The 228551-nt window shown below is 37.7% G+C and overlaps 18 protein-coding genes, 1 long non-coding RNA gene, 15 other non-coding genes and 1 pseudogene across 42 annotated transcripts; 9 read left to right on the top strand and 26 right to left on the bottom strand.

The window, feature by feature from the left end:
* Nucleotides 1–3100: 3100 nt before the first annotated feature.
* Nucleotides 3101–3164, bottom strand: LOC145230783 (U6 spliceosomal RNA; annotated as a pseudogene).
* A 1199-nt stretch (nt 3165–4363) lies between these two features.
* LOC145230768 (U6 spliceosomal RNA) lies at nt 4364–4470 on the bottom strand. Its single transcript, XR_013860759.1, has one exon. It is a non-coding gene; the product is annotated as a U6 spliceosomal RNA (small nuclear RNA).
* Nucleotides 4471–5679: 1209 nt separating this feature from the next.
* On the bottom strand, nt 5680–5786 carry LOC145230781 (U6 spliceosomal RNA). The gene has a single exon (XR_013860770.1). It is a non-coding gene; the product is annotated as a U6 spliceosomal RNA (small nuclear RNA).
* Nucleotides 5787–6995: 1209 nt separating this feature from the next.
* LOC145230786 (U6 spliceosomal RNA) lies at nt 6996–7102 on the bottom strand. The gene has a single exon (XR_013860774.1). It is a non-coding gene; the product is annotated as a U6 spliceosomal RNA (small nuclear RNA).
* Nucleotides 7103–8311: 1209 nt separating this feature from the next.
* LOC145230787 (U6 spliceosomal RNA) lies at nt 8312–8418 on the bottom strand. The gene has a single exon (XR_013860775.1). It is a non-coding gene; the product is annotated as a U6 spliceosomal RNA (small nuclear RNA).
* A 1199-nt stretch (nt 8419–9617) lies between these two features.
* On the bottom strand, nt 9618–9724 carry LOC145230788 (U6 spliceosomal RNA). The gene has a single exon (XR_013860776.1). It is a non-coding gene; the product is annotated as a U6 spliceosomal RNA (small nuclear RNA).
* A 1209-nt stretch (nt 9725–10933) lies between these two features.
* On the bottom strand, nt 10934–11040 carry LOC145230769 (U6 spliceosomal RNA). Its single transcript, XR_013860760.1, has one exon. It is a non-coding gene; the product is annotated as a U6 spliceosomal RNA (small nuclear RNA).
* A 1209-nt stretch (nt 11041–12249) lies between these two features.
* Nucleotides 12250–12356, bottom strand: LOC145230770 (U6 spliceosomal RNA). The gene has a single exon (XR_013860761.1). It is a non-coding gene; the product is annotated as a U6 spliceosomal RNA (small nuclear RNA).
* A 1199-nt stretch (nt 12357–13555) lies between these two features.
* On the bottom strand, nt 13556–13662 carry LOC145230771 (U6 spliceosomal RNA). The gene has a single exon (XR_013860762.1). It is a non-coding gene; the product is annotated as a U6 spliceosomal RNA (small nuclear RNA).
* Nucleotides 13663–14871: 1209 nt separating this feature from the next.
* LOC145230772 (U6 spliceosomal RNA) lies at nt 14872–14978 on the bottom strand. Its single transcript, XR_013860763.1, has one exon. It is a non-coding gene; the product is annotated as a U6 spliceosomal RNA (small nuclear RNA).
* A 1208-nt stretch (nt 14979–16186) lies between these two features.
* Nucleotides 16187–16293, bottom strand: LOC145230773 (U6 spliceosomal RNA). Its single transcript, XR_013860764.1, has one exon. It is a non-coding gene; the product is annotated as a U6 spliceosomal RNA (small nuclear RNA).
* A 1209-nt stretch (nt 16294–17502) lies between these two features.
* LOC145230774 (U6 spliceosomal RNA) lies at nt 17503–17609 on the bottom strand. Its single transcript, XR_013860765.1, has one exon. It is a non-coding gene; the product is annotated as a U6 spliceosomal RNA (small nuclear RNA).
* Nucleotides 17610–18816: 1207 nt separating this feature from the next.
* LOC145230777 (U6 spliceosomal RNA) lies at nt 18817–18923 on the bottom strand. The gene has a single exon (XR_013860766.1). It is a non-coding gene; the product is annotated as a U6 spliceosomal RNA (small nuclear RNA).
* A 1199-nt stretch (nt 18924–20122) lies between these two features.
* Nucleotides 20123–20229, bottom strand: LOC145230778 (U6 spliceosomal RNA). Its single transcript, XR_013860767.1, has one exon. It is a non-coding gene; the product is annotated as a U6 spliceosomal RNA (small nuclear RNA).
* A 1208-nt stretch (nt 20230–21437) lies between these two features.
* LOC145230779 (U6 spliceosomal RNA) lies at nt 21438–21544 on the bottom strand. The gene has a single exon (XR_013860768.1). It is a non-coding gene; the product is annotated as a U6 spliceosomal RNA (small nuclear RNA).
* A 1199-nt stretch (nt 21545–22743) lies between these two features.
* On the bottom strand, nt 22744–22850 carry LOC145230780 (U6 spliceosomal RNA). Its single transcript, XR_013860769.1, has one exon. It is a non-coding gene; the product is annotated as a U6 spliceosomal RNA (small nuclear RNA).
* Nucleotides 22851–25062: 2212 nt separating this feature from the next.
* Nucleotides 25063–43959, bottom strand: LOC145229267 (uncharacterized). 2 transcript variants are annotated; one of them, XM_080094572.1, is made up of 28 exons: nt 43698–43959; nt 43210–43400; nt 42729–42857; nt 42400–42549; nt 42127–42183; nt 41708–41876; nt 41151–41329; nt 40131–40202; nt 39753–39947; nt 39534–39602; nt 39085–39168; nt 38698–38801; nt 37292–37385; nt 37089–37157; nt 36745–36945; nt 36502–36570; nt 35972–36178; nt 33736–33804; nt 32421–32624; nt 32248–32316; nt 31685–31894; nt 29016–29072; nt 28615–28794; nt 28393–28467; nt 27438–27590; nt 26646–26708; nt 26213–26382; nt 25063–25968 (listed from the first exon to the last, which is right to left on the bottom strand). In XM_080094572.1, the coding sequence occupies exons 1-28, from the start codon at nt 43720–43722 to the stop codon at nt 25272–25274; spliced, it is 4011 nt and encodes a 1336-aa protein (XP_079950698.1). In that variant the 5' UTR covers nt 43723–43959; the 3' UTR covers nt 25063–25271. The 2 variants fall into 2 exon arrangements, with proteins under 2 accessions (XP_079950698.1, XP_079950697.1); XM_080094571.1 differs by having other exon boundaries at nt 39528–39602.
* A 3857-nt stretch (nt 43960–47816) lies between these two features.
* On the bottom strand, nt 47817–48621 carry LOC145230551 (uncharacterized). Its single transcript, XR_013860680.1, has 3 exons — nt 48563–48621; nt 48315–48380; nt 47817–47963 (listed from the first exon to the last, which is right to left on the bottom strand). It is a non-coding gene; the product is annotated as an uncharacterized LOC145230551 (long non-coding RNA).
* A 713-nt stretch (nt 48622–49334) lies between these two features.
* On the top strand, nt 49335–51838 carry LOC145230422 (uncharacterized). Its single transcript, XM_080095846.1, has 8 exons — nt 49335–49566; nt 49626–50079; nt 50144–50234; nt 50299–50505; nt 50630–50794; nt 50966–51140; nt 51213–51313; nt 51376–51838. Exons 1-8 carry the CDS (start codon nt 49470–49472, stop codon nt 51685–51687), a joined length of 1602 nt encoding a protein of 533 aa, XP_079951972.1. The 5' UTR covers nt 49335–49469; the 3' UTR covers nt 51688–51838.
* Nucleotides 51839–65046: 13208 nt separating this feature from the next.
* On the top strand, nt 65047–68590 carry LOC145229842 (uncharacterized). The gene is made up of 4 exons (XM_080095171.1): nt 65047–65200; nt 65511–65584; nt 66585–66735; nt 67688–68590. The coding sequence occupies exons 1-4, from the start codon at nt 65134–65136 to the stop codon at nt 67825–67827; spliced, it is 432 nt and encodes a 143-aa protein (XP_079951297.1). The 5' UTR covers nt 65047–65133; the 3' UTR covers nt 67828–68590.
* Nucleotides 68591–70810: 2220 nt separating this feature from the next.
* On the top strand, nt 70811–79854 carry LOC145230046 (leucine-rich repeat-containing protein 3-like). 2 transcript variants are annotated; one of them, XM_080095408.1, is made up of 8 exons: nt 70811–71005; nt 71074–72544; nt 73571–73720; nt 74303–74590; nt 76822–76902; nt 77635–77836; nt 78238–78382; nt 78627–79854. In XM_080095408.1, exons 2-8 carry the CDS (start codon nt 72327–72329, stop codon nt 78755–78757), a joined length of 1215 nt encoding a protein of 404 aa, XP_079951534.1. In that variant the 5' UTR covers nt 70811–71005; nt 71074–72326; the 3' UTR covers nt 78758–79854. The 2 variants fall into 2 exon arrangements, with proteins under 2 accessions (XP_079951534.1, XP_079951535.1); XM_080095409.1 differs by lacking the exon at nt 76822–76902 and having other exon boundaries at nt 70811–72544.
* A 5083-nt stretch (nt 79855–84937) lies between these two features.
* Nucleotides 84938–91203, bottom strand: LOC145229182 (ras-related protein Rap-2a-like). Its single transcript, XM_080094480.1, has 4 exons — nt 90913–91203; nt 89086–89314; nt 88540–88789; nt 84938–87025 (listed from the first exon to the last, which is right to left on the bottom strand). The coding sequence occupies exons 1-3, from the start codon at nt 91032–91034 to the stop codon at nt 88598–88600; spliced, it is 543 nt and encodes a 180-aa protein (XP_079950606.1). The 5' UTR covers nt 91035–91203; the 3' UTR covers nt 84938–87025; nt 88540–88597.
* Nucleotides 91204–98265: 7062 nt separating this feature from the next.
* LOC145228321 (dolichol kinase-like) lies at nt 98266–99960 on the top strand. The gene has a single exon (XM_080093344.1). It carries the CDS (start codon nt 98418–98420, stop codon nt 99915–99917), a length of 1500 nt encoding a protein of 499 aa, XP_079949470.1. The 5' UTR covers nt 98266–98417; the 3' UTR covers nt 99918–99960.
* Nucleotides 99961–100136: 176 nt separating this feature from the next.
* Nucleotides 100137–104136, bottom strand: LOC145228322 (set1/Ash2 histone methyltransferase complex subunit ASH2-like). The gene is made up of 5 exons (XM_080093345.1): nt 103740–104136; nt 103064–103251; nt 102269–102505; nt 101963–102128; nt 100137–100479 (listed from the first exon to the last, which is right to left on the bottom strand). The coding sequence occupies exons 1-5, from the start codon at nt 103893–103895 to the stop codon at nt 100168–100170; spliced, it is 1059 nt and encodes a 352-aa protein (XP_079949471.1). The 5' UTR covers nt 103896–104136; the 3' UTR covers nt 100137–100167.
* Nucleotides 104137–104233: 97 nt separating this feature from the next.
* On the top strand, nt 104234–104897 carry LOC145228323 (DNA-directed RNA polymerases I, II, and III subunit RPABC5). The gene is made up of 2 exons (XM_080093346.1): nt 104234–104431; nt 104621–104897. Exons 1-2 carry the CDS (start codon nt 104337–104339, stop codon nt 104727–104729), a joined length of 204 nt encoding a protein of 67 aa, XP_079949472.1. The 5' UTR covers nt 104234–104336; the 3' UTR covers nt 104730–104897.
* Nucleotides 104898–105225: 328 nt separating this feature from the next.
* LOC145228320 (protein MON2 homolog) lies at nt 105226–111547 on the bottom strand. Its single transcript, XM_080093343.1, has 3 exons — nt 111422–111547; nt 111258–111326; nt 105226–110759 (listed from the first exon to the last, which is right to left on the bottom strand). Exon 3 carries the CDS (start codon nt 110739–110741, stop codon nt 105873–105875), a length of 4869 nt encoding a protein of 1622 aa, XP_079949469.1. The 5' UTR covers nt 110742–110759; nt 111258–111326; nt 111422–111547; the 3' UTR covers nt 105226–105872.
* A 645-nt stretch (nt 111548–112192) lies between these two features.
* LOC145228805 (protein ECT2-like) lies at nt 112193–126201 on the bottom strand. The gene is made up of 18 exons (XM_080093989.1): nt 125871–126201; nt 124778–124957; nt 123279–123476; nt 122671–122836; nt 122199–122356; nt 120417–120531; nt 119897–120021; nt 119648–119801; nt 118114–118232; nt 117353–117541; nt 116749–116956; nt 116026–116218; nt 115668–115764; nt 115394–115544; nt 115179–115291; nt 114765–114958; nt 114157–114442; nt 112193–113503 (listed from the first exon to the last, which is right to left on the bottom strand). Exons 1-18 carry the CDS (start codon nt 126027–126029, stop codon nt 113273–113275), a joined length of 3036 nt encoding a protein of 1011 aa, XP_079950115.1. The 5' UTR covers nt 126030–126201; the 3' UTR covers nt 112193–113272.
* Nucleotides 126202–126952: 751 nt separating this feature from the next.
* LOC145228184 (E3 ubiquitin-protein ligase RMND5A-like) lies at nt 126953–128788 on the top strand. Its single transcript, XM_080093184.1, has one exon. The coding sequence runs from the start codon at nt 127253–127255 to the stop codon at nt 128426–128428; it is 1176 nt and encodes a 391-aa protein (XP_079949310.1). The 5' UTR covers nt 126953–127252; the 3' UTR covers nt 128429–128788.
* Nucleotides 128775–136483, top strand: LOC145228185 (lysosome-associated membrane glycoprotein 2-like). 2 transcript variants are annotated; one of them, XM_080093186.1, is made up of 6 exons: nt 128775–128904; nt 130000–130029; nt 130253–130494; nt 130749–130914; nt 132540–132701; nt 134599–136483. In XM_080093186.1, exons 1-6 carry the CDS (start codon nt 128856–128858, stop codon nt 134739–134741), a joined length of 792 nt encoding a protein of 263 aa, XP_079949312.1. In that variant the 5' UTR covers nt 128775–128855; the 3' UTR covers nt 134742–136483. The 2 variants fall into 2 exon arrangements, with proteins under 2 accessions (XP_079949312.1, XP_079949313.1); XM_080093187.1 differs by lacking the exon at nt 134599–136483 and adding an exon at nt 132972–133634.
* A 66-nt stretch (nt 136484–136549) lies between these two features.
* On the top strand, nt 136550–149728 carry LOC145228183 (uncharacterized). 2 transcript variants are annotated; one of them, XM_080093183.1, is made up of 16 exons: nt 136550–138941; nt 139085–139191; nt 140603–140801; nt 140929–141123; nt 141544–141683; nt 142019–142226; nt 142907–143098; nt 143449–143496; nt 143565–143609; nt 143966–144072; nt 144390–144600; nt 145132–145314; nt 145683–145822; nt 146003–146219; nt 146779–146952; nt 149090–149728. In XM_080093183.1, exons 1-16 carry the CDS (start codon nt 138920–138922, stop codon nt 149230–149232), a joined length of 2331 nt encoding a protein of 776 aa, XP_079949309.1. In that variant the 5' UTR covers nt 136550–138919; the 3' UTR covers nt 149233–149728. The 2 variants fall into 2 exon arrangements, with proteins under 2 accessions (XP_079949309.1, XP_079949308.1); XM_080093182.1 differs by having other exon boundaries at nt 148178–149157.
* Nucleotides 149729–154601: 4873 nt separating this feature from the next.
* On the bottom strand, nt 154602–159331 carry LOC145230095 (uncharacterized). Of its 2 annotated transcripts, XM_080095472.1 has the most exons (7): nt 159019–159331; nt 158488–158571; nt 157471–157566; nt 156783–156870; nt 156535–156695; nt 156094–156238; nt 154602–155966 (listed from the first exon to the last, which is right to left on the bottom strand). In XM_080095472.1, the coding sequence occupies exons 2-7, from the start codon at nt 158560–158562 to the stop codon at nt 155149–155151; spliced, it is 1383 nt and encodes a 460-aa protein (XP_079951598.1). In that variant the 5' UTR covers nt 158563–158571; nt 159019–159331; the 3' UTR covers nt 154602–155148. The 2 variants fall into 2 exon arrangements, with proteins under 2 accessions (XP_079951598.1, XP_079951597.1); XM_080095471.1 differs by lacking the exon at nt 159019–159331 and having other exon boundaries at nt 158488–159012.
* Nucleotides 159332–165261: 5930 nt separating this feature from the next.
* Nucleotides 165262–176488, bottom strand: LOC145228549 (uncharacterized). The gene is made up of 15 exons (XM_080093624.1): nt 176330–176488; nt 176198–176266; nt 175077–175175; nt 174596–174685; nt 172971–173078; nt 170769–170822; nt 170425–170532; nt 170206–170317; nt 169939–170056; nt 169516–169646; nt 169203–169374; nt 168494–168723; nt 167782–167911; nt 166073–166206; nt 165262–165989 (listed from the first exon to the last, which is right to left on the bottom strand). The coding sequence occupies exons 1-15, from the start codon at nt 176348–176350 to the stop codon at nt 165856–165858; spliced, it is 1710 nt and encodes a 569-aa protein (XP_079949750.1). The 5' UTR covers nt 176351–176488; the 3' UTR covers nt 165262–165855.
* A 5711-nt stretch (nt 176489–182199) lies between these two features.
* On the top strand, nt 182200–185970 carry LOC145230382 (parapinopsin-like). The gene is made up of 9 exons (XM_080095803.1): nt 182200–182324; nt 182755–183002; nt 183499–183661; nt 183932–184036; nt 184285–184408; nt 184566–184665; nt 184889–185035; nt 185126–185215; nt 185573–185970. The coding sequence occupies exons 1-9, from the start codon at nt 182258–182260 to the stop codon at nt 185702–185704; spliced, it is 1176 nt and encodes a 391-aa protein (XP_079951929.1). The 5' UTR covers nt 182200–182257; the 3' UTR covers nt 185705–185970.
* Nucleotides 185971–190512: 4542 nt separating this feature from the next.
* On the bottom strand, nt 190513–202424 carry LOC145229283 (uncharacterized). Of its 2 annotated transcripts, XM_080094592.1 has the most exons (21): nt 202026–202424; nt 201214–201340; nt 200889–201050; nt 200517–200653; nt 199712–200381; nt 199367–199492; nt 199116–199254; nt 198740–198951; nt 198514–198603; nt 198092–198296; nt 197550–197741; nt 196552–196661; nt 195943–196089; nt 195463–195640; nt 195018–195108; nt 194172–194408; nt 193671–193951; nt 193122–193336; nt 192615–192766; nt 192079–192228; nt 190513–191114 (listed from the first exon to the last, which is right to left on the bottom strand). In XM_080094592.1, the coding sequence occupies exons 1-21, from the start codon at nt 202244–202246 to the stop codon at nt 190901–190903; spliced, it is 4056 nt and encodes a 1351-aa protein (XP_079950718.1). In that variant the 5' UTR covers nt 202247–202424; the 3' UTR covers nt 190513–190900. The 2 variants fall into 2 exon arrangements, with proteins under 2 accessions (XP_079950718.1, XP_079950720.1); XM_080094594.1 differs by lacking the exons at nt 195943–196089; nt 197550–197741 and having other exon boundaries at nt 202026–202420.
* Nucleotides 202425–205754: 3330 nt separating this feature from the next.
* Nucleotides 205755–219586, bottom strand: LOC145228301 (procollagen-lysine,2-oxoglutarate 5-dioxygenase 1-like). 3 transcript variants are annotated; one of them, XM_080093319.1, is made up of 18 exons: nt 219451–219586; nt 218984–219090; nt 218638–218774; nt 218380–218494; nt 217851–218012; nt 214251–214314; nt 213554–213651; nt 213359–213460; nt 213087–213221; nt 212421–212542; nt 212126–212231; nt 211905–212026; nt 211549–211693; nt 210221–210334; nt 209449–209622; nt 208672–208818; nt 208204–208329; nt 205755–207366 (listed from the first exon to the last, which is right to left on the bottom strand). In XM_080093319.1, the coding sequence occupies exons 3-18, from the start codon at nt 218763–218765 to the stop codon at nt 207211–207213; spliced, it is 2016 nt and encodes a 671-aa protein (XP_079949445.1). In that variant the 5' UTR covers nt 218766–218774; nt 218984–219090; nt 219451–219586; the 3' UTR covers nt 205755–207210. The 3 variants fall into 3 exon arrangements, with proteins under 3 accessions (XP_079949445.1, XP_079949444.1, XP_079949442.1); XM_080093318.1 differs by lacking the exon at nt 219451–219586 and adding an exon at nt 219264–219404 and having other exon boundaries at nt 213087–213218; XM_080093316.1 differs by lacking the exon at nt 219451–219586 and adding an exon at nt 219264–219404.
* Nucleotides 219587–228551: the final 8965 nt, after the last annotated feature.

A 228551-nucleotide genomic window follows, 5' to 3' on the forward strand; every position in this document is an offset into this window, starting at 1 on the left:
GGATCAATTCGATGTCCTTCCTGTCGATATCCAGTGTCTCCAGCATTTGGAACAACGATTCGTGCCTGACTCAAAGTCAGGTCAGTGACATTATCAAACGCCTAATCGATGAAACAGGCATATATATCACGCTGCATTCAATTGCTCGCTGCGTTATCATCTTCAAAATGAAGATGGCGTTCCGCTTACCCTTATCCGGAGTGAACCCGTACTGCTCCTCGCTGACTTCTCCAGTCGTTCTGCCTCGGATGGGGTTAGGTAGGATCTGAAGGATAAGTTTCGTGAGGTGACTCATGAAGCTGATGGCTCTATGTTCCTCACATTTTGTGGCACCCGGTTTCTTTTGTAAGTTGATGAAAACAGATTTGAACATCTCCGCTGGAAAATGACCTTCATCGTAGATTCGATTTGCTAACTTTGTTATCGTTTCGACTCCAAAATCGGCAAGAGCTTTGATCATTTCCATTGCGATCCCGTCCGGGCTAGTTGCTTTGCCTCTCGATAGACTCTGTATGACTCGACTACTGCCTTGTAGGTTATACCTCGTCAGGCGAAGGCTAGGAGAAGGAAAACTCTGATTTCTAACCACCTACCTCGGTAGGGGATCTAAACCGATCTAGAGGAGCAAGCCTCGACAGAAGCTCCGTCGGAAGGAAACTGGGGCTCCCACCGCCGTACAATGCCCCTTGAATACAATCATGACAGTACAACATAATTCCATAGTAAGGCCAAATAATGCCCCCAAATTAATGTAAAGTTTGCTGATTCGAAACCAAAAAATCCAATTCTAATCAATCACATACCGATTGGTGTAGTTCATTTATGCCGGTTGCTAGAGTTTCACATCCATTGCTCGTCACGTTGCAATCGCGCAAAGTGAGTTCTCTAATGTTAGACAAGCAACCAGACACAAAGGCTATACCTCCGTCTTGAAGTGGGTTTCCAGCCATATTCAGTCTATTCATCTGTAGCACATGTCCTATGAAATACCTAACAAAGAAAAAAAATAAATGCTCACCGGATATTTGAGTCTCCTGACAGTTTGTGAAAGATGTTTTGTTCCGATCTCAGTTACTCCGCATCCTTCCACATCAAGTTCAGCGATTTTGTCAGCATGACTTGACAAACATTTTAGTCCCTCGTCGAAAATGTTGCATCCCAATAAATTTATTTTTATCTAAAGTAAGGATATTTAGATTTAACAAAAATGCTGTACACAATTACTCATCGTCTGATTTCTGCACCGGTTGATCCAATTTTTTCAACCCCACTGCAAGGTGTTTTGCACCCTCCTTCGTAACAGCATTAAACTTTAGACCGAGTTCCTCAAGATACTTTAAGCAGGTTGACAAATACTTTACACACCGTGATCGTCAATAGAGTTCTCATACAAATTCAGTTTAATCTATTAAAAGAAAATACGTCAAATAATGTACACTTGTTTAATATCGTAGGTGCAACAAACCGTTTTTCGAACTTTAAGTATCGCAGATGCCAGTGTGTGACAACCGTTTTCGTCGATCTCACAGCCAATCAAATTGAGCTCGTTTATGTTATGCAAGCAAGCTTCTAGGTATTTAAGACTCTGTAATATTTTACACTTTCTCACAGTTAGCGCCAGCATCTAAATTGTAAATTGATTTGACGTCTAAACGTAAACTTATATCATATATCCTTACTGGCGAGTCAAGTTTTGAAATTCCATCAGACAAGTTACGAAAGCTTGCTGGATTTATTTGACAGTTGTCCATTGTAAGATGGTATATGTACGGCAGTAATGAAGTCAAAAACCTCATGCTTTCTGTTTCTTCCTGCGTTGGAAAATGTAATTTAAAACTAACGTGCAATTTCGCTGGTGACTCAACTTACAAAGTTGAAGGAGACCAGTTCAATAGCACATCTCTCCTTGCATGTTTCCATCATTAAAGATAACCCAGCTATAATGATCACTTGCGCACAGTTCGAATCAGCGGCATCTAGTTTGATTTCAGAGGATAACCCATGTCGAAAAGCTTTGCAAATATCTGGACTTTGGGCCTGGTACGCCCACTCATACAAACATGACTTCTCAATGTTTTCTTTCTCAAAACTCGACACGACAATATTTAGCTTATTTTTTAAAAAATCTGTCTTTCCATCAGTGAAACTTGCGATGGAAGTTGATAAACCAGCCTGGCCAGATCCCATTGGAAGAGTGGCTGGCAACAAAACGGGCTGAGCGACGTGCTGACAAAGCAGCCGAAGCAGCAGCCAAAGCAGCAGCCGTAGCAGCGCCCTCAACATCAGGTTAAATACCTGGCGAACGGCCCATTCCAGGGCCATCCAATTGTTTGTTTGTTTTTTGTAACAATTTGAGTTGTATTTGTGCACTGTATTTTAGTAATAGTTATATTATTTATAATAGTTATATGTATTAAATGAGTGCGATTTCTACGTGTTTTACGGCATATTTGGTGCAATTTTGTATCTGTTTTAAGGTACATGTATTTAGCGAGTGCAATTTTGACGTGATTGTAGTTCGCTGTTATGAACAATATACTGTGACAATTTTGCTACTACGTTGGTGTTCAGTAAAGCAGCAAGTGCTATCAAACTTATTATGAGGCAAAATTGCTGGGTAAGCGAGCAAAAAAGTCAGGTGGTCAGATATAAATAGAAAAAACGTATTGTGTTCGTTTTGGGGTAGAGTTAGTAAAACAAAAGACAATTTAGTTTATCGGTAGATGTAAATGTCATAGAAAATTGTCACGCAAGTGGTGCACAGACAGCAAATGTGCGGAGAAAGGTGTCCAGCTGAGGGCCAACAAAGATACAAATGAAATCAAATAGCAAATTCAAATTGACGTATTTCAGCAATTTTTTCAGCAGGACACCTTTTTGATAATTATCGGCAATTATGAGTAAACCTGAAAAACGGAGAAGTTATTATCACAACGCGGAAGATATCAACCCCGAATATGCTTAAAACTTCCCGTTCCGACTTTACCGGCGCTCTATTGCGCCGCTCCGCGGCGCAATCTCTTGCCCCTTTTCTTTTGCCCCCTTTCCGGCTACGTCTTGCCCCCTTTAGGTAGAAGATTGCGTCCCAGCTTTCGCGCTTAGGGGCCATGCTAATCTTCTCTGTATCGTTCCAATTTTAGTATATGTACTGCCGAAGCAAGTACATTTAAGTTAACCCCACCAGCAATTTAGGTCCCACCTCGACGAGGGGTATTTTCCGTTTGTGGGGACCGCCGTGCTGGGCTCCTGGTGTGACGTCACAACGCCAGACAGACGTTATGTGTACGTCGGGGCAGACGAAGGCCGTCAAACGCATCCATCTTGAGCGGCGTTTCGATTCGAAAGAAAAGGCAAAAAAACGTTGCCCCAGGTCCGTTACTCCTCCAGGGAAAAGCCGAGAAACCGAGATTTTCTCGCCGTGTGACACCTGTCGGTATGTGCTGTGTCAGTTCAGGACAAGATGCATCCGATAATAATAATCAAACGAAAGCTTAGCTTCCACTTATTCTCATGAGTCAACGCAATGTGAAAGCGTAGCCGTGCTGAAAAAGCTGAAAAGACCACCAAGCAGTGTCCGAAGGGATCAGTTAAGCAATTTGAGACCAACTACAGAAAGCGATTTATCAACACAGGCACGAAAGGTAAACCTGATGCAAGAAGTGCAGAGAATAAAGTTGGCGTTAGGTTCCTTTTATATTTTTTTCTCAACTACCGGATTTCCCCGTTTTCAAACTAACAGTATGCAAGGCAATGCGGTTATGTCTGTAGCCTATAGCTCTTTCTCGGCTCTAAAACAAGCGAAAGACAGCCGGTAGCCGGTTTAGGAAAGGTGTGTGAGTAGTGATGAAATACCACTTTTCTGCCATGTGAGAAATGATATTAAAGCAGAAAACTCACTTAAGATTTTTTTCCTCTTTTTTTCTTGTTGTTATTTTAGGTGCAGCTATAGTTGTTTTAGTACCCTTCCCGTTCTTCTGTGCTAGCTCCTACGTCGGTGTCTTATTTTTTGCCTTCGTGTTCGGTTTTGATGCGTGGTGCTCTAAGAAAAAGGGAGGTCTGCTTCGCTGTGCGGCGCTGAACGAGACGGCCGGTCATTTAAACCGCACCGCGCGCGTTCAGCAGCGCCGCTTAGCGGTATGGGCGACAAAGGCACGCGTACCGCATAAAAACAGTCGCCGGTCTCTCACGTGTCTTTGATAATAATTAATCGATCCGGCGCACAAAACGAAGACTTCTGCGACAGAGACTCTCATCATGCGCTTATTTCGCCGCCTTTCAGTGTGTCTGTGAGCTGTCAAGACCCCAGGGGGCAGTATTTCTGCAAGATCTCATTTTTTTTCCGAGAAAGAAGAAATTAATGAGGAAAAATGAGGAACGCTTCACGATTTTGCGTGTCATCCTTGCGCAGGGGCCATGCTAATCTTCTCTGTATCGTTCCAATTTTAGTATATGTACTGCCGAAGCAAGTACATTTAAGTTAACCCCACCAGCAATTTAGGTCCCACCTCGACGAGGGGTATTTTCCGTTTGTGGGGACCGCCGTGCTGGGCTCCTGGTGTGACGTCACAACGCCAGACAGACGTTATGTGTACGTCGGGGCAGACGAAGGCCGTCAAACGCATCCATCTTGAGCGGCGTTTCGATTCGAAAGAAAAGGCAAAAAAACGTTGCCCCAGGTCCGTTACTCCTCCAGGGAAAAGCCGAGAAACCGAGATTTTCTCGCCGTGTGACACCTGTCGGTATGTGCTGTGTCAGTTCAGGACAAGATGCTTTCGATAATAATAATCAAACGAAAGCTTAGCTTCCACTTATTCTCATGAGTCAACGCAATGTGAAAGCGTAGCCGTGCTGAAAAAGCTGAAAAGACCACCAAGCAGTGTCCGAAGGGATCAGTTAAGCAATTTGAGACCAACTACAGAAAGCGATTTATCAACACAGGCACGAAAGGTAAACCTGATGCAAGAAGTGCAGAGAATAAAGTTGGCGTTAGGTTCCTTTTATATATTTTTCTCAACTACCGGATTTCCCCGTTTTCAAACTAACAGTATGCAAGGCAATGCGGTTATGTCTGTAGCCTATAGCTCTTTCTCGGCTCTAAAACAAGCGAAAGACAGCCGGTAGCCGGTTTAGGAAAGGTGTGTGAGTAGTGATGAAATACCACTTTTCTGCCATGTGAGAAATGATAGTAAAGCAGAAAACTCACTTAAGATTTTTTTCCTCTTTTTTTCTTGTTGTTATTTTAGGTGCAGCTATAGTTGTTTTAGTACCCTTCCCGTTCTTCTGTGCTAGCTCCTACGTCGGTGTCTTATTTTTTGCCTTCGTGTTCGGTTTTGATGCGTGGTGCTCTAAGAAAAAGGGAGGTCTGCTTCGCTGTGCGGCGCTGTGCGGCGCTGAACGAGACGGCCGGTCATTTAAACCGCACCGCGCGCGTTCAGCAGCGCCGCTTAGCGGTATGGGCGACAAAGGCACGCGTACCGCATAAAAACAGTCGCCGGTCTCTCACGTGTCTTTGATAATAATTAATCGATCCGGCGCACAAAACGAAGACTTCTGCGACAGAGACTCTCATCATGCGCTTATTTCGCCGCCTTTCAGTGTGTCTGTGAGCTGTCAAGACCCCAGGGGGCAGTATTTCTGCAAGATCTCATTTTTTTTCCGAGAAAGAAGAAATTAATGAGGAAAAATGAGGAACGCTTCACGATTTTGCGTGTCATCCTTGCGCAGGGGCCATGCTAATCTTCTCTGTATCGTTCCAATTTTAGTATATGTACTGCCGAAGCAAGTACATTTAAGTTAACCCCACCAGCAATTTAGGTCCCACCTCGACGAGGGGTATTTTCCGTTTGTGGGGACCGCCGTGCTGGGCTCCTGGTGTGACGTCACAACGCCAGACAGACGTTATGTGTACGTCGGGGCAGACGAAGGCCGTCAAACGCATCCATCTTGAGCGGCGTTTCGATTCGAAAGAAAAGGCAAAAAAACGTTGCCCCAGGTCCGTTACTCCTCCAGGGAAAAGCCGAGAAACCGATATTTTCTCGCCGTGTGACACCTGTCGGTATGTGCTGTGTCAGTTCAGGACAAGATGCATCCGATAATAATAATCAAACGAAAGCTTAGCTTCCACTTATTCTCATGAGTCAACGCAATGTGAAAGCGTAGCCGTGCTGAAAAAGCTGAAAAGACCACCAAGCAGTGTCCGAAGGGATCAGTTAAGCAATTTGAGACCAACTACAGAAAGCGATTTATCAACACAGGCACGAAAGGTAAACCTGATGCAAGAAGTGCAGAGAATAAAGTTGGCGTTAGGTTCCTTTTATATATTTTTCTCAACTACCGGATTTCCCCGTTTTCAAACTAACAGTATGCAAGGCAATGCGGTTATGTCTGTAGCCTATAGCTCTTTCTCGGCTCTAAAACAAGCGAAAGACAGCCGGTAGCCGGTTTAGGAAAGGTGTGTGAGTAGTGATGAAATACCACTTTTCTGCCATGTGAGAAATGATAGTAAAGCAGAAAACTCACTTAAGATTTTTTTCCTCTTTTTTTCTTGTTGTTATTTTAGGTGCAGCTATAGTTGTTTTAGTACCCTTCCCGTTCTTCTGTGCTAGCTCCTACGTCGGTGTCTTATTTTTTGCCTTCGTGTTCGGTTTTGATGCGTGGTGCTCTAAGAAAAAGGGAGGTCTGCTTCGCTGTGCGGCGCTGTGCGGCGCTGAACGAGACGGCCGGTCATTTAAACCGCACCGCGCGCGTTCAGCAGCGCCGCTTAGCGGTATGGGCGACAAAGGCACGCGTACCGCATAAAAACAGTCGCCGGTCTCTCACGTGTCTTTGATAATAATTAATCGATCCGGCGCACAAAACGAAGACTTCTGCGACAGAGACTCTCATCATGCGCTTATTTCGCCGCCTTTCAGTGTGTCTGTGAGCTGTCAAGACCCCAGGGGGCAGTATTTCTGCAAGATCTCATTTTTTTTCCGAGAAAGAAGAAATTAATGAGGAAAAATGAGGAACGCTTCACGATTTTGCGTGTCATCCTTGCGCAGGGGCCATGCTAATCTTCTCTGTATCGTTCCAATTTTAGTATATGTACTGCCGAAGCAAGTACATTTAAGTTAACCCCACCAGCAATTTAGGTCCCACCTCGACGAGGGGTATTTTCCGTTTGTGGGGACCGCCGTGCTGGGCTCCTGGTGTGACGTCACAACGCCAGACAGACGTTATGTGTACGTCGGGGCAGACGAAGGCCGTCAAACGCATCCATCTTGAGCGGCGTTTCGATTCGAAAGAAAAGGCAAAAAAACGTTGCCCCAGGTCCGTTACTCCTCCAGGGAAAAGCCGAGAAACCGAGATTTTCTCGCCGTGTGACACCTGTCGGTATGTGCTGTGTCAGTTCAGGACAAGATGCATCCGATAATAATAATCAAACGAAAGCTTAGCTTCCACTTATTCTCATGAGTCAACGCAATGTGAAAGCGTAGCCGTGCTGAAAAAGCTGAAAAGACCACCAAGCAGTGTCCGAAGGGATCAGTTAAGCAATTTGAGACCAACTACAGAAAGCGATTTATCAACACAGGCACGAAAGGTAAACCTGATGCAAGAAGTGCAGAGAATAAAGTTGGCGTTAGGTTCCTTTTATATATTTTTCTCAACTACCGGATTTCCCCGTTTTCAAACTAACAGTATGCAAGGCAATGCGGTTATGTCTGTAGCCTATAGCTCTTTCTCGGCTCTAAAACAAGCGAAAGACAGCCGGTAGCCGGTTTAGGAAAGGTGTGTGAGTAGTGATGAAATACCACTTTTCTGCCATGTGAGAAATGATAGTAAAGCAGAAAACTCACTTAAGATTTTTTTCCTCTTTTTTTCTTGTTGTTATTTTAGGTGCAGCTATAGTTGTTTTAGTACCCTTCCCGTTCTTCTGTGCTAGCTCCTACGTCGGTGTCTTATTTTTTGCCTTCGTGTTCGGTTTTGATGCGTGGTGCTCTAAGAAAAAGGGAGGTCTGCTTCGCTGTGCGGCGCTGTGCGGCGCTGAACGAGACGGCCGGTCATTTAAACCGCACCGCGCGCGTTCAGCAGCGCCGCTTAGCGGTATGGGCGACAAAGGCACGCGTACCGCATAAAAACAGTCGCCGGTCTCTCACGTGTCTTTGATAATAATTAATCGATCCGGCGCACAAAACGAAGACTTCTGCGACAGAGACTCTCATCATGCGCTTATTTCGCCGCCTTTCAGTGTGTCTGTGAGCTGTCAAGACCCCAGGGGGCAGTATTTCTGCAAGATCTCATTTTTTTTCCGAGAAAGAAGAAATTAATGAGGAAAAATGAGGAACGCTTCACGATTTTGCGTGTCATCCTTGCGCAGGGGCCATGCTAATCTTCTCTGTATCGTTCCAATTTTAGTATATGTACTGCCGAAGCAAGTACATTTAAGTTAACCCCACCAGCAATTTAGGTCCCACCTCGACGAGGGGTATTTTCCGTTTGTGGGGACCGCCGTGCTGGGCTCCTGGTGTGACGTCACAACGCCAGACAGACGTTATGTGTACGTCGGGGCAGACGAAGGCCGTCAAACGCATCCATCTTGAGCGGCGTTTCGATTCGAAAGAAAAGGCAAAAAAACGTTGCCCCAGGTCCGTTACTCCTCCAGGGAAAAGCCGAGAAACCGAGATTTTCTCGCCGTGTGACACCTGTCGGTATGTGCTGTGTCAGTTCAGGACAAGATGCATCCGATAATAATAATCAAACGAAAGCTTAGCTTCCACTTATTCTCATGAGTCAACGCAATGTGAAAGCGTAGCCGTGCTGAAAAAGCTGAAAAGACCACCAAGCAGTGTCCGAAGGGATCAGTTAAGCAATTTGAGACCAACTACAGAAAGCGATTTATCAACACAGGCACGAAAGGTAAACCTGATGCAAGAAGTGCAGAGAATAAAGTTGGCGTTAGGTTCCTTTTATATATTTTTCTCAACTACCGGATTTCCCCGTTTTCAAACTAACAGTATGCAAGGCAATGCGGTTATGTCTGTAGCCTATAGCTCTTTCTCGGCTCTAAAACAAGCGAAAGACAGCCGGTAGCCGGTTTAGGAAAGGTGTGTGAGTAGTGATGAAATACCACTTTTCTGCCATGTGAGAAATGATAGTAAAGCAGAAAACTCACTTAAGATTTTTTTCCTCTTTTTTTCTTGTTGTTATTTTAGGTGCAGCTATAGTTGTTTTAGTACCCTTCCCGTTCTTCTGTGCTAGCTCCTACGTCGGTGTCTTATTTTTTGCCTTCGTGTTCGGTTTTGATGCGTGGTGCTCTAAGAAAAAGGGAGGTCTGCTTCGCTGTGCGGCGCTGAACGAGACGGCCGGTCATTTAAACCGCACCGCGCGCGTTCAGCAGCGCCGCTTAGCGGTATGGGCGACAAAGGCACGCGTACCGCATAAAAACAGTCGCCGGTCTCTCACGTGTCTTTGATAATAATTAATCGATCCGGCGCACAAAACGAAGACTTCTGCGACAGAGACTCTCATCATGCGCTTATTTCGCCGCCTTTCAGTGTGTCTGTGAGCTGTCAAGACCCCAGGGGGCAGTATTTCTGCAAGATCTCATTTTTTTTCCGAGAAAGAAGAAATTAATGAGGAAAAATGAGGAACGCTTCACGATTTTGCGTGTCATCCTTGCGCAGGGGCCATGCTAATCTTCTCTGTATCGTTCCAATTTTAGTATATGTACTGCCGAAGCAAGTACATTTAAGTTAACCCCACCAGCAATTTAGGTCCCACCTCGACGAGGGGTATTTTCCGTTTGTGGGGACCGCCGTGCTGGGCTCCTGGTGTGACGTCACAACGCCAGACAGACGTTATGTGTACGTCGGGGCAGACGAAGGCCGTCAAACGCATCCATCTTGAGCGGCGTTTCGATTCGAAAGAAAAGGCAAAAAAACGTTGCCCCAGGTCCGTTACTCCTCCAGGGAAAAGCCGAGAAACCGATATTTTCTCGCCGTGTGACACCTGTCGGTATGTGCTGTGTCAGTTCAGGACAAGATGCATCCGATAATAATAATCAAACGAAAGCTTAGCTTCCACTTATTCTCATGAGTCAACGCAATGTGAAAGCGTAGCCGTGCTGAAAAAGCTGAAAAGACCACCAAGCAGTGTCCGAAGGGATCAGTTAAGCAATTTGAGACCAACTACAGAAAGCGATTTATCAACACAGGCACGAAAGGTAAACCTGATGCAAGAAGTGCAGAGAATAAAGTTGGCGTTAGGTTCCTTTTATATATTTTTCTCAACTACCGGATTTCCCCGTTTTCAAACTAACAGTATGCAAGGCAATGCGGTTATGTCTGTAGCCTATAGCTCTTTCTCGGCTCTAAAACAAGCGAAAGACAGCCGGTAGCCGGTTTAGGAAAGGTGTGTGAGTAGTGATGAAATACCACTTTTCTGCCATGTGAGAAATGATAGTAAAGCAGAAAACTCACTTAAGATTTTTTTCCTCTTTTTTTCTTGTTGTTATTTTAGGTGCAGCTATAGTTGTTTTAGTACCCTTCCCGTTCTTCTGTGCTAGCTCCTACGTCGGTGTCTTATTTTTTGCCTTCGTGTTCGGTTTTGATGCGTGGTGCTCTAAGAAAAAGGGAGGTCTGCTTCGCTGTGCGGCGCTGTGCGGCGCTGAACGAGACGGCCGGTCATTTAAACCGCACCGCGCGCGTTCAGCAGCGCCGCTTAGCGGTATGGGCGACAAAGGCACGCGTACCGCATAAAAACAGTCGCCGGTCTCTCACGTGTCTTTGATAATAATTAATCGATCCGGCGCACAAAACGAAGACTTCTGCGACAGAGACTCTCATCATGCGCTTATTTCGCCGCCTTTCAGTGTGTCTGTGAGCTGTCAAGACCCCAGGGGGCAGTATTTCTGCAAGATCTCATTTTTTTTCCGAGAAAGAAGAAATTAATGAGGAAAAATGAGGAACGCTTCACGATTTTGCGTGTCATCCTTGCGCAGGGGCCATGCTAATCTTCTCTGTATCGTTCCAATTTTAGTATATGTACTGCCGAAGCAAGTACATTTAAGTTAACCCCACCAGCAATTTAGGTCCCACCTCGACGAGGGGTATTTTCCGTTTGTGGGGACCGCCGTGCTGGGCTCCTGGTGTGACGTCACAACGCCAGACAGACGTTATGTGTACGTCGGGGCAGACGAAGGCCGTCAAACGCATCCATCTTGAGCGGCGTTTCGATTCGAAAGAAAAGGCAAAAAAACGTTGCCCCAGGTCCGTTACTCCTCCAGGGAAAAGCCGAGAAACCGAGATTTTCTCGCCGTGTGACACCTGTCGGTATGTGCTGTGTCAGTTCAGGACAAGATGCATCCGATAATAATAATCAAACGAAAGCTTAGCTTCCACTTATTCTCATGAGTCAACGCAATGTGAAAGCGTAGCCGTGCTGAAAAAGCTGAAAAGACCACCAAGCAGTGTCCGAAGGGATCAGTTAAGCAATTTGAGACCAACTACAGAAAGCGATTTATCAACACAGGCACGAAAGGTAAACCTGATGCAAGAAGTGCAGAGAATAAAGTTGGCGTTAGGTTCCTTTTATATATTTTTCTCAACTACCGGATTTCCCCGTTTTCAAACTAACAGTATGCAAGGCAATGCGGTTATGTCTGTAGCCTATAGCTCTTTCTCGGCTCTAAAACAAGCGAAAGACAGCCGGTAGCCGGTTTAGGAAAGGTGTGTGAGTAGTGATGAAATACCACTTTTCTGCCATGTGAGAAATGATAGTAAAGCAGAAAACTCACTTAAGATTTTTTTCCTCTTTTTTTCTTGTTGTTATTTTAGGTGCAGCTATAGTTGTTTTAGTACCCTTCCCGTTCTTCTGTGCTAGCTCCTACGTCGGTGTCTTATTTTTTGCCTTCGTGTTCGGTTTTGATGCGTGGTGCTCTAAGAAAAAGGGAGGTCTGCTTCGCTGTGCGGCGCTGTGCGGCGCTGAACGAGACGGCCGGTCATTTAAACCGCACCGCGCGCGTTCAGCAGCGCCGCTTAGCGGTATGGGCGACAAAGGCACGCGTACCGCATAAAAACAGTCGCCGGTCTCTCACGTGTCTTTGATAATAATTAATCGATCCGGCGCACAAAACGAAGACTTCTGCGACAGAGACTCTCATCATGCGCTTATTTCGCCGCCTTTCAGTGTGTCTGTGAGCTGTCAAGACCCCAGGGGGCAGTATTTCTGCAAGATCTCATTTTTTTTCCGAGAAAGAAGAAATTAATGAGGAAAAATGAGGAACGCTTCACGATTTTGCGTGTCATCCTTGCGCAGGGGCCATGCTAATCTTCTCTGTATCGTTCCAATTTTAGTATATGTACTGCCGAAGCAAGTACATTTAAGTTAACCCCACCAGCAATTTAGGTCCCACCTCGACGAGGGGTATTTTCCGTTTGTGGGGACCGCCGTGCTGGGCTCCTGGTGTGACGTCACAACGCCAGACAGACGTTATGTGTACGTCGGGGCAGACGAAGGCCGTCAAACGCATCCATCTTGAGCGGCGTTTCGATTCGAAAGAAAAGGCAAAAAAACGTTGCCCCAGGTCCGTTACTCCTCCAGGGAAAAGCCGAGAAACCGAGATTTTCTCGCCGTGTGACACCTGTCGGTATGTGCTGTGTCAGTTCAGGACAAGATGCATCCGATAATAATAATCAAACGAAAGCTTAGCTTCCACTTATTCTCATGAGTCAACGCAATGTGAAAGCGTAGCCGTGCTGAAAAAGCTGAAAAGACCACCAAGCAGTGTCCGAAGGGATCAGTTAAGCAATTTGAGACCAACTACAGAAAGCGATTTATCAACACAGGCACGAAAGGTAAACCTGATGCAAGAAGTGCAGAGAATAAAGTTGGCGTTAGGTTCCTTTTATATATTTTTCTCAACTACCGGATTTCCCCGTTTTCAAACTAACAGTATGCAAGGCAATGCGGTTATGTCTGTAGCCTATAGCTCTTTCTCGGCTCTAAAACAAGCGAAAGACAGCCGGTAGCCGGTTTAGGAAAGGTGTGTGAGTAGTGATGAAATACCACTTTTCTGCCATGTGAGAAATGATAGTAAAGCAGAAAACTCACTTAAGATTTTTTTCCTCTTTTTTTCTTGTTGTTATTTTAGGTGCAGCTATAGTTGTTTTAGTACCCTTCCCGTTCTTCTGTGCTAGCTCCTACGTCGGTGTCTTATTTTTTGCCTTCGTGTTCGGTTTTGATGCGTGGTGCTCTAAGAAAAAGGGAGGTCTGCTTCGCTGTGCGGCGCTGAACGAGACGGCCGGTCATTTAAACCGCACCGCGCGCGTTCAGCAGCGCCGCTTAGCGGTATGGGCGACAAAGGCACGCGTACCGCATAAAAACAGTCGCCGGTCTCTCACGTGTCTTTGATAATAATTAATCGATCCGGCGCACAAAACGAAGACTTCTGCGACAGAGACTCTCATCATGCGCTTATTTCGCCGCCTTTCAGTGTGTCTGTGAGCTGTCAAGACCCCAGGGGGCAGTATTTCTGCAAGATCTCATTTTTTTTCCGAGAAAGAAGAAATTAATGAGGAAAAATGAGGAACGCTTCACGATTTTGCGTGTCATCCTTGCGCAGGGGCCATGCTAATCTTCTCTGTATCGTTCCAATTTTAGTATATGTACTGCCGAAGCAAGTACATTTAAGTTAACCCCACCAGCAATTTAGGTCCCACCTCGACGAGGGGTATTTTCCGTTTGTGGGGACCGCCGTGCTGGGCTCCTGGTGTGACGTCACAACGCCAGACAGACGTTATGTGTACGTCGGGGCAGACGAAGGCCGTCAAACGCATCCATCTTGAGCGGCGTTTCGATTCGAAAGAAAAGGCAAAAAAACGTTGCCCCAGGTCCGTTACTCCTCCAGGGAAAAGCCGAGAAACCGAGATTTTCTCGCCGTGTGACACCTGTCGGTATGTGCTGTGTCAGTTCAGGACAAGATGCATCCGATAATAATAATCAAACGAAAGCTTAGCTTCCACTTATTCTCATGAGTCAACGCAATGTGAAAGCGTAGCCGTGCTGAAAAAGCTGAAAAGACCACCAAGCAGTGTCCGAAGGGATCAGTTAAGCAATTTGAGACCAACTACAGAAAGCGATTTATCAACACAGGCACGAAAGGTAAACCTGATGCAAGAAGTGCAGAGAATAAAGTTGGCGTTAGGTTCCTTTTATATATTTTTCTCAACTACCGGATTTCCCCGTTTTCAAACTAACAGTATGCAAGGCAATGCGGTTATGTCTGTAGCCTATAGCTCTTTCTCGGCTCTAAAACAAGCGAAAGACAGCCGGTAGCCGGTTTAGGAAAGGTGTGTGAGTAGTGATGAAATACCACTTTTCTGCCATGTGAGAAATGATAGTAAAGCAGAAAACTCACTTAAGATTTTTTTCCTCTTTTTTTCTTGTTGTTATTTTAGGTGCAGCTATAGTTGTTTTAGTACCCTTCCCGTTCTTCTGTGCTAGCTCCTACGTCGGTGTCTTATTTTTTGCCTTCGTGTTCGGTTTTGATGCGTGGTGCTCTAAGAAAAAGGGAGGTCTGCTTCGCTGTGCGGCGCTGTGCGGCGCTGAACGAGACGGCCGGTCATTTAAACCGCACCGCGCGCGTTCAGCAGCGCCGCTTAGCGGTATGGGCGACAAAGGCACGCGTACCGCATAAAAACAGTCGCCGGTCTCTCACGTGTCTTTGATAATAATTAATCGATCCGGCGCACAAAACGAAGACTTCTGCGACAGAGACTCTCATCATGCGCTTATTTCGCCGCCTTTCAGTGTGTCTGTGAGCTGTCAAGACCCCAGGGGGCAGTATTTCTGCAAGATCTCATTTTTTTTCCGAGAAAGAAGAAATTAATGAGGAAAAATGAGGAACGCTTCACGATTTTGCGTGTCATCCTTGCGCAGGGGCCATGCTAATCTTCTCTGTATCGTTCCAATTTTAGTATATGTACTGCCGAAGCAAGTACATTTAAGTTAACCCCACCAGCAATTTAGGTCCCACCTCGACGAGGGGTATTTTCCGTTTGTGGGGACCGCCGTGCTGGGCTCCTGGTGTGACGTCACAACGCCAGACAGACGTTATGTGTACGTCGGGGCAGACGAAGCCGTCAAACGCATCCATCTTGAGCGGCGTTTCGATTCGAAAGAAAAGGCAAAAAAACGTTGCCCCAGGTCCGTTACTCCTCCAGGGAAAAGCCGAGAAACCGAGATTTTCTCGCCGTGTGACACCTGTCGGTATGTGCTGTGTCAGTTCAGGACAAGATGCATCCGATAATAATAATCAAACGAAAGCTTAGCTTCCACTTATTCTCATGAGTCAACGCAATGTGAAAGCGTAGCCGTGCTGAAAAAGCTGAAAAGACCACCAAGCAGTGTCCGAAGGGATCAGTTAAGCAATTTGAGACCAACTACAGAAAGCGATTTATCAACACAGGCACGAAAGGTAAACCTGATGCAAGAAGTGCAGAGAATAAAGTTGGCGTTAGGTTCCTTTTATATATTTTTCTCAACTACCGGATTTCCCCGTTTTCAAACTAACAGTATGCAAGGCAATGCGGTTATGTCTGTAGCCTATAGCTCTTTCTCGGCTCTAAAACAAGCGAAAGACAGCCGGTAGCCGGTTTAGGAAAGGTGTGTGAGTAGTGATGAAATACCACTTTTCTGCCATGTGAGAAATGATAGTAAAGCAGAAAACTCACTTAAGATTTTTTTCCTCTTTTTTTCTTGTTGTTATTTTAGGTGCAGCTATAGTTGTTTTAGTACCCTTCCCGTTCTTCTGTGCTAGCTCCTACGTCGGTGTCTTATTTTTTGCCTTCGTGTTCGGTTTTGATGCGTGGTGCTCTAAGAAAAAGGGAGGTCTGCTTCGCTGTGCGGCGCTGTGCGGCGCTGAACGAGACGGCCGGTCATTTAAACCGCACCGCGCGCGTTCAGCAGCGCCGCTTAGCGGTATGGGCGACAAAGGCACGCGTACCGCATAAAAACAGTCGCCGGTCTCTCACGTGTCTTTGATAATAATTAATCGATCCGGCGCACAAAACGAAGACTTCTGCGACAGAGACTCTCATCATGCGCTTATTTCGCCGCCTTTCAGTGTGTCTGTGAGCTGTCAAGACCCCAGGGGGCAGTATTTCTGCAAGATCTCATTTTTTTTCCGAGAAAGAAGAAATTAATGAGGAAAAATGAGGAACGCTTCACGATTTTGCGTGTCATCCTTGCGCAGGGGCCATGCTAATCTTCTCTGTATCGTTCCAATTTTAGTATATGTACTGCCGAAGCAAGTACATTTAAGTTAACCCCACCAGCAATTTAGGTCCCACCTCGACGAGGGGTATTTTCCGTTTGTGGGGACCGCCGTGCTGGGCTCCTGGTGTGACGTCACAACGCCAGACAGACGTTATGTGTACGTCGGGGCAGACGAAGGCCGTCAAACGCATCCATCTTGAGCGGCGTTTCGATTCGAAAGAAAAGGCAAAAAAACGTTGCCCCAGGTCCGTTACTCCTCCAGGGAAAAGCCGAGAAACCGATATTTTCTCGCCGTGTGACACCTGTCGGTATGTGCTGTGTCAGTTCAGGACAAGATGCATCCGATAATAATAATCAAACGAAAGCTTAGCTTCCACTTATTCTCATGAGTCAACGCAATGTGAAAGCGTAGCCGTGCTGAAAAAGCTGAAAAGACCACCAAGCAGTGTCCGAAGGGATCAGTTAAGCAATTTGAGACCAACTACAGAAAGCGATTTATCAACACAGGCACGAAAGGTAAACCTGATGCAAGAAGTGCAGAGAATAAAGTTGGCGTTAGGTTCCTTTTATATATTTTTCTCAACTACCGGATTTCCCCGTTTTCAAACTAACAGTATGCAAGGCAATGCGGTTATGTCTGTAGCCTATAGCTCTTTCTCGGCTCTAAAACAAGCGAAAGACAGCCGGTAGCCGGTTTAGGAAAGGTGTGTGAGTAGTGATGAAATACCACTTTTCTGCCATGTGAGAAATGATAGTAAAGCAGAAAACTCACTTAAGATTTTTTTCCTCTTTTTTTCTTGTTGTTATTTTAGGTGCAGCTATAGTTGTTTTAGTACCCTTCCCGTTCTTCTGTGCTAGCTCCTACGTCGGTGTCTTATTTTTTGCCTTCGTGTTCGGTTTTGATGCGTGGTGCTCTAAGAAAAAGGGAGGTCTGCTTCGCTGTGCGGCGCTGTGCGGCGCTGAACGAGACGGCCGGTCATTTAAACCGCACCGCGCGCGTTCAGCAGCGCCGCTTAGCGGTATGGGCGACAAAGGCACGCGTACCGCATAAAAACAGTCGCCGGTCTCTCACGTGTCTTTGATAATAATTAATCGATCCGGCGCACAAAACGAAGACTTCTGCGACAGAGACTCTCATCATGCGCTTATTTCGCCGCCTTTCAGTGTGTCTGTGAGCTGTCAAGACCCCAGGGGGCAGTATTTCTGCAAGATCTCATTTTTTTTCCGAGAAAGAAGAAATTAATGAGGAAAAATGAGGAACGCTTCACGATTTTGCGTGTCATCCTTGCGCAGGGGCCATGCTAATCTTCTCTGTATCGTTCCAATTTTAGTATATGTACTGCCGAAGCAAGTACATTTAAGTTAACCCCACCAGCAATTTAGGTCCCACCTCGACGAGGGGTATTTTCCGTTTGTGGGGACCGCCGTGCTGGGCTCCTGGTGTGACGTCACAACGCCAGACAGACGTTATGTGTACGTCGGGGCAGACGAAGGCCGTCAAACGCATCCATCTTGAGCGGCGTTTCGATTCGAAAGAAAAGGCAAAAAAACGTTGCCCCAGGTCCGTTACTCCTCCAGGGAAAAGCCGAGAAACCGAGATTTTCTCGCCGTGTGACACCTGTCGGTATGTGCTGTGTCAGTTCAGGACAAGATGCATCCGATAATAATAATCAAACGAAAGCTTAGCTTCCACTTATTCTCATGAGTCAACGCAATGTGAAAGCGTAGCCGTGCTGAAAAAGCTGAAAAGACCACCAAGCAGTGTCCGAAGGGATCAGTTAAGCAATTTGAGACCAACTACAGAAAGCGATTTATCAACACAGGCACGAAAGGTAAACCTGATGCAAGAAGTGCAGAGAATAAAGTTGGCGTTAGGTTCCTTTTATATATTTTTCTCAACTACCGGATTTCCCCGTTTTCAAACTAACAGTATGCAAGGCAATGCGGTTATGTCTGTAGCCTATAGCTCTTTCTCGGCTCTAAAACAAGCGAAAGACAGCCGGTAGCCGGTTTAGGAAAGGTGTGTGAGTAGTGATGAAATACCACTTTTCTGCCATGTGAGAAATGATAGTAAAGCAGAAAACTCACTTAAGATTTTTTTCCTCTTTTTTTCTTGTTGTTATTTTAGGTGCAGCTATAGTTGTTTTAGTACCCTTCCCGTTCTTCTGTGCTAGCTCCTACGTCGGTGTCTTATTTTTTGCCTTCGTGTTCGGTTTTGATGCGTGGTGCTCTAAGAAAAAGGGAGGTCTGCTTCGCTGTGCGGCGCTGTGCGGCGCTGAACGAGACGGCCGGTCATTTAAACCGCACCGCGCGCGTTCAGCAGCGCCGCTTAGCGGTATGGGCGACAAAGGCACGCGTACCGCATAAAAACAGTCGCCGGTCTCTCACGTGTCTTTGATAATAATTAATCGATCCGGCGCACAAAACGAAGACTTCTGCGACAGAGACTCTCATCATGCGCTTATTCGCCGCCTTTCAGTGTGTCTGTGAGCTGTCAAGACCCCAGGGGGCAGTATTTCTGCAAGATCTCATTTTTTTCCGAGAAAGAAGAAATTAATGAGGAAAAATGAGGAACGCTTCACGATTTTGCGTGTCATCCTTGCGCAGGGGCCATGCTAATCTTCTCTGTATCGTTCCAATTTTAGTATATGTACTGCCGAAGCAAGTACATTTAAGTTAACCCCACCAGCAATTTAGGTCCCACCTCGACGAGGGGTATTTTCCGTTTGTGGGGACCGTCGTGCTGGGCTCCTGGTGTGACGTCACAACGCCAGACAGACGTTATGTGTACGTCGGGGCAGACGAAGGCCGTCAAACGCATCCATCTTGAGCGGCGTTTCGATTCGAAAGAAAAGGCAAAAAAACGTTGCCCCAGGTCCGTTACTCCTCCAGGGAAAAGCCGAGAAACCGAGATTTTCTCGCCGTGTGACACCTGTCGGTATGTGCTGTGTCAGTTCAGGACAAGATGCATCCGATAATAATAATCAAACGAAAGCTTAGCTTCCACTTATTCTCATGAGTCAACGCAATGTGAAAGCGTAGCCGTGCTGAAAAAGCTGAAAAGACCACCAAGCAGTGTCCGAAGGGATCAGTTAAGCAATTTGAGACCAACTACAGAAAGCGATTTATCAACACAGGCACGAAAGGTAAACCTGATGCAAGAAGTGCAGAGAATAAAGTTGGCGTTAGGTTCCTTTTATATATTTTTCTCAACTACCGGATTTCCCCGTTTTCAAACTAACAGTATGCAAGGCAATGCGGTTATGTCTGTAGCCTATAGCTCTTTCTCGGCTCTAAAACAAGCGAAAGACAGCCGGTAGCCGGTTTAGGAAAGGTGTGTGAGTAGTGATGAAATACCACTTTTCTGCCATGTGAGAAATGATAGTAAAGCAGAAAACTCACTTAAGATTTTTTTCCTCTTTTTTTCTTGTTGTTATTTTAGGTGCAGCTATAGTTGTTTTAGTACCCTTCCCGTTCTTCTGTGCTAGCTCCTACGTCGGTGTCTTATTTTTTGCCTTCGTGTTCGGTTTTGATGCGTGGTGCTCTAAGAAAAAGAGAGGTCTGCTTCGCTGTGCGGCGCTGAACGAGACGGCCGGTCATTTAAACCGCACCGCGCGCGTTCAGCAGCGCCGCTTAGCGGTATGGGCGACAAAGGCACGCGTACCGCATAAAAACAGTCGCCGGTCTCTCACGTGTCTTTGATAATAATTAATCGATCCGGCGCACAAAACGAAGACTTCTGCGACAGAGACTCTCATCATGCGCTTATTTCGCCGCCTTTCAGTGTGTCTGTGAGCTGTCAAGACCCCAGGGGGCAGTATTTCTGCAAGATCTCATTTTTTTTCCGAGAAAGAAGAAATTAATGAGGAAAAATGAGGAACGCTTCACGATTTTGCGTGTCATCCTTGCGCAGGGGCCATGCTAATCTTCTCTGTATCGTTCCAATTTTAGTATATGTACTGCCGAAGCAAGTACATTTAAGTTAACCCCACCAGCAATTTAGGTCCCACCTCGACGAGGGGTATTTTCCGTTTGTGGGGACCGCCGTGCTGGGCTCCTGGTGTGACGTCACAACGCCAGACAGACGTTATGTGTACGTCGGGGCAGACGAAGGCCGTCAAACGCATCCATCTTGAGCGGCGTTTCGATTCGAAAGAAAAGGCAAAAAAACGTTGCCCCAGGTCCGTTACTCCTCCAGGGAAAAGCCGAGAAACCGAGATTTTCTCGCCGTGTGACACCTGTCGGTATGTGCTGTGTCAGTTCAGGACAAGATGCATCCGATAATAATAATCAAACGAAAGCTTAGCTTCCACTTATTCTCATGAGTCAACGCAATGTGAAAGCGTAGCCGTGCTGAAAAAGCTGAAAAGACCACCAAGCAGTGTCCGAAGGGATCAGTTAAGCAATTTGAGACCAACTACAGAAAGCGATTTATCAACACAGGCACGAAAGGTAAACCTGATGCAAGAAGTGCAGAGAATAAAGTTGGCGTTAGGTTCCTTTTATATATTTTTCTCAACTACCGGATTTCCCCGTTTTCAAACTAACAGTATGCAAGGCAATGCGGTTATGTCTGTAGCCTATAGCTCTTTCTCGGCTCTAAAACAAGCGAAAGACAGCCGGTAGCCGGTTTAGGAAAGGTGTGTGAGTAGTGATGAAATACCACTTTTCTGCCATGTGAGAAATGATAGTAAAGCAGAAAACTCACTTAAGATTTTTTTCCTCTTTTTTTCTTGTTGTTATTTTAGGTGCAGCTATAGTTGTTTTAGTACCCTTCCCGTTCTTCTGTGCTAGCTCCTACGTCGGTGTCTTATTTTTTGCCTTCGTGTTCGGTTTTGATGCGTGGTGCTCTAAGAAAAAGGGAGGTCTGCTTCGCTGTGCGGCGCTGTGCGGCGCTGAACGAGACGGCCGGTCATTTAAACCGCACCGCGCGCGTTCAGCAGCGCCGCTTAGCGGTATGGGCGACAAAGGCACGCGTACCGCATAAAAACAGTCGCCGGTCTCTCACGTGTCTTTGATAATAATTAATCGATCCGGCGCACAAAACGAAGACTTCTGCGACAGAGACTCTCATCATGCGCTTATTTCGCCGCCTTTCAGTGTGTCTGTGAGCTGTCAAGACCCCAGGGGGCAGTATTTCTGCAAGATCTCATTTTTTTCCGAGAAAGAAGAAATTAATGAGGAAAAATGAGGAACGCTTCACGATTTTGCGTGTCATCCTTGCGCAGGGGCCATGCTAATCTTCTCTGTATCGTTCCAATTTTAGTATATGTACTGCCGAAGCAAGTACATTTAAGTTAACCCCACCAGCAATTTAGGTCCCACCTCGACGAGGGGTATTTTCCGTTTGTGGGGACCGTCGTGCTGGGCTCCTGGTGTGACGTCACAACGCCAGACAGACGTTATGTGTACGTCGGGGCAGACGAAGGCCGTCAAACGCATCCATCTTGAGCGGCGTTTCGATTCGAAAGAAAAGGCAAAAAAACGTTGCCCCAGGTCCGTTACTCCTCCAGGGAAAAGCCGAGAAACCGAGATTTTCTCGCCGTGTGACACCTGTCGGTATGTGCTGTGTCAGTTCAGGACAAGATGCATCCGATAATAATAATCAAACGAAAGCTTAGCTTCCACTTATTCTCATGAGTCAACGCAATGTGAAAGCGTAGCCGTGCTGAAAAAGCTGAAAAGACCACCAAGCAGTGTCCGAAGGGATCAGTTAAGCAATTTGAGACCAACTACAGAAAGCGATTTATCAACACAGGCACGAAAGGTAAACCTGATGCAAGAAGTGCAGAGAATAAAGTTGGCGTTAGGTTCCTTTTATATATTTTTCTCAACTACCGGATTTCCCCGTTTTCAAACTAACAGTATGCAAGGCAATGCGGTTATGTCTGTAGCCTATAGCTCTTTCTCGGCTCTAAAACAAGCGAAAGACAGCCGGTAGCCGGTTTAGGAAAGGTGTGTGAGTAGTGATGAAATACCACTTTTCTGCCATGTGAGAAATGATAGTAAAGCAGAAAACTCACTTAAGATTTTTTTCCTCTTTTTTTCTTGTTGTTATTTTAGGTGCAGCTATAGTTGTTTTAGTACCCTTCCCGTTCTTCTGTGCTAGCTCCTACGTCGGTGTCTTATTTTTTGCCTTCGTGTTCGGTTTTGATGCGTGGTGCTCTAAGAAAAAGAGAGGTCTGCTTCGCTGTGCGGCGCTGAACGAGACGGCCGGTCATTTAAACCGCACCGCGCGCGTTCAGCAGCGCCGCTTAGCGGTATGGGCGACAAAGGCACGCGTACCGCATAAAAACAGTCGCCGGTCTCTCACGTGTCTTTGATAATAATTAATCGATCCGGCGCACAAAACGAAGACTTCTGCGACAGAGACTCTCATCATGCGCTTATTTCGCCGCCTTTCAGTGTGTCTGTGAGCTGTCAAGACCCCAGGGGGCAGTATTTCTGCAAGATCTCATTTTTTTTCCGAGAAAGAAGAAATTAATGAGGAAAAATGAGGAACGCTTCACGATTTTGCGTGTCATCCTTGCGCAGGGGCCATGCTAATCTTCTCTGTATCGTTCCAATTTTAGTATATGTACTGCCGAAGCAAGTACATTTAAGTTAACCCCACCAGCAATTTAGGTCCCACCTCGACGAGGGGTATTTTCCGTTTGTGGGGACCGCCGTGCTGGGCTCCTGGTGTGACGTCACAACGCCAGACAGACGTTATGTGTACGTCGGGGCAGACGAAGGCCGTCAAACGCATCCATCTTGAGCGGCGTTTCGATTCGAAAGAAAAGGCAAAAAAACGTTGCCCCAGGTCCGTTACTCCTCCAGGGAAAAGCCGAGAAACCGAGATTTTCTCGCCGTGTGACACCTGTCGGTATGTGCTGTGTCAGTTCAGGACAAGATGCATCCGATAATAATAATCAAACGAAAGCTTAGCTTCCACTTATTCTCATGAGTCAACGCAATGTGAAAGCGTAGCCGTGCTGAAAAAGCTGAAAAGACCACCAAGCAGTGTCCGAAGGGATCAGTTAAGCAATTTGAGACCAACTACAGAAAGCGATTTATCAACACAGGCACGAAAGGTAAACCTGATGCAAGAAGTGCAGAGAATAAAGTTGGCGTTAGGTTCCTTTTATATATTTTTCTCAACTACCGGATTTCCCCGTTTTCAAACTAACAGTATGCAAGGCAATGCGGTTATGTCTGTAGCCTATAGCTCTTTCTCGGCTCTAAAACAAGCGAAAGACAGCCGGTAGCCGGTTTAGGAAAGGTGTGTGAGTAGTGATGAAATACCACTTTTCTGCCATGTGAGAAATGATAGTAAAGCAGAAAACTCACTTAAGATTTTTTTCCTCTTTTTTTCTTGTTGTTATTTTAGGTGCAGCTATAGTTGTTTTAGTACCCTTCCCGTTCTTCTGTGCTAGCTCCTACGTCGGTGTCTTATTTTTTGCCTTCGTGTTCGGTTTTGATGCGTGGTGCTCTAAGAAAAAGGGAGGTCTGCTTCGCTGTGCGGCGCTGAACGAGACGGCCGGTCATTTAAACCGCACCGCGCGCGTTCAGCAGCGCCGCTTAGCGGTATGGGCGACAAAGGCACGCGTACCGCATAAAAACAGTCGCCGGTCTCTCACGTGTCTTTGATAATAATTAATCGATCCGGCGCACAAAACGAAGACTTCTGCGACAGAGACTCTCATCATGCGCTTATTTCGCCGCCTTTCAGTGTGTCTGTGAGCTGTCAAGACCCCAGGGGGCAGTATTTCTGCAAGATCTCATTTTTTTTCCGAGAAAGAAGAAATTAATGAGGAAAAATGAGGAACGCTTCACGATTTTGCGTGTCATCCTCGCGCTTGACTGCAACCCATCTTCCCAAAATTTGGAACATTTGGGATTTTAGGGATTCCTATTGGTTCGTTTGCCCCGTGCTCGCTCGACCGTGACCGACACTTGCGCGAAACTCAAAATCCAGGTACCTGTGTCAATGAACAGGATTTTGTGCGTTTTTCGCCTTTCTTAGGCCTGAATATCTGTGTTTTTGAAGTAAACTGTTTGTTTCAAACTGCCAATGCTCAAGAAAAACCTTGATTTTGCCGAGAATACTGCAGACGGGAAACTTTACACTGAGTTTTGTCCCAAGTTGCAGCAGGTTTCGGTAATTACCGCCAGACGACAATAATCACTTTTTTCTGGCCGCTGCTGATACTTGAGTTGTCAATCAGGAAAGACTTTTTCATGTCACTATCGACACTGCACCAAAAAGGTATGTTGCAACAGTTTGTTTGGAAACCCTGTTGGAAGCATGTTTGCTGTATGACTGTATGTTTAGCTTTAGTAGAACTATTGGTTGTTGTTACAAGATCTGTTCAGACAGTCAAGGTTTTGCCTGTTAATTTGATTTCTAAGATATTGTGATAGAATGTATTTGAACCAGAACTATTACTCGCCAATAGAGACATTTCAAAGCAAGGCATTCATTCATACACAGGTATAAACTTGGTGTTATCCTTTGTTTTGTTAAGTTATCTTATCCTTGTTAAAAATGTAGGTTTCTAAAATAGACAGGAAAAGTAGTTTTGGTATATGCTTAAGTTTTTATGACAGAAAAATAAGTTTTGGTATGTGCTCAAGAATTTTTTTCTGTTTGCCTTAGTTTTTAAGTTGTTGCAGACTGAGCTGTGAGTTTTGCTTGTCGCAAGTTATGTTCTTAACACAAAAACAAGTTTTACATCTCTCACTAAATAAGACCAAGTTTAAATTTACAAAAAATACACACAGCTCATATACTAAAGTACAATATGATATCTTCTAAACATAAAGCTATGGCATATTTTTTAAATTTTATTAAAAAAAGAATGTAAAAAAATTAAAAAACGATTACAATTATTTGTTTTGGCAACATTTGTTCATGAAAAATTTCACCCGATTAAGTTCTAGCGGCAAATATACAACAAGAAAACGAGGAAGATTTGATACAAAATAAATCACAGTTGTTACACATATTTCTTGAAGAGTTTGCAAACGTAAACAGATCAAAGGCACTGATCAAATGGAGATCCACCTATGTCGTGAGGTATACAATTTTCACGAAAGCCTTCCAGAAATTCAGTAAACTCTACGACATGCTGGTCAAGCAAGGACGTACTTTCAGCACCTTCCAGAAAAAAATGCAAACGGGAGTGGGCACTTGAAGCTTTAGAGCATTTTGATATGCAACTTTCGATTTCATCGGCCAGCGCTTGAGAACATTCCGAAGGCTTGTAGTCAACCGTTGCAAGCTTTAGTTTATCAGAATTGAATTCTTCGTCGTCTTTGCCGATCACCAATGCATACATAATCAACCCCAGAGCATCAGCACCGCAATACGATTCTCGCTGTGATTCAGCGTCTAAATCGCCATTAATAATGTTACGGAACTTGAAGCCGCCCACTTTGCAGCGCGCGTTCCGCGTCACGAATACGTCATCGACAGTGATGTCACCAATGACAAGTTGCGGAGCGGATTGAAGAAAAACGAAGGCGGATGCAACGTCGACGCAAAACCGTGTGCGCAGTAATACCGGAAAGTAGGGCGCCTCTGCCGGAAGTTGTGAGGCGACATTGAAATAATCAATATCGTCAATATATTCCATAACTGCTCCCAGTGAACCAGGCCATGAGGTGTATCCAAACACTTTCACCACGCTGTCGTGAGTTTTCAGGTAGAACTTCTCCATTCCTTTCATGATTCTATGACAAAAACATATTCATAAAGTTAAAAAAACGTGTTTAAGCATTTTTTAATTTTTTTGTGCTGGTGCACAATGACCAGTTTCATTCATTTGGAATGATGCAAAAAATTCGTTTTTTCGCTTTCAACGTTTCTCGTAAAAGAATATTTTAAGTATAACGACTTAAAGCATTGTTGTTCTTGGTGATTTTTGATCTGTTTGTAGCCGTATTGATAAAATGAAACAATTCTTACAAGACTTACTGTTTCATTAGTTCGTCGCCAATCTTGTGGATTCCTTGAGTTTGGTAATATTTCACCGCCACATAACCATGCAGATTATTCCAAGCTTTCTTCACAAATGAGAAAAAGCCAGTTTCCAATCGATTACGACTGGTTGGTAATTCATTTGGTGGAAAATATGGAAGTGTCGTCTGCAGAACAGGGACAGTTTTAAAGCTTGTTAAGATAGAAAGATGTTACTAGGATCCTTTGAATAAAACACTGACCGCGTTTTTAAGCGAAACATACGCATATATGAATGACCGTATTTTTTCTAAAATTTATGACATAGACATTTTTATAATATGTGGAAAATGTTTAAGGCATTAAAATTACAGGAACCCTTTCAAAACAAAGTAAATTTTATAAAGTGAACAGAGACGGTTCTTAAAAACTAGAAAAGAAAGCAATTTACCTTGATGCCACTGCTTTCAAGCTTGTCATGTTCTGACAATTTCATCTTCATGGATTTTAGGTTCTACAACAAAAACAAATCGTTAAAAATGTAAAGTGTTAATGTCACTATTAGGTTTAAGTTAGAGTAGTCTAATGACTGTCAAAAAGTATGGTTGTATTCTTGGTCAACTCATCAAAGGAGGCAACTCTCTACAGTGGGGAAAAACTTTTCTTATAAGGAAATGAAGACAAAAACGGCCATGACGATATTGCTTTAATTTTGTTGGTTCTTGGTAGGGTGACACCATGCCAAGTGCGGTATCTGTACTCGTCCGATATTTAGCTGTGTCGGATTAAACGCCTATATCCTTTGCCACAATAAAGTCATTTGACACAAACTTTCTCGTCTGGTTAGGACGTTTAATGCTCCATCTTCTTTGAGAACACATATAAGTCGTGTCGAAAGAACGATTTGGTGAATCAGCAATTTTAACTACGATTCAGTCTATTTAAGTAATTTGTTTTGGAGGAGTAAAAACGTACGGTTTAAAAAAACGTTAAATCGACTCACTTGTCAAATATGGCGTTGTTAAGTTATTGCGCCTCAACTGAGCTAGACTACCATGGATCAAGTTTGGGCCGTTACAGTGTTTTACAAACGCACACTAAACACCGCTTTTTATTGGGCAATGCAAACCTACATAACAACAGCAGCTAAAAGTTGCTACAAGCAACACAAGGGCTTTTCGTATGCGTGAATTTTCTAGAAATAATTTAGTCTGCACAGCAAGCAAACAAATTGACGTGTTACCTGCTGAAGTTGGAAGATCTCTTTGTACTTTTTCCAGTAAAAGGAAAAATTCTCATTCTCCATGTTGCAATTCAATTCCGTGCTCTCAGAGGCTTCTTCGAGAGATGATCGGTTTCGTTGCTCACAATCCCCCACACTAACAGCTTCCTTTATCTAAAACAGTAAATTCGGTGGTCGCCAAATGTTTAAAGAGAGATTTAGTTTGCCACAAACATACACTTAGTTTTACATGAAGCTCTTAATAAAAAGGTCACATCGTCAAAGTTAAAATAGGTAAATATTAGGGATGGGCCGAGCCGAGCCAGAACCCGAGTACTCGGTACCGAGCATTGCGGTTTTTAATGCTCGGTGTTCGGCCGAGCAATTACACAAACTGACCCGAGCGTTAAATTTGCATACTCATGCCCTGTCAACATATGTAACTATTGTTGTAAAGGGTGTCTATTAGGGATGTGCCAAAACTGCAAATGTTCTGTTTGGTCGAGCACCGAGCATTAAAGTGAGATGCTCGGTGCTCGACCAAACAGAACATTTGCAGTTTTGGCACATCCCTAGTAAATATTGTCAAAGAGTATGTATTGGCGGCCATTAATACAAAAAAAAAATCTCCCAGACCACGAAAGTGTAAAGGTAGAGACATGTCTAGGCTTATTTTGCGACAATATTTCTAACTGAATAATGGATTGGAAACGCAAATTCGACAGAAGCAGTTAAAACACTTTTTGAATACACATTGTTGCGTTTGTGAATTTACAGAATAATCGAAAAACAATACTCCCCGTATTTGAATTACCTAATTCTCTTTCTTGGAAACAATTTCTATTTAGTAATTCGTTTATTTTGTTTGAAATAAGCAATCATACAAGAACCTAGAATTTAATAAAAAAAGACAGCCCTAACAGCAAAACGAAAAATTATAAAAAAAACATGCCGGAAAACTAAAAAAAGGTTGTACCCCAGAATCCATTGCCTCCTTATAAACTTCCAGGACTTGGTTTTCACGTTCTTGTCTACCTTCATTTTTCTGCATCTAAAAAATCACAAAATGTTGTAGGTGCGAATAATAGTAAAGAGTGCAATGGTGTGATGTACATTTCACATACATTTCGATGATGTAAAAATATATATAAAGTGCAAAGCTTGTGTTAGCTATAACTAGATTTAAAACAAAACATACTTCATAAACAGACAGAAAAAAATCTCGTTCCAAAGCAACTTTTTCACTAAATGCTTCCTCCATCGATAATCGTAAATATGCTTTGGACCAAAATGAAGAATTTTTAAGTGATTTTTTAGCCTGCTCCACACATTTCTTGTGCTGTTCCTCAAATGGTCGATTGTTGGTTTTTAGAGCTTCCTGAAATGTGTTTAACAAAAACGTTTCTTAACTTGTATTATCTTATTGATTTTCACAATTTAAATATCTGTTAGAAATACTGTTTTTTTCCCAATAATAAGACATAAATAGTATGTCATGAATATTTATTTGGTTATAAAATCTGTTACTTGCATAAACATCAATTTGTTAGATACTTATTTGGTAGAAGACATGCTTGTAGAGTCTAAACAGGAACAAACCTTCATCTTGCAAAAATAGTCTTCTGCCGCTGCAATGAGAATGCCAAGCATTTTTTTCTGCAACAAAACAGTAGTTTCATTACCATCGAAAAATGTTTGTGACTAAATTTTTTGCTTCTTGGGAATTGAGTCTCAACATCAAGTATGTATTTTCAAAGCATTAAAAGTGATATTGGGGAAAAAAATCAACAAAAAATTAGAAAGGTGGCTTTCTGATATACTTCCATTTTATATATTCTATACGACATTTACCAATTTACTATACACATCATTTGATCTACATATATGATTGTTTTTGCAAGCAAAAACAGATGGGTCCCCACATGCGCGTTTTACGGATTTAACGTCCTGGTTATTTTTAGATTCTTAAGAAAAAACTTAACCAACTTTAGCAATAACTCAGCTTTAAAAGTTTTGTCCGTATTCTTTTTGCATCATTATTGTCATATAATTACAAAAAAACAGTACATAAGAACGGGAAAAATACTTTTAATTTAATCTCATGCTTTGACCTTGATATTGTCGTTCAAGGTCAGTTTTTAACACAATTTTCCACAACTGAAAATGTGCTTGATACTTAATAAAACGACATAGCATAGCTGCGCAAAAACAGCTGATTTCTAATCACTGAAACGACTGTCTCGTAAAACGTCTGTCCGGACGTCAAGCTGAGCAATCCCGCTGCATTCACCCGCCTTAATCGTAAACAAGTGAATTACTCCCTTGAGAGTTGAGACTTCTATCTGACTGACAGTGTACACATATTATAGGCTGTAAAAGTAACTATTTGGCCGATTAAGACAAAATTTTAAGTACTGAACAAATAACCTACTGCAAACAATTGTTTAACATTTTAGCACATTATGGCTTGTATTTTTGGCCTAAAACTTATTATTTGGGGGTTTAAGGGGAAAAATGGGTGAATCCAATAAAAAGTTACAAATTTTTTTAGAATACCTTACATTGCACCAACCAACAAACCATGAAACTCTCAGATTATGTACTTTAGTCAGTACAGCCGTTTTTAATTTTTTTTTGGGGGGGGGGGGGGGGGGGCTGTGGGTGAACCACTAGGTCGTTTGGGGTCAAACTTCAGGAGGATCAAATTTGGAACATTAACTAACATCTGTGCAAATTTCAATAAATTTAAAGCACTCTTTCTTGACCAAACGCATTTAACAAACCAGCGTTAGACAGAAATGAATATTTGGGGGTTTAAGGGGTGAAAATGGGTGAATCGAAAAAAAGATACAAAATTCTTTGAAATTTCTTATATTGCACCAAACAACAAAGCATATCACACAGAGATGCTGTACTTTATCAACAAAATTTTCAGCTCTTCCGGCAGTTTTTTATTCTACTGTGCCAACGTTTCGATGTCCCATACGAAACACCTTCATCAGGGTAATGACATACATTGCAAACACAAGTTATTATAAAGCGAAAAGGGCGGCGAAACACACACAAAAAAGGCGGTAGAAAAAACGCAATGCGCACCAATGGTCGTGTGATAACACCTGGCTTTTTTGTGTGTGTTTCGCCGCCCTTTTCGCTTTATAATAACTTGTGTTTGCAATGTATGTCATTACCCTGATGAAGGTGTTTCGTATGGGACATCGAAACGTTGGCACAGTAGAATAAAAAACTGCCGGAAGAGCTGAAAATTTTGTTGATACGTTATGCCTGGCAGCAACAGTGTATTCATGCTGTACTTTAGTCAGTACAGCCGTTTTTAAAAAAATACGTTTTGGGGGCCTGTGGGTGAACCACTGGGTCAATCGGGGTCAAACTTCAGGAGGATCAAATTTGGATTATTAACTAACATCTCTGTAAATTTGAATAAATTTGGAGCACTCTTTCTTGACCATACACGTCTCACAAGCCAGCGTTAGACAGAAAAAAGAAAAAAAAAATACGGACAAAAACAATATGTGTCCCCTTCAGGGAAGGGGACCCATAATTACATCACAAGATGCAACTCATCAAACACTGTTTTCATGGGCGTCCGCAGGCAAAAATACAGGGGAGGGCAAACTATCGTCACATCGCTGTTCGATAAACGGTATTTCCGAACAAAAATCATCTGACAGTGATACTCTTTCTTGCCAATTCCAATGTAGCAAAGTAGTGCAATAAACACAATATCAACTATTACGGTAATATGTGGAAGGTTGGCAAACGATTTTTAACGGAAGTAGGATTTACATACACGAACCTTATCAGATGTAACAACAGATACAGTGAAGGTATCACATAATGGCTTTTTGACACATCCATCAATGACGTAATAATATGCTTGTTACCGAGCTATTGTTAAGTAATAATGTTCGATTCATTTAATCTGTTGTAAAAACTCATCCTGTTCTGTTACAGTTACAGCTTGTATTCAGTGCGTTTAACGGGGTGGAGACCCACGATGTCTTCAGTTTACGTTCCAGGAATAGTTTTTGTATAACACTGTGTGAATGTTTATGGTGTTTTGTTTTAAGATGCGAATTTTGCGACAGTTTGCGTTTTCTTTTTTCCAGGGGGGGGCACATGCGGACGCCCATGACTGTTTTGCCATAACTAGCAAGTTTCAAATCAAATATGTTTCAATGAAGCAATGATTTGAAAAAGGGCAGTACACAAAGTTTTGGAATAAGAAATGAAGTTTTCTTTGCTCTTACTTTGTCCAAGGCTTCTTCTTTGATTATAAGCAACAATTTGTTGTTTTCGGCTTCAATTGCCACTTCTAAGCTTTTCTGAGCAGGTTGGAAGCCTTCCCATAACAGCTCTTCACTAGTGCAACTTTCTTTAAACTGTTTCAGCACATCAGCTGAAATTTCAGCATGGCCCTCCTTACGTGCTCTTTCACTCCTTCCTGCTTCACAGAATTTCTGAATGTCAAAATTTTAGGATTAGTTTTTGTTTAAAAATGTTTTTATTCAAAAAGTTGATAATAGAAGTTTAATAAACAACCTGCTGTTATTGGTACACAGGCTTGAAATTAGTAAGATCTGGTGCCTTGATATGTTGGATTGTACAACAACAATAGATGTCAGTAAAGTTGCAAACTTTTTTCTTTTAATATTGCTTCTGTATTTTTAGGCTGCTAAGTATGGAACATACATTTAAATTGTTATGATGTCATAAGTGTTGAAAAGTTGAGAAGTACTGACTATACAGTAGTATCTTGCGCATGCAAAAAACACTTCACAATATTAAACACATGTAAAATGTTTTACATTACCCTAAAGAGTTTTGCATATTCAGTGGAAAAATGTTCCACCTTCTTCTCGAAATGTCCTTCCAAAAATTGCTGCACAAATACACAGAGCACACAAAATTGCATTAACACCAATCATATTAAAAACAAATGTTAATGCTTTCACACAGAGATCACATGTTCAGCATTTGATTTACCTCGTTTTTGTTGTTTCTTTCAATCATATGGCCTTTTAAAAAATTGAAACTGTCCAGCATTTTTTCATCAAAAGCATCCATCTTGTTGACATCTTCACCACAAACAGTTCCAGCATGCAACCTGAAAAACTTGACACCTTCCCTTTTTGCTGCCTTGTCCTTTTCTGCAAAGGTCTTTTTAGAAATCCAGACTTCTGTAGCTTTCTGCAAAGAGATTTTTTGTTCAGAAACTGAAATTTACTGCTCCGGTTGATCACTTATGCTATTGCTATGCCAAGTAAAACCTTGTTTGCTCTAGAAACATCTTAAACAGAGTAGAGGTGCATAAGTATAAATAAGGGGATAACCAGTTACTTGTTTATCATCATTTCAATTTAACACACTGGTTGACTCTAGTTTTTATGTTTTTTTGTCTTAAGTTTAAAGCAAAATTTTAATGCAATTTGATTGCTTTGAAATGTTATTTATTTTTGACATTCAACGTTTTTTTTTTTGCCAATTTCAAACATTGCTACCTATAACTGCTTAAATTGTAATATTGGTTTAATCATTTGGTTAATTTAATAAATATATATTTTTATATGTATGCCAAAAGGAATAAAACCATTTATGTGCCTATTTAGAATGAATAAAGGAGGTGTGTAAAGAAGTAAAACTGACCGACAACTAGTGATGGGACGGGTACCCGGTACTCGGTACTCGGTATCGATGGTATCGAACGATTTCAGTGGTATCGATACTCGTACTCGGTATCGAAATATTTTGCCTCAGTTTTCGATACCAACGTGCGAATACCGAAGGCCGATTTACACCATAAGAATACGGGCAACTTTATGCCAATATTTGCTTCGGACAGCACAAAATTGGAAAAAAGTTCCGCCAGTTTACGTATATCTTTTTCGCTATCATGTGGAGATTACATTTTTTGGCATGTGTGTGTGCACGCCTGTACCCCGACCATGGCAGATAAATTAGCCAGTGATATACAACTAAGCACAACACTACACCTAAGTACTCGGTAATCGTACTCGGTACTCGGTATCGAAGGTATATACATGTGGTACTCGTACTCGGTATCGGTACTCGCTTCAAAACCTGGTATCGTCCCATCACTACCGACAACAGCTATTCTGTAAATGAGTCCACAAACTGACATAAGTGCAAACTGAAATTTATTTTTGCTTTAGATTGATTGATTATATCAGAAGTGCTTATAGTTCATTTGTGTTAAAAATCCCCCAAAAAATATTTTAATTTCTGTCAGCAACTTTATGACCATGCAACAAAATAGGAAAAACAAAAAACATATTTTTACCTGCATTGCTCTTTCATATACTTTAGCAGATGCCATGCTTATTTTGTAAAGTTCATCTATGATGTTGGTCTGAAATGAAATAAATCACAGTGCTGTTTTTTTTAATTTATTTTGATACTTTAGTTTTAAACAACATTTATACAGTTTTGGTGAACATAAAATACATTGCTATTATTTTAAAAACATTTGTTTCACCAATGGATGATAAGAAACATGAACAAAAAAATGAACATATGTGTGTTTTTTTTCATTTATAATTTAAGGGACAATTAAAATAATACAAAATGGCCACAAAGACCCTACAAAAAACTAGAAGGGTGGCTTAGCACATATTGCCCTTGCATATACACTATAACCTATTTGAAAAAAATAATATATTCCCTACACTTATTTTATATTGGGTCCCATATCACACACTGTCTTTTATAACCTTAGTTGTTTCTGCAGGCAGAAACTCATGGGTCCCCACACATGCAAAGTTGTAAATAATGCATTTCAAGAAATAACCATGTGAAAATTTGGTATTGTAAGGTCAAACACGATGATTGGTACTGAGCATAAATAAACATGCTATGTGGAGTACAAACTATCTACATTTTCTTCCATTCGGGGATTTTTGAAGGTTTTTCTATTGTATGTTCTATCTGAAAAATATAGGGGTAAATAGCGAAAAATTAGACTAAAACACAACAATCAGCTGCTATTATTGGAAAATTGCACAAGCTGTCCTAATTTCATTCAATTCAGACTTTGTTAAAAAAATTCACCCATTGTAGGGGGCTAGTGGGGTAAATGTTGGGGCTACAGGTTGGAAAACAACAATCAACAACCATAGATAGCACCCACTACAAGCTGCCCAAGTTTTATTCAATTCAGACATTGTTTAAAAAATTGTCCTATTTTGGGGGGCCAGTGGTGTAAATGTTTGGGCTACAGCAGTGGTGGCCAAACTACGGCCCGCGGGCCGCATCCGGCCCCCAGTCCTGTTTCATCCGGCCCGCCAAACACCTTGCCTGGTTTTTTTCCAAGCACCATATTTACCACTGTGAATATATATAAACCTTTTATTAAATACAAGTGTAAACAAGATGGTGTTATTTATTGTTATTCTACTTCAATAATATATTTTAATAAAGATGGCAACCAGTTACGACAAATTTTACGTAAATCTCATTTAATCCGGCCCTCCAGTGGCAAGACAGTTGCAAATTTGGCCCTCTGGTAAAAAAGTTTGGCCACCTCTGGGCTACAGGGTCGAACACAAGAATCAACACCTATAAATGGCATACTCTACAAGCTTTCCAAATTTTATCCAATTCAGATATTGTTTAAAAAATTCTCCCTTTTTAGGGGGCTAGCGGGTAAATGTTGGGGCTACAGGTTGGAAAACAACAATCAACCCCTAACAATGGCACAATGGACAAACTGACCAAATTTCATCCCATTCGAACAATACTTAAACAATTCACCCTTTTTGGGGGGCTAGTGGGGTAAATAATTGGTCTCTACTACAAAACTAAAAAAATATCAAACCACATTAACCCAATCCACAGTCCTGTAAATTTTTGTCCAAATCGGCAAATGTTTAAAAATTTGGCCACTGGAGGGGCTTTTGAGCAACAACCGTTGACGCCTCTGACTAACGTTTGTGGTGCGCACCAACTACATTTTACATTTTGGGGGCTAGCGGGGTAAATACTGGGGTTATCATGACAAACGAAGCAGATGGCACATCTACATAACTATATCTACCATCTGTGGAAGTTTCCTCCAAATCCATCAAACATTTCAGGGCAAAAAGAGGTGGACAAACTTCAGGGAAGAAAAAAAAGAAAGAAAAAAAAAGAAATTGAGTAAAATCAAGATGTGTCCCCTTCAAGGAAGGGAACCCATAAAAATCATTTCATCATACAATATAAACACTCACATAATGGATAAACTAAGGGCCATACTACATTTCAAACCAATTACTTGCCTGAAGCTGTACTACTTCCATAATATTATTAGGCAACAATTAAGTTTACACTAGTTGCATACATGGTATTTTCCTGTGCTTTTGGACATATTTTTTTCTAAATTGCATTGATTTAATCATAAACATTACTGCCAAGGTAGTGGTGTATAAAGAATACATCGTTCAGACGTTTCGACAATCTCTGTTGTCATCATCAGTGCACTGATTTATGATTAAACTACTTTTCAAGTCCGTGTGTAGTGTTCCTATGCATTGATTTACCTCAGTGGATTTGCGTTGCATCATCTCCTTTTCATATTCAGCAGTAATTAAGGCCATCAGTCTTTTTTCATAAACTTTAAATCCTTTCCATTGAAACAACTCCTTCTGGCATGTAGCAAAGTTTTCTTGGGCGAGTTCAACAGCTTCAGTGTGTTCAAGAATATATTTGATGTAAGTTTGATCCTTTTCTAATTCTTCGCTGCATTTCTGCCACACAATAATTAACCTATAGTTTAAAACAACTTGATGGATATTAAAAACAAAGCCTTTTGAGGATCAATTAAAGATCCCAAAATATCTTTGTTTTCACCAACTGGCTAACAGCAAACAATAGTGACAGAAGTTACACTGAGTTTTTTTAAAAACACCAAAAATGTGAATATTTATAACTGTTGCCATGAAAAAAAAAGTTTACTCAAACAATAACCCCAAAAAGGATACAAGTACCATTTAGTTAAACAGTTTCTATAGGAAAAAACAATCACAACACACTAAATATCAATTGCACATCATTTACAATTCAACAATACCTTCATATGGTTTTCATACACAGCAAATGACTCAATTACTTTGTTTTCAAACTGGTCTTTTAAGCCTTCCTGAAATAATAAAAAATTAACTTCAGGTCTGATGGTTATTGAGACTAAAACACTTGAATAGCTTTTTGCCCAGTTCCAAATTGTTTATTCTATCAAATGCTTATACAATAAAAACAAACAAGGATTAGTTTTTTAATCGATTCTACACACAAAACTCTTTTTTTATTTTTTTACCTCAATTTTGCTTCGTATTTTAGCAACTTCTTTATTATGAGCAGAAAATGTAGATTTTAATTTTTTCATGTATGAATCAAATAGTTCTTCATCAGCACCAGTATCATAAGCAGACTGCGTGAATGTATTGATGGCTGTTTGCTTGGCACCTTTGCTTAACTTCCTAAACGTATCATCACTGACCCAATCATGAGTAGTTTTCTATAATTATACAAAATATCTTAAAATAAACTGATTTGCAACATAAATGACAATATTAAAGTTTCACACAAGGATGTACATAAACAGCCAAAAATTTTAGTAGGGAGATATATATTTAGCACAAATATGAAATAAACACAAACCTCCATTTGCTGTTTATAAACATTAGTTGCAGACTTCATAACCCTTTCCAGTCGTGAAATCCAATCTTCCTATATTCCCCAAAGTCAATAAGTTAGACAGAAAAAAGAAAAAAAGGAAAGTAGACCCATAATTATCATATTACCTAACAACTTTTAAATTCTGAAATAAACAAATCTTAAATAAACAAAACCAAAATACAAACATATAATTTCTTAATTTTTTCCCATCTTTCTGTTGCCTGCTTTTTTATTGCAGCTTTGAACATGTCTTCTTGTTCTTGATAACTATTGTCCAACCTGACAAAGCAAAAAAAAATCCAAAACAAAATTGGCAGAGATTTTTTCGTATTGTATAGGTTTGTTTATATAACACAGTGGTTCTTAACCGGGGTTCGACGAAGGTCTTTCAAAAGTACAATACAAGTACTCGTTTTTGTCAAACTTTAGGGTCTATAGTCGCTAAAAACGGCAATTTGTATTTGCTCAATTTCAAAACACTGGAAGGTTAAACTTAGGCAGGGGTGTTTTAAACTGCAACAGTTTTTGTGGTACTAAAAAGAGTATTGCCAGCTTAATAATCATAAGTGTCAGATTTTTTGTACGCCTATTGTGTGCCAACAATGCGAACAAAACAGGTACCACAAGCATCACAATATAGATTATGACATCATAAACCCTAAAGACTGATCTCCTCGTTGTGTAGCTCAATCTGCGAACCGAGCTAGAAATTAATCTGGGATTTTTGGGCGCTATGAGATGGTAAATACATGATACAAACCAAGTCTTTTGAAACAAAATAAGCTGCCGTTGGTGAAATAAGAATCTGCGATGCGGCCGTCCTAACAAAATGGTTGTGCACCCCTGCACTAAGGTTTTATTTTCTTTTTTTTACGTAACAAAGAGAATTGTTCCCGTTGTTCGTAAGTAGAAAGCAACGAAATTTTGTTGGCAGCAAAAACTTATTACTTCATCTTTTTCATGTTTGTGTACAGATGCTAAAATACAATGTTCATTTTGTTAAAAACTAAAAATTGCCGAAATTAAAGCAATCATGAAACAAGTTGCTTGTATTATGAAGTCAGAATTTGACAAAATGACAAACAGTAACTGTTGCCACTACGTTTGAACAAAAACTAATTATGACCCACCAAACAAAATAGGTTAAAAACCTAGGATGTAACTTTGGGGTTCGACCAAAGGCTGAAGAATATCGTAGGGGTTCGGCCGTTATAAAAAGGTTAAGAACCACTGATATAATATGTTTATTGGTAAGATCAGTTTCTACATAAATGTACAATGTAGTAATAGATAAGTTTGCATACCTGCTCTTTTAAACTTCGGTTTCCAGCTCTTAAGTAGTATTTACATCAAGTACATCATTCGATGTTATAATGGACTTAAACAAAGTCGATTGGATAGCTTTACATTATTAAACCGCTATTTATTTATCATTGTGGGACATTTATTAGGTTTTGGTAAAGCACCAGTCATATTATCGGATGGCGGGATATTACTATCAGTTTTAATTGTGCTGAGATTTTTGATACTTAAGCAGCTCAGCCAACAGCTTATCATACAAAGCTATTAAGCCTAGTTCATGATTACATACCTGGTATCCTCTGTAAGATGTTGAGAAAAAATTCCTAAAGCAAATTCTTCAGAAGTTTTACTAACATCCCAAAACTGAGTTTGATTCAAAAACAGGCCACCAATCTGCGAAATGAACAGATATGAAAATATAGTTTGGCAAAACTCATTTAAAAACCTTTCAGGGCTTTTTGATGCAATCCCAATTTTTTTAAAAAGCTAAAGAACTAATTTCAATATGACATTAAACTAGTGTTGTTGTGCACACAAAAAACACAATCTATCCCCAAAACAGCACTTTGATTCCCTTTTTAGTGGGTTAGCTCTGGTCTCATTTTGGATAAAATATACTAATATATTTCTGATCTTACAACAATGAGCTATTTCCTCTTAAAAAAGAAACTTGTACCTCTAAACTTTCTCTGTGGGCATTTATTGCTGCTTTTTTAGCCACATCAAACATTTCAAATTTTGATTTTTCATCGGCTTGTTTCTGAAAAAAAAACATCGAGGTAACAGTTGAAGCACCAAATTATTTGTAGTTTTTTAGTCAAAAATACACTAAAAACTATTTAAACTAGAAATGTGGCTTTCATTTTATATATTGTCTCTATTTATCAATTTACTATACACACCATTTGATCTACAAACATGATTTGGGGCAAAAACAAATGGGTAAAAAAAATGCCAGAAAATTCTGTAGTCAAATTTGTTTACTTCACTTCACAAAGTTTTACAATAATACTAAACCTAATAACGACAATAGTACATACCAACCTTTTATCGCTAGTGTACTATATTTTTAAAACACTATGCAAATATTATGAACATCAATTGTATGGCTAAAAATACCTGTACTTTTTTAGGAATATTTTTCTGCTTTTGAGTTTTTAGAGTGGGTTTCCGTTGCTTCTCTTTAAGTTGTTCCTAAAAAATTTGTAAAATGCAAAAATGTCAATAAATAGTGAAAATTTTAACATTATTACCATTTATCATAATTTTTCAACCTGGCTTTTTTACACTTAACTTAACAATCTGTTACACAATGATTTGGAAATATTTAAAACACAAACTTACAATCTTTTCATCAAACTGTCTTTGGTATTGATATTTCCAAATTAAACAAGTTCCATCCACTTGAAATGTTTGTGTTTTGTGCCAATTTAAGCCTCGAAATTCGCTTGGAAATCTTCTGTACATTTTAAATACATCTTTTTTTGCACTTTCAAATAAATCTTCATAAACACTGGAAATTTTTATTGTCTTCATAACCTATATTTGAAAAACATGACTAATTCATCTAAAGATAAGATATGTGTTCTCACTAACATTTAGGCTGATAAACAATCAACAGTTAACTGTTAAGTTGTTAAACAAAGTTTGGCAGAAAAAATTTTAACCATTTTGTTGTATTTGTTTCATTTATGTTTTAAAACATTTTACAATATTTCGTACCTGCTTCAATTTGGTTTCAAAATCCTGCAATTCATACTTGGTTAGTAAGCCAAAATGCTCCATAGCACTGTCCTACAAAATAATCATTTATTATTTTTTTTATATTGGCTTGATGCTTGTATAAAATTGTTTTAGTTGGATGGTAGCTATTGTCAAGTAAGACATTACCAACTATGGTTATAAATACCAAAATTTTGAAAATTAGGCGTAGAAAAGCACATGTGTAACATATTTTTGATGTAGAAGTTTGAGTTCTTTTAGGTAAAGTTTTGTCTTTTAATAATGAGCTAATACTTGTTTGTCATTAGTCAAGCTATTTTGTTTGTTTATTGTACATTGTTTTGACATATTTTGCATAAAAGAGGCCAGTGAACTTTCACACAGAACTGTAATTGGTATGTAAATATAAAACATTTGGCAATTCTGATCGAGTGTGAACATTTGTGCAAATTTCTATATCTACAAGAATAAGTTGATTTTTTCAAATGGCTTTTTATAAATCTAGATTATTTTAGTAAAAATAAATCTAGATTTTTATATTTATAAATCTAAATTATTTTAGTGAAAATAAATCTACATATTTATATTTATAAATCTAAATTATTTTAGTGAAAATAAATCTACATATTTATATTTATAAATCTAAATTATTTTAGTGAAAATAAATCTACATATTTATATTTATAAATCTAGATTATTTTAGTGAAAATAAATCTACATATTTATATTTATAAATCTAGATTATTTTAGTGAAAATAAATCTACATATTTATATTTATAAATCTAGATTATTTTAGTGAAAATAAATCTACATATTTATATTTATAAATCTAGATTATTTTAGTTGGGAAACATCTTTTTTACACTGTGTTTATATTAATTTCATGCTACCACAAATAAAAGCTTGAAGAATAGGTGAAAGTAATAATTGGATCAGTCTTTATGAGTCAAATGTTGTGCATCCCTGATAAGGAAAAAAATGATAACAATGCAAAAATGTGTGTCACACTCACAACTTACCCTTATTAATGCCGTTGGTCTCTGTACAGTGTGCATATTAATCACTTTTGTGTAGTATGAGACCACTTTCATTATTTCCGCCGCCCCAGTAGTTCTTCTATATCTGACTTTCACTTCCATGCTAACAAACATATCCCAGGCAAGAGAGCAGAAACGTTCAATAAAGCTATCAGCAATTCCTACAAAAACGAACTGGGTAAAATAGGATATTAAAACGAAAAAATAAAATCGAAAAAGGAAATGTGTGTTTTGTTGAGCACCAGTCTTTAATTAAAGCTTTGAACAAGCTGTGGAGTGTCACTATGAATAGCACTTTTGTTGAATTTCATCAATATTTAAGTCATTAGAATTGTGAGATGATTTAAATTTTTACCTAATTACTTAATTAATTACATTGCCAAAATTTAGTCATGCATTAAAATCTTAAAAAGAATCCACAGAAAACAGCATGTTAAAATCTTCTCAAGATAAAAAAACTAAAACCAGCATGAATATGTTAAATTTTAGTCATTGAATGCGAGCAACCAATGGCGACTGGGAATAGGAATGTTACGTACCTGACATTTTACTGACGTAACTATGCAAGGGTGGCAATGTAAACACCTTGCAGTTAGTAAAAGCTGTAGTGAGCAACGTGTAATCAGTATCCTCTGTAGAGTGCATTTTCAATAGAGAATCTATGTTATGTTCCGATTCTTTGCAGTCATGTATTACAAACACAAGGTTCTACAAAGCAAAATAAAGTAATGAAAATTCAAAGAACACAAAGTCAATGAGAGTTACAGAAACAAAAGTGAACAAACAGAGCAGCTTCTGGCTGTCACCATTTTTGTTCGTGCTTTTGTTTCTTACCTACAATTTTGCAATTTGGGAAATATAAATGCAGTATTAACAACTATAAATTTGAAGACATTTTGCAAAACTGAAACAAAACTCTTGCAAATGATGCAATGCTGACAATGGTAAATCAACTTACTTGCAAAACAGTAACAAATCCATATTTCTTAATTTGTTTGCCATACTCCACAAAAATCTGTATTTTAAAACAAAATGTTAAGCCTAAAAACAAATTAAGTTTGTTTTGTTATGGTCACAAAAATGGTAATTATATACTTTAGACACTGATAATAAATTTATTTAAAATTGTACATATTTCCTTATTGCCTTCATTTCATTTAAACAATGTGTATATACTACAGAAGTGATTTTTTTCCCTACGTGCCATAAAGTTTATTCTGCAAAAACATACCTTTAGATGTATTAAATCAGATTGCTTGAGTGAACCAGTAACATTGTATAACAAGTTGCTGCTTATGGCTGCAGAAAAGAGAAGAATATCTTTGTACAGTGAGGAGCTTTTCTTTCCGAAGCCTTCAGTATCCAGCACAAATGATGTGACCTGTAATTTTGCAAGTATATAAGTCACAAACTCAACTTCTTTTAATGACTTACAAGTTGAAAAGATAATGTACTTAATGTTAAACAAAATGGATACATCAAAAAGTTTTGACACATCAAAACCTTATTATATTTCCCTAAGTTAAAAGCAATAGCCACTAATGTTCAGGATAAAATCACCTCTCCCTTTTCTGATTTTCCAACGAAAGGTTTATTTTGAATTAGAATTCCTTTTGTTGGCTCATCACTGTCCAGTTTGAAATCTTCCAAACACTTTTCCCTAAAAACCTGACCCACATTTACAGCGTTCTGAAATACAAAATAAAACTGATGTATCAAATGGATGGCAATGTCATAATTTCAAAATTCTTGATTAGTTAAATATGCCCTATTTGAAGTGAAGTGTAAGTTGACAAAAAGCAACTCTAATTTGCCAAGCGTTTTCATGCCATTACACTTATTCATGTTTATTATAAATGACAGGTTACTAGAATAGTTTGTTTCCATATGCAAAGTATGAATATAGTTTTCATGTACAAAGCACCATTAAGAAATGCACGAATACATTAAAACCCAACATGCAGCGAATGTGTGAATTGAACAGCTGTAGGTTACTGACTTTTTTTGAACAAACCACAAAATGTACAAAACAATTTCTTACATTGTCACATTTAGTGAGGCAATCCAAGTATGCAATCAGCAAACGATAAAGTAGCGTTTTTCCACTTCCCTTTATGCCGCACAGTGCAACAATTTGAAAAATAGTTTGATGTGAACTTATGATGGCCTGGACATCTTTTTCATTCAAAGTTTGGTTACCAGTATCCTCATCGTAGGTAATAAGTTGGCAAGCTAAAACAAAATATCATTTTAGTACATTTTTTTCTCTTTTAATAACATGTTTGCATGAATATTATGCATTTTGTGTGCAATATTTAAAAACAATATTTTGCCAAAAAGAAAGATAAACTAAATTTGTTCTCTGAAAATTAGATTACGGTTAAAAAAGTTCATCTTTAGTATTTTTACATTATTCTTCCTACTTATTTTTAAACGGTAGACATGTTAAAAATATTAAAATAATTGTTCAAATAATGCATTAGATTAAACAAACTATAGTTAGTTTAGTAGTTAGTACTAAGTGCTTACTTTCTCCTGATGTGCCATTTCCCATCGTCTTTTTTGCTTTTTGAATAGCAAACAGTAGGTCCTTTACTGCTTAATATTGACTATTTTGTTAACCTGTGCTATGCTACAACCACGAGATAATTTCGAAACGGAACTATTGTTTATTTTTGTCACGTGGTTTGCTGACTGGAAACCAAAATGTGCTTTCACGTGCCCTACATAGGTACAAAGGCAATTAACGACAAGATCTTTCTGAGCACGATTTCTTTCTACATGTTTCTGTTTCAAACGTTTAAACCAGTAGTTCTCAACGGGGGCGCCAGCGCCCACCTGGGGGCGTTTGCTCTTATTAAGGGGGCGCTGGAGAATAATTGGGCGATTAGGGGGCGCTGGGAAAAGATAAATCAGGTAAAACGCAACAAAACGTCAAATCTTTTTCGTCTGTGACCATTAAAAGTGGTTTGACTCAGTATTCGCTGTATTGTGTACTTTGTTTGCTGCGTGTTTTTGATGGTGATGTCGCAATGCATTTTATACAAATCACAATGCGTCATTTGTCGGGGCTTGTCCAGTACTTGGTACCGAGCGTCGCACATAGCAATTTATGATGCTCGACGCTCGAATTGAGCCGTTAGACCAGGGGTCACCAAACTACGGAAAACTACGACGTCATTTCATCCGGTCTGCGAGAGTGTTTGCCTGTTTGGTCCTAATATATATCTTGGAAAAAATAAAATTTGAGTTAAACGTTAATTTACTGGAAAAGCATTTCTAAAAAAGCAAAGCAACAACATGTAGGACTGAGTATACCTAGTTTTACAGAACGCACAAAATGATCCAACAGTTGTTTGTTTTATCACAGACCAAACAAAAACTATCAATGCCTTCATTATTGTGCACGAACAAACGGCTTTCTATTGTTAATTGTGAAAGAATAAATGAGTTTTGCCTGTAGAAGAGATTCTATAATTTTCAAAACAATTTTGCTATTAGACAGTAGCATGATCTGTCTCGAGCGAAGATTACACTTTTGTTGGTCCCGGAAAGACGCGCGTTTGGGCTTGTAATATATGTGGCCCTCGCAAGATATTTTTAATGTTATCCGGCCCGCAGTGAAAAAGGTTTGGTGACCACTGCGTTGGACAATCACTACAAAACCGTACTACGAATTGATTACTTGCTTATTACACAATAATGTAAAAGGCAAGTCATAAACGGTTTTTGTGACATCACAATTGAACGTGTCATTTGTTTACTGCTGACTTACAGAAGTAGGGTCCCTAGGAATTAAAGTGACTGTTTTCAAAAACGTCAAATGGTGTTAACACTCTCAATTGCAGTTTGTTACATAAAAAACGTTGGTGTTTCACTTGGCTTTGACTTTCCTTATGTGTTATGCAGAAAGGACCCATACATCTTAAATACGGCCCTGGGGGCTAAAAAGGGGGCAAGTAAAAACAGGGAATTGGAAACGTTTTAGGACGTCACAATACACCGAGCGTTAACGTGATGAGATGCTCGGTGCTCGACCAAACAAAACAATTGCAGTTTTGGCCCGTCACGTGTACCAAGCTAAAAGCAATGAACACTGTATGTAGTTAGTGGTATCATGTTGAATTAACCATTAGAAAATCTATGAATAAGTGCTAAAAAATAGCTTGTTAAACATTGGGCTCTTAATTATCGCATTAATATTGTTGAAACAAAAAATAAAATCGCATATATTTTGTCAGTTTTGAGGGGGGCGTTTATAAATAACGAACACGTAAAAGGGGCGGTACAAGAAAAAAGGTTGAGAAACACTGGTTTAAACCAACAACTCTATGCATATTGTTTTGTTGTAAAAACGGAATTTTGTTGCCGACCCCTACTCTATAAACTACGCAATCTACGCAATCTTCTCAACATACGCAAACCACGCAATCTAAACTTAAAAAAAGTTGACAAGTAGGGCTTAAGAAAATACCACTATAATTTAATTTAAGATACCTTCTTTGGGCTTAATATTCTCATATGTGTTGGGGGTGGTAGCCTACAAAACACCGTATGGTACCGTTTGTTAACGCTTGTAAGAATATTGGGTTCAAAAGGGATCTAAAAATGAATTATAATGTTGTTGGAATTACAAACCCTCATCCCGACCCTAATAGCCCTAAGAGTGTACATCTTCATTAGTTTCATTGCTGTGTATTTTAGAGGAGCCCATTCGGCTTGACTAATCGTTTTGTCTGAAGTTTGGTGTGATGAAACTTTGAAATGTAACAAAAGCTAGTCAATGAGCTAGTCTTTACATACCAAATGCATAGTCACCACGTGACCATGTCGATCAGTTATTTAGGGTAGATGATCAAAATGTTGTTAAAGCTTTAAAATGTTTGTTTTCAGTTTTGCTTTAATGAGTTGGGTAATCAAACTGTGGCATAAAACCTACCATTTGTGCAGCCACAATTAATAGACCCAATCCAGTAACATTTAAGAGAATATGTCTGCTACTGCGTTTTGTGGCCCTTTATTAGTATTATGATTTTTTTACTTCTTCAAATGTATCATTTTTCTAGAGGCAGCCACAAACACTTTTCGTGGACATAGCGATCTTTGTACAAGGAATTCAGGCATCTGAAATACAATTCTAGTCTCTGCCTCGTGGAAAACACATACGACAAAGTCACCCGACCGGCCAAATTGTCCGGTTTTGCAGGTTTTCTCATAATCTCTCACCACAACTGCTAAGATTTGAGGTTCATGCATTCCGCTGTTAACTCAAAACGCCCGGTGAGGAATAATCAACTGCCAATTGTTATCCGACTTATGGCTGTATATAACCACGAACTTGATACATCCCGCCGAAAAGAATGTTTGCGTCAGTAAGCTAATATTTGGCGGTAACCTTGACCTTAAAAACCGAAATAAACTTCATGCAAAACCACAGCTATGGTCGACTAAACTGCATTACAAGAAACGGAAACCAGACTTTGTCCGATTTTTTGACAATGGATTAATGGTTTTCTCCACTGTTGTCTGATCCATTCCAACATGTAATTAGTACATAACACGCAAGTAATTAATGGCAAATAACGATTTAAGTTCTTTACGATTTATTTTCAGATTTTGTTGGCTGCACAATTTGTGCCATTAGCCTATAGTTACTGCATGGTAAACCCAATTGCTGCATTATCCCTGCAAATCATTCTGAAACTTTTTTGGTAAACTGATAGGCCATAAATACCTACATAGGACGGCATAGTTTTAACATGCCAAGTTTTCCAAATTTCATTTTCATAACAATTCAAGGCAAGTGCATATGAGTCGATAAGTGATGTAATCATTTTGTTATTAGCGTGAATATTAGAAAAATAGCACTTGTGTCACGTCCGTTGTATATCTTTTCCGTTTCGACCTCACCTTTAAATAATTTATCTACATTAGTTGGGTTAAAGTGGGTTCCGAAATAGAACTACGCAATGAGCGAATGATACAAAGAAAGGGAAACAAAGAAAGTAAAAGACCGTTGCATGACTCAAATAAACCAAAGTTTGTTCCTGAATGTATGATGTTGCGTTTGCGTAGCTTGCATTGAAGACCAATCCTTTCACAGCAAAGCTTCGCGTTTTGTTCAGATTCTTGCTGTTATGAAAACTATAACGGTATAAAAAATCATTGGTATTTTTGCTAAGTAGGATGTATCTCTGGACGTAGAAGTACAAATTGTGTTTAAATCCTCTTTCGTAAAAAATAACATCTGACAGCATGTCTGGTTCAAGTAAAAATTGCCATTTTGGAAAATTAAACAAAGACACGGTTTTCGGCCATTTTGTTATCTCTGCATGCCTTCACGGTTGGGTCGATTCCGACCAAATATACGTTTTTAGTTGACGCACTCACTAGGCTACATTTTTATGTCCCTCTACTTGGCGAATCGATAGTAAGCTATAATGTAATGGCCCTATATTGCAAATTAATTGCCAGGAAGTCTAAACCAAAAGCTTAAATGTTAACGTATGTAAGTGCTTTAATCGTTTTAAAGTTTAAATAAAATCTTGTTGCGTCAAACATGTGAAGGGTTGAAAATAATGCAAACCCTCAAAATGCACTAAAACTTTTCAAAAAGAGACAACCTGTCAAAACACAAACGAGTTTTACTGAAGTGCTTTATTGCGATTTTTTATTTGTTTCAGCATGTTAGGTACAAAGTGCACATATAGCTTTGAAGGTTCTTGCTAGAACTTTGACACCATTCATTGATTAGTTGCATAAGTTGGTGTTGCAACAAGTGCACATGTCCCCCGCCTGAAAATGAAAACAAAAATGGTTCAATGAAGTGTGGCAAATTATAAATCGTAAACGAAGCAATACGGTCGTTTGGCATGAATTTAATTTGAAATTTACATATGTATACAAAAAAGGCTTTTTCGGCACAATAAATCATGAATTAATGTGTAATTATTACCTTAGATATGTTGCTACAAATTATTATTTTCGATTTTTATCGTTCCATAATAACAACTAACAATATTGTTGTTGATTGTCAACAACACAACTTGCGGAACAGTAGTTCAACGTATACCAAAAATCAGATTACAGAATAATGTTTTTGTTCTATCTCTAAAATAAAAGAACTGAAAAAATCACTCAACACACCATGCAGTTCTCTGTAAGGACACAAGATTTTGTAATAGTTTCTCCCTCAATTAGGGTCTTGCACACCTGCATGAAAAAGCAAAATGTAGTAACTCTTATAACCATCGCTTAATTTTGTGCACCATTTGCTTTCATTACACAGTGCAATTTTTTCTTTAATTGGGATTTATTGAAGATAAAAATAAAAATAAATTAAGACCAATTTCGACAATTTTTTTGTATCATCCATCACCTTGGTAAATACCTACCTGAGTCGAAAAATCGCATGCCACTTTGCCATAGGGCATCATGGTTCCGTTGTAACACACACTGCAAACCAAATTGGGTAGAGACAGTATGAAAAAGTTGGGTTTGCAAAAATACACCCAAGTGTTTTGGGTTTACACTGTAAAGTAAGTCAAATAAATGCCCAAATTTTGATTGCTACCCAAACTTTTATGTGTACCCAACCGCATTTACCCAAATAATTTGGGTTCAAGTGATAAAGTAATGCAAGAATGTACCTAAATTATATTGTTACCCAAATTTTGAAGTGTACAAAACTGAATGTACCCAAATGATTAGGGTAAAAATGATAAAGTGCCAAAACTATTTTCAAAAAAAGTCAGTTGTTGCAAGTAAATTTGCATATTTTATCAAACGAATACTTTCTATAAGCGTGTCTCTTCAATGCTTACAGATTATTGCAACCGCAAACTATAAAAAAGCCACTTTGATAACTGCTTTGGCATGGTTCTCTTACTGATGCTTACCCATTTGCAATCAATATGCGAAAAAAAAACACTCGCTACGGCGTTAATGCGTATACGACGAACTACACGATTTTAAACAAGCCGTCAGTAATGTCCTGAACGTTCTCTGCTTTCATTGCAGGACATAATAATTTGGTCCAAAAGGATAAACACAAATTTAAATGTGAATATTAAGGGATTATCCAATCAAACGTTGTTTCAAAAAACACATGAAAAAGGTGATCCGTTAAATTGTCTTCTGAAGCTTCGGACAAAGTGCCACGTTTAGGGCGTGGCTGGTGGCAAAAGCCCGCGAACGGGATCACGTGTGTTTGTTGCAAGCGACTATGGTGTTTGTCGTGTTTAGTCGGTTTTTGTACTGAATGTTTTAGCTTAATTTAGGTTAGAATAAAACAATTTAAAAATGGATTCATCGAATAGCGATGTTATCATAATTGTCAAGGAAGCGTTACAAGGTGTTTCTGAGGAAAAGACACAAAAGATATGCGACATTTTTACAGGTAAATATTTTTTGTTAGAATAACTTTGTAATTGGTCCTTAAACTATAATACTTTATAGAAAGCCTGGTTGATGGAAAATCCTTAGCAGTGGCTAATTTCAGTTTGCTAGTTCAAACATTTGCGGAGGTTCCAAGAGGGCTCCTGTTGAGAATTTTTAACAAGTTTTCTGAAAAACGTGAAAGGGAAAAGATAGAAAGGGCATTGCATATGGACACATCAGTAGATTCTGACTCTGACACAGTACCACTAACAGACAGTGACATCACAGAAGATAGCAGTCTGACTTTAAACACATCTGATGAGTTTTCCAACAGTAGTAGTGATGAAGTGCCATCCTCATCCCACCATATTTTTACACCAAATTTGTGCAAACCAGTGCCAAAAGTGTTTCCAATTGAATTGTGTCGATTCGGATTTTATGCCAAAGAAGTTTTAAGAACTGGAAAAATTACAGAATGTGGTACCAGTGAAATAACAACAGAATTAATCACAGTAATGAAAAGATATAAAAGGCAAGTTAAGTGTTTTCCAAATTTATCATGCCTAAAAATGGCCTAACAGTATTGTATTATGCAGATACCCAACTGCAGAAATAAGAAGAAAGGTTATTCAAGAATTTGTCAAGATTGGTAAAGCAACAGTTGGTTTAGATGAAGATGCAGCAAAGGTAAAACCAACAGCAGTGATTGTCACTAATTTTATTTTTATGTAACTTCCACCATTGTTTACAGAAATTCTGGCTCCGAAAAGTTAGTTCCAAAATAAATTCCCAAATGAAACAGATGAGAAAGTTATCTAGTCCACCCAAGTGTTTTTCAAAAAGAAAATACAACAACATTTCTGGGACAGCAGACACAACATGTGTTAAGCGTAGAAAATCATCAGTGGGACTTCTAGAAACAGAATCCAATGAGGAACAATTTAAAGAAGACAAAGAAGTCAGTATCAGTTGTTGTAAGCTTTGGGTCAACTACCAGTTTGCTAATGTTGATGTTAATATGGTTAACTGACAGAATTAAAACAATCACATTTTTGTATCAATTGACATTTTACTTTTGTTAGATTTTACAAGATGAATTTAAAAAACCATCTGTCTGTCGCAATAAGCGAACAATTTGTGAAAAAATGGAGGCAACATTTTTGTATCGGTGCAACTACATACTAAACACTAAACCATCACCAAATGAGCTCATGGAACAATGGCCTGCACTTTTTACTTATGATGAAGTGAGTGTTATCTAGATTCTTTAAAATGCTATAAAACAGTGCCAGAATTTGTTGGATTACAGGCATACGGTAGTGCTAAACTTTTTTGAACTTAAGTTCTAACTTGCTAAAATTCCAAATGTTTTTTTCTTTTCAATAGAAACAAACCATAATTAACAATGTGTTTTTTAGTTGATCCGTGACTTCAAAAGACTGCAGCCCACTCTACCTTCAGAGACAGAAATAAGGAATGTTGGAGATGTATTATTTACAAAAGTAATTAAATTTGCATCTGAAAAACCTTACAAATCAGCAAATCTTAAGCGAATTCTCCAAATGCTTCCTGATGAAATGGACAAGTTTAATGGTAAGTGGAAATATATTGTGATTGAACTTTCCATAACAAATGATCATTTCTATACATTTGTTTTGTGAACAGATCTGAGTTTTGCTGTTGGAATTCTGTTGGTGTGTTGTCTACTAACAGGAAATACAAAACGAGAGTTTAGCCAGGACCGTTACCTATTGGATATATGCCCAGTATGTAAACATTTTCACACCATTTAATGTATGTACACAGCATAACATTTCATATGTTGCAGATTAACACATCGTTTGAAGACACAAAAAATGCATTTGGTGATCGCCAGCAGCCAATTCTTGTCATATATGGAGATGCTGCTGATCCACAAAAGATACTGCTTTTTGCTGAAAACCAGGTTATTCTGCAAACCACCAATGTTGTAGAAGGGCTACTATCCTTGTTTGCATGTTACTTTGTCTTTAATTACGAATATTGCCCTCATGTTGTGAAAGCACTCTATTTTCTTCAAACATATCTTCTAAAAATTGGCAACAACTCTCCATATCATTCTGTTAAAGAACTCAAACTAAGTTTGGAAACATCTCAGTAATTTTCATGCATTTTGCCCATTGTGACGTGTACAGTATTTGATTTTCTAACTTTTTTGGTGGAAATGTAGGGTTACACTTCGTTTCTGTTCATTATTTAAAAAAATTGTGATGTGACCATGTGAAATAAAACGGAAATGGTCGTTCAGCTTATATGTTTGTGTGGGTTCAGTGAGCAAATATTTGCTTGGGTTTATACGTTTTTACCAAAAAAAAGCAAAACCTTAATTAACGCAAAAAATAGTAAACTGGGAGTTCACCCAAAAACATTTGGGGTTTACTTTGCCCAATGTTTTTAGTTGGGTTTCTCAACCAATTTACCCAATTAAATTGGGTGATGACAACCCATTTTTTTGGGTTGTGTTAGCCCACTTTGGTTTACAGTGCATGGTTGATACTTCTGGAGTCGGATCTTGTGCTTCACCACTACTCTCTTCTGAACTTGTACCGTCGCTTTCAGCACGGATCGTTGTGAAAACACAGAAAAAAGCCATTGCGGCGAAAATCATAAAGATCTTGTGGTTCATGGCGGTGTCCTGCAAATACAAAACTTTTAAAACAGCCCCAAAACTTGTTTTTAACAATTAAATACGCTACTATCCTTTAAAACGCCAGCAGCAATGGCAAACTGAAGAATATATTTAATGTGTCCCAACAGTAATTGAGAAACTATGTGCGTTTATGTTCGCGTCCAAAAACAATGTTTCTGAAATTTGTGTATATAACGCATATAGTTTCCTACATGGAAATAAAACTTATAAAGAACTTAAAACTTACTTGTTAGCAGATGATGGAAGGTCTATCAACTTTGCTTGATGCTGGTGAAGTACGAACGGAATTGTATTTTCTGGTCATTTTATACCGCTCGAATTCCTAGTGCTAATTAAAGTTTTGCAATTCTTCCACGAAATGCCGGGTTGTCAAACGCGCTTGGGTGGTGTCTGCGTAAGTTGATCAAGATTTAAAACCGCAGACTCATCGGTGAACTTTTGCAGAAATTGCCAGCCTTGTTGGACTGCCTTGGGGCAAAGGTAAATAACACACCTTAGACCAGTGGTTCTCAAACTGTGCGTCTCGACGCCCTGGTGCGTCGCTTTAATTTTCCAAGGGCGTCGCAGAAAAGTTTTGTTTCGTGGCTTTTTGTTGTTGTATCAATAAACCCAACTTTAATAATAAGTTTCCTCATTAACTTTTATTTGCTGGTGCGTCGCAAGTCCAGAAAACTTGTCCAGGGGCGTCGCAACAAAAAAAGTTTGAGAACCACTGCCTTAGACAATCAAGCTTGACCTACTTTAACACAACGAACAAAGTACCGGGGTTGCATTAAACCAGACATTGCTAAATTTGTGCAGAAATATTTTTTTCGCTAAAACAACAAGGTTACTGTTTTCATTAAAACCGTTGTGAAAAAAAAAAAAAGTTGGGACGAACTGTCTTTTTTCTGGTTTTATGTTTTTTTTATATTTCCCGTTAAAAGAAATTTCATTTTTTAGTAGTTAACTGTTGACTAAAAACGTTTAAAAGGACAATTCAAACAAGTTCAGTAAGTGGCGAGGTAGTGCATTTTTACACTGCAGGAAATTTAATTACAAAACTAACATCCAGTATTTGTTGTTGATCGGCTAAGTCGCGCGATTACTTAGACGTGATGGCACCGATAGATATATAATTACTAATAGGTCGAACCATTTGGCGAACATTGACCACAAACTCTAACAGACCTAAAGGTTGTGAAAAAAAGTAGAACTGGGGCCTGCGGCCCTTTGGGGTCTATACAGCAACTTTGCGGGGACCGACGAAAGTTTGAAGTCATTAACAATTGATATTAATGTTTATGTAAATCAGAGTAAAATAATAAAAAATGCTATGGTTTGCGGTTTGCACCATCCCGATGTTTTGGTTTTGTCTGTGATGTCACATTGCTTTAGGATGATTGTCATATGTAATTTTGCAAACTATAACTTCTATTCTGCATCTTGCTTTTGAAAAGTGAAAAAAATAACTATTGTTTGTTAAACTTTCGATTTCTTAAATATACATTCAGCTTTACAGACCGCTAGTCCTCGAGAAAATGACAAGGGACCGTTATAAAACATGTTAAAAAAGTTTGAGAATCACTGGCCTACCGGATCACAGGAAACGTTCCAAGGAACCGCGCTGGTGTTTCCGTTCAGGCGGATTTCGTTTGTCCAGCAGAACCTATCGGTTTAACCACCGTTTTATGCAACCTGCTGTACGTGCGTGTGGTTGCGATCCTAAACGCCGGAACATACCTGGTATATTCTAAGCATCACTCAAATTGTAGGACACTTCACTTTGATTTTAGACTTGACTTGACCCACTTTTACGGCTCCTCAACATTTAGGTCACAAACGTTCCTTGTCAGGTAAGTCACTCAGAAACACGTTAATGCTATTTCAAATCTTACCTTATACCGTGTGTTGAACATGGAAAATATTAAAACGTCAAAAAATGTAAACGTATCAGCCACCAAACAGGGTCAGAGTTATTGTTCCGTTGACTAAAATTTATCACAATAAATCATCAGCGCCACCATGTGATGGCACTTTGTGATGATTTGTTCTTATCAACCGCTTTTTGGTAAATTTAATGTAGCATTAAACATCAGTGGGACAAGTGACAGTAATGGTTGAAAAGTGGGTTTCGTTTGATCGGAGGTATACTATCCCGAAAAAATTTGCTTTGGTTGCTTTCTCGCCACAGAATCCTTAAAATGTTCTCTCGCACTTTAAAGACTTTCTATGTGCACATGCGTTACTATGTTTGGATACTTTTTCAAAAAGAACTTGTTTATGGTTCCCAACGCGTGTAAAATAAATGAGTTTGCGTGTTCGCCATTGGCATCTTAGATCAGCCTTAAAATTTTAAACGAAACCTTAATTGCGAAGTAATACATTTGTGTTACAGATAAAAATTGCATATCTCAGTTGTTTGTTTTTAAACTCTATCTCAGACTAGTATTTCAGGTTTAGGGAACGGATAGCCAAAAAATGGCTTTAGGTTTCGCAAATTTGCAACAACAATGCTCTCATAAAACTCGGTCATCTACATCTCCGGTACACCATGGACGACTGTAGCCCGGTGTGGGTCAATCACTTTTGTTTAAAATCTTCTTTGTGTGCCCGAACGATTTTCATGCACATGTGTAACTTTTAAACACCAAAAACTAACACAGGCTCAATAAAGTCTAATATACGTGTACAAAAACATGTATTTATATCGACAATCGCACAAAACAACATTGTAAAAAAAAGAGAAACAAAACTACAACATAACGTCACAGAACTAGTAAAAACTTTTTAAATAAGGCAATAATTTTTCCCCGAAGATGGAGCCAAGAGCAGGCATAGCGTTACTTCGAAAAAAGACAGTAAAGATGGAAACAAAAATTGCACATAGAACGTACTGCAGGTCCAGACGTAGCTCACAATACGACAACAAGCGTAAAAAAATAAATATCAATCATAGCCAATGGTCATCTGGGTGTTTTAGAAAAACAGAGTTTTAACTGAGACGGAACCGATCCAAATAGTAATCAAGGTGACGTCGTACTTGCATTTTACTCCTTGTCCTGCACCAAGCATTCCTCCTCCTATCAAATATATATGACGATAAGTTTTATTTAGCCTATTTGTTGCAATAATTAAGATCACGTTCGGTTAGCTTTTTGAATAGGGAAATTGTATTAGTCAAAATCGTAGTTGCAAGTTTTACTGAAATATTTAAGGTCACAAATCTGATTATTTGCCTTCAAAGTTAACTATTTTTTAAATCGAATTAAGACCATTATTATTAATTTGAATTTTTTGAAAACAATATCATGAAAATAACCGAGGGAACAATTTAACATTAGTGATTGATTTTAGTGAAAAGTACACCCTAAAGATCAGTGCCGGATTAAGGGTCTGCTGGCCTGTAGGCACATTTTATAAGTGGCCCGAAAATCAGGGTTGACAATTAAACAATTAGAATTATCAGTGTTGCCAAATCAGTGTCACAAAGATCGTTGTTGCAACTATAACACAGGGTACCGTGCAAAAACGTGGTCAGATACCTAACTAAAAAACAACTTTGCGCGTTTTTGCGATTGAAAACGCGTTAACTAGTTTTTGGAGGTCAATCTTACGGATCGCAAAATATTTTTTTTGAAACATGGCTAAATTTCTACGCATTTTAAAGTGGCCTGGATTTTTGACTGGCCTGTAGGCACGTGCCTACTTTGCCTAATGGTTAATCCAGCACTGATAAAGATTAAGAACCACTGTTTCGCCTGGTATAAGCTTACAATTAACTTTTAAACCATATAAGATTTGTCTTTATTGTCTTTGTTTCCTGATTCCTAACGTACAATTCCAGAAAGTTTACCCGAATAACAAAATAGCACGACAAAAAAGCAAAAAAAATATTTCATTGCCCACCTTATTCTCATGGCTGAAGCACGCGATTTAGCTTGTCCAAGAAACAAAGTTTTACACGGCAGTCGCTGTAATAAAAAATACTCTGTTACTTACATGAAACACATCGAGAAAAAAACTGCCAATGCGCACACATATCAAATCACATATTGAGCTAGCTTTTAGTTATTGGCCGCTGAGTATGTGAAATTAAATTCAGTCAGCTTTTGTAAAATATAATATCAGAACAAAAATCAAACCAAAACTGATGATTAGGGAAACCTATGTATAGAACAAAACATGCATTTTCTTCGCCGAATTAGCCGAAACCTTTTTCCAACACTTTAAAGTCTTTAATACAAACATATGTATTTACTTACCCTGTATTTTCTTGCAGGCATTGATTCTGTTTCTCGAGTGACGTAACAAATGAGAATTAACAACGTTAACAATAATAGCATTGTCCGACTGTAGAACATATTTGTAACACTGAGATTCCTTTTTGCTGTTGGGTTCTTCTGCCTCGCGGATGTAAGTATGTGCCATCTCAACCCGAACTCTTCTTTTTATACCCCGCAGGAGAAAACGTTTACCATTTAGTGTAGTGGGGCTTTTTGTTTGACCCAGGTCATTACCCAGTCATAAGCCTTCCGTCGAAAGCGTGCCTTGAGAAAAACGCACTTGTTTCATGTGAGAAATGGTTCGGTTTCAAAATTGGTATTTTGACTGCGAAACATAGTAAGCACATTTTTACATTGAAATACATCGCTTTTTACTCAGAAATATCCAAAACGAGTAATGTGATAGATTTATGATGTCAGTAAAATCAGTAAACAAAAATTGAGCTCATCGCTTTGTAGTTATTGAACCGAATAAAGCAATGCAATCATCCATAAACCACAAAGTGATTTAGCATCGACATTGTGTGAAGCAAAACGGTTTGAAAGGGAACACTATTTACATTTTTAGGGTCATTTCCAACTGAGTTTCTTAGGTTTTGTTACCAATGCAAGTTAGTATGCTAGTAGCCACCCACCTTAGTGCAAAGATAAAAAAAAAACTGGCGGTTAAACACCTATGAAAAGATTCGATTTTGCATATTTTAGGAGACGATGACCGTATACAGCCGCACATACGTTTGTTGAAATTTACTGGGTTGGAATTATTTGCTAGATGTTTTGCTTTTAAACAATCCTGAACGATCTGATAGACGTACCATAAGCTAGTAGACGTTTAATTTTGACTTGAGTGGATACTCTGTCTGTGGTAAGTGAAACAAGCAAATGGCTGGGGAGTTCGTCCTAGGTTTAAGGGTATAGGGGTATAAAATTAAAGGCATCCGAATTACAAAGTTATCATCGTTAAGCAGGAAGCAGATTTTTGTACGTTGGGGAAAAAGTTGTTTACAAAATTCAAGCAATAACAGACTACGAAAACGGTGGTTACCCGTGCGTAAAATTCGAACGTTTTGCTTCAAAAGTCGCACGATTGTTTCGTGTGGCATTCGGAAACGTTGGCAATTAGGCAAAGCTATTTCGGGGACTCTAATCCCATGAAACACGTCCGAATTTCTCTGTTGGGGCCGCTGAACTTCACCGAAATGTCGTGCTCTATCAAACACGCGTGCAGGAGGCTTTTGTTCGCTTTTATTGTTGATACATTAAGGGCTCTTTACAGCGTCATTGGTTGCTAAAAATGCCTTCAAACTTTGCCATTTACCTTATATTAAGCCGCACGTCACTATTGACACAAACATCAAAAGATACAGGGACTAAAACACTAATCTGGACACAAATGCCAGTATTTTTGTGATCTCTTTTTGGATATTTCTGCAACTGTCTGCCATCTGCCGTAACACGTGTTTTAACCACGTGCTGTGTGCCTCCAGATAGGTAACCTTCCAAATAGTTGCGTAACTTGTCACGTGCGCTGGAAAACCTTAGTAAATGGATAGTTGTTTGCGAAGGGAGTGACATTACCACTAATAAAAAAGCAATAGAGTTAAACGCTTCGAGAATCGAGTAACGCTTATAATAACTAATCCAGCACGTAAACAATTAAACGACGCACCGAAATATCACATTTTTTAAATCGTTGTAAAGATTTTGAAAAGTTTAAAATGCCGATTTAAAGCTTCGGTTTGTCATGATAAGCTGTCGTCAAAACCATTTCAAAGTAAGGCATAGGAAAGTTGCATCACAATCTCTCAAAAAGAGTTACAATTATCATACAGAAATGTGAGTAATCAATTTAATATTTTCCACCTCACTTTGACCGGCGCTTAACCCCATTAATCCAACCACATATAGCGAAGGCTGCCGGAAAAGAAACCGACATACGATACACGGAAGTACGACTAAAGGATCAGGTAGTGGGTGCGATACCTGTGCGTGCGCATTCATACTTTCCATATCATAATGTTGATTTTGTCGGCGTCACATGACACGTCGAGCGAGACCAACTTTTCCTTCATAGGGAAAAGCTGTACAGATCGCGTATCTTACCGGCCAGTGGCGACACGCAACCGCATTGAAAGCACAACCGGTAATATTTTGTTGCTTTTTATGCCTACGTGCATGAAAATGATGAGATTTGACTGAGTGGGCGTCTCGAAAGGTCCGTCGCAGGTGGTTAGCGTGCGATAAGCGGCCAATGCGTGATGTTTTGCCCGGCCCTAGCTTTCCTGTTGCGTGCGGTATGGGTGCAAATACCACACAAACTATCGAGATATTTGTGGGTAGGTGTGGCTTTTTTACTTCAGCTTTGCTTTAGCTAGCTTTAGCTGTGAACACGGATGACTTGATAATCTCCTTGCTATTTAGCCACTTTGTTATTTTTATTGTCTAATATGTTACAAATGTATGATTTGAAAAATATGATAATGTTGAGCTAATGAACGACAGTATCCGCAAGCCAGTATTCACATCGACAATACGATGTTAAACACAACGGTTTTATTACGGATAAAAACAGCCTGTAAAACTAAATGGATTTTTTTATAATCTGCAAAGTGCACTTCGATTTGAAATGGACAAACGACCGACATCCGCTTTGAAACCACAACACATAAAAACACGAACAACCTGAAAAATAATAATACGCGGCGAACTATGTGTGTGAAGCCACAGTGCGTCAAATACCCGGTCAGGGAAATCTGAAAATTTTGTCACAAATCGCCTCGTAATGTTTCCATTTTTAAGAGCGAAAGACTGGTCAAAATACGTACGTTTACGCACCTTGCTATGACGTCAAAACGTGACGCGTTCGCAACTAATTCGAACGCAATAATATTTCCTGATTGCAAACCCCTGAAAGCTTGAATAGTTTAAATATTAGTCCGAGATTTTGAGCAAAACAATATGTGAGTAGTCACGATAAAACGCAGAAAAACTGAGGTTAATTATCTTGATGATTCAGTAAAATCGGTAAATCGTCTGAGTTTTTGACTGACGAGAGTCACGGGTTAATAAGGTTTCCTAATTAACAAGGCTCCGACTGCCACGTCAGATTGTAAAACCATGTAAAGGAAAGGTTAAAGAAAATATTAGTTGTGTTTTTGAACGTCTTACTCTTTGTTACTTTGTCACAAACGTTTTGATTGCCACTTAACGTGTTTCACAGGTCACCATGGCAACTTGCACCGTTTGATCGCTTTGGAATTGTTCTCGTTTTGAAAATATTGTCAGGTTAAAAATATGTTATGAACTAGTGCGCAAGGGTCTATTTCTGGTTTCGAAATCATCAATGCGATATAACTGGCCTGTTCCCAAACATCGTTCCACGTGGTTTAACTTGTGTGGTGAAACACAATAATGGTTTGACAATTTACGGAAAGATAAGTTGAAACGTGATTACGTTCAAATACGTCAAGATAACCTGAAACATGTTTGTGGTCTAGAAACAAACACATCTCTATAAGGCGACTGACCCAGAAGACAACATTACTTGGTAAACATGATTTCAGACATTGACCAAGCAAAATCACCCAACTTTGAAGAATGTGTTTGATTAAAGCAAATGTTTTTACAACAACGTAATAGTATTTGAAGGTTCGAAAAAATTAAAAACCACTGGCGTGATTAACGTGTGAGTATTCCAGTTCCAATCAAAGATTGCGTAGAATCTAGGTTGCAACAAAGATAAAAAAAAACGCTAATTTCAAAACGTCTAATTGCACAGGGTAATACCTAAGGTTCAATTTAGTCGAAATACTACGTACAGAAAAAACATTTGTGGAAAAAAATATACTTTCTTTACTTTCATAGATTGTCAAAAAAGTGAGGTTTGGGCGTAATTAATAATATCTGCCCTATAACGATCTTTGTTTGGGTCAGCAAAACAACGTGCTTTATTACTTTCAAAAATAATTTTAAGATTGTCAGTAAAACCAGAAAATTGCATTACGGAATGACATAGTTTTAGCGCATTCCACATGCGGGCGTGAACCTGTGAAAATGAATTTTGTCATACCCACGTGAACTTTCAACAAGTTTAATTTAGCCAACTTTCTTTCTTTGACAATTGCCAGGTCATTTGACGTATGTCGCTTTAATCGTCGAATACGTTGTATTACGTTCCCCACCCACTTGGGAGAAACAGCGATTATTATTTTAACATTCAGTTTGTTATGGTAAGTCTATTTGCAGAGAATTTGTCATATTACGCAAGTGCGTTCGTGTGAGAAAAAATCATAAATTTGCGCACTGGTGTATTATACTTGAACACGTTTGTTTGTCACACTTTAATGTGATTAATTTGACTAATATGTATAAATTGAGGTGACTCATATGTGTAATTTATTATTACTGATAGTTACCAATGACGTAAAAAATCATGTGAAGATTATGGACAGGGCAAGTGTTTTTTTACCTTCAACAAAGCACGGATTTTGTAAAATTTTGGACGTTTTAACTTTGATTTAAAAAACAAGCATAGAGACAAAGAAAAACATTTTAAGTGAAACACCATTCAATATTTAATAACACATTTATAAATTATTATTGGCAAAAATTGTAGCTAATTCCACCTAAAATCTTTCCATTTTGTAAAATTTTCATAAAGTTTTCTCTCTGTGTTCACCGGTCGTTTGGAAATGATTGAGTATGACTGATGAAAAACCTTCGAGGTTAGTTTAAGTGATGTAATTCCGTTTCAAAAATCTCCGGTGCAAACAATTTTTCAAAGATATATTTACCACCAAAGAAGATATTAGGAATCTTTTGCTGTCAGGGTGAGGCACTGGAAAATATAGTTGAGAGCCAACCGAGCGCGATCTCTCGCACAAATCCGTCCAATCACGAACCGATTTTAACGTTACTGAAATTTGCAACCGCAGTAATTACTTTTTACGTAAAAGCTGATTTGATGCAACAACTATTGTGTCATGGCGACAAACATTCAAGGTCACGTGCTCTTAGACAGACACGGTCTAAACAATTTTGATTCGTTTAGCCATAACATACTCCACAAAAATGTATCATGATACTATCCGTAAAATGCACAAGCAGTATTCACTTCGAAGTCGCAAAATTGCTGTCAGTTAGTTTAGAATTCCAAACTTGTATTGAAAGTCTATGAAAATATAAACAGAATTCCGAAAGGTAGCGCTTAAGATTTACAACTTGTATTCACGTACAAACGGTGCATCGGGATGTGTTCAGTCGAGTACAGTAGAAAAAATTCAAGTCTACCGGTGAAGTGAAGTCCCTCTAAGACAGTGGTGGCCAAACTACGGCCCGCGGGCCGCATCCGGCCCCCAGTCCTGTTTCATCCGGCCCGCCAAACACCTTGCCTGGTTTTTTTTTACTCCAGACTTTAAAAGGCTTCTTCAAAATTGTGGACAGTTGCATTTATCTCATTGATATATAAACCTTTTATTTAATACAAGTGTAAACAAGATGGTGTTATTTATTGTTATTATACTACAATAATATATATTTTAATAAAGATGGCAACCAGTTACGACCTTTTTTTGCGTAAATCTCTTTTAATCCCGCCCTCCAGTGGCAAGACAGTTGCAAATTTGGCCCTCTGGTAAAAAAGTTTGGCCACCCCTGCTCTAAGAAGTCAATTTATGGAAAAAGTAACTTTGAATTGATGTGAGCCAGTAACACGAGTTTTCCAAAAACTATAGTTTTATTTTACCCTATAGGGTTATTATATCTGCGTGATCAAAATTTCTGATGGTTTCAATAAAAAATTTTCACCAAAACCGGTGGATTTTCTTAGCTTTGAAAATCAGCAAATTTGTAAATTAATTGTTATGAACAGTTGTTTCGCGAGTAGGTAGGGTGCATCAAAAACTGCACAGACAACAATTAAATCGTAAACTTTAAAGTCCCAAAGGAAAATAATTGTGAGACATTCTGTAGGTTATATGTTACTATGTACGCTAGCAATTTCGGGCATCTGGTAGTGGTAACCCTTCTAAAACTGGACATCTCTTGTTTATTGCAGACAAACAAACAGCAAATTTCAACAATTGCACTGATTTGTAATAAAATAACATCAATGAAACTGATATATCAAACAACGGAATTTATTTTCATTCATTTCCGCTAAACAGCAGCATAGAGCAGTAAAGGACAGGACGACTCAATTTCGAATTTTGGCCATATTGTCCTGGCCACCTTGCCCAATGCAAACAAAAAAGCTGATCGGGATTCCAGGAATCGTCCTAGGGTCGACACCTGTAAAGAAAAAAGGGAGTTCGAATCCATTTACTACAGCATCGGCTGATTGGTAGCTAAATTTGTATTTACACCCAAAAAACATTGATTGGATTTTTCAGCAAATTTTTGGGCGAGCGAAGGATTTACCCTAAATCTGATGAGAGTATATGCAAAACAGACATACCTATTTGGAATGCAATAGTTGAAATCGAAATAAAAATAATAAATCCAATTTAAAGAGCAGTAACTTGCATCAAGTGATTGGAACGATCCCTAAGAAGTGTGTTAACCTTACGTTTAATGCATTAATGCACCAACTTTTGGTTGCTTTTATAGATTAGCATGTGAGGTTTTTATCTTCCTCATACTATAGATAGCTGTGGTAAAAATCAAAACAAAGGAAGTAAAGAATGTGTTCTTGCTATGCAATTCACTGATTTTAAGCAATTCACATATGCAGTCGCAAGCTAAAACGAAAGTGATTGAGGAGATAAACGTGTTACATATATGTCTCGGTAAATGAAACATCACATCGATATTAACACAAGCGGAAACATATCCAACGAAACCAGAAACGTTTACACAAACCAGAAAATCGCTTTTTGATGTTACAATGCAGACGTAGGCATACAAATATTGACAGTACCATCCGACCTTTTATCACGTCGAACTCACAAAAAGTCCGCATGACCTGTATTTGGCGAAGCGACGTGGAATGCATGAATACATGATATTGCAAAACATACACTGTTAAAAACGAAATAGTTGTTGCAAAGTATTTAATAGGACAAACCATTTAATTAAACAGGTTTGTATAGTTGCAGGATGCATAGTTTTCATCGCAAGGTAGACTTGACACGTTTATGAGTTTTTCTACTTAAATCAAAGTGTAGTAAGTAACGCAGCAGTCAATAGCTTTTGCACGTGGTACAAAACCGTGCTGAAATATGAATGTCCGATCTAGAAATACGCTTCCAAGCAGGTAAGAGTGCAACTTCGGGCAGTTTGGCGGTTAACCTTTATACGATACAATAGCCGAAACCGGGACAAACAAAGTTTGAATGCAGCTACAACTAACAAGGACCAAAAAGAGTGTTTGTGCACGTTGTAAATTCAAAACGAAATCCGTCAGTGTTTGCTTGCTGTCGTTACTGGGTGTTGCGGGTTCTCTGGCTATTTTGTTTTGTACTTGCATCTTGTTTTGAGCGTTGGTTTTCCTGCCTTATGGCGTTCAAATGAAATTCCATCACTTTTGTTTCCTTGTAAAATTTCAGAAACAGATCAGTACTGCATGAGAGGAAAAGATAACAAACCTAGTTTCAGCAATGAGGTCGTATCGTTGTTTAAGCCGAACGGTTTGAGAAAACAGCTATGTACAGCGCTTAGACCAGTGGTTCTCAAACTGTGGTACGCGTACCACTAGTGGTACGCCGAAGCTTTTCAGGTGGTAGGCGAGTAGCTTTCTGTGGTACCTATTTCAAGTCCGTTCTAAAATTCGAACACAAATGACCCAATTGATCAGCTCTGGTTTGAAAAAAAGGGTTTTGGTCAATGGTTCCCAACGTGGGGTCCGTGAGATCCCATGGAGGCAAATATGTTGAGTATCTTAACTAACAGAAATTTATTTTAAGCTTCTCAGCAGTTTTTACAATCCTACATACAAGTGTATACAGTATAACAAACCTTAATTAGGTCAAGAACAATTACTTTTTTATAATTATTTACCCCATATACCAGAAAATTTATCGGTTTGTTGTGTTGACCGCTACTGTACAGAAACTTCGTTGAGAGAAAGGACTTAGTTTAAAGTGAATTTGAATGCTTCAATAACGTATAATGCAAGTCACATGTAAAGACGGTAAATTACGTTGGTGGTACGCAGACTTACAAAAGGGGGCCGTGACTACGAAAGGTTAAGAACCCAGGTTTAAGTGGTACGCAACAGTAAAAAAAATTGTCAAGTGGTACGCGATCCGTACAAGTTTGAGAAACACTGGCTTAGACCAAGCTATCTAGCAATTTTTGTTGTTGTAACGTTTTGCTCAGGGAAATTGAAGTAGATTATCTTTTTTCTATCGTAAAAATATTTTGCAAAGCACATCCAGAACATATTATTAAATTGCTGCTCGATATAGCCCTGACAAACCGAACATTTTACACCTGGAGGATGTTAATTTATTTCTTTTCGTTAGTTTGCACAGTGAAACTACCATCCATTCGTGTTTTCATGTGTCACAATGAAATTTTGACTTTGTTGCCAATTATGCATAGACGACACAGGAAAATATTTCTAGTGGTCTGTTTAACATCACGTCTGTAAGATTTTACGATTGCAGTGACGTATTGAACATCACGTGACACAATGGCGGCTCATCGTGGTTTTGCAAGACGATACAGCGATGCCCAGCTTGTACCAGAGGTATCAAAAGGTTAGTAAAATATTCCTAACATAAATATGACTTTGCGCACAATTTCTTTTTCAAATACATAGACATGAAATGAATGTTTTACAAAACCCTTTTATTCATTTTAAAAACTACTACAAGTTTTGGTAACTATACATTGCAACAGCTCTTAAGCTGACTTCAAGTTATTAATTGTTTGTTATCTTCAACATTTTATCAAAATAATTTGTTTTGTTTGTGAATTAGGTTGTTACTAAAGATTGGATATGCGTGACGTTGATTCGGTTTGCATTGAAACAAAATTTAAAGACAAATGTAACCCATTGTGTTACAGAACTGGAAGCTGAACGACAAGTAAAGAGACGTGTGTCAGTAGCAACCGTGTATAATCCGAGGAAAATTGAACGGGTGGGTAAATTAATTGATTGAATTTTTATAATTAAACAGTTTTTATCAAAAAATAAATAAAGCAGGAATATCTAAATTAGTGCTTTACCACCGACTTAGTTTTACTTCCGTCCTTAACGCAATTAAAAACATAAAATGTGTGTGTTGAATCCAGAAAAGCAAGTATAGTATGAACAGAAGGTCATAAGGATTTCCAAATACTCATAAATGACTGGAATGTCTTTGAGTAACTTTTTTATTTGATGGTCTCGTAAGATCTTCTTCTTGGGTAACTGGTGCTATAAGAAGGAATGTTAAACACAATCAGTGTTTCCATGTTTAACATTAGGCTATAGCCGTAATTTGTACAAATTTAACGCCAAGACGTCCTTGCGTTTCCGTTTTTTAAGTTCCCTTATGTTTTATGTTTATGTTATAGCCGCTTTTAGTTTCAAAAGCAGCACGGTAGCGAATCTTCTTACTTATGTGTATGACATGTTTAGAAACTTTACGAACATACATAAGTTATAAATACACCTAAGCTTAAATGCATTGTGATGCGCAATTTTGCAAACTAGCTACAATCCTTCAATCAACTTCCGTTTTGGTAAAATACACATTCAGGCTATTCAAAGGACCGCGAGCCCTCGATATAATGACAAAGGGACCGTTTTGAAAAATAATGAAAAAGTTTGAGAACCCCTGGGTTAAAGGGATCTACAGAACGGAAGACCTGAAACAAATCACAAAACTTTTCAACAGCAAAAACCAAACAGTTTTGGATTAGTTTCCCTTTAACCCAGTGGTTCTCAAACTTTTTCATTATTTTTCGGTCCCTTTGTCATTATATCGAGGGCTCGCGGTCCTTTGAATAGCCTGAATGTGTATTGGAGTAGTTTGGAGAGTGTGATGTAGTTTTGGTCAAATAGAATTTTAAAAAGATTTCGCTGTTTTTTAATTGCAAGTATAAAAGCGAAAACAAATTGGGCTATTTATCTTCTAAATCTCAACAAACGTTAAGCCGCTAGATGACACTAAAGGACGGTATCGCTGGGTCACAAGCGTGGACAAGCCAGAATCAACTGCTTTTATCGTAAACAATCCCAGTACATGGAAGTCACAACCACCGTCAGATTCGACGAAAGCCAAAAACAGCAAAAGCGATAAAAAAGGTATATTTGAATCTAATTTGACCCCTTTTGTTCGTAAATTCTTCAAATCTTACAATTCTAAAACTAAAAAGCTAAATTTGATTTGTTGTAATTTTATACGTCTGTTACCCGAAAATGTCCTTCTGATTGTTCACGAGTCGCGACTCATGCACATTAAGTCGATAGAGCTACTGACGCCATAACTCAACTGCAGCCAAACATTTAGCTAAACTTCGATAGGTGGCGCAAAGAGCTGTATTATTTATTAATTTGGCAGCTAAACTGGGGTAGGGTTGGAAAGTAAGTTTTTGAAAATTTTACATAACGAACTAAGTTTTAAACTTAATTTTATTGAATTCGTAATAAAAATTCGTAAATAATACCCTTTTTCTACCCAAATAGCCCTGGACATCACAATTTTGGGTGATACGGTTTTTTTAATCACCGGTTCGTCTTTTTTGCGCCCCGACATTTGGCTAAATATGTGGCTGTCGTGGGGAGTTATTATATTTTCCCATCCAATCGCATTAGTAATATATTTATATTATGATTTGCAGTATAATTGCTGCAACTGTGTAACTTTATATGATACGATGCTTACAACATATAACTTATACCACACAAAGCATACCACATTATTTTGTCACAAGTTGTCAACTGTTAACACAAAGTGATTTGCTGACTTTTTAGTGCCAACTTCTCGCACTTTTTGTCACACTGTAACACTACTGGTTTCGTTCAAACAACGGCCCAAAACCACATTTTTATCCCCCAAAGATGACAAATTGCTGAGAACAAATATCAACAGATATTTTTGACAAAGTTGAAAAATGTTGAGCAATTTACAACTGTCATTAGAAAGGAGGAATTTACCTCCCGATTAAAAAACGTATGTTAAGGCTACATTTATCAAGTCAATACAAAACCACACCAACATTATGTGTAAATAAACGTTTGTTTTAATTTGCCCTAGAAAATGCCAACACTGCTCCAACACAAACAACTTTGCCGTCCGTCCTGGAAGGAACCCTAAATCAAGGTAATCCACCTCAGGAAGAATTACCCCAGTGGAAAAAAGATTTGTTTGCTAAAGCCTCGAAGGTTGCCAATTAGGCAATACCTCATAGTTTCAAAATTGCTGGCTTTAATTTTTCTTTTCCACGCAGTGTTATTTCAATCAACCGCTTCAACGTCCCAATTAAAAAGCGTCATACCATTTATTTTTTGTAGCAAACAAACATTTGCAGTTGATTATACAATGCAAATATGTAATAATATTTTTATCAATTATTGGACTTAAAGATGTCATAAATGCTTATCGAAGAGCTCCTTTGTAGTCATAACACCATGCGTTTTGTTAAACCAGGGTGGTCAACCTTTAAAGCCCAAAGAATTGTTTAGTTTTGTTTTTACATTTTATTGTTTAGTTTTTGTTTTACAAAAAATAGTCTTCTAAAAATTTGCAGTATTTAAGATGTATCACCACTGATAGATATGAACTTAAAGGTATTTTGTGCAATTTCCGACGAGGTAGGAACTCACAACAAACAAAGTTTGCTAAATAACCGATAGGTGGCGCAAAGAGAAAATGTTTATTGCGAATTTTTAAAAGCAAACTGGGGCAGGAACTTGGCCGAACGGTCTGGCGCGCCTGACCCATATACAGACTTAAAAAAAACCTGATCGGGATTCGTCCCCGGGAGAGTCCTGGGTTCGAACCCGGTGAAAAAAAAAAAAAGCAAACTGTATGAAAATGCTTTGTCTGTTGTGTGCATAGTATAGATCTCCCGTATCTTGTTAGGTGTTAGAGGCCACATAAATGTTCTAAACACACCGTATTGATTTTGTGCCTGAAATTTTACGATTTTTTTGATTTTCTTGATGCCTCGCTCTTATTGTGTGTGAACGACAAATACGAAAAACAGTGGTCGGTGTATTTTTTCATGTTGCCTAAAGCAGTGCTCTTCAACCTTTTTTGGTCTGGTGTACCCTTAAAGTTGTTGTGACGAACTCATGCACCCTGTTTAGTTAAAATCAAAACTGTTGACGCAAACATTTTTGATCAAAAACTTTTGACGGAAATTAACATCAATCTGCACTGTGCGCAAAGCGTCTTTTGAAGTAGATATAAGTCGACCGGACTGAAAGTGATAGACATCAACATTTAAAAAAAATAAAAGGTTCATTTATACATCAATTGAAACCTACACCCTTTTTCTAATATCCCGAAGGTCAAATATGAATGGTTCATTAAAAGCTTGTGATCCACCCTTGTATATCTTTTCGTACTGGTGCACCCTAGGGTGCACCGTGCACACCGGTTGAAGAGCACTGGCCTAAAGCCTGAAATTATGGCAGATTTTACAGTACATTTATGCAAACGAGCTGGGATAATAATAAAAGTATTTCATCTGATTTGAACCAGCGTTCCTCGATCTTTTTGCAAGAAGTAAGAAATTTACAATCACATACGTTAATGGAAGTTAATGACTTTATTGGCACATAAGTGCGTGAATGAATCACAAAATTGCGTTTGGGGCGGTGGTTCTTAACCTGTGGTACACGTATCATAGTACTATATGGAATCTATCCAAGTCGCACGCGAGTAGCTTTCTGAAATTCTGCTATACTCAATTTAAGATCAAGCATCATAACAAATTACTGTTAAACAGACAAAAAATGACAACGCGCTTTCTATTCCTCCTAGCTTACCTGGTGTACTAGTTTAACGGCGTTTATGACGTCACTATTGCAGTATGACTTGTGTATTAAATAATGTGAAGAGTTGCAAAAGAACTCTCTGGAATGCAATTAAATAAGTCAAATTTTCAACGTTTTCAAGTGGTTTCCAGTCCCATAATCAGCCATGAAATGAGCTAAATTCGTGTCGTTGATTTTTTCTTGAAATTGTTAATCTAGTCAAAAAGAATAGGCCTTTTTCTTGGTCCGCCCGCTTAAATCAGATTGAAGTATCCGCAAAGACAGAAAAAATCGTTCGTTGGTACGCGATCAGTATAGGGTTGAGAACCACTGTTAATTATTAGCTTATCGAATTGATAAAATAGTTTCGAGGTATTTTTTGTTTGGCCTTAAAAACATGTAGCAGCTGGCAATTTATTCATTAAATATATGTTGGCATCAAAGCATTGTCCGGGTATAGCAATAACACAGAAGTGTGAAATTAGTATCTTATTTAAAACAACCAAATTGGAAAATGTGGCATACTGCAAGTTGAATGGTGCTCTCATTACTGTCGGATGTATGGATTTCTGGACAAAAAGAAAATTCGCGCCGCCGCAGACCGATCGATCAAGCGCCATTCGTTTTGACAAATGGCACGTGGAAATTAAAAGCGCCTTGGTGACCCTTATTTAAAATCAATAAGGCAAGAGTATACAAACCTGCTTATGAAGCCTGTGCCCTTGTGCACTATATGAATATTTTAAACTGTCAACACTCGCTTAACGCAATGCCCGTGCCCTCAAACCGCATGTCGAATAAAGTAAGTGTCGTGCAAGCCGACAATAAGAAGTAACATTTTATACGATGTAGTTTCCAACTAAAAACGAGTTATCAATGTCAATTATAAATATAGGAGGTTTCGGAAATAAAAAACTGTATTGACGATCTTATACCCCTATCACGCCTAAGAAACAAAATTGGAAAGTCACCGGTCTTACTTGAAAACCGGTTTAACAAAGCTGAAGGATATTAAGACCATACGTCAACTTTCCATCTTAACATTTTTAATCGAATTCAGACAAAAAATAGACCGGCAAATAACTACGTTGACAGCCATGCAATCAGGCTTCGGTTATAGCTTATCGGTGGCAACATCAAGTCATTCAAAAAGTCAGTTCCGCAATGAAATATTAATTACCCGTAACAGGCGGAAAATCAACGGTGAACCTAGACGCGTTGTTGCTTCATACCGGGCATGCCGACGAACTTTATCGACATTTCCCGAAACTGGACAGAAACGTCCTGAACTGTCACGGCCTTATGGCTGTCAATGTCAGTTAAAGATCGCTCGTGCATTTAACATCGATTGCGTCTCACAGAACAGAATGTTTTGAGGACACAGTCTGGTAACTTAATTAAATATTGGTAAATTGTAGCAGTTAGGCAAAAAGGATTCAAAGTGCAATGTGCATGAAATTTAGTAAATCATAATTGTGTTTTTTCTAAACAACAATATGGACGAAAATCAGATGTTTTTGAAATAACCAAACTTAGATTTGAAAGATCAAGTAAAGAAATAATCTTCCCAAACCACTCAGTGATACAGAACGTATGGCATGTTGAGAGACCCATGGCGTACAAATGATATGTTTGTATTTACACACGTGTTTTTTTCAGATGATTACACGTTTTGATTCCGAGAACACAAGGTACCAAGACCGAAGGCGATTCAATTTCAATGTATTTGCGTTGGGAAAAAGCTTTAAGCTTCAGTGACTATGTCTGTGAAAGCGTAAAGTTTGCGCCGTAATGGTAAAGCTATTAACATACTGGAACCAAAACAATACACATTTCTCATAACTACAGTCGATTTTGTGCCTGCCAAACCTCGATGCTGCCTTGACTGTCTGCTATTGTGACGACTTCATTTTTTCTTACAGTTTGGCAAGACGTCGACCTAGCCAGGGCGGATGTCTGCACAAGTGTTGTACAGATCCATAGGAGGGTTGTACATCCCCCGGGACACAAAACCACGCGCCTTGTGGTTCTGAGCAACTTTTGAGCATGTCAGGTCTTATTGACGAAGTAAAGAATAACTAGCTGCAGGCAGATTATACCTTCAACTAACCTTTGTTTGTTTGAGGAAACTTTAAGCAAGTTGGCAGCAGGCTGCGCTACTGCTACATGCAAAAACAGAGTATATAGGCATTGAGAATAGTATCAAACGGTAAAACACGAGTTTTGTTAGTGTTGGTTTGTTTTGTGTCGAAACAAGAATCAGGTGAAACATGTTATGTTTGCGAAAATGCAGACTAAATAATTTTGTTCGTTTTTATATTTTGCAAGACACGGGACAATAACATGAAAATCCTAAGACGAGCTTATTCGCTTGCTATCGCTGCACAAGTTTTTTTGGTAATTAGTTTGGACTGTTCAAAAATGCATGTCACGGGAATACCATTCTTGATTTTCGTTTTTCCAATAATCCACGCCGATATTTGATTGTAGACCTCTAATCCGAGTCAAAGTCGTTATAGTGGTAGGATTCGAGTTCGACCAATCTGCTACAGATTTTCTGTGAAACGTTTGTGTTTTGTGCACGTCTATTGCGGTTTTGCCACAACTGCAAAGTACAGTACTGTTTCGTCACAAGCTTCATTTTTCAATAACTCAACTTTAATTGGCCAAGCGCATCGAGATGTAACAAACGACGCCCTTGACATTACACAAGGGCGTTCAGGTTTTGCTACTCTTTTACAATTGTTATCGGTAAACAAAAATAGGTTCATGGTACTTAAGTACGTTTATACGTGACACATTGCAGTTGTATCTAGTATATTATATGGTTTGTTGGCTTTAATGCCTAATAATTTGGCTTAGCATTGAGTTGTAAGCCTTACCCTTGCTCGTCTTTCAGACGTGTTATAGACATGCAGTCGAGCGTAAAAGTATTTTCCGCTGCCTGCAGAACAGCTCTGCAAATTTCTATGCGCTGGCTTTTTTATACCACCCTTTTTGGCGCATGTTTTGATGTGGTTTTAACAAGCAATTTCAGCTGCCCAACTGTTTGCAAATGCTATCCATTTGACCTCTTAAACCCGATGTCACTAAAACTGTTTCGACGAAACGGAATGGTTTCTTGCCAAAGGTAGGTTTTTCAATAGATGCATTCAAAATAAGTAAACAAGACTTCGTTCAAGCAACAGGGGTGCCTAAGGTTAAGTAAGCCTCGCTCCTGGTGTATGATTTACATCAAACAATGGTAAAGACCATTGAAATTACTTTTCCTGCGTAAGTTTCCTCTGCGAATTTCATTTCATTGAAAGCTTGTGCGCTGGGCAAGAACATTTTTTTTGCCAAGTGATTGAATGTATACTCGAAATTAAGCTTTTTCTGAGCAATAAATATTTAATCCAGACATAATTTCACTCCAACGTAGTTTCTAAAGGGCATGATCCATTTCGATCAGAATCAAGATAACCTGCTTAACGATCGAGTTCTAGCTGACAAAAGGAAATATTGGCACTTATTTATGGGGTGTTCTTTAATAATGCAGTCCAAACCTTGTATTCTTTGTTAGTTTGGAACGTATTATATAATTTAGTCAAGTTATTTTTACTGTTTCCGGAATAATTGAAACTAATTGGATTTAAGTTAAACCATGGTCTCTGTATTTCATTTAAAAGTTTGAAAACGCGGGTATAAACAGGTTTGCAAGTTCAAACTAGTTTCTCGTAATAGTCACTTATCACTAGTATCAGTGAACTTGGGTGGCTCCTAGGCTCCAAAAGTATTGATAGCGATACACACACACACCATCAGTTTCTGTAGGCTTTGGATTGAGTCATACCCCGGTCCCGCGGGATTAATAGGGCTATGTGATTGTAGTTTGGAGTTATTAAGTGGATGTATAAGTACAGAGAAGCAGAGTAACAGACTTGTTTGTCGCGATATACGCCAAGTACTCTTTCTAAGACCGTGAAGATGGCGTTAATCGCATCACAATCACTTGAGCTGCGTAACAAAAACTAAAAGGTCAATTACAGTCCACAAAGCGACTTAACTTTACCACACACTTTTGAAATTTGTCATCATAGCCACATTTAATGCTATTCGGCGCACGTTAGACCACACACCTCGTAACTTTTGATTAACAAAGCATTTAATTTTTTAGGCAAGAGTTGACGGACATTCCAGTTGGTATACCACATAACATTTCTCGTCTTTACCTTTCGCACAATCTCATCACAAGTCTAGATTCCCACAGCTTTGAGAATGTAACCACCGTGTCCGTGCTTGTCCTGGCTGGAAATCTTATTTCCAGGTACGCTTGACTTTTGACATCATACCATTCCCAAGCCCTATGGCACTGGTTCTCAATTCGTTTCGGGCCATGGACCACCGGCCCAGTAAAAATAATATCGTGGACCATTTCTTTTTGGAGCAAGATTGAATGTATAATATGCAATCATCTCTAGTTTATGAACAAATTTACTGGACTTCCTGTGGTCCATGGTATTTGCCAGACCAGCATTTTCAAAGGGTTTACGAGTGTGAGACCTATAGTTAGTTACAGGGTCGATTTACTAATTGCATAACTCTATACGTGTAAACTTTGAAAATTATTATCATGATTGAATAGGTCGGAAATCAGGTCAAGTTGTAACGCCGTATGTGTAATTCTCGTCGTCGCTATATATGTTTTCATTAACATTCTTGTTTTCAACCGATTTCAAATTGGTTACAAAAAAAGTAAGTTGACTTTAATAGTTAAGAATAATTGTTAACATCAGGTCAAAACTTCCAATAAAGGCATTAGAATCTTTATATGTTTGAATACTGAACTACGTTTCTACGCAATGTCATACGTACAATATGGAACACCCGGTTTTTTTTTAATTTACAGTATCGCCAACGACACTTTCCACAACCTTTTAGACTTGGAGTACCTTGACATTAGCAACAACCAGATGCGCACCATTCCTGAACTAATGCTCTGCCGGTGGAAGCCGTTGGTGGTTCGGTCCAAAGACGGCCAAAACGCCGTACAACAGATGGAGTGCCCGGTGACACCGGCTAAAATAAACCTTCTCATGATGGACATTAGTGGAAACCCATGGCATTGCACATGTTACTTGCAACAGATGATCAAGACTTACTCGTGTCAGAGGAATATTGCGTTTCCTTGCGTTAAGTAAGTAATTACCAAACACATTAAAAGTATCTTACACAAAATGACAAACCGTTATGGTTGTGTTTCACGGATGGGTACTTTTAGATCTTTCTAATTGTTTAGCTAAATCTTCGAACAACAGGTAGTTTATATTATAGTGATCAATACAACTAAAGACCTACCTGGAATCATGAATCGAATTTCAATATTTTTTGTATCTTTGTTGTCAGTTAATTCTGATCGGGCAGTTACTGCAAATTTCGTTAACAACGCGAACAGTCGGTATAGTTCATTTTATCGTGATCAATGCAACGAAAAACCTATCTAGAATGATAAAAGGAATCCTAATACTTTGGCATCTATCGATTTTCAAAATCCACTTCGATTAGTTACCAGGTGCAAATTGTGATTTAAATACATGAAGGGGCTATAGGTGAACCGGTTAGGCCGATTTTTGCAACAGGCACGAAAACAAAAACAGTATAAAAACAAGAGATTTCCAAACAGGAATTTAAGCCAGGAAAATAGATCTCGAAATACGACAGGTGACTGCACCGTAACCTAATCAAACACGGCATAAATCGGAATAAAATCGATATCAAGATCGTCGAACGATGGTAACTGTCCAATCGACTGTGCTGATAATTAGGTATTGATGTGCGTGGCGGGTTAGAGAATCAATACCACCCCTTGCTTGTGGCGCAAAATCGTCGCGTTGGCCTTATTCACTCAAATTTTATCGCTCGCTATTATAGGAGACAAATACTATTGAAACATTTTAGCACATTTATTTTGATTTGATTTTTCTGGCGACTTTAATCAGCAAAGAATAAGGATTTTACAACCAAACGCACTTATATATATACAGTTTTTTTTTTAAGGTTTGGTTTGGGTGACCGCTAGCTACTGGCAAATTTTGGAAAACCGCTGGAGAAATGGGACCGTTTCGGTCCCCCAAAACACCTTAAAAAAACACTGTATATATATACCTTACTAATCACCTGCTTAGTTCAGCGGTTCTCAAACTGGGGTCCGCGATCCCTTAGGGGTCCGCCACGCGCTTTCAGAGGGACCGCGAGAAGCAAAACTAGTTGTACATTCGTATGTAATTTTAGACCAGTGGTTCTTAACCTGTGGGTAATTACCCCCAAAGGGGTAATTTGGCATTTTAAAAGGGGTAACATAGATTTTCTGTTATAGTTATCTTTAGATTCTTGATAATCATTATTGTAACCAGCAAACATTTTGTAATGAGGGTAAAATTTATTCAAAATTATTCAATAAAAAGTCAATCTTAATGGATTTCTCGGCGTCCTGCCACATTTTCAAAATAAAAAAGAAGTAACTTTGATGGCAAACGTTGTCATGCGCTTCTACTCTAAAAGTCTCAATGTGTTTCACTCATAACCATGCTATTTGTGATGTCATAAAACTAGAACTAGAGTCTCTCGTAAATATCTGTTTCGTATACAATTGACGGTATAGTCCAGTTAGTGATAGGCATCATAGGCGTGAGGTAGTATTTGTTTCTTTTGGCATAACTGTTCATCAAACTAATGTTGTTAGCATACGTTTTTGGAAGCACTGTTTTAACTCCAACTTTCATATGACACAATTTAAACAATTTTTATTCACATCATATCCGAAAGTTGGTCAAGTGTTGCAGCAAAAAGTTTCTGTGTCAAGCATATAGCCTTATACGTTGTACAAATTATTAAATATGCAGCACCTTGCACGCGACCAATTATGTGAGTAATTTTCTTGGCGGTGTACCAATCGCCATCTGTCGTCCCTGAGTACGTGCTTCTAAATTTGACTGAGCCCTTTATTATTTGCATTCAATTGCATTGTTGATTCAATTTGAGCCCCTGGGGCATTTCCACGTATTAAAGCACGTCCTGCAATGACTTCTGCAACGTACATGATACGCTCATTTCCACTGATTTCGATCCCTGGAGTTCCGGCGTTATTTTTTGCAATCATGCAAAGTGCGCTTCGTACCCATGTCATTAAAAAAATAAAAAAATCTGTTATTTAAACAAATCTTGGGTCTTTAAATAAAAAAGGTCAAAAACACGATGGCGCTCTAAAAACTGTTGGTTATGATACCACAAAAAACATATTTGGTTCAAAAGGCAAAAGCATAAAAATTAACAATATAATCGTGTTCAATGTTTCAATGCGCATTTAATGTAGGACTATTAAAAGGTTGTTAGTGATTTTTATTGCAATTTTCTCTTTATATAATTAAGATTCCTTCCCGTGCAAGGCGACACTTCAGCTATAGGTTATTGTGCAAGTCCGTCCAATATTAAAAAGATACCCCTGAACCGGTAAGTTTATTTACTTGCTTGCCATAATACAATTGTGATTATACAGTATTACTCTTATTCTTTAAACCTCATTGTCTGAAAGAGACAAGTATGTCACTGAAGCTAGCAACCTTTCCGTGGTTGCGTTTAAGGTTACGCATCGTCACCGCGTACCATCCATGCTTAGAAATAGTATTTTCAACCGGACAACTGTCACATTCAGAATCTAAAAAAGTGGTACAACGAAGAGGTGAGCACACTTATGTGCTATTACTGCTTACTTTTCATCAGCCGAACAAAACGCCTTTTAAAACAATATTTCCTGATACATGTTTTAGCGCGACATTTTAAGTAAAGAGTTTACGATATGAATGCGCTTTTTGCACTTGCAGTACACTTTAATTCCCTGGAAACTAGTTTAATTGTAAGCGCATAATCGATTTTCTTATAGTTATGATGAAACAATTTAAGATGAAACATTTTGTTTACAAGAAGATGTTAGCGTCCTTATTTTGTACCACCACAGCAAGTGATACGAAACCCAGTGTTTTAGGTAACAAACCATGTCCAAATAAGCCATTTATGTGCAAAAGTACGACATAAACACCGCCAGGAATGCTGTTGCGTACCACTTACGCCCTCCATCGGTTGAGAACCAATGATGTAAAATGAACTGCCATGATTTGTTGCATAGCGGTTTTGTGGCTCTCTAGCCCCCTTTGCTGTTAATTATTATTTTTTGTTTGCCTCTAGGTTGCGTGCAGAGGAGATGCAGGACTTCCCGCGGGCGCAGATGGTGAATCTGTGTCTCGAACGGAGCCCACACGTGGACGTTGTACTGCTAGTGGTCATGTTTAGTTGGATGGGAATCACTATGGGCTGCGTAATGCATTTTGTCGCTTGGAATAACCGTGAGATAGAACGACACAAATCTTACATATCTGGCCTTGAAAGGGTGAGTTTATTTTATACCATCTTGTAATGGCACAATATACAAGTATTAGGTCATATTGCATCACGAACTACGCTTGCCTGAAAGCATTGAGTTGAGTTTATATCGCTTGGTGAAGAAATCATGGCGACACAATTACACGAAAGCTATTACCGAGTGGGATATTGCTGGTTTATTTGGTCGTTCTATAACATTTTCAACTCGAAGGTCGCACGTAATGTTATCTGAAGCTATTAAGCGACTATAGGGCTTTATTGCAAAAATATTTGTTGTCAGCAACACTTTTTAACGGTGGAAAATGCAAACGTTTGTTCTGTAACTAACTCACCGTTTCCTGACAACACAACAAACTTGCGAAACGCGTGCTAGTACTTCCTGTCCAAAATTGATTTTTCTTTTTGCAGGCCCCAACAAGCACCAACAAAGCTGCTTCCGCTAAATCAAGTTCCTCTCGTTCAACGTCTCACAAGCCGTCACCCAAAAGGATGCACGAAGAGAGGAGAAATCCAGATATAGCAATAAATGGAAACATTATTGAAGATTCTCCAGGTAGACTGACTTCATTTTACACAGACTTTAAAGCATAAATTGTTTAGTAATTATTGTTACATACTTTTTGTATTTGACTTTTTTGTATTTTTTTCACAAGACACTTTGTCTTTCCCGATTCCCACCTAATTTTCAAATGGCACTATGTAGGCCAAGCGCCTGGAACATTTTGACCAAGAGCTTGCTCAAATCTTTCTTATGTTAACTTATCATTTAACCTCTTAATAACTGCTTATACAAACAGATGAAGGTAGCATGTTGAAAAATGAGGAATTAAAACATTTGATTCGTCAAACAAGTGACCAGTCTCCCATGCCATCGCCGATTTGGAAACCACGCTCAGAAAAACATCGGGTTCGACTTGCAAGTGCCTAAATCTTGAGGTTCTTTGCAAAATCGTTTGCTGAACACATGGAATGTCACTATGTCTCACCGAGTGACAAGTGGAAGGGCTGTGGTTGACGTGTTTAGTGATTGCCTTAAAAAGTATTTGCAACAATCTATTGCTTTCAAATGACCAACTATGGTACTGCGAACGAGGGATGTGATGAGACAAGCCCGTGAGCAACATGGCCAGAGAAAGAAGCCAAAACTGTTAACTAAAGGGTTTGATACAGAGAGGTTGACTTTCAAAAACGCATCTGGTAAAGGTATTTTCGTATAAAAATTAAATATCTTGTTATCATATAGAAATGATTTTGAAAACGGTTTACATGCAATACGATTTTTTAATGCATTTTACACAGTATAACCATGTATTGTTTTCATGCAGTTGTACGATATATACAGCTTCAATTTAACTAGCCATGTCACAAAACCTTGTACCTTGGATTTAAAGTATGAAACAATAAAATCCCTTTGTTGCTGCAAAAAAGATACAAATTGGATAAACATCAGCTAAGCTACTTTCGTATCTTTTAATGTGTTACTCTTTTGTACTGTAAGCCAAACTTGTTGACTGATCACGTAAACACGTATCAAATTACAACATCATTCAGTACTTGTGCCTTTAGCTGCCAAATTTTGTTGGTCATTTCGGATTCATTTTTGCAACATAATATCGTTTTTGTAACGTTTTCCCATTAAGCGTTTTGCACAAATGGTGTTTTGCAGACTTGTCAAACAGCGCAAATGTTTTTACTTTGTTACAAGCATACATCGCAAAACGAAAGAAGAATAAAGATCATATTTTTAACGTTGACAAAGATTTATACAGTAATTTCGAGTGTAAACGCTTTCGTGGCAGGAGGTAGGAAAATTCGTGTCATTTTGGAATTCTTTTTACCACTGTTTTAAAACAAGATATGCTATTGGTGACGTCACAAAAGATTAATTGTGTAATCACTACGCGAGTCAGACTTTGAAACGTCATAATTCTCATAGCTAGCCCTACACTTTTCTGATCTCTTATATAATGCGTTAAACCAAGCTAACTTTTTGTTGAACGGCATTTATGACGAAAATAAAAAACGAAATAGGTGTAGTTTGTTAGCAACATTCGACCAGTTTTGGATAATATTTGTGCTTAGAATGTGTTTCTTACTTTCAGTCTCATATTACCATCGACGTCTAGTTTGTTTAAAACTTTTGACATGATATAATGAAGGAGCAAAACGTCGGGACAAAGAGAAAGCCAGCGAACACACAATCCTGTACTTTTTGTCTTATCAAATGTTATCTCGCAATGTGGAAACACTTCTTAAAATGCACTCACGGGGTCTGCTGAAGTCCAGGTAAGAACCACTGCCTAGAGCAGTGGTTCCCAACCTTTCGTGGGCCATGGCCCCCTTAAAGTAACTTTTTGGCCTCGTGGCCCCCTTCAAGTTACCATGTAGGACCTGTGGCCCCCTTAAAATGTAGATAGTAATCTCGCGTTGGAATGCGGTATTAATTTTGGCCTTAAACAGGTCTAATAGAGTAAATGAGCGTGGTAAACCTCACTATAAACAAATAGTATGTGAATTAGTCCATTAAATTCGGGAATAAAGTTAAAGTGAAAATGACTTTTAGTGGGTGTTTCTTGTGAATCTACGCCCGTAGCCCCCCGGAACACAGCTCGTGGCCCCCCTGGGGGGCCATGGGCCCTGGTTGGGAACCACTGGCCTAGAGGTTCTATTAAGAAACACAGTAAATTTTGCAAGACAAAAAATCACGTGTATCTAGTTAATTCCTGAATGTAACACGTTAAGCTATAGCTGTATACAGGCGACTTATTACTAACACCCGATAACAACAAATATGTATAGTCGCAGTGGTGGGACTTAATTTTTTTCATATTCATAAGTCATATTTTTAAGCCGGTTCTGTTACAAAAAGTCCATTGACAGTAACCAGTAATGCTAACCGGTTCGCTAGTCTCATAAAATTTCGTCAGGCGGTTCTATAGAACCGGTGCGAATTGGCTGAATCATTGTATAGACGCGCAAAAAAAACAATCCACTTGCGTAAAATAACATGTGCAAAGGAAGTGTAACAACCCCACACCCCACGTTGAGGTGGTCTATGAAACACAGGCGATAACGAAGTGATGGGAGCAGGAAGGATATGACACATACATCAGTTCTCATCGAAACGTCTCAGCACGTTTCTGTACATTGAGACGAACCCTTCACCGGTAAAGGGTACGACAGGAAGTCAGCTCACAGCGACCTCCACCAAACGCAGGTACAGTTCCATTGGAAATATTATGGGGTAACTTGTATGATATATATTTATTTTCATTACGTCACAACAGTTCACACGTCACGAGTTGCTTCAAACCATTTGAGCACATTTTAAATTTGTATTACTTCTAAAACAAAATCTCAAGTTATCAAAATAACTCTTTCAAAAGTATTTCCCCACGTTATACCATAGTCACGACTAAACATAAATTAAACTCAAAGATTGTGTACACCGAAGTATACATGTTTTATGTAGACTTTGGCGCACACCATCGTCTCAGTTTGTTATCTGTGATGTAATAATACAGCTTTGTTCAGCATGGAGTATATCTCACACAAAATCGGGCACCATTGTCGCACATTGCAAGCAAACGGGCCACAAAAAGAAACAGAGTCGTTGAGATTTTATGTACAAGTAACGCGTCTACTCAAAACGGCTATCTCATCGATCATAGAAACAACAATTGTAAGTTACGTAACAATGGTGCTGAATTAAAACCCGTTTGTGACTGAACATTTCTTCAGCTGCGAAAAACACAGTTGTTAGTTGTTAAACAGCTGATACATGTAGAAAGAGATTAAATGTGTTTGTTTGTTAACTACGCAAAGCGAACCAAGCATTGTGAAGCTTAGCGGTCAACTATTTTGCTTTTTAACCTGGTGACGCGTTTGAAATGATAATCACGAACAATTACGCTTTGCATTTGCATGTCGCTTTTTACGTCTAATTGGGCCTTTATTTTCATCATTAAAAAACGATAATTTCGATAATTATTTTAATACCATCGATTTAGTTTTTTTATTGCTGCGCATACATTTTTAGATGGAGCCCTTATTTATCCAAAACTTCAACAAACAATTCAAAATGGTACTGAATGAGTTCAAACCAAGCTTGTATACGTTTGCAGCTATGCACAAGCGATCTTAAAACAATTTAGGAAGAACTCAACAACTATTCGTAATTTCTGCCATATCCACTGAACCAAAAGAGAAGCCTCATGTCTAGTGTTAAGCAGGTTCACAGTCGACCACAAGACTGACTTCGCCTCAAATGTGACGCAACGGGTCTGCGATGCGTTGCCAGTAGGAAGAAACTTTATTCCTGACGTCAGTATAGATGATTCACAGGCAAGAAATATACTTTCAGAATTAAAAACTGCGATAAACGTGCCGGTGACCACGTGAAAGAAATCGCTAACAATTCAAGTATTTTGCGTTGGCCCAGATAATTTGGTGAACATAGCCAATCAAAATTTGAACAGAGTACCATTTCAAAACCTGTGTCAGGTCCAAACGTTACACGAACAACAAAGTGAAATGCTCAGTTACACCACGTAAAGTTTTTATTCAGTGTGCACCAACAGTAACATTAAAAGTTAGTTTGTTTCCACACCAGGTAAATGTTGGTTCACACCAGGCATATAATTGGCCATTGTAGTTTCAGTGGCTGACAAACTAATTATGTTGGGATGCCCATGCCTAGTTGTATTGACCTTTGATCCCTCCGTCGGTCGCGGAACAACGAGCTGTGACTGATTGGCAAGCAGTAATGATTTTAATTTCATACTTTGTTGCGTAAGTTTGAAAGCAAATGTGCACAAGTGTTCCATTAAAAAGATTGAACACTTAAAACTGGCAACTATCACAGTTGATGTATTTTTGTCCAAATAATAGGAAAATTTGAATCATTTCCTCAGCTTTAATTTACTTCATAAGAGGCCAAGCAATTCACCATCACTCTTAACGGTGTTCCATCATTGCTGTTGTAGCTTACTTATGATACCTGCATTGCCTAAACGTGTCCAGAAATTGGAAAAATTGGAAAAAAAATATTTTGCTTATTCTGCATGCAAGAATAATTGACGAAGCAACATTGCTTCTAAATCAGTGGTTCTCAACCTTTTTGCCCTTGCGGACCCGTTTTGATATTGTTTTCTAATTGCGGACCCCTTGAAGTTTTAGGTATGTTTATCCTTTTTATTAACGAGCAATAAAATAGCAACCACTGCATAAAACAGCAAGCACTTTCGGTCCAGGACCAAAATTGCAATTCCTTTGTTTGGGTTGCGACGTCAGGAACGAGCAAGAAAGACATATTGCTTTGTGATGTGACGTTGTTTTCTACTAACAATTTACGTCTCTTGCATCACAATGGGGTGGAAATGTTTCAGTGTATTTTTGGTTTGTCGCCTATGAAGAATGATTTTAAACTTTCATGCTATTTTAAAACGCCGAAGCGTTTTTTTTTAAATCGCGATTTATCTCGTTGTGTGCGAATTAATAATTTACGGACCCCCGGTTGAGAACCACTGTTCTAAATAATTTGCATGTAGTCAGGGTTTTTTTAAGGTTTGGTTTGGGTGACCGCTAAGTAGTTTTAAGAGACCGCAAGTGTTTCATTTAAATACCAAAAAATATAGCCATATTTGCTTAAACGAATTATTTATTAGGCTACTGGCAAATTTTGAGAAACCGCTGGAGAAATGGGACCGTTTTCGGAAAACACTGCATGTAGTGATATGCGATAGCATGTAAAATATTGTTAACACTCTCTTCCAAATTCTAACTAGTGCTCACATTGAGTGTATTTTGTTGGGGCGTTTTCGAATTTTTTGTTAAAGTTTTAGATTTACTCTATTTTTTTGGGGTGTTTTCGAATTTTTTGTTAAAGTTTTAGATTTACTCGGTGTGTGAGTTTGTATGTTGGGGATTAATCCGTCGCTGTTTCTTTTTGTTGTGCGCGTCAGGAAACTTCTCATCCGGCCATAATGCACCTGTTGATGTTACTTCATGTCCGGCATAAATTTCGCAGTATGGCAGTTTTGTGTATGTAAATTTCGTGCCACGTATTTGCGTCTTATAAGGTCTTGCATTTTCGATTTCGCTTAGAACAATCTTGGTTTTCAACTCGCTGTTTGTGCTTTAAATACCCGCCAATCAAGTCATACCGCTGCTCATTGAAGCTGCAAGAGTGAGCAACCAGCCTACGGAAGCAGTTCGACGGCCAGCAGCAGTTCAACTTTGAACCAACCAAGCTGCGTTCGGCGGCCCTCAACACACACAACAGGTTAACCAACTGCCTGCGGATTAGGTCGCTTAAATGGTTGCTTACGCCTAAGAACGACAGGCATTTTGACTTTCTAAATCAATTTTAAGTGGTGTTCCTTATGGTTGATGTCATTACGTTTTTTGAAATTTGAACTAATAGGTTTTTTGTATTTCATGTAGTTTAAGAATGTACAAGCAGTCTTTCGATCAACTGTTGGCCTAATGAACTTCAAATTTTACCACTTTATGCAACAGTCCAAAAATACGTTTGAACTTGAACAGTTTTCTCTTTCGGATTGAAAGAAGTCGTACAAAATGCAAGTGACACAGGCTATAGTCTTTTTAGGCGCCAAGGACTTAAAAATCACCAAAGCTGATGTGGAAACACTGAATAAACAATCGTTTAAGATGTTTAAACGTCGTTTGTGACGTCACAAAGGGTTTTGTTTGATTGGAATCCTCTGAATGTTGTCGAGTTAAACATGGGGCTAACTGACAGTAAATTGATCAAAAATATGCAGCCTTCTACCAAGTTTTATCGATAATGTCAAAAACCTTGTTTTGACAGACCAGCGCCTCTTGGTCAACTTCAGAACGTACCTAAGTTTGGGGGCCCAGCTCCAACGTTTACCACATCAATCGGATGTTTCTCATTTTTGTAGATTTACAGATTTTGTTATTCTGTGTACTGTCAGCAACTCGAGAGGGTTTTTAGTATTTTTAGTATAGTTTTAGTATTTCAGTTTTCATACCACTTACAATCTTTAGAAGAGAACAAATTTGTCAACGGTAACCCTGACAAACAAAACTGTTTTTGACACAATGGACTTCTGGACAGGCCGGATAAGATTCTTTCACTTTAATGAACGCAGATAAATCGTCAAGGCAGAAACAACGCGAAAATAGCAATGGAAACGCACAAAACGATGGGGGAGGGGGTCTGATGAAAACCGTAAGGGGTGGGACGAGCTAGTGTATCATTCATAAAATGCATAAACAAGCAATAAAAGCACGATGATTTGAGAATGGTAAGCAGATGTTTTAACTCTGTCCCTATCCCGAAGGAAAGGTAACGATTTTAGGCACGTCGAAGCTGATTGTCAAGACTTTCCTACTTTGAAAACGCTCGCACTCACATCTGCGTATTTTTAAAAGCGAAAAAAACGAGTTGGTTGCGTTGTTTATTGGGTGTTAGGAAAATCCTGGGGTGTTGATACGCGATTCAATTTGATCTAATCTAAATTGATCTAATCAGGACTGTCTTGAAAACAAAAACGCATGGGTATACAAGTTTACCCTGGGTGAATGTACGTTTATAAAAAATTCTATAGGTTTCCACCAATGTGTTTGCGGTGTATGTGGAAAAAATCATACTGACAATCTCGGTGCGAAACATGATTTCAGTTCTGCCCTGTGACTAATTAAATTTGTTTGAACAAATTATGAAGCACAGAAAAACAATGATTCGTGACATGGCCGTCATTGTTAACCACTTGCATTGAGGCAAAACTGCAGACGTTTTCGATTAACGTTGTGGCATTATGACTTTGCCTTTAAATGAAAGCAAATATAAAATCTTCGGGGACAAGCGGCGTTTGTACCAGTCATTGTCTTAAATCGCAGGGCCATTAAAATTGTCCGAAGTAGTACTAAGCAAGGGTGTTTAATTATTAATCATTGTTAGGGATGCGTCTGGAAATGTAGCAGATGTCGAGTTTTGACTTTTTCCTGTTACACATATCACTTTGTACTGGGTCGTAAAGTCTCGCACTTAATACAATTTGGCGAGAAAGTGCTAATGAACACATGTTGCATTACGTAAATAGTCGCAACTTGCATTGGTATGTCAGCTGCGGTGCGTTTTACCCTTTGCTGATTGAACGTGATAATGTGGCACATTTGCTGTTACTGCAGTATGTGGAAAATATGTATTGCCAATGTCAATCGTGGTACTATTTGAGGCAAATTGTGGAGTTTATTCTACACTATTGTTTTGTGGAATGGAATGCGAAAAAACAGAATTAAATGGTTTGTGCGCGTACATGCTATCTAATTGGGGATCAGTATGAAAGAGTGGGGAAAATAGGGGTTACTTAACACATTTATAATGTTATAAAGGTTATGTCTAAAATGCCACGTTGAAAACCCAATTTTTTCGTTACGTTTTGGTAATTTTTTTTAGCAATGGTGGCGGATTCATTCAGAAAAACGTAAGTTTTAAAATTAAAATCCACTAGAATTAATGATATCAAACGCATTTAACATGAATGTGAACAAAGTAAATGCTGTGTTTTAGGTTGAGCCAAGCCATAAACTTTGGGCACATGGATAATGTACAACATTAGTGGACAACTGGGCGCTGCAAGCAAGCGTTAATAAATAACAAAACTGTCGCAACGAGGGGTTACAGTGCACCGTCAACACACATATACACACACAATGCAACTTGCTTGTATATTACAGAAATGGAGAATAAATAAAATGCGCCCAGGCCGTTTTACCACCCCGTTAAGTAGTAGTAGTGAAACCGATCAAACAATTTTGCAACAAAATTTGTATTATGCAGTAATGAACTACTTTAAGTGAATTTGATCATTAAAAGCTGAAACAAACAATAAACTCTTGGCACTGATGTTCAGTGCAAGTAGTACAGGAAGATATTAGTTATAATATTAGCGAATATATATTTGCCAGCACACAACAGCAGTCAAGAAATAAAGAACTAAGCGAAGCTGCCAGGGTCAAGGCATAATTGTTATGGTGGACATTTCAACAACAAAAACAACACCAGATTTAAAGCTAAAACTTGTCTACAAAATGTCTTCCATTCAGATCTACCTTTGTACTCATGGACTACTGCGATAGTGTTCATTGCAATGGCCAAGTTTGTGTCATTGCTGTCACATTTCACACTTTTTCTGATTGGAAGTACCTGCAGGAAAAAAACAAGTCTCAGAATCTTATAAAATTGCATTAGACTACCAGATATATATAGTACATAAAGCGCTTAATGCAAATCTGATAACACAAGGAAGCCTACTGAGGTCCACAACAAGGTCGGCAATGGCAAACACATTTTCAACAAATTGAAGCTGTGTCATGTATTTTATTCATATATTCAGACAGTGTGTCATCATGGTTTAATATTGAACAATTTTTCGTTTGGCAATTTTTCAAACATAATTCATCACACAAACAGACTAAATGTTCACCAAATATTTAAACATATTTGCCAAGTTGATCTAAAAGGAAGGCTAAGAGAATTTCGTTTTTCCAAGATTGTAAATAGCCAACTAGTAGGTTTGCATAAACCATTTGCAAGCTTAAGAAGTTGTTTCCTCTAGTATTAAATGAATTGATTAAAACATCCACAAAAACAATGTTTTGACAAAATGTTGTGGTATAGTTGCGTACTTAGTGAAAGGCATAAAAAGCATAAAAAGCATATATAATTAATAGGCATTGGTTAACTGTTGCTTTAAGACTTGGTCGCTATAAATCTGCACACTGCCATTTGATTGCAGGGTTTTTCTTCCATGGATTTGATTTATAGAGGCTTCAAATGCATGGTTGTCACAACAACATTTTAGTATTAATGCTGTGCAAACAAAAGTATTTACAAACAAACAAGTTTAGGCTTGCAAGTATTGTAGGTCGCTCATGTAAATAGTCACCTTAAATTTACGGGATGATTTTATCTTAACAGCTATAATACTTTTAGACCAAAAGTGGGATTATCTTCAGCGATAAGATGTTGTCTAAATTGTTTGGGCTGGACTGACTGCTGGCATACCAGGATGTCAGAAATAATGGTTGAGAATAACTATATAGTTTAAATCCAAATTATACTAACATGATTGCACTTCGCCATACTGCATAATACACAACTTTTACTTGGGTCAATAAATTGGCCAATATTTACCAAAAAGACATAAAAGGGCTTACAAATGGAAACGCCTAGTGCGGGCAAAAGCAGGAAGCAAACAAGCATCAACGATTGATATGCCTCAAGGCATAATAAGCATGTCGCTTTAAACAATGTAGGCTGTCGTTAACATTTGCCCGGCAATGTGAAGATTATTATATTGATAAGTGTTCAGACTTGATCAGATACAAGCGATTATCTGTTATCTGGATAATTTTACAACATTCAGATGACCCTTTTTCACTATAACACAGTTTTAGTTTCAGTTCTAAAATTTCATGAAGTATTGTATTAAAAATTTATTTAGAAAGGTATGTTAAATGAATATTGAGACCACAAAATAAGTTTGTGAGTCAATGTATTTATTTCAAGTTTTTTGAAGTTTAGACATAAACCACAAAAAAAAAATCTGTCTACTTGCATTATCACATTATACACACCTAATACATGCTTCCTAAGAATACCAAAAACTAGGTACCACTACAAAAACAAAATATGTTTACAGTATTTCTTAGTCTTACCTATATGCAGTTGATGTTCAATCACTTTCAAGATCCCCCGAACCAGGGGTGGACTTAGCTATAAAATTGTGCAACAGTCGCCACTCTTTTGTGGCTGTGATAAAAAGTTTGTTTCACGGACGATTTCGGCAAACAATTCATCGACATTGCGCTTGCTCTTTGCAGACGTTTCGAGGAATGGACATCCCCAGTCATTTGCGAGAGTAGCACCATCTACTGTACGAACTTCTCTTTCCGATTCCAGGTCCACCTAAGGATAACAAAACAGGTTGTGAACTTTGCAAAATGGGTTTAAATTTGTCATTACAAATACATACTGGTGATTCCAAATTAGCAAGCTTGTCTTACTCTATTAGGATATGTTCAGCTATATTTATTTACATATAAGCAAAAAAACAGGCAAGTTAAACCAGTTAGCATTTACAAAATCTTAAGCAACCACAACTTGGTATCAGCACACAAACAATCAGCCATGGCAAAAACAGTAAAATAATCCATCATGCATAACACAATCACAAGTCTTAATTAATACAGAATTTATCTTACCTTGTTGCCAACCAAAACAATTGGCACTCTATCAGTTCCTTTTAGACGACAAATTTGCTCTCGCATGGGTTTTATATCATGGAATGATTGAGCATTGACGAGAGAGTACACAAGAATAAAGCCATGGCCATTCTTAATGTACAAATCCCTCATTGAGGCAAACTGTTCAGTACCAGCTGTATCAAGAATTTCCAGGATTGATGGTGAACTGTCCACTTCAATTTCTTTTCTGTTAAAAAAGAGTTTTTTAATACCACATTTTCCAGCTATGTACAACACAATAATTAAAATAACGCTCTTTTTGTAATTGTTTTGACATTTTATTTAAACAAAGCAAATAGCTAAGCATATTACTACAAAAGTTAGTGACACTGATGTACTGAACCTTATTAATTTATAGTCTGGTATATTTGGGGCATGGTAAGCCACTTCCTGGATAGTTTTACAACATTTCTGATTGATATCAGCGTCATACAACATGTGATCAAAAAAGCTAGTTAAACATGAGCATGAAAACACAGGTCAAACAAACTGTATTCTGGCCTGTTTGTCATAGTGTGAATATAATTTCCTCAGGCATGCCAGGGCAAGTCCCCACAGTCACAACCTCTAGTCTTATTAACTGGTCAAATGTTTTGCTGGGTTACATGATGTACCATGACCAACAACCTTTTTTCTTTCGTAAGGACAGTTTTTTTTCATTTACGGCATATACTTCTCAATCCCAGATAATAAGTCGTTTAGTATGTAAACTAGTAAATTATCATCCCTATAGAAAAATTTGTATCTAATAAATTCATTTATAGGGTACATATCACCAATTAAATTTGTGTAACAATTAAAATATATTATACACTTGCAGACTATCAAGATCTAACAATATAATTGTGTTCTTGTGTGCAGAACAAACAGATTTAACCAAGTTTGGCGTGTGCACTCCAACAAGGATGACTCTGTTTTTTGAATAAACTAGGTTACTCCTAAGTACCCTAGTAAACAACAAACAGGGGTAATTATAATGACATGACACTTCTTTCTAAACCTCTCTAACATACCATACATACAGTAGTTCATTATAGAAGAACTACAAACCAGGTTGTACCTACTGTAAACCATAGTGGTTCCGAAACAAAGGGATGGTTATATTTGTATGACAGGTTTGTTGTGTTATCAAGTTTGACAATTGTTTCGTAGCATTATATTGTAAGCTGGAAATACCAGAAAACAATATCGTACTATTTTATGAGGGCTACAGATATTTCCACTCTTTAACTGTAACCAACAATAGACCACAAGCAAACACAAAAGAAAACCTATATGCATGAATTATTTTCAGCAGATATTTTTCTTTGGGAAATTTGTCCACTAATAAAATACCTACTACTTCATGGCAGTAGTGAATGTTTTGAATCATACTAAGTGTAATAATTATATGGACAAAATGCTGAGCATACAACATTTGTTGTTCAATAAATATGGTTTACAACTGTTAATATTTGATTGCTAGGGACACTAGTATGTTAATTTGAAAAGTACTGTTAAAACAGCCAACAGAAATATACCTACCAAGGGTTTCATTGTCAAAAATTTAAACTGTTTTAACCAAGAAAAATGTTTGCTGTTATTTTTTTAGTCTATACATGTTAAAAACAGGCAGAATAGGTATTCGATTACAGTTTAATGTTACTTTATATAATTTCAAATAGAAATACAAGAAATAAAAGGTAAGATGTTACTAGTATACAATATTGACCATACTCGTGAAACAACGCACACAAACACGATTTTCAGCTAAATTAGTGGTTTTCTACTAATTTATTTCTTTACCTGTAGAAATCCTCTATAGTTGGGTCATACTTCTCAGCAAAAGTTCCAGTCACAAACTGAACAGTTAAGGCACTTTTTCCAACTCCGCCAGAGCCGAGAACAACAACTTTGAATTCCTTCATTGTTTGGCAAATATATTTTATCCAAGTTGTAGATTAGTGCGTTTTAAACATCACTAACTGGCAGCCAAAAGTTTCAGTGGCACAAAACCAACCAAGTTTATAAAATGTAATAAAACAGCCACTAAGTAAAAAGCAAACAAGTATAAGCCTGAAATTACAAAACAGTAAAAAGTTGTTTATTAATTTCACTATATATTTAAAAAAAACTACCACCTTAGTGACAACCTTGAGAAAGACACAAATGAAACCTAGCGTTACACATTTCATAGAAAATTAAATTTAAGAGTTGCCAAAAAATTAAAATAAGAAATGATTTTGGTAGGCAACTAAAAAGAAAGTAGAGAAGAAATTATACCCAACGAGTGAAGTTATCGGTTTGCAACAAACAAACAATCTGAAATGAAACTTTAAGAAACCTGCAACAAGTAATGAATTATACATAAAATTACAGTCTGTCACAGCATTGATTAACAGTGTGAGTATCAATACAGAAAATGCACAAAAAAACATTTGCTTGATTGGCAACCCATATTAGCTTTGACACAAACATGAGAAATACAAACATCGCCTATACATATGGCAACCATCCCACTAACAACTAACTAGTGGTGCTTGAGTAGACACCAAGTGCAAGTTAATGATTCATGTTTTAGAGCGCCCAAATGTTTGAGATTCCACTTCTCTTTAGTCTGGTGAACTGGCTTGTTATTGTTTGAATTTCAGAGAATATACAACAAATGAATACACATTCTCTATTACATTACTGCCAATGGCACCAACTCATAATGCAATCACAAGCAACTCAATTGCTTAAGAAAATGTTGTGTGTTGATACAGGTATTCAGTTCACCCATCACATGACCACAATCATAATTATATTGACATAGAACACAACTTCATATAAGTTACAATAGTACAAGTTGGAACATGACTTGACTCCTTATTTCTGCACTTTAGATAAGGATTTGAGCAAATACTAAGACCAGCACTATAGGTTCGCTGTTGAAATTATATGAATATAACTGAGAATAAGGCATCATAATGGTAGTCTATACTTCATTTCCCAGAATATAAATCAAATTGTATGTTTAAAACAATTTTACACTGAACCACAAAAAAACAAAGACTAAAAACCTATGTATTTATTCCATATATATAGTTATGTTGTGCACTTCAAAGCATGTCATGAAAGGTTTTGATAATTTTAGCGACAATTGATTTCTCAACCTTGATGTTTTTCATGAAACAGCAAAACGTAGATCAATGTTTCACAGATCTTGTAATTTCTTAACTGAAAATTTTCATACTAAATCAATTGTTTGAGATATTATTTTTTTGTTGTGTTCAACTGAGGCAATCTTTCTGGGCATTGCTGAAAAGCTATGCATAAAAAATAGCTACTCTACATCGCTGTTTGGTGTTTACGAAACCAAGCATGACCATTGACCACTTGCTCAGTCCTGACCTCAAGACAGTGGATGTTAAAATTCGCCAATTTAAGAATAAAAGAAGTCACTCTTACCAAAGCGCACTGAGAGTACATATGAACGAAACGTAGTAAGAAAGGCCAGAGGAGAGAACTGAACTAGCCAGGTGACATAAATATTACCAAGAATTTTTTCGATGCCGTTTTTATACCGTACTTAAAAAAGCACGTTTATAGTTAATATAAGTTAAGATACAACCAATTAAGTGATTAATTGTAAATAAATTGTTTAAACAAACATTTACAATCCATGGATTTTAGCATAAAGTACAAGAAATACAGAATTATAAATCTGGTTAAACAACACTTGATCAAATCTATTCTAATGTAACAATGTCAAACAGCATAAGTATATTTACAAGACACCAAAAAATGGTTAACTGTTCTATTTTTGAACCCTGGCCTGAAGTTTCACTTTTAAACAACAAGTTTGACAAAACACGAACAAGGTTTTAAACTATTTATCAAGAAAACAAGGCAAATTTTCGCCGATACAAAGTTTAAACATTTTCTTACAATTGTACTTCCGAATGTTCGCACTTCGCAGCTTCTGTCTTGACAAAGACCCAACTTGATTATCACTTTTTAACAATGCGACGTGACGTAGGGCGTCGCCGTCACACCTCGTCTCGCTACAGTGATTCGCAAAAATGACTTTCAATTATTGGCGCAATTAGCATTCACGATTGTTCGGAAACAAACGCTGGCTTCTTTATTTTAGTTTCTTTATTTGTTATTTATATACGCAGTACCATGCGCTAAAAACACTACATTTTTCACACAATACAAAGCCTCATTAATGTAGGGCTTACAAGCCCTATACTGGGATATATATATCCCAGTTTGGTAGTTATGAAACCTTTCCATGCAGCCTAATAATTATCTTACGAAGACAAATAAGACTGCTGCACTCTTCGCAGCTTATTTTACTTGTTATAGAACGGAAACCAGGAAGTGGAACTAAACCCGAACCCGCGAATGCAGTTTGAGCGGTTTATCTTAAATCAGGGGTTCCCAAGTCCCAACCTGCGGTACGCGTACCACTAGTGGTACGCGAAGGTTTTTCAGGTGGTACGCGAGTAGCGTCCGTTTCTTTCACAAAAACATGGAATCACAACTTTAAATTTTGTTTACAGTAAACACAAACAAAAATCTCAGTAAATTTAGCTGAGGTGCTTTGGTGTTATTTTAGTATGCCAATATTATCAATATGAATAAAATATGATTCGATCAAATTAGTTGTTCTGCGAGAAGTGGTACGCGTGACAGTACAGAGAGTCCAAGTGGTACGAGATCGTGAAAAGGTTGGGAACCGCTGTCTTAAATGAAACGAAACATTAAACGTTTCTAAATCAACACCTCAAAAATTATTGATATTGAGGAATAGTATAGGCTACGTGAGATAACAGCTAGGGCGTTTTGTTTAATTTGCAGTGTAGGCTACACTACAGTAGCCTAACAAAGTTTTAAAATTTCTTCAGGCCGTGTAGATGCCACAAACCGGCCCGGACAGTGTAGATAGCCAAAACCGGAATAGAAAATGAAACTCACAAAGTATTTTCCTGTAAAAACCGACTCCGCAATTCTTTAAACAATGTATAATAGTTGACCCGAACTGAACCTGCACCTATAGGACCAGCGATTATAGGCTCTCTGTTTTTTCTTCTTCTTTTGCATAGGCTATAAGCAGGGCCGGATTTAGACCATGAGAGGCCGTAGGTTATTCCATTTGTGAGACCCCTCCCTATTTTTGATCTCAGAATTTCACTCTAAACCAATAGTTTCTAACCTTTTTGTAGTCACAGACCCCTTTCATAAATTTTATAGGTCCGCGGACCCCCAATGTTATTTAGTCTTGTTATGTTTTTCGTTTCTTGCGTTATTCGTTATTATACTTTCGCTTTTTGGGCCATCACAGTCCCTAAATCTCAATAAACTTCTGTACTGTAGCGGTCAACGCAACAAAAAGATATATATTTTTGGACTGGTGTACAATGCTTGAAACAAAGCACTATAAGTCCGATTGTCTGTGTGTTGTGATGTCACAATGGAGGTAACAATAACACAAAAAGTAAGTTTTCGTGATCCAGAAGTTTGATAAACAGTTTGCACTTGTATGCAGGATTGTAAAAACGGCTTGGAAACGTAAAATCTTTTACTGTTGGTTAATGGTACTAAGAATGTTTGCCTCCACAACCCCCAAAAACCAACTCGCGGACTCTTTGGGGTACAGGTTGGAAACCACTGCTCTAAACCAGGGCTTCTCAAACTGTGGGTAGCGACCTCAATTGGGGTCGCGAAACATTTTGCGTTGTTATGTCAGTCACAATAAATGGTATACGTGCGTACATTTATTGTTTACACATCATTCCCGTGTAGAGGCTATACCGGGGGTGCACAACCTTGCGGCCGTACAGAGACGAGTTTGTGCGGCCGTGAACATGTTTATTAGAATATATGTACTGTCGGCCGTGACGTAAATAAAAACTCTTTTGCCAAAAATTTTGATTTTCGAACGGCTTTAAACACATTTTGTGGAACTTTAAAGAGTATTACCAGCCTAGTAGCCATATGTGCCAGACTTTTTTATGCCCATTGTGTGCAAACAAAGCGAAAAAGCAGATACCACAAACGTCACAATATAGATTATGACGTCATAAAAGGCTGCAATTTGTGCATCAAGTTAAAAATTTATTTAGGCTTTTTAGGCGTCATTAGATAGTATCTTTATAAATAATAAATACGTATTTCTTTACATCACTAATTTTAAAACACAAGCAAGCAGGCAATAAGCGGCCGCTGGTGAAATAAGGATCTGTCATGCGGCCGTCGTAGCGAAAAGGTTGTGCACCCCTGGGCTATACCCATCAAGGGGTCGCGTAGACATTTCTGTTTTAAAATGGGGTAGGCCTGCTCTAAACAACATCGCATGTCATTGCTTAATGTTAAAAGTATGAGTGTATTAAACTCTTCGTTCTTTTCATTTTCCACATTCATGGGTGCAAAATTTTAGTTGAAATAAGGCAGTTTTGCTTTTAATTTTAATATATTTGATCAAACAACCGTTACAAAATTGTAAAGTTTATTTACGAGGACATAAGAAATAGTTACAGTGATCAAATAGAGAATATCATTTTCATTTTTTTTCTTGCGCTTGCTAGCTCCACTTTCAAATCTTTTACTCATAATAAATCTAAGGTTCAAAAAATTATGAAATAAGATTGTTTGCTTCGCAGATTAGCAACACCAAGACGTCTAATAATGAGAGAAGTCGATAACATTAGTAAATTTCAATTGACAAAACGCATAATTTACCACATTAACAGTAAGCAACACAATGTCTATTAGTTATTTCAGCAACATGTCAACTACCGATACTGTTTGTTTTTTTGTAGAGAAGACTATACGGTACTTTAACATAGAAGCTTCCAGCAGAATGCGCGTAATAATTGCCTTTATTATGATGCAAACGACGTAATAATGACTGTTTACAACGTGGTTGAAACCAGTTGCGTATAGAACTTTTTACTCTGAAAAGCTTGATATATACATACTTTAGGTAGGGTTTAAACTTGTCAAGTTTTTAAAAGAATTACAAACTTCGAAACCGAATTTTGAGGCCCCTGAAAGTTGAGGCCCTAGGCTTCAGCCTATTCTAGCCTATTGGTAAATCCGGCCCTGGCTATAAGTTAGAAACCAATTGGACTTTCAGGTTTCATTATAGGATAAAGTGGGGTAGAGACAGTGATGGGATTCAATTTTTTTGTCAGCCGGTTCTATCACAAAAGTCATAACTTTAGTCACTTAACCAGTAATGCTAACCGGTTCGCTGATCTCATAAAATTTCGTGAGACGGTTCTACAGAACCGGTGCGAACCGGCTGAATCCTACCACTGGGTATATACATAATATACAAGTATTTCTTTACATCAGTAATTTTAAAACGCAAGCAATCAGGCAATTGGCGGCCGTTGGTGAAATAAAGATCTGGGATGCGGCCGTCTTACCGAAAAGGTTGTGCACATTCCCATCGAGGGGTCGCGTAGAATTTTCAGTTTTAAAATGGGGTCGCAGGACAAGAAAGTTTGAGTAGCCTCGATCTATTCTAGCTATAGAGTTTAGGTGATCTGCCGCGCAGAAGAGGTTGCTCAACAACAACTGGCAGAGATGTGACCGAGATGTGCATATTTGAAAAGGTCAACCGACACCATCGTCTCTTTACCTCCGACATCTAACAGTTTTTTTTATCGCTCTACAACTTATAACGTGTGGACATTGGGGCAGGCAAAAAGTTTGATAACTGCTTCCTGTGGAGCAGGTAAAACTTGCGAGACAGATGAAGTCTCTTGGTACAGCAAGGCTGGAGCCATATACAACCTCTACTGGACATGTCTGTAAATCCATTATTTCTGAAGGTTTCCATAGTCACCGAAAAGTGACATATTGAGTAGGCGTGCTGCTCCTTGGTTTGATCTGCTCCATGGTTTGATCATAGACTACTTAGCAGTTGATAAACCAAAAAAGAACCACCAGTCAGAATTGGTAAATATCTTTAGGTAGCGCTAAAGAGCATTCGCGAATATTTTAAACGCAATATGTGTAAAAATGCTGAAGGTCAGGACTATTAGGGCTGAGGTGAGGTTTCATGATAATAATAACGATATAATCAACCTAAAAACGTACTTCCTAACGTTAAATTTAGTTAACCCTAACCCACTCTCACTGTGTTAATTTTAAAAAATGTGCCCTTAACTCTATCTTTCGGCATTTAGCAAGCATTTTCTGTTGTGATTGAGTTCGCAAAAATCGTGTGCAAAAATCTAACAAACAAACAAACGTCAAGGATCGTTACAAACACAAAAGCGACAAAGGTCGCCACAACAGTAATGCAATAACCCACTCCAACTGAGAGTCAATGCCTTTTTTCTAAGGTAGCCTACCCTAGCACTGTATCTCGTAATAATAATTTTGTAGTCTTAGTGAAACTAGCTACTTTGTTGCCACAACGAACAGCGTCCATCCAACTTCAAAACTGTAGTGTAAATTGATATTTTATGACTTGCCAGAACTTGCCAGAAACGCACAGAGAAATGTTAGCCGTGCCAGTTCAGCAAGGTATATATGGCCTGCGTTTTTACGGAATGTTAGAGAAAATGCGCAAGTTAAGTCTTGATTTTTGATGGCGCCCATATAAACGATTGTGTCGTTAACAACAAGCACGGCCTCATCCGAAATTTCGCTTTAAAGAAGTCTATGTATATGAGCGGTAAAGGACGCCTCGATATGCATGCTAAAACAAAGCCAAACTTTTTTGTTCTGAATTTTCCTCTTCACAAGCTTTTTTACTTAATTGCTATATTGTTTGTTTTTCATTATTTTCAGCTTCAAGTGAATTGGGTTAGGGTGGCCCGCTAACACTTTCTGCATACAGTCATGGTCATCGAGTGAATTGCTATGTCATTGTGTGTGAGGTGACAAGGGCTTTTTTGGCGCTTTGATTTTTTATAGTTTTTGGACTAAATCAATAAATGCGATTAGAACCCCAAATTAAGTCCTTCAATATAAAAGAGTTTCGTCTTTTGCGGCCCGCCAAGTACTTAGCAATCCCTGATGTGGCCCTCCATCCTCACTACAAGCGGACCTGCGTGCACCGGATTTCCCATTTTTCCTTGTCAACGTGATTGTTGAAGACGCGCGCGTGATGTAACGCTGTCGCACTGGCACCGGTAATACAGTTTTTTTTTTTGTCTTAAAACTTATTAATATGTTGCAGATATGTTTTTAAGTTAAGGAACAATGCTCAACAAACTCTGGTGTGTTTTGGTTGTTAATGTACTTCAAACATGAACCTATGTTTGGCAGTTACAGTTGATTTATGAAGTCCAATTAACCCAAACATGGAAACTGTTCTGCTCATTGCTTCTCAAGCATTTATGGTGGCAAGCCACCCTGCTGGATATATCTGCGAGATCAAAATACTTGCGCTGCTTTCTATTATATGTGCCATATTGCAGTTAACAAAACTTAGACTGCCTTCATGGATAAAACAATACGTAAGACCAGGAGCAGATATTGTTCCATTCTATGGCTGTGTTATATTTTCTTCTATTTTGTTTATCGATGACAAATCCCCATTTGTTGTCCAAACATCTATGTGTTTTTCACTGCTCTGTGTGGCAGCAATACCAATATTTAGCAGAATGAAACTAGTTGCTAAAGGTCTCTCAGTTATATTTGTTGCTGGTACAATCTCCTTTTATGTCCTTGGGTGTTCTTTTGACACCACAAAGTTGTTTTCAAACATGCCACCTTTATTACTATATATGACACACTTTTCGTTATTTTCTATTGTGTTTCTTGTATGTTTGCTGTCTTCCCCTGGAAGTTTTTCAGTTGGCGAGTCTATTCTTGTTAGTCAAATGGTCACTGTCCTTTTTAACTTTACTGATTCAACACATGAACTGGAACATTCAAACAAATTGATGGAAATTTCTCTTGTAGCAGCAAGGTTAACAATATTTTTAATACTTGTTTCCATGTCACTTTTCTATTTCTTTAATACCACCACAACTAGAACAGTGATTTTTTATACCCTTATGCTTTGTGTTATGGTTGTATTTTGTATACTTTACACACCATGGTTAATCGATTGTATGTTGTTTGCTGTGAAGTTTTTGACATCTAACTATCCTCAAAGAATGAGATTGTTGATGTTTTGGGGTTTTATTTCCATTCTTTGTCTTGTGTTTATTGTAGTTCGTTCTAGACAGGGTAAAGCTTCCACCATGGAACGCAAGGCTTTTCATCTATTCATTCTTTTGGTTTACATCCCTGGATTTATGTTTGATATTCCGCTCTTGTTTATTTGCTCTGTGTTTGTGGCTATTGTGTTCCTTGTTGCTGGCACTATGCAAGCCTTTCAAATTGAGCCAGTAGGATACCTACTGGAACGCCAGTTTCGTCGCTTCAAAAGCCTGCAAGACACTGGGTCCTTGGTTGTAACACCTATTTGCCTACTGCTGGGTATGTCGCTTCCTTTGTGGTTATCCTGTGCCAAAGATCCTGATATTCTTGTGGAAACACATCGCTTACCACCAATAGCTTCATACAGTGGCATTATATCTGTGGGAATTGGAGACGCTATGGCTTCAGTTTGTGGGTCTATCTATGGGACATTGAACTTTCCAAAGAGAAGAAAGACTGTGGAGGGCACATTGGCTTCCATCTTGGCACAAGTTCTATTTGTTTATGCACTGTCCCTTTCTGGAAATATTGACAATGGGTCAAGTAACATAATACTTGCTATTATTGTTGGTGCGCTAATTGAAGCATACACCCGTGAAGTGGATAACCTTGTTGTCCCATTGCTTGTGTATTTTTTGCTTGATATCATTTAATCTGTGTGCTGTGTGTCCACTTGGACAGGAGCAACTTCCCTGATTCAAAATACAGTTTATTATGTAAAACAAGAATGGGAAAGTAGGGCCTTATTCGGATGTTGTAGCTGTTAAAATGAGCTAGCTACAGTTTTTCAAATATTATTCTGTGATCCCTAATTTACCCACTTTTAAAAGTATGGATATTTTAACACACAAACAAAACTGAACACATATGAGTGACATCACATAATTTTGTAATTTTACTGGGTTACAATTTTTCACCATCAACTTCCAACTCAACAGCGTACAAAAGATCAGAAACACAGCAATCAATCATAGAAGTGAATGCCCTGTCACTGAAAGGCTTGCAAGGTGCAAGAGATTTAGGTGGTGGAAACTTAAATGTAGGTCCAAAATTGACAGTTAGTGTGGCTGGTTTGTAGAGAGACATGCATGGGTGATATGCACCACAAAATATCTCATTTTGCCAAACTTTTCCCTGTGATTTTCCATTCTTGAAAAATTCCATGTAAGATCCTTTGACAGGTTTTAGTGATTTTTCTGTCAGCTCCAATTCATCCTAAAGTTTGTCAAAATAAAGTCTGATGAAGCAGCATTGTAATGACTCGACGATGTTTTTCAAGGGTCATATTTTATTTCAATAAAACCCACTCAGATCATGTTTTAGGGCTAATATTTTGTTCATTAAACTGGAAGGGTGGCTTAGCACATTTTGTCGTTGCATTTACACTGTAACCTATTTTAAAACATTAATATATTTCCTATGCTTATTTTGTATTGGGTCCCATATTAGCCATCGTCTTTTATAACCTTAGTTGTTTCTGCAGGCAGAAACTCATGGGTCCCCACACATGCAAAGTTGAAAATAATGCATTTCAAGAGATAACCATGAGAAAGTCTGGTGTTTTAAGGTAAAACACAGTGATCGGCACTGGGCTTAAATAATAATACTATGTAGAATACAAACTATACAATTAGATTCACCCCAGATATTGTTTAAAGTAGGTCCTATTTAACGTGTTAAAAAACTGACCCATTTTAGGGGGCTAGTAGGTTAACTAATTGGGTTCGACACATAAACTAAAAAAATATAAAACCACAATGACTCAATAAATAGTGCTGTAAAATTTAAGCCCAATCCGCCAATGTTTAAAATTTCGACCACTAGAGGTGTTTTGAGCAACAACCGTTAATGTTTCTGACGTCATAGGGCTGTTAACAACCCCCAAACTGTCATGGCGCTAAAACGCCCACCAAGCAACCCACAATGCCCCAATGAGTAACATACAACTGGTTGCCCTTGTAATACTATTGCGCCTCAGAAATCTTTAATTTGTGGTGCCCAGTAGCATACAAATACATTTTACACTTTGGGGGCTTGTGGGGTAAATGTTAGGACTACAGGGTCTGGCATACTATACAAGCTATCCAAATTTCAGCCAATTCTGACACTGTTTAAAAACTCACCCATTTTAGAGGGCTAGCAGGGTAAATACTAGGGTTATCAACAAAAACAAAGTGGTATGCACATCTACATACATATATCTACCATCTGTGTAAATTTCACCCAAATCCATCAAACATTTGATAGAAAAACGAGTCGGACAAACTTTGGGTAAAAAACACCCATTTTAGGGGGCTAGCGGGGTAAATACTGGGGTTATCAACAAAAACAAAGTGGGATGCACATCTACATAACTATATCTACCATCTGTGTAAATTTCAGCCAAATCCATCAAACATTTGATGGAAAAACGAGTCGGACAAACTTTGTTAAAAAAACAAAAGAAAAAACAAACAAAACAATTTAAAGTAAAATCAACATGTGTCCCCTTCAGGGAAGGGGACCCATAATTATTCAGAACATGTCTTTTTAGGGTCATATTTTATCTCATTAAAACCTATTTGTTTGCTTCTGTGAAAAGACCCAGTAAGTTTTATAGTTGTCAACAGCAAGTATGCCAAAAATAAGTCAAATATGTGTAAACACTATTTTTGCAATAAACTTCTCAGAAAGTTTGATCAAAATTTTTAAGAGTTACCTTTTCCTCAAAATAAAAGAAGCTCTTGAATTTGATGAGGGCATTATCTTTACATGTGTCTGGTAGCTGTCTTGATTGGGATGTTGAAGGAAGGAAGATATAAAATCCCAACACATCACCTTTGCCATATCCATCACTGTAATGTTTGCCTCTACTTTGGTGAAATCTGCAAGACAAAAAGGTAGATTTCTTTGCCACAATCTTAATTTTGGGTTTTGATAACCTGATAAACATAATTGACACAAAAACTAAAATTGCAAGGTTTTTCACAATAGTAACAATAATATCTACATTTTTAAGCTTTACCTTGTTCCTTTCCTGCTTCTCCAAGAATAGCTGAACTTATCATAGCCTAAAGGTGCTTGAAGATTTCCAAGTTTTTGTGACCAGCCAAGCCTTGTTGCTGAACCACTTGGCATGTCATCAATGGTAACCTCGTAATACCACCCACCTTCCCTTACCCAATGTGATGCCCTTACCATTGAATAACCCTTCTCACCAGTTACTGTCAGTCTATCATCAGAGATCTTTAACTGGGGTGCACTAGGATCACAAAAAACAAGTTGTAAATGTATGAGTGTCCAACCAGTTGCAGATGACTGGTAGAAGTACATCTTGCATCAAAATGGACAATATTGCAACACTACTACAATTTTAGCTAAGATGGTCATACTTACAAATCCACCTTGGTGTATATTTGTTATTGCTCACAGCTTTTTAAGCAGCTAATTCATGAACCTATAATGACAGGTACATATTTTTTGAACATGACTTTTGGATCTTATAACATGGTTATTGCATTTACCAATACCAGGGATGTACAACCTAAACAGAAACTGCTTTATGTTACTGTGCACATGTATGTCAAAAAACATGTACTGAGCAGCCGGATTAAAGTTTTATCAGACATATATTTGGCTTGACAGTCTTGTCTAAGAACAAATACTTTCACATTATAGGCTGAATGGATTCTGCCTTACAGGCTCATGTGTAACACTGATTATAACAGTGAAATATAAAAATACCTATAGTGAAGGCAGCAATACCAGAAAGGTTGTATCCCCTTGATCTAGATTTAATCTTTAAATGAGTAGTACATACCGATCATGTAATGTTAACAGAATTTTGTCATGCAACCACTGTCTATACAGCTTCCCTGGAATTGGTTTACCGGGGCAGTCTGGATCTGGATCATTGTCAGGAATGTGATGGTCAGGTTCAGCCAATATATACCGATAACCATCCTTGTTAAATGGATGTTCCAAAGGAAATCCATGTGAAGGTAGTCGCTGTAAATAAAATCCGTTTCTAGTTTATTGCATACATTGTCACATCCCATCAATGTCCTGGTGTGAAAATTAAAATTTTGCAGATTTGTTTGTTTGGGTTATGTTTATCCTTAGTGGGTGGGCAAGTCCTGACTGTGTTCTGCAATTAGTCGACCATCAAGCTGCCTGTTTTTATCACATTTGTTGAGTCATTTTTTTATTTAGTTTTTTCGATGACTTTATTTTAGTTGAGACTCGTGGGTTGGAAATATGCCGCTAAAGTTTATTGCTCAAGGAAACACAAGTGTTTGAGACATAATCAATAGCTATAGTTTCCAACACAACCTTGCAAACACAAAACACTTGTGCAAGCCACTCAGCCACCTTGATGACTCAAATGTCCCGATCGTTAGGGCTATTTGTGTTGGGGTTGTAAATAAAATATTTAAATTGGTGAGTTTTGTCAGTGCATCACATCGTAGCTAGGAATAGTTTAATTGACCAAAAACCTGGTTGTAAGGAATTTCTATTTTACTCTTCTTGTTTGTACTTCCTCCAGTTGTGTCTTGTTGTTTTCGCTTTTTCCTTGTTCCACGACCTTTTCCAAACGTTGGACAAGTCTGCTGCGTTGGTGGGGGTGGGGCGTTGTTGTACGGTGAATTCATCTTACGAATTACAATATTATTTATTATCCACAAGCAAAAACTGAACAATTCCAAAAGGATCAAGCAAACTTCAAATTCTCAATCTTTCCTCTGACTTGTCTTGTTGCAAAATGCAATATTATTTTCGCGGATTTTTTTGCATGTGATGAGCGCAACGTATGTATAAAGCTGCAAACCTGAAACATTTTAGTTCGTCCTTCTTTTACGATTGAATTAGAAAATAGATATTTATACTAAACATTTTTATTTAGTTGTATATAGGAACCTTCACGTAAGTAAAACTTTATGAAATTAAAACAACGTGAATAAAAAAATACCGTTCGATCATTCGACAGAATGGGATTGTTGCATGTTGGTTTGTTATGAAGTTTTACATTTGAGCAGCTGCATGAAAAAAGTTTTTTTCCGAAAAACGGTTATATTAGTAAGTTCTTGCGCAAAATGATTATTCCTATTCGTTGTTTTACGTGCGGCAAGGTTGTGGGAAACAAATGGGACGCCTACCTTGGTTTGCTACAGGCAGAATACACTGAAGGGTAATGTATGTTTCAAAAAAAATGTTTCGCATACTATGGATACATCACAATACATTTTAATAGTTAGCTTTATTACTGTAGTGATGTTGTTTTATGGATATCATCACATGTTTCTAAGACACATCTGCTGCGACCCCAAAAATATACTTGGATTTTTAACATAACATACCTTTTTGAACTTTTTTACAGAGATGCACTTGATGCCTTGGGTCTAAAGCGATACTGCTGCAGAAGAATGCTTTTAGCCCATGTGGATCTTATTGAAAAACTTCTTAACTATGCCCCATTGGAGAAGTGAAATGGATCTGATTTTTCACAACTTGTTCTCTATTACCATTACTGTTTTGTAATGCGAATGCCATGGGTGTAAATAAGATTATTTTACAGTGGGGCTTTCTGCTATTTTATGATGCTTTGCTTGCTACAAGACACTGCAAATAAACAAATGTCCCAGATTTATAGTTGATCCCATGTGTCTTACTTGTTAAATGGCTTCTTCATATACCAAGGATAACAAGTTCACAGTTTTTGAACATGACATTTGCTAGCAGGTTAAACCAACAGTTTTGTGTGTTACAATATGATGCCTACAGCACAAAGCTCCGTCTATACCACATAAGTTACTCCACCTCACCTTTTGGCTGCAAGGCCGTATGTGGTTGTGCATGTGTATGTCAAAAAACATGTGCCAGCTGCTGTGATAAAAATATGTGCCTAAATGTTTTTTTTTCGTCTAGAAACTGCATTTTCCTACAATAAGCCACATTCTTTTAATTGACTTTTAGTATATCGCCCTAAGGGATAAATGCATTTAATAGAATAGGGTAACGGGGTTTAATAACCTTTGTCATGTATACTCATATGGAAGTACAGAGAATACCATGTGACATGAAAGCATACAAAGATAAAGTACAAGCAAATTGCAGAGTGCACATTTCTATCCATTTTGATTGTTTAAAATGTTTACATTAACCAGTTTGTTATACAAAATGAAAAATTGAACAAACACCATCACCATTAATACATTTACACGTGGGGTCTCGTATAAGATAAAAAAATGTTTGTTGTTTTGAAACTTGTTCAAAAAAACATGAACAATTCAGTAGGATTGCAACAATATCATTGTAATTTGACAACGCGCTACAACCATTCTCTTGCAAATATTGGTAAGGAATTTAAAAGTCTTACACATAAATCTGGTGCAAGCAAAAACTTTTTAAATACATTTCAAGAGTACACAAAAAATTGGTTTTCTGCCTGAACTTTCATCAAAAAAACAATTTACAAGTAAAAGCCTTTTTAACACATGTGTATCCAAGCATTGTTTTAAGATAAGGCCAGAATGTTTGGTTTTTAACTAAGGTACTATAAAAGGTTGAACTATGACAGGGGAAAGAAATATACGGATACTACAAAAAACATTGCACCTGTAGGTAGTAATCTACACATTATCCAAAGACAGAAAGGTTTGAAATCTACCCATAACCTGGGCAACACTCTTTCTAACCTCAGCCGATGAGGTTGGAATACATTCAACAAGTACAGGGTAAATGTCCAAGACATGGTTCCACAGTGTTTTGTCAATTTGTTTGTGTGATTTCTTTAAACTGTGTAGAAGTGCATCCACTGCCTTTAGTGCAAACATAACCTCACTAAGTTGGGCTTCAGACATGGGATAATGAGTTTTCAGTCGATCTGAGCTGATATATTGAGTAAGTGCACTTCTGCACCTTTGTACAAGGCTGGTGACTGTAACTTCATTGATTTCTGCCATTTTTTCCTCTTCAGAGCTGCTGGGATTGCCGTTGGCAGCAGGTAGCATTGAAAACTGGAACAATGTGCTAAAGCATTGCTTGCTTAGTTCATCCCGATCTCGATCTGTTCCCACATTAATGTCAATGTCTCTGGTGGAGAGTGGTATTGAGCCTTTGTTAAGCATTGCAACAATTCGAGACAAGAAATTCTTCGGAAATGCAGAACTGTAAGGTAGGATCTCGTTGCGGATCAATTCGATGAGGAGAATGTCAAATGCTTCATGCTTCTTGTGATCTTCTGCAGACAAAGTTGTTGGCAAAGGGGTTACAGGGAACAGAAAATCTTCCATGCACCCAGAAACCTCATCCCACAAGGAATCAAACATTGATGCCTGTGAGTGTTGCCGAGCAACCGGCATTCCTGCTTGTAGCACTTTCATAAAGGCATTCACAGCCAGCTGCCAAGTGCTGCTTGATTTGCTGCTGTGTTTTCGTTTGATAGGAACTCGTAGAGTCTTCACAATTAATGTTAAGATAGCATGTCTTATGACACCTTTGTGGCAAGCTGTTATCTGGTACAAATCAACAACCACTCTCATGCAGTATTCAGCAAAGGCAATATAGTTGATGCAAACATACTTGGCTTTATCTGGTGGTCCAGTGTGGTTTTTAATGTCTCCATATGTTGGTGGATTTGAAGCAAACTCTACAATAGAGAGCAAGAAGTCAAAAACTGCTGGGTACATTGTGATTTCTGACTGTGGAGAAACATTTTTTTGTACCAAATCAACAGCATTGACTACAGCCATTTGCAAAGGTGTTAAAATTTCGGTGGAAGTTGGCATAACAAATGCAGTGGAGTCCGATCGCACTGGAATACATACAGACCCATGTAATATTTGTGACAACTGCTTAAAGTCACTGGTGGTGAAATTTTCCTGGAGGTTTTTATGCAAAGTTGGAAACAGCTGTGTATAGGAAGTCAAGTAGGCTTGTGAAAGCATTTCATCTGGGGCCAACTGTCCTGGTGGAGGAGGGATTGTAACTTTTTTGCCAATATTGCACCATATCTCCCATGCTTTTCTGGAAGCTGTGGAGTTACCTGCTATCTCACAGTTTTCAGAAGGGTTAAGAATTTCCTCAAAACTACACAAGGCTGACCGTGACACTTCAGGGTTACTACTGATTGCAGCATTATAGATGTAGTCTAAAACCCGACTCCATGCACTTTCAAAGTCATCCATAGCCACTAGGACATCCCGTTTCGTTTTAAAAACACGTGCAATTCCAGCTAGGGTTAGTACGCTCGTTTCTTGCCATTGCTTTTCTTCAGTGTCACGGGAATGATGCATTAGAATATTGGTTTCAGCAGGCTTGTTCCTATCACGAGGTGCAATGATGCACTGCTTTTGTACTTCATCCATCAAGGGAAAAAGTACTTGCCAGATCAGCTCTTTCCATGTTTGTTCAGAGAGAGTACTCCAGTGAGCAGATATGGTGGAAAACAAAGTTTGGCCTGCACTTTTGCGAATTGCGGGTCTTGGGTCTACACACAGTTGCCCCATTTTTGAAAATAAATCCATCCATAAAACATCACCCGTAGATGGAGTTTTAGCATCATCTGATTCTCCTAGTGAGCTGAGTGATGCATTGATTCTGTCTTTATTCTGGTTCATGTAATCGGACATGCTCCAAAGCAAACCAATAGCAGTAAGACTGATGTTAAAATCGGGGACCTGTGCAGCATATCTGGCTACAACCTCAATGCACTGGGGCAAAGAGGTTACAGGCAAAGCGACCATATAATCTGAAATAACCAATTGGACACTGCGAAATCCCAATCGCACAAGACTTTCTGTTGTATTATCAGTTGCTGAGCTTATGATATCCAAGATGTCAGACCAACCAGCAGACAAAGAATCTCCACAGCTGTTAAGAATCTGAAGGATTCCATCTAGTTGTTTTTGACGCACATCAAAGTGAGCAACTGTGCAAACTTCTTTTAAAGGCAACAGAAACATATGCAACAGTCGAGGATTGTTTCTAAGTTTTTCACCATGGTAATGCTTTAAGGCTGCTTTAACCAGAGCAGTTACGCCTTCTGCACCCCACTCACGCAGCACAACATTGGGATGCTGACAAACTTCCAGTAAATGTCCAGTCACCGGCCTCCATAGAATTTCGATCCTGTCCATGTTTACTAATCCTGTTTCCATCAGTTTGGCCACAGCAAACAAGCTTGGCTCCTTTACTGCATTGTTGTAGGCAGTATCCATTGCCTCAATAGACAAGGAACAAAGAGCATTGATCAAATGGTGAAGAGCAACATCATCCAGGTTCTGTGATGCTTCAAACAGCCTAGTCAGCATGTTTGACAAAACTGGCAAGTCACCCAGAACTGCTGTGGTAAGCACAGTATTAGTGGGGGTTGTGTTACCATCACCACTTTGCCTTGAACTGGGTTTCAGCTGTCCATTGGTAGTCGGTTTAAGGCCCAAAATCCACACCAAGTGTTGTAAGGTAGTTAGCAAGAGCTGCCAGGCAGTGTTCATGTGTGCCCCATGGCAATGGGCAAGGTTTAGAATAGTGCGCATACATTGCACATTTTTTGCTGTCAGTGACACTGAGCTACATCCAGGTGCCAATGAACCACCACTGTTAGGTAGAGACTGGCCAACAGCTACCACATGTTGTTGTTCACTTACATTTTGCTCATTGCTTTGTGCAATAAATATTTTGCTAGGCAATCTTGGCATGGATGATACCAGCACAGGGATGACATAGTGCAAAGGCAACGAGGCTTTGCAAAGGACAATAATAAACGCATCTCTTGCTGAGTTTAGTTTTAAGTGTCCACAAATCCCAGCACAGGACTCAATGCATTTTAAGACACTTTCAGTACAGCTTTCATCTGTGCTAGCATCTAGCAGCAAGGATAACACTGATAGCATTATGCACCATGATGAATTCACCATTTCCTCAGGAACAGCAACAGAAGAGGTGGTCTGTGGGACATTTCTAGTGTCCTCTGCCAAATCATTGTCAATCAGAGCAGTAAGTCCCTTGATTAAGTCCAACATTGAGGTGTAAGCCATTGTAAGTACGTAACCCTCTGGTACTGATGGTGGTTGAGCCTTTTCCAGCATTTCAAGATACATGTATTTTACACTGTTAGAGGTTCCAGTAGGAAGTGACACAAGTGGCAGAATTATTCCATGGTACTCAAAATTCAGTTGTGTTGTCATTCCATTTGAGGAACCATTTTGCGCTTCTTGTTGTCCCAACTGTAGGTTACTGGGTGTGGTTTGAGCTTGAATGAAAATGTTTTGGATGAATGAACCCAGTGAGGAAACAAGATTGTGAAAGATTTTTGTGCTATGAGGTTGCATGTCATATGACACACAGAATGATTTCAGCAATTTTGGCTGTGCACACAGTTGAGAAATTACCTCAATAGCAAGGGCTCGCTGCCAACTAGGTTTGTCTGTGTCCAAAAACTTAATTAGTAAAGAAAGAAATATCTCACTTTCGGTCACAAGAAGGCTGTGATACTTTTTCAACAGGATCGACACTACTCGAAGCAATCTCATTGAGATAGGGAAAAAAGGTTTGTCCTTGTTCATCAAATGACTAGAGCCAGATGGTGGAGGTGGGGCTCCCTGTCTGTGTTTAATATTTGGTGAAAATAGTCTAATTACAAGTGCACATACTCTGTCCTTCAAAAGAAACTTAAACTCTGGATGTTTTTTGAAGATATCTTCGTTGTCGATTAGTACACTTTCTAACAATTCCAACCCAAATGTGCTTGTCATTTCTGTAATCCCAACCAGCCACCGCGGACTATCCCGATTGACAAGTTGACAAATATCCTGAAACAAGTAGTAGGCATCTTCCACATTGGGGGTCAGACAGTCAGGTGCAGCAAATTTACTTGAACCAGATGCTGGAAGATAATCTTCAGCAATACATTCTTCAGTACCTTTAGAGATATCTTCCTCAAGCACTCGCTCAAAAACCAATGATACAACCTGACGAACAGTAGCTTCTGCAGTGTTGTTTGTGACTTCATTCTTTGTAAAGTGCAATCGAAAACACAAACCAATTGCCTTTGCCAATGGCTGTCCTCTCAGTGCACATGACTTTGACGTCGCTAACACAATTACAGTCTGTAAAAGTCTTAGTTGAAGCTCATCAATTCCCTGTTCATAGATTTGCAATAATATTTCAACTATTGTTTTGGAAAGCATTCCATCTGCAATTTCATGAGTAACAATCCGTTGAATAGCTGTCAAGCATAGTTGCACTATGGGCAAACTTCTTGTATCACATCCCATAATGAATGGCTGCATTATATCATTGCAAGATCCTCGCAGAGAGGTGATTATTTTTTCTCCACTGATGTTTTTACCAGTTGGTGGAAGACTTGTTCTGATTTTCATGATGGCTGATTCTGCTGCTTCTTTAACTGGTGGATATCGACGTTTTGTTTCATTAGATAACAGGCGTAGGTCTGCCTGAAGATCTTCTATCAACCGCTTTTCTCGACTTGAGGCCATGATAACCTGATGCGATGCCTAAAAACAAAATACTTTTATAAGCTGTTGCAACAAAGGTTATTTTTGAAAAGTTAGCCGCCATCTCTGGGATCTGATAGTTGGTGAAACAGCCAGGTTTACCAGATACAGGTATACTAGTAGAGGGCCAATTCAACTGCAACACACACATAATAAATCTCTTGCAATTGGCAGTAACAATGGAGTAGTTTCTATGTGTGCTATTCTTTAGAATGAACAAATATCACCAAATCCCACATTCTTTGTTATGAGATAACTTAAACCTAGCATTTTTACAGAAATCTCTGTTGCTGATGGACGTTTAATAGGTGTTACTACATCTATTATGCACTTGATACAATAGAAGATACTTTAGTTCTCTGGTTAAATAAGGTTAGTAAAACCCCTATCTGCAAACAGAAGCAGATTATATCAATACTGCATGGCCTGTTAAATACAATGGTACCAAGCTTCCAGTTTATATAAAACTTATACAATTGAAATAGAAAAGAAAAATACCTGTTGAAAACTGGCAAATGGCTTTTGAAGGCTCTCCTAGCAACTGAGATCAGGATCGCCACAAATCATCTGTAAATAACAGCATTAATAATGTTAAGTGCAAACTGCAAAATGACCCAGTTAGCACGATGTAACAATTCAATGAATTGGCAAGTTAAACTTACTCTTAAATGCATGACAGATTTTGCGGCTGGTAATCCACCTCAATCAAAATGATCAACAACTTAGTCTAGTTATCTTTCATTGTGAACGTTAACAGAAAGTTCCTAAAAGAAGTGTAAGTTTTCAAATTTAAACAGAAGCAACTACGCACAACGTAAAACTGCATTATTTTTTTACATTTACGATGTTATTGATTTCACTGTAATTTTACAATAACAATTTCTATCACAATTATGTACATCTGCAAAAAACATGTCATGCTTTACTGATTAGGTTGGCAGACGCGCTGGAGCATAAAAATTGAAACGTTGAAACGATGACGTCAAACGTAACATTTCTTAGTTTCAAGAGTTTTGACTCACGATAAACCATATTTGGTGGCCGATTAAGGCGTTTATACTCTGGATCAAATTCTGATTCTAGGTGCAGATTTCAGATTCGAAGTTCCTACAATATAATATTGCACCGTTTAAACATTTTTATAGATCACAATTTATATGCTACATCAGATGCGCCTTTTTGCATCAAACTCCAAGGCATATAGCATACGGCTACAGTTATCAATTGATATTGCTTACCTAGTAAACGTTGAAACACCAAACATCTGACAGGTTTAGCGCAAACACGTAATTGTTAAAATCTGTGAGACAACATTTGGTGCAGGGTGTTTTAGTGTGTTATTGCCACCAAGACGAAAAGAACTGTGCGTGTGAACTACCGGAAGACTTTGTTGTTATGAGACTTTTGTGAAACTAAAAAAAGAAAATACAACATTCAACAACCGAAATCTGTTTTATTTTCGCCGCAAAGCTACGAAGCAAGTGAACGGAAGACCGGCCTTCACATTAGGGTAAGCACCACAAACCATTGCAGCGGCAAAATCGGTCGACTGCTTGTTATGTACAGCAGGAGGCGGTGGTGGTTAGATTAGTTACAAACATACGAACGAATCAAAACACGACAAGCAATAAATACTAGTTGGCATCCAACGCTGGTAAACAGACGTAAGCCAAAACATTTAAAACTACTGTATAACGATTTATTTTGATGTCAGTTTTATAGCTATTCAAAATGGTCGGCAGCAAGTAAAACAAACCGAATATTCTGGGGGTCCACCAAATCTTTGTTCCAAAGTTAAAATGAGCGGATTTACAAGTAAGTGTTTTCTTCTATAGAAATGTTGAACTTGATGAAAGCTCAAGTAGAACCAAGGTAAGCAAAGTTGAAATTTATTCGTTTAACACTGGGTTTAAACATTTGTGCTGGATTTCTTTAAATGTGCTGAAATCGTAAAATGCAGTTTGGAACTGTTGGGTCGAAACAGCTTCCTGTATTATAATGGTGATTGGCAGTACATGAATTTATGATAGGCCAAGTAAAGCAGCACGTAGCAAATAGTTCAAAAGCAAAGAAATTTGAAGAGATCAAAAAGAAACAACAGACAACGAAGGGCAGCAATAATAAAGTTCAGTAATCATTTCGTGCTGGCAGTGGTAGCTCCCAACAAATTGTTTGCCGACATAAACTTAAACATGAACTGTGTTTCGTTCTGTTTACTAGTAAGAGCAAAATATTAGACATAGCGTGTCAGGAACCGTGCCTTCAGACATAACAAATTTGAAATTCTGGGTCTTAAAACAGTTTTACCCTCAATTGTGGCAGTTTTTTAGGTTACTACAGTTTCGTGTATGCTACCGAAAATAATCTTTTTTTGTAATCCTGTGTTGTAACCACGTTGTGCAATCAACAAAAGTGTCAGGTCACAATGCAAAAAGGTGTGGTGATCACAAACAACCAAGAAAACAACAAAATCACACGTTTAATCCGGGACAGTTATTTCGCAAAAATTCCCACTACAACATTGTTTCTACTTTCATTCTGCGCCGAAAAGACCCAGTGCGACCAAATGCCACTGTTGCGGCTTTGATGGCAGTTCCCACCTTACGTCGGCGGGCGGGGGGCGTCGGAACGGCCGGAAAATCGGCCCTGTCTGCCGCCGACGGCGCCCTTGCCAGCGTCAGGGTGCTAACTGAAGGTTTGAGTTTGGAGTATTGTTGTGGAGGGACGTTCTCCAACTCGTCGTACTGACGTCATCAACGTGGTGATGTCACGCGTGGTTTGAAAAGCACACAGTTGGTGTGATGAAGGGAGCAGAAAAAAAGCAAACAAAACCAGGGTTAGACTTGATAAAGTTTTTTTTTATCCTGTATATTGTGTTGTGTGTTGAGCATGCAAGGGTTTTTAGATCATTAAATCAAAATCACACACACACATGTCATGCAAAATCCAACCGTGAATTAGGCCCATATTCAAGTTTTTATAACAAGACAACCAAGTTCTTAAGGCTCCTTGTATGCAACAAACACGTTCTTTGAGATTTTTTTACCTAAACACTATATCAGTTTTACGCATTTCAATTAGTCCAGTCAGGATTATAGACTGTACTTTTATTTGCACGATTTTATGGGAGTACCAGACCCTGACAAAACGCATGTATTTTAAACACCAATAACTAGTTGTAAAATACCAAAAAGAAAGCTTAAAACACTAGGGGATAGTTCAAACAGTATTATAGTTAAAACCCACATTTACAAACAAATTCAATCTACACTTTTGCTTTGAATACGGTCGGTTTACGTTTAAGTACTGGGGAAGCGGCTGACGAACCAAAACTGACGTCATAATTACGTATTTTGCGTCTAGCGCCTTTCTGCTCCGAAGCAGCGCCCTGCAATACCTGAAGACTCGATGTACTGGGCAAGCGGTGGCCTCGTCGATCTCTTTGTGGCGTGCACAGACTGGTAACACTCATGCTAGGCGTGAGTCCCGTCGCTGGGGCTTCCCCTTGATCGTCATCAGCGTCCATTAGATCACGTGACGTGGTGCTGTCGGCTCGACTGAGTCCGCTAGGTGGCAGTTGTTGCGAGGGACTGAGCATAGTGACTGCGCGTTGCACCACACGACGCGGGGTTCGGCTGAAGGAGAAAGCCCGGGTCAGCTTTCGACTCGACTTCTTAGCTGCCCTGTGATTAGAAACAAGGAAAACTATGATAAAGACAAATTCTTTAGATTAGTTACATTGTCATAGGGACAGGCAAAGTCAACCAAATCCAAAAGTGATCCTTGCTGCTTGATCAAGTAATCCTTTATTAGTAGTATACCTCCCATGATTTCTACAGCGCCCTTTAGGGTTGCCATTTCAGTTTGACGGTGAAAACAATTTCGTTTTTTACAAAATAGCAAAAATTTGCAAAAAACAGCCTTTACCCTCAAAGCGACTTGAAATCATAGCATCAGACTTAGGAGCCGTTTTTTAGATAAAACATATTTGACCACGAAATTTACCTGACTGCCCGTCCTAGTGTGGATCCTAAGTCTGCTGTACAAACATCCAACTCGTGAGGATTAACTGTGCACACGAAGTTTTCGTCTACCGCTTTGCATACAGTGTTTGCCCGGTGCTTAGCAAGAAGTTTGAGCAGTTGATTTTTGCTGTTCTCGTCCGAAGTTTGGTTGTTTTCTTTGTTCGCTGACTGCTCCTGTGAACGCATGTAGTGTGTTTATTCAAGAACTACATTTTTGCCCCAACATAACCACCTCATATATCATGAGGTAGTCGCGAAGTTACGAAAACCATTTACCGACTCATTTCATAAATTTAACTAAATCAAACATTTTTTAACACAACTTAAAAAGCCCAGAAGGCTGGTGTGTTTTTGTAATGTATGGGCATAGGCGGGTTTTAAAAAACATACCAACCTCTTTAGTTCGTTGGCTCGTATCACTCGAGCAGTAAAGAACTTTAAACGTGTATAACCAGTCCTGCGAATCTGTCGGAGTGCGGCAGTAGAGAGCAATGGCGTTTTGGCATTCTGCAATAAAGGAATAGTTTTTTAACCCAGATAATTTTTACCACAGCGTATATCTAAATTTTAAACAATGGAATTGTTTGAATAAAAACGTGATTATGTTACCTTCAGAATCATTAATATTGACAACTTTTTTAATGTGGGATAACGACATAAGTTTGATATGTTTGAGGCAACGGACGGACGATGGGGGTCGGCTGTGAACGTTGGGGCTCTTGAGGGAGTTTCCCTTAACCCCACGCCTTCTCTTCGCAATCTGAAAACAAACATGGTATTTCCAATACGTCAAAATATTCTCGTATGTTTTGAAATTCTTAAACTAACTATTTTAATCAAACTGATCAAAACAACGATAAATATATTCTTTAGAGACAGTTACCTCCACACAATCTGAAAACATGAATAGACTTATATGATCTCCTTTGCTGCACAAGTTATCGTCGACCGCCAGCATTTCAGCTCTGGCTACAAATTGCCTGCCAAAAAAATAAACAACTCAAAGCTTTGCTCTAAAACGCCCATAAATGAACTAAACTAAAATGATTGCTAAAATATCCAGAGAACTAAAAACCAGAAAATTATGTTCGAATACTTTTAAATAGAAATTTTTTGAACGCGTGCCAAGCATTAAAATAGAACAGTGGTTTTCAACCTTTTTTCCCACGACCCACTTTTTAACAACCAAATGCAATTAATATCACTGAACTGGAGAGATGGGTATACATATCTGCACCAACCTGTGTGAAGATACGATTGTAGGTGGACATCCATCAACTTCATACACGATGTCGAAAATTTGCCGCTGAGATTCAGTTTTACGTTTGTCTTCGTTGATGTGCGTCATCACTACTTTAAGGGCGTCAATAGAGGATTGAATATTTTGTACATCTGGGTGCTTTGGGTTTTCCCGTTCCGTGTGTTTTTTAATATCTGTTACGTATGTATAGGGCGTTTATTAGCACAACAATACTGTATTCGGTGTTTCAATTTATTATATTACGTTACAAACGCGCTGAGTTGACTAATTTCGCTCTATAGTCTATTGCCTTGCTTTTATGTTGCAGAACAAGCGCGATTGCCGTACGTTGTTTGAAAATTGAAACACAATTTTCCAGATGACTAACATATAATTCCTGAAGTTTTTAAAACCATAAAAAATCGCAAAACAAAAGAATTCTTCTTGATTTTTTGAAATTCTGGTGGTAAAATGCGCAGTTTGTTCCATGAAACGAATCAGTTATTAACACACACAACTTCGTGAAACTGTTCGTTGCACGGAGTACCATTATGTCAAAGTTTTCGCGTGTAAAGTTGTAACAAACCGTTCAAAGAGTTTTTAACATCAGCCCTTCGTACATATACTTGCGGTAGTTAAAGGGGAAAAATAATGTGCAAAATCACAGAACGTCTTAAATCTTACATCAAAACAACACTATTCATCGATAAAAAGTTTGTTTTACCTTGCAACAGTAGTATTATCCTGGGAACTCTTTGTACCGGATTGATAAGAAGTTCGGCAAGGGTCTGACGTCCGCACTCCCGTTTCGCTTGATTGATTTTGAGGAATGCGTGGAAACGGGATGACCTTGATTCACATCTTGCTATGGTTTCCACACTTACTTCGAAGAAATTAACAAAGGGTGGATAACATCTGCCGAAGTCTTCCGTCTGCAAAGTGGCGTTGTTTAGAAAAAAGAAACTAGGCGTGATGAAAAAAGTAAGGCTGCATTGAACGCAGATGCTTGCTTCGGTTTGTATATTGAAGGCTGGCTATAATAACTGGCATAATAAAACCCAGATGAATGAAGCTTTTGTCACATTCTGCTAACCTTATTCCCGGCTTTCTACATATATTACACTTGCCAACATATATAACCTTTGTCAACGGTACAAAGCAAGTCTTTGTGGATAGCTGTTGTTTCAATGTTATTCATCCCCAAAACAGTTTGAATTCGAACATACGCTTTCAGTTTGGAGATTTCAAAACAATGCCAGGTATGATTATTTTTTGACACACCATATTGATATTTCATTTTTAACCCTCCAAATCATTGGTTTACTTACATATTTTAAAATAAGATCCCCCACACACGATAAGTCGTCCCAATGTTTAACCACCAGCTCTATATCACTGCTCATGGATCGGTGGACAAACTCAATATCAGGGAGTGAACTGAAAATAGCTTTCATGTCTTCACCAGCGAGGATTGGACCTCCAGGTTGATTGGGGTCATCAAGGGGTTTCTTGAACAACTGCAAAAGAATTTATAATTTAATAAACCAAAGCATCTCGTATTGACAGACCTCTTTACTCTTCCTGGTGGTGGTTAAACTGTTTGCAGGGAGTAATCAAAAATGAGCCAAAACCGATGCGGACAATGCTTGATTTAGTGGTAAAGCGGGCTTGACCAAATGTACTAATATTATGTAGCAATGTGCAAAAGTTCTTGGCATGTTTTTTTTCTATAATTACTGACATGCATTTCTGTGTACCTCCAATTGAAGGAAAAAAGCAAGATATGAGTGTGGTTAATTGTCAAAACAGGGGAGAAAAGTGAATGATGGCGAATGACATAAAATAACTTTCTGACACTTGCCATGATAACAAAGCTATGAAAAATGACTGAATTTGTCCATGAATGGATAAATATAATCCTAACTCTGATATTGAAGTTCAACTTTATCAGCTTTTCTCAGCCCCTTGCAATAACTACTCGGGCCGACACCATTTTGAATTGTGCAACAACATTGTGTTGTGACCACACTTTTATACCTATGATACCCCCCCCCCCCCCCCCCAATATAGTTAAAACTGTGTAACCTACATTAAGAATAGTTTGAAGAATTCCAACATAATTCTTTTCAGTTTGCAGAAGTTCCATAACCACTTGATATCTTGCAGACACAGGTGGTGGTTTTGCTATAGTTGGACTTGCTACTTTTTCTGTTGAAAAAATCATAAATTTTTACTCTTACTTAGTGAATAAGCTACCTAACAAAATAAATTTATCAAGTTTGTAGAGCTCTTCTGGCAAATGTAATTTTATTCCGACGTTTTGACGTCTTATACAGGTCGTCTTCATCAGGATAAATAACACTCTACAAACTTGATACAAACTCTACAAACACTCTACATTATGCCTGGCAGCAATAGCTTATGTATTGAAAATAAATTTATGTAACCGTTTTTGTGCCATTTTTAGTCTAATAGTAAGAAAACGTAACCAATGAGCAAACATTTAAAGCAAATTTTTGTGTTTCTAAAATTCATTAATCGCTTGTATATTCATTATATCTTAAAAATAAATTAAGTCAGTCAAAAATAGTTTTCTCTTCTGAATGAAGAATAATTATCTTTTTTGTTCTAAAATATTGTAAAAAATATATCTTAATATAAAACAGCAGCTGCATAAGCTTTGACACCTTTCATATCACTACTGTTGTGGCTTTCTTCAATTGCAACATTAGCAAAAATCTTATTAAATGATGAATCATCTGCATCTTGCACTGAACTGTCATCTAGACTTTCCATAGGAATAGGTTTTTGACCTAAACCCATCAAACTCAATCTACGAAGAGTTTTTCTTCTTTTAACCACTTTCTGACCCTCACTGGGCGCTGATTTTTTGGTGGATGACTTTTTGCATGGTGGTATGCCTACAGGGGTTTTGAAAGTAGGAGACGGGGACCCTATTAAAAATGTATGATCAACATAAAATGTAACCAAGTTTAAAAGGGCAAAAGAAAACAACATTTTTGCAACCAATAGGTCAATATTTGTCATTTCACTTTACAAACTTTTGGGCTTATTCTTTTTAAATAGATGCCTGTAATGGTTTACTGCATATACTTTTGTTGCAATTAAATCTTGGATTAAAGTAGCACCTCAATAAAAAACAAGTCCATTTATCTTTGGCAATAACACATGTTAAACTCAAATACTTAAAACCTTGAGCATGAGGCCATTCTTCACTCTTTCTTTTTCTACTAAACTTCCAGTCATGGGACCTGCTTATATCACTCACGCCCACAGATGCTCTTCTACTAAACCTGATCTCAGACTGCATGAGAGAAGAATGTGGCGAATGAAAAAGTTTTTGAGAATGTCTTGCTAAATTGTTTGAGCTTTGTCTATGCCTCTTTGGAGTGTGTTGGTTGCTTAGCGATGTCTTACTCACTTTTCTACCACTTCTCAGATGAATGAAGTAACCAGAGGCACCTAAAAATGTCTTATAGAATGAAAACAGAAAATAAATCGAATGTATATGTAACTGGGGGGTAAGATTGTTCAATAAAAAATCCAATTATTACTAATGCGTATATTTTTAAAACACCTTATAATACGATTAAAATGGTTACCCCGGAATGCAGCATCAGGAGTTTGTGGTGACATAACACTTGCAGCAGTTGTGTTGGTTGACATATCCAGCATAGAATCAGGAATACATGCTGACGTGTCTGTGGACGGTCTCTTGCGGGGTGGCAGGTGTCGACTGCCATCATTTTCACTATCCTAAAATAGGTAATAAATGCAATTTGGTGACCTAAATGTCCAACACATTTTAGCACATGAATGGTTGATTTTTTTATACATTTATGAATACAAACCTGTGCAAGCTTTGCCAAAGTTTCTTCTCTAAGTCTTGATCGCTTTCTGGAGAAAGAGTGCTTTCCTGATGACCCTCTAGATTTGGTGGCAAGTGTACCAGTGGATCCTCTCCATTTAGGTGTGCCTGCATGATAAGATGTATATTTTACACAAGTTGTAGAAACATTTGACAAATTTTTTGTGAATAAAATTGGTGTTACAACTAGCCTATCCACGTTTCCAAGGTGATACCCAATAATAATTACTTAAGTAATAAAATAGTATGCAATGTTATCTTCTCAAACTTTTCTTCTTTTCTTAGTTGCCAAACAAATTAAACTGAGAACGAAAACAAAAAAAATACTTTTTGTCAAGCTTTACTAGTAATTTCAGAACCATCAGCGTGTAAAAATGAAGAGAAAAACATTTTTAATGCTATTGAAAAGAAAACCTTTGTTTCAGTTACATTAAAACATTTTTTTACATTCAATTATTGATCGTGACATTAAAATGAACTAAAGGATCCAATACTGTAATTACCTAAAAGTGAAGAGGTAGTTGAACTTCGGGTCAACATTTTAGGATATTCTACTCTTTGAAACAAGTACATGGATTCTGCTGCTTTTGCTTCTATTTGGATGCTTCCCCAAAACCACTAAAAATGAAATTGGTAAGTTGGATGATATATGTGACAAACCTAAATAAAGTTTATTGCAGACGGTGCACTGCTTCGACCTATAAGATCTCTTTATTGCAGCTGGTGACATGACAGAAGCAAAACTTCATTTCTTGCCAGCAGTTTGGTTCTATGCTTAAAACTGGTAGTTAAACCCAATTTTCTTTCGGGGCTGAAAAGCTTTTTAACATTGATAATTTTATGTCAAAAAATAAGTAACTTATTGGAAAACTCCACCACATAGATAACTAAAGTTATTTTGATTAAAGTAACACAAAATAGAATTTGATTTTTTCCTGGTAATGATTTATTCGTTCGTGTAAGATTTGCAAATGAATTTGGATTTGTGTTGTACTTTTAGATGATTTGCAAATAAAACCAGAACTAGAAGGGTGGCTTAGCACATATTGCCATTGCATATACATTATAACCTACTTTAAACATTACCATATTTCCTACACTTATTTTATAATGGGTCCCATATTATCTACTGTCTATATAACATTGGTTGTTTCTGCAGGCAGAAACTCATGGGTCCCCACACATGCAAAGTTGTAAATAATGCATTTCAAGAGATAACTAAATATTCATTCCATTCATACAAGGTTTTTCTCTGTCTGAGAAAAAAGGTTAAACACAACAATCAGCTCCTTTTAAAATTGCACCTGATTGTAGGGGGTGGTGGGGTAAATGATAGTGCTACAGGGTAAAACAACAATCGACACCCATAAGTGGCACACTCCAGAAGCTGTCTAAATTTTATTCAATTCAGACATTGTTTAAAAAATTGACCCATTTTGGGGGCTAGTGGGGTAAATGTTGGGGTCAAAGGGTTGAACAAAACAATAGACAACTATAAATGGCACACTGTACAAACTGTTGAAATTTTATCCGATTCGGACATTGTTTAAAACATTCACCAATTTTAGGGGGCTAGAGGGGTAAATATTGGGGCTGCAGGGTTAAATACAACAATTGACACCTATAAATGACAAGTTCTACAAGCTGTCAAAATTTCATCTAATTCCGACACCATTTAAAAACCTCACCCATTTTAGGGGGTTAGTGGGGCAACTAATGGGGTTCTACACCCAAAAGTAAAAAATATGAAATTACAATGACCCAATCATCAGTTGTGTAATTTTTTATCCAAATCGACCAATGTTTAAATTTCTGGCCACTAGAGGTGTTTTTAGCAACATTTGTTAACACATCTGACGTCATAAGGATGTTATCACCCCTCTGACTGGCATGTGCAAAAACGCCCTTCAAGTAATGCACAAACACAAGCAGCATAGTCTCTGGTACCTTTACTATACTGTTACTCCACAGAATTTTTTCGTTTGTGGTGCGCAGCAACATGCAAAAACGTTTTACATTTTGGGGGCTAGCAGGGTAAATACGGGGGTTATTAAATCAAACGAAGCAAATGGCACATCTACATAACCATATCTACCATCTGTGAAAGTTTCATCCAAATCCACCAAAGATTTCATGCCAAAAGTGCATGGACAAACTTCGGCAGAAAAAAGAAAAAAAAAGAAAAAAAAACAGAAAAAAAAAACAGAAAAAAACAGAGTGAAATCAAGATGTGTCCCCTTCAGGGAAGGGGACCCATAATTATTGTTATAGGAGCATTTACACACCTCTTGAACTAAAATATACAGTTTTCCCATTGGTTCAAAAGGAAGTGAATCCACCGTGTTCTCTTCAACAACAAGATGTGTACAGGAACCATCACCAACATCTGTTACCTCTCCACCTTGCTGCTTGGCTTGCTCTTGCATATGTTCCTTTTCTTGTTCTGTAAAAAAAATACAGCACTGCAAAATAGACAACTTAAAAATAAAGTTGGGCACAAATTTAACCCACATTCAAGCATAGGAACTTATCAGTCAATTAGATTAAGGGGATCTAATAACATATCGCTGACCAAAACTTGTATTTTTGTTTCTTTGCATTTTGTTAATCACAGTCGAGGATTTGAATTTGGGTACCATCAATTTAGTACAATTATTTTACAATACCATCAACTTTATGTTCAGCAACACTTTTTCATGTCAACCAGGTTGCTTTAATGCATCAAAATTGAGTCTATGGTTTTGTTTAATTTCATACCAGAAAATCCTAGAAAGCTAAGGGTGCATCCTTCAAATGGTTTTGATTTACAAGGAGAGAGAAACTCTTCATCAGTTGCTCGATAGGGTGTTTCCCTATTCTTCGCTGCCCAACAGCTGTGAATCCATTCTTCCTTCATGACAGGAGTACCAAGACTAACTGCCGTCTAGCATTTCAAGTGCAAGACAAAAGCAACAAAATGTCAAAATGTTGTGTAAAGTTGTTGTCTTTAATAGAGTAAATTGAGTCCATAGAGTAACAAACAAACTTTTCAGACATTAAATATAGAATGTTGGTTTGGAAGTCAGAATATCAAAATTAAGCGTCATCTTTTTTTTACTTTCAAAACAACAAATAGAATTGCAATCAGATATAAACTATAACACCAACTGAACCTTTTTAATATGAGATGGTTTGCCATTTATTCTCAAAACAGTAAAAAAACACTTAATTTAAATGCCAGATTCAGAATCAAATCTTTGAAATTGCATTTTTACTTTAAACATCTGTTGGAGTTAAAACAAAATGTATCTTTCAGGCAGCCACTGCAAAACTGCCAAACAAAATGTGCCTTTACATTCGTTTCTTTATATAACAGCAACACATACCCGGTATTTTGGCCCATGCAGAGTGTTGGTGACAAGGAAGTCAATTTTCGAACTGATGTCTTTTCTAATACATGCCCCCATGTAGTGGCAGAGTGTAACAAGGTGTGCCAAGTGCTCTTTTGTTTTGAAGTTGGTGAAGCAGAGGTTAAGCCCTTGCATGCAGGTACAGAACAGAGGCCGGGATGTATATGGTAGTGGCTGGAAAAAATGCAATGATATTCATATGTATATAAGGTCAAGTATGAAAATTTGATTTTTAGTTGCAACCGTAATGCAAGAATATGTTGCAAACGAAAAGAAATTTGGCCGATTTATGCGGTGCAACGTTAGGTTAAAGAAGGAAATGCGCGATCTGACTCCAAAAATAAAGAACTCTGACGACACCTGACTAATTACAACTAGAACGTAAGACAAGGTTTATTAAACAAAATATATATACATAAAACCACAACAAACGTAAAGTATAACGTTGGCGATAACTTTGTCTAAAGTAAGTAAGTAAGTGAGTGCCTGTTTTATTGGATTAGCAAACGCAAATATATAGTAAGCGACAACGTGGTATTGTAACTCGGGGCAAAGGTAGTGTCGCTCCGAAACAAAGGAATTGATTATCGTACACGAAAGGCGCTTACAAGAAACGTTTTTACGATTATGTAAGTGCTAGGGCATGTAGTTTTAGAAAATGCGACATCTAAGGCCGCTAGACTTTAAAGTAAATACAAAATTGCCTTGACGTGTCAGATGTGCCGCTAAAATAAAAATACACAAAAATATAAAATACACATTGCTACAAATACTACAAAACATACATTTAATCATACTTTTGAATTAGGATAAGAGGTTGACTTGTGAATTCACTTCAGAAACAGGAAAGCTATATGTTCTCAAGTTATAACAGTTAATGATACTTTTTACCATCAATGGTCTTCAACCTTTTTTATAAGCGACCCCAATTATAAAGAAAAACAAATCAGCATTTACATGCGACCCCACTTTTTTCTGATAGTAGGAAAAATGTTTTACGTAATGCCGAAACTGAAACTATTTTCATGTAAATATGCCCGCTTTCAGTATATTATTACGCCTAAATATTATATATAACTTAAAAGTTTCATTTCATTTTTCCAATCTAATTCGTGTTAAAGCTAACCAGTTTTCAGAAATCAGTAAATTTATGTATTTTTCCTGTACCCGCTGTATTATTTTAGACACAGAATGTCATTCATAGGGCTCTATCGCGTAACAATGGGTTGGACAACTTGTGTTTTATAAAGTGGTATTGCATCACAATGATTAGATTGTGACACAAGCTACCAAGCTGTACTGCAAAACATGAGCAAAGGTTGCAAACTAGAACAAAAACGTATCATTTTTTGGTCATAAATCTAAACGCCAATAAATTAAATTTATAGCGACCCCAAAAAAAGTTTAGGCGACCCCAGTTGGGGTCGCGACCCACAGGTTGAAGACCACTGTATTATACAACATCACTGACGTACCTCCTTGGTAGCAGCTATAGTGTTGATAACTGGAGGACCTAATATTCTGTTATCAGTCTGTTTAAGCCTGATAAAGTCTTCTCCCTCAAATTCTTCAAGAATAAAAATTGTTTCAAACATGGGATCCTCGTCTTCGTATTCTTTTCCGTTGGTAGACACCAAAAAAGGAATTTTTAAATCCTGAAAAACATTTCATGATGTATTTTAGGGCAAAAATTAACAATATTATTAAGACTTTTCTTGCATGCAATATGTTGTAATAAGATGTGAGGAGTGAAAAATTCATGTTAATAAACTTGCAATACAGAGCAACTATTAGCATGCAGAAGGTGACGATGGTTACTCTAAAATACACAATCCACTAAAAAACTAATTAAGATGTTGACGGTTAGGGCTATTAGGGTCAGAATGAGGGTTTGTAATACAAATAACTTTATAATGTAATCTCAGATACCCTTTGGGCCTAATTTGTTCTAACATGTGGTACCATACTGTGTTTAGTACCACTCTTAACACACATGAGAATATTAAGCCCAAACTAGGCATCTAAGACTAAATTATAGGGTTAATTTTATCATAAACACTCACCCAGACCACTAACCGTCAACATTTTTAAAAGTTTCATACATTTTAGATTGTGTAGTTTGCATAGATTGTATATTTTAGAGGAGCCCACAATGATGTAGTCAAAAATTGGGAACATATTGCTAGTATGATTGGAAATAATATTGATTGGTGTTATTTGTCATGTTCAACATGCCAAACTTGTTATTTGCAGGTAAATTACTTTTGCAGCCAAAGCTTTACAGCCAGTAGTCTTTTGGCGGTTGCAATGACATACCAAGTTTATTATGGAGTGTTTGTACTTTGGTTTACCACTGGGGAGTTTCAAAATATGAACAACTAGAACTTCCATTTGCTTGATGTGCTAACAAAGGCAAGTGGTCATTTAGCAAAAAATACTGCTTTCAAGTGTTTATAAACATGTTATGATACATATATATATAGCAGATAGACCTAGTAACTACATGAAAAACTTAAAAGACAATTTCAAAACAAACTGCATTTACTTGAAAGACATGACAAAACCCACCTCAAGCATAGATTTCAGCTTATTATTGTTTGCTGATTTTCCAACAAGACATACTCTTGTTTCGATAGATGCATGCCGATTGCTTAAATCACTGCTAACATCGGAGTTGCTTGTTGATGACAAAGTCTTTAGGCTTTGTTCCGAAGCAACACTGTTCATGATTGGCTGTTTTTCAAACTTCTTATTGCTGTAGGTTTTTATTTTAATCACCTAATAGGCCGAACAGTCGCAATACTTCATTGAAACCATGTTGTTGTGAAATGTAAATTAAATATGAACTACACAAACCTATGACAAAAAATCTCTGGATTCATTTTCCTAAAAATGTGCAAACACATGCTTAAAACATTTACAATCAAAGAAAACGCCAACAATAATAGCTTAGCTAACTGATGGACTAAACACACACCATGTAAGTGTAACAAAGTTTAACCAATTCTAGTGACCAAACAAACTAAGAAGTTTGGGGATTGGGGCCCATGGCGGAGCCATTTTTGTTCAGTGCATTAAATGCTACCCAAATGACGCCGACTTATTCTCACAATTCGCAGTGACTGCCAATAACCACAATTTTCTCGGACAAGTCCGTTAAATTAATATCGGTCTGTCTGTACTGTTAAAAAGCAAGCGCATCCTCAGTTCACTGATGCGGTTCAAAATCGAACTTCGTTCCCTTTTTTAAGACATGTGATTGGTCCGTTCAGTCACGTGATTTGTTTAAGCATGTTTTCGACATTCCACTTTCACTCACCGCAACTCACAAGTTCGCAACATTTCAAACCTTCTATCCATACAAAATGTTTCCTAAGATATTTCTATATTAGTTTCGTTTTTGTAAATGCTGTAATTTGAATTGAAATGTACGGTATGCAGTCAAAAAAAAAAAAAGTGAAAATACCGGTAATCCACACAACTGGGATTTTTAAACTTTAGTACCATTATTCAGAATTTTTTTGACAAATCCTTTTTTTTAAATAAACCATTGTTCCTTAAAATAGAGCTATGATGAGCTATTTTACGTCAACAAATTAAAATTTGTTCGAGTCAGCTTAATTTCACTCTGATTCGCAACAAAGGCGACGTCGCAGTTTTCGTTGTCTCGTGACAAAAGCCTATTGTTGCGTCACACTCTGGTGGAGTTCGTTTTTCAACGATCTGGGTTCAGTTAACTGTTCAGTACGCTATGTGGTATTCGATTTCTTGATTTTTGCGATATTGAGTCAATACACAATAGAATATATTTTATTGTTGTGTACATTTAGCCCAGTTTATACGTTTCATGTTTGACCTTTGTGTCCAAGTGTTTGAAGTTTAACATTACATGACAAGATTAAACATCATTGGTTGAACGTTCAGGCTGCCTATGTAATTAAACGTTCAGCATGGAGGGATGCTTTACCATAGAAAAGGACATTGATAAACTTTTGGGCAAGTTTGAATCGCATAGTCAACAAAATAGTCAGACTTTGGAACAATTGCGTGATCAAGTTGCAAAGTTAAGAGAAGAGCTTTCGCAAACTGATGGCAATGTTGCTATGGCCCCTTTGCAAAGAACTTCAGTTTTGCAAAATATTAAAAAAATACGAACATCAGGGCAAAAACTTTCTTCGCAACATAAGGACCTGCATAGCAGTGTTTCAAGGATTGGAAAATCAATAGAGAAAAACTTTGATCCTGATTGTAGTTCCGCAAACATGCCAGAAATTCTTGCAAATGATTCACAGCATAAGATGCTGAACAAAGCTGTTTGTGAACATTTTTACCGACAAGGTTCACTTACTGTTGCGGAAAGCATAGCAAAAGAAGGTTGCCTAGAAATTGATGAGAACTGGAGAAAACCATTTGTTGAAATGAATGACATTTTGAAAAGCCTTCGTAACAAGGAGGTAGATCATGCTTTAGATTGGGCTCGACGAAATCAAGAACGCTTATCAATGGATAAGAGTGACCTAGAATTTAAACTTCATCGTTTAAAATTTATTCAACTTCTAAGGAATGGATCATCACACCAGTCAGAAGCTCTTCAGTATGCAAGACAGTTTCAACGATTTGTCCCTGAACACAGCAAGGAAATCCAGAAACTAATGGGTTGTTTTCTGTATATTAAACAGGGTCTTGACAAGTCACCTTATGCAAGTTTATTAACTGACAATGTATGGGATGAAATTTACACAGCTTTTGCTCAAGATGCCTGTCGTATGATGGGCATGTCTGTTGAAAGCCCATTAATGTCCAGTTTCACAGCTGGGTGCCAGGCCTTGCCTGCCTTGTTGGCAATAAAATCTGTCATAGAACAACGTCAGTGCTCTGGTATTTTGTCAAATAATGATGAACTGCCAATTGATATCGACTTGGACAGTTCTCAACAGTATCACTCCGTGTTTGCTTGTCCGATACTTAGGCAGTCGACAACCCTAAAAAATCCACCACTGCGTCTTGTGTGTGGCCATGTCATATCTAAAGATGCTTTGTCAAAGTTGGTATCAGGTTTTAAGGTGAAATGTCCCTATTGTCCGGTCGAGCAGTCACCTAATGAGGCCAAAGAAGTTCATTTTTAATATGTTTAGTTTCTCTACAAGTTTACCTGTAATAGTGGTGGTTTAACTGTTGTCTGCCTTTTGTTGCCTTTTATCGTAGTTGACAAAATTCTAACAAAATAGAAAAAAAAGTGTCGCCTATATTTGTCTTGTCACAGCTGTTGCCAGGTTGTACTCTTTAATTTGCACACTCAGTTATATGGATTTCTACATTTTTCTTAGTGTGAAAAAGTATTGTTTTGTGATGTTGTATCTATACCCCTTTGCAGCCTTGTTATCTTGTACAACATGCTTACACAGTGATGTTTCGGTTTTGTGACCACTTATTGAAGGTCAATGTTGTTCACTTTAAATCACAAAGTATTTGTCTCCTTCTAATAGGTGATAGAAAAACATTGACAACTTACATTATTCTGCAAGTGTTTTGACATCAAAGGAGTGAAGTATAATGGGTGTGATGAAGATTGCAATCATTTTGGGCATTTTGGCAGTCTCAGGTGAGTGATGTTTCATGTTTTTCTTTTTTTGTTGTTGTTTGTATATATTTGATTGCATATTTTCACCTTTATGTTTTGTATTACTGTCTTCATCCATACATAACATGCAAGATTTAGATTTTTCAATCATTTAGAATGATCGTTTATTAGCGGTGAAAATTGAGTTGTTTAATGATGGTCTGATACAAAATTCTTCTTGCTTTACCATCTGTTTTTGGATTAGGGATGTATAATAAACACATGGTAGCAGGAATGAAGATCAGACAGGATTTGGTAGTAAAAAGCTTAGTCGAACTTAAGAAATTTGAACAGTTAGAAACAGCTAATACTTAAGAATGTCCAAGAACTTGAGAACAGTGTTCCAAAAAAAATGTGCCTGGGATTTCCATTGAGGTGTTTGGTGAGTCTTGGAGTTCAGGGTGCAGTGACAATCTCACAAATCACAGTGAAACAATTTTTATTGATTATTCTGCAATGATACAAATATCCGAAACTGTGTTGATTCCTGTGTGATATTTTTAATAATATTTATCTTCATGCTTTTTTTAAAAACCATGTGTCAAAACTTAACTTCTAAACTGCATACAGTTCTATTTATTTAATTATTTCGTCACATCCAAAATGTCCGAGTAATAATACTTATTTGTTAACCACATGTAAATTTTGTTATGACTCACACAATATGGCAAACAAAACACAAAATTGGCATAATGTTTGGCACTAAACTTGCATATAATAGATGCTGATTGTACTTGTACATAGCTTTGTTTTACCTGGATAATTAGTAATGGGTAATGCTATTGGCTGTACCAGCTGTTTATGCATGTAAAAGTCAGCAACACTTATAGGTGCTAGTTTACAGTGTGTCATAAAACAATCCACTGTGTTAACAGCTGTTTTTGTCATGTAGTTGTTTTCATCTATTAGCATCACCCGTTTGCTTTAATCATTATAAGGCCAACTTCCTGATCTGTGTTTTGATCAGTTATAATTAATTAATTATGTGCTTGTCAGTTTACTGGTGATGATTTACATTTTTTTTCCATTTCTTTAGCTTTATTGTTGACATGTCTTTCATCACTATTTCTTTTTTAGGACTTGTAAAAGCGACTGGCGATACTACAGGTAAATATAAACACATGTTACTTATAACTTAGGCAGCCAAAAGACTTAGTGCCTAATGCAAAACCTAAAATTTTGTGTATGAGAAAAAAACACATTAAGATATATAATATAAAAGTTTTCACCAGAACACAATCAGTTGTTTAATGCTATGAGTTGTGTTTTGTTTTTCATTCTTAACCCAAATGCAATTTCAATGTAGCTTAGTTGTTTTATTTCTTTGTAGAACAACCAACTGATGCCCCAACAAATGACACAACCACAAGCCCTGAAACCATCACACCAACACCATCAGACACCACAACCAGTACACCACCCAAAACCACTGGCACACCACCACATACCACATCAAAACCAACCACACCAGCTACTACACCAGCACCTGTTCTTGCTACCAATACATACACTATAAAAAAGAATGGAAATGAAACTTGTCTTCTTGTGACCATGTCAGCAAGTTTCTCTGTGGTAAGCTAAACATAATTCTTGATTATGGATGATCGAAATTACTAGATTTGTTGCATTATTGAGCTCATATGAGAACTCATGTTTTCTAATAGTTTGCTGTAAAACCTAGTTTTCATTTTTGTTAAATGCAAAGCACACCTAAAACATGCCTAAACAGTAATAAAATAAGGAATACTTGCTACAGTTGCAGATAATACTTTTTTGATATTCAGTTTTGGTTAACTTATGGTTAAAAACAGTGTTGTACATTTTAGAATGGCAAATCAGTAATTGTTGGAAAAGATGCCAAAGCAGACACAACAAAAAGCAACTGTGGAAAGTTGTTTGTGAACTTTGGCACAGCGAACTGGTTTTCTCTTCTGTTTAAAACTGACAACAAATCGTTTTTTCTTGACACAGTTGAAGCCAATGTCAACACTGGTAAGTTCTTCCTTCATTTGAATTTTTGTTGAAATCAGTACTTTGTTGAACTATTTTTTTTCTTATTGTTCCCTCAGTCATTTACCATGAAAAACGTTCATTTATCACTTAATAAATAGGGATTCACAAACACACCTAGAAATGTTTTTGACTCATATCAATAAAATGTTGACAGTTCGGCTTTCTAGGGGATTGTTGGTCAACAAAAACATTAAAACACTTTGAAACAATTTTACTGGTTTTATTGAGAAGAATAGCGAGTAATGGAACTAGTGATGGGACGATACCAGATTTTGAAGCGAGTACGGATACCGAGTACGAGTACCACATGTATATACCGAGTACCAAGTACGATTACCGAGTACTTAAGTCTAGTGTTGTACTTAGTTGTATATCACTGGCTAATTTATCTGCCATGGTCGGGATACAGGCGTGCACTCACACACGCCAAAAAATGTAAGCCACGTGATGACAAAAAAGATATACGTAAACTGGCGGAACTTTTTTCCACTTTTGTGCTGTCCGAAGCAAATATTGGCATAAAGTTGCCTGTATTCTTATGGTGTAAATCGGCCTTCGGTACTCGCACATGGGTAGCGAAAACTGTGACAAAATATTTCGATACTGAGTACAAGTATCGATACCACTGGAATCGTTCGATACCGAGTACCGGGTACTCGTCCCATGACTAAATGGAACCAATGTTTTTTTACTGTTAATGTTTTTTTGTAAAGAAATTATCATCATTCTATGTCTTTTAACATAAAGCATGTTGCAACTTGTAACAATTAATTTGGGGAAAAATATTAATATATACCCTGCAAATACCGTTTTCTTACCAATGCATTTTCATTGTTTTCACAAAAGTTTAGCTAATATCATTTTGAGAGCCCACAAATTAATGTAACTTCCAAATTTCATGTATATACTGCCTGAAATGTCTGATATGTGTCAGGTATCCGGCAAATGCCACTTTTCATTATTATTTTGCTGTTTTTACATTATATATTTAATTTGGAATAATTGTCTATTTGTCTATTCAGTGGTTTTCAGTTAAAGCACCAAACAGTACTCTTGATGTCAGTGGTGCATTTAACACTAATATGCTTGGTACCAAATATTCTGTTGTACCTTACTTTGGTCTAAACCAGCGGTTCTCAAACTGGGGTCCGTGAGGCAATTTTGGGGGACCGCGAAAATGTTGAAGTAGTTCTATAATTTTATTTGGCGTCAGTTTGTGCCACTAAATAAGTTTAAATCAAAGTAGATTTGACAATCGACTGTCTTTAAAACTAAACAATGCCCTTTATTGCATGACAACTAGTAAAAATGCAATTGTTCGCGCACAATCGTAATGTTTTCCGTCTTGTCTGTGGTGTCAGATGCTTTCTTTGGATCATTGTTTTGCGCAATTTTGCATAACTAACTAAAATCCTGCAGTCAATTTTCATTTTCTGAAACTCACATTCAGGCTTAAAGACCGTGATCCCTCGAAATAATGGCAAAGGGACCGTTTTAAAAAAAATAATGAAAAAGTTTTAGAACCTCTGGTTTAAACAATGTCTAAAAGACAACATTACATTATCAATGTACATAGATAACCTTTCATTGTATGTTGTCAACAGTTGATGCAAACACCACAAAGCAAGAAATTGGCAAAGCAGCATTAAAAGCATCATACAGATGTACTTCTGGTATTGACATCAAATTGAATCACAATGTAACAATGCATACCACAAATGTCCAATTCCAACCCTTCCAAGTGGTTAAGGGACAATATGGAACAGGTATGTCACTTTGTAGTTCTAGCATTCCTGGCTACACTAGAAGTATATCATCCCTGCTAAACCAGATAAGATTGTAACTATGATCTTAAATAAAAAATCTAAGTCAACCTTTTATCCAGGACAGTAATGATTCCTAATATTTCCATATTTTTTTACATACTATTAAAATGTTAAGAACTTGATGAAGATTTTGCTAGTATGTGGTTTATATTGGGGGTGGTCAAAATGTCTTGTCTACACTAAATATTGTACATAATTAATTTAATTCAGCATACAACTGCCACAAAGATTTGAGTCCTATCATTCCAATTGTTGTTGGTTCGGTGCTCGCTGCCTTGGTGGTTATAGTAGTGATTGCTTATATCATCGGACGACGACGCAGTCGAACAGGATATGAGGAAATTTAAATAAATGCTTATTCCCACCCTGCAAATAAATCAATTCAAACCCCTTATGCATACAGACAATGCCACCAAATATAAGGCACTGTCAATTTCATAACACAGTTTTTTTGTTGCACTTTTGGTGGAATGTATTTGTCTGAATTTCTGGAAAAGGTTTGTTTCATGAGATTTATCAATCGCAATTGTATCTGTTCATCTTGTTCGCTTCTGTTAAAGCCTAGGTCTGTGGGAGAACTAACATTACAAATATCCCCATGGGTAACCTGGCAAATCCACTGCTTTGATAGCAGTTTTTCTACTCATGTGCATATATTTTTTTCACGTTGGTAAAATGTTTTTGGCAAGGAGGCGATTTAAACAGGATTCAAAATAAGCCTTTAAAATTTAACACCAGCCTATGCTTCTGCCTTTGATTCTGAAACACCCTTTTTTTTCTTAAAAGAAAACCCAAGAAAGTTGCTCATCCTATTAACAGACCAAATTAACATTCCATTTTATAATATCATTTAAAAAAAATGTTTTAATCAAGGTTTTTAGCAAATGTATTTTAAAAAGCCTTTTGCTTTCAGAACAAATGAAATTGATTTGTCGGCAGCAGTAAACCTTGTCTTGTTTGCCCTTGCACCGATCTTGTGACTGTTACAGCTTTATATCAATGATTAAACAGTGCAACTAAACCAGCGCAAATAGAAAAAAACCACCACTATGTGACATACAAAAGTCATGTGATACTGTTCCTAATGTTAGGTTTTAACTTACATTAAAACAAATGAGATCTTATGTTGTACTTTTGTTGATAAAGATTATTGGGGAACTGGCTCATTTGACAAATTTTGTTGTGTGAGTTTGGTGTTTGACTTTGTTGGTGTTGCTCACAGTTTTCATGAGTGTTGCTGGAATGAAGTTGTTGTAAATTTGGTAAATTGGTTTTCAATAGGCTCTGGCGTTTCCTGGTTAGGTACTGTGGTTTTTTCCAAAAGGCCTTTTCTCTTAAAGTCATCCCCCAGTGACTCGCAATTCTGTGAAGTCTTTGTTAAATATGCGAATAGTTCAAAGTGCACAACTGGTATGCTCGTGTGTGCAAGCAATTTGCCCTTAATTTTTTTAGCCCTTTACATACCATATTCATTAATAAAAACAGCCTAGTGAGTTTAGAAAATTGTTTTGTAGTGTAGTTTACTTTTTAAATAGTTCATTTGAGACACACATTCTAATACTTGTTTCTTTTTCTTTTTTTGCAAATTCTCCGTTGACCATGGACATCTTGAATGCTTGTCACATATGAACACATCTGATACACCTGTCTCTTACTGTAACTATAAATTTGTTTCTTTTTTTGGTTGTGGTATTTTGTTAAAACTAATCAAACACCCATTTCACTTAATTTACTGATTTTGTACATTTTGTAAAATGTCTTTTTGCATCTTGTGAATTCATGCATTTGTATTTTGGTCACCAAAACCATATTGTGAAATTAATGTTCGTAAATATAGCTGAAACTTGTGCAGCTGACATGACAAAAAATGTCATCATACCAATTGTAGTAGGATGTGCACTGGGTGGTCTTATTATCATAATAATAATTGCATATCTCATTGGTCGTCGCCGTATAAAGCATAGATATGAATCCATGTAATAGGTTTAAGAAGTTGTAACGAACTGCTGTAGTGTGTAAATAAGTCAAATTTAATGGGGATTTGCCATTTAACCTAATAACAGGTCATCCACGTTTGTTTGGAGGTTATACTAAAGTATTTATAGCTGTGAGTGAATATCTTCGTACTGATGTTGTTTTTAGTTTAATTTGTTCACAACAAAGTTGAATCCAAAAATGGCTTGTTTTATTGGTTTGTTGCAAATTTGCATTGGGCGATTTTCAACTGTAATGTCAGTAACTGTATGTTGTTCAAAAAGATCGCCATGTTTTTCGCGTCTCCAGCATTGTCAGCAGATCTGTGACTAGCTGCTGTAGTTCCTCGAATTGAGTTCGGCGGTTTTTGGTTACTCTGCAACACAGTGGTCGATTTGCTTCCGTGTTGGCACGCACTCACAACAATGCAAATCGTTTTTCGATCACGTGCTTGATTAACGGGCACAGACAGTTTAGGCAGGCGCCTTCGTCTTGTCATAAAGGCAAAAAATGCTTACAGAGTTTCTATCCGAGTGCCATGCTTGACGTCATGAATTTCTTCCGGTGCCCATATTGCTGTCACGCTTGATTGCGCAACACCATCGCGTCTAGTATCGAATTGTCGCCGAAATGTTTGATTTGGTAGCAAAATTTAAAAAAAATGCATGATTCTGGTTTTCTTGTGTGGGCAATCTTTACTGTTTTTCCTCAGCCCTTGTGTTTTATCAAAACATGAATAATGTGCTACTTCATGATACATAAGCAAAACTTATATCCTAAACATTTTACGCAATATTACACATTGCCTCACAATGAAAGCAAACCATTTGAACCCTGGTATAATTTATGATTTCGTTTAAAACTGTCAAAACAAGCAAGAATGTTTTTGCCATGCGGCCATAAATGACGCGTTGATAACATTTTAACTAGCACTGTTTGTCAAGCACATGCATGTGACTAGCAGATCGTGCGGTGCCTGGTGCAATGCGTTAAACTTTTACCACAAAATGCAATCGACTCACACAAGGAATTTAGCATTGGTTTAGTACGTCAATACCTACACCAAAAAACGAACAATTTTTGGCAAACCTAAAATTCGCGTGTGTCAGATAATACGCTTCACGCATGACTTATTTCCAGTTCGTCAGCTGTTTTTTATCTGCTTGACATTGAACTTGTTTTACCTTTGTACCGGGCTGTCCCGATGTCGTAATCACATGTCTTATGACATAATTGCAAATCAGCAGTCTAACGGGTTGTAATTTTACTGACTGGGCAACAGTTAAATATTGTAAATTGCTTCAAATCACTAACATGACATACAATTCTCGGTGACCCCTTATTAGCCTCTTTAGGTCTTGAAAATATTATGATCAGGGAAACTTAAGCTGGACACTTAACAAATAGGTTTTCACCGTCACATGTTTCAGAATCAAAGGCAGAAGGTATTTTGTGTCTTCACATTATACATTCTAGTAACATTGCATTGCAAACAACAAGTGAGCTTTCATCACAATGTGTTTATCAACCCGCTTCGTTTTATTTGTGTGTGTTGTTTTCGTTTTTCATTTTTTTTGCATTTGACGCTTGTGTGAACATGATTTTGTCAATAAAAAACTCTTTCCTTCGTGCAAATTGTAAACCTAACCCACATTTGGCCGATTTTCACATTTTGCCTCGCCCTCTATAGGCTACACACTTCATCGAATTGTCAATGGCATTGTGAAATAAACGTACCGTTCACACAACTCGTGTCTTTTTTGTCCCACTAACCACACAATTTTTATTTTAACCATACGGAATTCGTTCGCTCAAACCGCGCTTCAATTGCTGGTTGCTACTTAATGTAGTGTCGTGCTATGCAAAAGCTTCATACAGCTTCCCGAGCAAGCAACGACCTGACAATAAGTAAGCTCAAATTGTTTTGCTATTAAACGGTTTAAATCGGAAGCATTTTTTTGTGTGACTTTAAAAATTGCGGACTCGAAACCAACTTGACCAACGGTGCGCGCTGGCGACGTCCATACAAAATGTCCTTAATCAAGAAGAAAGTGTCATGCGATGGCTTAGACCAAAGTCCAGTCAGAAACTTTGAAAGAAAAACTACCTGAAACTTCGACTAATGGCGTATAAAACAGATCAGTTTAACTTGTTTTACGAATCAGTATTGCCAGAAAAGGAAACTAAGACCGGATGGTACATGCAAAGTCAAGGCAGGCGTAGTAGAAAGTAAATTTGAAAGCAGCTAGATGTTTGCGACCTGTGCTAGCCTACCCTGTTGTCTTTGTACTGCATTATCGGAATGCCTAAATTTAAGGCATTCGATCTCGGCATTTATTTAACTTAACTTATCATATGTTTTGTTAGCTTGTAGGTTGTAGCTAATACAATAAATGGGCCACTGTTTTTTAAACTTGGGTATAACATAGGCTAAGCAAAGTGGTAAATGGTGGCACCCAAAATTTATTTTTACAGTCCGGTAGACGTGTAATGCAATGTTTTCTTACTCAGAAATTTAGGTTTGTTTTCATTTGCTTGTGTTAAAAATACGTGTATAGAAATACATTAGGCAGTTTTCATATGTGCTTGCTGACTAATTAAGTTAATTTACTCAACATCACTAAGATTTACCATACGAAATTTGGGCTCGTCTCATCGGGAAGACCGGGGAGACTTCGGACGCGGGTAAAGAATGCGCCGGGCATATGACGTCACATTAGAGTATTGTGATGTCATTTTATTAAACCATCATGCCTCCATAACAAAACAGCCAGTGGTGGGATTCAGCCGGTTAGCACCGGTTCTACAGAACCGTCTCACGAAATTTTGTGAGATCAGCAAACCGTCACTAGTTACAGCAGCGGTTCTCAAACTGGGGTCCGCGGTCCCTTTGGGGTCCGTCAAGCGATTTCAGAGGGACCGCAAGGAGCTTGTAGTATTTCTACCATCTTATGAAATATCAGATCTTGCGAGTGTAGGCCTATAAGTAAAAATTAGTCACACAAATGAGTGACCTTACGAAACTAAATTACAATTCAGTCTGCGTTAGGGTTTCTTTCCCGGGATTCTGGGACCCCGGGAATCTCGGACAATTTTAGCAAAAAATTCTATCCCGGGACAAAAAATGATTGCTTTTTAAGTCGAACTCTTTAACCAGAGGTGCGACACCCACATGGTTTCCGACTTTCCGTGAACTAAAAGCAAAGAGTCGAACCGCTTGTCATATGGGTTCAGGTTCGGTTCGGTTTCACTTGGTTTAGTTTTAAAGGGTTCGGGTTCGGTTCAGGCTTTTAAAAATGTATATTTTCGGGTTTTGTTCCGGTTTGGGCAAATTATCTGGTCCGAACCGGTTTGCGGTTTTTAAACCGGTTCAAATTTTTATTCGATTTTAATTTAATTCTTTCCATCATCTATCTGGCCTTATCAAACTCCAAAAGAATTTTGCCCATGCACTGATATTTTTGACAAGCTATATAAGTGTTATCTCGTGTATTCTTTAGTGCGCTGTTTTGAAAAAAATCGCAAAATATAAAACAGACTGCATTTTTTACTGGTTCGGTTCCGGTTCGGGTCCAACGCCAAACAAAATATGGGGTTCAACTCCGGTTCGGGTTTTTAGAAAGTCGTAATTAGCGGTTCGGGTTCGGTTCGGGTTTAATGAAATTAACTGCTCAAACCGGTTCGCGGTTCACGGGTTCAGTTCCGGTTCGACTCCCTGACTAAAAGGGTTCCCCGAGGTTTCTTGCAACAATTCAAACTGGAATGATAAATAGTTCTATTATTGCGAAAAGTACAACAGTGTTAGAACCCACGTTATAGCTCTCCAGTTTGTCAAATTCGCGTTATAGCTCTCCAGTTGGTGAAAATTGTCAATTTGTAAAATGCCAAGACGGCTGAGTGGTTATAGCGCCAACGACTTGTGTCACAAGGTTGTGAGTTCTAATCCTATCTCTGTAGCTTTTCGTCAAATCGAAAACTGATTTTAATTTAAAAAAAGATTTAACAAAAAAAGATTCAATTAACTTGGAATATAACAGGCAGCTCGAGGATCGTATAATAGTGCATTGCTAGCCGTAATTCGCATAAAATTGTGCATTGAAGACCCCGTTTTGCATAGATTGTTGTTAAAATGTGTCTCACTTGTATTTGTATTTACTTTGCATCTTGTATTTTCAGCCTCGGGAATGAGCGACGAACCAACAATAAGTAAGCTCAAAATGTTTCGTCATTGAACAGCTAAAAACGAAAACTTTTTGTTTAATTGTTTTCTCTATGCTTAATAGAAATGTGTAACTATGCGTCAGGCAGGTCGTTATGAATTGTCCTAACCTTATTAAATAAACTTACAGATGAATGGACAGCAAAAAGCGGAAACGATACATGCTTTATGGCTACAATGGGTATTCAATTCCGAGCTACATACAACACCACCGCAAATGCATCCAGTGTAGGCAGCGTAAGTGTGTGTTAGGAATTCATGCAATTTTCTGTGACATACAGGGAGTCGAACGGCTTGTCATATGGGTTCAGGTTCGGTTCGGGCTCACTTGGTTTTGTTTTTAAGGGTTCGGGTTCGGGTTCGGTTCAGGTTTTTAAAAATGTGTATTTTCGGGTTCGGGTTTTGTTCCGGTTTGGGCAAATGATCCGGTCCGAACCGGTTTGCGGTTTTTAAACAGGTTCAAATTTTTATTCGTTTTAATTTAATTCTACCCATCATCTGCGTGGCTTTATCAAACTCCAAAAGAATTTTGGCCGTACAATGTTATTTTTGACACCCCCTATAACTGTTATCTCGCGTATTCTTTAGTGCGCTGTTTTGAAAAAATATATATAAGTTATTTATATAAAACAGACTGCATTTTTTACTGATTCAGTTCCGGTTCGGGTCCAACGCCAAACAAAATACGAGGTTCAACTCCGGTTCGGATTTTTAGAAAATCGTAATTAGCAGTTCCGGTTCGGTTCGGGTTTAATGAAATTAACCGCTCAAATCGGTTCACGGGTTCAGTTCCGGTTCGACTCTGACATAGCCTAATTGACAGTGGTGGCATTCAGTCGGTTCGCACCGGTCCTATAAAACCACCTCACGAAATTTTATGAGATCAGCGAACCGGTTAGCATTACTGGTTACTGTCAATGTACTTTTTGTAACACAATTGGCTAAAAAATATAACTTTTGTAATAGAACCGACTGACAAAAAAGTTAAATTCCACCGCTGCTAAATAAGTGACAAATATTACACTGCATTATTAATTTAGTTCAAGTAATAGGCATCGTCGCGTTACTCACAGTTAACTAGGCGCAAGAAACAAAGACAAAATTTGATTAATGCGTTATAATAGGATATACATACCTTGACACACCATCTATTACAGGGGCGTGCAACATACGGCCCGCGGGCCAGTGTCCGGCCCGCGACACCTATTTTCGTGGCCCGCGCAGACTTCAAAGTACTCTATAATTATGAATACTTTTTACTGCTAGAGCATGGAATGTTGCTATTTGTACACCATCACTGGTATTTTTGACTTTATAAAACGTCACACCGTGATGAGGTTTTATCCACTGTGACGACATATTCCCATTGATGCATCATAGTGTGCATTATGACAGAACTGCCTTTCTAGCAATGATTTATTAACATGATTTATAGGTGCAGTAAATATATTGACATTTATTCTACGAAAAGGTTAGCAGATATCTCCCATTGATCAAACAGTAACTTGATTGTGTGCGCTCTGCTATTAAATAAGCTGTTTAAAAAGATATGTGTTGCTTTATTGTCTGGCCCCCAGCATCATTAAAACTGTAAGTTGTGGCCCACTGCGATAAACAGTTGCACGCCCCTGATCTATTACATACACAGGCAATGTTCGACTTCGAAAAGAACGCTACTGTGACGTCAGCATCATGCAAGAATGTCTCCAGTTTTGTTGTCACTTGGTCACAACCTAAACGCAACGTTAACCTCATGGTTACATTCACAAAAGATGATACCGATTTTAAAATGACTGATGTCACTCTAATCTTCGTTGTTGATGAGACCACCTTTCCCAAATCAACAAGTAAAAGTGTACTTCTAAGTTTTTTTCCTGAAACATTCAGAAGTATAAGCACGATAGGCCTTAAACATTTGAGTTATTATGTCGTTTCTTGGATATTTGAATCAAAGTGTAATGTTGTACCTTTCAGTCAATGGATCTGACGTGTCAGCTACAGCAAGCAAACTGTCGTTGCTACAAACGCCTGTTGGTAGCTCGTACAGCTGCTCAATGGAATCGCAGATTGCGCTAACATCGAACACCACCGATATGACCATGGTTTATCTTCGTTTGGTCAATGTCAGTAAACTTCAATCGTTTATGATGAAAGCTAAATCAGCTGAAGGTATTTTTCCCCACATGTCTGCTTTTAGTTGCATGTATATTATACATTCTAGTTTTGTACATATAAATCAATAACTACATGTGTCCACTGTTACAAAATAATACGGCTACTTTTTCGGTAAAAAGACGTGTGAGGTATCCACACATGTGCCTCTTGATGATTTGCTTACGTAACTGTTACGGTTTTGCTGTTGTACAAACGTGTGGAATGTAACGATTGGCTATTTTTGCTCAACAAGCCATTTATTTTAATTTATATTGGTGTACCCACTGTAACAAGTCAAAACCCGTATTAAGTTGTCTAGCCGACATTCGTCCTTCCACATTGGTTTAATTACCAATCGCTATGCTAAGCCAAAATCGACAAAGACTTTTATAATGTTTTTCCACCAAAAACTTAGGTATATGTTTTTTCGAGCAGAAAAGAAATGCTGGCGGGATCAACCTGCTGTGAAAGCAGATCAAGGGAAGTGGACGATCACTGATAAAGACAAGAAAACGTGTCTTCGAGTTGACTCGACCATCACATTGCACTTGAAATACCTCGACGTGTCACAAAATGTAATAAGGCAGATACATGTTTATTTATACAATAATGTAAAGGAAATAAATATAACTTAATTGGCTGTTGTTTGGTAACAAACACCCTAATAACACAGGGTAGATAAAAGTCTATGGCTGATCACCAGAAACACAATTGGCAAAAAATTAAGGCACTTTCCAATAAATTCAGTTATTTGCAAGGTCAGTTACCGAAAGCCTTCTATATCGGCGACCAAACCAAAAAAATAACAACTTAATTTTGGGTCGTATCCTGGTTTAAAAGTGTTTTATGGCTGTTAGGAGAAGGAAATAGCTTTATAAAAACCTTTAACTAACTAATGTGCTGACCACAGATGATCGAGACAAGTATACCCATAAAAGGAACAACCAGTAACGGAACCGGTACATGTGGAGACAAAACAGCAACTCTTATTGTGGACGTTGACAACGCGAAGATGGTCATGCTATCGATGACATTTAAGCAGACAAATAAGGACTATAGTCTTGACTCTGTAATGTTGAGTTACGATAACAGTGCAAAATACTTCCAAAATCACGAAAGTAAGTTTTTATTCATTTTCTTTCTTTCAGTAATTACCCGTTAGCTGTTTACGGTTGAGGTATTTTTACCAAAATGTGAACCCGCACACCTAAACTTTAATTGCGACAAGCAGGAGAACAAGCTGGTCCGCTATGGCCGATAGGGCTACTAAATAAGAACTCACGGCAGGCAAAGGTGGCTAAGTACCGGTAGATGGAGTAAAGAGCACTGAACATTTAAATTAACAGTAAGACCAAATCTAAGATGGGATTGAAAACTACATTTAAACTTAGAAACTAAGTTAGTAAGATGACTTTATTATTGTTAAGAGTAAAAAAATCCTACCTTAACCCTCATAGTCCTAAGCGTCAGCATTTTAACAAAATTTGCTTAAAATATTTAGAATGCTCTTTGCGCTACCTATAACTTATTAGTGCTTATAGTAAACGTTTTTCTTGTAATTAAGTTCCGAAGTTAGTAATATTCTTCACTACGACATATTACTTTTAATTTCCTTTGTTTTTTGTTTTTGTGTTTCGCAAATATCTTGTTAGAAAGTAGATGATTTTTAAAGCATCAGCTAATTTCTATGTTTGTCATTTTATTTTAATTGCCTATAAGTTGTATTAGTGCATGTACAAAAGTTAAAGACATTCGAAACTAGTGGGTAAAAACCGAACTCTTTAATTATATCCTCCAGATTATGGCGACATGTCGAATGTTACCGGCACCAAAATGAATGCGTACGTGACTGCCTTGGGAAACTCATATAAATGCGATTTGGACCAGAGTCTGAGTGTAGTCAACACGACTGCAAGTATGTTGGAGCTAACGTTCGGTGCCACACAATGGGAGGCTTTCAATAAATCGGGTGATGGCACATTCAGTGGCGGTAAGTTTTGATCAAAAACTAGCATGATCAGAAGAGTGTGTAGTTTATTGACAAAGTGTAATGTATTTAAAGAGGCAAAAGATTTAAATATAACCGTTAAAAAAACTGCAGGGGTGGGATTCAGCCGGTTCGCACCGGTTCCGTAGAACCGTCTCACGAATTTTTATGAGATCAGCGAACCGATTAGAATTACTGCTTACTGTCAATGGACTTTTTGTAACAGAACCGACTAAAATTATGACTTTTGTGATAGAACCGGCTGACAAAAAATTGACCCCACCACTGAAAACCTATCCCATTTAAGTAAGTGTTTTAACCTGAGCGTCAAATTTCAAATTCTCTGGTTTCAGCTTATTACTGCGCTGCAGAGCAAACGACAGCTGCCCCGATCCACACACGTAAGTCATACTCAGTGTATGTTACATGGTGTAAAAAATGCTTGTGCTCTACCTTTGTTTCTTTTTAGCTACAACTAATCCACCATATGTGCCAGCAACCGACCCAACAGTGGGTAAGTCAATTATAATCCAATTATGACACCATCGACGGTGACGTCATAGTTTAGGTCAGGTGTCGGCAACCTTTTTTCTACTGCGAACCGGTTTTGAAACTGAATTTTTTTTCATTAATTTAACATCATTTCTTCAAAATGTTTGAACAATAAACATTATTGGTTTTCACCAATATTTTATCCACATATCTATTTGAAGAAGTAACATATTTTCTTAGATTTGAATATACCATTTGTTCGGTTATGTTTATCATTTGCATATCCTTCTGTCTATTTTCTTTCCATTTATTAAAAATCTTGTTTAATTAAAAACCAGATTTTCTTAAAATTTTGTGTAACTTGATTTTTCTTTGTAGAAAATATCACCATTAAGGATACTGCCAACAAAAATGTGACATGTTTCATGGGCCAAATCGGTTTGCAAATGCGTCTGAAGTACATGACGACGAAAAACGACACCATGGTAAGATTAATGGCCTCAGTAACTCAAGAAGCAACAACTTCAATGATCATTTTTTAATGACTGGTGTTTGAAAGGATAGAAATAAAACAGTCGTTAAACACTCGAAAATTTTACGAACCGCAATTCATTCTAAATAGCTTTAACACTGAAAAAGTTTAATTAACGTCGTAATCAAAACTAAATATAAAAAATGTACCAGTAAATGCGAGTGCTGTATACGTACTATTATAAATATCGACCTCTACTGCTGCTTACGGTTGTTTTACATTTTTAAGTAGCCTTATGTGCTTGTTAAAACAAATAAATGTTGTTTCCAGGCGGATATCTCATTCAACTTCCAGAAAGCCGACACAACCATAACCGCCACGTGCAATGCCACCATGTCCATGGTAACTTTTAAGGCACCAAACACCAACCGATCTGTTACATTAAACTTCAAAGTTGATAATAAGACGAAGCAAGCCTATCTGTTCTCTGTAGCCGCCAGCTATCAAATTACTTCCAAATATCCTGATGCAAAAAGCCCTTGTAAGCTTAAAATATATTTTTTATTTGGAGAAAAGCTCGATGTAGATTGTAGAATATATATATTTTAGGTCAAATTAATGTTTATAGCACTTTCCTGGGAATAATGGGAGCGTGCATTTAAGCAATAATACAAATTTATTCACATCAGTAATTGTGTGTTCTTTTTAGCCGCATTTGAATGTGTGTGTACATAGTGATCACATTCAAAGGTGCCTCTAAACTATTTACCGAATAAAATTGTTTTGATAAACTCTCGAAGTTTCTTGCGCTAATATACTGAATCGAATTAGACCACAATATATTTTGAAATGACTCTTTCACGAGTAAACATGCAATTAAAATCACCAGGATGAAATGTTATTAGCAATAACTTACTACGGATCGGAAAAATATTCTGGGTGGTAGCTAAAATAAATTTGCCTAAAAACCACATTTTTGTCATATCGTTACATGGTTTGCTAACTTTAAAAAAAAATATTACATCATTGATGCTAGGGGACATGCTTTACATAATTTCCTTTCTGTTTTTAGCTGATACCCCTGTCACAAATTTGAAGGATAGTTTAATGTTGCTAAACAGCAAAACCAACGAATCTTACTCTTGTAATTCTCATGAAACTGATATACTTGTAAATTCCACCGGAATGGTTATAGTCCGAATTACTGGTGTAAAGACCCAAGCATTTGGAATCAAATCTGGAAAGTTTTCTGGAAGTAAGTTACTGTTTTCTACAAACTATTCCAAAATAAGCAAACGTTTTTTAGGTATTTTGTTGTTTTGGTGCGGCATGATTTTATCAATTCTTGATTGAGTACCCGCTGTAGCAAATTCAGTTTATATATTTGGTACAAGTTTTCGCTAAATAGTTTTTGATTCATTACATACAAAAGAAATCAAGGGATGTAATATCATTTAATACTCAATACTTTTATCATTTTTGTAATGAATTTTATTGCCTATAAAAAATATGTCACAATATATGGCTTACCTTTGCTTTTGACATGCTTTTATTTTATGTTTAATAATATTTGCACCGTTACTTTTTATCTGTTAATAAATGCATTTTCCAACAAATCTGCAGTCTCAAAGTGTTATTACGACAAACCGGTTCCTATGGCAAAGACTGGAAACTGGAGTATTAACGATGTGAAAAAGCATGAATGTGCCCGCTACATGTTTTCCCTCTATGCTAACGTCACTTATCGTACCCTCACCAACACAGTGAGTTAATGACTTAAATAAGTTTTTGTTCTACTTTCGTTAAGCAGAACAAAAAATGATTCAAAAATCTTTTGAAACGAGAAACTGATTTGTGACTTTTAGAAGTGTTTGAGATTAATGGCATCATTATTCAGTGGTTTCCTTATGGAACAATGTAACACCAAAATTATATGATTTCAGGAGGCCCATGCACTCATACCTCTAGCCAATGACACTAAATACGGTGGCATTTGTGGCAAAGAGATTTCCGTTTTGGTGGTTACAATGAATGGAATGAACATCACTTTCTCCTTTAACAAAACCGACTCCACGAGCAAGGCAACTTATTACATGTTTGCTGTGTCCTACCGATACGACCCGTCAATGTCTATGTATTTCCCAAACCACGAATACGTAGGTATGTCGATTTATCCGAAAAATCCAGCAGACGGTGAAATGCGTCAATCTGTTCGTAATCTGTGAGGCCTGAAGATTATGTAGGTTAATCGGTAAAAGAGTGGCTCCTGCTCTACATTCGAAATTGAGCTGCTTTCATTGTACTGTATTGTTTAAATCAACCGGGTATATGTACCTACGTATAACGGGTTATTTTTGTTCTACCAGTAGTTACTAAACCGTTTTTGGTGGATCCTTACCATAAAATGTTTCAAAAAACTTTACGATTCCTAACAAGGAAACAAACCACACGGAAATTTAACTGACCTGTGGTATTTCGTCTTATTAGACCAGATATATTTGAACAATATTGTTCCGTCTTTTATTCCATGTTTAAATTTCTGTTGTTGCCATGATTAAACTTTCAAGAATTGACAGGGAACCTGAGCCGCAGATCCAAATTAAAATCTCCCAAAATTAAATATTTCAAACTACCATACAACTCATAGCAGCAGACTGGTTACTAAAATAATGTACTTTGACCTTTATCCGCCTACGGAAAAATTTAACTTTTTTTACAGAAAAAATGCCTGTACTTCTGACCAACACCACCCTGAAGCTGTTCGATACCAAGACTGGTCATTCGTACAAGTGTACAGCAAACACCACGGCTCATCTCAACTACACTATGCTTACTTTCGCCAATGTTCACGTTCAGCCCTTTGGAGTGGAAGAATCAGGTGGATTTGCTGCAGGTAAAATTATTAAGACTATTTGTTTGATTTCACATATATATGATTTGGTGGAAATTCAGCTTTATTGGCTGATTTCTAAGTTGTTTCAAACCTAAGCGTAATGCAAAATACAGATGAATCCGGTTAATCGGGATAAATGACTTGTCAAACAAGCGGCGATTTTATCCATATGTGCGAGTGAACAGAAACAACATTGTCATTCATATTGCTATTTGAATATTTCAAACTAACATATTTCAACATTGTAAGACCCAAGCCGTTGCAGAAAGAAAGCGTTTTGTAAATGTTACCAACATATCACAAAGGTTTTGACTAAAACTTTGTTTATCACCACACGTTGTCAGCAAAAATATTCCATCGGCAAAACGAGTTTCAAAGGTTCAGCATAACCCTGTAGCATTAAAAATGTGCTCGATACATTCAAAGCATATGGACTAGACCAGTGGTTCCCAACCTTTCGTGGACGAATTATATATCTGAATTTACACGAATTATATATCTAACTGGCATCTTCAGTTGCTTATTCAAATAGAATCAAATTGAGTTAATTTTCCACTACGCACAGCCGAAGAATGTGAGACGGAAAAGGATAAACTCTCTACGGGCGAAATAGCGGTTGTGACTGTGTGTATTGTCTTGTTTTTTGTCATCCTCGCCGCGCTCTTAATCTACATTTGTAAAAAATGCCGAAAGAAGGACGGATACGGTGCTCTTCTAAGATAATGTAAAAATCTGCCATGTTTTATTGACGGCTGTAAAATATGTAATTTATCTCACTATTCGTGAACTTTCCTGCAATAGACTTTTAATTCAATCCAAACTACTTTTAAGTGCAAATCTATTATGCTTTATTTTTGTCGCGTAATGGCGCTAGAGGGCCACCCACCCACTATTATAACTATGGATCGCAAAAAAATGACCATGGTTTGGCATTTAACTGATCTCCGTTCTTCATTGGGCATTTCATGCAACAACGTCGTTTGCTTATGCCAGAGGTATGCTTGTAAATACTGTTTAATTCGCCAAAGGTTGAGGTGCAAGCTTACAGCGGGGTCTTTTTAGAAAAATAAATTTGCACGAAAGTCGTCAATGACGTCAGTTACCTACCCAACCAATGACGTTACCACCTTCACTTCACTAAGTCACATTTTGTATAATTTCTTGTGGCATAGGTCAACTACAGTGAGGCCATGTTTGTATATAACGCAAACAATTGTTTGAGCAGAGCAAAATTGTGAGAGTGATAACAGCTGGGGCGCCGGCAAAATTGCTGTCGTTGCTGTGATTGGGGTCGCCGCTCTTGCTCTGGTGGCTGGGCTGGCCTTCTATGGAGTGCGGAAATACAAGGCGCGGCGCAACGAGTACCAACAAATGTAGATGCCGCGAACATTTGTGATAATTCTAAGGCTGCAACTTATGTGTTTTGCAATTGTTTTGTAAATTTTGTGTGCACATTTGCTCGTTCGACTATCAAACGAGATAAGTTTGGAGCAGCCTAATTTTTCCCTCACCTCAATGGCCATTTTTGACCATGCACACTTAGAATGATTAAGTGCAAAATAAGTATTAAAGTAACAGTTTACGAAACGTTATTGGGCCACATTTTCGGGTTGAATGCTTTGCCTCCAAACAACTACATTATTTTATACTTAAATGATTTTGTACTAACGTACGTAAATGGGTAAATGAGCAAATAACACGTGTAGTAGCTGCGTAATTTACTGTCCTGAATATGTACCAATTGCTAACGTTTAGATATAGTTGTTCAGCCAAAAATATTTTGCGATCCAATGTACTATTTCTATGATTTCTGGACAGCTTTAGCATTTTTACCGGAATATTTTTGACAGTGTTGTTAAGAACTGTAGAATTTGGTTTGGCTTGCACTAAAAAGAGGAATGTTTAACCCTTGAATAAGAATGTATGTGTCTATAAATGTAACAAAAGATTAACCAAATTGTTTTGTTTATATTTTATTTTCACCTAAAATCTATCCCACTTTCATTCCTCTCACATAATTTTATTGCAAACCAAACCGAATCAAACCTATATCTCTTCTGCCTCTGCGACCTTTCCTCTTTTGACCTTATAACCCCATTTTCCACTCGTATTTGACCCCCAAACCCCAATCAAATAGCTGAAGACTGTGCCAACGACGACTTGAGCCCCATCATTCCCATCATAGTTGGATCAGTGCTTGGCGTTCTGGTGATTATTGTGGTCATTGCATATATGGTTGGCAGATCAAGATCCAATAAGGCCCAATACGACACCATTTAAATTTCATGCACATTAAAACTTGCCACATTAAAGCTAATACAACAGAATAAATAACTGCTGTCCTAAAAAATACACTCTTGCGCCTATGACCATGTATGATTAAAACATTATTTGAGGCTATCTTTCTGGTGCTGGTTAAATGCAAACAACAAATTGACTATAAAGGATAGCCGGTTGACTTAAAGGATTTTAGCCATTGACATTTTGTGTACATATTATTTCGATTTTTGGCATGTTCTCCACTCTTCGATTGTAGACACCAAAAGTGCAATAAAAATATATAAATCGTGTTGCGAGAATATTTTAATTTAATTTCTCCGTATCGTTTATTTTCACTTACATTACAAAGTGCAATGGTGTTACGGCCGTTTCAACATTTTCCAATCGCACCTATTTTTTGACTTGTAGTTTGTGGGCTGATTAGTTTGTGTGCATGTAACCTATGTGTCAAATGCTTGTTTTCGCTCTTTGCGTAATTGCAAATACATACAATAAAATGTAAAAAAAAACATTAGTACTTTTATTTAAAACTTTGCTTCTAGATTTAATGAAAGTTGTTTGAAATTTCAACGCCAACGTGTTTAGGATGTATTTTCTTATAACTTACTTGTCAAATGGTGGCGTCGGGAAGTTATTTGTATAGTTTCATATTACCCAAAAATTAGTTTTGCATTTTACAGCAACTAAACAAAATATAATTTTATTGCTTTTTGAGAAGCCCGTTTAGGCCCGAAAGTTTGATTGACAGACCTATACTTAAAGCCTCAGGAAAAACCAAGACAACAAACACAATAGCCAATTGGCATCGAACAACGCGTTTTTTGGCCGTTTGACATTAGGTCAGGTCTAGCAACTGGCTATTTAGCTAATTAAAAGTAATTTTAATAAATACTAACACAAAGTATAAAGTCCGGATCGAATCAAGCTTTTTTTGTAAAAAACAAAACATAAAATGACCCGGGCCCGAACCCGAACCCGGTCTAAAAATCTCTACCCCATCACTTACAACTCTGGTCTAATGTGTCAAAATACTCTGGATGAAATGAGTTTGTTGTACATAGTTTGCAATATGATGTAACGCGGAAACAATGTTCAACCTAAAAGAATAACGCACTTAAGGATTTGACTTAATTTTTTTTCACTTCACGATTCATCTTCGCTAATCGAAGTTAAACATAATATACACGTATAGGTGGATAAAACTGACAGTATGAATGTTACTAGACGTTAAGGCAGCGGCAACGCCGAATCAGGGGTTCGACGAAGGTCTTTTTAAAGTACAATACAAATACTCGTTTTTAAACTTTAGGGTCTATAGTCGCTACAAATGGCAATTTGCATTTGCTCAATATCAAAACACTGGAAGGTTAAACTGAGTCAGGGGTGTTTTAAACTACACTAAACAGTTTTTGTGGTACTAAAAAGAGTATTACCAGCCTAATAACCGTATGTGTGTATCTTTTTTTGTACGCCTATTGTGTGCGAACAATGCGAACAAAACAGGTTCCACAAGTATCACAATATAGATTATGACATCATCAACACTTAAGACTGATCTCCTCGCTGTGCATTGTTCGCGTTTGTTCGTAAAAAGAAAAACAACGAAATTTTGTTGGCAGCAAAAACTTCATATTTTTCATGGTTGTGTACAGATGCTAAAAATACAATGCTTATTTTGGTAAAAGCAAAAATTGCCGGATTTAAAGCAGTCATGAAACAAGTTGCTTGTATTATTATGTCAGAATTTAGCCAAATGACAAACAGTAACAGTTCCCACTAAGTTTGAACAAAAACTAATTATGACCCTCAAATAAAATGGGTTAAAAACCGGATGTAACTTTGGGGTTCGACCAAAGGGTGAAGAATATCGTAGGGGTTCGGCCGTTGTAAAAAGGTTAAGAACCACTGCGTTAAGGGGTACGCAGTGGATGTAAATAGGCTACTCTTTGCTTTTTCATAACTGACAGACATTGCTCATCATGGGTTACGCAATGCTACTCCGTTAGCCTATAAACCACAGTTTTGACATTGGTGCGCCGGATGCTTCTATTCGTACTTTTATTAACATTAAAAAATAAATATTAGCTCATTTTTTCAAAAAACAAAAATCAAAAACCTGTTCAGCTTAACATTTCAGAGTTGTAAGTTGGACCTGACTGAGTTTGTATAAAAGGGTTTTGATGCGAGAATGACGGCACATTGGGCGTTTTGTATCGTATTTTCATCAACTTATGGGCCCAATTTGGGCTTTGTTCAAAATAATCTAGTTTGGAATGAAGTTTTGGCTTGTACTAAAGAATTTGGCGCTTAATTCCGGGCCCGCTTACAACCCTGGAGCAAGCTCTAAAATCCAATACGTGATGTAAAATTCCTCAAGATTGCGGAATGTAGAAAACTGTGGAAAGAGGAAACATGAATCAAATCGAAAGACAAAAACATAGTCGCATTTTTTCACGCGCTTCTATTTTCACGCTGTCGGCTTGGAGTCACGGACAGCTTGAACCAAGCAGCAATAACAATTGCTTCGAGAAAGGGCCATCTTACTGTTGTGAGATCGTGCGATAAGCGGTCGGCCTGCAAGATTTGTGCAGATCATTACACCAGATAGGCACTGGCGCTCCGGGCGTTCTAGATCTTGACGAATTTCCCACGACTTAAATTCAATATGGCGTCGTCCCGCACTGGGCGTCACTGCGGTGGCAGATCAATTTATTGAAGGCCAACGCATCAGCTCTACGGCTTGGGTTACGGTTTAATCTGGAATGTGAATATTTCTGTGAGATCTCCCCCTCAAGGCTTAGGATATTGTGGCCCGCATTTGCGTTCCTGTTGTCAACTTTTCGTTGAACGAGAGGCCACCGATAAGTCATCCTGTCTTAAATGGAGGACGGTACGCTTTGTAAGATCGACAAGTAGAAATAAATCTTGTAACTTTGTGCCTTGTAGGTCCTGTGAATGTCGTTCTCAGCAGTATTGAATGTCACCCTTCGACTTACGAATAATATTACGGCAATTGGGGGGTAATTACGCAGCGTGGTGTCACTTTTTTAAGGGCAGTGTTTTTCGTTGCGCCAATGGTTACAGCCCGAACCCATTGCTGCTGAACAGAAATGGGAACAAATTAAAATTGAAAGCAATAGTCGATGTTGTTTATTTTGACATGTGTGCATTTAGTATTTGTGTCTCTTTTTTTAAATTGTACCACTGAAAGACATTACGAGAAAACAAACGAACGCCCACATGATCATAACGCCAAACCCATACCGCGTAATGCTTTTTAACATACCAACGACATTTCGTGTTGCATTTTCAACTAACCAGATGCAAGTGGAACAAAAATTGTTGTTTAAAAAAAGTCAAGGCGTCAAAACATAGAATTTCGTCAAGGGGTACTTTCAATCTATGCAGCACGGTTTATATAAAACTACCCGTCTCATACATATGTGGAAGGCTTCTTCACATGGAAACCCTGTGGATATAACAAGAAATTATATTGCTTTTTAACAGTAACATCAGGTTACCTTAGAAATCTCCGCTAAAATACAGGCAACTAATTGGTTACAAAAAAAACGAAACATTTTTATCGCCATTTTGTTTGTAAGCCGAACGAAGTCATGTGATTTTTATCGTCATGACAATTTTGCACGCCCTAACAAACGTTTTCAACCGAGATTATAGTGACAGCAATTATTATTAGTGTTTACAGCTTCGTTGACTCTGAAATCCTCTTTCAAATACGCCTATACGTGCGTGGGAAACGTTTTTGCTGAATTAAGCAGCTATGTTTGCAGAAAAAATCCGATTAGCGCAATCAACAGGCATATTCACAGCAAACACATGATTCACTGTAGTCAATAAAACATTGACGTGTCGATTTTTGAGCGTGAGAACTCATAATAAATCCCTCTTTAATGCAAAGTCATCACAATACGTAACAACAGGTTACAGCAAAGAATAAGCTTTTTGTCCGGATAATCCTTAATAATCCATAAATCCATAAATGAAGGTATTCTCGTTTTTGTACGGAAAGGTAAAGGCCTAGATAGCAACGGTTCATGCGAATTTTTGACCCTGAAATATATTGTAAAAATCAACATGGGATAAAAGCAACAAAACTCATTGACAAAACACAATACGCTGATAAATCGATTAGGTTTTGTGTAGAAGTTCGTTGATTTTTATCATCCAAATTTTAAGTTCTCATTTTAATACAAGACTTGTAAGGAACAAAATATTAGAAAATGCTTAATAGTATACCGAGCTAATTTTCCCCAAATCCTTAGTTTGTAAAAAAAATCGAAAATTTTACTACACGTTATAAATTGAAAAAACGCAGTAAAGGTTTTAACCTTGAAAGTTATTTTCTTTCAAAAAACTTACCAGGTCGCCTTTTTGCATCTAATGGAGAGTTAACACTCTATTATACTGTTCTTCGGAGAAATGTTTTTGCTGGTGTGTCACGAAATTTCTTAAGCATGAAAACTATCTTATGCAGTTATTTTTTTCTTATCCGTGGTAATGCGGTGGTAATCGGTTTCAGCGAAAATACTGATTTAAATTTTGTTAAAAACAACATGTCCTTTCGGAAGAAAATGTACATCAAACCTAACTGAACTCTGTCTAAATACCATAAGAAAACAAGTTTTAACAAAGCCTTATGAAAGCAATGATGCTTATAGCCTTTATATGTAAAATAATCAGGACACAGAAATAAACTTCGTTATGGGTCTTACCTTGTGCAAAAAATCTTAAAAGTATTTTTTACCGTAGGGTTTGCGGTAAGTGACTTTAAGCGCACTACAAATTTGATCAAATTGATCGCATATAGAACTGTTCGAGAGCAATTTAGCGAATAACTCAGCTTTATCGACTTCGGGTCCAGCGCTTATTGGACAATTACATTTCTTTCAAAAACAAATTCGCCCGTAATGATGGTCACCGACCAAAGTTTCCTGGAAAATACACTAAATTGATGTGTTTCGGCGTCAGATGAGCAGCAGACAAGTCTTCCACTAACATTTCATTTTGCACATGATGTAGCTTATAACGAAAACAAAGCTTAGTATGGTGCAAAACAGCTGTACAGTGGAGTTAATTCGCGCACCTAAAACTTCAATTGCTCCAAAAAGCTACATCTACAAATTTGGAAGAAACCCTACATGGCAATTTTGCAACACTGTGTGTCCTCTACGTGCGTATTTTATCTAGTTTAACCACCACGGTACCTTTTCATCATGTAAAAGAAAATGCCTTGCAACAACTTGGAATTTTGTAATAGTGGGGTTTAGAACGACTTACCTAAAATTGTTCGAAATCGTTATTTTTTTCAACTGCACGCTGTTGCCAATCCATTGTCAAAAGGGAGAATGTTTTGGGACAAATTTAAAATACCGTTTATTGCAATCAAAAGAAAGAAAACAATATAGGCTCTGTAAAGAATTGAACTTGTTTGAAAAAGCAGTAAAGAAGCAGAGGAACATCAGCAAATCAATAAGCAGTACTGTTAGTTGTTTTTTTCAAATAAACTGGTGGTCTCATTTCTGCATAAAACCGACAGCGATTTACAGCATCAATTTACTATCAATTATGTCTAGGAATAACAGGTAATTCTAAACAGAAGCTTTGTTCACAGCATTCGCTAGTGTCAAGTATATCAGTTTTTCAACATAACATCTTTTTATGAAATATGATTGTTTGGATCAAAGAAAGGCAGAAAAAAAGTAAAACGATTTTGACTCGGATTTCGGTATATTGAAGAAAAATTCAATTACAGTGGATAAAATTAAGCGCATCACGAATATATTTTTTACTGGTGATAAAGACAGCAAACGAAATAAATTGTGCATTAGTGTAAAGAATTCTATTCAGATTAAACAGTATGGCAAAACATAAAAAAAGAGCTGACCAATTTATAGATCAGGTGTCTTCGCCTGCTATCCTGGGTTTGGACCAGGGTCTCCACGGGCCCCTTCCCCCAATTGGGTTGCAGCCAACGCGATGTGGCGTTCCCACTGACGAATCAGAACAATCCCCGTCCATTTCACGACTTGCGCTTGACGTTGTGCTTGCCGGTGGGGAATGATGTGATTTCATAGTCTCGGCGAAGCCTGGGTCACAGTCCTCATTTGACTTTCGTTTTTCTGTTTTAGTGAACTCAGTTTTGCTTTGCGTTCTTCGGCGCTTTTTCGGCGGCTCCGCACTTAACCGTATCGTTTCGCTATGTGCGCATGCGTGGTTGGCGGGCGTGTAGACGTTGCTGTTGTTTAAACTTTTTTCGCTGTGTTGTACCATGTTTTTTGTCTCTACATGGGACAAGCAAAAATCTGTTGAGCAATGCTTGTTCGGAGAAGGCCCCTTTTCCATACCTTTCGGTAAAATTTCTCGATGGTTAGGCGATTTTTTAGTTCCAAAAATCGTGTTCTTTCCGAGTTTGTTGCCATCGCGGTCGCCTTTATTCGCTTCTCCTGTTTTGCCTGTTGACATTGGTACTGTTTCCACAAAATGAGGGGTTCCCGATAACGTTGTCAAAAACGCTGTCGTGGTTCCACCCCCGATCTGCGGCACAAGAACAGCGATATTCCCGCTGTCAAGACCCCCGATTGCCGATGTTAGTTGCGTGCCCTCGGCCAGAACTAGGGAGGGGGCATAACGCCGAGGCGGTGTTGAATGAAGTACGGCAATTTGCGGCTCTGAAGTAGGCGTAGATGCTGGTGGGGGCTTAGGTGCGATATTTGCTGCAAAGATACATGTATTTTATAAAGCGACAACAGGCTTTTTGTCACATTCAAATATGCGACCATATGGGTGTCCGCATTTGTTTAAACTGCCAATCAGAGGGACTCAAGTATCTGAAATACCCACCATTGTTAGACGAATTTGAAATTGGCACATTTGGTTCCGGGAATCGAACTCGGATTTGTTGATTGTGACCGTTTTGAAGTATAGGGGAAGGAAATGACGGAACTTCCAAACCGAGACCCGACTCATCGAATAAGTTTGATTGTGACTGAATAAACGAACAAAAAAGTCATATTAAAAATATTTACTTTCTTTAGGTATTTTAACAAAAAAAAACCATTCAAAAAGTGGAAATACTTGGTTTTGTTTAAAATAAAGATCACGGAGTAAAGACGCTACTGTACATTATTCTTCTTGAAAAAACAAGTGAATGAGCAACAGTGTAATTGGTTGTTCTCTATCGTGACGGCAATGTTAAAACAAGAGTAGATATGAACATGCCGTATAGCAGTTTCAGATCAGTTTTATTGCTTGTTCAATAATAAACAGTTGTATATCACTTACTTGAATAGATTGCAAGCAGGATCCCAGATGACTTAATAATCTCGTTCTTACGTCCACAGTTACACCTTCGCACGTGCTTAGAAATTTCATCACCTCGTTTCGACACTCGCTAAATCCAGCTCGATATTTATCAACAATGGTTGGATCGATGCTGAGATTAACTAAAATATATTGAAGTGTTTTTGTTATATTGTGACAATGTGGCTGAATGGAATTTTAGTTTAAATAAACGTAAAACTAAAACCTACCCGACAATCGTTGTCTTTCTACGTTTTTCAAGTATTTTACTGTCATTTCAAGAATGTCAGCTTTCTCCAGTTTTGAATGTCGGGTACTCTGTCAGAGTAAGTATCGAGTTACATTTGCAAATAAATAACAACACTTCATTTTCAACAAAAACTGATCATTCCGATAGGAAGAAGACCACTTTTTAAAGGGAGACGATGTAGTGTTGTCAAGTCATGCTATGACAGTCGTTTACCGTTTAAGCCAATAAGAGAGGTAAAGTTATCAGCACTGGACATCGTGGCGACAAGGGCGGACATTAAAATGACACCCTCTAATAGCTGTCAACTCTCTCAGCTGTCTAGCTATTTTGAATTGAAATGCCTTAGCTATTTTTGCAGCAGAGGCAGGAAACAGTCGAAAATTGCGCACAGTTTCTGATTTCGTTTTCGATGTATGATAAGAACAGGCTGGTTTTAAATTTTATTGTGGAGTTTGAAATCGAATTAGTAAATTGACTTTTTTGTCCCTAACAGCTTGTCAAGTAGTTTCTATCATTTCAAACAAGTTAAAATGAAATTTGGAAATTTTACATTTGCACAAGTTGTCATCTTTCAAGAAGGTAAGTACTGCTCATTAGAAAAAAATGACTCAAAAAGCGATCAGATGAATCCCACGCCTATCGACTACAGTTTACTCAAAAATACTCACATCTTTCTTCAGCGCTTCCAGGAGAATAGACTTGAGTTCATTGAGGCTGCTGTTGATTCTCGCTCTTCGCCTCTTTTCCATGATGGGCTTAGACGACTGCAAATATGCCAAAGTCAAATTAATCAAGGCGTTTTGGGTTCATGCCATTAGCTTCAAGTTTTCTAAGATACTGTTCACTTGATTAATATTTTTCGGGTCTCGTTTGTTGACACAATCGCACTAACCGCTGCGGAAAAGGCAATTTTCTGCAAAATCGATCAATTTTGGAGGATTTGTGTCCAGCAGAAGCAAATTTAATTGACAGGATGATATCACTTGCCGTAAACAAGCAGTATTAACTTTTACTAATCGATATCAAAGGGCAAATTGCTGAGGTCGGATTCTCAGTGCGAGATACGATCTTTATGGGCCGAACTTCCAAAAGTCGACTCGCATGTTTGACAATTCAATTGCGGTAAAGATCGAAGGCCGATTTGTCAGTGACATTTTTACAGAATGCAGGTTTATTTTGAAGTTACTGATAAAATGACATTACAACTGATAGAGATACTTGAATTTCATGAAGAAACTCAATGTAATTGTCCTGTTTTCAATTACTAATAAACGAGGCAGGAAAATATACAGTATCACTTAACCTAACTTACCTAACTTTACAGAGTAACTAACTTTACAAAAATTACAATGGAGAGCATTGTTTTGTTTGTTATTTGATTTAGCCTCTTTGCACATTTTTGGGATGCGTTTAATATGCATAAATTTGCTAATGACGTACCAAAAATGACGTTATTTGAGAGATTTATTTGGCTTTAACTTCGACGGTATTAAAACATTTGGAAAAGGTCGGTTTAAAATAACAAATTAATTTGAAATTGGTTATCTAATGGCATTGTTTGTTGGAGATGAAAAATGTTACTGTCTTAATAAAATCAGTTTGTCTTAGCAAATATACACTTCCGTCCTTCAACACACAAAAACATAACAAAGCCAGAATAAAATGAAGAACAAAACGGTTTTTACCTTTCGTCTTTCGGCGTAACTGCTGCCCACCGAGCTGTCTGCGTCACCAGTTTGAGCTTCATCACTTGATGACATACTGTCTGGCTGCATGATATATATGTTGCTTGTGTTTACTTCAAGACAATTACAAAAGTTTTTTCATAACGGTACCCTAGGTGTCTGCAAAAACCACAGATGTATGAAAATCAAATGTACGTAAACCAGTGTAAATTTGTATTCACGAATGAGACATTACTTGTCGCAAGTTTTTTAGGTATTTGATCGAAAGTGTGTGTCATGTGGCGTATTTGTCTTGGGAAATTGGCATATGTTTTGTTCTGAAAGTGCCTGAGTAAATATCCGACACTACGCCGAGGACTAAAATAACCAGACATTTCGTCTGAGCTTCAGTTTATTAAGATACCTTAACGCTACGTAAGTTGTTATGGTAACTTGAAAATGTCAGAACAACGTTATCAATACCGAGGGCTAATGAATGATTTTCTGGGGAATTAAACGCAAACACATACTCCCTGGAAATCAGTGTCTTACTTTCGTCTCCGGTTGGACTTGATTTTCGTAAACGTATGGCCCCACTTAACTTTTTTGTTCCCTTTTTACACAAAATCCGTGCACAAATTAGTTGCATTTACGCCGCCATTTTCGTCCTTTTTCTCGCATCGCCTAAATTGGATAGATTGTTTTGGTGAACAATTGTTAGTAGCCCAAACCTCACTGTTATTTGAAAAAGTTTGCTTTGCATTAAATCAACATGTTGGCGCCAAAATGTAACAGAAAAACTTTTTTTAGAATAGAATAAAAGCAGGTACATATTTTACAATTATATTCATAAAATTTTAAACTCTAGTATTGTCTTCGAAACAGTATTTTTTTATTTAAACCTACGCGTTCTCATAATAACACTCTGCACACCTTTCTCTTAGTTACAGATATCGGCGACTATTATTAACTGACATTTTACAAACACCGGACCTGACATTTAACTACTTTTGTCCTGTAAACCATCTTACTTCAAAGCACGTATTTTTTTCCTGCTTTAAAACACTTTGAATATTTGCAATCAACATACGATGCCATCTACGTAGTCTATGCATAACTGATTCTCGGCAAGGACCAAACTTTCTAACAAAATGACAATCCCAGTGGCACGAACTCGAAAGCATCCGGCCCGTGAGTTCTCGAGTTACGACTCGCGTGGCCCACTCGGCGTCGCACGCGCCCCTGACGCCTGACCGAGAAGAAGGCTAACTTTTCTTTCTGCTGGCCTGTCGTCGTGAATACGAGAGCCACGCGACCTACACGAGCCACTGACGTATGTCGTAACTGATTCGGAATGTCGCCGGGATTGTGCAACCGGGATTGGGAAAAACAACTTTTATCCTACGTTGTAAAATCATTACTTTCTGATTTCCAAAAATCGTTGTTTTACAATCTTGCCGTCAAAGGCCCCAACGGTAAAAGTAAATTATTTTTAGTGTATTTAGTATAGTTAAGTTAATTTTTAGTGTAGCATGTTGACTTACCTTATGGTTTTATTTTATGTAACAATTACGTCTTTAATAAACTGCTATTGTAAAAAGGACACCATGAGCGTTTACTAAATTTATTACTAAAGGTATATCCAACATATCCATATTGTCGATTTGCAACTTAAACAGATATCAAATTGAGCAGCTAAGATAAACTTACATTCATAACTGGTTATTTACGATTAACCATTAAATCAAGCAGCAAATTGTGACGTTCACTGTTGGCGCGAATGTATTGTTCGAATAGGAAAGGCGCCATTGTTTTACGATAAGGTGGGGTCTCCCGAACTGTCGGTCTGTGCCTTTTGTGTATTTTTCCCACGCTTTCTTGTCATTCTTTGTGAACTCGCTTCAAGCCATTCCGAACAATCAATCGTAAATCGTTCCAACTCGATCCGCCATAAACGCCTTCTTAATCGGGTATTAATGCCGACTGGACCAAGGGGCAATAATGTGAATATGGTTCCGTTGAACCTAAAGGGCTAATATTTGCTGTAGAGGAAGGTGCACATTTTTTAGGCGGCGCCCTTAAGAGTGCATTTAAGATAAGTTTGCCCCCGTTTATGTCCTTTTGATTTGAAAACAAACATAAAACATGACCAAGTTCAATAAATAAAGTTGGGACAACTGTTGTAGTGATAAACATTGTTTCAATTACCATGTATATTATTGCAAATGTTTATTGCACTGATTTTGAATACGTAAATATGCAGTTTATAATTTGCCTAACTCATATTTTTCTGCCAGTAGCTTGTAGACAGGGCTACCACTCTGGTTTGAATGAAATAATCTAGTTTGACCTCAAACAATTTCTAGAATCATCTAGATTGAAAAACAAAACATCCAAAAATATATCTAAACATAAAATAAACCAACTTAACGTGATGTATTAGCCAAACAACAACGCACATGAAGGTTTTTAATATAAGTTGATCTATATTTGATTCTAAAGAAGCTTACTTCTTCCTTTTCATCACTCTATTTTTTCTGTTACAGTTATAACATTTTAACTTTTAAGCTTTTGTGGTTATCTGGGTGGAATATTTGTAGGCTTGTGCTGTTCCTACGGTCTTTACAAACGTTAAAAAACTATCTAGATTTTATAGCCATCATCTAGATCCAAAATTTTACATCTAGGTTTAACCAAAACTATCCAGATCTAGCTATAAAATATCTAGAGTGGCAGCCCTGCTTGTAGATTTGCATTGCAAACTTGTCAATGCAGGATCCACTATTACGTCATAGTTGTCACAATAGTTTTGAATTCTAAAGCTCATCGTTATAATTTCATCACAAAGGGCTATTACAAAATTTTACCAGTCACTTTGTGCGCAACATGTGGAAATGCAGTCATGTTTGTAATGCGAGTTTTAATCAAAATGTGCATTTGTTACAGAAGTTTCAATCATGCAGATGAAGCCCTTCCAAGCCCAGAAATCATGTGTCATTGCTCGTTAGGAAGTCGGCCGAAGTGCAATGTGATCGATCTTGTGAACAGAAATAAAATATGTGTTAAATAAGGTGAATTAAATTTGGTGAACACTTACATTACTTGAATCAAAAGCAGCTTAATAATGTTGAAAATTGTTGTAAGCATTGTTGTATTCATAATTTTATAAAAGAGTGCCGTTGTATTTAGAAGGTTAATAATGAGCGTTACATTGTTACCATTAGGACTTTACCAGCAGGAACGTTGTGAATGAATCGATCTTATAGCAGAAAAAGACTGCCGAAACTTCGTTCTTTTTTAATTGTTACTGAAAATTATAAACATACTTCAACGTACTGTGTGCTTGAATGGTATTAGTATAAATAAATTTGTTGTACGTATCAAATCCAACATGTTATCCAACCCTACGGTAATATAAGTCAGGTGCCAAACCTTAATGAAACAGGAGATAATTTATCTTGGTCAAATATTCGTGACTAAACCTCTGACGTCGGTGCAAGTGAATGAAAGTTACTGTTGGCACAATTGGAGTGCAGCCTCCTATATAGAAGGTACTATGCCTAGTTATCATTGGCAACTGGGTTTATTTTGCAATTTGCTAAGGCATTTTTCGCACTGGGCACGTCCGTCAAACAACAAGCGCAGATAGTGTGTTCCATCATTTATCTTTATTGCTAGATGTCTGATGATTCATAATATAGCCTCAGTCACGTAACACTACTCCAAAAACGGCTTTGGGTTTAAGCAAAACTGCTACAGTGCTGTTTTCTGCGTAGGAGCCACCCATCAGTTTGCTTCCAGTCAAGCTTGAGAAAACATAGACAGGTATTCAGATGTCTGGCAGTCCACACTAGACAACCGCGAATTATCATTTGGGTCGCAGCTGTATAAACAAGTAAAATTTTGGCTTCATTGGGCGTGCACAGATTATTTCTGTATCTCATTCAAAAGCAGTCTCAAGTGCCTTCGCAAAATTTAAACACTTGCCCGTTTTGTGTTTTTTTTAAGTAATTAAATTGCATATTCAAATAAATTCTAATTTTCTATGGCAATCATTCTCGTGTGTGGTCCGAGAGATTTCCGAGTGTGCAGCGAATTTGTTTGCAAGGTACAATCTTTACGTCTCGACTTTTACCTTTTAGGCTGATCGTATTGGGGTCTACATTTTTCTAACGCATCACATAAGAAGTGTATTCCCATTTTTTTTCTAACGCAATAATTACTGCAAAATTTTATTTTGTTATGGTGTTGCAAGTCTACAAAGTTAAGAGGCTGGTCTGTGATTTTGTAGTTTGCAAGTATTTGTAGCCTATTCGTAGGCGTGGCACGGATATAGCTGTAAAATTAATAGATTGACAATAAAGCACAATACAAGGGGAGTATTAGACATACCTTTCCCACGCTTGCTCTAAAAATAAAATATTGGCCTCCAACAACTTTTTTTCCTCAATAGGCCGGTAAGCCGCAAAATATCCGAAGCGTTGACAATCACGCTGAGCTTTTGGGCTTTGTGTTCCAGTGAACCTGAACGGCGGCAGGGCGTAAACAACACGCGCCGGAACTGGCACATTTCGACGATAGCAATCCGCTTGAATTCGACAACTTCGCCCAGTGCATTGTGTGTCTTTCCCACGACCAGGCCGGCGCACGCTTTGCTTTAGCTCGTATGTGCGTGTTACGTCATATCTGTCCATGCAGGGGGCAATGCCAACCCAAACTTTTGCGCAACACCCTTTTAGCATACAATCGATAGTGCCGCCGGAATAGCATCGTTCGAATTCGCACCCGTTTGAATGAAACAAAAACTATTTTATTGTTATCTTTGTATACCTGCCTGTCGATATAACAAAGCACAAACGGACTCCAAAGCATGTGTTTGCGTTTTATCATAATGTTCTGCTTTGAACAGCAAAGACAGCATTTGTTAATTAACTACCCAATTTAAAGTTCCTCTGGACAACACACGTCGTAAATAGTTCTAATTTAGCAATTTGTTGTTTACATTACATTACAACAATGTGTATTAATGTTATATTTAACATCGTCATGGTGGTAACGTCACCCAACACAATTCAACGCAGCTATAATAATAAGACATTTGTAGTGTTGGCAAAAACACGTTTACGACAAAATATGTCATGTGCCGTGTTCTAGGTCTCATATATGATGACACACGAAAGGTGTTAATTTGTGTGACACAGTTTAAACTCCGCCCAAATCCGCGTTGTCATGTGGTATGGAATTTACACGTCGCTAATTGCTTTACAAACAGGTAGAGCACCAAATAGTAAACAAGTTCTGCATGCATGTCGAAATTAATGGGTAGCCAACTCGACAAGTAAATTATTTGCCCTCTTGACCCCGCTAAATGTGAATTCTTGTTAGTCATTACAAAGCATGCGAAACATGTTAAACATCCACCGACTCCATTACTTAGTTTGGGGCAATCTCAATAAATGACACACATTTTTTTCGCAAATCCTGCAGCACAGTTTTTCCGCTGGCTGTGGGCTAAATGTATTAATAGCGGGACATTGAGTGTGTTTCTTTGACAGATAACCTTCCCACGAAAGGTCTTGCGATATATGACTTATATGTTTCATTTCAGGTTCTAAAATATTAATGCGGCGTCATTCTCGCACTCACACAGTTGAAGTTTTCCACCGCCAAATCAATTATTTATTGCAACGAACCGTTGTGATTGGCACGAATGTATCGATATTACAAACCGGGGAAAAATGTAAGTTTCGACAGCAAATGAATGCCATAAACGACGGCCGTATTGCATTCCACATATTGGAATTTGTTGAAACATTGCCAATGATCAAAGTACACAATCATAGCCGTAAGTAACTTAAAACTGCCCATGCCGTTGTGTTAAATTGTTACCAGTCACGCATTTCAAGCAAGACTCTAAACTATAATCCTCCGTGCCCCCGTCTTGTTTGTCTGAATTTGCCAGGTGCAAACTTTCACTTCAAGAAATTTCGCAGCTGTTTTTTTCATCTTTGTTTTATTTGCTATGTATTTGCGTACGCAGGTAAAACTGTGTGCCACAAAACACGAGACCGACTGGGGAGATAAACTCACTTCGTCGCGTCAGCAGGGCATCCTAAAGCCAAGTGACGTCATAGGCAGGCGCACGCCGAAGTTCAGGCATGGCGTGTGTGTTGAGGTTACGCGCTTCGTCTTGTCACCGCGGCTTAGAGCACGCGCGGCCCCTTCAGCTTGTGTAAACAAGTGCGAGTGTGGGAAAGTTGTCTAAGCGAGGTTCCCATGCGTTCCGAGGCTGCCTGCGGTCGCTGCCGAGCCCGTAAATAACGTCGGCTAAGGGTACGCACGGGCGGACGGTGTGCCGGGGGGCAAACATGGCGCGAGGCCGATACAACAAAAGCTGAATAGGTCATTCTGCATAGACGCGTGAAAGTTTGCAACGCCTGTTGTTGTGCACACAACTTCAGGGAATTTCACACAAACGGTCGTAAAGTTTACTTCGAGAGGTAATGAACTTGGATTAGGTTTAGATAGCCAAAGCAATTATTAAGCTTATTACTTGATTTTTAGTTTGTGACGACCTAACAGTGCCACCCTTGATTTAAACACATACGCTGCATTTGCAATGTTAAAGATAATTTACTTTCAAACAAATATATATTTAACTCGCCAGAATGCCGCTCATGTTTGCTGAAGAGAAGCACTTGCACTGGAAAAAATATTTTTGCGTTGGATGCTTAAATATCGGGAGGTCAACTTTCCTTGCATAAATTAGTTGCTGTTTGTTTCAAGTAAGACATATTTTCAATTCAAACGGACAAATTTATTATTGAGGGCAGAAATATTACCTTACGGTTGTACATTGAACAGTACAATGCCTCAAATACGAGTTATTTCGTAAGTGGACCACTTTTTATAATTATCGGAAAGTAGTAAAAAGGCAGTGGAAGTAAGACCAAGACTAAGACTAATGCAAGTGGGACATATTCTTGTACAGCTTAGGTGTGGGTAAATCGGGCTGTATGGAAAACATGGTTTAAACGGCGCAATATCGTGTAACACAAGATGTTTGTACAAGCAGGAAAGGGAAAGTTTTACCTTAACTTCCATGTTTTATGTTCAGGTGGCTTAAAGTGGACACGATAGGTTTTGGTTGAAATCAGCGAGACAAACAACTGAAAAACGCCCAAAAATAATTCAAAATGATAAAAAGCACAAATTCGTTTACCCAAAACCCAGTTTAAAAAAATGAGAACATAAAAAATGGAAACGTCAACTCATCGCTGTAGCACACAAACGGGCTTTATACACGGCACGAAAAAAACCCGCATGGAATCTACATCGCAGTGACGTCACAGATATCGTAAGCCATGACGTCACAGCGTCACGGCCGGCTCAGTCGGAGTCATCAAAAGTGGTTCTCTTTCCTTCAAAGCTTTGAATGCTGCCCCGGTTTTTAGCTGCGCTGAAACCTCCACGGCTTCCGCCCCTTCCACGCCCACCACCGCGGCCGCGTCCACCTCCTCGTCCTAAAAATAAAACAGCGTTAGATTACAAGCTACCAAAACACACTAACGCCAAGTTAAAACACTTGTTACAAAATGAAGCATACCTCCGCCACGGTCGTTGCTACGTTCAGCAGCATAATCGACGTACAATTTGTTGCCATCAACGTTCATTCCACCTTTCGCGTTCCTATATATTGAAGTTGCGTCGCTTTCCGAGTTGAACTCCACGTAAGCGAAACTAAAAATGAGACAAAATTGCACAAAAATCACGTAGTAAATAAAGCATTAATTTACTTGACGAGTTTTATGACCAATTCTTGAAACGTAGCAAAGAGCAACATAGTAATAAAACCGAACCCTGGTGATTCAAAATCAGGTAATATGTGCTACTGATTTAGAGCAGGAAATACTAACTTTCTATTTACATTCGTGTCCTGCACTTATTATGGGTCCCCACTCTGCCTTTTTTTTTTTTTTTTTCTTTTTCACTTTTGGCATGAAATCTTTGGTGGATTTGGATGAAACTTTCACAGATGGTAGATATAGTTATGTAGATGTGCCATCTGGTTCGTTTGACTTAATAACCCCAGTATTTACCCTGCTAGACCCCAAAATGTAAAACGTTATTGTATGTTGCTGCGCACCACAAACGAAAGAGTTCTGTGGTGTAACGGTATAATATAGGCAACAGAACATATGGTACATGTGTTTGTGCATTACTTGGTAGGCGTTTTGTCAGAGGGGGAATTAACAGCCTTATGACGTCAGAAGCGTTAAGGAATGTTCCTAATAACACCCCTAGTGGTCAGAATTTTAAACATTGTCCAATTTGGATAAAATTTTACATGACTGTCGATTAGTTCATTGTGGTTTCATATTTTATACTTTTGGGTGTTAAAACCCATCAGTTACCCCTCTAACCCCCTAAAATGGGTGAGTTTTTTAAACAGTGTCAGAATTAAGTGAAATTTGGACAGCTTGTGAGATTTGTCATTTATAGGTGTCAATTGTTGTGTTTACCCCGTTAGTCCCTCGAATTGAATGAAATTTAGACAGTTTGTTCAGTTTGCCATAATTAGCTGTTGATTATTTGTTTCACCCTGTAGCTCCAATATTTACCCCACTAGCCCCCTAAAATGGGTGAACTTTTTTAAACAATGTCAGAACTATATATGGAAATTAGACAGTTTTGAGTGCATTATTTATTGATGTGTTTTACCCTGTAAGACCCACCTTTACCCCATTAACTCCTAAAATGTGTGGAATTTTTAACATTGGCCGAGTTGGTTGAAATTTTGACAGTTTGTGCAAAAGTCATCTTTAGGTGTCAATTGTCACTTTTGCCATGCATCAGTTACCCCATTAGCCCCCTGAAAGGGTTAACTTTTTAAACAATGTCTGAATTTCATAACATTTGGACACCTTGTAGAATATGCCATTTTGAGGTGTTGATTGTTGAGTTTTACCATGTAGCCCCACTAATCCCTAAAATAGGTAAATTTTGCAAACAATTGCCGAATTAAATGTGAATTGTGTAGTTTGTATCTCACACAGCATGATTATTTCTGCAGACTTTTTTTCTTACTGTTTAAACTCATAGCACCAAAATTTATTATAGTTATTTTTAAAAAATGCACTATTTACAACTTTGCATGTGTGGGGGACCCATGAGTTTCTGCTTGCAGAAACAACTAAAGGTATAAAATACAGTGGCTGATATAGGACCCATTACGAAATAGGTCATAGTATATGTGCAATCGCAATATGTGCTAAGCCACCCTTCTAGTTTCTTATTGATGCCTAAAAAACCTACAATTTATTTTTTCCTGTGTCGCGGTCCTGAGGAATTCTGACGTCAGTTGCGCCATCAAAATGTCCGAACAGCGAATCTTTCGTCATATCCTCTGTAACTCCCTTCACGAACAACGTCTTGCTTGGAGTGGCTGCAAATACGCAATGTTTGAAAATAAAAAGTGAAAATAACATCCTTCGGTTGATAGGTCGAAAAGGGCTAATGCCTTGTGTTCATCGTGGTTAAGAGTCCATAATTTCGGGTACAAATTAGGGATGGGCCGAGCCGAGCCAGAACCCGAGTACTCGGTACCGAGCATCGCTGTTTTTGATGCTCGGTGCTCGGCCGAGCAGTTGTACAAACTGACCCGAGCGGTAAATTTGGATATTTATGCCCTGCTAACATACGTAACTAGTGTTCTAAAGGGTATCCAAAAAAAAACGAATGAAATTTAAAAGTATTAGATGGTGGAAAAACGCGTTCTTTATGGGCATGTACAGCTCAATAAAACACCGCCGGTGACGTAGGAGACCTTGTTGAGCTAAAACGTAGAAAGGGGATTTTTTGTGACGTCATAATGCACCGAGCACCGAGCATTAAAGTGAGATGCTCGCTACTCGACCAAACAGAACATTTTTAGTTTTGGCACATCCCTAGTACAAATCCCTACTTTGTGTGTCGGCTCTAATACGCCGTCTAGCGACCGACATTTATGGCTCAATAAAACACTTACATGGCCCTCTACCGCCACCACGACCCCCGCGTCCGAAACTATCCCGTCCACGGCCACCACCGCGTCCTCGACCAAAACTGTCTCGTCCACGACCGCGGCCACCGCCCCCTCCACGCCCACCACCGGTGATTGTGTCCAAATAAACAGATCTTCCCTCAAGTTCAACATCATCCTTGCGTTCATATGCGGACTCTTTTTCCTCTTTTGAGTTAAACTCAATAAAGCCCATTCTGTGGGTAACAAAACGAATGTTAAAAGTTTAGCTAACAAGTCTCAATAAAACTGAACATATGTAGCAGAAATTTTTATTCACGTCTTTGTAAAAAATGTATCCAAGGCATGAATCAGACAACTCACAAACCGGAGTTTCTGGGATTAAACAAGGAACAACTTATTTCAGCTTTTTGATTATAATGACACTTCATTGCCACCGTGTGGCCAAGTGCAATTGCCCAAAAAGCTTTGGTTTCGCAAAATATAGTTACCGAAACGAATTACATAAAAGTTATATGCTGCCAAAAGGTGTTGCTGGCCATGCAAAGCTTGAATAGGAAACTTTTTTCCTTTTTGAAATTCTTTTGTTTATCCTTAACATCATACTTTTGTACGTCTCTGCTTTTATTCTACTATTAAACTTTTCACTAATTGGAATTATTATTTTTGTTTTACTTGCTCTTATTCAGTTCACCCATATACAAACTTAATTTACCCTTTAGGTCTTCCACTGTCTCTGTCTGTAAGAAGTCGGACTTCTCTCACTCCCTCAAAAAGGTCGGCAACTGCGTTTTCGTCAGCGCTGAACGGTAAGTTTTTAGCGAACAAAGTACGTTCATCGCGTTCGCTACGATCACCATGGCTTCGTCCACCAAAGTCACCACCGCCTGACAAAAAACAAAGTTTGTCCGGTCAAAAAAGCAGCAAAAAGTGACAGCACTACTTTAGTTGCATTTTTAAGCTGCAAAATACACAGAAACTTTATATTTGCGAGGACTGCTTTTAAAAAACATAAACATTTTATTTACCTCTTTGGTTTTGTTCCCGCTGTTGACGTGGCATATCTTGCTTCACATTAATTTCCTGACCCTGAAATTCAACTTGATGTAGACCAAGAGTTTTGCCCATGTCAGATTTACGAACATCCACAAATGCTTTTCTGCAGAAAAATTTGGTTTAGTTTTAATTGGCCCAAACGATTTTCTGTTGTACGCTTGTTTAAACACTTTTACCGACTTAAATTGTATCCAAGGCATGAATCAGACAACTCACAAACCAGAGTTTCTGGGATTAAACAAGGAGAATTATTTCAGCTTCTTGATTATAATGACACTTCATTGCCACCATGTGGCCAAGTGCAATTGCCCAAGAAGCTTGTAAAAATACAACAAACAAAATCTACAAATATAATCAAAAATTGACAGCAATTAACAATTCACAAAGAAACTTACTGTCTTCCGTAGTTTGCTCTGCATGCCATGCACTGTATGCCTTTGCTTTTTAAAAATTTGTTGAAAGATGCGTCATCAAGGCCTTCTGGCAGTTCAGTAAACATCATGGTAACAGTTTCTGCAATGACAGTTAACATTAACATATTGTAACAAAGTGATGTGGGCATTTTCCTTCATGCATAAAAATACATCGGATTTTTAACAATTATTATAAATCAATTTTTCGATTTAGATTTACACACATTATGTACAGAAAAAACTTGCTACCTTCATTTTCATCTACTTTTTGCTTCTTTGCCGGCCCTGCATCATCACTCTTCTTTTTTCTTTTAAGATTTGTGTCAGTTTCCATTTTTTCTTCATCATCATCTTCTTCATCCTAAAAATTTTTTTAGAGACTTGTTCCAAACATATTCAGGATTTTACAAAAATCTAACAACGTTTTCTGTCTCGATTCTCAGTTAACCTATTTTACAAACAAACTACCTCATCATCATCTTCTGATTCCTCATCTTCATCTTCCTCATCATCAGATTCTTCTTTTTTTGCTGGTGCCTTTTTCTTTCCAGCAGCTTTCTGCTTTTTTGTCACAGGCTAAAATAAAAAAGTAATAGCTATAAACTTATATATGTATACATACTTTTAAGTTATGATCTGAATTAACTGAAATATATATATATGCACTTAATACTCTGGATAATCATTAGTTTTTTTACTTTATAAGTTGGAATCAGAATTTTACTGCAAATTTTCTTCTAATGTTTACTGATAAATTTTAGACACATAACAAACATTTAGTGGCAAATATTTTTTATGTTTTCCTAACAAACCTTTTCATCTTCTGATTCTTCCTCGTCCTCATCTTCATCATCAGAATCTTCCACCTAATAGTCAACAAGCATTGAATAAAAATACACACTTTTTCAAGTTTTCACTGGTGAATGGAAACAAAGCTACCGAAAACAATAAACCTTTTTACATGAGCAAATCGAATCGTTGATGCGCATTGTGTGACGTCACGATTTCGATTCGCTAAAGAGTAAAATTACATGGTTGCCGAACCGAATTTCATTCAAGGTCTTCAGCTTTGCGCAAAAACGATAAGGTGGTTATTGTAAAGTGATATACAAACATAAGGCCGGATAATTGTTAATTTAAAAATATTTTTAGACTGTTAGTCTATTCTTCCGAATAAATCTGAATTAATTTGTGTGCAGCAGTTGTTTCTGTCAAGTTCAAACATACCAAATGTATGAACTTGTTTATTGTGAACAGTTAAACCCTCAGGAATAGTTGGAAGAAACATTCATTAAGTGTATAGATCACTCTGACTTCATTGTCCAATAGTAGTAAGTGCTGATTTCTAAGTTGTACATACTAACTGTATTACATTTCCAGATCATGTAGCACATTTAAAATTCCTTTATATGACTGTACAAATCTATTAAATTTGTTTCATTAGAGTCTCTTGTGGGTTATATGTATAAAAAACAACTAATTTGTATAACTTTGCACCAGTTGGGTTTCAAGTTGATCTACTTGTTCCCAAAAAACTTTTCCTAAGCGTATTGGCGCCTAAGCGTATTCAAACCACCTGTGCCGAGCGTATCGAGAATGGAAGAAGTCTAATACGCTTTGCCTTTTTTCTTTTTCGAAAACGAGAGAAATGCGTATGCCGTATCGAATACGCTTAAACGCTCCATGTAAAAAAGCTTAATGTTGGTGAAACATTTCTTAATATTACTGCATTGTCGCTGTAAAATGGTTTTATCGGAGGAATATTTCAATGATGAAAGTCGCATTGTGTAAGGAAATGTAATTCAAAAAGTTGTGCGTAAATTAAATAGGCCAAAATCGTTCCGTTTACCCCTGCCTGATAACAGTGAGTCGTTATCTCAAAGACGCGAGCCTTCAATCTCTTGTATTCGCTTGTTATCTAATCGCCAAGTGTGACGTAACAAGGAGGTTTATGCGCTAACAATCGGAAAGTTACGTTCCGGCTAGGACGCTGGAAACAGTTTTTTGCTAAGTGGTAACTGCACTAAGTGCAACATATCAAACTGTTTTTGCATTTGAACAATGTAAAAGTGTTAAAAACGTGTAATGTTGTGTTGCTTTAATCCGCCAAACATGACAATAGTTTGTCTAAAACATTAGATCGATGTAAATCGAGTTATGTTATTAGGGTAATTTGTTACTTGACGGGCACAATTTATGCCTTCTGCAGTTACCACCTTTAGTGCATTCGTGGCTTTGCGCAACCTAACAGTAGGATTACCGCTTCAGCAAGAGATTTAGTTCTTTAGAAATTGGACCCTGTTTTTTTAAGCAACGATTTAGATTACCTGACAGTCACGCTTATTTTGCAGCTGCAGTTTGGCTGAGTAAGCTAGATAGCAGCGGCGAAATCAGAAAACTACAAAGCTTTCGCTAAAATTACCTGTTCTTCCTGTCAATTAGATGGGTAGAGAAACCGCCAATTTTTGAAAAACTGCTTTGCCGCATAACGCATCGTTTTGAACGACGTGTGACGTCATTAGGGATTTCCCCCAAAAAAATTGTTGGACCCCCCCCCCTTTAAAAATTTCTGGATACGCCCCTGGTACCCCGTACTCGGTATCGAGGATTTCAGTGGTATCGATACTCGTACTCGGTATCGAAATATTTTGTCTCAGTTTTCGATACCAACGTGCGAGTACCAAAGGCCGATTTACACCATAAAAATACAGCCAACTTTTGGCCAATATTTGCTTCGAACAGCACAAAATTTGAAAAAAGTTCTGCCAGTTTACGTATGTCTTTTTCGCTATCACATGGTGATTACATTTTTCGGCATGTGTGCGTGCACGTCTGTACCCCGAGTCCCGACCATGGCAGATAAATTAGCCAGTGATATACAACTAAGTACAACAGTACACATAAGTACTCGGTAATCGTACTCGGTATATCCATGTGGTACTCGTACTTGGTATCGGTACTCGCTTCAAAACCCGGTATCGTCCCATCACTAGTTTAAATGGACAAGAACTTACTTCAGCAGCAGGTTTTTCATCTTCTTCCTCTTCATCACTGTCATCCTCATCATCTTCCTCGTCACTTTCATCTGCAGCCTTCTTGGCATTCTTACTTTTTGGTGCTTCCTACATCCAACAACAAACATTATTTTTCCAACAATAAACATTATAAGTGTTAGTGATGGGGCGAGTACCAGGTACTCGGTATCTAACGATTTCAGTGGTATCGATACTCGTACTCAGTATCGAAATATTTTGTCTCAGTTTTCGATACCAACATGCGAGTACCAAAGGCTGATTTACACCATAAGAATACGGGCAACTTTTGGCCAATACTTGCTTCGGACAGCACAAAATCTGTATATTTTTTTATTTTTTTCGCTATCACATGGTGATTATTTTTCGGCACGTGTGTGTGTACACCTGTACCCTGACCAGATAAATTAGTGAAGGGTAATTTGTTACTTGCCAGGCACAATATATGCCTCCTGCAGTTACCAACTTTAGTGCATTCGTGACTTTGCGCAACTTAACAGTAGGATTACCGCTTCAGCAAGAGATTTAGTTCTTTAGAAATTGGCCCCTGCTTTTTTTAAGCAACGATTTAGATTACCTGACAGTCACGCTTATTTTGCAGCTGCAGTTTGGCTGAGTCAGCTAGATATCAGGGGCGAAATCAGAAAACTACAAAGCTTTCGCTAAAATTACCTGTTCTTCCTGTCAATTGGACGGGTAGAGAAACCGCCAAAGTCAAAAGTTAGGCCGGGTTTCGGTCTTGTACTTTCGGGCCTGCTAATAATTTTAGAAAAAGTGCTTTGCCGCATAACACGTCGTTTTGAACGACGTGTGACGTCATTAGGGAAATTCCCCAAAAAGTTTGGACCCCCTCTTTAAAAATTTCTGGATACGCCCCTGGATACGCCCCTGTATACAACTAAGTACAACACTACACTTAAGTACTCTGTATCGAAGGTATATACATGTGGTACTCATGCTGGGTATCGGTACTCACTTCAAAACCTGGTATCGCCCCATCACTAATAAGTGTTTCATTATTTGTCACCAAAAAGAAATAGTGTCAAACAAACTTTACACCACTTTGGTAAATTTGTGCTTATTTGTTTTAATTCAGTTAAGCAACTTCCTTGATTTACAGGTAAACAGAAGTAGAGTGGGCAATTAGTGTTCTATCCAGTTTACTTCAAAAAAAGATGTAAAATAAGAGAAAAAATTGCAAAAGCGTCATAAGAAAAAATAACTATTTAAACCAGTGGTTTTCAACCTTTTTTATCAGGCGGCATTTCAGCCTTGAGCTGTAAAAAAAGTGACAAGTTAGACTGGGTTTCGAGCTTGTACTTTCAGGTTTGGGCCTGGTTACAATTCAAGACAAAGCACATTGTCGGTTAATGCATCGCTTTGAGTTAAAAAAATGAAATAGGCAACAAAACCACTGCTGACCATTCGTTGCATTAAGCGTGGGGCCCAGCATATTTATGAGGAAAAGTCCCAAAGTGGCGTGCCATTAGGAAAATTCCTAATTTAAATGTTAGACCTTCTCCACTTTAAAATTTCTTGCATAAGGAAGTAACATACGAGTTTTCTACTGATATGTTCTCATAAGTTTATCAAACACAATATATCACCTCTTCTTCATCAGAGTCTTCTTCCTCCTCAGAGTCGTCATCTGATTCTTTTATCTCAATTGCTTTAGCAGCTGCTTTCCCATTAGGTTTCTAAATAACCACAGTCAAAATTATTTGAAAAAACGTCAGGTAATTAACCCTATACAAGCAATTTTGAACTTTGACTGTCAGTGATGGCTGAAGTTATTCCACAAGTAAACAACTGCTGAAGCAGCACTACTGGCTTTTGAAGTTCATACTTGATGACCATTGGCTGATTCATGATATCATTAAAACAGCACACTAAGTGTTTTAGACAATAGTCTGTTGAATATCTTGCAACAAAAAATTGTGGAAAAAAAACTTTTTGAAAACAATTTTCAAATACACTAAAAATACACACTGATTTTGACTTTTGAATGATTCGAATCATCTGTGGTTCTCAACTGCTTTGGCAGTCAAAAAATAATAATGCAAAGTTTATTTAATCTAACTTGCTCACCTCATCCTCTTCTTCAGACTCTTCTTCCTCTTCTGATGAGCTTTCCTCCTTAACTTGCTCCACAACCTTCTTTGCCTTCTTCTTTTTCTTCAGGTTTTCCTTGGAAGAAAATATACCTTTGTTACCATTTCAATATAAAGTAAATCAAAAATATACAACAATGTCTGCAAGTAAGAATAGTTTGCTATCGGAGTGGGACGTTTTCCAACAAATCTGACAACCTGCCTAATCACTTAAAACATGTCCACGCCCCATATGCAATGATATATGTCTGACCATTTTGTGAAACTTGTTTATAGTAAAAGAAGCTCAAAATTCCAATAACATTATTGAAACAAGCTACAACAGAATTTTACATCAATAGAGAAACAAATGGGCAATCAGTATATTTAAGTTTCAAACCAGACCTCATTTGCCCAGTTAAAAATCAACCTGTTAGTGCTTGTATTACTTTTAACAAACTATGTGCATCATTCACTCAACCAAAGAGTTATCATTTGCTTGCATTGTATCAGCGGCACAAATTTTAGGTTTATGAATTCCCTACTTTTACCAGAAAAATACATTAACTAAAATGTAAGCTAAAATCAATAATTGCTGGAATGCAAAGCATTTGAAACAATTTCCACTTTTAATGTGGTGTTTGGGATAGGGTTCCTCTATTTCCCAGACTTTTTTATTCCTCGAATTCAGGAAATAAAAAAAATCCCAAGAATCCCAGGATCCTGACAAAATATTGTTATATTTGTACGTCCATTATTGCATCATTTCAATGATAAAAAACAATGTTATATCCACTAAAAACACCTAGTTGAGCATGTTTATGTCAAACATTATAACACTTTCTATGCCGCACTTGCTAAATTTCATGAAATAATTTTTTTTCATAATTCGATTTTTTATACCGCTAGATAGTGATTTTCGCAATACTTACTAAAAACACATAATTAAGTTAAAATATTATTGGAAAACCCTCTTAGTTAGAAAAAAGATCAATTTTATTTTGACATAAATGCAATCCTGGCAATTTCCCATCAAAACATTCCCATTACGGAACCCTAGTATGGGGCTTTGGGTTTATATGTATTTTCTTGGTATAGTTTCTTGAATTGATGTTATACCTGTGCTGGTTCCTCAACAGCTTTAGCAATTTTGACTGGTTTCACAATTGCGGTCTTTCCTTTTTTGCCCTGAAATATAAATAAGTTAAGTGTTTTGGACTTATACAAAAAACAAAATAATATCAATGTTACCTTTGCTTTTAGTTGAACCATTTTGAAATTTTCTCAAGTTTTTCTTGTCAAAAAATTTAAGGTATTCTATTTTACAAGGTAAGATCCAAGACTATTTTTTAGAAGTTTATTTAAATTTCAGACTAAACAACTTGGACCCTGAAAAAAATATTTCACTTTATTATGGCCAAAAGTTATGGCTTAAAACAAGTAGTTTGTGTAACTTAATATATTAACAGAATCCTAAAAAACCTAGACTATAATAGAACATTTCCGCATGCTTGCTGGGAGCAAATTGTAAGAAATAACAACCTAAGGCATATTAAAAACAATTTCTTCATTAAAAATCAACACTAAACAGCAATTCATTTATGTGCTGAGAATGACAAATTCATTTTTTCTGCGATTTTTTCTGCAATCTACAATGTTTTTTTAGCGCTTGTTAAAGGTTTTTTAAAACTTGTCAAATTGCCAATTCCATGGTACTAAAATGGTTGAATTTAAAGACAACTGAACTAAATGATTGTAATGTACAACATTGATGTCAAATGTCACTGACAAAGAAACAGCTTATATAAAGTGAATTAAAATGTACATTATTAAACACATTTCATCACGTAATAAAGGTCTTACAAACACATCATATAACGATGTATGCAAAAGTAGCAAATACTAAAACACCACAAACCTTTCGCACCACGAACTAGAACAGAAGAAACACGAGGTGCAAAGTAAGGGAGATTTGCAACAACATCCAATGAGCAGACAATAAAATAATGTAAAAAACAATGTTTTACTTCTGTTGTTCAGGTAATTATAACACAAAATAGAATAGTAAGTGTTCATAAACTGCATATTAAATTTATTTTTAAATGACTTAAGACAAAACAATACAATTCGTCCTGCAGACACAAATTATTTTGACAGATTTCGTTTCAATCATGGGATTAAGAGCGGCCATGCTGAATACACGTGTGTTGCAAAGCAGGCCGTGGCGTGAAAACAAAATGTGCTTTAAACATTTACAATCCGAACCAGTGCCGTGCAAAACTAACTCCCATTAACAAACGAAGCAGTTTAAATGGTTAGCAGGGAATTGGTTGTATTATTTACCATCAACATTGTGCAGCATTGGCGCTTGAACAAAAGAAATAACGCTTTATTGCGTCATAGAAGCCACTGTGTGCAAATTTCGGGATTCTGCAACAAACCCCAGTTTTCTTTCGGTGACTTTTTGATAGCTGTGTGTGCTGTCTGAAACTTGGGAATTGTTTTTGCAAGATAATGGACAGTCCGCCACCAATAAAAAGACGTTTACTAGATATTTTTAAAGAGCCAAGACAATATACTCAAGCAAGTCAGGAAATTGCTTCCAGTTCGAAGTGCGTTAAAAGCTGCAGTCCTGGAAAAATGGATGATTCTTCGAAGCCAAAGCGCTGCCTGTCCATGCTTCAAGATTTAATCAAACGCAGCAGCATTGAAGTCCATCCCCGCAAGGTTTCTTGTGTTACCAGCAAAGAACCTACATTTGCTTGTGGAAAAACATGGAAAAATCCTGTTGAAATGCCTGAAGTAAACAATATCCCTAATATAACAGCTAAACCACAATCTCCTGGTGTTGAAAATGTTATCCAGCGTTTAAATAAAAACGAACTGCCGAATCTAACAACATTTGCTCAAGAAGCCGAAAAACGTGCAATGCAACGCAGACACATTGAAGACCAGGAAGCAGTTTTAAATGTAGCTCAAAAGAACTTGTCAAATTTGCAAAATAGTAAGGACCAACTGCTTACAAAAAAACGCCGAATAGCTAACAAATTATCCCTGTTACTTGATGAAACGGTAGCCACAAACCAAAAACGTGTTACGGTACTAGGTGAAGAGATTTTACGGTTAATACAGAGGGAAGCAAAATTGAGGTTTGAACTCTGTTCTGGCACCAGTTCGCATTTGGGAAAAGAACAATACAAAAGGTCCATGCAAAAACACGTCCAGGATATCAAACAAGCAGAAGAATCATCCCAGCATGCACAAGTAATCGCGTCGATAAAAGTACGAATTGAGGAAAACAAGAATATGCTGAAAGATGTGGAAGAGAATTTGGAAAAAGCGAAATATCAACCGAACCCGGTAGATGGTAGTAGTGTAATCGAAAAGCTAAAGTGTGATTTACAACGGATCGCTACAATGGAAAGTAGAAAGAAAATGTCACTTAAGCAAGAAGACGAGGCTGCAAAAAAATCCCAAAGCGACTACGAAATGGCTAAAAAATCGTTATCGACACAAAATCAACGACTTAGGGCCCGATGTGCGGAGGCTAAACAACACTTGCAGCAATTGGAAGAAGAAAAATATGCACTACAAGTGGAAAACAGTGAGCTCAGAAGAAACTTGGATCTGTCCATCACAAAGCATATTTGACCCCTTTATATTTTTAAGTGTTGAGAACGTTTTTATTTGCATGTTTTCTTTTTCTTTGTAATTGTTGCTTCGAAAAAAGTTTATAGAGAACGTAAGCACCCTTTTTGATATGTCGTGCAAGTATTGCGGATAAAACCGTCACTGTACACAACTTTTACCTTATATAAGCTATTGCTGCCAGGCATAGTATCAAGTTTAAAGAGCTCTTCTGGCAAATGTGATTTTATTCCGACGTTTCGACGTCCTATACAGGTCCTCTGACGTCCTATACAGGTCGTGTACCCTGATGAAGACTCTTTTGTCACAAACTTGGCAAAGAAAAATTACATTAACGGATTTTGTGGAGCTCAAGAGATATACCAAGTAGAAGATTGTTGTAAACAATGATAAATGAACAGACAACACAGAGCGTAACAATATAGGTGACGTCATAGTTATCTGGAAGTCATTGGCGAATCTTCTAACCAGACATGGGGTCGAATACACGCGTCCTGTATTCGAATACTTACGAATACCTGCATGATTGTATTCGAATTCATGAATACTTTGGTAATTTTTGAGTGACAGCAATTCGAATAAAACGAGTCAAGTATTTGTATTCATGAATTGTTGACCAAACTACAACGACAAGTAATTCGAATAAACCAAGGCATGTATTCGTATTCATGAATTCTACGCACTTTTTAAAGTTCGGCAATTCGAATTGTATTCGAATAATGCGAGTCAGGTATTCGTATTCACGAATTGTTTCGTAATGTTAAGGTGGCAGCAATTCGAATTGTATTCGAATAAATCGTGTCAAGTATTAGAATTCATGAATAGTTGACCAAAAAACAACAACGTGTAATTCGAATACTATTCGAATAAACCCCAAGCGTGTATTCGTATTCATGAATACTTCGTACTTTTCGAGATGAAGCAATCCGAATTGTATTCGAATTAATAGTTGTAGTTATTTGTATTCACGAATTGTTCAGTTGTTCTAAGAAGCAAACAATTCGAATGCACCGATTCGGATATTTGTAGTTGCGGAAAATAAAAGAAATAAAATGCCCCGAAACTTAAAAGGTTTTCGATCAAAAAGTAACATGGGTTTATGAATTGCAAATTTGTTAGTAAAAATGTAAACAAACGAGCTTTTTTGCCACATTAGCTTGACTGATTTAAGTCTCCGTTATAAAAAATTCACCAAATTTACATGAAATGTTTGCTTCATGAACACGCTATAGCACCTGTCATGTGCTGAGAACAACCCAATGCAAGCTTTGTAACACAATTCCATTTATGTAACGTCACAATTAAACTTCTATATGTCATTGTTTCGTAACATAAACAAACACTTGTCAAATCAGGTCACATTCACCGCCAATTTGAATTGTATTCGAATCTATATTTGGCAAAAATATGTAGCAAAATATTCTCGACTGTTTCTAGTCTGGAGGTAATCGACAATTCGAATTGTATTCGTAAAAATGTAGTCATGTATTCGATTTTACGTATCTTACGTTGCCAAAGGCTGACAACAATTCGAATTGTATTCGTAAAAATGTAGTCATGTATTCGATTTTGCGAATTGTTACGTAGCCACAGGCTGACAACAATTCGAATGGTATTCGTACTAATGTAGTCATGTATTCGATTTTACGAATTGCTACCTTGCCAAAGGCCGACAACAATTCGAATTGTATTCGTAAAAAATCTCATGTATTCGAATTGGCAAATTCTTAGGTTGGCAAAAACCTACAACAATTCGAATTGTATTCGAATAAATTTACTCAAGTTTTTGTATTCATGAATTGTCGGTTCAAAAGTTAACTTCAACTATTCGAATTGTATTCATGCACTATCGAACGAAATCCAAAATCATTCGAATACAGCACGAAGGTGGCAAAACCTGTATTCGAATGCATTCGAATACGAATGACGAATACGAATGGCCCCATGTCTGCTTCTAACTGTGGACAAAGTCAGACAACAATCTGCACTCAGATGGGATATTTTGACAAACGTTATTTCTGTGCAGTATTGAGTTGCAAACAAGAAATATAGAGACAGTTGGTGCCGCAGCCGTCGATTACGTCAAGGTTATCCACCCCGATCTAGATAGTCGGCAAATGAAAAAAATCACACGAATAACGTTAGTAACGTTTAACCGTTAGTAACGTTTAACGGTTTAACCGGTTTTTGCACAACAAGTTGTAATTATTTCATGGAAGAAGTGTCTTAATAGAAAATTAATATAAATATTCGTTTACAGAACCCTCAACAATCCTTTTTCAGTTTTTATTGAACTTTTAGATAAGCATTTGTTTGTTTTTAATCGTACAAACATCCAGCGGTATAAGCAAATGCTTAGGTGGCATCTGTCCAGCGTTTGTGCAACGAGGCGTCGAAAATCCTGTAGCTGATTTACAAATCCTGAACGAGCGCATTGCTTGTCCGCTTAGATGATTGCAAGTCATCCAACGTAATCCAAAATCAATGAGCCATCACTTAATGACGATCAGGATTTTTAAAGAATTTCTATCTACTACTGTGATTTGTCCCACAAATGTTGCTCGAAACGTATAAAACTGTTTGCAATAAATTGCCGCCTAATAAATATATCGAAAAAACTATGTTTTAGAATTTGACTTCGACAAAATTAGTCAGATATCTGAAGAATACAGAATTCTATTTTAGTATTTAAAAGTCCATTTGTTTTTGAGGCGATTTGCGCAACCATTATTTTGACAGTAACGTCTTTCGCATATACGTTTAAAACTTAGCGACACAAATTTATTATCTGGTGTTTTTAAATTATTTCTAAACATTTAATATTGAAACGGATATTCAAAATAGCATTTGGCATGCTTACTTAAAAGATACAATTTTTGTTTATCTTTTGTTAGTGCTATTTATTGTTACATTTTGACTTATATATAGCACTGATATGGTGACTTTATTGAGGATTGCCCTTTTTCAAGTTATAAACAAATTTGCTAAACGAAAATACGCCATGTAGCATATCGGTGCATGGTCCTTTATTTTGACTATTTTATGCAATTCAATGAATTTGTGTAATAAACAGTAAAATCGCAACAAGATGTCCTTGCTGCTAGTGAGTTACGATATATGTAAAAGCAACAAACGCATTAATATAGAATCACTAATTGAATATAAACAAACGTTTTTAGGATATAACCAATTGGCAAATGAAATGAACTAAACAAAATACATCTCCAGGCCAGGTTAACAAATACAACAGTAAAACACTGGATAGGTATACTGATCACAAAACACAAATCAGTTTGTCTTTCCTTAAGAGCCTTCTGGTGCATATTGTTTCCGTTGGTGATTAATCGCTTAAGAGGATGTTGAAATTCAAGAGATTTTACCACTACATATGGTTTCATTACTTACAAATTTCGATTGCATTATTGATCTTGTCTTTTTACCCGCATTCTGTCTCGTGCATAAATATCCCAAGCCACGGCCACTCGGTTGTTTCTTGTAAGGTGAAGGAATGCAACACACAAGTTAGGCAATATGAATCACTGGCTTGAAAGTATTATCAATGAGCGAAAGTTTGATTTGCTAAATCAATCTCTCACAGGTAGGAACCGACTTTCTTTTGACTGTTTAGCTGAAAGGAATATGTTTTAAATACAATTTAAGCACAAGCTACAAAGTTGGAATAGACCATAGTTTTGGGGTGTTACTGTCAGTTTGAACTTGATTAACTCAACTCGTTATTTAAGCGAAGACTGTATAGTGGCCTGTTAGTAATTGAAAGCCTAAAAAAGTTTAAAACATTTTGCAAGATCTATTTACCACATACATATAATATTGTTTAAACAAATAAAAGGATATGTTTTTCGTTTTTTTTAAATGGCAAAAAGGTTGTCGAAACTTTATGTTTATGTATGTTGGTTGGTTTTCAAAAAATATATAATCGTACACTGTGTGTATAGAGCATAATACAGTTTAAAACCTATTGAAATTTACGGGAGCTAGAATGCTAAATTGTTAAATCTCTTATTCAGGCGGTGTCGAGAACAATGACTTGTTACCGGAAACGAGTCTGGTTGTTCCGGAAGAAACTATTGACACCACCATTCCGCAATGCAAGGACCTCAATCCATACGTGTTAAAGGGAGATGGATGGATCCCGCAACATATCGTGAGAGCGGAGCGCAGTGTTTACAGCTTTCTTGCCGTATACATGACTTTCGTAACACTTCTTGGGGTCTCTACCAACGCCGTCGTTATTATTGCAACTTTAAAAAACAGGGTGAGTATTTTTTTTATTAACTGTTCATAATTATTGATGATTGCTTGTGAAGCGCCCCTTAGATAAACATAAATTGATAACTGGGTCAGCCCTTAAGTGTTCCTGCAAACTAATACCCCATGCCTATTGAAGCGTCATACAGTATTAGTCGGTCACCAAGCATTCTCATGTGACAAGGCGTAGGCTGCAAATAACTGGCCTGCAGCTGGGTTTCGAACCAACGACTGCAACTTTTCCAAGTAAACTACATAGGATTAGCGGTGGGCCTGTCGAAAGTCGAATTTTTTTTCTTGTTTTAACATTTAATGTGCAAATCCAACTTCGCTTCAAAACTTTCGATTGTTTAAAACTATTTAGCCAAGGTTTTCTTTGGTGTTGCAATGCATCAAACATCTCTTTTACAGTTAAAATATGCTGAATGTTTAGGTAACAATATAATTCTGTGTCATGTTTTTAAGCTTCTTAATTATATTCTGTTGCGAATTTTGACATTAAGGTTTTGCGTCAACCTCTCAACTACATCATTGTGAACTTGGCCGTGGCCGATCTGCTAAGTGCATTGTTCGGAGGAGTAATCAGTGTCATGGCTAATGGTGCTGGCTACTTCTTCTGGGGAAAGACAATGTGTCAAGTTGAAGGCTACGTGGTGTCTAATTTCGGTAGGTTTAAATACCTAGGCTGTATGTTTTTTTAAAGAAAACCCGTCGTATGTTTTTGTTAAATTCAGCGTTCAAAAGAAAATTTTGTATGCTTTAAATCTATTACTTTGCCAAATGGTTTGGGCCCCAAAGTTAAAAGCACATCTACGTAAATTACTTATTCCATCACGCAACATTACAGTCATCGAATATAATATCTACATTAAAATATTTTTATATATACTGGTTAACAGGGTACAGCCTATTAAAAATTGTTGATTTAATTAACAGGTGTTACCGGCCTCAACTGCATTGCTGTAATGGCATTCGAAAGATACTTTGTCATTTGCAAGCCATTTGGTCCAGTCAGATTTGAAGACAAGCATGCGTATATTGGTGAGTTTTCTCCAAAAAACATTGCTTTCGTAAACGCAATCTATTGCATTGACTAAAGTACTTAACCAAGTTTTATAAACAGTTCAACTAGTAGGCTTATTTTTGTAAACATACTTCCTGGAATATTTGTAAGCTTTAAACAGAACTTTTATAGCATTTTTTGAATGTTTCGCTTTGAAACTATTTTTCCGTTTGGTCTCTCAAATTATTGCTGTTGAAAAACTGTTGAAAATTGTTGTTTTGTTAAGGTATCGCCTCAACATGGATTTGGGCAATTATTTGGAACACACCTCCACTTATTTGGTGGGACGGATATGACCCCGAAGGACTTGGTACCAGTTGTGCTCCAAACTGGTTTGTTAAAGGATACAGGTATGGGAAGAGTTTGTTGATGAAAACAACATTGTTTCTCATTACATAAAAACCTTTCAATTTTTTAAGCATGCTTTATATACTAATAGGCACTTACAATAGCGGCTAAAATATCCACATGCATGCACCACTGTAACATATTTTTTGTTATATTTAGGGAGCGAATGTTTATTATTCTCTACTTCGTCTTCTGCTTCCTTATTCCGCTTCTCATCATTGTCCTCTGCTACGGAAAACTGATTTGGACTCTTCGCCAGGTAATTTTAGTGGCCGGTAAATGGACGAGGTTGATTACCATTTCAACACAGTCTGTTTACTTTCTTATAACTTACATTAATGATAACAGTAAAACTGTAAGTCATTTCATTGGTTACAAACGAGAAATTTGCGTTGATTGCATGCAGTAACAAAATGTGCCTGCAACAGATCTCAACTTTTTTACTTTTCTTTCGAAGTGACTGAAGTTTTTTTATCCAACAGATTGCCAAAGAAAGTTCCCTTGCAGGAAGCACAAGCCCTGAAGCCGAAGTAACAAAGATGGTGGTGACTATGGTGGCAGCTTTTGTGTTATGTTGGCTTCCCTACGCTTCATTTGCCATGTACAATGTTGTTAACCCTGATGCACAGGTACTGTAAATCAATTTCTCTAAGTAAAACAATAAATCATGTTCAAGGACTAAAGCATGATTGCTAAGTTGTTTTCACTTTCTTTTGCAGATCGACTATTCACTTGGTGCTGCTCCGGCCTTCTTTGCAAAGACTGCGACAATATACAACCCTCTTATATACATCGGTCTGAATCGACAGGTGCAGTTATTATATTATTACCTGTTGAGTTAAACCTTGTGTCACTGCTGCTCTGTAGGATCATTCCTACTATGCCCAACAAAAGATCACACCAATAAATTATTTTGGTTTGAAAAAGAAATACAAGCTAACGAGCATACGGTGGTTACCAGCACCTTGTGGCCACTAGGCAGGGCCTGTTACTATTAGTTGTTGCACTGACTCATTGCAATGGGAACTGCGATATAACCATATGTAACTTGCTCGCCACTTTTACCAAAATGAAAAAGTTTGCATGAAAAAGTCGTGTATCAATGTTTACACAAGCATTACCAACAACTCGTGCTGTATGTTTAAACAAAAACGTGTTTTTGTTAGTTTCGCGATTGTGTGATTCGGATGTTCTTCGGTGGACGCAATCCATGGAGTGACGAGTTGGCAACGAGCCAGGTCAGCTCACAGGGATCTCAGATGACAACTGTCAGTAGCAACAAAGTTGGACCGGCATAAAATTAAAACCTTGATCTATGAACAACTTCAAAGTGTCTATGACGTTTAACTCATTGTAAGTTAAGCGATATTTCTATAAGTCTTTGTAAAAAGTGTGATTCAAAAGAATGTTGTACATATGTCATGGTATTTTTGTGTGAGATTGTTGTATAATTAAAGAACTAAATGATTTGTGCTTGTATTAAAAGAAAATGCGGTTTGCTTTGTACATTTTTCGATTAACTGCCTTTTAAGAGCGGAAATAGTTAATAAAATGCACAACCGAATCTGTGTGATTTATTCCTCCGTTTTTTCTCATATTGCATTTTCATACTGCTTAATCACAAGTCGTTATCAAACATATGGGATTAAAATAGAAATCAATGCTTTAATCCGATATACAAGCTCTCCAAAAAACGCCAACGATCCTTAAGGACTTGTAATTTCAGCCTAATCTTCTCCTCTATCTCTTAATAGCCGTACACAAATCCTTATTGATTCACGAAATGAAATATTTTACAGAACAATAAAAGCTTTTGTACCACGAGCACGAATAATGATTCTTGACGATTTTAGATGTAAATTTATTGTTTTCGGGATTATTGTTTGTTAATTAAGTTCCTTTTCCAAAGCTTAGCTTAGCAAACTGGCACAAGGTTCGTGTTATGTTGTTTAAAACTCAAAATAAATTGTTTGGAATGGTTGTATGACAACTAATCATACAATGCAAGCATTTAACAGCTTAAAACAGTCTATAAAAGAGGATATTTTCACATGACCACAATGTGACATTGTTTGCATCTACTAGAAAAATAGGAGTACAATTGGTTAAGCTTGTTGGTTTTATTCTTAACAACTGCTAGCATTTCTTCGTTAGTAATTGTTCTGTAAAAATTTCATAATAGTTCGAAAGAGATTTTTGAAATACACGTCTAGTGCTAGACCTATTTTTGTCCACATTTACGGCACAAAAGTAGCAACTAGCAACACCCACCTGAAAGACAATTAAAACAACCCACCTACTGAAACTAATCACTGCATTGCCACGTAATGTTTGTGACTCAAATATCCGGAGTGTATGACCGTTAGTGATGGTTTCTCAAATACGTGTTCCACAATTGAGCAGAGAGCCGTCTAGCCAAGACAATTTGACAATATGTTTGCTTAAAAGTACAGTTAAAAGCATTGAAATGACTTTTAGCAAGTACTGATGCACAAATACAAATTTTATGGGTGTTAAATAACGATGATATAAAAGCTTTTGATTGTTTGGTGTGAGATTAAAGTTTTCAAGCTACTTCTTTGTCATGGTAACTTTAAGTTCACTACAGCAAATGCTTGTAGGGGTTGGTCTAGTAAAGTTAGAGTCAAAATTACAGATTTAGGTTTGTTCAGAACAGCTTTTGCAGACCACTGCAAACAGTGCAGCGGGCCAAATGCTCACCCATTTGCCCTGTTATAGACCAGTCTTATATACGAATAAACAAAGTCGTTGTTGATTCTATTTAACGCCTACCATATATGCTGCAGTTGTAATTTAACATTTGCAAGCATGGTTAAGTTCAGCTAGGCTTAGGGTATTTGGGGATGTCGAATGAAAGTACGAAAGGTTATTCTCCATACCCCGAAATTCAATCACCCGCCTTCGTCGCTTTAGATGGCGTTGTCTTGGTAACAAGCGTTTATGTGCTGATGTCAGTTCTTTGGTGGTTTAGGAAAAAGTAAGTATGTCATTTGTAAATTAATGAACTTGCTTGGTAGACTAATAAAGACGACAACTGTCTATTATAAACAAAGCACTGGAAAAACAACACAAAGTTGTAAATGGGCCTGAAACTGGAGCCCGAACCAGGCCCGAACCCGAATCGTTTTGGGGAAGTCAGGAGGGTTAGGCCCGAAAGTTTGATTGACAAGCGTATACACAATATACAATTGGTCCTAAACAAGGCGTTTTAGGGCTGTTAGACATTAGGTCAGGTCTAGCAACTGGCTACTTAGCTAGTTAAATGTATTTAAATAATTACTGACACAGAGTGTAAAACCCGAACCTGACCCTCCTTACAACTATGAAACCACATGGAAAATAGATTTGCTCATTTGCAATTGATTTTTAAAGACACAAGTCGCCATTGAGTAACACATCCCCAACTTCGAAGTTGTTGGATGCCTTGTTTGTTATTTTCCTGTTATTGGGATCTTCCAAGGCGTGTCTGAACCTAGTTTTCTTTTTTCTTCCACCACCTCAAACATCAGAAGACTGTGCAACTCTTGGAAGGGCTTTCCAATTTCTTCACGCATTCGGTAAGAATGGTTTCTATTTTTGGTTCAAGTTAAGTGAGCTTACTTTTAATACAGACATGTTCAAACTTTTTGTCAACGATTTTTCTAAAAACGCAGATTAAACTTTTACAGTAAAAGTACGGGTACTTACGCACACTTATAGTGTGTTAAAACAACAAAATAACAAATAAACACCACAATTTAAAACGCATTGGTGCTAAAGTAGAAGAGCTAAAAATCAAAAAAGTTGCGTACAAGTTTGGACAAATAGTAAATTAGTTGCTGTGATAATGATAAGCTGACTGACAAGTAAGCTCGAGGTTTTTGTTGTTTTCTGTCGCAAATATTTCAAATATGCGCCTTCACTATTTCCAAATGTTGTCAATTTTAGGTTCTTCGGTCCTTTATATCTTTCTATGGATGCGTCAAAATACGTTGTACAGAGAAGAGGTGTTGGCGGCCCTGTCTACAAAATGTCTTGTCCGGTAAAGCAGTGCAATATTAATAGTATATGAAAAGTGGCCGAAACAGGTTGTGTAATCAAATTTCCTTGTCAGGTTTAGTTGGTCTTTGCTTGGTGTCATTGGATTGACCAGTTTAGCTGGAATCATTGGTCTTATGGTAACCTCGGACTCCAGCAATTACTTTTATACCAACGATACATGTCTTCACATTGATCAAAACAGCATAAACACAACAGTGGTGTATTCGGGCTACACAGTCATACTTATAACTCAAGGTAAAAATAAACTTGTGGTTAGATTGATCATTGGCCATAAGTAGACTTTATCAAAACACTACTGATGATGTCACACTTTGTGTCCAGGTAGCATATTGTTCCTGTTAACTAACATACTACTTCGACATCGTCAAAGCTTAGCAAGAAATTGCAGATTGAATTCCAGGATAACAGACCCCATCGACATTCTCATAAAACACTGTTGTATTGCTACAGCCATATCGTCTGTCACAAGCTTATGTGTAATTATATTAAATGGTGCCATACTAAGAAACATGCTTTCCCAGCAGGTAAGGTACCTAATCTGTTAACATGTATGTTTGGTATTTTCTATGTTCAAAATCCTTTTAGTCGGCACAGTACATACACTATTTACTATTTACTATTTAGTACAAGTTTTTGATGACCAAATTACTACTAGTTGCAAGCAGTGGTGGTATTCAAAATTTTTGTCAGCCGGTTCTATCACAAAAGTCACTTTTTTCAGCCGGTTCTGTTACAAACAGTCCATTGACCGCAACCAGTAATGCTAACCGGTTCGCTGATAAAATTTTGTGAGACGATTCTAAAGAACCGGCTGAAACCAACCACTGGTTGCAAGCATGATTACATGGAATTTGTTTTGTATTTTAGGAGCTTTATGTGATATGGGACATGGAGTACACCATTAACATCTTTTGTACGTTATATTGTTTTAAAGATAGGCAAAATATACTGTGGCCATGGAAAAACATTGAACTGCCTATCACAATATCATCGTCATCTGTGCGCTCTGTTGCAAGCAATCAAAATATTTAACTTTGGGTGTTATAAGTAACTATTACCACGAAATCTTTTTTAAACTTCTGAGTTTGGACACTAACTTTATTACAAATATATCATATTGACCAAAGGTTTCTTAATTTGGACAGCAGATAATTTGTGTCATAATAGGAGGTCATTGTGAAAAATTAAAGTAGAAAACAACCAAATGCGTTAGTTAAAAGCAGCGCAGGACTTAAAAAATATAATTTATAAAAATATGCATATTTTACAGCTTGCCAATACCTCAATACGGACATGCAAAGGGTTGTTCGAAAATGCGTTACCACAGCTTTAGTTGGGTGTGCGGTAAATTTTTTTATTATTATTTAGCGTTTAATAAAAACTCTGTATAAGTGTCCATAGTATTAAGCGTGTAGGTGCATTAGGGTCAGGGGCCGCGTCAAGGAATGAAGGAAATAAAGACTACGGCAGAGTGTAGGTAGGCAAAGTTTTCATTCTTTCTCGAGTTCACCTCTGCTTTAGATACAAAGTAATGCAATTTGTTACTAACCAAAAAAATCTGAACAAACCAGAGTTGTAAACGGAGCCTGGAGCCCGACCCGGATCGTTTTTGGGTAGCCCGTTTTGGCTGGATAGTTTGATTTACATGCCTATACATTAAAGTCCCAGTAAAGACAACCATCACCATAAGCAATGAACTTGAACAAAGAACTGCATGGCATACTTGGGTAGTTAATTTTTTTGAAAAAAAACCTAACCCCGAACCGCTCCGACTTTCAACCCTAGAACCAACCAATTAAAAGGCATTTTTTTCCTCCAAAAAACAGAAATTTAATGTCAAGGAAAAATAGCCAAGCCAATATATTTGAGTAACGAACAATGTTTCGAGCACTCGTTTGTCACTTTAAACCAGCCTAACTTTTGAATTCCGTGGTGTGTTTATTTAAATAAATTACGATTCATACAATCTCCCCGGTTGCGAAATTCACCTGATATACTTCAGGAAGCTAGCATTCACCCCAACTTAAATAGCTAAAAGCAGCACTACAGCGTGACTTTCATATTGAAAAAGTTTGTACAGCCCATTACAATGTCACAAATAAAACATTTTAAGCGTTTCTGGAAATCAAATATCATACTCGGGTTTTCAAAGCATTTCATAGATGTGTGTACGCTATAGTCAGAAAGGTCAATAAAATAAAAACAAAAATGCATAAAGCAATTATCAAACAAATTATTGCCCTTAGACTACCCACGTAACAGAAAAATTTTAAGCCTAATAGGAGTTTTGTAGCGAATAAGAAATACATTTAGGATATAGTCGGAAATGGTATAGAAAATAATGCAAACAGTCCAACTTTCACAAACATTGAACATGATTTCGTTAATCTCTTGCAATAAAAAAGTTGCACAGGCCTCAAAATGAGTAAATATTACTGAACAACACATTTGCTAATTTCGCGCTTTGCTCTAGCCCGGAGCTTTCGCATTGGGATATCGTTGTCATCCACGGACAGTGCAACTTCACAGAGATCATGACACTCCTGAAAGTTGTGACGTTCGTACGATTCCATCGCTTGTCGGTAAAATATCTCACACAGAGAAGCTCGACCGGGTTTAACATGAACAAGGGTGAGGGCTTGGTCCCTTGAGAAATCAGAGTTTGTGTTTTAAAGCTACAAAAAAACTAAATGACTAATCTAGTCCAGATCACAGAGCCAGATTTTATACAGTTTTTACTTTTTACTAAACCGCCATTTTAAATTGAGTACATTTTTACACACAACAAAATCGTATTATCTTGGTTTGATCAGTTTTGCCAAATATCTCGAGTAAATTTAGTGACTCAAGAAAATGGACCCTTACTCAAATTAAGTTAAGCTAGAAAATTTTTATCACTCTGGTTTCAGTAATAAAATTAAATATCAACTGTGTTTTATGTTTCACTAAAACAGTTTTAATTTACTTTTAATTTGAACTGTCAAATTGCTAATCATAAGACCATCAGAAACTTGAGAAAGCTGCAACAATGCCACATTTCATGGTATTATTTGGTGTACGCCCAGGTTGCTGGGAGATAGTGTCGCCTTGACTATATGAACAATATACTGTCCATCTCAGTTGTTAATCTACATCAGTGCTTTTATACATTTTCCCCTCTTTTGCACACATCCGAATTAATTCCACACACACTTTTAGCACGGCTTGAGGTCAAGAGCGGTTTACTACTTTTTTTCAAAATAAAGACAGATTTCGGAAAAAGATAAAAGCCATACCTGATTGTGAGCCGAAAAAATATTTGAAAAACAGTTCTACAAATGGCCGACATATAACGAAACAAAGAAGCAGTAAATCTTAAATTGGCTTTCCGGTTGTGTTCTGGATTTTTTTTGGATGAGTCCTCATCCAACCCTTTGTAACTAAGCACCCTTCGCGGCTGTTATGGTGCAATACCTCGGTTTAAAAGCGCTGATCAATATCGTTATTTATTGGAAGTTTTCATCAGCCATTTGTGAGCAAAATCTCCAATAATAAAAATTAGTGAGTTTGGATAGAGAAGTTATCCAGAATAGACTCGACACGACCATGTACTGCAAAACACATTGCTCACCTGTCGATATCAATGGCAGCTGCGTAGTCTCGGCAAGCCTGAAACTCTTTACCTTCCATAAGATAAATAGAAGCACGAGAACAATAATCAATAGCCAGGGGTCGTTTGGTCGTCTCTTTAATGACTTCAGTAATGTCCACAATTGCTTTGCTGTTTCAAAAAAAGGTATCAAATGATATGTGGGTAAAAAGAATAAGCCTACCCACACAAATTGCCCAAAATATACTTTAAATACGAAAACAAATCTTAGCGTTATTTATGATGGATAGTATCATATTTGACTTTTCAAAGCTGTTTCACGCACACAATATGGTAATTGTCAAAACTGACTTCCGATTTGCACAAGCAAAAACAGAAAGCTATTTAAATTCCAAGATGTTTTGGGGCATAATTACTACCACCAATAATATAAAAGGCAAAACAACTTCATAACGGTCATCAAATAAACTTTTTTATAAAGTTAAGTTTAGTTTTTAACACATTGCGAATGAAAACATAAATTCATGTGTTCACTAGTTCACAAAATGATTTCTTACGCAGTGTCGCCGACTTTGGCATTACACTTTGATCGTTTGCGCAACTTGTCGGTTTTGAAACTTGCATCAGCCAATAAGCTCAGCGAATACGCGTCACGTGCTTCGGAGTACTTCCCTTCCCGGGAAAACTCTTCGGCGTGGTTAAGCGACTCCTGAAAATGAAAACAGCCATGCTGGAGTTTTTGTCTCATTAACAATTATTAATGGAACAAAAACTGCATTATAATGCACTAATTAGACGTAACAAAAGTTTGATGCTTGAAAAACCGAAACAAATTGTAAACCTCTACTAGACAGATGTAAGCCACATATTATTTATTAATTAAGAGTAAATTCTCCGAAAAGGCATATATTCCGAATCCGGTCGAAGTTAAAATAGGAATTTTATTGAAATTATCTGGCCCTTCAGTTATTCGACTATTTTAAATTGCTATTTTGATGATTATTTGTTGGCAATAATCACGAGATGTGACACGTGTTTTCTTACAGCAAAGCAGACAAACTTACATCAGCTAACTTTCGCCTTCGGGTTGGATCGAGTGCTTTCAGTACATAAACTAATCCGCTCCTGTCCACTCTACACAGAGATCGTAGCAATGTACTTGCTACATGATACCGGTTCATCTTCACGTTAATAAGACCAGCCCTAGCTACCGCGGTGACGTCATTAGGATTGAGCTCCATGACAACGTGCAAGTGACGTAACGCCTCGTCAAAGTCACCTTGAATAAACAAACATACCATAAAAATTACTACAACGCAATACAAGTTTGTTTTCTTTTTCATTTTTAGAAGAGTCAAGCATTTCTAAAAGAATAAAATTTGTGCTGTTTACAACAATAGATGCAATTTTTGCCTATCGCAATGTTATGATATTCGTTTGATTCCAATAGATTGAAACCAAACCAACTTAATTTTAATATTTAGCACTACTGCAATCCTCCAGTTAAAAACTCCAAACAAATTACCATCACTAAATCTAAAAATTTCACATTATGCAAACAAAAATGTTTTCCAAAAATTGCAGCTGAATCATTTTAGGATTTTTTTATTTACCTTTCACAATGAGAATATCCGCATACATTCCATGCCAAGTAACATTTGTATCGTCCACACTGATCAGAAGCCGACCAAGCACCATTGCCTTATGCAGAATCTCGGCTTTCTCCATCGCACTGATGACGTCATCATACGTCGACACTGACGTCACAGTTGTTGCGGTCGAACCCCGGCTGTTTTGCATTTGCCGATGTTGTTGACGCTGTTTTAGCTGCGAATCGTACGCTGCATCCAATGAGAGCAAGGCTTCTTTCAGATCCCGGGTACTTGATTCTGATCTTGTTGTAAAATAAAATAATTTTAAACTACAATATTACCCTTAAAACTCTTTATTTTATTAATGTTATTTTTTTTGCTTAGGCAGTATACAATTCACAAATAAAAAAAGGGTAAATTAGATAATGCTTTTAGTTTTGTCAAGATTTTGGTTCAAAATTATTATTTATTTTTTATTTTTTTGTCAAGTAAATTGATTTTTTAAAGTTTTTAAATCCTTACTTGTGTAAATCGCTTTTTGCGACTACGGCTCCTTCGGTGGCTACAACGTCACCAGGAACGTTATTGGCCGTGGGCGTGACGTCATCTTTTCGCGGCGTGTTGCTACCGTTGCTCTCACGAAGCAATTCCTCCTGAGTCTCTTCTCGTATTGATGCAGTAGACGGAGGATGGATGGAGGAAAGTGACGATCGACGGGAGGTGTCATGTCCCGGTTTTCCTGCTGTTTCGTCGATCATACTAAATCAAAAATGTCGTTTAGTTTAAATATATTCTGAATGAAAAGGCTTTTGTAGTGTTTATAAACCTTACTTGACCGATTTTGACCAGAGTAAAAGATTCGTTCGTGTTAAGTAAAACATCAATTTTTCCAGAGAATGTCTTGTATTATGCGTGTATTGTAAGTTCGCGCACTATGCAGTTTTTGAAAGCTTGTCTACCGAAAGCATCGAACATGAAGCTATTCGTAGCAAGAATTGTGTTATCGGCCCTAAGTTATGTGAATACTACTATTACAATTACCCAGCACAAAGATAATGAATGCCCTTCTACAAAACCTGGTTGCATATATGCATGAACTTCATTGGGTGGTTGCATGCAGAACTAGTGTTTTATGTATTAACGAGAAGCCCAAGAACCCAAGATGTCTCTACACGTACTAAGGGAGTTTTGGAGAAAAAAATGGGTCGTTGAGTATTTTCATATTTCACACACCGCAATAAAATTGATGTTTTCATTTGATAAACACTCAAGCATGTAATACTTTTTGAGAAGGCAATATTGGCCTACAATGGGGGTATTGGTTAATCAAGGCCGTTATATCAAATCAGAATGAAAATGAAAAAAAACCTGATAGTGGAAGCTGATCCACCCGTACTGATTCGTTCACCAGACGTTGCCTTATATCCGTAGTTAAGTAGTAGGACGACAACTCTGTGGTCTGAATAAAAAATATGTAATGAAAATTGTACTTATGTGATATAACTATACGCTGATGAGTTTTGTAAAATCGAAATATTTGCAAATCTGTATAAACTTTCGCAAGTGATTTTTATCCACGTGGGTTTCAGTCATTTACTCTATTTGTCGGAAAAACATTTATCCTTAAGTTAACTTTGCTTTTACCGTTAGCTAAACAAAACTTTTTTTGAAAAAACAACAACAACATATATCCGTCGATATTTTTCTATTTACATGAGCATTTGTTACACAAAAGCTAGTTTCAATGACCGGCTTACTCAAACTAGGAAAAAGTGCTACGTTAGTGAAAAATATACATTTTAACAAAAATTACCAATCCAAAACAGAAGCAACTTTCGAGCTTCTTGTGGTAAGACATGAATCTGAGATACTACAGTGTAGAGGTCAATGTCGCTGGCCAAAGTGACGTCATTCACGCAATCGGTTTCGTCACCGAGCGCTAAACGCATAAATGCACGCCCACAAAGTCCCTCCACGCATGATGAGTTAACCTTTAACCAAAGAGAAAAAAATGTTTCACATTCAGGCTAAACCACTTCAGCGACCATTTACACGAGCACGGTGCAAATATATGAGAAATATATGTTACTACATGAGAAAAATGTTACTAGGCTGGATTTGTTTTGACAAGCAGTGGCGATTTTTGAAAGTTGACCTGACACTGATTGGGGCAAAGACGTGGCACCGTTCCGTTGGGCTAAAAAGTTGGCCGAACCGATTTAAATTGACATTTTGTAAGTGAAGATAAAATTACAAAAGTGATCCGACACATGTCATTGTCAGGATGGCTTACCAAATTCCTACGTATGACAAATACTGTGAATGTCTTGTATCCAGTTGTATTAAGAATTGTAAATTTTGGCCATGTGGCCATTCTTCCGTTATTGTCGTCGTGGATGGCTAACGGTTTTAGAAATACAGTGGGGGATCTCATGTTTCCCTGTCTTAAAACATGGTCCGTATTGTATATGTGTTTGTCATTTTGTGTAGATAACTTTGTCTTGAGGCAGGGGTGGGCAACCTGCGGACCGCGGGCCGCATGCGGTCCTTCATTAAAGCTTGTGCGGCCCGCAGGGACGCTTGGATTTCAAAAGTACTGGCAAACGAGTCCAATTATTACGTATTTTTGAGCTGATTAATGCGCCTGGTGCTAGTTTTCTGCGATCTGGCAAAATGTGGCTAGAATTAAATACGAATTATACTTGTAGTTAAGCATATTTGGTAAGAAACAAAGCAAAATCACTTTGTGTGATGCACATGTGCGGCCCTCGATCCAATTTTGACATTTATAATTGGCCCTACAGTAACAAAGGTTGCTCACCCCTGTCTTAAGGTGTCATTTAATGCATGACAGTTTCGATGGCACACAACGAATTATCATCTCCTACATTGCTCTTTTTACCTCGATAGCTGCTGAAAAATCCAAGATGGCGGCTCTCTGGTCGCCGGTGTGAGCCATGCATTCAGCTCTTGCAAGATACGAACGATACACACCAGTACCGCCGTTTAAACCTGCAAAGATGGCATTGAAATGTTTATAACACTGGTAAAGGTTTTGGCTTGACTACTGTTGAGGGCACAAAGCGAAGCAGCGCCTCAAGTGGATATTAGTAGTGTATTTTAGCATCTACAACAAGTAATTCTTTTGCATGTAAAAATTCAGTGATTTTTACAACTCTTTTAAAGTTACTTAAACATGCCTTTAATAATCATTGTAAGAGTCTATTATATTGTTACCCAAAATATATGAAAAATGAAAATGATTTTTTTTGTAAAAACTGTTCATAAACATTCGGGTTTTATCCAATACGTTTTTTACAAAATATTGGGTTCAAGTCCAAGCAGAAGTAATAACAAAAAAGCGGTTAATTTGAAAAGAAAAGTGTAAACATCGACATTTGTTTTACTGTTAGTTGATTGTTACTGCAGTAGCAAAAAGAAAGCAGAACCAACGAGGTTATTAGAACTACACAACAAACAGTCACAGAAGTGAAATACCACACTCTTAATTCTACAGCGCAGGGCCGCTTCAAGCTGTCGGGGATGCACCTTATGACGAAAGCGTATAAATAACCTTTTGTCCCAAAAATGACAATTAAAAACAGCTGTACTGTCCAATAGATTATCTTTGCAACTACACCCTTAAGGGGCAAAAGTAGTTATGTGCTTGACCTAACCAAGTTTTTTGTTGCATTAATGAGAATGAATCTTGATGTTTAGTAATCTTTGCAGTCAAAACTTGAACGTTTTTCACACGGGCAAAAAAGGCGAATTTGCCCGATTAGGCTATTTTTAAATGGCAATTAAAGCACTTTAATTACGTTATCGGGAAACAACCATCCCCTCAATGCACAAACCAAAGTCTTTGCGGTTTCGGCACAGGTGATATCCCTTTCTTACTTTTCAGTCTGCTCTTGCGCAGATGAAAAATTCGCTGCGGCTCAATTTGGACTTTCACTTTGTCGCGTACGAAGGCAGAGACGACCGACGAGGCCAGGGACCAAGAGGATGACGACAGTTTGTCGCTTTTCTGCCTGATCCCGGCCAAGCATTTTGTGCCCGGCAACAGAAGCCATAGCCTGGTGGCTGGTTCTGGTCAGCAGGATAGATTGGAAAGATGGGTTAGTTGGTATGAAGGATTTGGGTTTGCATGTACGTTAGAAGAAAGAAAGTGGAAGAATACACAAAACATATGCTTGTGATAAATAGAGTAACTATTAAGAGTAACTATCTTGCAAAGAAAAAAGAAATAGAAAAAGACTACAGACGCTATTTCAATTATTACTTATTGTTATAATTGCTAAAGATCTATAAAAGAAAGATAGTAAAGATCTATGAGAGATAGGTACTAAAGATAAACAAAGTAATACGAAAAGGAAGAAAGGTCATTCACTAAAGGGGCAAACAACAAGTAAGTACGGCAAAAAGTAACAAACACAAACCTTCCAACACTAGATCCGTACCCCTGCAGCTTAGTATTGCAATGGTAAAGCAACCGACAGCTTGTTTAACGGCATCCGCATCTCGACTTCTTTGAAGAACGTCGATTCCAAACTGATGACTTTCGTCCGCTAGGTGCGCTCTCTCGCTAATAGGAATGTCCCGAAGCAAAGAAGAAACTACCCGCTCGCCTTTTTTGGAAAGAACCTGTTATTTGGCAAAGTTGGGTTTGACACAAAACCGTATTTTGTACGTAATTAATTGCAAGTAAAAGTTAAATCGGTTTAACAAACGTTCAAGTAGCATCAAAGTTGTTTAAGATTCAAAACTGTTTTAAATATTTAAAAATGGCAAAATAAATTGCCAGCATCGCAACTTAAAAGTTGGTGTAATAATTCGTTTCAACTTCTTTTTGATTACTTACTTCGATTAATGCTGTCATGCCTTCGTCAATCCGTTTCGTAAAAATCTTCATCAATCCAAGATGCAATTTTACGACGTGAACATCAACAGCCTAAAACAACACCATCACGGTTAATATGCAGTCCTATTTACAACTTGATGAAGTAAGCATAAGTAAAATGAAGCACCGCAACATTTTTTTGTTTCAGTTTAAAGGACAGCAAATATCACAGTAATGTCATATTAACCTGTGGATTTTCCTGCAACATCTTTTTCAATTTCGTCTCGGCATCATTGGTGCAACCGGAATGGAACATTGCATGGGCCATCAGTATATGAGCTGACTGGTCAGCGGGGTTGAGACGCGTCAGCAGTTGAGTAAGGCTCAAAGCCACTGATGACGTCGATCCGTCGTTGGCGTTGATGACATCATCAACATTGGGTAGCTCGGTTCTGTTTCCTGAAAAAAATAACGCATTGGCAAAACATATACCAATCTTTTTGACTTTATGTTAACTACCAATAACATGTAGCCTATTAGTAGAACTTCGGTAACTACATGTGAATGGGCAATGGCTTACTAACGCAATTTGCCAATCGTATTTAATATTGGAAATTACAAACCTTTCCTTTGTGGGAGGGGGGCGTCTTGAATTAGTGACTTCGCGTAATCAAATATTACTTGTCGTGTCCTTGTACGTTGCACCAACAACTCTTTATTGAGTTGCGAGATCGTCTGCTTCTGATTTATACGTGAGGCCAACTAAGTAAAAAAGTATTCTCAAATGAAAGTGGTATCACTAGCCTCGACTGTCGCACATGTCTATGCAACATCCAAAAGTTTAATGCTAAAAAGATGTATATGTAAAACATACCAACAAATCGTCAACCAACGATTTTACATCTCCATCCTCCATATAAACCATAGCTCGTTCGCAAAGAAGTACAACATCGCGAGGATTGTTGCGTAACAATGCATTGTAGTCTTTCTGGGCTTGTGCCTGCAAATGTGTTCAATCAGATAAACTTATCGGTAACTCTAAGATAAGACAGAAGTCGAGATTATTGTTGTAAACTGGATCAAGTACCACAATAACGAAGAGACTAATTGTAACAAAACGTTGGCCAAGGACAAAAGCTTGCAAATTGGTTCTTGTGTACATGTCACATATTTATTTTTCCACAATTGAATTCAAATAGAATAAACAAATATTTCACACCTTGTCACCAAGTTCACGGTAGCAAGCTGCACGCGCTGATAACACCGAGGAATCGTTCGCAAAATGCTGATCTTCCACCATCTTGTCAAACATGCGAACAGCCTGCTTATTTTTACCAAGTTTTGCATAACAATTTGCAAGTTTAAACAAAGCATCTTTATTACTAGGTTGTATGACAAGCAAAGCCCTGTAAAGGTCTGCACAAGCCCGTATATTGTCCATCTTCGTGACAGTTTTAAACCTGTCTTCGGCCGACAATTTGCTGGCTGTTTTGTCCAGAAGAACATACAAATCAGCCAAGTCGTTGTTTTTCCCGCCAAAAAGCTCTTTAGCGATGCGAATTGCTACCTCGTTTTCATTGTCCAGGAAAAATAGCTCATTGTCTGCATTTGAGAAAGAGTTTTTGCGAATTGTTGCGTCATTTGTGGCATTTAGCCCTGCAGTTATGTCAGTAATAGCCTGATCGACATGTTGTTTTGCAATATAGCAGGCCCCTCTTCGCAACAATGCCTCAGTTAGCTTGGCTGCGTCAGGTTTTACATCCAAATGGAGTACGTCCAGTGTCTCATTGAGCATTGTGATTGCACGATCTGTTTTATGCATTGATTTAAGCCTCCCGACGAAAGTCATTTGCAAAGCAAAATCGTTGGGTTCAAAGGTAAGTAAAAATCTGAAACCAAAATAATAATAAAAAAAACTAAATATTAGGACTGCATATTTTGTGAAACTCAAAAACTTATTATAAGTACAAAGGCGGTCAAACCTTTACAAAAACATAATTAAATGATACGTTGCAACATTTTACCTGCAGCAGTCAATGGTAAGTGCAAGCCACTGTTTATGCGCTTTAGCGTCGGTTAGTGGCGGGTGTTTGGAGTAAACGCATGTCCTCATCAACGTCATTACGCTTTTCATATACTCGTTTTGCTTGTTTCGGACCACCTGGTGAAGAAAAGAGACACATTGAAAGCCTATTTTCCGGATTTCCCTACGTTTGTTAATAAATTCGTTAATTTAGGTGGACGGTTGCTATGATGTTGTGACGTGCCTAAAGGTTCGTTTGACTTTTAGTGCTCAGGTTCAGTGGTGTATATCAGGAAACTGACTACAGTAATCCGGTGTAAGCATGTCATGTACGATAAACATTTACGTTTGATTACAGTTACGTTTATTTTACCTGCAAAGTAACATCTTTGTCTTTAAGGTAGGCTCGCAGGTAGTCAGCAATGGCTTCTTTTTCCTGATCACCCAGCAAGGTACGCGCCAACCCACGTTGTAATAAAATTGGGGCTGTTTCTTGGGGGTATTGTTTCAGGATGGCTGTGCAGCTATCGATAACCTACAATTTGTAAAATTTTTAGGCTTATTTAATAACAGTAACGCAGCAATTATTATTTTTTATCTCTACATAATAGAGCATGACTGTTTCGCACATTAAACTTTGCTCTAGTTGCATCTGTTTCGGTTTAGTGGGTATGGCTACACTGTGCGTTTCTACAAACCTGCTGATATCGCTTTTCCCGCAGCAAGGAGTCAACTTGAGCGAAACATGTCGTAACGGCCTCCGGCTCAAGAAAGAAAATAAATTCCCAGATTTGGTCGGGTGTTGCCATCACACCGAGTTTGGACCTTCAAAAATCACATTAACTATAATGCTGTTTAAACTTTAAAGTGATAATTTGCGTATTTTTGTTGACTGTAAAACCAGCAAAGTCGCACAGTCAATTAACTCCGTTTACATCAAAACATGTTTGTGCTGAATCATATACATAAATAGTCTGAAAATTGGAAATCCTAGATTAACTGGAAGTTTCTGAATTGTATTTTCTGAATCCAAGTATACAAATCCGCCGTGCGTGTTTAATGACACAACAACAATGGTATTGGGGAAATCGACAGGCACTCAGACACGATTTTATTCCGTCCCTCGTTCAAAAGATGTCTAGTATCGAGTTACGACCACCTTTAATCGCTTGACTGAAGACAACACGACGTCTACATTACTGCAACTTGTGATGGAAAGCTATTTTAACCCGCAAATGCATTGTTGGATATTTCATTTCAGGCGTCTTTGGCTGTTAAACAGCTCTGGTGCTTTCTCGATGTCCCTGTTTTATCATTGCGAATTCAGAAACGAACGCCTTTTTTATCCCTTGGAATTCTTTAAATATTCAGGAGTGTATAGCTCACACTTTTAAAATGATTGTCCATCCAGTTAAAACAAAAAACGTTTCTTCAAAAGTCTCAACAATAGAGGAAATGTCTCTATTTTGATTTAAATGTCCTAATTTCAATCACGGTAGTGTGTACTAACTTGTCACTTTTTGCTTCATCCTTTGGTTTTAACCACTCTTGCAGAATTTCGGCAAGTTCTAGAGACTGTTTCGGCGCCAGAGACGCCATGTGGGTCCGGGTTCCGCTGGGGTCAAGCATATGGGCATGCAGATAGGAAACGGCGGCTGCGGTCGTGTCTCCAGCTGCATGTTTGATGTCACCGTCGACGCAAAACGATTGCGCCTGGTTCGATGACGTCATTGTGCTACCACGTTGAGTTTTGCAACTTCAGTTGGCGTATTACAATAGGCATGACTAACTACCACTACTTTGTACATACGTTAAAAAGACAAACAAAACAAATTTATCCATTCACTGGCCAACACAATTTTTGGTGTCTTTAATGTTAAAACTGATATTGACTAATTTTGGGGTACTGATTTCAAAAACCATAACGGTTTTCTTCAATCAGATAAACTTTTTAAGTTATTTACAAAATCAAAATTTATGATCATATTGATTCAATGACTTTAAAATCACGCTTTTATGTGTTTGTTGAAGTTTTGTTACATTATACACATCGATTTCCTACAGTGCAGTCAGTTTCATACCATGAATATGCGTTCTATGCTTATGCTCTGTCTAAAAATGGTTGGTGCAGGCTAGTGGTAATTTTAAATTATACGTGTTTTATGGAGTGCTTTTCAGACTAGTAAAGCAAGGTGGTAAAACTAAAATTAATAGTGGATAGGTCAACTATAAGGTGTTGCATGAAATAACAAGATGTTTTATGCTACATTACTGGTGAATACCCATACAACACAACCAAAAAGAAAAAAAAGATCTGTATCAAATGTGCATATCTTACACACTTCGATGTGGCTTTGGGGGTTTAGGACAAGCAACGGGCTCCACTTACCTAATGTTGCTTGGAATATTGCAGTAATAGACAAAAACAGTAGAAAGGGACTGAAATTATCAGAAAGAGTACATAACTAAGTTATTAAGCGGTCTGAAAAATTCGGTACGAAAATGAGTATAAACCTACACTTCCCTTAAAACGTAGGGGATATAAATGATGAGAATTAAGCTGAAAGGTTCCAACAGGATATCAGTAAAACGAAACGTGTCAGGGAAGAGGGAATAATGTGGTCCTGGCTAACTGCTGTTTGTCAATTAAACGGGACAATATTGCTGCCAGTCAGTTCCGAAAGTTAGCAAAGTACATGTGTAGACCTATACCTGATAACTTACAAATTTGAAACCTTTTTTTTTGTTTTTTGCATTGAATTTTGTTTGTTAGGAGTGCCCACCTGTTACATTTAAAATTAAATTCGAAATTTTGTTCTTGCAATAACGTTAATTCCAAATAAAATACTCAAAACCAGTTTCACTATAGTGTATACATATAGATTGTTTTTCAAACGTGGATGCACCATAACAGGAAAACTAGACGTGATACAGATAAACCGATTGCATTTTGGAAATCAGGGCACTTAAATTAGTCAAAATCAGTTAAAACATTTCAGACACCAGTAAAAAAATATTTTGTTGTTGCCCAGTGTTAGAAATCTATTTTCCATTTCTTATTAAAATAAAACAAATGCTGCCTAGGAGACAAAATGTGGTTTTAATAAGACAAATGTGGTTTAATAACTACTAAACTTACACTAGCTGACTAACGGTAGAAATTCAGACTCTTCTGTCACCGACCTTAAATGTTGTAACCATCGGCGAGCCATCAAAACCAACTGATACACTACCCTGAAATACAGCTGCATTTTGAACACACGTTTGTCCTACCTTGTTTACACAAGCCGCAAAGTTATCTCCTGTGCGTGTGGATACATATAGGAAATCAAAAACTGGGGGCTGGCCTGCCTTTGTACTCGCAGGTCGATGGCAATATCCCGTGTACGAACACGTGCTACATTGTAACGCGATTCGGTGCTGTTTTGTTTTGCGTGTTACGGGCGAATTGTCAGTGCTTTGTTTCCCCACCAAATATGTGTTACCCTCTCGGAATTAGTACACAATACGGGGGGTCAGTTTAGACACGTCATCATATCCCGCTGCGAATATTTTACGAATTTGCTCTTCATGTGTTTTGGCACTAACTGTCTTTAACAAAACCTATTGGTTGAAAGTGTTTTACTGGGGCAGGTATTTAAGGAATTCGTCTATTCGACGGCCACATTCCAAGTCGTAACATCGAGAGAGATAATTGTCAAACACAATTATGACGACACTGAAACGAAACAACTCAAAAAATGTTGGTTAAGATGCGTCAAAGTTTGCACATAACATGCTACAAAATAAACTTCGGTTTTGAGAGCAGTTGTTTAAAATATTTTTTTTTTGGCAATTAGTATGTGTTTAGACTTGAATGCAAATTGTTTAGAATTATTTAAGACACTTAGAACATTATTTCATAAACACAAAAATGTGAACATAAACTAGTAAAATTCCACTTTAAAATAAACAGAAATGGCAAATTCGGACACCAGTAGGGAATATGCACATCCCTTTTCAAGTATCAAATCGCAAGTGAACTAAATCTACCATAAACTCCCATGAAGTTACAAGCCCAAAGTTGTACGCAACTTCTAAACACATGGTGTATGCTCACACATAAATGCTCTTATTGGTTGCCTGCATACATGCTAAAACGTTACTTGCTTTTCTTTCGTAAAAATTGACCGCCCTGCCGAGCAAATTTTGACCTAACTGATATTTGCTTACTGAAAGTTATAATTATACGTTTCAAAACTGTGATAAATAGTAGACCTACCAGATAAGCTACGGTTAAACACTACCTATAATTCGGCAACAGCCGGTGCACTTGATGTAGCCTGCAGATTGGCCTCAAGTCAAGCACTTTAGCTAGACAAGCCGCCATTCAAGCCTGACCAGCGAAAAACAAAGGCCAGTGAAATCCGAAGCCGAAATCTGAAGTTAGTGACGACCCTCGACGTAAAAAGTAACAACAGGAGATCAGAGTTGAGCGAATGCGAGATTTTAATTGCGACTTTACCTCGTGCTTTGCGATCCTTTTGTCTGACAGATAGGGCAGTCTGAAACATAGCTATTCAGGTATGGGTCTTTAAAAATGTGGCCAATGCGACAACTGTTCTTCGTTTAACGAAAACATTAGCGACCAAATGTTTTTGTTTCATAAGCAGCGTAAACCCTAAACTTGTTTTTATTGTTAGCAAATTTGTGCTAATTCATGATGCAATAAAACTTGTCAAAACGTTGGTTAATAACTGTACTGCTATAGTAAAACTACAAGTTAAACTTGGACATAAGCACAAAACTGATCACTGGTTTCAATACACTAAACTACAATGCAAATTTCTGATCGAGCTGGCAAAAAAGGCGTCTATCGTTCCGTGGGAAAATAGTAGTGGAGGAATTGGATAGTTGTGGTGTTTGATAAGTGACATTGTGGTACAGCGTTACAGCGAATCAACCTGCTTTGGCTACAACTGAGATCTAAAATTCCACTGCCGACTTGCCATGTAGTCCCTGTTAAGTGTTGGCGTTTAATTTGATGATGCTTCTCTGACGCTTCGATAAAAGTACAACTCTTGTTTATTTATTTAGCCGAATTGACGAATGCAATTTTATATTGAAGAATTTAAAGCTAAAAACGCATTTATATTCCTTTAATTTTGCGCGAATATATTTCATTTATGCCAGAAAGTTTTTTTTGTCAAACAGTTATTTTGAATTCCATGACCATCAGTAGATATTGTAACAACATACATTGTTTCATAAAGCGGGCGCTTTTTTATTTGCAGACAAAATATATAAAAGGTTGTGATGCTTTGAGTCGAATTCGCACATGCACACGGGAAAAAGTGGTTTAGGACAGTTACACTCAATGCTGATGAAAGAACTTTACAAACAGCGACAAGACTTTGCAAGAGACATACACAACATCAAGCACACTACAGAATATACAGTTGCGCATAATTACAAGTAATTACAGCAAGTAATACTGAATCGGTAACGATTTCAAGAGCCGCAAGGGTTAGTACTGATATACATCGGTTATAAGTAAGCATGTGTATTTACAGTGGCGTATATGATTACATGTATGTATAAGCGGGGTTTGTAAATAATACATACGAAAACCGACTTTGTCAAATAACAATAACACGCCATATATATTAGGTTTGGGTCGTTATGTTTGGTTAAACCAGGGGTGCCCAACACGTGGCACGCAGAGCATTTGAAAATGACACGCAAGCTTTTGCACATTCAGATGGTAAACATAAGGATTTGTCACGCAATTAAATTTGTTTCTACTGATTCTTCGTGGCCTTTATTCTAACTTCAGATAAGATTATATCAGTAGTAAAGTTACACAACCCGGTAGTTAATTTGTTCGTTTTTTAAAAACTTAAGCCCTGCTGCAAACTATTTGTATCTTGTGTCAAATACTCAGAACAAAAGGTTTCTGGAGTATCATTAATTGAGCCCGTACCGTTAAGACGTTTAAGAAATAGTTTGGAAAAAGTACCAAATTTGGCACGCGAGTATATTTGAAACTAAATTTGGCACGGCGGTTTGTTCGAGTTGGACACCCCTGCTGGGTTAAACGATTTATCATTCAGGAAAGGCACTTATCCTAACCCTAAATATTGTCCGATGCGACAAGAAATGTTTTGCGTTGTTGCAATTTTTTAGGCCATTGGACACATTTTGCGTTTTTGGTTTAAGTAATATGTGGTACAACTGGTGTAATGTTTCTGACACAAACGTAATTTGTAACGGTATATCGCTATGCGCTATAACTAATTGTTTTGAACACCACAAAGGAGGTTTTGGCACAGTTGAAATCTAAGTTTCTGACGCTACTTGACATAAAAGTCTTTATGTTAGTGTAAGTTATAACGCTATGTGCATGAACATTAAACATTTATGCAAAATAGTGAATTCGCTGCAATAAAATGTACTACTATGGAGTATAAAAACAAATACTATCACATTGTGGGTACAGAAAAAGAGAGAAAAGTAAAACAAGCGAAAATTTGTCTAGGAAGAAACGTGCACTGCACATAAACAGCAAAATATTCCTCAATTGCGCAACCAAGTATTGTTTCAGAATTCAAATTTACTGCAGTTTAAATACAAAAAGAAGGAGAAAAATTGTACTCATCGAACAAACTAGTTACAGAAAAGCAACGCAACGACTGTTCACGACCCCTGTATTTCAATCAAGGGTCAACGAAAGACACGGCAATGTATCGAGTGCCCTTGGTTGTTTGTAAACCTTCATGGTAGTGCGTGAGACGGCCTGGGTGGATCAAGGCGTAACCCTTAGGAATCTGAGTTGCGGAGCAATTATAGCGCAAAAACCTGCAGCCTCCGCCCTGCACGAAAACATAAATTAGTTGTTTGAAAATATACAGTTATAAATATTTTGCATTTTGGAGACACAACATACCAAACACCATCGGCAACATGCGATCCAGTTTTTTTCTGGGCGGCATACGTATTTTTGTCGTCACTCGTCGTTTTTATTACCAAGTTTTAATGTAATGGAGTAACGGAATAAACGTATCGCATGTTCTGGATTTTTATCAGGTATTGTTTGTTAATCAATGTAACAATTGTTTGTATCGTGCAGCCCTCGAGTTACTTTGAAGTATAATTTAGGCCCATATATTACGCGTAAGTCATTTATTTTTTGGATTAGCAACTATATTAAACTTTTATTTTGGGGTTTTAATGACGCATCATGGATCCCACAACTTAATGTGTTGGATTATATCACTAAAAACATTTTTTTTTCATATGGTACCTTTAATGGTATAAACTTAATTTTCATATGAGCGTTCCAAAAGTGATTCGCCAAAATAACTTGTCCTGTCAACCAGACGAGTGAAAACAGTACGAGTTAATTTTATGTACGGGTAGCTGGTAATTGCTAATCAGTATTCAGGCACAAAACAATGATTTTGACATAAAAATCACAAAAGACGTAGAAAAAATGTTTTTCATATTGAATTCGTTTTGGATCATCAAAATATAGAATATGGCTGCTATCGCGATACGCTATTTAGCAAAACATTAGCGTCAAGAAAAACGAAAATGAGGCACATATTCAAAATTTCCGAATAGTTAAATCACCCAGTTCGTTACTAAAACATAGTTTGTAAGGTATGACGTTTATAAATTGCAGGTATTCAACAAACAATTGGTTTTACCTCATAATCCTGTCCATGGGTGTTGAGGGCCACGTTCATTGTCCAGGTGCTTGAATCGTGGTGTGGACGCAAAAACGGTTGCTCACTGGGTTTGTACCGAACCACAAACATCATAATCGAGTGGGCCTGCAAAATAATGACAGAATTAGCTGCTCTGTAGTCGTCAATTTAATAAAGATTCTTTGACTGTGAATGTTCTTTGGGTGTGAGTGTTTCTCTTTAACTGTATAAACTATAAACTAAGCCAAGGAAATGTGCCTTTTCTACTTGGTACATGTGTAAAGGTTCGTTTTAGGCTTATTTTACACATTGCGCTGGTAATAACAACGGCGATCGTTTTTACGTATGCATTTTTCTTGTACCTTTCTGGTAATTTTGTTCATAGATCAAAAAATTAATCTTATTTCAAATTTGCCCCAAAGCTTTAAAACCTTTGGACAAAATACACAAACATAAGAAACTTATTACCTTTGAGTCGTAGCCGGGATAAACTTTCTGTACGACTTTAAGTGGATAGGTGGCCAACAAATGCAGCCACTGTTTTTCGTAACCGACTTGGTTCATATGGATGTCGATGGTTGGTACATTTTCGTATCCACCAGTTAATCTTTCGTCCTAAACAACAGGGTAGAAGAGAAATCGAAAAACTAAAACTTTGCGGGCAAATTGTCCTACTTTTTAGTACGGTTTTCGTCAACTGGTTTGCAGTCATACAAAAACTCGTTTTTAGTTCAATAACTTGTAACTTGGTAACGTTTTAAAACGTTGATAACGTTGAAAAGTGCAGCATGTTGGACGAATGTTTGTTCAGTACAGAGTTGTAAGTCAGGCCAAGTTCGGGCTTAGGTTTCTTAAAAAAAACGGGACTGATTCGGGCCTAACTTTACAGTCTGTTTCAGTATTTTTTTAAATAAATTTTACTAGCTATAGTTGCTGGACCTGACCTAATGTCAAACAGCCCTAAAACGCCTTGTTCAAGACCAATTGACTATTATTGTCTATTGCGTTTGCGATTTAACATAGTTTCCACTTAACTTGGGCATTGAAATCAAGCTACGCAAGCACTAAATCATAATATGCGATTAACCGGTGTGCAATTATTTCGTAAATATGTATATTATTGAACGCAGCTGCTTAAACGTATAATGATTTTCATTCAGTCACTGGCCTTCAAGCTTCATTTTCCCTTTAAACAATTCCCAATTTTAATGAAATTGGGGCATGTATAAGTTTAAGTAGATTTACCTCATTGTTTCCGGTCGACCATTTTCCATGAAACTCCATGAGCTCAACAATAGCGTCCGCCATTGCTGGTGTGAAGAGCGGAAACATATACACGTCAGGGCAAGGTTGAGTGACTTTCGTTTCACTTAACGTTGCGTTCCAGAATCCAGGGTGAATGTATTTGTCTTCCCAATCCTGTGGCCAATTTAAATGTGCTTTTAAGTTTTAATTCAAATTGAAGTATTTCATGCCCAAAATAGGATTTCTGTGTTTTTGCATTGTTTTAGTTTTTGGTTAGGTTTTATAAATTAAATCAATAATGGTCCATTTGTTTCAAATTTTTGGTTAGAGAATCAGCGTTGAATACGTGATGTTTAGAATAAGTTCAAGCTATCGGCCTCATTGCTAGCCCATTGGATGATTTTTTTAGACTTGGTGGAACTGGGTTGGAGTAGTGTATGTAGTTTTTTTTTTGCTAAGCGAAACACCAGATGCTATGAAACCAAAAACCTTGCACAAGGCAGGTACACAACTTTGCAGTTTTGTAAGTAAAGCCTTTGTGATGTCTTTTAAAAAGTAACAGACATCGATGATTTTATTACGGCATTAGTACCAAAATGCCATTTAGTGGATTTGAATTTTAGTCAAAATTAAAATTTATTTAATGTGAAGAATTAAGCTCTTGTTGGGAATCTTTTCAAATTATGGTTCAAAAAGAGAAAATGTGTCTTTGATTAGGGTCTTACAAACATAAAATGTCTTAGTTGTTGACTTGACAATAAAACATTCCTACCTTTGCATTGGCTTTGATCTGCCATAAATCAGGATGCACTTCTGAGTCCACCTTCAAATCTGGAACCACCAGATGCCCAAACTCATACTCATTGCTTAAGTAGATGAAGACTCCCTGAAAAAGAAACACATCAGTTCATTTCTAGTTAAATTGTAAGCGGAAAGATTTTTTAGTCAAATGTTTCAAATTCTATGCATGCATTTTGTGTGCTTGTACAAATACAAGCCAATATTACATTTACAACTGTTTGCTTTGTAACAGTTTACACAATAACGTCAACTTACATTCCCCCTTTCAAATTGTTTTCATCATTTCAATAAACAAACTAGAAGGGTGGCTTAGCACATATTGCCCTTGAATATACAGTATAACCTAATTTAAAACATTTATATATTCCCTACACTTATTTTATACTGGGTCCCATATCACCCACTATTTTATAACCTTAGTTGTTTCTGCAGGACTCATGGGTCCCCACACATGCAAAGTTGTAAATAATCCATTTCAACAGATAACTATGTGACAGTTTGGTTTTGTAAGGCCAAACACAGTGATTGGTACTGTGCATAAATAAACATGCTACATGAAGTACAAACTATCCAATGAAGTACAACTATAAACATTGGGTCGACAGGGCTGAACATAAAAATCAACAACTATAAATAGCACACTCTATAACAGGGGCGGGCAACCTACGGCAACTTTTAAGCGGCCCGCGACTCGTATTTTATTTTAATCGGGCGGACGAAATGTATGTATTAAAGCCCATTGTTATACCAAAGGGTTGTTACATTAAATGTTGATAGTTATTCGTTTATTGCTAAGAAGAGGCATTGTTACATACACAGATAAAATCATTGCGTTTTTGACATTGCCTAGCACTGCTATGTTGTTGCATGATCATCGTTGCGGCCCGCCACGGCAGTATAACACTACTTTTTGGCCCGCGCATGCAAAAAGGTTGCCCACCTATGCTCTATAAGCTATCCAAATTTCATCCAATGTCGACATTGTTTAAAAAAAATCATCCTTTTTAGGGGGCTAGAGAGGTAAATATTGGGACTACAGGGTTAAACACAACAATTGACACCTATAAATGATAAATTTTACAAGCTGTCCAAATTTCATTTAATTCTGACACTGTTTAAAAACTCACCCATTTTACGGGGTTAGCTGGGTAACTGATGAGTTTTAACACCCAAAAGTACAAAATATGAAACCACAATGACCCAATCAATAGTCATGTAAAATTTTATCCAAATCGGACAATGTTTAAAATTCTAACCACTAGAGGACCCATAATTATTTCCAATAGAATGTGAATTTACCTCGTTACGTAAATGAGAGCATAAAGCCATGTCAGGGTCGAGATCTCCGTCACTAAAAGGTTTACCGACTTCGTCTATTAGTTGGTGCAAAACTTCAACTTTTATAAGATAAACTGAGTTCATAAAAGGTATGTTCCAAATGCCCCTGTAAATAAAAACATCTTTGTAAGTTTTACAACAGTTAGGTTCCAAAAACTTTTATATGCAATATTTCAGAATTTTATTGGTAAAACATCAATTTTTTTGTGTGGAAATAAACATATATTCACACTATTTTTTGTTCTGCTGTAATGAAGAGAAAGTACAAACCCTAAAACATGTTCACTGTTAATAGGTAATGTAATGTGTGATGGTACCTTCGTTCCATGTCAACAATAGCAAGATAATCTTCTGATCGTGCATAGTAGCCATCAATGTTTAAAGCACCCCAGAAGTTGCTCCACAGTTTTCCAGGTCTTCTGACTAATGGAGCTATAACCTTAGGGCAAGAATAATGTTGTTCAGCATTATGAATTAGGTAGAACAAAAAGCTTAAACATGACAACTGGTTCATGGACAAATAATAACAGGGCATTACCTTTTTGTTCTTGGTAATGAGAAAGTTAAGTGTGTCAGGGTTGGTAAGCTGTACATCAGCATTTACGCTAAATTGGTAGTCACAATTGACAGCAACGCAACGTTCTCTGAAAATACCACAACAAAATTTCCAATGTATTATTCAATATTTACTCACACACACACAAGTGAATACTCAAAATTTATCCAAAAACAAGTCCACAAAACATACAACCCTAAGATAGATATTTCACCCAAGAGGACACAGTTAAAAAGGTTTTCAAAAATGCTGTCTACATTTACAATGGATGACTTACATGGCCATTTGCCTGGCTTCCAATTCAGAAACTTGTTCATGGGGAGCAACAACTTTTACTGAATTAAATTTCGATCTGTGCCGAAGAAGAAATTGGGCAACCACTCTTTCCAGTGTTTGTTCCTGCAAAATTAATCAAATTTCATAAAAAAATTTCTTTAACAGTACTAGTTAACACAGCTTGCTTTTAAACTGGTGTCCTGCACCTTTGAAAAAAACTACATAAATCAGTGGTTTTTAACCCGTGGGTCACGATCCCCGTGGGGTTGTACGTCACTTTATTTGGGGCCGCAAAGGCATTTGATCAACATTTATAGTAAATGTTCATCAGCAATAACAAAATGGAAACATCTGAAAGCAATAAAACAGACAAACTATTTGATTTAAACTTATTTTGTGTTCCATTACGACCATTACAATACAAAACAAATGCTTTATTATGTTACTATACAGATGGCCAAGCGGACAAACAAGCTAAGACCTATTCTCTTTGTCCAACATGAGAGTTTATTCTAGTGATTATAAAAAAATACGGAAATTTTTGGAAGGGGGTCACAAGTTACATTTAGTTGCTAAATGGGTCACGGTACAAAAAGGTTAAACCACTGACATAGATGATTTGTTTCAAAATTAAAATTGCTGGGTGCATACAAGTAACACTACTTACATTGTTGTGTATAAACAAGGCAATTCTCGATTTAGGGTACGATAGTTTTTCAATTCTTTGAAGAAACTCAGAAAAGAATGGCATGGTATCTTCAATAAAAATGGAAAGTTGAACAAGTGGGTAACTGTCCTCCTGCTTAAACAAAAAGGCAAATCATATTTAAGCATAGTTTATGTTGTCATTGTACATGAAATTACAACATGTTGGCTCAGAAAGTGGACCCACAAAAATTGTATGAAATCACTAAGCTTTCTATATTTCTCATTTACTACCTCCAGACTGGACAGGTCCAACAGATCTTGTTCACATTTTCTGCACCCAGTATCACTATGCCAACCATCTGGCATGTAGTTTGAGAAATAGTTAAGATGCACCTGAATATATAAAGCAATAATTATAGCTTACAAATGGTGTACTGTGTATATATGACAAACTGATTTGTTGCATGTGCCAAAAATTGTAATTACCTTTGATGGTCCATTGCCGTGGATGACACTGGGAAATGTATGATACTTGACATTTTTGACACGACTAGTTGTCTCTTGTTCAACCAACTCCAGTTCGCCTTTACAAACACATGTTACCTTAAAACTCACACTATGAACTGAATCTGCCTTAGGCTTGAACCAAATATTAATGCGCCATTCCATTGACAAATGTACAATGGGTATATGTGTTGTGCATACGGTTTTAAATTTAACAATTTGGAAATTGTGTGATTGTTTTCGCAGGCAGAAACACATGGATCCCAACCACATTTAAGGTTTATAATTTACTTCCAAACCAAGCAGGACATCCTGAGGATTAGTGCATGAAAAGTAATCAATAACAATTGGTACACAATAGAGAACATACAATTAAATTCCAATTTATATATGTGGAAAATTCACCTTATTACAGACATAAACAACTTTGACATATTGATAGTCTAGCATTTTGTGGTACACACAGTTTTGCCATCCTACATTCACTTCATATTTCTGTCAGAAGTGTGTACATCACAAAATATTCGACTGTCAATGTTTCATAAGTTACACTAATGACCAACTCACTGCTTAAGTTGTACATTTCCTTAAAACAAAAAGTATTCCTCAATTCTCTTTACATTTGTTTTGGTTTTAGCTGTTTACAAATAGCCTCGATTATATTTATATTTGCACTTACTTCTTGCAAAGTTGATATTTTGTACTAATTTGCTTGTGTGGTCAAGAGACATATTTAATTCCGCCTGTAAAAAATCAGGTTATTACTAGAATAGTGGTTTTCCTATATATTGCCAGTTTATATATACTACATCATATTTAACGATGTTTCACATATATCATTTACTATATTTATAATGGATATATATTTGGCACCTACATTTCATTGGGTCCCTATCTTTTTCCTGGCACTTTATACCATAATTGTTTCTGCAAGCATAATCTAATGGTTCCCCACACATGTGCATATGAGATTTGGTAACAGTAAAAATAGGGCACAATCATTGTTAAACTGGAATAGTGGTTTTCCTATATATGCCATTTTACAGAAACTGTGCCATATTTACGCACCATTCATTATAATTGTAAGGGATGTATATTTGATGGATACATTCAGTATGGTACCAATATTTGTGTGGCCTGTTATAACATAATTGTTTTTGCAAGCAAAAACCAATGGGTCCCCACATACACATATATTTTGAATTAACAGTAACAGGATGAATGGCGCATGCATATGCTAGGTAAGAATTTGAATTGCACAGATGACATTTGTCGTAAATATTTATAAACTTTTGTTTTGTAACAGTCACAGCCCTTTGTTTGTTGAATTATGATTTTTAATCCGCACATCGCGTTTCCTGGTGCTGTTAAGTTTCTACATACTAACAATACGATTGCTTAGCTGGGCTTTTTATATCCAAAACCTGTTCTGAAACAGTTTTATTAACGCTTTCAGTTTGAGAAGTCACGTTACACAGGTGTAACAAATCGTGCTGCGTTGTCACTCTGCGTTTCGAAACACGAATAAGTTGACCTACATTAACGTTCACAGCGCAATATAACTAACATCGTAACTTCTTAATTCCAACCAGTGAGAAAATGGTCAAGTAACGACTGCGTTCATGCGTGAAGCAGAGGCATTTTTTTCCATGTGCCACTATGGTCAATCACTCCCATAGCGTCAGCTGTGCACTGAGCGACAGGCAAATACGGTCATGACGTCATACACATCGCCTGTCCCTGCCATGACCCCGCAGCGTTAACGTTTACAGCGCAACATCACTAACACGGTATCATCTTAATTCCAACCAGTGAGAAAATGGTCAAGTGACGACTGCGTTCATGCGTGAAGCAGAGGCATTTTTTCCATGCGCCACTATCGTCAATAACTCCCATTGCGTCAGCTGTGCACTGAGCGAGCACAAATTTGACAAAAGACCGCATGTAAAAACATATTTTTACTATTACTGAGCCGATTGCACTGAAATTTTAACCAGCCAACAAGGAGAATCCTATCCACAGCTGTTTAAAACTTCAGCAGGTTAAGTCTTGTATTTCTGACCTCATTAACTTGTGAACAAACAAACAAATATTTGGGGGTAAAGGGGTGAAAATGGATATATACAACTTCAAGTTACAAAATAGTTTGAAATATGCTGCAATGTACCAATCAAAAAGTATGAAACTCCAGAATCATCTGCTTTAACAAGTATAGCCATTTTAAAAAAATTACGTTTTGGGGGGCTGTGGGTGAACCCAGGGATCAAACGGGGTCAAAATTCACATGGACCATCTTTTGACCAATATCTATAATGTGTGTAAATTTGAAAAAGGTTTAACCATTCTTTCTTGACCAAAACGTGGGAACAAATCTGCGTTAAAAATTTCACGTTTTGGGGGGCTGTGGGTGAACAGAGCGATCAAGCGGAGTCAAAATTCACATGGACTATCTTTAGACCAATATCTATAATGTGTGTAAATATGAAAAAGTTTGAGCCATTCTTTCTTGATCAAAACGTGGGAACAAATCCGCGTTAGAAAGAAAAAAAGAAAATAAGAAAAAAAGAAAAAAAATATAGACAAAAACAATATGTGTCCCCTTCAGGGAAGGAGACCCATAACAAATATCAGAATATGACACCTTATACACAATATTTGAAAATTAGAAATCTACTCTTAGAGTGGTTTAAAACTAGAAGGGTGGCTTAGCACATTTTGTCGTTGCATTTACACTATAACCTATTTTAAAACATTAATATATTTCCTATGCTTATTTTGTATTGGGTCCCATATTAGCCATCGTCTTTTATAACCTTAGTCGTTTCTGCAGGCAGAAACTCATGGGTCCCCACACATGCAAAGTTGAAAATAATGCATTTCAAGAGATAACCATTAGAAAGTCTGGTCTGGTGTTTTAAGGTAAAACACAGTGATCGGCATTGGGCTTAAATAATAATACTATGTAGAAAACAAACTATAAAATTAGATTCACCCCAGATATTGTTTGAAGTATGTCCTATTTAACGTGTTAAAAAACTGACCCATTTTAGGGGGCTAGTAGGTTAACTAATTGGGTTCGACACACAAACTAAAAAATATAAAACCACAATGACTTAATAAATAGTACTGTAAAATTTGAGCCCAATCCGCTAATGTTTAAAATTTCGACCACTAGAGGTGTTTTGAGCAACAACCGTTAATGTTTCTGTCGTCATAGGGCTGTTAACAACCCCCAAACTGTCATGGCGCTAAAACGCCCACCAAGCAACCCACAATGCCCCAATGAGTAATATACAACTGGTTGCCCTTGTAATACTATTGCGCCACAGAAATCTTTAATTTGTGGTGCCCAGTAACATACAAATACGTTTTACACTTTGGGGGCTTGTGGGGTAAATGTTAGGACCACAGTGTTGAACACAACAATCGACACCTATAAATGGCATACTATACAAGCTATCCAAATTCACCCATTTTAGGGGGCTAGCAGGGTAAATACTGGGGTTATCAACAAAAACAAAGTGGTATGCACATCTACATGAATATATCTACCATCTGTGTAAATTTCACTCAAATCTATCAAACATTTGATAGAAAAACGAGTCAGACAAACTTTGGGTAAAAAACACCCATTTTAGGGGGCAGCGAGGTAAATACTGTGGTTATTAACAAAAACAAAGTGGGATTCACATCTACATAACTATATCTACCATCTGTGTAAATTACAGCCAAATCCATCAAACATTTGATGTAAAAACGAGTCGGACAAAATTTCGGGAAAAATACCCATTTTAGGGGGCTAGCGGGGTAAATACTGGGGTTATCAACAAAAACAAAGTGGGATGCACATCTACATGAATATATCTACCATCTGTGTAAATTTCACCCAAATCCATCAAACATTTGATAGAAAAACGAGTCGGACAAACTTTGGGTAAAAAACACCCATTTTAGGGGGCTAGCGGGATAAATACTGGGGTTATCAACAAAAACAAAGTGGGATGCACATCTACTTAACTATATCTACCATCTGTGTAAATTTCACCCAAATCCATCAAACATTTGATGGAAAAACGAGTCAGACAAACTTTGGGAAGAAAAAAAAGAAAAAAAAACAAAACAATTTGAGTAAAATCAATATGTGTCCCCGAGGAAGGGGACCCATAACTATTATACACATTTCCTGTACAAACTTGCAATCAATCCCCATAGTTTTGTTCCTTTAAACATAAGGTAGTAACTTGCAACCTAGCAAAATGGGCTATAAATATTTGCTTACCCTAATTCCTTCATTCAAATAAAGTTTTGTGTAATAAAGTTGGTCATCATCTGTATCAACCAAATCCCATTGGTTGATCGCTGCCCAAAACTGGGGTGCATAGCCAATAATCCCACCAGAACACAAGAATCTCTTTCCAACATTTACTTCAGGATATTGAGACTATAGAGCAAATATACGGAAATAAAGAAATAAAAGTTACTCCTAGTTGGAATGAAAGTCAGCAAGCAGTTGTAAGATAATAAAATTGGATGAATTAAAACATGATGCATGCAAACTGTATCTAATACATGGTAAATAGTATAATTGAGCCTAGTTTATCATAAATCTTGATATTCGCTTCTATTCTTCAAAAATGAGTTTTGAACAGATTTGGTTAACAAAATATTTTGCATTTACTAGTGTAAATATTTAAAGAATGTACTGATCATCAATAGTGCATTTTTACTTCAGCAGGAACACCATACAAACAAACCTTAAAACTAGTACTGCATAAGACTTGTTTATATTGTTCACAGAGCATCCTTACCTTTAATGAAGCATCAGGCCATATTGTGGTTTCAGCAGAGAAAATGAGTTTGGAATTGAAATTTTTAAATTTGCCTAATATTTCATCTTTTCCCGCAGCGAAAACAACATCATAGCTACAAAAAGTTACCATAAAATGTTCATTGAGATACCACACGGCAGATTTTAAAGGAATGTATAAAATTTGTCTACTACTACAAATGTCAACAAGCATCATCTTACAGCATATGAAGCATTGTACAACTAAGGCTGTGCTTACCTGTCTGTGAAAAAAAGGACCAAGTTTTGGTTGTCTTTGTATTTTCCCAAAGCTTTTTTAAGAAGGTTGACCTTCATGCCACCTCCAACAGTAACTCGAACATCACCACCAGTCCATTCCTCATTCATACCCAGCACCTGAATAAAACACAAATTAATACATACAGCTTTTTACAACAAAAAAGAAATAGGAAAATAACAAGTGCAATTTTATTCTGGATGTTATTTAATTAGAAATTTTAACTTACAAAAAAAACAAAGACAGTTTAAAATCACCACAGTTGTATGAGTTTTGCTAATCTTTGGTTAAACTGAGTTTCAATATCTATATTATATTTATGTCTTACCAAAACATCCAAATTGAAATACTTTAGGGAATCAGCAAAGCGTTTATAGCCATCAGTTTCATCAGTAGCCACTGTGACTATCAGCAAGTCCAGGTCACTGGTTGAATCTAAATCAGAAAAGATAATGTACATGGGAAAAAAAATCATAGAAAGTAATATATATGTTTTGATTTTGCAGGAACAAGTTGCAACTTTTTGAAAAGCATTGCATTTGATAAAACATTCATGATAACAGTATGATGCTTAAACAAATTAGACAGTTAAAAATTGATATATATACCTGTTGCTTCCTGGGTGGTTAAGCCAGATTGGGCAAACAAAACCAAAGCATATAACAAATATAAAATCATTTTAAAGTTAAAAACGGTTCCACCTAACTAAGAAACATCAGTATGAAAATTTTTTAACGTTAATGCTTCTGTATAAAATTCAAGAGTATCAAGGCAAAATTTATGAAGAAAGAAAACCTCATTTTCGAAAAGTACAGTCAATCTGTATCTGTACAAAAGTGCAACGAAGAAAGTTGTTCAGTCGACCTGGTTTCTTAAAAAAATGCCTTCCGGCCGTAACTTTTAAAACCTTTTATAACACTGCACTGCAGCAATAAAACCGACACTGTAGCAGCTTCCACAAATGCATGACATAAGCTTAAAGAGCGAATTAGCAACGCAAACCGAGTATTATATTGTGAAGTGTACGGATTCCCGCTAAGAGTGTCTGCAGCGGAAACAAGAGAAAAAATCCTGTCTCTTATTTGCTCACGTAGGCGCAACTCGAAGTCACGCAGACATCGTTCGCAAGTAGCAGTCGGTCGGCGCCAGCGAAGTCTTCACAAATTTGCAGTTTATCTTTAAATTACCAGCTGTTATTTCCTGTGTGGTGCGAAATTTCTTGAGCAAGCTTCTTGACGTTTGCAACGAATTAAGTCGGAAACGTTGTACATGATAGATCGGTGGTGTTTTTTTAAACTAGCCTATAATGTTGTACTACTTTCCCTCCCATGGATTCTTTTCCTAGTTTTCATATCCCCACAAAGTGTATTCTCTTCTCATAAACCGGCGGAGCTTTGTATAGCCTTGTTAGGTGATTTCACCAATCGCCTACTAAAATTGTTGCTCCCTGCAGTCAAACTACAGGCAAGTGTCAAACAGTACATCCACCATTCAAATTGGTGCGTAATAATAATTTCATGACAACTTCTTTGACGTGATAATTGTTGATTTTGTTTGTGACGTCATACGTTAATTGTAGCTTACATTGTAGTTGTCTGACTGACCGTCAAATCAAACGTATAATATCCGTTCGATGTAATAATTTTCTTTCAAATCAAAGTTTCGAAAAGACTTTCAGATTTGATATTTGTTCATTGTTACAAAATTGCGGGCGTTAACTTTCGCACTTTGTCGCGATACCAGTGTCACGTAGACTTGCTGTTCACAGGTCGCCGTCCAAACGTTGATAGCCGACGCCAGGGGTCTTCAACCTTTTTTAATCGGGACCAATTTTATCAGGTGCAGGGCCAACGTATTGCAAAGTTATAACTGGAAAATTATAACACAAAATATACGGTATTTAAGGAAGTTTTGCGATTTCGTTGCGTCAGCACCATGTATAGGCCTAGGCCTACTTTTCTCTTACCTTTTTACCGGTAAATAAAGTTCCATTAGAAAGCTTTTGCGTGAAGTCGCAAGTCACAACAACCCAAAACCTTAATTTAAATTATGGCGGGCCATACCCAACAAATTTAAAACAACAGCTGCGGGTTTGGCCCGCGGGCTGCACTTTGGACACCCCTGGCTTGCGAACTACAGTTACTTCTGGCAGGTTCAACAGGGATTTATATATTAGGTGGAAACTGTTCGTTAATTCAATGGTTAGCCTAGTTCACACTAAAACGTTTACAAGCATGTGCGTAGAAACAAAATCCGCCTGCCTGGAAAATTTGTAAATCAAGTTTTGCAAAATGTTTTTATTTGCAAAAATATATCCTGAAGCGCAAATTAAAAAACAAGGTTTATGTTTAAAAACACCCGAGTAAGCCGTTTTACAGTTTTTCGAAGTTTATTGTTGTAGATTTCGTGAACTTGGTAATTTGGTCCCCCAGACTTTTCGGAGATGATATTCTTATGCAATGACATAGTACTGCGAGGTCTACTGACCGTTTCTTAAATTGAATCTCCTCACTAGGGTGCACAAAAGAGCAATTATGATGCCGGTCAAACATTCACATTTTGATTCTATCCAAGCTTGTGTCAAAAATTGGCATACAAAACATTACTGTTTACAAACTTTGCCTTTAAGGTATTCTTTAATTAGCTCGTTCAGTATGTCGCGCACACTTTCAAAATATAGTTTGCGATAAGATTCAAAAAAGTCTAGCATGTATCTCACATTAGCTGACACTCGGTAAGCGCCAAACTTACTTCACGGGCCATAGGCCAAGGGCATTTTTTGTACATCAGTGGTAATGCTAAGTGCATACACGTCACAAGGAAATTTCCAAATATCAACACAAACATCCGTATCCGTGCTTGATGAGCGTTATTGCGCATAAGTCATTTCCTTGCTTTTGCACGAAACAACCAATGCGGTTAAAGTGGCAAATACTCCTATATCCTAGATACAAATCGCGCTTTCAAAACTTAGAAACGGATGTGCAAATTAAACAAAAATTACTAACATTGGACTAGAGTTAGTTCCTACATGCAAATTACCAGTCAAAATCTAGCCAGTTTCACATAAGCCGAATGATACTTTTTGAAAACAAATGCTAAGCAGCTGAAAAGTTTTACAGATAGGAAAAAATTGAACAGCATTAAAAAACAACAAAAGATTCGCTTTGCTTAAACCAGGATGTCTGAACAAAATATAACAAAAAATAATATTAGAAGCAACATTGTTAAAAGAGGATGCACTATAAGCTCGGTGTCTGCAGACAAAATTTTCTGCAGTGTTGATAGCAGAGTAATTCGGGAACGAGCAGATAATGGGCATTGAAGCAGAGTTGCAAGTCGGGCCGGGCTTTTCGGGCCGGGTTCGGGCCGGGTTCGGGCCGGGTTCGGGCCGGGTTCGGGCCGGGTTCGGGCCGGGTTCGGGCCGGGTTCGGGCCGGGTTCGGGCCGGGTTCGGGCCGGGTTCGGGTTCGGGCTTAGGTATTTGTCAGAAAACGGGCTCAAAACGGGCCTTACTTTAAGTTCCGTTGCCGCCACTTTTTAGTAACAATTCTCTGGCTTTGATCTAATGCCCACCCTACTCTAAAACGTATTGTTTACCCCAGGGTTGCCAGATAAAAAATGCAGAATAGTGCCAAAAACTCTCAAAAAAGCGCCAAACACAACAAAAAAGTGCCAAACCAAAAATGTTTGATGCCAAAAATACCGCCAAACCAATTTTACAAAAATAGCAATATATAACGAGTATTATCATCTATATCAGGGGTTCTTAAACTTTTTCGGTCGCGCCCCACTTTACACTAATTATTTATTCTCACGCCCCCCCTAAAAAACGTTAGCACTAATTATGCTTGTCTTGTTTTTTGGAAACAACATACATGGTAGGTCCGCTTTAAACTACTGTCAAGTTAGTTCCGAACGTTAGAAAAAGCCACTTCAACACTGATAAGTTGCGAAAAAAAAAATTTTTTACGAGCACGCAGAGCCACGTTGCCAGTATTCTTTTAAACTACGCATATGTTGCCCAGAAATTGTTGATTCACTCAAAGTCAGGGCAATCTCTAACGCGAAATTGCGAACAAATAAAGAATGTACAGCCGACTATATAGTACAGGGGTCACCAAACTACGGCCCGCAAGGTCATTTCATCCGGCTCGCGACCCAATTTTTGGATTGCCAAATCGTATTGATAACTTTGTTACTGTCAAAACTTAATCTACTCCTTACGAAAGTTTACTGTTACGACATGTAAAATTAATATTACCGACTCTCAAAGGATTGCAACACCCAGGATTGATCCAAACCCAGTTTATTACGTCACAGACAAAACAAAAAGTGTTAATTGTGCGCAAACAATTGCCTTATTGTGTCACTTATGACGTAATATACAAGCATTCCTTGTAAGATGAGACTAACTATATAATTTAACAGATTTTAAATGGGGTTTAAAAAAGACCATATCTTGGCGCCCATATAAAAATCGCCTCATGGGCTAAGTTTGAGAAGACGGCACTAGGGCATGTAAACTATGCGGCGGCCCGCAGTGGGAAAAGTTTGGTTAATACAATTGGACATCCATTTCAATGTAATGGAGCGTTTATACTTTAAACAATAAGTTCGAAATCAGCGCCGACATAATTCCAATGCATTAATTTACAATTGTTTGCAAGTTAAAACTTTGCTGCCAGATTGTGCTCGATGCTACTTGCCGGCGCTGACACGTTTTCTGGAACACAAACTTTATGATGTCAAACAAGCTCTGCCTTTAGCCCACAATTAATATTTTTTTCTTAATTGTTGCATTGATTTGTCAAAAAGGGCTTGTGTGACGTATGGGAATTCAATGAAACAGAACCTACCCATTGTAATGGCGCAGCTAGCGGATTTAAGCCGTAATTTGTTGTATCAGAAGCGCAAACCTTTGCAAAAAGCAAAAACGCCAAATAAAACAATTAGGTGCCAACCATTTCCATAAACCGCCAAATTTTACAAAAATATCCGCCAAACCGCCAGTTGCTATTTTTGGTGACAACTACTTTCAAAAAACGCCAATTTTGAGGTATTTGGCGGCAAAACCGCCAAATTGGCAACCCTGGTTTACCCCATTGTCTACTATTGTTCATTGTGTTTGTTGTCTTTTCTCTTTTTTCTTTCTCATACTTTGTTGCAAGGCTTTCGTGGATAGGCCTGTCAATCAAAATTTCGAGCCTAAACGGGCTTCTCAAAAACGTTTCGGGTTCGGGCCGGGTTCGGGCCGGGTTCGGGCCGGGTTCGGGCCGGGTTCGGGCCGGGTTCGGGCCGGGTTCGGGCCGGGTTCGGGCTCAGATTTCGGGCCCGCTTGCAACTCTGCATTGAAGGAATAGATGTTTTGTTGTTTCTAAACCATGACAAGCACTGCGACGATATTGTTTAGGGTTTATGTTCAGTGGGCTGTGACCAAGTCTTAGCATGCAATGAACTGCGGTGAATTTGGGTTGAGATCCATGTAGGTGCAATGTATTGGTTGTTGGTGTAAAGAAGTGTCTTTTAAGTTTAAATTTAAACGCTGAAAATGACTTCATACGGCGAATATCTTGTGCAAGCTCGTCCCACAAGCGTGCTGTGGACTTGCAAAAAAAAACGAGTTAAATTTTTGATTGCTGTGGTAATGAGTGGAGTTAAGTTTAAGTGGATGATGAACGTCGTAAGCAACCATGTCTTTGACGAAATGTGGTGCGCATTCAAACAAATAAGAAGGTCCGATGCGATGTAAAACTTTATAAAACTGAAGCAGAGCGTGAACATTTGTGCAAACGTAAAGCGGTGTTAGGCCGAGATTACGTAATATTTTATTGTGCGACGTGGTTTTCATTCATCCTAATATTAGTTTTGCCGAGTCGTATTATACGTTTTTTATTAATTGTTTGTGCGAGGTATTGCAATTGTCGAATAAAATATCGCCAAATTCAAGTATAGGAAGGACGTAGGACTTGTAAAGTGTAAGAATAATGTGACGGGAAACAAATCCAGAAATTTTACGTAGGCGATTTAGTTGCACTCGTTCTTTATTGCAAATGGAACAATTGTGGCTGTGCCAGGATAAGTTTGGTGTAAACAAAAGCCCCAAGGATTTGTGGGAAGAAGACTCCGGTAAAGCGCAATCTTTAAAATAAATGGTGGGGTGTGTGGATTTTTTTTTTGATAAGGATAAAACTTTACGGGTTAAATGTGATTGCCCAGTTGGAGGCCCATTGGTCAAGTAAATTAAGATCTTGTTGTAACATGTCGCGAAGTTGATTTGGACATTTATCGGAGAAGTAGAGTGCTGTGTCATCAGCAAAAAGCGAAATGTTAAGTTATGTTGTAGGAACAGTCATTGATATAAAATAAAAAAGAGCAATGGACCCAATATTGAACCTTGTGGAACACCAGCATTAGTAGGCATAAAATTGTTAAAAAAAACATTGTTAAAGCGCACCCTTTGCAAACGACCAGATAAATACGACCGAAGTAACATGAGTAGGTTCCCATTTATGCCAACTTGCTGTAACTTTTGCAGCAACCCATGGTGCAAAACTCGATCGAACGCTTTGGAAATGTCTAAGAAGACAATTCTGCAATCATTCCCCAAGTCCTTGTTGGCATAAATATTGTGAGTTAGGTGTAGAAGATTGGTTATAGAGGAGTGATTTTTACGAAAGCCGGAATTGTTCGGGTTAAGGAGTTTATTATTCTAAAAAGTTGACAACGTGCTTGTGAAGAAGTTTCTCAAATACTTTTGACAGGGAAGGCAGCAGCGAAATAGGACGATAGTTTTTCACGTCACTTTTAGACCCTGCCTTATACAGAGGAATTATCGTAGCTTTTTTCCACTAGGAAAAGCACCCGATGATGTTATGAAAGTGAATAAATAACTAAATGGCAATGCTAAAGATTTAGCGCATTTTTTAAGAAATTTGTTAGGAAGGTTCAACGGATCCGAAGATTTTGTATGGTCTAGGTTGCGCAATACTTGGTAAACTTCGAACGAAGTTACTTCGAACGGAGATATGCATAAGGTGGCCGTGTTTAACATTGGGGGTAATTGCATTGAGAGCAGATGCGAAGGTAACGTCGAGATTGAAGCAAAGTGATTATTAAGGAGGTTGGCTTTATTAGCTTTGTTAGATACGTTGACTCCATTGTAAACGAAATAAGGAGTAATTGTGCTTTTGTGTGAACTATTATTTAGAATTTTTTCTGTAAGTGACCAAAACCGCCTGTAAGAAGGTGATCCAAGCGTGCTTGATCAACAATATGCGAGTGGTAATTGGCTTTAGCGACCTTTATCTTACGTAGCTGAAAAGTTGCGCACTTGCTGTTTTGTTAATTTTCGTGGATGTTGCAAGTCGGTTGCAAAGTGTTTGCATATACGTTAAGATTAAAAAATCAAAATTATATGCAGCGTTTGTAGCAAGTACTGACAGTTAAATGTGGTTGCTGCAGCGGTTTTATGGATAAGCACGGCAACAGGAAGCAGAAACCAGAGTAGGCGAAAATACGGAATGTTGATGCGCGCCTAATCAGTGAACGCAAATGACTGACAGTTCACGTGGAACGAAGGAAATGCCTCGGCTGCACATTTTAAACCAGAGCTGGGACCAGCAGGCACTTTATTTGTGCATTACGAGCTGATAATTGATAGTTAGGTTTAATTACAGTTTAACATGGCACAACAAGTGTGCAACAGGAATTTAATGCTGTAAACAATCATGCAACTGAAGTTTGGGACAGGTCACCCCAAACCCCATCTAAAACCAGAAAAGGCATGTGATCTTTTAGCACAGGGGTGGGCAAACTTTTCAGTGCAAGGGCCGCATTCAAAAGTTCTTAATCTTATCGGGCCGCATAGTATTTCACCAACGGTCGCCAATTGCTTGCTTGTTTTTGTTTTAAAATAACTGGTGCAAAGAATTTGATTTGCATCATATATTTATACCATTTAAAGCCACCTAAAATGCTCAGATTAATAATTTCTAACTTGGTGCATAAGTTTAGCTAAACGATGCTCACTGTTTATGATGTCATAATGTGTATTGTGACGATTGCGGTGCCTGTTTTTTCGCATTGTTTGCGCACAATAAGCGGATGAAAAGCCTGACGCATATAGTTACTAGGCACAAACTTGTCTCCGAGGCCGCAGGTTGTGCACGCCTGATCTAGCTCAAAATATTGACATAGCATATTTTCAGCTATGTGCAAATAAGTTTGTTGTCACTTGATTGGACAAACATGGGTTGAAATTGAAACGCTACATTTGTAATTGTTTCAAACTAAACAAGCATTTAAACAACCACGTTTTTGGTTAATAAATTCCTTGCGCCAACATTAAACAAGGCGAGCCGCTTTTAGCATCCATCTTTAGGTCTTGTGCGGGTCTGTGTTAACGATTCTGAAGCCGTTTTTTTTTTTGTCCGTTTGCAACTGCAACGACCTAAACTTGATCCAAAGTGACCAAAGTTTTGGCGTCAAAAGTGCAAATTCGGCTGTATTTGAAAACGTGAATCGCTTTTACTTTTATCGAACGAAGAAATTGTGTCAAGTGACGATTTGCATAACAACGTGGCAGAAACAACAGGCTAAGGGACGTAAAAAGTGTTCCTAACTATTGCACGGGTACAGATACTGCACATGGTATAGGTATCGGCAAGTCGCACCCACGTATTTTTTATTATTTTTTAAAATTCTACGCCTGTGCCTATAATACTATTCAGCGTTGTTCGGTAACTTTCTTTTTAAAATTTACCAACATTTGGCGGGCCGCATCAACTCCTTTGCCGGGCCGCATGCGGCCCGCGGGCCGTAGTTTGCCCACCCCTGTTTTAGCATATTACAGTCATAACAAAATAATGTTTAGCACAGGACTGTGTACGTATTTAACCGAAAACATGTGAGACCAAAATGGGATGGTATTAATTAAGCACTCCCACTGCTTAGGCATTAAACATGTCTGTTATTAAACATGTGCAAGTAATGTTATTGCTTTAACACTGCTTCCATTTTAAAAAGTAGTTTAATGTAAGACTACACCAACCGACGACAACATCCCTATCGCCGCAACTGTAATCAATTGTGTTGGGTGTTTTTTCCAGACCACAACCTCACAACGCCGTGCTCTTTTCAAACTAAGCCCTAATCCCTGTGAGTCTGTGACGTCACTTGACGTTTGATACGCCCGATTGGTCACAGTTGCTCGGCACAATAACAACGTAGCTGTTCTACTTAGCTTAGCTTAGCTTAGCTTGTGTTGTGTCCCCGCTTGCGGCATTGGGTTACCGCTAAATGTTAGGCCTACCGATATTTAAGGTTGAAACGCAGTTAAATGTCGTATGTTATGCAAAACAGTTTTTTATTTATTTCAAATTATTCTACAGGATTGAAACAATTGTGTGCTGGTTTTATAACCAATACCTAACTTCTGAAACCGTTTGAACGTGTAATGTGTACATGTCAGGTTTATGGATAAAAACAATGTTTAAGTGCGAAGTGCAGTGTTCCCAGGGGGTCATTTACTTCGACAGCCGTCTAGTAGTTCCTAGTTTAAGGTTATTGAAACGGCAAACGTGTAAAAGACACTGTGCATATAACCGTACACAAGAAAATACAATAGGTTTATGTTTTATTGTGATGCCAGACAAACTGTAACAATCCACAAGTGGTAGAAGTCAATGCTTTGACTAAAGTTTAATCGTTACCCAGCAGTTTGTGTATACATTTGTTTAATCCATCAGCCCGAAGAAGGACTGTATTTTTCCCGGTTTGAATTCTTCGAGATATACCGTCTATTCCAGTGTTTCTTAACCTTTTTTGCGCTTGTACCCTTTGAGCTTTCATAAAATTTTCTCGTACCCCCTGTCTAAAATGGCCGACGAAAGTAAA

This window comes from Phallusia mammillata, chromosome 5, assembly GCF_965637545.1.
Source record: "Phallusia mammillata chromosome 5, kaPhaMamm4.hap1.1, whole genome shotgun sequence".
NCBI lineage: Eukaryota > Metazoa > Chordata > Ascidiacea > Phlebobranchia > Ascidiidae > Phallusia > Phallusia mammillata.

Excerpts from the sequence above, each read along its gene's own strand:
- LOC145228320 (XM_080093343.1), bottom strand. The coding sequence starts at position 110,741 with ATGGCCTCAAGTCGAGAAAAGCGGTTGATAGAAGATCTTCAGGCAGAC.
- LOC145228183 (XM_080093182.1), top strand. The coding sequence starts at position 138,920 with ATGAGCGACGAACCAACAATAA. Across the intron at positions 141,684-142,018 it reads ACCTCGACGTGTCACAAAAT|ATGATCGAGACAAGTATACC; the intron begins GTAATAAGGCAG and ends TGCTGACCACAG. Across the intron at positions 143,610-143,965 it reads AGCAACCGACCCAACAGTGG|AAAATATCACCATTAAGGAT; the intron begins GTAAGTCAATTA and ends TTTTCTTTGTAG.
- LOC145229842 (XM_080095171.1), top strand. The coding sequence starts at position 65,134 with ATGGCGGCTCATCGTGGTTTTGCAAGACGATACAGCGATGCCCAGCTT. Across the intron at positions 65,201-65,510 it reads TGTACCAGAGGTATCAAAAG|AACTGGAAGCTGAACGACAA; the intron begins GTTAGTAAAATA and ends ATTGTGTTACAG. Across the intron at positions 66,736-67,687 it reads CAGCAAAAGCGATAAAAAAG|AAAATGCCAACACTGCTCCA; the intron begins GTATATTTGAAT and ends AATTTGCCCTAG.
- LOC145228323 (XM_080093346.1), top strand. The coding sequence starts at position 104,337 with ATGATTATTCCTATTCGTTGTTTTACGTGCGGCAAGGTTGTGGGAAAC. Across the intron at positions 104,432-104,620 it reads CAGGCAGAATACACTGAAGG|AGATGCACTTGATGCCTTGG; the intron begins GTAATGTATGTT and ends ACTTTTTTACAG.
- LOC145229267 (XM_080094571.1), bottom strand. The coding sequence starts at position 43,722 with ATGGGAAATGGCACATCAGGAGAAA. Across the intron at positions 36,179-36,501 it reads TGTATGAAAACCATATGAAG|AAATGCAGCGAAGAATTAGA; the intron begins GTATTGTTGAAT and ends ATTGTGTGGCAG. Across the intron at positions 32,625-33,735 it reads TATATGAAAGAGCAATGCAG|AAAGCTACAGAAGTCTGGAT; the intron begins GTAAAAATATGT and ends ATCTCTTTGCAG.
- LOC145228301 (XM_080093316.1), bottom strand. The coding sequence starts at position 219,333 with ATGATTTTATATTTGTTATATGCTTTGGTTTTGTTTGCCCAATCTGGC. Across the intron at positions 209,623-210,220 it reads AGATCAAAGCCAATGCAAAG|GATTGGGAAGACAAATACAT; the intron begins GTAGGAATGTTT and ends AATTGGCCACAG. Across the intron at positions 208,819-209,448 it reads GGTCGACCGGAAACAATGAG|GACGAAAGATTAACTGGTGG; the intron begins GTAAATCTACTT and ends CCTGTTGTTTAG.
- LOC145228321 (XM_080093344.1), top strand. The coding sequence starts at position 98,418 with ATGGAAACTGTTCTGCTCATTGCTTCTCAAGCATTTATGGTGGCAAGC.
- LOC145230422 (XM_080095846.1), top strand. The coding sequence starts at position 49,470 with ATGGATTCATCGAATAGCGATGTTATCATAATTGTCAAGGAAGCGTTA. Across the intron at positions 50,080-50,143 it reads GTAATGAAAAGATATAAAAG|ATACCCAACTGCAGAAATAA; the intron begins GCAAGTTAAGTG and ends TGTATTATGCAG. Across the intron at positions 51,141-51,212 it reads TGAAATGGACAAGTTTAATG|ATCTGAGTTTTGCTGTTGGA; the intron begins GTAAGTGGAAAT and ends TTTTGTGAACAG.
- LOC145229182 (XM_080094480.1), bottom strand. The coding sequence starts at position 91,034 with ATGAAGGAATTCAAAGTTGTTGTTCTCGGCTCTGGCGGAGTTGGAAAA. Across the intron at positions 89,315-90,912 it reads ACTATAGAGGATTTCTACAG|AAAAGAAATTGAAGTGGACA; the intron begins GTAAAGAAATAA and ends CTTTTTTAACAG. Across the intron at positions 88,790-89,085 it reads TTGTTTTGGTTGGCAACAAG|GTGGACCTGGAATCGGAAAG; the intron begins GTAAGATAAATT and ends TGTTATCCTTAG.
- LOC145230095 (XM_080095471.1), bottom strand. The coding sequence starts at position 158,577 with ATGCAGCCAGACAGTATGTCATCAAGTGATGAAGCTCAAACTGGTGAC. Across the intron at positions 156,696-156,782 it reads AGAAAGACAACGATTGTCGG|TTAATCTCAGCATCGATCCA; the intron begins GTAGGTTTTAGT and ends AATATATTTTAG. Across the intron at positions 156,239-156,534 it reads CCTGCTTGCAATCTATTCAA|TCACAATCAAACTTATTCGA; the intron begins GTAAGTGATATA and ends TCGTTTATTCAG.
- LOC145228185 (XM_080093186.1), top strand. The coding sequence starts at position 128,856 with ATGGGTGTGATGAAGATTGCAATCATTTTGGGCATTTTGGCAGTCTCA. Across the intron at positions 130,030-130,252 it reads AGCGACTGGCGATACTACAG|AACAACCAACTGATGCCCCA; the intron begins GTAAATATAAAC and ends ATTTCTTTGTAG. Across the intron at positions 130,495-130,748 it reads TGTCAGCAAGTTTCTCTGTG|AATGGCAAATCAGTAATTGT; the intron begins GTAAGCTAAACA and ends TGTACATTTTAG.
- LOC145229283 (XM_080094592.1), bottom strand. The coding sequence starts at position 202,246 with ATGACGTCATCGAACCAGGCGCAATCGTTTTGCGTCGACGGTGACATC. Across the intron at positions 198,297-198,513 it reads GCATGACAGCATTAATCGAA|GTTCTTTCCAAAAAAGGCGA; the intron begins GTAAGTAATCAA and ends GCCAAATAACAG. Across the intron at positions 191,115-192,078 it reads GCTGCCATTGATATCGACAG|GGACCAAGCCCTCACCCTTG; the intron begins GTGAGCAATGTG and ends TGATTTCTCAAG.
- LOC145228322 (XM_080093345.1), bottom strand. The coding sequence starts at position 103,895 with ATGAATTCACCGTACAACAACGCCCCACCCCCACCAACGCAGCAGACT. Across the intron at positions 103,252-103,739 it reads TAGAAATTCCTTACAACCAG|CGACTACCTTCACATGGATT; the intron begins GTTTTTGGTCAA and ends TTTTATTTACAG. Across the intron at positions 102,129-102,268 it reads AGAAGCAGGAAAGGAACAAG|ATTTCACCAAAGTAGAGGCA; the intron begins GTAAAGCTTAAA and ends TTTGTCTTGCAG.
- LOC145228805 (XM_080093989.1), bottom strand. The coding sequence starts at position 126,029 with ATGAACAGTGTTGCTTCGGAACAAAGCCTAAAGACTTTGTCATCAACA. Across the intron at positions 124,958-125,870 it reads AGCTGAAATCTATGCTTGAG|GATTTAAAAATTCCTTTTTT; the intron begins GTGGGTTTTGTC and ends AATGTTTTTCAG. Across the intron at positions 122,357-122,670 it reads TAGCTTTCTAGGATTTTCTG|AACAAGAAAAGGAACATATG; the intron begins GTATGAAATTAA and ends TTTTTTTTACAG.
- LOC145228184 (XM_080093184.1), top strand. The coding sequence starts at position 127,253 with ATGGAGGGATGCTTTACCATAGAAAAGGACATTGATAAACTTTTGGGC.
- LOC145230382 (XM_080095803.1), top strand. The coding sequence starts at position 182,258 with ATGAATCACTGGCTTGAAAGTATTATCAATGAGCGAAAGTTTGATTTG. Across the intron at positions 184,666-184,888 it reads TGATTTGGACTCTTCGCCAG|ATTGCCAAAGAAAGTTCCCT; the intron begins GTAATTTTAGTG and ends TTTATCCAACAG. Across the intron at positions 185,036-185,125 it reads TTGTTAACCCTGATGCACAG|ATCGACTATTCACTTGGTGC; the intron begins GTACTGTAAATC and ends TTTCTTTTGCAG.
- LOC145228549 (XM_080093624.1), bottom strand. The coding sequence starts at position 176,350 with ATGGTTCAACTAAAAGCAAAG. Across the intron at positions 170,318-170,424 it reads AATCAGAAGATGATGATGAG|GATGAAGAAGATGATGATGA; the intron begins GTAGTTTGTTTG and ends AAAAATTTTTAG. Across the intron at positions 165,990-166,072 it reads TAGCAACGACCGTGGCGGAG|GACGAGGAGGTGGACGCGGC; the intron begins GTATGCTTCATT and ends TTTTATTTTTAG.
- LOC145230046 (XM_080095408.1), top strand. The coding sequence starts at position 72,327 with ATGCAGTCGAGCGTAAAAGTATTTTCCGCTGCCTGCAGAACAGCTCTG. Across the intron at positions 72,545-73,570 it reads GGAATGGTTTCTTGCCAAAG|GCAAGAGTTGACGGACATTC; the intron begins GTAGGTTTTTCA and ends TTAATTTTTTAG. Across the intron at positions 77,837-78,237 it reads ACATATCTGGCCTTGAAAGG|GCCCCAACAAGCACCAACAA; the intron begins GTGAGTTTATTT and ends TTCTTTTTGCAG.